This window comes from Rhinolophus sinicus, chromosome 2 (assembly GCF_057876585.1).
Source record: "Rhinolophus sinicus isolate RSI-liver-muscle chromosome 2, RSI-T2T, whole genome shotgun sequence".
In the NCBI taxonomy this organism is placed as follows: Eukaryota; Metazoa; Chordata; class Mammalia; order Chiroptera; family Rhinolophidae; genus Rhinolophus; species Rhinolophus sinicus.
This window is the reverse complement of record NC_142502.1, coordinates 148,421,247-148,697,500: the sequence shown is the minus strand read 5'-3', so window position 1 is coordinate 148,697,500 and position 276,254 is coordinate 148,421,247. Positions and strand designations below refer to the sequence as shown.

The 276,254-nt window shown below is 39.8% G+C and overlaps 2 pseudogenes; both read left to right on the top strand.

The window, feature by feature from the left end:
• The first annotated feature begins 35,368 nt into the window (after nucleotides 1–35,368).
• On the top strand, nucleotides 35,369–178,931 carry LOC148758933 (ubiquitin thioesterase OTUB1-like; annotated as a pseudogene).
• A 51,717-nt stretch (nucleotides 178,932–230,648) lies between these two features.
• On the top strand, nucleotides 230,649–245,909 carry LOC109437575 (protein Shroom3 pseudogene; annotated as a pseudogene).
• Nucleotides 245,910–276,254: the final 30,345 nt, after the last annotated feature.

Here is a 276,254-nt window from a genome sequence, read left to right as displayed (position 1 = left end):
TCAGGTCCTCTATCATCTTCATAGACATCTTCTCAAGAGTAGAAGACTAAGTTAATAAAAAGGCCATTCTATTTGTTAATATAGGAAGACCTTAGATAAATGAGGTTATCTGTAACTTGCCTGCAGCTCACCTCCTCCCATCCGCTCCATTGGATATGCAGTGGTTTGCACTGGTGCTCTGGACAAGACTCTGCCTCTCTCCATCACTGCGGTCACACCCTAGCCCTAGTTACCTTCCTGTCTCATCTCTCTCCCCTACACGACTGCAATAGCCTGCTCACCAGTCTCCCTGCTGCCACTCTTGCCACCTTCCATCCCATGATCCAATCAGAAGCGAGTGTTCTTATGATTTAAAAACATAAATCATATCACTTTCCTATATGAAATGCTAAAGAGCTGCTGCACTGGACTTCAGTCAGCTCTGGCTACCTCATCCCTATAGTTGAGTAACTTTCCACATTCGGAGACCTACCATTTCAAGGTGGATAGAAAAAAAAAAAAAAAATTGCATTCCCAGACTGTCTTGCGCTGGGGGACAGGCGCATAACTAGGAGTCCACCTATCAAAACACGTGTCAAAGACACGGTTTGGGGGCTGAACAATATAAGAAAGAGCTCCACACGGTGACTGATCACTGACAAGCACAGCAGTGGGAAGGCCTGGTTCTCTGAGAGCAAACGCAGGCGGACTTCTGGCATTTAGACCCAAGCATTGTTGGTGTCAAGAGGAAAAGGAGTTTTCACTACAGCAGTCTCCTGTGTGACTGCATGTGGATTCTAATGGCACGGCTGCAGAGCAAGGCTCCTTAGCCTCCCAAAGTTCTACAAACAGTATCACCTTTAGATTTGGGCAAATGAGACTGCTGTGTCAAGCCCTGAATCTCAGGGACTCCCCTGATTTGGAAGATACCTTTCATCATGACTACCAAAAAAAACAATTCAGGTAAAAATAAAATATGAAATAAAAGACATACAAAATAATATTACCTTATTTGTACAGGATATGGAAATGTCTGAATATACTTAATTAAGCAGCCAGTTGTCTGGATTACATGGGATAGTCCCTTATTCAAATAGCTCCAGATTCATATATAGTTAAAAATCACAGGGAAAAAAAAAATCTGCATTCATCCTATATGTCCAATTTGTGTTATCTAATTGGGAAAGTGTTCATAGATTAGATGTATCACTTATTGTTAACTGTCATGCATCACTTGAGATAAAGTATTTGCCTAGGACCCTTATACCCTAGGAGCAGCCCTGATGAAGAGCTACCTAGCATCTTTTAAAAACATCCTTTTTCTGTGTAAAGTAGCAGTTGACAACACAGGATCTAGATTGATAACACTACACTAGAATGAAATCCAAACTCCCTAATATAGCCCTCAAAGACCACAGAAGCTAGTACATTCTTAAGTTTTAGATTCTTTTAATCTCATCCATCCATTCATTCACTCATTCATTCATTCATTTACCAAGAATATATTAAATACCATGTGCCAAATAACCTAAAAGCTGGGAGTACCACAGTTAACAAAACAGACACCATTTATAGTCTCACAAACTTTACGTTGTAGGGAGAAAGAAAGTGAATGAAGCAATGAGAAAATGATAGATAGAGATAACAGGAAAAAGATAAAAATGGGACTCAGGGAGTACTTTAGATTGGGTGGTAAGATATGAAAAATGACAAGGAGGCAGAAAACTGAATGATGGGCAGGAACCAGTCATATGAAGAGCTTGAGGAAAAGCGTTCTAGGCAAAGGAAACAGAACACACAAAGGCCCAGAGGAAAGAGCAAGACTTCTTTGTCCAAAGAACATAAAAATAATTGTGTTGCTGGAGTAGAGAGAAAAAAGGAGAGAGTAGGAAATCAGGTCAAAGAGAGAGGTAAGAACTATCCTTTTACATATTTGTTCCCAAAACTAAGTGGATCAATTCCTGGTTGTATTATAATTAGAGCCATCATTTAGAATCAATTTCATTCTTTGTGCTCCGGGGGTCAGTGCCCTCCAAACATCTGAAAAATTCCCAGATTCAAGTAATAATGATACATTCTTGATTTTATGTTGTCTGCTCTTCGTCGTGTCAAAAGCTGTTATGATCAGCTTTCTGAAGGTCTTTTTCTTCTCTCAGCTTGTTCTCATGAAGCAAGTTTGGACCCTGGAGTTTTTCATTTCTACCAACTTCCCTTAGAGGACCGTGGGCCTCAGAACCTACTCAAGCCAGGACCATTGTTCGTAAGAGTGTGGAGAGCCAACTCTAAAACCAGCCATGGGATGTTGCCCTGTAAACACATGGTGGGGATAACCAGTTTCAAGTACTGGAAACAGGGGCATGAATAAGAGCCCCCTTATCCATGACCCCGCCCCCGCCATGCTTCCTCTTTCCTCTCCATATCTACATAAAGGATTCAAGAGGAAAAAGTATTCAAGGTAACTCTGGTTCATACCAAGTTCAAAAGCTCTGTTCTGTCCTTTGTTTTAGATCATTCATTCCCTTAACTTCCATTTTTTTGTTTTGTTTTGTTTTTTAAATGTGAATTAAACACTTGCTATGTACCAGGGATTATATTAAATACAGGTACAGAGTGGTGAACAAAACAGACCTGGTTCCTTCCTTTGTGGAGCTTATGTTCAGAAGAAAATATTGAATAATTACACAAATAAATATTCAATAATAAAGGGGAATACGATTATGAAGAAAAAACAGACTGTTTGGAGAGTCTGTTGGTGGCAGTCATTGCAGAGGGACAGTACTTTACTCAGCCTTCCTAAGCATGACCAGGCTTCGGTTTCCAGTTACCAGCTCTGACTGTGTAACCCCAGCTACTTTTGTAGCCTTGAGGTGGTTTTAGCAATACCATTCTGTACATCATTCAGGTTCACTCCAGTGGGTGGCTTAGTGAGGATTCATGTGGAATTCTATAAAGACAGTATAGAATTCCATAGAGTTCCCTGACTCCTCAGAAGGTGTTCTCTCTGGAGGACAATATCTATTCCATATGATACTGCTTTCTAAATTTTTTTTCAAAATCATTTACTAGGCTTAAGTAAACACATTCTCACTGGCCAAATTTACACCTATAAGTCTACAGACCATATTTGCAACATACGTGGGCAAGAAAACAAATAGAACATTTTTTGGTTACTATGAAAACGACAAAGTAAGAAAATCGGTGACTGTCAAGGTACAACAAAATCTTGGCAATCTGCAAGGGGAAAATCTTGAAACAGTCACCATTGTTAGAAATGACAGAGCCCTGCTCAACATATTTTAAGAGGTAACACAAGGTCATTTGATTTGTATTAAGTGGTTCAGTTTATTTAGACTTATTGCTCAGAGCCAGTTGTTTTGATTCCTCTACTTTGGAAATGAGATTGTTTTGCCTTCTTCTCCCACAATTCCTGCTTACTTTTTCCTGTTTTCTTCCTCTTCCAATACCCTTTCCATTTACCCTTCTCCTCCCACTACCTTTCACTTTGTTTCTCTCTTCTTTTGTTACCATCCACCAGTCTCCTCATGGCCCAAGTTATTTTGCTTTCCTTTCCATCTCAACATTTCAAAATATATGTTCATACTCATATCTTTTTCATGGATGAACTAGGAAGTAAATATAAAAGGCCATTACTTAATAATGAATATCATGAGAAAAAATAATCAGCATAAAATAAAACATTGCCAAAAATGCACATCTAAATCCTTTTTTAAAACAACACAAATTTTGATCAAAAAGATAGTTCTTTATGAAATATGAAAAGCAGACTTTGGAAAAATGAGCTTCATAGAAATAATGCTCACAAAAGAAGATCCATTAAAATCTTTAAAAATTGTTATAGACACAAAACTGATTGATAAATCAAATCTTCACTGTAAAATTTAAATGGAAAAAGAATTGATTTTGATGAAAACAATTTCAATAAAATGAACATTAGAATGAAAAGAATCGAAAATGATTAGGCTGGTTCTTATAGAAAATTGATCAATGAATTAAATTTGCTGGATGGAATGCATTCCCTAAAACTTTTTCTCCACAAAAGTTAATCAATACCGACAAAATTCCGATTTGAATGTGCTTACTCCAAATGGTATATCTCAATGTCCTTAGGATCAAAGTGGTAGAGTCAACATGGCAGTGTCAAACGTTCTGTATCCATCCCAAGGATTGACCTGGAGGGAAGGTAACTATTTTAGCCCATAGTAGCAAAAATTTTAACCTTAAAATCCTAAAGAGATCCAAATAGTCTAAAAGAGAATTTGTTGTTATACAGGAGAAAGCCAAATCCTGGGCACTTGGTAGACCTTCAGTTTTCTCAAGATAGAGACACATTGGCTGTGGAAGCAACTGAATAATTCTACCCACCATCCTTCTCACCTGGAATTATTCCTTTTTTCTCTCTACATACAGGATCATCTGCCTTGCTCACTATTGTCTCTCTAACACCACCACTATGCCTGGCACATAGTAGGTGCTAGATAAACACTGAATGAATTAATTAATTACAGGCCTTCTGCTCAACAGTATTTTAAAGATACAAGCCAACCCACCTCTGAAAAATACATGAGAATAAATTATCAAAATTCAGTTCCCGGTGCTACTGCTTGCTAGGTCTATGACCTAGACATTTACCCCATCTATGTCCCAGTTTCCTTAACTATAAAATGAGAGTAAGAGGTGTAACAGCTCCATAGGTTTAATTGAGAGGATTAAGTGGGAAAATCTGCATAAAGTACTAAGAAAAGAGCCTGACACTTAGTAAGAGCTCACCAAGTGTTATCTATTGATATTATTATCACTACTATTATCTTCACCTTTAAATACAACTGACAATAAAAGTCAAATTGCCACCCTTTAAAAAAAAAAAAAAAAAGATTTTATTGGGGAAGGGGAACAGGACTTTATTGGGGAACAGTGTGTACTTCCAGGCTTTTTTCCAAGTCAAATTGTTGTCCTTTCAATCTTAGTTGTGGAGAGTGCCATTCAGCTTCAAGTTGTTGTCCTTTCAGTCTTAGTTGTGGAGGGCGCAGCTCAGCTCCAGGTCCAGTCGCCATTGTTACTTGCAGGGGGGCGGAGCCCACCATCCCTTGTGGGACTTGAGGAATTGAACTGGCAACCTTGTGGTTGAGAGCCCACTGGCCCATGTGGGAATCGAACCAGCAGCCTTCAGAGTTAGGAGCATGGAGCTCTAACCGCCTGAGCCACCGGGCCGGCCCCCTAAATTGCCACCCTTTTTAAACACTATATTTATGAGAAAAGATAACAACATCGAAAGGAATAAACCTCACTTGGCATAACAAATAATTATTTACCTAGTGGCAAGTGGCAATTTCCTGAGATTATTAAGGGGTCAATCAGTACAGATTCTGCCCAATCTCTTTCAACTTTGCATAGCAGCTACTATATGACTGAATGGTGATCACTGATTTTAATAGTAATAAGTGCTATTATAAGGATAATCATGTAAAACTATAAAATTCTGAAGTGCTTGTGAAGCCAGTCTAAAAGTACACTTAAGAGGCTTTAATGTGTCCTAATTACTTGAGACAGTGTCATCATTTTCACATGATTAAAGAAACTGGGTACAGAGTACTCTTCTTGAGCCTGAAAGGTCTTAGTTCAAATCCTAGCCTTGCTACTGACTTGCACTGACCTTGGACAAACCCTGTAACTTCCTGGACTATTTGGGCTACTCTAAAATGACAGAAGCAATCCCTATCTTAAGAAATTCACTAGGATTTTATGAAGCTCAAGTAGTAAATTGTGCATGTGGGTGGAAACTGAGAGGACCTCAGGCATTGTTTTGTAAATGAAGAAAATGAGGTCCAACAAAGATACTTGATTTAGTAAATGCCACACTGCTAGTTTTCAAGAGGCTGGATCTTGTTAAAAAAAAAGAAAAAAGAAAAAAGAAAAAAAACTTCCTAAAGAAAACATCTATAAATCAAGCCATTTTGAGGAACTCTTAACTAAATTAAGTGTTGAATGAATCAAAACACAATTTCTCTTGTCTATTTGGAAAAAAAATTAGTTTTAATTCTAAAGAAGTGCATTATTGTTCTTTCTTTGCAACTATGTTGATCAGTGACACATAGGGTGTTCTCAGTGATGTTTAATTATAATGTGTTAAGAACATGTACCTAGAGAACAACATGAGTAACCATAATGATGTGGATGTAATGTAATAAAGAGAACTGCAACAGTGCCAAGGACTAAGTTAGGCATTTCAGTTAGGCATTCATTACACTCTCTTGCTTATTCTCACAACAGTATACTCTCTGGCATCTGTATGCATTATGTATTTTATAGATGAAGACACAGACGTTCAGAAAAGTTCAGCAATTTGTTCAAGGTGATGCAGAGATAGTGACAGAGCTATTGGTTTAAACTCCTGGTTTGGTCTGATGTCAGAGCAGCTCAGTTTCTTTTGCACTAGACTTCTTCTGGAACACCTGTGCAGTGTTGATTATCCGAAGCCTGCCTTTTCTTAGGTGCATTTTCCTATCAAATACAGGCCAGGCAAGACCATGAGCTCAGGTGCTACCTCTTTCCCTCACTCTTCTCATTCTCTTCAAATCCTGGAGTTCCACAAACCGGTATAATTCACTGAACACACGTTCGGTGCAGAGTGATGTGCTGGGGTCACCTGGCCAGAGCTGTGTGCTTGCTCTGCACAAGAGCCAGCTGTCCTCCCTCTTTGACGTGCCCTCCCTCCATGTGCACAAGGACAGCCAAAATGGAGGCAACTTGCTCATAAATGCAAAATAGGAAGCACATCCTCCAACTCATTTCCTGTCCTACAACTTGGTACCCACATATCTGTGAAAGGACATCAAGTGCCACTTCCAGGGCTCACCAGATGTAAGTGTTTTAGATGCCAACAGATTCCACTGGGCAAGGGCTGCATATGTGTTGGGGTCTGTCACCTAATGCCGTGGAGACTGAGTTTCCCCAAACAACACAGGCTGGTATAGTGCCCCCAGACCCTCTGTTCACTGGAGGACTACTGTGCAAGGGGACTTGTTGGACTCCCTGAGCATCTGCTCCACAGCCCAGTCAATGGAGCAGTGGCAAGTATCTGCACTCCCTAGCTCTCTTTCGCTCCCTTTTATTGTACAGGTGTTCTGTTCTGGCAGAGAAATGTTAACCAGCCCTAACACAAACAAATTCTGAGGTTAAAAAAAAAGCAGGAAGAAAATCTACAAGAGTTCTTATGTCAATGGCCAAATGGGCTGGATTGGAGGAGGTGGAAAATGCCATCATGGGAGCTGTGCCCACTGTAATATTTTGGTGTTTCACTGGCAGGGGTAAAAGTAAAGTCCAAACGATGTAGCTTTGTTGCCTGCTTTTTCACACAGAGACTGCTTTTCCAAGTAAAGAAAATGTTGACCAAAGAAAATAAAGGAAAAGACTGTCTCATTCTTTACCAACACAAAATGTGTAGCATTGTTCTAATTGAAGCAATATGCTTCCGAGGGTGGAGCAGTGTGGTAATAAAGCAACCTATTTTTGTGACTTGGCTTTACCTTTGGGCCTTCTCACATAACCTAGGTGGACAGTTGCAACACAGCAAAGAATACTATAGCCTCATTGTTATGCACCCCCCTTTTAGACTCTCTCTTTAACCCACACAATGACACTGTGTCTTTCCGGCCACAGTATCATTATTGTTCAATGGACATAAAGGCTGGTAAAGAGAAGAAAACTATGGCTTGGAAAAGTAAACTTTAATAGTGACCGAATATAGAGAGACAGTTTAAGATTATTCCAGAAAATAAAGACATGGGGAAAAGAAAAATCGGTCAGTCCTTAGACGTTATTAAATTAAACAGAACTCAATGTGGGGAGAGAGGCCTGCAGGACCCAAGAGTATGCCCTGTGTGGTAGGGACAGGATATAAGTACACAGCCCTTGCTATTCCTGTTCGCCTCCCAAGTTTTGAGGACTACAATGATGACTGTACAAGATACACAGACGTTTCCTCTAAGGCAACTAAACCCACAGCAGCCTTCTCAGTTCTTACTAATTACTATTTACCTAACTATCAGTGGTACCCATCACTCTCCTCAAGAAAGGATGCTCTTTCCATGGCAACTTTTATGTGGATGTTTGATGGAAGTGGTGCCAGATATCACATCAGTCCCTGGAAGAAAGGTTCTCTTCTACAGAACTTTCTATTCAAGAAGATTAAGAAATCACATTGTTTTCTTTTTCTTTCTTTCTTCTTTTCTTTTCTTTTTTTTTTTTTTTTTTTTTTTTTTTTTTTGCATACACTTAAGTATGTACTCTTTGCCTAGCACTGGTAATAACTAAGAATACAAATATGAAAGTAACCTGTTTTCTTCTGAATTCCTCACTTCTTTACAGCCTTTCCTAAAAGCTGTCTTAGTCTAAAGTACTGCTTAGCTGAAACTATTTTGCTCCTCCTGGGTCCCCTAAATGAAAAATCTGGGAGAAATTCCTGTATGGTACAAGAATTAAAACAAGTCTATTTCTGAGCAATTGGTTTGTATTTGTATTATAGACACTGTGAACCATGTAACTGACCAGTTAGTTTCCCCCTTTCCTGTGATGCTTAGGGAAAAATGTTAGCCCACCAGAAGCCAGAAGAAAAGTCATTATGATTTGAATTTTCTGAAGCTTATACCATGATCATTTTATCACACTTTACATTCCTTTTTTGACTTCCTTCCTTTCTTTTTTCTCTGTATTTTAAAATGTATCATGTTGTTATATGTTATGTATCTATGTGAGCTGACTTGATTTCTAGCACACAGTGGGGTCTAAAAATATAAATAAACAAACAAATAGGTGTTTTCCCCAAACCCTATTTCCAGAGGCTCTCGTTACAAAACAATTATTTGTCTTTGGATGGCAAAGGCAGAAATAACCAAGTGACAAGGAGAATAAACAGATCAGATTTTCAGCAGCTGTCCATGAAGACATGGAGCAACAGATGTCAGCAAACCATGAAGCAGCCCCATCATCTCATACACAGTGGAGCCAGGCCCATTTGGGGGAAACACTCTGATGTTTCCCAGATTTTAAAACAAAACTGATTAAGTAATTTTTAAATTTAAACCCTAAACTTTTCAATGTGCACTCTATCTACTCAATCCAGCGTTTTTTGTTCATTGACTATTTCCAACTTCTATGGCCAGGAAAATCATCAGTACAGAAGGTATAACTAAGTTTTAAAAACATAAAAATAATCCAATCTTGCATCTACAGATTAAACTGAATACTTGTAGCTTTTTCCATCTATCATTTTAATTGATTGTCTTAGTAAATTAAAGTCTAGATAAAAAAACACCATAAAATAATTTTTAAAAGAACCCATATTAAAGCAATAATTAGTCTGATAATTAACAGTATAAACTTTTCAAGATATGTATTCATTCAACAAATATTTATTGAACACCTACTTATATGAGCAAAACCCTGAGAATATATATATATATATATAAATAGTTTTCACTTTCACAGACCCTACACTTTGGGGCAAGATAAATATTAAACAAATATTCACACTAATAAATATATAATTTCCCAATTTGATCTAAGTATTATAAAGGGAAAACTCTATTATTCCAGATATCTATTAAGTTGTAACAGTCCACCTCAAACTTAGTCATGTAAAACAACAACCATTTTGTTGTGTTCATGATTTTATGAGTCAGGAATTTGAGCAGAGCACAGTATGGACAGCTAGTCCCTGTTCCATAATGACTTAAGCCTCTAGGGTGTCTTGAATAGTTTGAGAAGACTGGGACAATGGGAATAGGCCCACATGTCTGTGACTTTGGATCTTCTCTATATCACATTGGCAGGGGAATAAATGTCCAAAAATGGCTTTTTCACCCCCATGTTTGTCACCTGGTCTGAGATGATTAGTTCTGTGTAGCCTTTCCAAGTGATTCACAGGGGCTGCCTCACAGCATGGCAATACCAGGGTAATTGAACGTCTTAAATAGAAGCTGGCTTCCCTGAGAATGAGAATTCTAAGAAGAAAGACATGGAAACTACCAATCTTTTAATGCCTGTGCCACAAATTGGCATGGTGTCACTTCCACCTTATTCTATTGAGCAAACAGTCACAATGACTAGTAAGATCAAGGAGAAGACCTCATATCTTACTAGGTAGAGTATCAAAGATGTCTCCAGATCAAACAAGCTAGAAATAATGGAATAGTAATTTCAACATGCTAAGAGAGAAAAAATTGGCAAGTTATAATTCTATACCCAATGAAATTATCATTCTAGAAAAAGACCAAAATAAATCTATTTCAGGCAAATATGAAGAGCATGCAGATGGCACTACTAAAGAACATTCATCAGGAAGAAGGAATTGAATACAGCATTAGGGTATAAGGTGCAAAAACAAATGAAGAGAAAGAAAAGAAAATGTGAGTAACTAAATAAGCATTGACTATATAAACCAATATTAATAAAAATGATTCATTATAATGCTATAAAAATAAGGCAGAATTAAAGTATAAAACACAATGTATAAGATAAAAGGACACGATCGGGTTTTTAAAAGATTAGGTCCTTGTATTTTTGAGGAGTGTACAAATATTGATTAATTTTAAAATTTGTTAAATAAAAGATGCCTGTTAAAATTTAAAAGTAGCCACAAAAATGTATAACTCAAACTAACAGAAAGGGAAAATGGAAGAGAGGGTAGAACTTATTGAAGTCATATAAGGCAGGAAAGCTTTTATTAAAAAAAAAAAAAAAAGCATGATAATTAAGATGATAAAAAAATCAAAATAAATCAATAAACACAGTAAATGTAAGAGATAAAATTCACCATTTAAATATAAACATTCTTAAACTAGATTGTAAAAATCTAGCTATATGCTGTTTACTAAAGATGCTTCTAAAAACATAAGATAAAGAAAGATTGAAAATAAAGGAATAAAGAAGACACCACAAAAATACTATGCCAAAGATAAATGGTATGGTATTTTAATATCAGAAAAAAATAAGTTTTACAATAAACATAATTCAGAGAAAGAAAATAAAAGAGAAAGAAAGGAATAAAAAAAGAGTCTTTACATAATAATAAAAGAAAAATTCATTAAGAATAAGTAGCCATTTTGAATTTATATAGATCAAGTGCCATGGCTTTAAAGTAGAAAAAGCAAAAATGAGCAGATTTACTAATAGACATTAATAAGCATAATTACAATGTCATATCTTGACATACCTTTCTTAATAATTGGTAAGTTAATGATAATTGATAAGCATCATTATTTTCTTGCTGTGTCACAGATTGCCACAAATTTAGGCTCTTAAAAACTGCAGTTACTTATTATCTCACCATTTCTGTAGATGAGATGTCTGTGTTCTCTACTCAGGGCCTCACAAGACTGAAATTGGGGTGTCAACTAGGTTGCCTCTTCATCTGGAGTTCATGGGCCTCTTCAAGCTCATTTGGTTAGTTGGCAGAATTCAGTCCTTTATGGCGATGGGACTGAGGTCCCTGTTTCCTTGAGGTCTGTTAGGAGGGGGTTGCTCCCAGCTTCGAGAGATCACCCTGAAGTACTAGTATCAGGGTAACTGATTTTGATTACTTTTGATTACTCAGAGTCAATTCATTAGTAAACTAATCAAGGGAGTGAAATCTGGTAGTCACAAGTTTTACCCACAGGTGAGGAGAAGTTGTATAAAACAGAGGCTGGGAAATTTAGGGCCATCTTAGGATTCTACCTACCACATTAAGTAATTATATATAATACTTGAGTAAACAGCAATAGAACACTGTGTCCCATAGCTAGAAATCTACCCAAATATACCGTGTATAAAAACTAAAGAATCTAATCACTACAAAAGAATGGTATATGGCCATATTTTAGTAAACAAGAAATCAATATCAAAAAGATTTTTCAAAATTTTAAATAATTAAAAAAAACACCTTTTGACATAATTCATGGTTAAAAGAGAAAACAAGGCTTGAAGCTAAAAAACATGAAACAATTAAAATTGAACTATTACATAATAAATATGGTGTGAAGCAACTAAAACTGCATTAAAGGGAAATTTAGAGCATTGCATGTTTATAGTAGAAAAGAATAAACCAAGACTTCAACTTATTAATAAAAAGAAGAAAAAGAACAACAGAATAATTCCAGTGAATGTAGAAGAAATAAAATAATAACAACAGAAGTAATGAAAGAGAAGAGAAACTATAGAGAAAAATCAACAAAATTAAATACAAACTAAAAGGTAAACACAATCATAGATTAGATTCATAATCATAATTATAAAAATATAAATATGAAAATAATTTGAACAAATTTGTCAATACGTTTAAAATTTTAGATAATTTTTAGAAGAGTATAATGAATCAAAATCTCTCAAGCAATGAAAACATTAATATACACATAATTTTAAACAAAATTAATCAGTAATACAAAATCTACAAAAAAAAAAAAATACTAGGCCAATATATTTTACAGATCCATTATATTTACTCTTTGAAAAATATATACGGCCAAATGTACATGTTCTTCCAGAAAACATAAAGATGCATTGCTCTGCAATTTATAATACTTTATGAGGTTATCATTTTATGATAACCTTGATTAAAAAAACAGCTAAGGCAATATGAGTAAAGAAAATAGAGGACAATGTCAAATATGAACATAAAATCTATAAATTACACAAACATAATAAATATTAGAAAACTGAAATCAGCAAAGTGAAAAAAATATTATACCACTATAAACTTAGATAAGCAAGTATGTTTAACATGAGAAACTCTACATACCAGAAATAATTAGGAAATACAAATTTCAAAAAATGCCACTAGATCTAACAAAAGACAGGCAAGACCCTCAAAGGGAACATTAATTGTACTGAAAAACAGCAGATTTAGTTAAAAGAAAACATGCACTAAGTTCATAGATGGGTAGACTCAGTAACATAAAATGCCAATTTTTCACAAGTTAATCCAAAAAGTCAACATGCAACTAAAATCCTAATAGGTTATTTTTTTGAACATGGCATGTTGACCCAAAAATTTATATACAACAGGAAAAAGACAATAATTCGCTAAGACAGTTTTCGAGGAAAAAGAACAAGTATCAGATTATCAAGACTTATTTTGATGTAGTAGTAATAACACAATTAACACAATGGTAATAACACAATTACACAATATTCTGAAGTGCTTTTATGTGTCTGATACTGTCCTAAGTGTTTCATAAGCATTTGTTAACTTAACTGCCATAACAACCATTAGGTAGTTACCATTACTTACTTCATTTTACAGACAAGGGAACTGAGGCACAGAGAGACTAACGTGCTCAAGGTCAAACACTAGAATGTGGTTGAGATAAGATTCAAACATAGGTATTTGACCTGAGACATATCATGCTATACTCCCCAAATCAATATAATAATTGATTTGATGCAAAGACACAAAAACCACAAAACCCAACAGAGAAGTCAGCAATGGAAAAAGTAGTTATGGAAAATCAATGTATGACAGAGGTCATTACAAATCAGTAAAGAAAGAATGAGTTATTCAATAGATGGTAGGAAAAATATTATGTTCTGCATGGAAGCAAATAAAATTAGATCCCAGCTTAGTATCTTACATGAATATATAACTGTGCATATTGAAAGTTTGAATGTGTATATCAAAATATTAAAACTTTTAGAACATGTAAGGTAAAATCTTTATGGTCTCAGAGTAAAGGAGAATTTCTTAAACAAGATATAATGAATATAATTATTAAAAAGAACTGATATATTTGAATAGTAAATTAAAATTAAATATTTCTGTTCAGTACAATATATCATAAATAAATGAAATGATAAACCACAGTCTGGATTATGGTATTTGTATTAATAATTCAAGTAACTAAAATTTTTTGGTAGTCAGTGTTCAAAAAATTTTTATGAATCAATTACAAAAAGATAAATAACCTAAAGAAAAATGGACAAAGGCTATGAACAGGCAATTGATAAAAGGGCACATCTAAAAGTCCAGTGGACCCAAGAAATAATGTTCTAGTGTGCTATTAATTAGAAATATGTATGGCAAGACAACAACAAAAACATTTTACCCATCAAAAGAGCAAATATGATAATAAAATCCAGTAATAGCAAGCATTAGTGAGAATGTAAAATAAACAAATTTCATATCCTAGAGATGAGACTATAAACTGGTACAACTACCAGGCAGAATGGTACCATGAGGTAAACTGGGAACTGTGTGTAGCAACCTATAAGCCTTAGCTATAGATATCAAATGGATAAATATCAAATGAACATGGTGAGTAGAAAACACAAGTTGCAAAATGATACCTGTAGTATGATATTTATATAATAATACGTACAGCTCTGTTTATGAAATCATACATACATATATATATACATATATACACTATATATGTGTTTATATATATATATATATATATATATATATATATATATATATATATAAACAATCATGGAGAGATTAAAAACCAAATCAAGATAATTATGACCTCTGGAGAGGGGAGGATGGAATGGGAAAAGAAATAATTATACAGAGGGTTTCAACTCATTTGAAATGTTTTTGTTTTTTGTTTTTTTTTTGTTTTTTTTTTATCAAATGGACATAAAGCAAATTAGAAAAATGTAAAGATTTGACAAAGTTGGTTGGTGAGTACACAGATGCTTATTTTATTCTGTATACTTTTACATTTGCTTGCATTATAACACAATACAGAAAAACAATTGTTTCAAATAATATACATAAAATTAAGTTATTTGAAAAAAAAACACCATATGCTAGGTAAATGCATTTTGTGCATTTTTTAAGTGAAAAAAGATGCAAACTCATTCCTTTTATAGGAAAAAATGGGAAATTTTGCCTTGATTGCAGCTTTTTCTACAATAGGTTTATAAAAGTATATTTATCTGTGTGGAAACCAACTGGATAATTCAAAACTTTCACTAATAAGAACTGCTATATTTTGCATTGTTCCAAAGTAGTGAATTATTATAATTAAAACAAGAAGTTGTTTATTCTTTAGAAAAAGTGGACTAGAATCTTAAATTAGGTTGAGATGGTTTTTTAAGGGTAAAGCGATCTTTTCTTGGGTAGACTTTTCTCTCTTCCTTGGGTGTAGTTGGCTATAGCTAACTTTTGGCAGTCTTCTTTCATTCAACAAATGTGTTTTGAGAACTTACTATATGCCAGGGCCAAAACAAACAAGTTCCCTTCTTTTTTGGGGCTTTCTTTGTAGTAGGGGAAGATAGCAATTATCAGGTAGATAAATAAATAAATATCAATTAGTGATAAGTGCTATGAAAAAAGAAAAGTGAAATGAGGTAATGTGGTGCTGCTGGCGGTGATTTACATGGGTGGTCAGGAGAAACCTCCCTTAGGAACTAAGATCAGAAAGATAAGGAACAAAATATGCAAAAACTCTGGCCAGAAAAGGCTCCAGAAACTTCCCCCAGAGCTGGGCTACATACTTAAATGTTCATAAATTTCCAAATGTCTTCATGCCATTGAATTGTACTTTCTTTTTTGAGACTATGTTTTGTAAATTAATAAGAATGTTATCACTTGATTAGAATTTCTGTCTACTTGAATAGGATTCCAGAATAACACAGGAGCCTTAAGATTCTGGGCCTGGGGCCCTGGAGGTTAGAATCTAAGCAAGGGCGCAAAGTTAATGAGATTCAAATTTTTGAGCCTTTGGGTAGCTTGCAAGTAGACTAACCACCATCCCTTCCCCAAACCCCTAAACACACACTCTCTAACATCCTCTTCTGTTTTATTAGTGTTTTCCTTTGCATTTATGACTCAAATATTGTTTATTGTCTGTCTTCTCCACTAGAATAAGTTCCCTAATAGCAAGAGTTTTGTCTCTTTTGTTCACTCCTAGTAGAGTAGCTATGCATGGTAAGCAATCAATAAATACTTATTGATTGAGTGAATGAATGTTAAAACATTGAACACCAAAGGTTTAAATCTACTGCCCTGAATTGTATCCCAGTTGTAAGTTCACTAATTATATATTTCTCTAATCATATTAGAAGAATTTCTAGGAAAGAAACTATGCTTTATAGCACTTCTGCATGCCCCTATTATACCTAAACAAATACTGGGTATACTCAAGTTCTCAAAAAATAGTAAACGTTCAAATGATTGCATTCTAGGACTGTGCTGGCAATGGAGAAAATAGCACACTAACCTGTGGGCTTGTAGTCCTTACAAATCTATAACAGCTGTTAAAGACATGCTAGAGAGTTAGAAAAGAAACAGGAAACTTATTTAGGGTTTTGATAAAAAGTTACTCCACTAGTAACCAAAGTAACACTATTATAACTATAAATCAATGTTCACACTGACACAGAGTCTACATTGTGTCCAAAGAGGTTTAGGCGGGTGTCAGTCTTGAAAAATAGAAGCTGATGGAAGAAATGAACGAAAATATGAATCATAGAAACTAAGATGCATATCAGCTACATCTGACCAATGAAGATTTGCCGTATGTGTCAACTCATTGCTTGGTTTTGTTTGCTTAGTAATTAGGATATCAACAGCCCTGGTCCAGTGCAGACTTTCATGGCCATACTTTAGGGGCATCTAAAGGCCCACTTATCTAAACTTCTCCTACACTGACATGGTATTGATTTGAAATTTTCAGAAGAACCACTTCTCAAGTTAAAGCTTTTTCTCCAGGAAGTCCTAACGGGATGAAAGCATACTCCACAGTGAGTACATGTTAACCTTCTAACTCCCTATAGATTTTTCAATTCTTAACTGAGATCAAAGCCCTACGTGGTTGGAAGGGAAAGCAGTCAAGTTTGGTTGGACAGGTAGAGACAAGAGGAAGAGCCTAAGGCAATATTTACAAAACACGTAAACATCCTACATCAGAATCACCAAAGGATGTTTATTTGAAATGCAGATTCCTAGGTCTCATCCCAGACCCACGGATTCAGAATCAGTTGGGGTGCATATTACCTCACTCTGAAGTTTGATAATTGGTGGCGCAGGAAAAAGAAAAGGCAGGTTCATGTGTCATCCCTAGAGTACCACTGTTGGGAGCACAGCCAGTCACGGAGCTGCCAAACCTCAGTAAAGTGGGGGTAAAAATGGGTGAAAAATGAGGCATCACCCTAAAGTGAGTGTGTCATGTGGATGAGCTGGGTCAAACCAGACCACATGTAAGACACAGTATCTAAGTGCTCACCACCAAATAAATCAGTAATGCAGTCATTGAAGTGACATAGCTAACCACATCAGCAACGAGGCACCTGGCTGTCAGTGCAATATGTGTGGCAAAATGTTGCTGTGGTAATTGAGGGCCATCAGGCCATTTTTTGTAAGAGGCCAACAATACATATTTTAGGCTTTGCAGGCCATATTGCTTCTATACTGCCCCGTTCCACCCACTATTGTAGCATAAAAGCAGTCATAGACACTACATAAACAAAGGGGGCATGACTGTGTTACAATAAAACTTTATTTATAACAACAGTCAGGATATGGCCTGAAAGCTGTAGTTTGCCAACTCCTGCTATAGTTTATATTAGGAAGAGAAACATGTAACCATTCTTTTGCTTATATTCCAGTCTGAATCTGTGTGCCTCTGTGAATGGGTGTGTGTGTGTGTTTGTGTTTTATGCATGAATATTGATTTTCTCTGTGTTTTCTGAATTTCCTATTACTTTCTATATGTAATTATTTTTTAATTTTCCTTTTGTAATTCTCTTATAATCAGAAAAATATTATTTTAAAAATAAGGAAGCAAACCAGCTAGTTCATATGTTCCCTGAGGCCCAGCTAAAAAGCTCTACTAGGAGTATATAACACCTTTTGTGTTGAAAACAATCCAGCCCCCACCATGCTTGCAGATAATGTAAAAACTCAAGTTCTGCTTACTGGTGCAAGCGAAAGCGAGAAAGAACAGGGGCAATTCAGCAGCTAACTGCACAAGCTTTACCCAATGATCCTGATTTCCATGATTTTAATAATAATGAGTGAAACCCAAAGTGTTAAGTTGCACTTTCTACCTCAGCAAAATGGAGTGATAATTGTGCAGAGAATAATTTAATGGGTGAAGTGTGCCCTGTATTGTAAAAGATTAGAATAAAGTACTCTAATACACAATGTCTTAGCAGGTGCAGGCACTTACCTGAGCAATTAAAATCTTCTTAATATACAGAACACAGCCAACGAGGCTGCTGGCATGACAGAATAGATCTTTCAGGACACAATGTGTTGGTCTCCAACAGCCCCCCCTCCCCCCACCGCCACCCTGACTTTATTTATTTATTTTTACTAGTAATCATTTCTAGATTTTTATTTGAAACAGAAAATTGCCCAAACAGAGATAATTTGTTCCAAATATACCCAAGCACATTCATTCTCTTACAAATCCCTTCAGACGACAAAAAACGATTAAACACTTATTACGTATGAGGCACTGTGTTGGACACCCAATAGGCTATTTTGGGGCCAATTACACTCATCTTCCCCACAAACAGAGGGAAGCACTTCTAAATAATGGCTATGAGTTGTGAGGCTAGTGAAAGCTGGTCATTTGAGGCCTCTACAGGTTGCTGACATTCTATCCAATTGGTTACATGTGTGGCCTTATGACCATGTGACCAAAATGCTGAACTAGCATAACAGAAGGACAACCCTCGGGAGTTTACGGTGCAGGTGAGATGTTAAATAGGAACCAAGTTCATGCAGGCACCAGTCCCTGATCTCCCTCCTCCCTTCAGCACATTGCAAGCTAGCCTTTGCTTCTGTCATCCATAGACACTACTTTTATATAGATCACCAATGACTTCCATGTTACTAAATCTAGTGGTCAATTATCAGCAGAATTTGACAGGAAGTCATTCCTTCTGCCTTGATATACATTATTCCCTTGATATGCAAGACATCACTCATCTCACTGTTTGTTTCTTCCCAACTTGGTTGATTCTTCCTCCTCTTCCTGACCTCTAGTAAGTGCCCCAGGATTTAGTCTGATCCCTCTTCTCAATCTACAACTCAGTCTCTCAGTCAGTTGTCGTCTGATAGCCTTAAATTTGAATAGTATGCTGATGATTCCCGAATTTTTATCTTCAGTCCAAACTTGTCTCCCAGAGTCCAGACTCATATATCTAAGAGTTCACTTGGATGTCAAAGAGTGGTCTCAAACATAAAATGTCCCAAACTGATCTTATGCACAAAACCTGTACCATCCACAGTCTGCTCTATCTCAGTTTATTGCAACTTCATCATTCCAGTGGCTCAGGGAGAAAACTCAGGAGTCATCCTTAACTGCTCTCTTTCTCTTATGCCTCACACTCAATCAATCAGGAAATTCTGTTGGCTCTACTTCTAAAATATATACAAAATCAAATTCCTTCTGACCACCCCCACTGCCACATCAATGTCTGAACCCCTATCATCTCTCAATTGGACAACTGCCATGACCTCGGGAAATAATCCTAGAAATCATGGCAGCCCTATGAGTATCTCATCTCAGGTTCATTTTCGTGATGCAAAAATCAGTTCACTCTGCCCCAAAAGGTTTTAAAGAACATGTTAACCACAGTACAGTTTTGATAGGCAGAGAAAATAAAATGGAATAGTTTGGCCTCTTAAGACACTAGAAGATTTACAGGAAATGTTTAAAACTCGTTTAAGTGACACTTCATCAATGCCACAATAAGTCATTATTTATATTGCAGACATGCCGTTGGGACTCATTTGTTAATTTTTTAAAGAGAAAGAGAGAGAAAAAAAAGTAGAAGGTTATCCAGATTGCATGAATCAGCCTGTATGTCTGGGGGTAAATCTGTTTTGCTTAAAGATATTATTGGCAAGGGAAGGAGGACCACAAATATGTTCTTTCTCATGGAGCAATTCTGGCTTCTTCACACTGACATGATGATGACCACTATGGGTGGGCACAAAACATTCTGCTATGAAAAACAGAGCTGTCTGATAGTGTGAAGACATTGTCATGGATAGTGGATCGTGGGTGGCTTGCGTGTTCCCCAGACCATCTCTAGGGGTGGTGAAAATGGTATCACCATCGTGACATCCAAGTGTCAACACAGGCTCATCAAAATATCTTGCTCTCTTGCATATGGGAATATGGGCAGTTACCAGATGCCTATCCCCAGAGGTAAGGCCCACAATGTGGCCATTTAAAAAGTAAACTCAGCAGTATTGATGCAGGTTGTCTGTGAACCACATATTTTAAAACTGTGATGTGGTTGAATAAGCATAAGATTGGATTTCAGCAGTCCAGAGCTCAAGTTCTACCATAGTCACCAATTCACTGGGTAAACTTGGCAAAGCCTTTTTACCATTCTGAGCCTCTGTTTTTACATCTATAAAAGGGAATAGATTCCAGAACACATTACTTTCTTATTAAGCAGTTCTGGTGAAATAACATGAAAATGCTTTGAAAACCCAAAATACTGTACAAATCTAAGTAAAAGTTACTATTTCTTTTACACATATTATCTTATTTTCATTGTTCCCAGTCTGATTCTGGTAAAATCTTTATTTGTGGGCTAGTTTTATATCCATGACCTATTTGAAGCTTTTTTCAAGTGGAAACGGGATCTTTATAAATACAGAAACCACTTCAGAGTTAAAGATGAGTTTTATTTTATATATTTCACAAGCAAGCAATGAGGAAATTGACATTTTCCCTACTTTATCAAAAGTATGTGATGAGCCCTGTTATCACATACAAAGTAATTAAAACCAAGAAAGAATAAATGTGACAGAAAAATGTCCATCACATACAACTTGGACAATTTTGGTGAAATGCAATACTGTGCAACAACTCCTGTAGGAAAAGTCTCGTTAATTAAAATTGACTCCACAGTGCAGAGATTAAAATGTAGTTGCCTCTCCTTTGGTCATGAGAGGGGGAAGCTGGTACAGAGATTTTTCCTGGTTTAGCAGATAGCAGTGTGTCTGGAGGCAGGGTGGGCATTGATGCCTCTCTCCATATATTAGACCCACCTCTAAACTGCCCTGAGGTTGTGATAGATATTCTCAAGGACCCACATCTCTCTGCTTCTCTGACTGAGGGGGTTCTCTAGCCTGGGGAAGCTTGGTCAGTCCTCATGCAAAGCAGCCCAAAACTCAACCAGTGAGGAATGGGAGTTGAAGGATGAATTCCCCATAACTAAGTGAGATAATTCTAAGGTGCAACTCTCAAAGAAGCCCCAGAAAGATGGAGCCCCAATTCCCTACAGTGGCAATCTGGTCATTAACACAGCCTGTATGGAAACTAGATTTGGAGCTTTCTGTCAAGATCACGGAGTAGGTAAATGCTGTGCTCACCTCCTCCCATGCCCACACCAAAATTACAACTAAACTACAGAACAACCATCATTGAGAATCACCGGAAGTCTAGATAAACAGAAGTTCTACAACTAAGAGCATACAGAAGAAGCCACATGGAGACTTGGTAGGAGCGGCAGAGATCCAGAATGTGCAGGTCCCATACCTGAATGTAGCAGTTAAAAACTGGGAGGGATATCTTGGCTGTAGAAGTCCTCCCAGAGGAGCAAGGGGTCCTAGCCCTACACCAGGATCCAGTGCCAGAGAGAGAAGTCCCCATAAATTCTGGCTGTGAAAACCAGTGGAGATTGTGGCTGAGTGAGATGGAGGGCAGCTGGAGTCCCAGGTATTTATCTTAAAGGGCCTGACCTGTACCTGGACTTGCTGACAGATTTGTTCTCTCTGAGCTCCAGCACTGGGGCAGTAGCTCAGGAGGTGCCAAGGACATACAGGGAAGAAGAGAATTGTCTGGCTGTGGGATAAGGGCAGGATGGGCAGCTTTCTTCCAGACAGAAGTGCTGACAGAAGCCATAGTTTCTTCATTGAGCCCTTTCCCACTCAGTGTGCAGATGCAGGTGGCCACCAAATCTGAGTCTCTATCAACCTGGCTAACACTGTTCATCCCACACTTGTGATTCCTTGAGAGTCCACCCCATGCAACTTGGGGGCCTACCCAAGCAGCTTCCAATGGCTTTTCCATATAAATGGCCTCTCTTAGCTTATGCTGCTGACTTCCCTAAAAGCTCATAAAGGTTCACAAAACCCAAAAAAGCAGCATCTGGCCTCAGCATGCCCCTTACCTCTGGCTAAGCAGCCCCGAGCCTGGCACTAGCAGCAGCTGTCCTCAGTTCACAGTCTAGCCTTTCCAATGCACCTCCAAGCCCAGTGCAGGTGGCAGCCATCTATGGATTACTTTGTGGCTCATGCCAGACGGCCCTGGGGGCCGGCACACCCAGTGGCTGACTTCTTCAGACTGAGCTGAAGCACCACCTGGATGCCTCTGCAGATGACACACCCAAAGGCAGAGTGGGCAGGCACCAGAGACCTGCTAAATAAAATCCTGCTTTATAGGGTCAGTCCCTGCACAACACCTCCTCTACTCTAGTCACAGCAAGTCCTCACAACCAAGCAGCTAACCACTGACATGAAAACAGCAACCAAGTTACAACTACAACAGGAGGTCACACTCAACCCACACAATGGACACACCGGGAACAACTGGCTCAGATGACTAGGGAGACTACATCACTGGACCCCACAGGACACCTACTACATAAAGCCACTCTACCAAGGCCAGGAGGCATAGGAGCCTTACCTAATACATAGAAACAAACACATGGAGGCAGCCAAAATGGGGAGACAAAGAATCATATCCCAAATAAAAGAACAGCACAAAGCTTCAGGAAAAGAACTAACAAAATGGAGAAAAATATTTTACCAGATGCAGAGTTCAAAACACTGGTTATAAGGACGTTCAATGATCTCAGTAAGAACTTAAACAAAGAGATAGGAAACATAAAAATGGAGATAGAAAACATGAAAAAGAACTAGTCAGAAATAAATGCTACAATAATGGAAATGAAGACTACATTAGAGGAAATCAACAATAGATTTGATGCAGCAGAGGATCAAATCAGCAATTTAGAACATAAGGTAGCAGAAAACACCCAATCAGAACAGCAGGAAAAAAATGAAACAAACAAACAAACAAAAAATCAGGATAGTTTAAGGGAACTCTGGGACAACATCAAGCATACCAACATCATAGGGGGACCAGAAGGAGAAGAGAGAGAATAAGGAATTGAAAACTTATTTGAAGAAATGATGATGAAAAACTTTCCTAACCTGACCAAGGAAATAGCCATACAAGTCCAGGAAGCAGAGAGAGTCCCAAACAGGATGAACCCAAAGAGGCCCACAACAAAACACATCATAATTAAAATGCCAAAGATTAAAGACAAAGAAAGTATCTTAAAAACAGCAAGAGAAAAGCAGTTAGTTACCTATGAGGGAGCTCCCATAAGACTATCAGCTGAGTTCACAACAGAAACTTTGTAGGCCAGAAAGGATTGACATGAAATATTCAAAGTGATGAAAGGCTAGGACTTACAACCAAGATTACTCTACCCAGCAAAACACTTATTTAAAATTGAAGGACAAATAAAGAGATTCCCAGACAGAAAAACTTAAAGGAGTTCATCACCACCAAACCAGTATTGCAAGAAATATTAAAGGGACTTCTTTAAGAATGGGGGGGGGGGGGATCAAATAATAAAATGGCAGTACGTATACATCTATCAACAATTACTTTCAATCTAAATGGATGAAATGCTCTAATGAAAAGACATAGGGTGGGTGAATGGATAAAAAAACAAGATCCTTACATATGTTGCTGCAAGAGACTCACTTCAAGTTGAAAGACACTCACAGACTGAAAGTAAAGAATGGAAAAAGATATTTCATGAAAATGGAAATGAAAAACAGCCAGAGTAGCACTAATTAGACAAAATAGACTTTAAAACAAACGCTACAAGAGACAAAGAACCCAGTAATCACACCTCTGGGTATTTATCCAAAGAAACCCAAAACACTAATCTGAAAAGACATATGGATTCATATGTTCATTGGAACATTATTTACTATAGCCAAGATATGGAAGCAACCTTAATAGATGAATGGATAAAGAAGAGTGGTGCATATATTAGATAGTGGAATATTACTCTGCCATGAAAAAGATGAAACCATGCCTTCGGCAACAACATGGATGGACATAGAGGGTATTATGCTAAGTGAAATAATCAGACAGAGAAAGATAAATACCATATTATTTCACTTATATGTGGAATCTAAAAAACAGAATAAATGAACAAACAAAACAGGAACGAACTCATAGATACAGAGAACATTTTGAGGGTTGCCAGATGGGAAGGGGGGTTGGGAAATGGGTGAAAAAGGTGAAGGCATTAAGAAGTACAAATTGATAGTTAAAAAATAGTCTTGGGGGTGTAATGTACAGCATAGGGGATATAGTCAACAATATTGCAATAACTATGTATGGTGTCAGATGTAGCTTTATCAGGGTGATCACTTTGTAAGTTATATAAATGTCTAATCACGATGTTGTACAACTGAAACTAATATAACATTGTACGTCAAGTGTAATTGAAAAAAAATTTTAAATATATATTAAAAAAAACAAAAAACATACACACCCTGTATTGACTCCTCTAGCCTTGTCAGAGTCTCCCCATAGTCTCATGTGTGCTTCCTGGAATCAACTCTTAAATAAACTACCTTCCCTCAGCTTCCTTGTCTTAGGATCTGCTTTTCAGGAAACCCAAACTAATGCAATGGCCTTTGCAATTAGATACAGTTTAATCCTTGTTTAATCATTTGGTAGTTCTCTGGCCTTAAGCAAGTTACTTAATCTTTCTAAACTTCAGTTTCCTTATCTGCTAAATACAGGTGATAGTAACTATGCCAACTTCATACAATAATTGTAAAGATTAAATAAGATGTAAAACAAATAGAGTAGTCCCCCCTTATCTGCAGGGGATCCTTTCCAAGACCCCCAGCAGATGCCTGAAACTATGAACAGTACCAAGCCCTACATATACTATCTTTTTTTTCCTATACATACACATATACCTATGGTAAAGTTTAACTTATACGTAAGGCATAGGAAGAGATTAACAACAATAACTAAGAATAAAATAGAACAACTATAGCAATATACGGGACTAAAATTTATGTGATGTGCTCCCTCTTACTCTCTCTCTCAAAATATCTTACTGTACTGTACTCACCTTTTCACTTAAAGGAAGCTCTTTATGGCATCTCTTTAGCATATCTGAATTGCCAGCATTATTACTCTTGCAATTTAGGGTCATTATTAAATAAGAGTTACTCCAGCACAAGTACTGTTATAACACGACCCAGTCGATCTAATAACCAAGATGGCTGCTAAGTGACTAACTGGCCGGTAGCATTACAGTGTGGACCTGCTGGACCAAGGCATGATTCACATACTGGGCAGGACAGAGTGGGATGGCACAAGATTTCATTATGCTGCTCAGAACAGTGTACAATTTCAAACTTATGAAATGTTTAATTCTGGAATATTCCATGTAATAGTTTTGGACTGTGGGTAACTGAAACCATGGAAAGCAAAACCACAGATAAGGGGGGACTGCTGTAATACAGAAACTGGCATCTAATCAGTGCTCAATGAACGCTGGCCATTTCACTTGTGGTTCTTAACAAGGCACTTTCACAATGAGACACCATTCACTCCCATTAGGCTAGGAGAAAATCACAAATCCAACAGTATAAAAATTATGAAAAAATGAGAATGTCCATACTCTGCTGTTGGGAAGAAAAGTTGATTAACTACTTTGGCAAGCAATTTGACAATATAGAGTTAAGTTGAATATATATGCTACAATCCAGTCATTTCCTATTCTGGGAATATGGCCTAGAAAATTCTCATGTGGTGCTCCAGAAAACATGAGAATGTTCATGGCAGCACTATTCATTATTGTAAAAAAACAAACAAACAAACAAACAAACAAACAAGAAAACAAATAATCCAGATCCCTTCAGTAGGGGAAAGGATAAATGAATGGTGGTATATTTATACAATTGAGTACTATACAGCAGTCAAAAGGAACAGCTAATTTCTATATTTATCAAAGCTTTTAAACTAGAATGCAGAGTGAAATGGAGCAGGTTATAGAACATCACAGCACTATGGAACTTTTTATGTATGTAAGCTTTTAAAAATATACAATTTAATTTTACATGTTGTTTATGGACCTCTAACGTAACAGTAATCTTTTTTAAAAAAATGGGTGCAGAGAATGCATTAAAGTGCTGATTGCTGAGGACAGATGATAGGAGATTGGTGACTGAAACAACATAAATTTATTTTCTTACAATTCTGGAGGCTAGAAGTCTGAGGCAGGGTGTCAGCAGTGTTGGTTCCTTGAAAGGCCATTCTCCTTGACTTGTAGATGGCCATTATCTCCCTATATCTTCACATGGACTTCAGTCTTTACCTGTGTGTGTGTCTTGATTTCCTCTTATCAGGACAACTGTCATATTGGATTGGGGTCCACCCAAATGATCTCATTTTATCTTAACTACATCTTTAAAGACTCAGTCTTCAAATACATTCACAGTCTGAGGAACTAGGGCTTAGCATTTCAACATATAATTTTGGGTGGGGCACATTTCAGCCCATAACATTTACCAAAAGAGAGAATAATACCTACCATGTAAGTAATTGGTAAAGACCAATGAGTAAAAGGCACAAGAAAAGCAGAATTTTATAATTAACAAAGTAGCTAAGGCTTCCAGGCACAGAGCACTATGTAGTTCAGGCCACCTCAGTCTTCAATTAGACAAAAATTCCTGCGCTGGCCCTCTGCAGTAAACAAAGATGGAAGAGCATTCCTATGTTCTGTGATGGAACCACAGAACAATCAAGGTCAGTCCTTCCTGCTAAGGTGTTTCTGGCCAGGCAGTCACCTGTACATGCAGACTTCAATTATGCATTTAATTGTGAGTTGGTTGGTCTTTGTTTGGTTATATTCGGGTACAGACTCTTTCACAAAGGATTTGAGTCAGTTCTTAAAACACATGGTGGCAATTTGAGGCTATGTCCCGCCACCCAAGTTGTGTGGGGAGAAGCCATAGAGAATTGGGTCCATCACATTTTTCATTCCTGCCTGCCTGTCTCTGACCATGTTGATGTTGTTCTGATGTCCTGCCAGCTAAAGCCAAGCACCCCACAAAGCAGATCAATTCCCTGGAGAAGACTGATGAAATTCAAATATATGATTTATCACATTTCCTCTACCAAAATGGCTCACGGTTCTCATGCCACCAAAGGTGCAAGAGCTGCTATAAATCTGGTCTGTTATGCTACACAAAACCACATTGGAATGGGCACAAGGAGCTCTCAATTCTGGCTTCCTTGCTTCTCCCTGACTATGAGCCTCCTCAAGGGAAGCACTCCTCAGCATCAGGAAAATGCTTGTACCTCCCACTCTGGCTGCACTAAGACTCCGTCTTGTGATGCCAGAGACCTCCCTGCCTGTATGCCTTCTTACCCATTCAAAAAGAATACCACGGTCCCCTCAAGGATCAGAATATAGACTGCGCCCATCACGGAGTCTGGAAACTGGAAAGAACTTCAGCTGACACTCATGCCATCATACCCTTGCCCAATCTGTACGTGGTTCTGAATGTGGCTAACTGAAGAACCCTGGTCGTGCAACTTGTCTTCTTGATTCACCTGCAGTGAGCTTTTCTCTCCCAGTTGTATCCCTGTCTGAACTCCACAGAGATGTCTTTACTTGCCTTGGATATTTCCACCTGGCTTTCAAAGAAAGGCAAGAGAGTGGTGGGGCCAGGGGGACTTGCACCATTTTAGCTGTAGGGTCCAGCTCCCTCCACCCTCCCTGCTCTATGACCCAGCCACCACTTATGATGCATTGTCCCATCACCTTCACCGTTTACAGCACAAAAGCTATTTAGCCAGTGCCTGCAACCCTTCAGCTTGCAGTGCCTTGACAGCAGAGGTTATAGGAAAAAAGAGAGAGAGAGGGAGAGGGAGAGAGAGAAAGAGAGAACAATGTGCAATCGGCTCTGCATTAGAGATGGAAAAAGTACTTAAAGCCTGCAACATTCATCAAGACTGAATACATAAATGCCACATTTTGAATAAGCGAAGCAAAAGACAATGACAAAGGAAAGGCGCATTGCTTCAGGAATCTCTATCATTTTCATTTGCTGCTGTCAGGAACCTGTTTTTTGCCTCTCACTCTATCAGCCATTATAGCATTAATGAAGTAACCTCACATAGTTATTGACTGGCTTGTCAGAGGCCCTGCCTGATCCCTTAATAGAAACCATTGGTCTTCAGTTAAAAATGGGGTGAGCTGGGAGGTGCTGTGGGCATGTACTGAATTTCAAGTGCACTCCTGAGGTTATCAAAAGCCATGAAATGCAAATTATTATATTTTTTAAACACACAGATTTCATGCAACTGAGCATATAAAATTGACTAATATTGTACTTTATGCATGCCTTATAATGTTTTCAAATATGCTCTGCATATGTTCTTCTCCCAGAAAGTTGTGGGTGGTATTTGAATAAGCAGAGGTAGGCCTAGTTTTATTTTGTTCTCGAGTTCTTTCCTGCTTGCTGTAAACTGGCACTTCTATCTAATACAGAACCATGTTGATGCACTGTCTACTCAAACCCTACCACCAAGCTTTTTGTCTAAATTTCAGTTGTAGATTAAAAACATTTTGTTTTCATGATTTTCTTTCCCCATGTAAAAGTATCCAGATCTTCAAATCAGTCTATCATTTACTAGCAACTACAGATTGGCAGGTCTAAGGAATAAATTTCTTGTCCCAGGAGGCAGTCATTTGGAAAACTAATCTTAGATGTAGAGTGTTTAATTTCAATACCACAATACCACAGAGCAGATATGTTAAAACAAGCACAAACAGACAGAAAAGGATAAAAAGTCAAGGACAAAGAACTTTGGAAGTTGGTATAATATTTCTGAATCAGGAGGTACAGAGAACATTGACTTATAGGGTCCAGCATGAGGGGGGGTCTTCAAAGAGACACTGATAAGAATGCATAGCTAGCTTTGTTTTGGGGGCACATAGCATGCTGGCTTCATATTGGTATTTAATTGGATCATTCTCCTAGTATAAAGCTCTGACCTTTTCTGCAGCTTCTCTGGGGAGGAAATGTGGTGTCTATGTGTGTTGATTTGCATTATGGCTCCCCCAAACTGACTGTCTTTGACAGTAGATTATGTGCATTTCTTACCTTTGGGATCATCCAAAAACTAAGAACAAGAAGCTCAAAAATTTCTTCTGTGCATATTTTACTCTCAAATACCTTGCTGCTTCTCTTTGCCATCAGCACTATCTCAGCTCAACTACTTCCTCACATGGAGAATCTGTAGACACAAGGAAACACACTACATTTCCTCATTTAGGTATAGGAATGAAATTAAAGACCTAAGACTAAGCCACCATATAATTATTGATGATTCAACTTCCAAAGGTCTGACTTAGTTGACAGAAATATTGACTAGCTCCCATTTTTAGTCCATTACATTCAAGCAACTATTTTAATTAACCTGGAGAAAGAATGAAAATGCACTTCCTCTTAGCCATTTGCTCTCTTTTAGATTGGACGCAAATTCTTAAAATACATATATATACATATATATATATATATATTTGTGAAAGAAACTGCAATATATATATATATATATATATATTGCAGTTTCTTTCACAAATCCACAAAACCCAAAAAATTATAAGTGTGGGGTACAAACTCTTCTTGATCTCTGACATTAATGATGACCAATCATTGGCTGTATTAAGAAGATATTTATCACAAGGTAGATAATACTAATCTAGGTGTGAACAAGGATTACAAACTTTTTTTTAATGGTATAAGCTCAAATCAAAACAAGAAATGTATCACTCGCTCATAGCTACTTTAAGATTTCTGTTACATTCCTTATATGTTAATAAACATAATTATAAATTCATAATTATGAATAATTTATGAATTACTATATCTTTAAAATTGGAAGCCACCTTCATGACATTTTAGTTCAATGTTCTCAGGCTAGTCATGAAAAAAATAGTGTCCCAAATAAGATAAATGACTTGTTCAAGGTCACATAATAAGTCAGTGATACTTATGCACTCATTTATTCAACATACATTCATTTAAGCACATCCTATATAGAGGACACTGGAGTAAAACCTGAAGATATAAAAATTATATATACTTGGTCCATAATCTCATGGAGTGTATTATATAATGGGAAACCACGTAGACTGTTTAATGCTTTGTGATAAGTACTCTAATAGGAGAAGTACAGAGATACTGGCAACCTGAGAGGTAAGCAATTAGAGAAGGCTTGCAGACAAAGGATTGTTTATGCTGCCACTTGAAAGATAAACTGGATTTGAGCGTATGAAGATAACAGAGTTGGAAAGGAGAGTTTAATATTATGTATTAGACCAAGGGCATCGCATGTGTGAAAGCTTGGAGGTGAGAGGTAAGATGGTGCACTGAAGAAACAAAATAAGATCACAAAGGCTGGAGTGTGGGCTGTGAAGTGAGAGGAGATTGAAAGCTGGCAGAGGTCATGTCTTGAGAGGCCTGTGGACTAAGGTAACAACTTCTCACTTCCTCATTCGGGCATTCTAAAGTCATTAAGGGTATTAAACAGGACAGTGAATCAATCAAATTTGTAAGATCAACCTGGCTAACACTTGAAGGAGAAATTGGTGAAGCTGGAGAAAGGGAGACCAGGTGGAACTAAAACTGGTCTAGAGATAAAATGTGGACAAGAGCTGTGGGAATTGTTGAAGACATATTTAAGAATAAATCTGACAGACCCTGGTGATGGCATGAGAGGAGGTAAAGAAGAAATAGGAGAGACGTAAGACTCCCACATTTCTGGCTGGGGTAACTAGACACTTGGTGGTTCCAATCACTATAACAGGCAATAGGAGGGAATCACTTTTGGGTGAAAAAAAATGATGAATTCCACTTAGACTGGTTAAATAATTAATGGTCATTTATGTCACCAAATGAATAAATATGGCAAAATCTCAACCAGGAGTGGAATCTGGACCTGCAGACCCCTAGTCTAATGTGCTTTCTCTATAACTTGCATGAATGATTCCCTTTTGCCTAAAAGGGCTGAATGTTCAAAGCAGCTTTCTAGAAACTAAATACTACAGAATTTTGAAACACAACAATGGGCTTCTTGGGGATATGCACTTAGACTTTTATGGTTTTAAAAATTATGGTACAACTTTCACCTAGAATATTATTAGTTATAAAAGAAAAAACAAAGAGAATCATCTTACTTTTCATGCACTTACCATGTTATGCTCACAAATCACTTGACAAATGTAAGTTTCTATATTTAATCTCCTAAAGGAAATGTCCTTTGCAATTGTTTCCAGTCACTGCCATGGCACAGATTGCCACAACTTCTATCGTAGTGTCCATTTCAACCCTGTGACATTGCTTGGGTACTCAGATCCATAGCTAGCTGCCCTGGAACCTGCTTTAAATATGCTCATCTGTAAATAGGGAACTGAATTAGAACCTCCTCAAGGTCCCGTTCAGCTTTAAGTTTCTATGATTCCAAGCAGAGGTCTGGGGTGCTGAGATACTGAATTTTCAGTACATTCTTTGTAAACTAGAGATGCACATAAAGAGGAAAAAGAAATATGGATGATGTTAGAAAGCTCTAAGAGGAAAATGGTAGCAGGAGGAAAAAGCTTTAATGGAGAAAGAATCACTGGGGTGGTGAAACCTTGAAGCTGGCAGAAGAATGAGGAAGTCTGGGAAATAAAAGGAGTTGGGCACATTATTTAAATATCATGTTGACTCATAGCTATTCAACAAATACTCCCATCTTCCCAACTTGAGTGTGCACAAGTAAGCCCCTAAGCCAAAGTATGTCTGCCTCATGATGCTTTCATCAAAAATCAAGAAGGAAACAATTGTATTTTTATCTTATCACCATTAATAAGCAGTCAGCTCTTCTTTTCCTTGTTTCTCATGGTGACAAACTGCAATAACTAAGAGCAGGGAGCGGGGGGGTAAAAGACTGTGGGAAAGGCAAAGGGAGGAAAAAGGTGTTTATTTTATTAAATCATGGGTAGTGACATGATTGTTTTAAACAGACACACACATACTACCTGTACACCCATCACAAATGCATACTTATCTACAAGCACACATGCTACCCACACAAATACATGTGCACACACTCAAACACATGTACACACATGCACACTCCCATGACCACACATGTGCATACAATTGTCCACACACATCCTGGCACATTTCCTCTTTGCTTGGGCTTCACAGCCCCATACACCCCCGTCCCCCGCACATGTACACACCACACCACCATCACCACCTTGATTCCTGCCAATGGACTGGCCACTAGAAAGACCTGAGGTTTGATCTGGGAAACAGAATTTGGAGCTCCTCGAGGTGCGGTCTCCCAAGCTATACTTCTCTTGTTTATTTTTCTTAATGTGATGTCAGAACAATATTGCCAAATGTTCTCTCCCTATAATGACAATGTTGCCACAGCTCTTTTCTTCAAAGGAACAGAGACATAAGTGGGCCATATAGTGTTCTGCTAGAGCCCATAGTTTCTGCTTTTTAAAACGTGTTTCACGAGAGGACTTGTCATTTGTAGAAAGGAACAAAAAAATCAAGGGCACATTTAGATTTTCCATAGTCATTAGATGCTTATTCCCAGGAAAGCACTTGAGTTTTCAATCAAATCTCCAAAGTTTGTTGTTCTCCTGGATTAAATAATCCCCCTTCTCTCTGACCTGGCCCTGCTTTGTCTCATTATGTAGATCTGATCTTTACCTCACTAAGGTGTTGGCACTGAGAAGACACAATGCAAACTTTCTCCCTTACTGAAGTGTTGAATTCAACATGGCTCGCATGGACAAGAACTGCCCTTATAAGTCCCCGCGTTGAGCCTTGCACATACTTTTCTGGCTGCCCTGTCCTGCTGATGCTCCCAAACAGTCCTAGGTGAGCCTCAGAGATTTTTCTAGTCAAAATTCCCTAGGCCAAACTCGAGCATCTCCAGGCAAAATGGAAAAGCAAATCAAATCCCCAATGGCATCCTGAGACCTGAGCATGTCATAATGTCTCAAGCTTCCGTTTCATACAATTTTCGGCATATTTTAAGAATGCAAATAGGCCCTCTTTTCTTCTCTGTCTTTCTTTTATTTTATTTTTAAGGATTCAGGATCAGCAAAAATAATTAGCATTCACTCAGCTCAGTAGGGCATCCATTTATACTTTTACAAGGAGGTCAAAGTGCATGATGTTGCCCTGCCAGGAACTTTTTTTTTAGAGAGGGGATACAGTCTGGAATATCCAAATGTATCAAGACTTTGAGTCCCTAAACTGGGTTATTTGAAACTCCAATAGACACACCACTATGGGGAAATTACTTAATCTGCTTCAAGATTTATCTCTATTGTGCTCTATGCACCAGGTTAAAATAGAATACCTCAGAGAGGCCTCAGCGGGTCAGGAGTCTAATTTGCATTGCAAGTATTTCACAGCGCATTACAAAGTTTTGGACAGAGCCTTTAATCCTCAAAATCATTAAATCCTACCTTTGCACTGATATGCATATAAAAACATTCTGCCAAATGAATCTGCTTTACATTGCCCTCAAAATATCGCTGCAACACAAAAAAGGGTAGGAATCTGAAACATTCTACGGCTCACAGGGGTACAGTTTATCAAAAGGTGAAAGAGAGTTTGTGTAAAGCAAAAAAAGGAACTATTGTGTTAGATTGATTTAAGACTAAACGCATGCTGTCAAAAAAAATAGAGTTTTCACCTGTCAGGCAGTCATTTTTACAAATGTATGATATGGGTTCTGATTAGTGAAAATGCTCTTTTCTAGGTGAATTATAATATAACCCTTTGCTTCCTTGCCGTTCATCTTAGAGCTCCCCCTTTTGTGGGACTCACTTGTATACTGTTTCAGTTTCTAGGGAAAAGGTTAAGAGACACATTCACTGCGAAGGAGAATTGATCTTTTGAAACCATCAAGTGGGCTTACAGTGAAAGAGGAAGACAATGGCCAGAAAAAACAAAGACACTTCGTGCTGTGTGGAGGTTGTCAGTACATAAGGCACCAAATTCCATTTTCATATAAGAAACACATGAGAACTGGCTCTCCTGACACTAGTGCTGACATTTCACTGAAATCCTTATGACTTTGTGATCAACCCACATATTTTCAAAACAAATTGTCTCGTGTTTGTTTGCTTTAAAAACAAGATGCCATTGTACTAGATGAAAATGTGACTTTACAGTAAAAATGTCAGCATGAAAACACAAGTAGGGGAAAAAAAACTGAAAGGAAAATGAAAAATAGAGTCTATGTAGCCTTTTCTAAAGGCCTAATATTAGTGATTAAAAGTGATTTCAAAAACTGTGGCAAATATGTTCTCATATTGGGGAAATAACAAAAGAATGTTTCATAATAACTTGTTTTAATGACACTTTTTTGTGAACTTGTAGAAATGAGTGACAACAACAACAAAATCAAGGGCTATTGACACCTCATAGCTGAAAAGCATAAGCTGGCATCATTTTGCAACTTTCTGTTCCTTGGTTACATGCAGAGTAAAAATAAAATATATCTGGCAGATGAGAAATGGCAGAGTAATCTCTGGAAATTGTATTATAGATTATTTACCAACTGAATTGTTTCTCTTTATTAAGATGTGAAACAGAATGCAAGAAAAGCAATGCAGATGTAATCGAAAACCATAAGGCAAACCCACCACTTTTTCAACTAGCCTATGCTGACTGCAATTTTGGTGATACTCCTATGTCTGTTTGGACAGAATCAATGACTCATGTCAAAAAGCTGCCCTTCTGCTCTTTTCAGAAAGTCAGCCTTGAGAAGTGATCAAATTAAGATAAGACCACACAATCTGTTTTACCCTTCTTAAGAAAATACATACGAAAATTTAAAAAATGAAAAATCAGGTTATTGCATCTCACTCATTTGCTTACTGATGAATGGAAAACTGTAAGCAGGAAGTTTGTGATGACTTCTGTTGAATATTTTCTGCCCCAAGCAACGCATCATAGAATTCAGCTCCTAAAGAGAAACTTTCTGAGATAGACTCTGAGAGGAAATGGAAACAGGGCTGACTGAGGGCAAGGAAACTCAAGTTCTAGAGACAGATCTCTTTCAAGGCATCAATGAGCCGAGTGCTGGTTATTTCACCCAAGTTTCCTCAGCTCTTCCTGAAAGATTAGCTATGTCTCTGGCCCCAACCAGCTGGAACAGTCTAATTTGTATAAGTCATAACAATTGTAACAGACTTCATTAAACCTGCCTGTCAAATTTTATTTCTGTTGTCTTCATAACTAATTTCTGAACAGTCAATGATCGAATTATCTACAATGTTGGTTGGAGATATTCGGGTGGCCAAGAACACAAGTGTGACTATTTACAATCATGATCTAGACTGTCACTGTCCCGATTCAGTTCTGTATGAGTGTGCCTTGCTGCTAAAGCCTGTGTGCATGCTGAGGAATGCAGCGCAGGCACCGGCACGCCATCTTTCTGCAGTGGTAAGAGCCCTGCTCTGCTTGTTCGGCCAGTAATACTTGGAAGGTAAGAAGGTCCGAAGTTAGGAAAAGCAGCCACCAAAATAGTCAGTGCTAAAAGATAAAAGAAGCCCAGAAGTTTAAGGAAACAGAAGAGGAAACCAAACGCTATGAGAGAACTCCGAAGAATTAGGGAGAGGGCTACGTAGGTAAAAGGAATGGATGTAAAACAAAAACGAAATGAGTTGATAATAATACATACACGTGGGGGTAAGAATAAAAAGACAGTAATTTTCAAACATTATAAATAGACATGGCTAAGGGCAACATATCACAAGTTTTGACTACAAAATACTAAAACGTAAATTCACCCAATAATGCCTGTCCTCTCAGGTACCCATTTTCCACAGATAGTCCTCCCCACCCCTGCCACTTACAGAAAAAGGAAAAAGCAGGCTCCATTCCAGTATAAAATTATGAAGCGGTCATTTGAATCCAGGGGACTATAAAGCTATTCTAAGTCATATTTTTGCTTTTTTTAATTAAAAAAGCTTTAACTCTCCCCTCATCACTTGCAGGCTGAATTGGTTTGATCCAGAGAGGCAGTTACGCATACAAGCTACCACTCTCTATTGAATTAGGGGATCTCTCATGCAACACATCTCACCAATTACAAGGTAGGGATGCAATTCTATGATTTATCATACATTATACTGTTAAGTAATATAACATTATAGACACAATTTGTACCTATCTCTCCGCAGATTAGAGAGGTGGCACACGAAGAGAGGATCATTAAACACAGAGCAAGGGCAGGGGCCAAGCTCTTCTCTTTAACAAGCTGTTCCAAGTACCACCTCTCTAATCCATGGAGAGGAAAGAATAAATTGTTCCAGTAGCTTATTCCAAATTGTGCTCTTTGAGGTTGGGGGCTTTATTAAAACAAAGAGATGCAGGCAAACATCAATTCGATGTGCGAAAACAATAGCGTTGGATTTATTGGGATGATTTCTCTCATTCCAAAGTTGATGGGATTCTTCACACACGCATGAATATGGATGTGTGTGTAGATGCACACCACGTTTGTGGATGCAAATCCAATCCCACACGAGAAGAATGCATATTGACGTTCTGATTTAAAGAAGGCCCAATTATTGAACTTTGACTCTCAGCTGATATCATTTAGGCATTGCACTAGACCACTGCTGTCCACTAAAAATATAATGCAAGCCACATATGTAATTTTACATAGTACCTTCATTTACAAGAATATTTTAAAAATCAGGTGAAATTAATATAGTATTTTATTTAACCCAATACATCTAAAATATTATTATTTTGACATGGAAACAACATCAAAATCATTAACACACAATGGGATTTATAGATGATGTAATACAGAATTGTACACCTGAAATCTATGTAATTTTACTAACAATTGTCACCCCAATAAATTTAATAAAAAAAAAAAAAAATCATTAATGATGTATTTTGCACTATTTTCTTTACACTAAGTCTTGGAAAGTTGGTATGCATTTTACAATTCAGGCAAATCTCATTTCACATTACACGTTTCAAGAGATCAACAGTCACATGTAGCTGGCAGGTATGATATCGGATGATACAGCATTAGAACTATGTTTATCTTCTGCAACTCCACTATCTCTATTATGGTTTTGCTGCTTTGTTTGGAGAAGGGTGTATTTTCAGCCACTTTACCCAAATAAGCAGAAGTTCTCATAAGTACAACCTGGATGAAATGATATCTCACTACATTGAGTATAACTCTCTTCAATTCCCCAGAGATCTAGGCTCCTATTGGTAAAAAGGTGAGTTCCTTGACCTCTATCTACTCTGTCTATATTGTATTCCCTTTCTAAGGTCAATAAATGTGGACATAAATATCAACCTTAACAGACAACCAAGCCTCCTGTTATTGGAATATCCCATTGGTAATATTCTTTTCTCTACAAGGCTTCTGTACTATCACTTCCAGCTTTATTAAACTCAATTAGACTCCTTTTTGCCCTGGCTACACCCCCTTTATAACAGGAAAATTGTATAATCTGCTTGAATGGCAGTACAATGAGGTAGGCAAAGATATAAGGACACCGTCAGGCTGCCTCATAAACCCTAGCTTGCCATGGGACAAGTCATTGATTTCTATTGGCAATCTCATTGTAATGTCAGACTGTAACTTGAATTCATTCTTTGCTTCTCTCTGAGGTAAACAATGGGCCAAAGAGTAGAAATGGACTAGAGTGAAAACACAGTAATTACTCTCAGAAATAATTGGGTAACCTGGCTTTTCTGATATCTGAGAAAGCACAGGTTAGCTAGGCCCCACACAACACCTGAATTAATTGCCCCCCAAATTAGTATCTGTCTCTGGACCTTGGAAAAAGCAATTCAACTGTGACTAGAGAGCTAGTCCAGGGGAAGATGAAAGGCAAGTCATTTTGGGGTAGAGAGAAAAAGCAGAAGTTCATTTCTTCCATATTATCCTTACTTGTTATACTAATTAAGATGTATACTCGTAACTCATATGCATAAATGATTGTATGTTTGTTGGAAAGACCATGGGTTTGGGAGTCAGATAGATTTGTTCTGAACTTTGGCCCCGCCAGTTATTTGCCAAGCATTATAAGGCCAGTTTGTTAGCTTCTAAGAACCTTAGTTTTCTCATCTGCAGTAAGGGCTCGACATGATATTTGCCCAGGACCAGTGGCCTCAAACAGGTGTGGTGTGTGCTCCCAGGATTATCGCACACTCAGCCATCTGTGCCCGTGGCCAGAACATACTCAATGTTTGCTTAGGAATCAGATCTATGGTAACAATGAATGAGAGGGAGATTTTTTATTTTTAATCATTTTACACCGCTCCACATTACTCGGTTTCTAGTATCACTGTCTTGCCAGCAAAATCCTGTTTTGGGGAGCTACCCCACAGAATTTAGGCAATCAGTCAATCAAAAGTTCTTTATGAGTCTATGTCCAAGCATTCGGACTAAGTATTTTGGGGGTGTATTCAATGTAGATGGTGGGATAGTCGCAGTATTCGTGTTAACTCTGTCAGAAAAGAGGCCGTGATCATTTCTTCTTCTGTGCTCGCAAAGTCCTTTGTGCTCACTTGATTATGACTAAAAGCCATGGTTGTTGTCACTCCCAGTACTAGGGTATGATTGTCTTACAGAGCTCTTTTATACTGGTATACATAAAATTATATATAATTTATATTATGTATGTGTATATGTAAATAAAATTACATGTGCTCTAAGTGTTTACTGATATGTTCATCATAACCCCATTATATTTGCATAGAAATATAGAATGTCTGAAGCATATTTCCATGTCATTTTATTTGAACCTCACAGCAGCCCTGTGAAATCAGTTCAACACTACTGTCCCCATTTTAGGCTCTTGATGGGTTAAGGACGTCCAATTTACATTGCAACTCATCACCTGTCCCTTAGACTAATGGTTCCTGTTTACTCATTTATGGGCCTCTGCTGGCCTGTGACAAAATCTTAAGTGGCCCAAGGACAATGCCCATTGCCTTCTGTTGATATTTCTTTCTTGAAGAGAGCTCCCCTTAAGTCTAATATTATATTATTTCTATTTTTATGGTATTCAAAATATTTTTTATTCAGGAAGTGATGTTAGTAGATAAAAGGACGCTTTTTAAAGCTTTTGGCAAACTGAAATGTTGACAAATGTATACCCATCCCTTATTAGAAAGAGAAAATAAAAAGGATGAAAGAAAAGTTTTTACTGACCAATAAAAGCAAAAATCTGGGAATCACAAAGTTAAACATATATGTAGATTGCATAGCCCCTTTGATTTAGTATTCCACCCTTTGTGGGGAAAATGAGGGCGACACAAAAGGATCAGTGGACAAGAATGTAATAAAGTATTCTAGCTAAAGGGAATCAAAGGGCTAGACCAATAAGGACAGTGACATCAGAGAAGCAAATGACATGCAAGGTTCAAAACCAGAAAGAATTTATTAGAAAAACTCAATGAGAAAAAAAATACATAAACGCTTTCGAAAAATTCTTACTTAGCATGCATCTTCAAGAACATGAAAGGCTTGACCTGAGAAATGGTAAGGAGAAAGTAAGTCCATGCTATGGACTGAATGCCTGTGCTCCCCAAAATGTATATGTTGAAATCTAATACCCAGTGTCATGTTATTTGGAGGTGGGGCCTTGGGATGTCATTAGGTCACGACAGTGAAACTAAGTGATGGGATTAGTGCTCTTATAAAAGAGGCCCCTGAGAGCTCTCTTGACCCTCTGCCATGTGAGGATATAATGAGAAGTCAGATGTTTATGCATCATGAAGACAGCCCTCACCAAACATCGAATCTGCCAGAACCTTGATTGTAGACTTCTAGCCTCCATAATTGTGAGAAATAAATGTTTTTTCAGCCACCCGGTCTATAGTATTTTTTATTATAGCAGCCTGAACTGACTAAGAGAGCCCATCAGTCTAAGCATCAAGAGAATGTGAACTGTGCCAAGCTCTGAGTCCATTTCACACGTTGCTTAGCAAGTTGCTTATCGTCTCTTAAACTTAATTTCTTTTCCTGTAAGATGGGGGAAGTTTGAACTGACAGATCTTAAAGGCCTCTTCCAGCTCTAAGACCTCTTACTGAAGTGATAATAGTAATTCTTGCATTGAGTAAATATTACGTGAGTGCTACTCCCAATCCTCATAATAATGGTAAAGATTATTACCCCACTTTATTTATGAGTTAACTAAGACTGAGAGAATCTGACCTGCCCAAGGCCTTGAAATAAGCTAGGTGGCAGACCTGGGATTTGAACACTTAGTTTGTCCCTTTCTTTATTACATCAAGTTGCCTCTCACCAGCCCATCACGTCATGAAACCTTTATCCAAAGCCCAATTTTAAAAGAAAGGAATGGTTAAACTATAAAAAAAGTCATATTTCATGGACTACCATAAAATAACAGAAGTACTCTGGAACGACCAGCAAAGTCCCTTGTGACCCAGAAAACCTCCCCCGCTATCTTATGTCCAATATTCAATGAGGTTATCTTATCAACAGTGACATCATGGAAATTTTCTTTTGAGATGGATTTGCATTTAAAGCCTGGTCATCATAACATGATATTCAGACTTGGTCCAACTTGAAATCCCTAAACTAATACAATCATTACTATTTGCTATAATATTATATGTCTATTTGCAACTCAGCAAAGTGGAAATCTTGCCTCACCTATCACCTCATTCTCTTCCACAGGGCTTAAGAAGAAAGAAAAAAATCATTATGGCTAAAAATCTTATGGCTAACGTCACTGGATTTGATCATCGTCTTCTCTTTCCTTCATCATTTAAAATGCCCATCCCAACAGCTACCATAACGGCAGAGGAACCATCCCAAATGGTAGGACAACTGTAGGGATAAGCTACTGCCAAGACAGGGGTGACAGATAAATGCAGGGCATTCGAGGGCACAGGTGACATCGCCAGAGGTAGGGAGGGTGAGTGAAGCAGCCTGGGAGGGCTTGAGAATTTCCCAAGCCTGATCCCTTCCGCCCACCTCCAGCACTAAACTGTCATGTACTTAACTAATGTCACCATTTCTGGTGCCTGGCTTTTGCCAACAGTTAAGATGACCAGCATGACCTCACCTGCTTGACACCCCCCTCATCCTACCTCAGTTCCATCCATGGGCTAGACTGGAGGTGGCAGGTAGTGTGGGCATGGAGCACAAAGCAGCCCCCCAGGGCTCCCTGGGACTTTCCTCTTACATAACCAGAGCAAAAGCAAAAACGGCTCCTGGCAGTGCCAAAAAGCCTCAGGCAGAACGGGAAACAAAGGAGGGTAGTTTCTGAGGCCAAGAAGATTTTGATTAAAGCACTTCTCAGGTTTCCCTCAGCCTCTGGTCTCAGGTCAGCACCCAGAGCACCACCTTCCAGTCCCAGCAGAACATAGATGGTCGGGTGGCGTTCTTGCCCTGAGAAGACCCTGAGCTCCTTCCTTCCTTTAGAGTGGCCCTTACAGCATTCTCCCAGGTCCTTTCCAATTGTCAGAGATCACATTAGTGCAGTTGTCAAGGTTTGACATAAGGATGAACAGAAGGGTTGCTACTGGCTAGTGAGAAGAGAGAAGTTTCCTGTCCAAAGGAGGAAAAAAAATATCCTCTCCCAATGAATAATGCTGGGGATGGGGGAGGATGAACTTAGCTATTAAGCAATGCTCTCTTTCTCCTTCATTCTCTCTCTCTCTCTCTCTCTCTCTCTCTCTCTCTCTCTCTCTCTCTCTCTCTCTCTCGTTAAAACCACAGGCACAAGGCAGAAAAAAAAAAATAGCAACATGTCTCTGTGTTGATATTTTTTCCAAATGTGAACCTATAAAGAGCTCATAGTTATGGATGGGGACAGATTGTCCCTACTTCCCAAACTATGGACACACAGAAGGTCAGCATTCAGACACTTTTCAGCACTTTGTGACTCAAAGTGATTCCACTGTTAAACCTTTACTCAGCTTTTCCTATCCTCACACCGCCACCTCAAGCCACCGTTAAAACCTCTGTATTGTATCACCTCCTAATGGAAGTGAAACCCATGGTTGATTAAGGAGTAGAGTGAGGGGTAAAGCTGTGAGAATCAAGCTTGGTTAAAAAAAAAGAGAGCGTGCTAGGAGCTCACAGATCCCGAGAGAGGCGGGGCCCAATTTGTGCCAGTGTGGGCAGGCCACCAAAAGGCCAAATAAAAGGTCCTCACTTGGAAATGAAATGCTAAGCTTTCCCACATTTTAAATTAAACAAACACAGTGACCCTTTAGGTTTTATATCATTGCATTAATAGTAATAACAATAATAAAGCTGACATAGACTCACAACCTGTAATTTGTAATATTTAGCTCCATGCTTCGTAAATGCATAAAAGTTAAAGCATATTTTTCACTTATATCAATACAAATTGGATTTCTTTTTCCGCCTCAAATTGACCCCACCCTCCATTCATGATTAACTCTTCCCCTTCCTCATTTGTGCAGGTGCTTCCTTATTCAGTGTTAAATCAAAAACCCAGGCTGTCCTTCCTGGAGGGCCCTTGAATCCCACTTAACCTGGCCGGTGTGATGTGCACTGCAGGAGGGAAGCAATGAAGTGGAACACGGATGATCACAAATTGAAAACTGTTCTTCCAAATAACAGAAAGGGGGAAATTAGACAAAGTGCCTTTTCTATCATCTCCCCCATCCCTGTCCCAATTTTGCATGAGGACTCCATGGGAATTGTGAAAGGTATATTCTCTTTGCATTTGTAGAATGACCTCAAAGAGGTCACTGCTACTCCCAAAGCCTGTGTGACCCTGGCTGGGGCTGGCCATTCCAGACCAGCCACAAGCAGATGGCTGACTGTGCCGTGGAGGGTAAGGAAGGTCACAGGGTTGGCCGGGAGATGCTCTCATCCAGTAGCTGTGTGTTTTGGAACCAACCTGGAAACATTAACACAAAGGCCTGCCAATAAACTACATGGTGTGTGCATGTCTTATATACACTGAAGGGATAGACAAATGCCTAGTGGGAAAAAAAGAAAGAAAAATGAACTCAGCTATTAAGGAGCTATAAAATGTTTTGCTCTCTTCCCTATTTCAAAATCTTCCATAGCATAAATAGTGGTCAAAAGTTCAGTGAACTGTCTTGTAGTGTGGGGCTCCATTCAAACGGGGCTATTTTCTGAGAGTCTCTTGACACCATATCTAATTTCCAAAATGAATATGCTTTAATTTTCCTTCTTCATGCATTGTGCTTTTTCCTCATTTAAAACAGCAACAGCCTCTGGCAGTAAAGGACATCACATTTCTGTGTGAGATGAAGCTTTTTTTTCCCCTGTATGCAGGGGAATGGCATGGGTCAGGGGAGAAAAAATATATGCAAAAAACAGCACACCCCACTGACCCTGGTATATTTTACATTACAATTTTGCCATTTCCAATATAGGTTCATTTTGCAATGGACCATATCAACCATATTTCAGGTTTAAAAAAAAAAAAAAAGAAGTGGGGAGTGATAGGTGAGGCATTGTCTGCATTCAGTATGTCCTAGTATAATACACCAATTGTCTGATTAGGATATAGTGTCACCTACAGAGAACATACGCAGACACATACACAGCTCCAGCCGCTCAGTGCAGAGCACATTTGCAAAATAGATACCACGTGTGGATCCTGCCAATTAAAGGAAGCATTAGGGGACTTCTTTGTGAATGTAGCCAAGAACAGCTAACTATTTTTAATGACATGAATGTCATATTCAACATCTCTAAGCTCACTTGAAAGCACCAATGTCCCACTGTCTTATTGAGAAAGAACTACAAATAGGAACTGTGTATCTTAGTAATATGATTACATCTGTCTGCACACATATATTTAGAAATATATATATATATCTCAAAAAGATCAGAAATTCAATTAAGTCATCCTTTTAGTCACTCAAGTACATCTTAGAACTAAACAGTTAAATAAGATAGAGATTTTTACATGACGATAATCTTAAATTTTGACATGTGTACTAATTATTTACCATAGAGATATGTAAAGATGATATATGGTATTTCTTGCCAGGTCACTCCCTATAATTAATACTCTTGCATTAAAGGATTTTCTATTAGTCAAGCCCCAGTCAATCAATAAGTATTTTTTCAGCAATATGTATAGGAGGCATGGCCATTACCTTCAAACACTTATAGTTCCTTGGACGGAACCAAATGAATACACTTAAAATCACTTGAAAGTCAGTCTTGGAATTTGAAACACCAAGTAAATATTTGTTACTTAATTTAAATTGTCTATATTGGAAATAAAATGTATAAAGTTGATAAATTGGTGCTACATGGAGTAATCAAAGAAGGCTGGATGAAAGAGGCTGCACTTCATTTGGACATGAAAGGTGGACAAGGCAATGGGGAAAGGAAACAGTAGGGGAAGAAGGTAATTTCATCAGGAAGAACAAATGCAAAGATACAGAGGCCAAGAGCTTATGTGTGATTCTCTTCACAAGTGTCATGAGCATTTCTGTGTTTCAAATGGGTACACAGTGCTCAGAACAGCCTTCCCTTGGGGAGTGGGCAATCAGTGATCAACATTACTGACTCACTGTCCTAGAAACTTGGGCCCCCGTGCATTCATAAAACCAAAGGAAGTGAGTGGGAACTAATCTCACTGGGTCCATGTGCTCATTACAGCGACCATGTCATAGAACACTATTTACCCCCATGTAAGCTAGGAGTTTACTGAGCCCAGGCAGTCTACCTTGAGTCAGAGCAGGTTCAAGGAAACGACACTTCCCTTCTAAGAAGTGGTGATTGTGAAGGAAGAGTAAACAATAAAATGTATCTCTTGCAAAGCCAGACAGACTCTTCATGCAGAGACAAAAAATGGCCATGCTGAAAAGTAATGATAAAATTAGTGAACTTTGCTGTAGGAAAACCCTGTTTAAAAAACCCTAGTAAACAGATATAAGAGGGAGAGATTGCTCATAAGGTAGCAGTTCTCACTGTGGGGTTACTTTAGCCAGCAACATCTCCTGGCACACTTAAAATAGGACTTGATTTACAATAAACTTCAGGTATGCTATTAAGAATAAAGCGAGTTGTCAGACATCAGTTTTTTAAGCTAATTAGTTACAATATTACATGACATCAATCTTGCTCAGCACTGTCCAATAGAAATATAATGTGAGCCACATATACAATTTTAAATTTTCTAGTAGCGAACTTTCAAAGAAACGTGAAGTTGATTTTAATAATATATCTTATTTAATCCAACATACCTAAACTATTATTACTTTGATAATTAATATTAAAAAATTGAGATTTTTTTGAATTAAGTCTTCAATGTGTGGTATGTATTTTATATTTACAGTTCTTCTCAACTAAGACTAGCTACGTTTTAAGGGCTCAGTAGCTGTATGTGGCCAGAGGCTACTGTAGTGGATGCCACAGATCTAACTTTTTACATGTCTATTTTAAGGTCACATTTGGCTCTTATTAGAACACACTATTGGGAACCCATACTGGTACCTTAGTTCCAGGAATAATCTGTATACTTGTATTTAATTATATAATATATTTAATTTATTCCTAAGAGCTGTCCTAATTGTACTGACTCCACCTGGAGGTAAGCACTGACAGATATATTTTTGTGGATACAAGTCTACAAAAGGAATATAGCCTTTTCTTTCTCTTCTAGCCTGGTTGGCTAACATGAAGTATGGTTGAACTTACTACCTGAAATCTTGAATATGAAGGCATTTGTTTGTTTTACTATTTTTAATGCAGCAACTGTTTAAAAGTTTTGGAAACAATTATGCTAAGCAGAGAGAGGAAGGCGAATTAATTGCACCAGAAGCATTAAAAACTTGATACAAGAAAATGAAATATGGCCATACAGGTTTTCTCTGTGAAGAAAAGCTAATATTGCAGATATTTAATGGGAAGAGAAATTTCCAGCATACAGATCAGACAAAGAAAAGAAGTTTCCAATAAAACAAGCTACCCCTTGCTGAGGAAAGATGTTTCGATTCTGTAGCTGCAAGCAACATTTTGGTTAAAAGAGATGTCTTTGGAGATCAGCACCCAGCAATACGGTCACTGACCCTTTGTGGTTGCCCCTCCTCCCTCAGTTCTCAGGCCTCTAGCCTTGAAAAGAAAGAGTTGCTGGGTAAGTTGGGCTGTTCATCCATATCCAGTGATGCTGGGTGCAAAGCATCTAATTCCCCAACATGAATTGGGTACTGTGAGAGGCCCAAGGCACAACTTCATCCCTTAGAGTTTTTCCAAGGGCTTCTGATATGGATGGAATCATACTGAATTCTAAAAGGCCAGCTCACCCAGAAACAATCAGCTCTGTAGACATTCAACTCAGTAGCCCCAAAGTTCTTCAGAACAAATGAATTAAGTTAAATATTCTCAGACAGGGATCACTCCTGGAGACAAGTTAACCATATTCACCAGCTTCACCACACATTGTCCCCCTGGGGAGAAAAAAAGTGCAAGGTGATCTGAGGAAGTAGGCAGCACTCCAGCATGTGCAAGCATCTTGCTCCCCAGTTCATCTGTCTATTTTGTTAACTGAGAAGCAATAATGTTCTAATGTTCTAAGTTAGTTATTTAGCTGACTTAAATAACTTGAAGAGTCTGGGGAACTGCTTAGTGGCAACAGTTCAACAATAAACAAAAGGAACAATAAATGAAGGTTTTGATTAGATCATTTAAATTGGGAATGTAAAGAAACTATATTAGAGAACAGATATTGGAGTTTATCAAACATAAGAGTCCCAACCAGATAGAGACATTGCAAAACGAAATCAGGCAGAAGACCTAAAAATATTGCATAGCTGGATCTTTTCCCTCAGTACTTCAAGTCTGCATTCCTTTTTCCCATGATGCCCCGTTGATTTGCAATTTAAATTGTGGTATCTGTACCACATTTATCGCACCTATTGCTTATCCGAATATAAATCTATTTTAGAGCTGAGCACTAAGTTAGAAAGATTTGTTATAAATGTCTTATTTTAATATTTTATGCATGTACTATAATTTGATTCAAAGTGCTGTTTGTCTAAAATACATAACGATATGTGCTGTGATCGGGCTTCTGTTCTCCAGGAAATATATTTAAGGCAAAACAATTAACTCATCTGTGCATAACATACGCAGAGTCTGCTCGTGTTTTGAATCATTTCATTGTACATTCATTTTCCATCCCCTTTTCTGTGGAATTTTGTCATAAGCTTGGTTATAAGCATCTCATCCTTCCTAAGTCAAGTTCCCCTTTGAATTTTTCCCTCCATCCCCCTTTCTATGGCAAAGAAAACAGTCTTTGAAATCAGCAGGGTGTCTCCATGTAGACCTATGATAAAAGGGCCCAAGAATCTGAATATAGGGAAGGGAACAAATATTTATTAAGCCCCTACCAGTGCAGGACACTGTCCTAGAGCTTTGAAATATTCCTTCTGTCTTAATCCTCAAAAAAAAATAATAAAATAAAATAAAACCCTCAGAGGGAGCTACTATTATAGTCCCCATCTTGCAGATGGAGTTATTGAGGCTCAGGAAAGATACATAAATTACCTAAGGCTCCCATGGACCCATGGTGGAGCCTCTTAGACTTCAAATCCTTGCTCTTGCCATACACCCGGCAGCCTCCAGTGCATTCTATTTTAACTTAATTCAAAATAGAATCATTCAACATAAAAGCTATGTTTTGTGATACATCACTCAGTTCTGTTTTCCAGCTCATTGGAAACATCCTCCCATATCTGGTGAGTGACTGAAGAAATTGCATTTTCAATGTCATTCCCACAGTCTCCTGGAGATGATGAGTAAATATGGCTACATTAAAAATAGTTCTAATGATGTGCAAATAAATAAATAAATAAATAAACAAATAAATAAAAATGAAAAGAGGTAAGAAGATAGACCCCATCCATTTAAATTATGTGCATACACTCACATACTGATGCAAAGATTGACCTCAGGAAACACAAAATGAGGGGCAAACCCTCTCTTCCCAGAGAGGTTCAGGCCCCTAAAACCATTATCTGAACAAGTAGGTAAGTTAAGGAAAGGCTTCCTGGCAGGTTAAATGCCTCTAATATAATCTCTCACAACAGCAAGTAGTTCAGCCCTTGTCTCTGTTGCAATTTTATATTTGTGGACCTACTTGATTAATGTCTGTTTCCCTGTAGATTATATCTTTGTTTTTACTCTGTCTGGGTACCTGGCACATAATAGATAGTCAACCATCATTTCTTGAATGAAGAACAAATGAATAATTGAATAAATTGTGTATTCCTGATGTTCATTTCACAGAAATTTATCTGAGGAGAGATTCAGGTCTATAGAACCCAGGTCAGCTAGTAAAACCACATCCCTCTTCCACATCAGTCCTTCCCCTGTAACCTGCTTCCTGCCATAGCCTGGAACTACCCCCAAGTCCAACTACCAATATATGGGGTCTGAAGCAATTACTCTGATTTATCCTACTGTGGGAAAGCACTACTCGGTATGGGTCTGTGTTTGTGCACCACATCTATGTGTGCACACACATACACCTGTGTACATGCAAAGGTGAACTCTCAGGGCTGGGAGGGTATCGCAGCTGGCTTTTCATTACTGATTACATGTTAAATCCTACCTGTCAAATGGGAAAACTGGTTACCTGAGGGCAAGGATCTTGACTGCCCATCTTTGTATTCCCAAATGTATGTGTGGGGCTTACACATGCAAGGTCTCAAGAGATCATTTGAACAAGGTCCCTGAAGGGACTGCTCATGGAGGAAGCCTAAAATCATTCAGTACGGGCAGGCAGTGCAGCCTTCTCACAAACTTCAAGCCAAACGGAAATGGCCTCCACACCCTCACAGGGGGATTTTATCCTAGGAACTCTCAGATAATTTCTCTCTCTCATACATAGCCCCAGCCACTCAGACCAGGAGCTGATGACTCTGGCAGGAGAGATTCAAGTGCCTACCATTTGCCAAAGTCTGCAATCAACCCACACTTTTTCCTGCATCCCTTCCATGACTTGCTGGCAAGGGATTGTAAGATACCAGATTCATTGGTCTGAAAAGCCTTATGTTCACCAGTAAGGAAATGTATCTGCTCAGCCAAAATCCATGTGAATACTGACGTTTTTATCTTAATTGTTAGTTAATTTTCTTCAAACATGTATTTGCTAATATCTTTGGCAAGAGCCTGTGCTTTTGCTAATTCAACTGAATTCAGTGAGCAATATACTAAGTTCCTACTATGTGCATAGCATAATGCTAAGTATTATGGGAGACAAAAAAAAAAAAAAAAGAAACAATAAACAACAACCCGGATTAGTGTCTACCTTCAAGAAGTTCATGGCATAGTAGGGAAGATAGACATGTATGCAAATAACTACCACAGTTACTTGTCCTTTTTGGGTTCCAGAACGATAAAGTAGAATTTATGTCTTGTGTCTTTTCTGCTAAGAAATTGCTTAATACTAGGCTCATTGGCAGTTCTAAAATGTCTATATAGGAGACACTTAGGGAAAAAACTTTGTTTGGAAAAGACAAAAGGGCCTGAAGTTGCAATTACATAGCTATGTATATAAAACTGAAAAGTCAGGTACACTTCAAACACTAAGGAGGCATGTTAGAGATTTGGTGTGAGGAGGGGATGGCCTGTGGCACTGGATAAACTTTCAAAAAAACCCTAGCTCTACTCTTTCTTTTTTCTTTCCCTGGTAATCATCACACTCTATAATTATGTTATTTATTCATAATTACTTGTTGTCCTCACTGGAATATAATCTTGTATGAACTGAGACCTCGTCTGTCTTGTTTATTGCTTTATCTCCAATAGTTTCTGGCACAAAGTAGGCTCTGGATCAGTACTTGTCGAAAAAAGTATGATGAACATCAGGGAGTACTGAGCTCATTCTATGGAAAATGCATACTGGTCTCATACTCTGTCCAAACCTAACTCTATGAAGAGAAGAAGATACGGGTCTTCTCATTGGGATAAAATGGTACTGTGAGTAAAGAGTTATCACCATTTTGCCTGAAAATAATTATTTTATAACATGTCATTTGTGATGTACAATGTGAGTGATGGTCATTGAATTTATCATCATGGTTAAATGCCTTTGGATGAAAAGTGCACAGTAAAGAAGAACTAAAACCATCATCACCAAAGGACCTATTTGGATGTCAAGGTCAGCACCTCTGGAAAAACACCCTAATCAGTCAACATTCACCTCTGCGGAAGTAGCCCTTGGCGTTCCTGGCCTCACTTCTCCATCCAAAGCCTTATGAATCAGTATGCTTGTATCTATTTAACATTTTTTTTAAATAAAAAACCTGAAGGAAAAGTTTTTGTCTCTCATCCTGGGAAAGACTCAAGAGGGCTGTTCATCTATTTGGTGACAAAATTTTCCATGCTCAATAAATTCTGCTGCTTTGTAACCACAACCTTGTGTATGGTGATTCTCTCTCCAACACGCTAGATCCCTCTTTGCTGTTACAATTATGGGTCTGGTACCCTGTAGGAGGTTTATTCTGGGTATTCAACGATCTTGAAGGCGTACAACAACAATTTCTCTACTTCCTTTCATGAGTACTCAAGGAGATGTCTACCACCGGAAATTAACTATGCAGTTATAGCAGGAAGTATAATAAGAACAACAAAACACACTTCTTCTCTCCAACTTTGATCTCCATCGAAATAGTTGGAAAGCTTAAAATTGAATAGCAAATCATTTCTAAAATAAAAAAAAAGCAATTGGGTAATGAGAGTGAATTCCTCTTTTATACTAATTATTTACATATGGATTACTCATTGAAAGTCTGTATTCACACTAGAACTTCCTGCTAGAAAAAACAGGCAGCAGATTAAAGGACACTGGTCCAGAGAGAAACACTACCCCAGATCCAAACAAAAGCCTAAATCCCAGGTAGTACCTACATACATAAATGCCAATGATTACAAGGTGAGAGTGTGTAACTTTGTCCATTAAATCAGAGAATTATTGAAAAGATCTTACCCATTGCCTAGTAGAAGGTAGACTCATTAATCTGTTGTTCCATTATCCACTATCCAAATCCCTTTCAAACAGAGAAAAAAAACCTTCAACAATATATTTATGGTTTTTGGTGTCACCTTTGAAGAAAATAGGTAGAAAAAACTTTGTATTGTTAGGAGTGGCCCATACCTAACTGAAGTATATGTTGATCCAGTCTATATCTATACCTATACCTATGCCTTTGGGCCATGCTTTTCCATCAGAGATCCATCCCTGGTCCATCATCATTGGCCAAGACAGAGGAAGGGAACAGACCAAAGCCTTATGGGGATTTTTAACTCAGAGATCACTGGCTATTACCCAGTAAAATCATTCCGTACTAAGGAACACACGTCACCAAATCTCCAACACATCTCCTAATTTTACTCCTGTTTATTTCCTTCATAGACGTCCTCTATAATTACTGTGTTACTATGTTTGTTTGTATTTACTTGGTGATCATCTGTCTACTTCATTAAAAAGGAATCACCATGTGTGCAGAGACCTTGTCAGTCCACTAGAACCTGGAAATTCTCTTATTTCTACCACCCCTTTATTCTCAAGACTTTAAATATGGATCATAAAAATTTTCCTCAGTGACCCCTTTTTCAGTTTTATTTTAATTCTATTACATGCAATATTTTTCACTCATCAGCAGAAAACTTTACTTCCTACTCACACATGAAAACTTAGACCCCCTGCACCCTGAATGGTTGCAAAAATCAGAAATGCTTTCGTACTAGTGGGAGGTCAATAGGAAGGGAAGTTTGATGTATAAAGAGGACATAAAGAGGTCTGTTGGGATCCAGAAAAACTGCAGAGCCAGTCATGAGAGCTCAGGAAACACAGAAAAACAGGCAGCCTCAGAGATTGTCTCTCATGGTGTTGTTACTTTTCTTTTTGCTCCATTGTTTCATCATAGCTTTAATTTGTGCGTAACTGCCAAGGTCACATCTAACCCTTCCCTCCTCTCCATTTTCTAGTCTTTAAATTTGGGCACCCACTGACAATCGACAATGATACCTCAGTACTCGATCACAGAATGGAGGAGAAAGGAATTGCACTGGTTCAACCTAGGCTTTCTTAGGGTATGCCAAGACATGTCTCTGACCTCCAGTAGAGGTTCATCCTTGTCCTAGCATCATTGGACAAGGCGAGAGGGAGGGAATAGATCAGGGTCATTAGGGAAGCAAGGGATGCAGAAGAGCAGAGGCCCAGAAAAAGGAAGTGCGCAGGCCGTGCACAAAATGGTGTGTGTGTGTAGGGGGTGGGAGTGCGTGACACTGTCAACTTCCCATTAGCCATGATGTAATTTATCGGTATCTTAGAACCTAATATTAGCTGAGATACAGAGAACACGCTTGTCTCCCATTCACACATAAAAACATAATTAAGTTAAATGAATACACCCTTCACAACAGATTACGTAGTATATGTGCTGGTATGTTCTTCTTTCCATCCTTTTGGCCATAGGTACAGGATATTAGTGAATATGTTGCTTACGTTGATGATAAAAATAATATGATGCTTATTTTATGTCAAGCAGTGTCCTAAGCTCTTTACATCTATTTAATTCTCCCAAAAACCCTATGAAGTAGGCATGATTATTAATCCAATTTTGAGATGAAGAAATTTAATCAGAGAGAGCTGAGTTACCATACAGTTAGTAAATGGTGGAGCCGTATTTGAATATGGTTCACTTTAAATACCAAAAGAAAAAAAAAAGTAACTGATAACATAAAGTGCCATTTGATTCTAAATCCCCTTTTGATATGAGAAGCTTTAATAATGCCATGTTTTGATGACAGCTAATAATAAGTGCCAACTTTGTGCCTCACTAAAGAGTAGGTTATCTGCAGCTTTATTTTTCGGCTTGCATTTGCCAGTTGTTATTTAGAATACAAACGGGGTGGAAGGGTCCTACTACTAAAATATAGCAACTCCAAAAAAATGCTCTTCTCTTAGCTCTTAGACCGTTGTGACTTAGAAAAGATGCCAGCCTTCATCCACTGGCTGTCAATGTCAAGGGGAGAACACTGACCAGACTCACTCCAGGAGATTACCCTACTCTGCCCTCCTCACGTCTATTTTCAGTGATTCTTAATTTCATCCTCTTGGTAAACAAAAACAGATTTCTGGGGGAAAAAATAGCATAACAACTTTTTTTTTTTTTTTTCCCCCAGAAAGCCACTTTCACGGCAGATGGAACTCAGTATGCCACCACCCAAATCTTTAGCAAACCTGAAATACGAAGAATCCCTTCTATCTAGGGCCATGCATTGTCCCATTTTGTGTCTCTTTAAGTGATACTTTGAACCAGTATACACTTCCAGTATACACTTAATCTGGCCCCATTATCAGCCTAATAATACCTCCTGATATTCATAAATGCCTAGCAAGACTTCCAGCTATTTTGTATGAAGAAGAAATATCCAGCTAAATTGAGAAGATTACCACATCACCACATACATCAGTGACAGGTTCTGTGCTATTACAGTTGATTTTTGTTGACAGTTGGCTGTAGGCAGTTGTGTTTCAAATGCCTTTTTTCACTGGGAAATTAAACAAAATCCCATGCAAAATGCAGCCCTCCAGTTCAAAAACTGTAAATCCCAAATTAGCATTTCATACTTTAAAAGGTAGCACAGCACAATTTTCCATTGAAAGGTCTGTACAGTTGACACAAATGGGTACTTCAGACATGACATTAATGCTACTGGTGCCTTTTAAGAAAGCCACCTTTTCAGATATCATTTTTCCTCTCTCAATAATCTGCATAGAACTACAGTTCTCGCCTATTGTAGAATAAAAGGGAGGAGAGAGAAAAAATACCTGAGTTACTGCTTTAAGGAAATTAAGTTCCCAGAAATTTCTAAACAATAAGTTTAATGAAAAGGGATGGGTTAATTTAATCTCCTTAAAAAGAATAAAGGAAGCCCAGGCATCAGAAGGTTAAAAGTCACTTCTTCCTCTAAACGTTATGAAGAAAAAGTAGTTCTATAAGCTAGAAAATCACCTGTGTCAGGACACTCCTGATACAGAAACTTTTCAGCTTAATTTGAAACAAGTTAGAACCCAATTTAATAAAAGTTTAATGTGTGGGGTAAGTCATAAGAGTGACATTGAACAGGGTCATCTGATTCTTAAGACTGGAAAACTATTTTCCTTCTTGCCCAGGAGACTCTTCAGTGTGAAAGAGTTTTAAACAGTGCCATTCCTTCATCTATAACAATTGCTATTTAACCGGAAAACCGAAAAAAAAAAAAGAAGTAAAAAAAAGTCCAAAACAATAGTTGTCAGTTGGCTATTCAGGACACAAACAGATTTAGAGAAAGAAATGTAATGTTTATTTCTGGACTGTAGCACAAGCATAAAATATTAGTCAGGCAACTTCATGCCAATTCTTTTGCAGACATCTCACCACAGTGCTTGACTCCTGGCCATATAAAGTCAAATGTCCAGTAGTCACAACTATTGTGCTAAAGCCAAATAGGGATGAGTAGTCTTGGCCCTGTCCCTTGACCACTTTCTAAACTTGAATAGAACGAAGTTCTGCACTCCTAAGAGTTTATATTCCTTAACTTTACATGGTCAAAGGAAAACCACCCACTCACTTCTGAATGGTGAATATGTAAAAAATAAATACTAGAGCCCCACTGTGCTTAGTAATACCAAAAGCACAAGGCGAAGTTCATGTGAGAAATAGAAAACTTACTTCATCAAAGCTCCTGCAAACCCTGAATTACCTCCTAGCATGTTTCTGCATTAAATGACTCAGAAGTAAATTTCATTACAATTCTGTAGTTCTTGGTTAACCGTTTTCTAAAGGTAATTATTAATAACTACTAGCCTGTGACTTCAGATAAACGTTGCTTCCACAAAAATTTAGTGCTTATCATATCTGAAAAGATGTACTTGAATAAGTGCCTCAGCTGTCTTCTCCTTCATCCCAATCATACAGTTTATCTCCCACAAAGGAACTCAATACCAAGAAAGTAGACTCAGGAATAGAGGGTCATGCAAACTAACCTATTGTGACAGAAAGCAGATCTGTGGTTGCCTAGGGCTGAGATGAAATGCTAGGTGACTACAAAGAGGCATGAGATCTTTGGAGGTGATCGGGAATGCCCTGCACCTTTATTGTGGTGGCGACGACATGGATTCTATACAAATGCAGTTTATTGTACATTGGTATACTCTCATCAAGTTGATTCAAAAAGAAAAAAAAGCAATCAAGACAGAGGTGTCCTACACTTGTGAGGCAGAATTTCATATGGAAGCATCGTAAGATATTTAAGGAGTCAAGCTCCACATCAATTACATAACAAGGAAATTCTAAACGCTATGTAGTTTGTATTCATTATTATTATTATATTATTATTATTATTTTCAGGTGTACAAAACAATATAATAGTTAGACATTTACACCTCTCACAAAGTGATAACCCCCCCTCCCATGTAGTTTGTATTCTTAATTGGAGAGTAAGCAAAGCCTAAATTACATCCTTGCCCAGGTGAGGACAATAAGTGTCCTGATAAAGTGGGGGTGAGTAACATCACAATTATTCGAGAAACTCACTCTGGATTTGGTACTCTATCTGGAATCAATTTCCTAAAAACAAACAAACAAACAAACAAACCCTTTTGTTCTAAAAAGAAAATCCCTACTCTTCTAGGGAACTATTAAGAGATGTACCTTTTATCTTAGTTTGGGGACAGTTCCCAAAGTTCTTAAAAGCATCAACTTAACACTTCTTTACTTGTTTTTCACAGACACACATGTCTTTCCACAATTCTGAAAATTATCATTTGCAGGACAGAGGTTGTGTTCATGAACATAAGTTCCGCTTCCCAAAGACAAAAAAGGTGGGTCAGTGGGGTATTTTTCCATTGCCAGTCAACAACAGCTGGATGACCAGAAAAAGAGACATAGTCAGAGGAATACAGGAAGGGGCTGTATTAAGAGGTTGGTCTTACAAGAAAATTCTTAATTATAAAATAAATTAGAAAGAATTGTTCCCTCTTCAAAAAGAGTCTATACTCTACAAAACTGGGATAGACCAAAAATATGCTTTAAATATAAATCTCTTTCACTTCATTTAAAAAGTTATTTAATTTTAAGTTGTTTAGAGAAAATTTTTCAGGAATATTTTGAGTATAAAGTAAGATATGCATTTGATTATGAAGAGGTATTAATGTATCCCCCAATAATGCATATTATTTTTTTTAATCAGCAGACATCACATAATTGCTCTAATTTTTGCCTCTTAATGAGGCAAATGCAAATTGCCCCATTTTTGGAGAGGAAGTTGAGTGCAGAAAGCTTAAGTGATTTTCCTGGAGTTATTCACCAAATTATAGAAATGACCCAATAACTGACTTCTTGCTTCCAAATATAGTAGTGTTTCACTAGAAAAATGCTGCTTCCTTCTATAGTTACATTTGAAAAAAAAACATATTGTACTTTGCCCTTTATTCTTTTCAAAGGGCCTCTCAATTATCCATCCATTCATTTATTCACTCAGTAAAGAAACATTTATTAAGAATCTACTAAATGCAGTGCCCCAGATAAATGGCACATGCCCCCTATCTTCTAGAGGCTTAGATTGTAGTTGGGGTATAAGACACATAAACCCTTTTAACCAAAGAACAGAGTCCAATGATGTAGGTAGGGATAAGGTATTAGGATAACACAGAGGAGACCTAACTAAGCAGACTGGTGTTGGGAGATGAAATCAGAGAAGAATTCTAGGAAGACATGACATCTGAGCTGCGTCATGAAGACCTGTTAAAGTTGGCCAGGAGAAGGAAAAAGTGGTGGGGGTGGGGGAGGCAAAAGGATACATGAGTATAAAACTTATCAAATTCTATCATTGTAAAGGAACTCTGGAAATAAAGTATTTACATTTGAATAATAAAAAAAGTAAAGACTCAGGGGTGTGAAGCAATATACATGAGCTCTGTTAGTTGATAGAAGTTAGTTGATTCTGGCTGCTACTTCCACTATTCCTCATTGTCAATTTAGGTGAAAATGGTAATTACATGTTACTTATTTCATGGGAGAATGGCAGGTTATTGGTCATGTTTTATCTTTAAAAATATATAAAATACGATGTAAGAATAATGATTTTTGAAAAGACTCATTTCTAGTTGGAGCATTACCATGCACATCATTTGCATAATGTTTGTGTTTTTTTTTCAAATGGTTTCCTATATATTATTTCAAAGTAACCCAGGGATTAGAAGCCGAAGTTGTGTCTCCATAGTGCAAATTAGGGAGTGGGGGAAGCGAAGAGAAGAAAATGTGATTGACAAAATCACATGGTAAGTGGCAGATTGCAGGCTTGTATCCAAGCTCTCTGAACTCCCAGTCCAAGATCTTTCCACTTCACCCCCAGGTACCTCTCAAAAGTATGCAAAGGAGGATTTTTAATATTTCTGCCTTAATATGTTACTGTTCATTGTTTATTAGTAATGTAATAGGTGCATATTATTTCTTACCTTAAGAATTAGAAGTATTAATACTGTGGGTGTGTGAAGGAGTTATGTGGTGGTAAAGAGACTTAGATACTTAGAACTTTCAAACAGAAGCCACCAGGGCTCATGTCAATGCAAAGCCACATCCCTATAACGTCACAGTTAAAACAAACAAAAAGGTAAAATATATTTCTGATTTTAGGAAATAATAGCTTGTATCCAAACTCATTCCAAATCTGTATATTTAATGGCTCCCTTTTTAAGACACAGAGGGGAGAAAAAAATCCTTGGCTTATTTCAGTGCCATAAATTTAGACAAAGAAACAATTTGCCACGTTACTTTTCAATCACTCAGTAAAATTCAAGTTCTCTTTGACATTGATGCTATTCCCAATTCAACATTGCTAAATTTTAACTATCCTCCCTTTCAATTAGCTGAGTTTCTGTTTGCCTACTTTGTCCGTGGTTATAGCCTTCCCTCATGGACCTAAGATCACTGTTTTCCTTTCTCTTTATGCTCTGTGAGCATCAAGTATCATGGGGCATGCGTGTAATTGTCATTCAGTGTGAAAAAGCCAGCTGGAGGTATCACAATCATGTCAATATACCAGTCAGCAAGAAAACCTCCAAGCTGATTCTTTCCTATTTAGATATAATATTACATGAATTGAAAATTGCTGTTCCTACAAACTTCTGAGTTATAGCACCTTTTTTTTCAAACTTTCATGCAATTAACTAATAAAAATATGTGTGTATATATGTACAAATATTATATATTTATATGTAAGTGTATGTGTGTGTGTGTGTGTGTGTATATATATATATATATATATATATATATATATATATATATATGAAATAGAATCCCATATATCCATAGGACATATGCAGAATCAGAAATAATTTAATTACTACAAAAGACTATCTTAGGGCTCTGAGAGACTGTGAGAGCTTAACTATATCAGAACAGCTCACTCTCTTCAAGAACTGCAGGGCAATCCATCCAATGAAGACTGCAGTTTTCTCTCAGCAAAAAATTTTTCAGGAGAGGCCAAGAGCCTCTCTTTAGGTCTACCTTGATATCATGTATGGTGTCTCATGTCCTTCCTGGGTACCAATGTCTTGTTCCATAATCACTTAGGCTTCTTTCTGTTGCTCCGAAACAGTGAAAACGGGAAAAGAGGTTTACTACCACCATATAATATTCTTATGTATTCAGAGCTAGTGACTGTGTGTAAGTGGAATTGAAATTGTAACAAGATGGAAAAAAATTTATTTTCTAGATCCCCTGGGGAGAGAATTATATGTGGTAAGAAAAAAATAGGTTTGCTAATCCCTGGGATGATGGTGGAAGGAGAACTGAGTATCAATAGATAGCTGACAAGTTGTCCTGCAATAAGGTTCAGTCTGCTGAACCACAGGGCCTACTTGTGCTGAAGGAGAATGCAAATTTGGAGCCAGAACTGGATTGTTCAGGATGATAGAAAAGAATTAAAAATTGCCACAATTTCCTTCTCTTACCTTCCCCTACATAGCACACAGCTTTCACTCTAATTAAATGTTGAACAAAGGTACCAAGTCATTATTCTGCCAAGCATACCCACATGACTTAGCCCAGCTACCTAGCTGAGCAGTGGGAAACTGAATGACTTTAAATGAGAAGCCTGAACCTTCTCTGCTTAGCTCTGAACTAAGGACTTGATATGAATCAATGGTTTCTAAAACAATTCTAAGCCAAAATATATTGATTCAAATGAAAGCTTACCATTTAAAAAAATAAAAATACGGGTGACAAACTCTAAGCAATTCTAGTGAAGATGGGTAAGAGGGATAGTGTAGAGGCTCAAGCAGTCTGAGGTGACCCTAGGGGAACTCCACGGAACCCCTGGTGCTCTGGGGAGAAGGATTATAAACCACAAGACTATATGATCTCAGAAGCTTCTTCCAATTCTCAATTTGCAGGATTCTCATAAACCTTTCCAAAAGTAAGTGGTCAGCAAAATGGGAGAATAGATAGCTCTAAGCTCTCATTTCCCCACAGAAACACTGAAACAAGTAGAAACTGTCAGAATCAACTCTATCAGAACTCTGGAAAACAGTCAAACATTTATAGCAACCAAGTGAATGTTGAATCAAGAAAAGGGCAACTTAAAGATAACAGAAAAGCTCTGTGCATTTTTACTTTTCTATGTCCCATCCTATCCACAGAAGAGTAATGGTATTAGAGCATCAGCAGCCCAAATTCCCACTGTGAGACTCTGATCCCAGGCTCATGAGGTAGCAGAATTGAGCTTATTCACAAATGATTGTGTATGTCTGTTCTAACCAAAAGTGACCTGAAGAACTGATAAAAGTTGCTCATCTCTTTTACCAACTAGGAACTCAGGTCATAAAAGCAGTTGGAATTGCTCAAAAACACTGTAAACCAAAGTAATAATCTTCAGATGCCTGCACAAAAGGTTACAGTGAAAATATACAACAGACCCACCTAAGGCCTGGGAGCAAAATCTTCAGTAAATTAGAACATGTAAAAGCAACTATATATACAGGGAAATTTAGGAAACCATGTGCATGCCCAGGACATGATGAATGCTCAAAACAGACTTGAGAATACACTAAGCTCTCACCTCAGGCTGATTGCTAGGCTCAGGGCAAGCTTGACTAGTGTTCAAGGAGTGCCCTGGCATAGAGCCAATCTGCAAAGACTGGGAGAGGTATTTGCTTATTTGTTTAGTTCTGGAATTAAAGGAAACTTCTGTCAAAATATTAGCTGAAAACAAACTAAGAGACACAGAATTCAGTGGCTACACACAAGGAATATAGTCTTTGCAAAAAGAATTTGAAAAAGTCATTAAGAAATTGACCTACTACAGTGTTCAGCAATCAGAAAGCATCAAACCCTAGGGAATGAAATCAATCTTATTTCCAGAATTTCTACATTATGACATTCAATTTTTCAGTTTCAACAAAGAACCGCAAGGCATACAAAGAAACAGGAAAGTATGCTTCATTCAAAGGAACAAAGTTAATTGGTAGAAACCTTCTCTGAGGAAGTCCAAGAGTTAAAATTTGGGATAGAGACTTGAAAACAACTATCTTACATATATACAACTAGCTTAAAGAAGACATGAACAACAAACTAAAGGAAATCAGAAAAAAACCCAAAATAAGAATATCAATAAAAAGATAGAAATCATAAAAGGATATCAAAATTATTCTTGTGCTGAAAATTACAATAACTGAAATTAAAAAAATCACTAAAGAGGTTCAACAGATGATTTCAGTCAGAAGAAGAAAGAATCAGTGAATTTTAATATAGTACAAGTGAAATCATCCTGTCTGAGGAGTAGGAAAGAAATGTGTGTGGGGTGGGAAACACAGAACAGAGCCTAAAAAACTTGTGGGATACCATCAAGTAAACCAACATATGTATTTTCTAGGAGGCATGAGAGAAAGAAAAAGGTAAAAATAATTTTGAAGAGATACTTGGCTTGAAATCTTTCAATTTTGATTAAAGACATGAATCTATGAATCCATGATGCTCAATAAATCCCACACAGGATAAACTCAAAGAGATGCACACTGAGACATTATAATCAAACTATCAAAAGACAAAGACAAAGAGAGAATCTTAAAAGCAGCAAGAGAGAAGCAACTCATTACATGTAAGGAATCTTCAATAAGATTAACAGTTGATTTCTCATTAGAAACCATGGAAGACAGAAGATAGCAAAATAACATTCAAAGTGCTAAAAAAAACAACTGTCAGCCAAGAAAGCTACATCTGGCAAAACTGTCCTTCAAAAACAAGGAGGAAATTAAGACATTCCCAGATAAACAAAATCTCAGCGAGTTCATTACCAATAGACATGGCCCATAAGAAATTCTAAAGGGAACTCTTTAGAAAGGACACTAGATAGTAATTCAAAGACATATGAAGAAATAAAGATATCTCTAGTAAAGGTAAATACATGAGCAAATATAAAGTCCAGTATTATTGTGTTTTTGTTTTGTATCTCCACTTGTTATTTCCTGTAGGATTTAAAAGACAAAAGTTAAAAAAAAAAAAAAAAAAAAAAAAAATTAATCTATATTATTGGGCCCATAATGTATAAAGATGTAATCTGTGACAATAACATTAAGGGGGCTTAGAAGAAAATGTTATATAGGAGCAGAATTTTTTCTAGGCTATTAAAGATAAATTAGTATAAAGTTTAGCTAGACTGTTATAAATTTGGGATGTTAAATATAATCTCCATGGTTACCATAAAGGAAATATTTTTAAAATGTCAGAAACATATATCTAAGGAAGTGAAATGGATCATTTCCAAGAAAAAAAAGAGAAAATCAACCAAACACCAAGGAAGACTGTAATGGGGAAAATGAGGGGCAAAAGGGGTACAAAAAGCATAAGATGTACAAAAAGCAAACAGCAGAATGGCTTAAGCAAGTCCTTCCTTATCAATAATTACTTTAAATGTAACTAGATTAAACTCTCCAATAAAAAGGCAGAGATTGGCAAAATGAATTCAAAAATTATCCAACTATATGTTGTCAACAAGAAATTCACTTTAGATGCAAATAGATTGAAAGTAAAAGGACATAAAAAAGACAATCCATGCAAATAGTAACCAAAAGAGAGATGGAGTAGCTGTACTGATATCGAACAAAATAAACTTCAAGTTAAAAACTGTCACAAGAAACAAAAAAAGACATTATATGTTGATCAAAATTTTGTTTCATGAAGAAGCTATAACAATTATAAACATATGCACCAAACAACAGAGCCTCAAAGTAGATGAAGTAAACATTAATAGGATTGAAGGAAGAAATAGGCAGTATATAATATTAGTTGCAGACTTCAATAAACCACTTATAATAATGGATATGACATTTAGAAAAAAGATCCATAAGGAAATAGAGATTTTAAACAATATTGTAAATTAACTAGACTTAACAGACATATACACAATATTCCCCTCCACAAATCAGGACACACATTTTTGTCAAGTGCACACGAAATATTCTTCAGGATATACCATATATTAGAGTTCAAAACAAGCATCAATAAATTTAAAAAGATTTAAATCATAAAAATCATCTTGTCTGATCACAATGAAGTTACAATTTCATAGAGAAACTTGAAAATTCACCGTTGGTGGAAATTAAACAACATATTCTTAAATAACCAATGGGTCAAAGAAGAAATGACAAAGGCAATTAGAAAATAATTAGAGATAAATGAATAAAGCATAATATACCAAACTTATGAAGTAGAAATAGGAGCTGCTGGGCAGCAACTCCAAAGATGTTAACTGTTTTACCTATGATAAATCCATCATGGCTCAGTAGGAACAATTTTGGCAAACAGACTACTGTGTGGAAACCTCTGGTGTCTGAGTGGCTGAAGCTCACACCAGGAGTATGATGAGGATGAAAATACCTATCAACAGAAGATCAAGGACCTCCACAAAAAGTACTTGTACATCCACAAGACCAGGCCTGAGGAGAACTGCTTCTCTTGAGCTTTCAAATTCTCCCACTTGGAGGCGATGATGCATGACAGCAAAGAATTGCAGTGCTTCAAGCCTGTGTCTGCCAAGAGCAAAGAGACATGGTGTCCCAAGTCTTTGCCAAGTTCACATCTGAGGATTTCCACAACATGTTCATGGACCTTATCAAGTAGGGTGAGAAGCAGACCTTAGTAGCTGACATGGTGGCCTCCTTCAACAACCAGAGCACCTCAGACTACCTGGTGGTCTACCTGAAGCTGCTCACCTCAGGTTACCTGCGGTACAAAAGCAAATTCTTTGAGCACTTTCATTGAGGGTTGTCAGACTCTCAAGCTGTTCTGCCAGCAGGAGGTAAAGTTCATGCGCAAACAGTGACCACACCCACTTCATAGTGCTGGCCCAGGCTCTCAGCATCTCCACCCTGGTGCATTACATGGACCACAGCAAGGGCAGCGACACTAACCCACACATCTTCCCCAAGGGCTCAGAACACAAGGTTCTACCTTCTCTACAATTCTGGATACAATAATCTTTCTACAAATAGGCCTGGTGTTTTTCTGCCATTGTCTTACCAGCCCTCCTCTCTGCCAGGCACTAGAAATGTACAGATGTTGTTTTGTAATTGTAAATGGTCATATTTCATTCCCCCCTTTCCCTGTCACACAACTTTCCATGTTTTATTAAAGGTGATTCTAGAGGGAAAAAATAAAAAAACCTCATGGGATGCAGTGAAAGCAGTACTCAGAGGGAAATTTATAGACATAAACACACTTAAAAAAAAAAAAAAAAGACAGGTCTCAAATCAATGACCTAACTTTACAAGACAAGGAACTAAAAAAAGAGGAGCTAAGCAAACCCAAAGCTAGCAGAAGTAAGGGAATAATAAAAATCACAGTGGTATAAATAAAAGAGAGAAAAGAAAAGCAATAGAATCAATGAACAAAAGTTTGGTTCTTTGAAAATGTCAACAAAATTTACAAACTTTCAGCTGGACTGACAAAGGAAAAAAGAAAGAAGAAACAAATAACTAAAATCAGAAATAAAAGAGGGGACATTATAAATGACTTTATAGAAATCAAAAGGATTGTAAAAAAATATTAGGAATAATCATACTCCAACACATTATATAAGTGAAATGAAATAGACAGATTCTTAGAAACACAAATTATCTAAGCTGACTTAGGAAGAAATAGAAAATCTCAAAAAAGAGACTTAAACAGTAACCAAAACCCTCTTTAAAAAAAAAAAATTATATATATATATATATATATGTAAGCAGATGGCTTCATGCTGAGTTCTACTTAAAGGATTAACACCAATTCTCAAATTAAGGGGGAAAAAAAAAACAAAAAACAGAGACGGGAACACTTCCTAACTCATTCTATAAGGCCAGCATAACTTGAATACTAAAGCCAGACAAAGACATCAAAAGCAAAGAAAATTACAAATTAATATTTCTTATGCATACCGATACAAAAATCCTCAACAACATTAGCAAATTATATCTAACAGAATATTAATATGGCATTATATATCATGACCAAGTGGTATTTATTCCTGAAATGCAAGGGTGGTTAAATATCAGAAAATCAATCAATATATTATACAACATTGACAGAAGAGGGGAGAAAAAAAGAAACACACAATCATCTTAATCAACCAGAAAAGGCATCTGACAAAATCTAATACTTTTCCATGATAAAAACACTAAGAAAACTAGAAATAGAAGAGAACTCACTATGATAAAGGGCATTTATGAAAATCCACAGTTAAACTTTCTTAAACTTTCCCCTAAGATCAGGAACAAGACAAGAATGACCACTTTGACTATTGCTATTAAACACTGTACTGGGAGTTCTAACCAGGGCAATTAGACAAGAAAAAGAAATAAAAGTCATCCAAATTATAAAGGAAGAAATAAACTTACCTCTATTCACAAATGACATGACCCTATTTAAGAAAACTCCAATAATCCACAAGAAAACTACTAGATAGAATAAATGAATTCAACAAAGTTGCAGAGTACCTGATCAATACACAAAAATTAGTTGTGCTTCTATATTCCTGCAGTGAGCAATCTCAAAAGGAAAATAGGAAGATATTCTTATTAAAATACTTAAGAATACATTTAACAAAAAAAGTAAAGTCCTGAGGTGGATCCAAGATGGCGGACTAGATAAACACTGTGCTTGCTTCATCCCATAAACACATCAAAATTACAATTAAATTATAAAAAATTAGGCCTGAAGATCCATCTGAAGTCTAGCTGAACAGAAATTTTATAACTAAGAATATAAAGAAGCCATGTCGAGACTGGTAGGAGTGAAGATGTGAAACGGGCTGGTCCCACACCCATGTTGAAAACTGGGAGCTATCTCGGCCACAGAGTTTCCCCATGAAGGAGCAAGGGACCCCAGCCCCCAAAACCAGGCTCCCCAGCCCAGAGCACTGGTGCTAGGAAGAAAAGCCCGCACAACTTCTGGCTGTGAAAAACAGTGGGGATTTCGACCATTCAGGTGGGACGGAAGACTGCAGGAAACCCAAACATTCTCTTAAAAGGGCCCGCGCAGGCACTCACCTTGGGCTCCGGCGGAAGAATGGTGACTCTGGGGGCAGCGGAGACATGTGGGGAGAGACTGAGTTGTGCAAATTCAGGGCAACGACTAGAGGGGCAGTCCGCATTTTCCATCTATGTGGCCCTCATCTCCTGCAGCCAGCCAGTAGGTGTCATCTTTCCTGTGCTGAGCCCGCCCCCACAGGCCAAACCTGAAGCTAATGGGTCTAATGAGCTCCACTGCTCCACCCTGCTGACTCATTGAGACCCTGCCTCACACAACTTGCATACCACAGGAGGCTTTATCAGTGGCTGAATTTTACAGGAGCTGGCAGGTAGCAGCAGGCCTCAGAGTGTTCCGGGTTTTTGTGGAGCCATCCCAGACCCAGTACTGGCAGCAGCCATCCTGGGTTTGCAGCGTGGCTCCCATACACCTCGAGGTACAGCACCAGCAGCAACCAACCATGGATCACTTTGTAGCTCCTACCAGGTACTCCCTGGCCAGTCACAGGTATTGGCTGGCCTGGGCCTGCACCACAGCCCCTCCCAAGAAGCCTTAGAACCAACATAGTTGGAGGTTGACTGCAGAACACCACTCAATTAGCCCCACAAGAAGCACACACAAAGGGCAGTCTCAACAGGCACCAGAGCCCAATAGAGCAAATCCTGATCTGTGGGATAAGCCTCCCGCACAGCAGCTGAAAAGCTGGGGTTGGGGTAATGGGTGAAAAAGAGGATGGGATTAAGAAGTACAAATTGGTTGTTACAAAGTAGTCATGGGGATATAGGGTATAGCATAAGGATTAGAGTCAATAATATTGCAATAATTATGTATGGTGTCAGACGGGTATTAGATTTATTGGGGTAATAGATGAGAGGGGTTTGGGGGGCAGCATGAAAAAGTGAAGGAATTAAGAAGTACAAATTGGTAGTTACAAAATAGTCATGGGGATGTAAAGTAAAGCATAGGGAATAGTCAATAATATGGTAATAACTATGTATAGTGCCAGATGGGTATTAGACTAGTCAGGGCAATCACTTTTTAAGTTATATAAGTGTCTATATATGCTGTACACCTGAAATTAATATAAAATAATATTGAACGTCAACTGTAACTGAAAAATTAAAAAGGGGGGAAAAGGTGAAAGGTAACAAGTGGTCCAAATTTCCAGGTATGAAACAAACAAGTCATGGGAATGTAATGTACAGCATAGGGAATATAGTCAATAATATTGTGATAGTGTGGTACAGTGTCAGATGGTTGCTGGGCTTATCATGGTGATCACTTCTTTAGGTGTATAAATGTTGAATAACTATTATGTATACCTGAAACTAATATAATATTGTATGCTAACTACATTTTTAATAAAATTCTTATTAAAATAAAAAGACTTATACACTGAAAACTACAAATAATTGCTGAAAGAAATTAAAGGAGACCAAAAAAGGAAAGACATCCTATGTTCAGGAGTAGGAAGACTTAATAATATAAGATGGCAATAATGCTCAAAGCAATCTACAAATTGAGCACAATCCCTACCAAAATACCAACAGCCTATTTTGCAGGAATGGAAAAGTTGATCCCTCAAATTCATATGGAAGTGTAAAGGACCCCAAATAGCCAAAATAATCTTAAAAAGAACAAAGTCAGAAGACTCAAATTTCCTGATTTCGAAACTTGCTACACAAAACTACAGTAACCAAAGCAGTTTGATACTGACATAAGGTAGACATATACACCAGGGGAATAGAATTGAGAGTCCAGAAACAAACCCATATGTCTATAGCCAATTAACTTTTGACAAGGGTGCCAAAACTATTCAAGAGAAAGAACAGTCTTTAATAATAGTGTTGGTACAACTGAATTTCCACATGCAAAAGAATGAAGTTGGCCCCCTACTTCACATCATATACAAAAAATAATTCAAAATGGATCAATAATCTAAATATGAAAACTAAAATCATAAAACTCACAGTAGAAAACATACATGTAAACTGTTCCCTTTCCTTTTCAAAACCCAAAAAACAATTTGATTAGTAATGAATTCTTAGCTATGACAACAAAAGCATGAGAAACAAAAAAAGAACTAAATCAGACTTTATCAAAATTAAAAACTTCTGTGCATCAAAGGACATTATCAAGAAAATGAAAAGCCAACTCACAAAATGGGAGAAAATATTTGAAAATTTTAAATCTTAAGGGGATAATATTCCAAATATATCACTACAACTCAACAACAGAAAGACAAACAACCCAATTCAAAGCTTGGCAATGGACTTAAATAGACATTTCTCCAAAGATGATATACTCATACAAATGGCCAATCATGTGAAAAGATGCTCAACATCATCTATCACTAGAACAAAGCAAATGAAACCACAATGAGATACCACTGCACACCTACTAGGATGGTAATAATTTAAAAACCAGGAAAATCACAAGTTTTGGCAAGGATGTAGAGAAATTAGAACCCTCATACATTGCTGATGGAAATATAAAATGGTGCAGCTGTTGTGCAAAACAATTTGGTGGAAAACAACAAAAGCTAAATATGAAGTTACCATCTGACCTAGCAATTCCACTCCTAGGAATGAATATACCCAAAAGAAATCAAAACAGGGACTGAAACAAATATTTGTGTGCCAATGTTTATTGAAGCATTATTTATAATAATCCACAGGTAGGAACAACCAAAGTGTCCACTGATGGATAAATGGATTAAAAAAAAGTGATATATATTCACAATGAAATATTATTCAATCATAAAAAGGGATGAGGTTTGGATACATGCTACAACATGGATGAACTTTGAAAACATGCTAGGTGAAATAAGGCAGAGACATATATATATATATATATATATATATATATATATATATATATATATATATAATGATTTCACTTATATTAAATATTTATTATCAGCAAATTCATAGAGTAGAACATAGATCAGACGTTAGCAAAAATTGGGGATGGGGGAAATGGGGAGTTGTTGCTTAATGATTTCAGAGGTTCTTTTTGAATTGAGAAAAAAATTGGAAATAGATAATGGTAAATGGTTGCACCGCATTGTGAATGTAATGTCAATGAATTGTACACCTCAAAATTATTTAAATGGCAAACTTTGACATAAACGTTCACCACAATTTTAAAAAAAAATTAAATTGGGTGAGGTCTAAAGAAGCTGTTTAATATTTCTTCGTACTTCACCTTGCTTTTTGTTTTGTACTACTGGAAGGTTAGTGTTGCATCTAAAAATCTAGCAAGGTTCTCTTGAAGCTAGCACAAGGAAAGAAATTTTAAAAAACTGAAAAACTATAATTATATATACTATATAATATGTACTACATAATATATACGATGGACTCTTTTGCATTCATAAATATAATTACTAATCCACAAAGCAACATAGAAATAAAGTTAACTTACAAATATAAACACTACACATAAGCATATAAAGCAAAAGGCATAAAATGTTTTGCTGTAATAAAGCCTCTATTATTATAATTTTGCATGGATTTTCCTGCTCTTCACCACCTGTTGTCTCTAATCTTTTCATTATTTTTTTTTCTTCTCCTGTTTATTCTTTGCTAGAGAGTTAAAATGTTAAATGTGACATCAACACTACTTTGTTGCTTAGAAGCAATGTTTCAGTGAACTCCATTAAGTCTCTCTTTCTTGTATTATTTGAAGCCTACCACTGCTAACATGTCTCCTGCTTTCTCCTGTCTTCTGTGGGTACTTCTTCTTCTTGGTTTTCCATCTGTTCAACCTCTGATCTTTGTCTACCCCAAGCTATTCCTGATTAACTCTGTACTTTCTCAGTAAATAGCTCAGCACAGAACAACCTGACTTAAAAACAATTTTTGGCTGTAAAATCTAATATAAGCTAAATAAAGTTATATTCAACACAATAAAACTATCATTCAGAATACATAACTGATTGTTTCCATAGTCTACATACATATGCATAGTGAGGTAAGATGACTTGAGAAGCAAATCACCTATATGTCTTCAGTTCAGGGTCCACATGAATTTGGCCTTCCAAATATCCATGACACTTAATGAACAGCTTTGCGGTGGGAGGGCAGAGATATCTGAAACAGGGGGGTTGATAGCAGAATAGAAAGAAAGAGAAGGGATATAAAAGACACTGGTGAGGGAAAACTGACAATATCTATCAACTGAGTAGATGTGCAAAATATGGAAAAGGAACTCAAATAAGATAACCAAAATATCAGAGAGCAGGAGAAGGGTGTGCTGATGAAAGATGCCAGTTGGCTTCAGTATGAGAATAGGATACAGAAAAGGGGAGTTTTTCTAATGGGATAGAAGCTTAAATGGGAGGAGTTGACAAGTAGACCATTAGGATTCAAGAACTGAAACTCAGGAGAGAAGACAGAGCAAAGGACTCAAAGATGCAACACATGACATGGAAAAGGAACAATTTTAGGGGTGGTAGGACCTAAAGGATGGAACGGAAGGCACGCACAGAGTGAAGAACAAGAAAATATTCCATAGAACGTAAAGTGGGAGGAGTCACTTAGATTTGGCAAATAAGGGGCCACAGAAAATAGTAAAGCAAGTAGATTCTCAGTGGCGGTGGTACTGCGAGTCAGTCACACAGTAATGGTGACGGTGGTGAAGTAGGCAGGGATGTCAACCTATAGACGATTCCTTCCAAAAGGCTAATATTGGGAAGAAAAGCAGCAAGAAAAAAAAAAAATGGCCTATGGAGGTAACAAGGCAGAAGGAGGGTTTCTATCTTATTAATATTTTTTAAACTAAACTTACAGAGAGAACAATACATGAAGCCATGAGAAGAGAAGGGCTAAATTGCTGGGGGCAATTAACCGGAGTAGGAACAAGTGGCTGAAATCCATGACAAAACTGAAGAGCTAGCCTTGGGAAGGAGGACGGCCACCTCCAAAACAGAGACAGGAGAAATACAAGAAGATGTAGAAGAATCGCTGAGAACTATTTCAACAGCCTATGAGGTGGGCCCAATGTTCTCTTCTAAAAATGGAAAGAGGCGAGGTGGATTTCAGGGTGCAAAAGTAGAAAAACGATTTGAATGAGAAAGTAAGAGAAGGAGGAAGCAAGCGATGAATAAAGGAACTACCAAAACAATAAAGAGAAGCCCTCTGTGGAAGCCATGGGCGTTCAAGGAAGCAAGCATTGAGAGTGCATGTGTAGAATAAATGGAGGATGGTGGAGCATTTGCTCATGAGAAAAACAAAGCTCCTAAGGGACAGGCAGAGGGCAGAACCGGAGAGTAAGTCAAGGGGCTGTGCAGAATCGTGGGGATAGAATGAAGTAGAGATGGCCTGTATCTGGGAGGAGAAACCGTGGGTATCTTATTTACCAGCATGACTCTTCCAAACTGGGTGATATGTCATTAAAGATGTGGAATTCAGTAAAGGAAAGGCTATCTGGTTCCTGATTGGCAAATGATACTTACCACCTCTTCCCCTAGGCTCAGGAGAGGAATGTGTGGTGATGAAAGGGACAGATTTTGTTTTCACTCCTGTTGGCTGCCGGCATGGGGCCCAGCAAAAGCAGAGTCACACAAGTGCAAACTTGCTGCTTTTTAAGCAACGAGCTGGCAGGGAAGAAATCCTCTCTTTATCATGTATTTATTTATTTATAATTTGTATAGCATCCATATCCAAATGGAGTTGAGGCAGTTTGCAATAAAAACACATATACACATGTCATAAGATACTTAAAATAAAGGTCAGAGAGCCTAGCAAAAGGAGCATAGATTGAGTTGTAGCATGCTCCTCTGCAGGAAAAGTAGCCAAGAAGAGGAGACAGCCTGAGGACGAACAGGGCAGTGGTCATTTTTCTAGGGGGCGCTCCCCCACTGCAGTTTTTGTCCATGGCAACCACATGGGAAAACTTTTTCATGTGGGCATATACCCAAAGCAAAGGTCCCAAGCCTTCAGGGAGAGCAGAGCAGGGTCTGGTGGTCAGTGGGAAGGTGCTGCCAAGTCCATGTGCATTGCTCCCGCTGTCCCCGGCCCAGGAGGGGGCAGGGGGTATGAACTGCTATTCTGAAATCAGCAGAGGGGACCGATCCACCTCTGTCTCCAAGAAACGTATCAAATGAGACTCTTGAATGCCAAAGTCAGTGTAAGCCAAAGGCAAAAGGTCTAGACCCAAGGGCCTTGGAATCAGCTCCATCTCACTGCTTCCTTTACGAACAGCCTGTTCTTCACATGCATAAAATCCTCACCAAGGCTGGTTTCCAGGTCTGCACAAAAGACCATTGAGTGCCATCCAAGAAGTCCTCGCTCTCTAAGAATCCTAATGGAGCAGCCCCACAGTGACCACACACAGGGCAGGCACAATGACCAAATGGAAAGCACACAGGCCTGCCATCCAGTCCCAACGGGTGTCTGTAACCTCACTTTGTGCTCCCACACAATGAAGCATTCTTTTGATATAGGACAGGATGCTGCTCTAAGAAATTTCAGAGAGAGCCCTTCTCTTCTCACACTCCACACCCCTGCCAGAGTCCAGCCGCCACAACCAAAGCTGACCACAGCTAGAGCATTTGCTCATAGGCCATGCAGAGCTGAGAGATGCAGGTAAGTTCTAACAATTTGATACCTTCTGTGGCACAGACACACCCACCACAGTTGACCATGGCTGCAGTTTGGATTTTTTATAATGGGTGATGCAAATGGATTGATGGTCTCACTTAAAGGGCCCGGAATCTTCTGCTGGTACTATCCAGAGGCAGATATGTTTATTAGTGAGGAAGAAAAGAAGCAAACTAATAATAATAGCTAACTAGGAAAATAGTTACATAGAGTACTGACACCAGAGATGAAAGTATAAAGACATACATTAGAAGCTGTGGCCTCGGGCAAGTTCTTAGTAATTTAGTTGTATTCCTGTTTGGTTGAAGGAATTGCTCCTCTCCTTTGAGCGTGGCACAGCTGAGGCCACCTGAGGGCCTCAAAGATCTAAGTGTCACAGGCAGAGAGAAGAGTCACCTTTTGGCCCACTCGTGCTTTTCCTAACTGTGGCTCTCCTGTGATAGAAGAAATGAGTCACATGAGAATTGGCAGAGAGGAGTTAGGTTGGACCACCCTCACCAGCAGTGTGGATTACAGCTTGGTCCCTTCATGCCACTCTGCCTGTCAACTCTCAAGGTCAAAGAGTTGGTAAGATAAGATATCATATTGTCTCCATCAAGAGGGCTAGTTTTCAAGCTTTATGTGTCTGAGATATACCATATTTCTCCGGCAGGCTGAGCATTACAATCCTGCCTAGTTTTCATAAGGAGATGAAAATGGAGGAAAGAAGTTATAATCTCAGGTGTCTGAGGAAATCACTCACTGAGCTCTTTTTTTTTTCTCTAGGGACATGTCCCTGCCCCCCACTCCCATTATTCTAGGTAATTAGGTATTGACTCTTACTATATTTGGTATACCAATGGTTTCTCCTAATATCCCCTCCCACCCTAACCACTAGTTGAGTTCAAATACCTTGCCGTGTCTCTATAACTTCAGTCTTTCTCCCACCCAGCTTGAGAGAGAGGGTTGCCTTCCCTCCATTCTCTGTCATGATCTACAGTAATAGGTTCAAGAGGGCGGAAACTTGGTTCCAGCCTCCTTCATGCTTTGACTCACCCTCGTAAAAAGTTATTGGTGTCAGCGCTGGTCTAGCAATTGCCTCTTCCCCCACGGCCCGGCCTCTATAATTTCACTTCCCCCTGCTGCACCATACAATAAACTCTAATGAGCTCTCACATTCCTTCACCAAGTATCCACCACCACCAAGTCAAACAAGGAGAGAAAAATAACTTCCTGCAAGAAAATCTGCATGGCCATGAAGTTCTAACTTAACCAATATCAGAAGTATGACATATTTGACAGAAATGGGAATCCAGTAAGTATAGGGAAAAAAGAGAAGACAGTCTATGTTCGGTCCACCAAAAAAAGGGAGGAGGGGAGAAAAGGAGAGGAAAAAAACAAAAAGAACCTGAGAACCTGGGCTGAAAATAATTTTTCAATATTTTGTCCTAGGATTTGTCATATATTTCAATATGTAATAAGAATCATAATATTTGTGACCTGTTCACACTTTCATAATTTCACCAAAAAATGAACCAAGATTCCTCAGCCCCCTACCAGGAGCTACGCCCAGTTGATTATCTTACATTATCTAAGAGTGATACAGGTTTAGAATGATTTCTCTCCCCCATCCCATACACATTTTCTAAGTACTTCCATCAAATATGTATATACCATGAAGACACATGGACACAAATGCACCTTCATTTTCCTTTTTTATCTCCTTGTCCATTTTCTTAGTTCACATCCAGTTGATTTCAGTTTAGAATACTCCAAAAGGCCGTGGGAGTGATATGGGATCTGTCCTGAAACTACTGTGTAACCACTGTAGTAATTGTCCTGCATTGGACCCATGTTTCCTGCGTGAAGCTGGAAGACATGCTGGAGATACTGCCTGACCTGGAGCTCCCTGTGGAGGTCATGCTTTTCCTCCTTAGGTCTTGTGGGCCACAATGACCCTTTGAGCACTCACTATAATTCTCCCCCTCCAGTGGCCACCGCCAGAACAGAGAGTCCACAAAAAAGGGGGGGTGGGGGAGAATACCAGTGTCAGAGAAGAGAGTTGGACAAGGCTGATTTCCAGAAGAAAAACTACCAGATGAGTCCTCGGGGAACCTCAAAGTGTGCCAGGAAAGTTAAATTTTAAGGTGATAAAGAATAATTACTGAGAAGCCTTTTACAAAATATTGCTTTATAAACTCTAACATACTTGTTATTTTCTTCCTTGTGTGTCTCCCAGTGGTAACAGCTGAAAAACTCTTAGAACATTCTTCAAGGGTTTTCATACCTTCAAAAGGATAACTGGAGACAGAGCAAATCCAGGGAAAAGTATCCTATATACCCCAGACAAGGAAGAAGAGCATTCTGGGTAGAAGAACTAGTGATGGTGATGTAGAAGGGTGGATGAGGTAAACCAAGACTCTCATCTCATGGACCACATAGTATGTGAGGACGCAGGCCCAGAAAGCAAAGAAACTTACCCATGGGCACACAGCAACTAACTGGGAGAGCCAGAGCCTGACCATATGTTTTTTTATTTCAACTGCAATGCAGGCTGACTCCACTCTCCACTCTCGTAAACTCCACTCTCGTAAACTGGCCTCCCGGCCTGCAATATATGCTCTGATTAATCTTTTATTCACCTGGCCACTAGGTTCATCACAGAAAATCACATTCCTCTAGACATCACACATTTGAAATTTCAATGGTTCCAAGACCAGTTACTCAGAGTTGAAATTCTCAGGTGTTTCACTATGCTACTGCACATCTGATGAGTGATGTTCATGCGTTTGGCATGGGATCTCTTTTGTCTATACAATAAGCCTTGTAGCTCTAAGGCCTTTTCATACCACTCAGTGATTGCATTTGAATGCAAGAGAATGAGAGGGACACTGCTTAACCAAGGAACCAGTTACCTGCTTTGATAGGAAGTCAAGTCATATATACAGAGGGTGTCAAAACAATGTATACACATTTTAAGAAAGGAAAAAACTGTATTAAAATTGTAATAATGTATACTGATAACTAAAGATGAATACAAGTCACGTTTGACTTCTGCAATTACAAGACGTGCTCAAAGTGGTTACCATCAGCGTAATTTTAATACCATATTTTTCCTTTCTTAAAATGTGTGTACATTTTTTGGCACCCTCTGTATATATCCTCTTCATCTGCTGAAGCCCTTGCCTCAAGTACTTCTGAAAACCTCCCAAGTATCTCACCTCCCAAGCATCTGAGCTTTGCCTCATGCCTCGGTCTTTTCAGCTATCCTAACAGGCACAGTACTTCTCTTCTGGCTGCCCTAGACTAGTGAGGAGATATATAGCAAAGCATTTCCTCTACTGCATGTGGCATTGTCTTAGAGGAGCCCAAAGGCAATGTTCTTTGAGCCCCAATGTGTCACATGTACTTATAGCCTTCTGTCATCTCAGGGCTCAGATATGCATCAGGGTTTGGATCAGGAGCAGATTCCATGAACAGCCTCCATCAGAGCATATGCTCCTTTATGAAGATGAAGCCGTGAGCACTGGCTCATACTCTGTATAATTTATTTATTCTCCCTTAGACGGATGCACTTTGACCCCATGTAGATTCATGGTCTGCATATGGCTGTGTGTGTTACTGTCCCACCCATTGACCGAGCTGGCCTATCCATGCCTAATTCCCAGCAATGGACAGTAGAAGACGTCACGGAGCACTAAGATCCCTACCACATGTGATTGTAAAGGTAGCCACTTTCATTTACACAAAACACATGTAAGTCAAACAAAACCTCTGGTAGTTATTTTTCCCCAGAATCAAATTACTCAGACATACCTCACAATGGATTATGACAGATCAGCTGTTGCAGTGCTACAGATAAAAGTGGCTGGCTCATAGGAGAGAAGGAAAACTGTCACTTACCGACCCTGGCACTGCAAAATGGACACGCCCTGTATCGTTTTTCATTACTTTTTGCTTAGTGGCTACACTTCAGTCCCATGGCTGGGGCATTGCCCTGGCAAGTTACAGCTCTCACCGCTTCTACACCATTTATAATAGTATTCCTAAAGCCTAAAAACACCCTCATCTCCATTCTCACCCAATGACTGTCCAGATATTAACCACCATTCAATACCCAAATCATGCTTCCACCAGGAAGCCTTCCCTGATGACACCAGTTCATAGTCTTCACCTCAACAATATAAATCTGAAAGCCTACAGTACAATTTGGGCACACAGAGACTGCAATGAATGTCATGTAATATGTATCATTTGGTTGATTAAAATGGTATGAATGGAGCTATTAGATGGTTATATTAGGCTGGGTCATGTTATCACTTAGAGTCCAGAGTTAAGTTTCATAATTTTGCACCTTGTTTGTTAAATTTCCCTTCCACAGTGAGCAGTATAAAATTTCTGAATCACATTTGTGAAAAAATACTATATTGGAAGCATATGAACATTTTATGCATTCTTGTATCTATCTGTAGATGCTTCCATAGCCTCAATACATGTATTTTTTTCAATACAGGAAACATTTATAGTTACAAAGTAAATGTTGATATGATAATCCCAGAGTATATAAAGCTGTGTATCTCTATCTATTGATCTATCTATCTATCTATCTATTTATCTATCTATCTATCTATCTATCTATCTATCTATCTATCTATCGAGAAATCTAGTAGATTCATAGCTGGAAATACTACCCAACCATGCTCTGCAGTAAAGAGAAAAAACAGAATGTTCTATAAAGCAACCAGGTTGCCTGAAAGCAGAGCAGATTCTCTGCAATTCCCATTTTCATAGAAATTTATAATGCCATATGAATACTAGTGGTGTAATAGCCACCAGCTCCTCCTTACACTTCACACTGGAGTTGCTTTTGTGTCTTTCTTTGGGGAGAGGTAAATTTGAGGGTAGTAGCCACTGTTTACAGTAAAAGGCTGTTAGGGTGTTTTTCAAGGAACCAAGATAAGAAAACGTTATAAGCGGGGTAGTGGTGAAGGCAAGAAACAGTGTACCTCGAGGAGCTTCTCAAGGGCTTTCAGAATTGAAAGGCATCCTTGAGGGATAAAAAATTAGATGTGGGATGAAAGGTAATGAGATTTCCTTATACCTTTTGGACTAAATGAGTAAAGGTAATCAGAAGGATTGTGATTTGTTCCAGGGGAATACATCATCACCTACACATACCTATTGAAATATGATGTCATTCCGGGTCCCACTCATGCTGCTCTGAACCCCACACGGCCTTGGTCTGAGCTCCAGGTTGATATGAAAACCATTTCGCAGAGTCCCATCCCATCCCTGGGATTCCGCTGCCTCTGAGGGAACTGTGTTCTTAACCATACACATTCTCAGGGATGGATTCTGTCAGAGTTGTCTAGTCCATTGCTTTGCACTCTTCAAGTATCCATTGCACTTATTGAGGGTTTACTTTGAGCAAAGCAGAGTGCAGACCTAAAGATGACTGTAACATATTGAGAGTTTATAAACAAGCTGGTGTGATTCTATGCTTATGAAAGTGCTATTTTGGCTAAAAGGAAGAAGAGAGAGAAGAGAAGAGGGGAGGGGAAGGCAGAAAACAGGAGGCGAGGGAAAAGGAGATTTGACTACTAATCATGAAAAATCACTTAACCTGAGGCGCACCCTAACAGCATCAGGGGATTCCTGGAAGAGGCAGAAAAGGTTAGGCTTGTAAGAAGATCACTAAAATGGCCTGGGACCTCACCTGACAGTCTGACAGTTCAGCTCAAGCAGCATTCCCCAAATTGTGGTCTGCAGTGCACGCTGTGGAAATTATGAAGGTGTTGTCAAAAAGAGGGAAAGGGGAGATGAATTATAAATAAAAAAATTTGGAAAAAAACAGAATTCATCAGATATTTTTTAAGGCAGGACCATCTGGTCTTTTAATAGGCTACGTTCATTGTAAATTTGCAGACAAGGGTGCAAGAAATAGTATTCCCCAAATTTACTTAGTGGAAAAAAAAAAAAGGTTTTTTTCATTGAAGTACCTTACAGGACTAGTGTTCAATAAGCTACATTGTGGGGAATGTGGCTAATATGTATCACATGATGTATGCCAGGATGGACAAGGTAGACAACTCATTCCCCTTGGGCCTTCTCTGACAATGCAAAGGAATCAACTCTTGGCTCAATTCTGAGTCCAAGACTTTTCTAATGTAATCCCTTCTTTGCCTCTTGATGTGAACTTTCGCTTCTAATGTAAAACAACAAAAACACTGTTTCTGCTAACCAATGACAGCTTTGGTTACAGTAAAAGGGATGATAGTCTGACACAGGTAACTGTTTGAAGCCCTCACAGAGCACCGCCTACTAGTTAACCTCTTGGGGGGCAGGCAGGAGTTGCTGCTCCTAGGCACTAGGGAATAACATGGGAAATATCTTTTCCCAACACCATCAGGGTAATAAGGAAATCCGCTGCAGATTAGTTCTTTCAATTCAAGGTACCATCAGACTGAAATGCTGCACAATTCCTGGGCTGCCACCAAATTAAGTGACTCGAGGCAATTTTCATTCCATTTTAAATTTTGTCTTTTCTACCAACAGCACAGGACAGTCCTCCCTGCTCCATTATCATGGATGGTGCCGCTCTGTGACTTTGATTTCCAAGTCAGCTTTTTAAGGCATCGTGTTCACGCAAGTGGACTCAAGGCCCTCAGAACTAGGTCAGGCATTTGCTTGAGGTCATTGCAAGGCTACAAAATAGAGCATGCTTAATTCTGTTATTTCTGAAGATTTTTTTCCTTTCTCTCATGTGCATAGAAGACAATCAGTACTTAATTAAATTTTGGAACTGTTCCTGAAAATTTCAGACTGTCAAAGTTGCATGTGACCTCCTTTCACCCAAGTCACCCAAGAGAGGTTTAAGGAAAGGCACGTAAAAGGAACGAAGTGGGTTTGTCGACTAAAGACACGAGAAACTACATCAATTGTTGCACTTCTATTTTAAACACCAATGCTTAAAGTGTTCCAGCAAGAAAATCCTTAGTACACAGAATTCATAGAGGGAATGACCTAGTCATGATTTCAATCTTTTCATTTTAGATAGAGATTGAGTGGCTTAATTGAGATAACTGATAATGCAGTGATAGCTCAATAAATATTCAGGTTAGTACTCAATTTAGCAGGAGCATTAACTAGTATTAGATAGTGAGTAGATGCCGTGGTGGCCAGGTCCTGCTCTCTAAGATGAGGCACTCAGTTCCCCCGATGTTGGGTGTGTGGTAGGTGCTCATTGGGAATCCCGTTGGAGAGGCCTTGGCTGAAGACAGCCATCTCACCAAGGTCAGCTCCTATTCCCAAAGCAGCCCACATCCAATCAGGCCTATAAAGAACCTGCTCCTCAATCCAACTGAGAGACAACTCTGCAGGGCCGTCCCAGCTGCAGAGCACGCCCATGGATCAGACAAGGCCTTTGTTGTCACTGCATTGCAGTCCTGCTGTGCCTTTGTACCAACCCTGCTCCACACTCCTCATAGGTCCTAGAACATTCCCCAGTCAACTTCTTTCATGCTACTCTCCATCTTAGCCTGCTTCCAGGAGGACATCATCTGTCACAATTAGAATTCAGAGTCCCAGAGTGTCTGTACTGTCCTTAGGCCAGAGTTACTGACATCCCACCGTACATCATAACAGGATGGGATTTTTTTTTTTTTTTTTAAATTTTGTTAAAGTTTCCTTGTGGTAGAATTTATGAAGGAAGACTGAATATAGTGTAGATGATTTAAAAGATGTAAAGAAACAATTCCCTGGCCAGAGCTGTCAGTTCAGTGGAATTCTCTCGTACCATCCTCCCTGGATGGCAACACAGGAAATTGAAGAAATAGAAGACAATGTCTCATATGGAAAGATTCTTTTCAGTGAATAAAAAGGCATTTATCAAACTGAGTCATGTCAACAATCAACCATGGACGGCAGCTACCTTAATATGAAAGGGAAGAGGACAATTTTTAACCTGTCCAGGATCTCTTACGAATTGATTTCATATGACTTACTATGGGTTTTATTCAACGAGAATTACAAGATGTCTCTGTGCCTGCAGGGACCCAGTATTTTTATTTTGTGGCTTTGTTGCCAATTTTTCCCTACTCCATCTCCCATTAAAACATGTTCATAGACACTGGCCAATATTGTTTTATTTTATTTTCACATTGTTACCCTATTTCCATAAACTCATACTGGCTGTGTCACTAGGTCATGAAAACATGTGAATTCATCATATTTAGGTAACAGAGGAATTAGCATTCCATGTAAAACATTATGAAAAAGCTTTTGTGTGTGTTCTACAAAACTTTAAAGAGGTAGAAGGCAAAAATTCAAATGCTGAGAATTCCAGGGACTGTGGTTTGGGTTGGCACAGGATCATTATTTAAACCAACCAGTGGTTTGTTTAATCATTTTGGAATAGAGATGATATACGTGATATAAGAACCAAGCAACTAAATAGAGCATCCTTTTCTGGTGGAAGGAGTCAGTCAAGAAACTCAAATCTGTTCTGTGAGGAGGATGCTGGGCACAGAATCCCAATGATGGCAGCCACATGCTCGGAAGGCATGCTTTCCCTGTGTCCAAGAACTGATGGATAGTCTTTTTCTTTTTTTTTTTTAGTTTCAGGTGTACAAAACAATGTAATAGTTAGACATTTCCACCCCTCACAAATTGATAACCGCCCTCCCCGAATCTACTACCCCCCGACATCATATATGGCTGTTATAATTCCATTGACTCTATTCCCTATGCTGTACTCCACATCATTTATATATGTATATATACATATATATCATTATAGCTGACATTCAATATTATAGTGATATATATATATATATATATCATATGTACATATGTATATATGTACATATGTACGTATGTATATATAGTGTATATATATATCTCACTATAGCTGACATTCAATATTATAATGATATATATATCATATACATATATATCTATAGTGATATATATATATACATATGTACATATGTATATATATGTGTGTGTGTATATATATCTCACTATAGCTGACATTCAATATTATTCAGCTTCAGCTTCAGGTGTACAGCGCAGTTGTCAGGCATCTACACAGTCCATGAAGTGGTCTCCCGAATAAGACAAGTGGAATCTCACTTATATATGGATAGTCTTCTTCCACAGAGGAAGTATCCAATTCTGCCTGAGGTAGCAGTATCAATGAGGGGCTTTCCAAGTGAAGCCCTCTTCCTTTGGTGATTTCTTAAAATTATTTTTATGCAATTAACATCTGAATGAATTTTGGTAATTTAAAAGGGCATATATAGTTATAGTTATGGTTATTAAGTATATAGCATCCCTGCCTTCACACTCCAATCCCATTCCCTCAACAAAGGTAACCACGGTTATCAGTTTGGCATGTATCCTTCAAGGCTTTCTCTATGTATTTATATTACATGGGATTTATTTTTGTCTTTCTTTAACATAAATAAGAATCATACTATATTAACTGTTCTGCTTTTTTTTCAAACAAAATAAAATGCTTTGGTTATCTTCCATGTCTTTTGGTATCTCCCACTGGTAGCCATATTAATGGTTTTACTTCTTTCTTATTACCAGCAATATGGAAATGAACATTCTTGTTCATCTTTCTTTGCATACACTAGTAAGCATTTTTCCCACAAGGTATAAACTTAAAATAGGAATTACTGAGATAGAAGGTATACAAATATTACATTTTAATAAATATTACCAAATGGTCGTGCAAATAGTTCACATAAATTTAATGGGGTCTGATTTTATTGCATCCTTCTGCCATCTGCAAAGACTACTTAGATTATTATATTATTTTACCCCTTTAATCTGTTAATACAGTACATGTCATTAATATATTTCCATACATTGCATATTCTTGTGTTATCAGAATAAACTCTAGCAGGTGAGGATATATGATTCTTTTCAAGTGCTACTGATTTTAATTCTTTTTTTTCTTTGCTTTGCCTTTTTATTTAGAGTTTTTACATCTATAGTAAAAAGCAATATTGGCTTATAGTTTTATTCATGTGTGCCATGCTTGTAAGATTGCTAAAATCAGTTGGGTAGCTTTCTGACATTTTTATTGCTCTGAAAAAATTTATAAAATATAGAAAATTATCTGTTCCTTAAATTTTTGGTAAAATACACTCTAAAACTTTCTGAATCCACTTTTTTTATAGAACCAACACATTGACACATTTTTCAGTTATTTTTATTATTATTGGTCTATTAAAATTTTATAATTTTGATTTGGTCAATTTTATTAGGTAAATTCTAGAAAAGCATTTATTTCATCTAAATTTCCAAATTTATAGAAATAATATTATATAGATATCCTTTCAATTTCTGAAATCCCCTTTACATCTGTCAATTGCTCCTGAAGCAAAGGAAAAAATTTACTTGTTTCCGTTTTTAATTTATAAGTGAATAGAAAGTTTATCTATCCTTCTTTTGGTTAATTTTTAATTTTATTTTTCTGTGGGCAGAGAATTTAGACTAGTTATTTCTATGACTTAAAATTTATTTTGAAATCTAGCCATTCTATTGTATGTACATTTAAAGGAATCCTGCATTCTTGTTTTCTTGTTTTTGTTTTTGTTTTTCCATTTTGCCCTTTGCTGAAATAATATTTTTTTGCTCCATTTTTATTTATACTAATGGTTTCAAAGTTATAAATCCTATTCCTGAAGGTTACCATCAAATATTTAAGCCACATTTTTAAAGCACTGATTTTTCTATCAAAATCTAGAATTTATCACCATTAATATATTTCCATGCAGCAAGACAAAATATCTTGGCAGGATTTTATTTTCCTCATTTTATTTTCAGAGACCAGCACCTCCTCTCCCCTTCCCATTACTTCATAGCCCAATATACTGAGATCTTATTTGTTAGTAGATAACAGCTACTTCAATGTACGCTGGTTTGTTTTCTACATGTTATTTCTCATAATCCTCATTGTCCTTTTTCCTCTTTATATTTCTTTGTTTTGTTGATTGTACACGTGAGTCAGTCTTCCAAAGTAGGTCTGTAGGTTATCTGAAGACTCTATATTTTGTTGTCCTGCTTGAATGCTGGTTTGCTCAGATACACTTAAACCTTGAAAACAATGTTCCATTGTCTTCTATTATCAGTTTGGCAAGTGAGAAGTCTGATGCCAATCTGCTTTACTACAGGTTTCTTCTTTTCTCCTCCCTGGCACCCCAGAAGCTTTTAGAATTTTTATACCTATACACTTAGAATCTTTCCAATATGTTTCACCAGGCTCTGTCTAGGTGTGGGTTTTAACTCATTAAGTATGCTTGGCACTTAATGAATCTTTTCAAAAAGAAAACATTCTTCTGCTCACAAAAATTTGTTCTTTTTTATTTATCCCAGATTCTCCTTCTATAACTGCTATTAATTATATATTGAACTTCTTGGATTTATTCTCTATTATTCTTACTTTTCTTTCATAATTTACATCTCTTTATTTTTTTTTTCTTTTTTTCTTTTTTTTTCTTTTGGCTTCTTGTCCAAGGAAATATAGGCAGATTTCTCTTTTAGATTGTTAATTCACATGTTTCTAGTCAATTATTCAACCTTTTCTAAATAATTTCAGAAATTATATATTTAATTTCTAAGAACACTTTCTTATTCTCTGATTTCTAATTTTTCCTAACAGTCTGTCTTTATATTATGGACGCAATGTCCTCTTAAATCATTCTGAAGGTATTAATTAGTATATTTAACACTCTCTTGTATTCCATGCACTATTGATGTTCCCTCTGAGATCAGCTGTTCTGTTTTTTTCCTTGTAGTTATTTACTTAGTTTTGTAAAAACACATCTGCAGATCCTTGATATGCAATTATGAATGAGGGACCACACTGATTCCTGTAAGTAATTGGCGTTGGTTTCCTTTGTGTTGTATAGGTTTGTAACCTCAATACTTCTCTCCCGTATATGGAAGAGCTGGTTGTGGGTCTAAGTACACGAGTGTAGTCACATAGGAAGCTCAACTCTCATTTTGGTACAAGGACTTAACAGCCTAATTAGCCTCCAGAAATGTGTACCACAGTGTTTTTCAAAGGGAGGACTATGGAGCTTCCACATGCAAGTCCAGCTTAGTAATGATAAGAATGCATATTCCTCAGCTCAACTCCAGACTTTCTCCACCAGTATCTCTGGGCATAAGGCCTTGGAATCTGCATTATTTACCAATGCAGCAGTTTTACCTGATTCACATTTAAGCCTGAGAAGTATAGTGTTAACAGCTCACCAATCGGTGATCATGGTGCTTATGTGATTCTAAATAAATGCAAATCTAGATACTGAATCCAGGAGTGTGTACTCATAGGTATATGCATAAGTATACAAATTCTTTTAGATCATCAAAACAAAATCTTAAAATTTTAGAAATAATTTTAGAGAACATATGCACGGATAATGCATTTAATCCATGCAACTCCCATGAGGCATTTTTAACTTTCATTTTATGAATGAGAAAACTGAGCCTCAGAGAGTTATACTTAATTAGGGTTATAGAGCCAGTAAGTGATGGATGTGGGAATCATATATCGGACTTTTGACTCTGTTGCACTCTGGTGGGCTGAATCATGGCCTCCAAAATTATCCAGGAACTAATCCTAGGAACCTCTGAATGTGACCTTATATGACAAACTAAACTTTCAGAAGTGATCAAGTGAAGAATCTTGAAATGACTAGAGTATCCTAAATTATACAGCTGGGCCCCAAATATAATCACAACTGTCCCTATCATAGGGAGGCAGAGAGAGAACTGACTACAGAGAAGAAGGTGGCAAAGTAAGGACTGAAACTAGAGGTTTTGAAACAAAACTGTTGGCCCCTCCTCTTGGAGGAGCAGACTGCAAGCCAAGGAATGAAAGAAACACAGCTTTAGACACTGAAAAAGACAAGGAATCAGATAGAACCATAGAGCCTACAGAGGGAACATGTCTTGATTTTGGCCAAGAGAAACTGATTTTAGACTTCTGACCTCCAGAAATGCAAGAGAATAAATTTGTGTCATTGTAAGTCACCAAGTTTGTGGTAATTTGTTACAGCAGCCCTAGGAAACTAAAGTAGACACTGATTAGGACTGTTCATAAATATTCCAGTTCTTTTCCCAAGTCCATGGTAAGAATATACTTCTCTGTCTCACAATGAAGTTAGGAGTGACCACGTGACTGTCTCTGGCGAATAAAATGTAAGCATTAGAGACATGTATTAGATCTGAGTGACAGCTTTAAGAGTCAGTGCACAATTCATTACATTCCCTTTTTACTGCTGTGGATCTTCACAGACGCATGTGTCAAGAGGGAGCTCCCATCATCCTTGATCCCTGAATGACAATGATGAGCAGAGCCCCCGGCAACCTATAGTGAACATATAGCAGAATGGAGTCCGCCTTTGTTTTATAAAGCCTATGAGATCTAGGCATTTTTGTTACTGAAACATAATCAACCTATCCTGACAAATACAGATTACAAAATTTGTGCTCATTGCACAGAACCAAGATGCTTCTTACAAGTGCATCTCACTACTCTCCTAGTCTCCTATCATATTTCTAATGTGTCAAGATCATTTCAACTGAATCACCCATATTCTTAACAGAATGGTATACACTATGGAATTGTTGACTGAATAGTTGAGGCAGGCATACTAAGAAAAATTGAAACTGAACCCAACTTCCTTCTTACACTTCCTGGTCCCACCATTCTGTTTTTACTAGAGGATGGCCTCTGTTTGCCACCATCATTGAAATCCATCTCTTTCCATCTATAATGAGTGTGAGTGATGCCACTATTCCGATGTTGTCATCAGATGAGAGGCAGGTCCAAAGCACCCATACTTCAGTATCAGTCACATTCACTATCCAATTATGCATATAGACTGATACATATGGGCTATACCCCTTGACCTGCATCCACACAGCATCTGCTATTATAATTACGTGCTTGTTTCCCTTACCCTGAGTAGATTTGCTTTTTCTCTTGGAACATCTCCAAAAAGCTACCCACAAAGGCTATCCTGGCACCACCATCTTTCCCCTAACCTTCTCCTCTAGTCCTGAGCATGGTAGATTAGCTTTTACAGTGATCTGGTTTTCTTTAGTGGGATTAAGGGGGTAATATTCTAAAGATGAGACTGCTCAGCTAACCTGCAAAGATAGTGTGACCCAGACCTCCAGTGACAGGTACCATCAACAAAATGTACCTGCTTCGACACAGGTCTGTATCACTCTTACAGGGTTGTACTGTACCACATGATGTGAAGATCTGTCTCTCCTGAAGCTACAGTATGATCTGAGATGGCCTTAGGAGGCCACGGAAAATGTCAAAAACAAGAAGCAACACGTTAGTAAAACCCTGCTTCAAATTAAAGCCCTGCCTTTACTGGTGCCGATATCTGCTAAAAGCTATTATTTGAAATATCTGTAGATAGTTTTAATCTGTGAATAATTGCTATCTGCACATCTCAAATTCTTTACAGTTTTCTGTTAGACATATCTGCATGAAGCTATAAATAGTGAAGCAATGTCGCTCACTGTATAATACAGTCTCTGCTTTTAAAACTCATCATGAACTTCTATGTAATTTATTTTTTATTGAAGAATTCCAATTAATGGCTTCCTGGTGATTTTAAAGCCTCAAATTATCAGTCTCTGAAAACAAAGCAGAGAACATAATTATCATAAACCGAGAATTTTTCATTTTGAAGCTTATCTGTTTGTGCTAAGTATCTTGTCTGTAAGTAATTAGTGCCTTTATTTTTTTTTCAGTAAAAATAATGACCATTCTATGCTACACATCCAAATTTTGTTAACTGCTAGATGTACTGTATGTATTATATGTGAAAATGGACCACCTTGGACTAGTTTGAAAGTATTTCATCAAATGATAATAGCAACAACAAAATACATCTGTTTGTCAGAATAAATTATGTGGCATGTATTTAAAAAACCTATTATATCCTTTTGCTTTCTTTCTAAGAATAAAAGCTCACAAAAATATGTACTTGCCATTTATTACCAGGGCTGCTTAACAAGAAAAGACCTGTTTTATCTTCCATTTATAATTCCTAACTGCTAATCAAATTGATCAGCCAATAGCTTGGATAGAGAGGGTCTTTCATACAACCATTTCAAAATGTTTTACTAGAGATAAAACAAAATTCAATGAAATTAAACCAATTTGAATGACAATGTGAGCCAAACATTCCTTTAAGTATTCTGAGAACTCAAGTTTTCCCGATTAAAAAAAAAAAAGTGGGGGTTCTACTAATGAAACAGAAATTGCCACATTCTAAGAGAAAGTTGTTTACTCAGGTCAAATACTGTCCAAGGTGGTTTCGCCCCTCAGTCTAGGAAAATAACTTGACTCAATGGTAGGATTAATTTACTTCCCCTTCAAAAAATAACGTTTTTTTTTTCATTTTATAAAATTAACACGTTCCTTAAATAAACTTGAAAAATAAAGACGTACCTGATGTAAAGTGTCCATTTATCCACTTTACATGTGTAAAGTGTTCATTTTCTCACATTTATTATTTTATCATGCGTATTCAGTGAAAAAAGAAACACACACATGCATTCACACAGAGAGATTTTTAAAAAGGATGAATATGTACACTTGTATTTTGTTTATTTTACTTATTATTATGAGTACTTTCATAATATTCTTTCAAAATATGCTTTTAAATAGCTACATATTTCATAATAATGCTGTATATATCATAATTTAACCATTTCCTTATGTTGGACATTATGTGATTTCTAAACTTTTTTCTTTGATAAATAATGGTGCAACAAACACGTTTGTATGTAATTTTTAAAATAAATCTTTTATTATTTCCTTACCATAAATTTAAAGACTACTATCAAGTCATAGGGCTGAAACTTTTAAAGCTCTTTATTTGTGTTAAAAACCTGCTGTGTAGAAAGACACAGTTCCTATCTGCATATCACTAAGTCAACAAGCCCACATGATGACTGTGGTAATATAACACCATTGCTTAAGTTTATGCTGTCTTAATAATAAGATGTAGAATTTTGTTATTTTTATTTGCATATCTTTGATAGGTCATAAGGTTAAATACACTTAGTATAGTTATTTTCTCTATATATCTATATCGATATCCACACTTTTATTTATGTTTACTTTTCTCATATTTTGAAAGGGGATTAATATTTTTTTCTCATCCATTTGTCAGAGCTTATTATATAGTAAGTATGCCTTTCGTCTTGCATAATTATTGCAAAAATTTTACCTTAATATGCCATTTGCCTTTCACTTTTGTTTGTTTTGACATATAAATATTATTTTGACTTTTATGATTGTTTTTATACTTACAAAGTCCTTTCCCATTAAAGATATGATAAATATCTACTTATGTGTTAATTACTTTGTATTTTTTAATTTATCTCTTTAAACTCTTAATAATTTATTTTAGTAAAGTGATTTTCCTAATACCATTTATTGATCAGCCATTTCCTTCTCTGGAGATTTGTGATAGCATATTTATCACATCCTACATTCTTCTAATTTTGAGTCTGGCTCATGGCTATCGACTTTACTCCACATATTTATTTGCTACACTATTTTGACTATTTTGGTTTAATAGTACGTTTCACTGTCAAATAGAGAATTGTCATCTCTTTACTCTTCCTTTACAAAATATACTGTATATTTTTGACTGTGTGTTTTATTTCCCAAATGCATTTTACGATCATTTTGTTACACTAAATAAAATAATCCCTTTCTTGAAAATGCACTAAATTAATAAAAATAATTTGGGAAAATTGACATCTTCACAATAATCAGCCTTCCCATCTATGAGCAAGTTATATCTTTACTTTAATTGCTTAATGACTCTCTGTAAAGTTTTGTGGTTTAATTCATATAGTTTCCCCCTTTATCCTGTTCTCTATGGAATTTCCAGTGTCTAGCAAATTTCAAGCCACAAAACTCACACAATCATTATTTGTCAACTGAAGTAACTAATTTGTAGGTTCAAGCCCTTATTCTTACTAGCTAGCTCTGTGATCTGGAATGAGTGCCTTAACATCTCACATTCTAAGTTTCCTCAACTGTAAAATGATGAAGTGACTGAATCAACCTAATAAAATGATCATGAAAATTAACTGGGATCAACTCATCAAATGAAAACAGCAACTTACATATCTTAAGCTCCAATCACTATTAATGAATAATATAGTTGTCTGGAACATGTGTGTTAAAGGAAGAATCAATAAAACTGCAGACAGAGATGGAAACATAGGGGAAATGAGGAACTGATCATAACCCCGAAGTTTTGAGGCCAATCCAAATAGAAAATTTAAGAATAGCAACTACTGATTGTGTCTTTGGACCCTGTAAGACTCATAGCTTGGCTTAGCAGCAAGCCCTACACACCTGGAGGATGGACGCAATGGTGGGAAAGAGTGTGATGTGACCAGAGGCCAGGATGAGCCCCAGTCTACAGGGAGCTTTTCCTATAAACACTAGAAGTAACACCAGATTGAATAGAAGGAACACAACTGAGAAGTATTTCTGGGAGAAAAGAATACATTAAGCTCATCCTCAGTTCAAATATAGACCATATTTACCCCATAAATAAAGTGGGAAATTAAGGAGATTATCCAAATAACTCCTATTCTCTTCCAAAAACAGCCTACTACTTGGCCTGCAATGATTTGAATATACTTAGATATTTGAGCCCCAGTGCCGTCACTGGATAATAGTTTCCATTCTCCACTTCAGTGTTCATGTAGACCCAGCTATCGTGCCTTAAAAAAGCCCAGGACTAACTTTAGCCACTGGTCCTGCTTTCAATAAAGCCTTATTTTAATAGAAACACTGTGTCTCTCTTCCAAGTCCCCACCTTTTTTCGGCAGCTTGCCAGCTGAAGGCGAAAAGAGAATTCTAGCACATTGTCCCCAAATTCCAGGCAGATCACAAAAATAAACTGTCCCAGAATGTATTCCTTTTAAGAAAAATTGCTTATTCAAGGCTTGCTTTTCTTGTTTGCCTTCCTTCTTCCCTTTCCAAACACTTTTTCTTCTAACATCATGCTGTAAAGTTGCCATCTGTCTCAAACATACACATACACAAAAGGGAAATCCACTTACAATGAATACTGGAAAGAAGAAAAAGAAGTTGCTTACAAGTGGGTGTTCTGCACCATATGACATTTCCAACCCAGGGGCCAAAATATGAATGACCTCCCAGTCAGTGGTCTCCCAGTTTGGCTATCAAGACGAGAGTAAAAATAAATGACTATTTTTTAAAAATTTACGTTTGTACAATATTCCCAAGGGAACACTTGATTTTTATAACCCTGTGATAAAGGGATGGTCAGAATTCTATAAATAAGAAAACTGACACCCAAAAAGGCAAATCCCTGAAGATCACAGGTTAGTTGAGAATTTCAGAGTGTGCATCTGCAGATCCCCTGCACCCGAATCAGGGGGACATGTGTTCAAATAGCATAAACTGGATTATATCGCTCCCCTGCTAAACACCACTCCATAGTTGCCCATTCAATTAGAAAGAAATCCACACCAGGTTTCACACTCCTCACTATAGGCAGCAGGACTTGTCCCTGTCCATGCACAGACCTCACAGGCTGCCGTTCTTTTCTCATCTACTCTCTCTGCCTACCCCACCCTTCTGTGTGGCCCTCATTCACGTGACGGGTGTACCTGTTTTGAGGGGTCTTTGCATGAGCTGTTCCCTCTGCTTTGAAGTTTCTTCCCTCAAATCTCCAAATATCAGGTCCTTCCTTCATATTTGAGTCTTCAAAAAGCCATCTCTGTCCATGCTGACAAGTGTAGTCCCACACAACAACTTATCCGTTGATTTGATCTTATTTATTAATCTTTTAACTTATTTACTTACGATGTGTTTATTAACTAGTTCCCGTGTTCTCTCTCTCTCTCTCTCTCTCTCTCTCTCTCTCTCTCTCTCTCTCTCTCACAAATGCACGAGTGCACTCTCGACTCAAAGCTTCACTTCAGGAGGGCAGTCATTTGTCTGTCTTATTAAGACAATAGAGAACATTGGAAAGCATGGAGTAACACTTAGAACCTGTTGTCAATAAAATGCAGCTTACTGGGCACCATCTCAGACCTACTGAGTGCCTATCTAGGAGCAAGGGCCTGGAGATGCGCATTTTAAATAGTTTCCTAGAAAATTTCAAAGCACTTTAATGTTTCAAAAGTCCAGATAATGAATACTTGAGCCATGGCTAGACAGACACACTTGACTCCTAGTGGCATGCTCTCCACTGCACCAGGTAAGCTCCAGTTTTAAAATGACTGGTTTCTTTCAAATGGCTGCTCTAGCAGGAAAGTTGTTTAGAGATTCACAGGGGCTTTCACCGTGGATGCGGATTAAGTGGTACCTGAAACTGCTTTTCCAAAATTCAATGTTTCATTTTTGTCTCCAGTGTTGGCTTGTGCTTTGATGGGAAGCCTCAGAACTACTTGTGCAGATTGAGGGAGAGAACATTCTACGAGGAGCTGGGTTTCATTCTCTGTTGACTCACTGACTGCTTATGGGACCTTGGACAATTTTATTAATTCCTCTGGGTCGCATTTTCCCCATCTGCAAAATGAGGGTGTTGAGATAGATTAACTTTGCAGTCCCTTTGCGCTCAAATATTTTGTGGTTCCAAGTCATTCCAATTAACTCAAAAAGAGCCCTTGCTATTGTAGTCAGTGTTGTGAAAGGGCTCTGAACAGCCCAGCATTCATGCCATGTGGCCCTGGCCAACCACAATCACCCAATCCCTGTCTAATGCTTAGCATCTTGTCTTGTGTCAGGAAGACAAGAAAGTATCCTACTCACATTGAAAAAAAAGAAAATGCGTTTGTGCTGACTCCATCTGATTCCACTTAGATGCCGCTAAGGGATGTTTTGGTTGGGCACCTGGTAGGATACACAATTGTTCTGTTTGTTAGAAAATTCTAACATCTGTCAATGACACAAATAGAATGTTCCCCTGCCCTTCATCTTACACACACACACACACACACACACACACACACACACACACACACGAAAAACCTACTAAAAGGAATTGCCAATTGTTCTTCTGAGGAATTCTAAAGCCAGAGTCAAGCTTCATGTTTTAACTTGAAAGTAAGGGTGGAATAAAATCATCCTGATGTTTATAAAGGAAAAGCGAGGCTGTCTCTATCTGCCAGAACTGGCACTAGGCAATCATGATATTCACTGCCTGGAAGTTCTTTAAAATAGAAGCCAATTGGTATACATTGGGTGGAGAAGTATTTGGGGGCAGGAAGAGGGGATGACAAGGTGCTAATGGAAGTTGGGAGGGGAATCTGATGAATGAGTAAAGGTATGGCTGGGCTATCACATTCAGAAAGCAGGCGGGATAGATAATATTGTTTATACATGCCAATGAGAAGAGATTGGAAAAGATAGAGGAGTAAAATCAACAACGATACAGTTTTTCTTAACTGAACTTCTAGAAATTTCATCCTCAATCTAGGTTGAGATTCCTCTTTTCAGTAATTGCAACATATTCTACCCATCGTCCATAAGACTCCTCTAATTTAGAAGGATATGTTTATAATCTGATGAATTAAAAATCCATTCGCTTTTCAGTGTCACTTTATATTTACATTTTAGATGAGTTATATGTATGAATGCAAACATACGATTCATGAGATGTGAGTATAAACATACTACCTGATTTCTTGAGTCTCCTACACAAATCAGTCTCTTTAAGTCTCACTTCTCATGTAAATGATAATCAATGGAACCATATTTCTATGCTAAAAATATATGAATTATCAAGTGCTTTATGTAGGTGCTTCTGTTTGTCTTTTGATGCCTGAGGATCCTGGCTAGGAGAAAGAGAGGAGAACTTGCCATAAATTTGATGAGGCCACACCACCTAATGAGGACCAGCAGGCCTTATTTGTTCAATAAACAGGCAGTAGGGCTGGAAAACAGACCTGGATCTCACCTTCCCCAACCTACAAATGTGTTATTTCTCATAAAACATTACCCAGTTGTTGACAGTTAGCTACAACATAGATACAGGGTTCCATTAAGACTTTGTGTACTTTTCAATTTCAACAACTCACATTGTAGATGTGATCAAAAGAGTCTGTAAATGCTATTTAAAAGTCTGACAGCATTACAGCACAGTGCAAAATGTTATCCAAGGAGAAATGACTACTAAAGATTAGAAAGGGAATTATTATGCCCAATGGCTAGCAGTATTTTTGTAACCTGTATCAGCTAAGACAAGGAAATCCATTGCTCATTACCAGAAAGTAGGAGATCCAACCCCCACCCCACCTCCCCATCAGTCCTACAGGGTAAACTACTAATGCTTATAATGCAAAAGTTAAAAACTACACAAAGATCTGAGTTTCTTTGCAGAGTATTCTTAGACAAGGCCTTTTAAGGAATTGTCCCACAAAATTGCCTTCTGTAGAAGTTACATGTTATTAATGCTGTGATAATGGACCTCTTTAATTCATTGGGCCTTCTTAAAAATCACATCTTTAGGTTGAAAGGGGACCATCCAAGGAGCCAGCGGGCTCTAATTTCTGACAGTTGTTCTTTGTGATTTAGCAATGTCAAGGGGGGATGGAAGGTAAGAGAAGATGGGAAGTAAACAGATCTAGAATTTTCTAGGAAGACAGTCTAAACAAGGCTCTAAGAAAAATCACTGAAAATGTCAGCCCAGCCAACAGAGACAGATTCACAGAGCAGCAAAGTCATGGCATATGCTTTTTCATCTATTCAATCTGACCCTGGACCCACTGCCATAATCTTTTTTAAGGTTAGTGGTGGGAAGGCTGCCGCCTGAATGTTTGCAGAGGTCTCTTAACATCCTCTGCTAAGGAACCTTAAACCTCAGGTACTATTTCGGAGGAAATGGACAGCACAAAACACAGACAGAAAATTAGCCGCAGCAGACCCTAGATATAAACAAGTTCCACCAGCCTTTCTGAAATCATTTAAGGCTGGGGTTGTTGGGGTCAGTGGAGCGGGTGAATAGGGTATATGTGTATGTACGTGTGTTTGTATGTGTTTCCTCAACTTGGACCTTTGCCCAAATATTTTAATAGGTACAGCACAGAAAGAAGGAAGAAGGGGGAAAATTTAAACTATTTAAAGCTAAGCAATTTACATTTTCTTGCAAAAAAAATAATAATAACAATAATAATAATGAAAAGAAAGACCTGAACAAAATTGCAGCTACAGCAGGTCTGTGAGGGTAACTTAGTAAAATACTCAGCGGATGGCTGCAAACCTCTAATGGAAAGTTGTATAAGTGGCTGAGGCCAAAGTAGGCATTAATTACAATGAAAAATCAGTTTAGAGTAGGCCACAACTAAATTGGAAGCTGGTCCTCTAGGTAAAACAAAGAAAGTGAACAGCAGCCTCAGATTTGATTACATGGCAATACAAGAAAAATGTGCTGTATGTTGTCTATTATTAAAGCTGCTTTGGGGCCCTGTGTTTGGTGCCTCAGGGATTTTAATAAAAAATTAGTAATAGGTCTGCTGCCCTGGCTCACTGTGGCTTTTTGGAGTATTTGTGGGTTCAGGGCTGGTCCTGCAGTGCAAATTAAGTCATTTCAGACAAGCAGCCTCTGAAAGTGTTATGTGATAGCAAAGTTCAAATACTGCACTTTGGCTCTAAAAGGACACAGCCCCCGCTGGAGGCTGATTCAGAGTTTCAAAGAAATAATAAAATTTCATCATAAGGAGGAGGAGGGGAAAATGAAAAGCAAGAAAAAGGTGAAAAAAAAAAAAAAAAAGCAACTGGTTCTTTCTGTATGTCTTTGATTACTCTTGCCAAATTCTAGTCCTGGTATATAAACTATATGAGTGCATAAAATATTGCCAATGAGCGAGTTAATGGCAAAAAAGGCAACTGTTAACCGGGGATTTTTCTTTTCTTTTCTTTTTTTTTTTTGTCTTACAAATGTTAACTCTATAACTCTTTTTATATTGATGTAGTGATATTAATAATATTGCCTTTATTACTAATATCACCACTGGGTCCATGGCATGACCGTATATATCCTAGCCATGAAACATTAACAAAAGTTCACCCTGATTAAGAAATCAAGCCTATAAATCTACATTCCTCCAAAGATGAAAATGTCTGGGGCAAATTATTTTCTACAAGACAGCTACGTGAAGAGGATATTTCCCAGCCTTTTCTAGGTATACCAGAGATCTGATGGCTGGCATTTGCTATCAGACAAACAGTCCCTGGTCTTAGAAACTTGATAAATGCTTTGCAAATTCAATAAACTGAGAGTGCTTGGGTAGGGGGTGCATTTCCAACCTGGACCCTTGCCCAAAGAGCTGAATGGGTTCAACAGGGAGACAGAATGAAGTGTTGATGTGTGATGGATTTAAGAAGTGTGTGCCTGTATGAGCATTAAGTGTGTACGGGTGTAGATGTGATAGTAGAAATAGGAGTCTTTGAGTCAGGGAAAAAATAAACTTTTGTTAAAGTAATTAAAAAATTCTTTGTCATAATCTCTTTTCTTAACTTTAATAAATAAGGAAACCCCAATCCATGCCCATGGAGGATCTCCCTTGTCCAGCATCAAACAATATCCAGTTTCGGTACCTCTCTAATCAGTTGGCAGAGGATGTGCCAGTATAAGTCCCCTGATTTCCAGTGGATCTAGAAAATTCCAATTAACCCCAAACACCTTCTTCCCCTACCTGATGACCAATATCTAACATTATATGAGTTACAGAGCCACTCCTTTAGCTTAAAGCAGGGGTGTCCAAACTTTTTTCAACCGTTTTCACCATGGGCTATATGCGGTAAAATACACAAACAGCCGGGTCACTCACTTGAGGTGAAGTACGTATTGCCTCACCTGGTTTATTTAAGTAAACTAAATATATTTTTGGAACTTGCTGTGGGCCAATTAACAATGGATCGTGGGCCGCAGTTGGCCCGTGGGCCACAGTTTGGACACCCCTGGCTTAAAACATTGCTTGCTATTAAAATGCAGATTTTCCAGCAAAATCTTCTTAACCTTGGAGTGAGAAAACAGAAAGCATAAGAAAAGAATGGGGAGACAGCTAGATACGAAATTGGTCCAAGGAGACTGAAAATAAACTTTATCAAAGCCCTAACTTCTCTAAGGGTCGTCTCTCATCCTCAGACAGTCTCTATGGAATCTTGGAAGAGCCATCTTCTGTCTTCAACAGAAGCAGGAGAATGGAGGTGCCCTTTAAATGGGAAAGCATCATGACTACAGACCATGGGGTCACACAGACTTACAAAACAAGCACACTCTTCCATTCAGTCCTACAACACATATCTATTGAGCACTTACAAGGTGTCAGACATTGTTCAAACTGCTATGAAATCAGAAGTGAAAAGACAGTTCCCTTGGCCATCATCCCCAGGTTCCCAATGGCCAAAGTCTCATAAAACTTTGCTCTTCCCAAGCTGTTGAAAACGTAGAGCCAAAAAACAAAAGATAGAATGACAGAGAATATAAGTATGTGAAACAGAGAAAAGATGGTAAGAGAGTCACAGTTTAGTTCAAGCACACGAAGACCTGATAATACTGGCATTCATTCAAAGTGGTCAACTGGAAAATACTAACAGGTGGCTTCATTTCTTCCGGTACTTTGGTTGAGGTGATCATATCATATTTACTTTCTGATTATATTTTTTTAAAAATCCTGGTGGCAATGATTGACGTTTTATACTCCAGCAACAAACAACACCAGTTTCTAAAAACTGTGCAGTATCATCTTGTGCTGATAACACATTACATCATCTCAAATATTTTCAAAGTAGGATATGCAGTTTTTCAGAAGTTACATAAAATCTTGATAAGGATATTTCAAATGTATCTCTTTTTCAATACGTAGCAGACTACTGAGTTATGAAATACATACATATATATATATATATATATATATATATATATATATATATATATATATATATATCTCGGAATAAAAACCTCAGAATAGAAAAATCACATATTGAGATCTGAAGCAATGATAGACTACTTCTGTTTATCCATATATATTTTAAAGACTATTTTTAAAGCTGGTCCTTTCAAAATGGAGATCTTTTTCCATAATTCATTATAAAGAGCGGACCCTAAAAGAAGTAAATTTTCCAATGTGGATATGTTTTCCCACTGTGTATGACTCCTTTCTAGACCTATGCCATATGCATGAAACCTTCATGCAAGGGCTGACTAAGTTCACAGGTGCTCAGCACTTAAATAGCAAGTATACATGTTCCCATATAATGGAATTGTTTTGTATGTGGAAGTCAAAAATACTAACTAAAATCTAAATTGAATTCACTGAATCAATCCCTAACTCTAGATGAGTTTGGAAAGATATATGTTTTCTACCCAAGTGAAAAATTATAGAAATGTCTAGTGTAACTCTCTTCCCCAAAGAATTCTACATGTGAAATTGTATAATTTAAGTGTTTAATATCTTATATGGGGAGGGATAGCTGTACAGAATTCAAGTCCTTGAATCTTTAACCAGCCCCAAAAGGCAAAAACTGTCTCTATCTTAGGTGTTATTCAGAACTGAATTCCCATTACTCACGATAGCATCTAGCATTGTCAATAAATAAGTATTTGCTGACTAGCGGATGGCAATGTCAGAAATGTCCTGGTAACACTCACTAAACATGAAAAGATGCCCATCCTTAGCATTTACAAACCTCAAAGTATATATAAAGGCAATCTTTTTATGTCAAGTTTCCTCTTTGAGACAATAGTGTTTAGAGTCAACAAGATTGCGTGTGTGTGTGTGTGTGTGTGTGTGTGTGTGTGTGTGTCCTTCAATTTGTCCTTTACAAATAAAGCCCAGTCCCTCTCTTCAGGATATCCATCATCTAACAGGTGAGATAGACAGAGCCTCAATAACAATACAATGTGCTAGTGTCATTGTATGAGTAGAAACAAAGTCTAATGGAAGCAGAGGAAGGGCAGTATTCTCTTTGTCTTCCTAAGGCTGTAGTACTGGAACTGGGCAAAAAACTGAAGCCTAGCTCTGATTGAAGTTGCTAATCAGAAGTCATTGGGAAACTCTATAAGCAGTTTCAGAAAAGGGATTAAGGAGATGTCATCGAGCAAAGGACAGAAGAACTAAAAAAGTACATTTATGAGTTACAAATGTACTCTTTCATTCATAAATACTTATTTTTTTAAAGTATCATTGAGAAGGAAGAAATTGACAGAGAATAGGTATTCACATGAGGAAAATGTGTGGCCACCCAAATTGAAGATGCAAGAAAAAGAGAGAATGCTTGATGGAGCAGTGGTCCAGTATACAGGATGCAGGACGCAGTCTCCGGGAATTAGTCTTGAAAGGAGTTGGTAAATCTTCTTCCAAACCAATATAGAAGGAGTAAGAAAGGACAACGATATGAATAAACTGGGAACAAAATGGAAAAGAAAGTTGAGAGCACTGTTACCTAATAAAAATAATAATAGCTTAATTGAGAATCCACTGTGTTGCAAGCTCTTTAAACACATCATGTCATTGAATTTTCCTGACCAATCCTATGAAGTAAGGTTTTCAACATAAGGAAATAAAAGTTTGAGGGACAAAATCAACTGGCCACGGTCACACAGACGATAACTGGTGGAACCAGAATTCTAACATAGCAAAGTTCAGAGTCCATCATTTTTCCACCATACCAGACCATCATCTATGACCTTGCTTTTCTTTATGAAAGCAGCAAGTAGTATGCCCACTAAAAGAATGGGGTAAAGCATAGATTAGTAGTTTAAATAAATGATAAAATATCAGAAATGGAATGGAAAGGAGTTAACTTGCCATTAAAAAGTACCTTTAAAAATTTAGCTGACATTGGAGATCATAAATTTTTACCAGTCAATGAAATTATAAGATTTCCTACAACACTGGCAAGAAAAGAAAGAAAAGTATTTAAGTTGACTAGATCTTAGAGGGGGACAAACTGAAGGTGTGAGACAGAAGTAGTTGAAATGATTGACTGTTGTGCCCAAATCAGATGGGAGAAAATAATTGTAAAAGGGAGTTTAAGGATGGGTACAAACATGGAAACATTTTGACAGAGGTGAACTGACATGAAGGCATGGGAGGATAGCCTATACCTGGTACCCAGAATGGAAAAGCTCAGAGTAACAGGCTAAGAGGTTGAACAGTAACATCATAATACAAGCCATTCAGACGAGTTGCTAAAGGACTGGAGCTGAGAGATAGTGGGGAAAAAAGAAAAGCAAGGAAACATGCATCACTATCGTATGTAATACATGATCAAAATGGAGTTTAGGTAGACCTAGGCTAATGCAGCAGGCTGGTTGACCTATATGGAACAAAATTCTAAAGGAAACTGAAGAAATTACTTGAAGACCTGTAAGTGCATATGGGATGGGTAGATGGATGGGTGGATAGGTGGGTGGGTGGGTGAATGGATGGGTGGATGGATGGGTGGATGGATGGATGAGTGGGTGGGTGGATAGAAGGACGGATGAATGAATGGATACTGGATGGTGGATGGAGAATGTGCATCATGGACTTTGGAGGAGATTTGGTGAACAGCAAAAAACATACATTGTCTTAAAATACCAAATTAATGGAAGAATTATGCCACAATTTATGTTTCACATAAAGATATACCACCTTCCTTTTAAAGGATAATACATTGGGGACAACGAAAATTAAAAAGCAGCCTACATAAAAACAGCAACAAAGTAATAGCAGTTTTCTTTACATAGTGGTAATATGTGATTTTTGCGTGATTTCATTTTCTTCTTTGTACTTTTCTATACCTCCCAAATGTTCTACAGTGAACACATTTACTAGCAATACAAAAGTTAATGTTTTAAGGAAAAATATATGATATCACGCTATAGGCATAAACGACACTACACATTATGAGTACACTGTGCGCCTCGTTGGAAGCCCTAGAATTTTTCCATATTTTAAATACATATATATGTATTATATATATGTGTGTGTATAAGCAGACATAAAACATATGTATGTATACACATATTGTTCTTTATATATACACATAGTATACATATATTTTTTCTGTAAATGTATATGCATGTGCGCATGCGAGCGCGCGCGCGCGCGCGCGCGCGCGTGTGTGTATGTGTGTGTGTGTGTGTTTAGGTTTAAACATAGCTGTAGAAGGCAAAAATACACATGTCACCCTCAAAAAAAGAGTAAATATTAAGTAACTGTATCCAATACTGTAACAATAACAACAAAATTTGCCTTGAAAAATTGAGCTTAGGTCAGGATTTCTCTCTCAAATTCTGTGGGTGGTAAGCTTTCATTACAGAATAAATACATCCATATCGCTTGATGGTATGAATGAGTAGCAAGCTCTACCGGGGCCTTCTGTTCTACTTGCCTCTCCTTTGATCCACACACTACACATTGGGTCTCTTGTTTTCTTCTTCCTTTCAGGGGGTTTTGGACTGTGGGACCCATCCCATTGACTTTCTGCAAACTGCTCTCTGCAAAGGCATGCTCAGGGACATGAGGGCTTAAAGGATTCAAACACAGAATGTGGCCCTTTCTTGTGGAAACGATTATGTGATAGATTCCATTGGGTTTTAAGAACCAGGTATAGAAGGGGAAAGAAAGCCCCGTTTTGTTTGCAGGAGGGCCCCTGAAAATGTAGCCAGAGAAGATTGTCCCACCCAGTTCAAGATGCTCAGACACACAATGGGAACCCTGATCAGTTCTGCTTTCAGATCATTTAAGAAGAAATAGTACTATTCCTTCAACAAAGATTATTCTGCTAGTATCATTATATACTTTCATAGAGGTACGTTTTCTAAGTCAATAATTGACGTCACATATAGGATTTTAAATCAAAGTAAATGATTCTGAACAGTAATACATTCAAGAGCTGAAAACATGGACAGGACACAAAACAACCTCAAACTTTAGGAAATTTAGGATCAGCATTAAACATATACATGCTACCAATGCCATTCCTTAATAGGTTCACCCATAGAAAGTAAAGTTTTCTTAGATCTTCTCAAAACTGTTCTCATAAGGTATTCTAGAACTGTTTTTTCCAAAGTCACACAAAAGTGGGGAAACTGAGAGAACAACTTCACAGGAGAGTCACGTTTAGATGCATTTTCTAGTCTTGTGTAGTCACCCTTCCACACACCGCATTTGTTCAGCGATAGCTCAGGAAAAATCTTTACAAAATTATTCATTTGAAACCGTAATTATTTTTTCCTGTGTCATCGTGCAGTTGCATCAAAGTGTCTGCTCATATTACTGCCCCAACTACTGGTGATGAATAAAAAGGGGGCTTGAATTTCCTGAGTCTGTGAGATTTTCACCTTTCTCAAATGTCTACTAAAGGCCTCCTCAGTCAATATTTTCACAAACAGACAGTTGTAATTAATACAGGTTTTACTTAAACTAACAAATGGTTCTCCTTCCCAATAGCATTACTGATTCACAAATGTCCTCCAGGTTGCCGGTAGAGCCCACAGTTACACAGTAAAGGGGTGTAGTATTGCAAAAAATATGTCTGGTCTTTCTCCCAGGTTCTTGGCACAAATCTCCTAAGCCCCTTTCCTGAATGATAGGAGTGTCTCTGTTACTCTTAAGAAGCCCCTTTTGAGCACACCTGAGTTTATGCTAATCAGGTGACTTAGGGGCAGGCCCCCACCGAAACCTGACCAGGACAGGGCTGGTCACTAGTGACCAAGTGATTAGAGGTTGAAACATTCAGCCCCACCCACCGGAAGGGCTAGAAAGTAAAGCTCGATAAAAACTCTCAAACAAGAGATTTGTTTAGCTTCCTGGTTGGTGAAAGCACCCACATGCCTGGAGGGTGGCACACTCCAGTTCAAGGGCACAGAAGTTCCTAAACTGGGGACCCTTTCCGACCTCACCCTATGTACCTGTTCATCTGGTTAATCTTCTGTATCCTTTATAATATCCTTTATAATAAACTGGCAAAGGTAAATAGATGTTTCTCTGAGTTCTGAGTCACTCTAGCAAATTATTTGAACTCAAAGAAAGGGTCCTGGAAACCTCTGGTTTAGAGCCAGTTGATCAGAAGCACAGGTATCTGAAGTGGGGGCAGTCTTGTGGGATGGTGTCAGAACTGAATTAAATGTGTAGGACATCCAGTCAGTGTACACTAAGAACTGGAACACTGGTTGATATGGATTTTTTCACATATTGGAAGGAGGAAATCATGAGAGACAATCAGATTCCCCTCTCCATTTTTTAAAGGAAAAGTAAGAATTTCAACATTTCTAAGGGCCTTTTCTGCGCCACAGAGGTTTACATCTGGTGGCAACTCCAGCCAGGTCTGAAGCTGATAGTCACACCCTAAGGGTCGTACTGCCTCTGTGTCCTGGGGCAGACTTGACCCTAGGCCTTCCGAGATAATACACAATTCTCAACCTGATCCACCTGTATAGTGCTGAAGGCTGAAAGGACTTTCCTATGCTTGAAAGATTTGGGAACCAGGAAAATTCAAGCCACATTTTCAAGATGACTGGTCTCATGGGGATTCAACCCAAGCCTAGAATGTAGAGTAGATACCAAAGATGGCATCCTGATCTGATTTTGTTTCCCCTTTCTCTGCCTTCTTCTCTGTCCTAGAAGCACTCAGTGATTAATAACAAACTGATTTAATCTGATCGAACACAGTTATCTTATTCTTTGACTGCGCCCCTCAATTCCTTCTCCAATCTTTGATTAAGATATAGATATAGTATATAGAGATAGAGACAGAGACAGGGATAAAGGAGAGGGATAGAGACAGAGAAAGATTATTGACTTGAGCTCAGACCTGGGAATTAAGACTTGGCAGCTCAACTGCCACTGGTTTACTCTGTAGCACTGAAAGATCTGACCATCTAAAAAGCTGTGGGGTAGAATAGACATCACTAAGACAGTGGCTTAAGGTGGGCAAGGCAGACATAGTTGAAGCTGATCTATTCTTTTCTATCTTTCTAGCTCTAATGCTCAATGTTTCAAGTATTGGGGGAAAGTAGAGATTCTAAAGCAGCCTCTTTGACAGTGATTCTACAATAACTGACGTGGTCAGCACTGGCAGTGGGGGAAGAGGCATTGGAGAAAAAAAATATCAGCTCTCAAATATGTGTGGTTATGTAGGGGGAAAAAAATAAACACAAAACATACAAAGAGAAATACCTCTTGTTATTTTGCTTTCCTTTTTTTATTCCTTGCAGCAGGCAAGTGGGGGTGGGGGAGAGGCAGAAAGGGCACTATGTAAATACATCTAATATGTCTATAATAAAGCGAAGTATGATAGTTTTACTGTATAGCAATCTAGTGACCTGAATTCTCATCCTGGATCTGTTTTATCACGGCAAACATTATCTTTCCTTCTGAACACTTCTGATGTTTTTTGTTTTGTTTTGTTTTAAATCCTTAATCTGGATCTCCATTTTTCTAAACTTTAAAATTCATTTATTCAACAATTGCACCACAAATATTTATCGAGCATTTACTATATTCCAGCCACTAGTCTAGTGCAAAAACAAAAACAAAAAACAAATGTCCCTACCCTCTTAAAGTTCATGAGACAAAAATTAACATAAAAAATAACTGAATAAATAAAATATAAATTACATAGCATTCTGAAATGAAATGAAAAATACATCTGGGACAAGGGGGTTCCAAAGTGCTGGGGATAATGGGCGGTTGCAATCTTAAATAGTGCACATAGTGTCGGCTTTATTGAGAAAGTAAGTTCTGAAAAACAACTTGGCGGTGAGGGAGTTGAGTATAATAAGAAGGGAGCTTATGGAAAAATTGGGGGACACTGTGGTTGGAGCAGAATGATTAAGGGGAGGAAACGTAGGAGATAAAGTTAGAACCTCTTTGGCCTTTGTAACAAATTTTCAAGATTACTGACTTACAGTTTAGAAGGACTGATCTGGCTGGCAAGTTAGGAGTAGATCAAAGCGAGCAGAAATCCTGTTAAGATGCTACTTGAATATGGCAGCAAGAGGTTATCAGTGGCTCAGACCAAGTTATCAATGAAGGTACTGAACTGCGGTTAGATTCTGAATGTATTTTGAAGGCGAGGCCAACAGTATTTTTGGAGAGATTGGATGTGGTAAGAGAACGAGAGGAGGAGACAAAAATGATTAGAAGGTTTCTGACCTAAGAGTTACAAAGTTGCAGTTGCCATCCACTGAAATTGGAAAAACTGTGACTAGAGCTATTCAGGAAGTTGGGGGGTGTGGGGAGGCAAGGAGTTCCATTCTCGATAGGTCAAGTTCAAGATGTCTATTAAAGTGTAAAGGTCTTGTGGGAAATTGGATATGAGTTTAAAGATCCAGAGAAAGAGGTCCAGGCTAGAGAAATAATAAAAGGAATAGTGTGGTTTCAACATTTTTGTTTGTTTACCACTTTTAACAGTTTGGAAAATTTATGGTCTATTATTAGATCGATGCCCCAATTCCTTTATTGTAAGATTATTTGGAGGCGGGGAGAGAAAAGAAGAAGGAGGAGGAGGAAGAGGAAGGAAGGAAGGAAGGAAGGAAAGAAGGAAGGAAGGAAAGAAGGAAGGAAGGAAAGAGAGAGAGGGAGGGATGGAGGAAATGAGAGAGAAAGATTGATTATTGGGAAATTTACAACCTAAGAGTGTGTTAGTTCCTTAGGGTCAACCTCCTTCAGATAGAGGGCACATTCCTGAACAGTTTAAGTCAAATCTTAAAAACCTTTAATCCTATTTTCCCACAGATCCACATATTTGAATGTTTTTAAGTTATTCTTAGCAGATCTTCCGTTGGAAATGGCTCATAACATTTTAACTTGAAGTTTATCAACTTCCAACCTTTCAAATAATTAAATATTTACACGCTCAGAGAACCTGCACTTGTGAAGTAAGAACCCTTGTGCAATGCAAATTGTCACACTTACTTTCTCTGCTGGTAAAATAAGAGTTACAGGGATTGGTTTGCTTCTGGTGCATGTAAAATAGAATCCCTTTCCCCATGTTCTGGGTTCTGGGACACACCCTCTGTGTCAGAAGATACCTCTCACAGAAAAATCACAAAAAGGAAAGGTAAGAGAAAGGAAAGGAAAAAGAGGATCCAATCTTAATGGTCTCATGTATGTTTTTCAAGCCAATTACTGTCGCTTTTCTTTAATATTGACTGCTCTGTGTGAAACCAGAAAGAGCCTAGAGCTATCAGTGATGATTTGCAGCTCCAACAATGGCCAATGACAACAGGCCCAGCTCAAAGGTGAGCTTATATTGCTGGTGAGCCTCTCACCACCTGCTCAGCAAGAAGCAAGAAAGACAGTTTCCCTGGCACCCCCGGTAACCCCTACCTGTAGGAAGTCAGTGTGTTTACATCTGCCAGAAGAAGGGTTAATCCAAGGGGCTGTATTTACATCTACCTGTCTGTGCCCGAGACTCTCTTCATTTACCAACAGAAGAAGAGAGAAAACTTTTTCCCCCTGAATTTAGTTTTGAGGACTCAAATACACGCATGTGAGCAAGTGTTCAAAGAAGGAGAAAAGAGAGAGTGGGAAACTTCAGTCCCAGGATTCAACAGGGCCTTGAGTCTGCTGTCTTCGTCTGCATTAAATTGGTCATGACCTTCCAGGTGTCTTTAAGGTTAAAGTGTTTGCTGGACCATTTCGAGCTGAGCCGGACGGTTCCACGTGACCTTCCTGACATCAAGAGGCAGGCTTTTAAAAGAACAGAGGCACCTTGTCGGGGCTCAGGGGTCACTAATAGCCTGCCTTGGGCCCTCCAGTAGGTCATGTTCAGCTTCCTCGTCCAACACAAAGGGAAAGGCGAGGGAGGCTGAGGAGGGAGGGCGATAATTATCATTCTGGTGTTTTTTTCCTCAGGCCCCGAGTTATGCTCCATGTCACTGTGTTAATGTGCCTGCAACCAGGGAGACACATAATGCTCCTCTCAGCCCTGTTTATTAGCAAGATCCATTTGCAAAAGGCCCTTCTTTTGTGCCACAATATGAATGTGCTTTGATGGCAAATAATTACGGCAGTCCTTTTGACATGAAGATCCACAGGCTGCCCTAGTTAAGCCAGTAATTAGCCTGTCCTCCTTTTTTTTTTAAATATATTATTGAGAAACTACAAATTATCCTCATATGTACACCGGCCATTGCTTTTTCTCCTTTCTATTCTCCCACTCTCTCCTGCTCACTCTCTCCTGCCTGCTCCCTCACTCGCTCTTTTTTCTCTCCCTCTCCCTCGTCTCCCTCAGCACTTTGGGTAAGCGGAATGCAGCTGCACAAAAGCAAGATAAAGCTCGACCATCAAGATGATGAACAATCTGGATGAAGAGCCTTCGAGATGAACACAAAAGCTGGAGAAGCGCAGTTGATGTAGGCCTGGACAGCTGAAGAATGCTGCGGTCTAAGGATGAATAGCCCTCATTTGTGAATATACAGATTTTCCACGATGAATAAAAACTGAGTGGAGGTCACAATAAATAAAGTTTTTCCCCTTCCTCTTCAATAATAATTCAGGTTCCCGGCACCAAACAGCTGTAAATTGAAGGTTGTGCTTAGTTTTCTCAACTCTCAAAGGGGATAATTAAGCTAAGATCACATTGTTTGATATATTAGTGTAATGATGAGCTACTATATTCTGCTTGTTTCGAGTTATTTTAGTTTTTCTTTCCCATTATCTTTTTTTTAATTACATTTCAAATACATTTTAAATGTAGGAACAGCAATTCTGAAACAGATTTTGCCCTGTGTTTGGATCTATTTGAAATGTATTCATATAACATTTAATTAAAGCGGCAACATCCCCCTTTAGAAAATGCAGGGAGGTAGAAATATCTATATTATCTGACTAGTTCTGACATAATCTTGCCAAAAGCTGACTCTTTTTCCTTATTGGTGCAAGATAATTAGACCATCATTAACATCCTAAAGCATCACTGTCAGTATTTCTTGGCATTATAAAATCAGTATTTGGGAAGATTTTCATAATTTTGCTGAAGATCACTGAGAAGGCAAAAATCAGTCCTGAAACATGCTCAGCTTAGAAGATTTCTGAAAACCAGAATCTTCAAGGCTACACTTTATAAAGGAACTCGGCCCAAAGGAAAGGCTACAAATGGTGACCCTTCACTCTTTATAACACCTTCTCCTCTTTGTGAAGTCTTGACAATAAACACAACTACTGTTTTGTGTTTCATTAATGTACATTAGATTGTCACTTTTCTCCAATAATTTTTGAGCTGAAAATGTATTAGGAAATCTGAATATATGTGTCAAATTAAAAAGAGAAACTGTACATTTCTAGAAATCTTTAATTTTTCATTTTTGGGGGGTAATCATAAAATATTCTTCGTTTCAAAAGAAACCATTTATTGATGAATGTTTGGTGGATATTTTTGTTCATTTGACTGGTTGGTTAGTTCATTTTTTTTCCTAAGAATTTTTCGGTTGTCCCCAGTTGGTCCCAATCCAAAGTGGGCTCCACCATATCCAGAGTCAGGAAGGTCTCCAGATTTGAATGAGGTATGGAAATCTATTTATGAGCAGAACACTGAGAAGTATAAAAAAGCATGGAGAACCCACCCCTGACTCCATTATGATCTCAGTTCCATGAAAGAAGAACTTCCTAAGCTTAAAGACCTTTAACTCAAGGAGAGCCCACGCATTGCATGATGGGGAACCATGCTTTTCCATGACTGCTCCAGTCTACTCAGAGAAACCTTAGAGAAAGGCAAGCAATTAAAATGTCCTGTTTATATGTGCCACATGAGAAAGGGCAAGCACAAAGCTTAGAACAATCCAAGACAGAAGAGCCACTCAGAGTATAACTGAGAGAGAATCCTCAGACTCATGAAACTTGTTTTTTGCTTTGTTGCATCAATAAACCAGCCAGAAACAAACAAAAATCAGGCAAAAGCCATCCCTTCCACCTCTTTTTGCTGCCATCTTGGGGCTCCTTTCAAAGGATCATTATATCTAGTTGGAAATGTTACACTGGTTTAAGCCAAGGAAGCTTGGTTTAGGAGTTCACCTGGGTCAAATGTGAAATAGCTTAATAAACATTTAAGTGCTGGGAGCAGGCCAGGTCTGATATAATGTGCAGGCCTGTCTAAAATCTCAGCTAATTAGCATTTGTCTCACTTTTCTCCTTAAGACTTAGTAATTCCACCCACAATTTATTGAATGACTGCTATATCCTCAGCACTTTTGCAGGCTGTGGAATCTAGCAGAGCAACAAAATGGGTCATGTTCCCATTTTCAGGGAATTTACATTTCAATGGAAGGAGATAGACAGTAAACAAATAAGTGAAAAAAATATAGCATACCAGACAGTAATAAATGCTACAAAGAAGTACAAAGGGGGAGGATGTGAAGGAAGTGGATATACTTTACAAAGGCTAGTCAGAGAAGGCCTGTCCAAAATGACATTTGACTAGAGACTGTTACGAAGTGAAGGAGGGAGTCATGCAAAAGCCTTGCAACTTTTGGGGGAAAGAATTTTCCAGGTGAAATGGGCTCTGGAAAGGGCTCAAAGGCCCTAAGACAAGAGTGTGTTTGGCATGGGCCCCATCAGCAACCAAGAGGACAAGGCTCAGGAGAAGTGAGCATGGAGTTCGAAGGGTCCTCGGTCATGCAGGGCATCTCACCATGAAGCTGAAAGAAAGCCTTCTTGGTCATGTACTCACTCTGGAATTTTAGGTAATTTGCTTCTAATAAAGTTTATATATGAGGTACTGGAATATTTGAAGGTGATGAGGGACCAATTGATTCACTGTAGTTTTGTGTTATGAAATGATGGGTGTTGACTAGCCAAAATATGGTACAGTTGAAAATGCCTATCGCAGATACAAACAACATTCTCCCCTCCCACCTCAGAAACAAAGAAAGAAAACAAAACAAAACAAAAAAATAGATGAATGATTTAAACAGACACTTCACCAAAGAAGATATATGGATGAAAAGAAACACATGAAAAGTTGCTCAACATCATTAGCCATTAAGGAAATGCAAATTAAAACTATGAAATACCACTACAGACCTATTGGAAGTGCTGATTTTTAAAAAAATAACAATACAAAATGTTGACAAAGATGTGGACCCACTGGAAATCTCATATAATTCTAGTATTAATGCTAAATGGTAAAACCACTTTGTAATATAATCTGACAGTTTCTGATAAACATACACTTACCACATGACCCAGCAATCCCTCACCAAGGAGAATTCCACACCCATGTCTTCATACATGAATACATATAGATCTGTGCACAAATATTTAGAGCACTTTGTTTATAATCACTAAAAGCTGGAAACCACCCAAATGTTCATTAAGTGGTGAATGGATAAACAAATGACAATACATTCATATAGTGGAATACTCCTCAGCAACAAAAAGGAATGACCTGCTACAAGAAACAATATGGATGAAATTCAAAACGAATTTGCTAGGTGAAAAGAGACACACTCAAAAGAGCACATACTTTGTGATTCTATTTACATGGCATTCTCAAAGGGGAAAAATTATAGACTCAGATTTCAGGGGCTGGGGTGGGAGGAAGAAAATTGGCTACAAAGGGGCATGATAAAACTTTTTGGGATAATGCAAATATTCTCCATCTTAATGTGGTGAACTTTACATACTACAGAAATTTGTCAAAATTCATAGAACTGTATACCAAGAAATGGTGAGTATTACTGTATATAAATTATATCTCAAAAATGCCTACTGCAATATTGATACATTCTCAAGTGAGAAAGGGAATCTAAAGATGATAGATTTTTTAAAATTAACTTTAGCATTATCATCCCAACTGAAGGAATAATTCATTTGTTAAGCAAATTCTCTCCACTGATAGTCTAATCTCAATGTTTTATGGGAAAGCAGTGTTTTCATGGGACTGTGGGCAGAGAAAAGATTATAGATTCAGATCCTGGTAAGTAGGACCATATCTTTCAAAATTGTCTCCACTCCATACATCTCTTGGATTTTGCAAATGTAGACATATGGATATTACATTACACATGGGCAAGACAGGGCTCTCCACTCCCTCACCAGCTCAGTCTCTGGGACCATCCAGTGAGCTTGCATAACACACACAGTCTCTTTGCTCTGGTTTCCGTCTGCATTCATCCAACAAATCAAAGACCCAGAATCAATTCAGATACTTATTAAGCACCAATCCTGGCAACACACGTGAATAGATACACAAATGTGGTACCTACTCTTAAAAGTTCAAAATTTAATTAGGTAGGGGAAAGATGTACATGAAAAGATAATCTAAAAATTTAGGACATACACGGGTTGACAATTAAATTCACGAACGTGTTGCAATAATGTTGCTAACCTTTTTTGATATCAGATAAATTATTCATTATGAATTTGTACCAACTTGACAAACAGTTAACTAAGTTTACTATTTGGAAGTGCTGAAAAGGCTGCGTGAAAAAGTTAGACAATTTGAACTTTTCCCCAACAATTCATGGCTCTTGCATCACAACAATGTACCAGCTCACATGGCACTGCCTGTGAGGGAGTTTTTAGCCAGTAGACAAGTAACTACATTAGAATGCCCTCCCTACTCACCTGATCTGGCCCCCAATGACTTATTTCTTTATCTGAAGATAAAGGAAATATTGAAAGGAAGACATTTTGATGACATTCAGGACATCAAGGGTAATACAATGACAGCTGTTATGGCCATTCCAGAAAAAGAGTTCCAAAATTGCTTTGAGGGGTGGACTAGGCACTGGTGTCAGTACATAGCTTCCCAAAGGGAGTACTTCGAAGGTGACCGTAGTGATATTCAGCAATGAAGTATGTAGCATTTTTTCTAGAATGAGTTCATGAACTTCTCAGACCTCGTATACAGCAAATGTCACTTAATTGGTGCAGGCAATTGCTGTCATTCAAAACAGAAGTCTTCCATCTGAGAATATACTTATTTTCATCATTCATTGAAAGCCTAGTGTCTGCCATGCCTGTTACATGCATCATCCCACTTCATCTTTATAACAACTCATTTGTTACCTGTTTACAAATGAGGAACCAGAACCTCAGAGATGAGTAACTTGTCCATGGCCCCTTAGCTAGACTTTACAGGACATAGAATTCTACAGAGGCAACAATGAGATTAAATGTGATTACAAAGTCCAAGAATTGTTAAGAAGAAAATGAAAGCAACAGAAAAACAACGTCTACTTTGCAAATATTGTTAGGTTGCATCCAGTATGTGTGAGCTCCCAAATATTTTATCATAAGTTTACTCAGTAAACAGCTCCCTCCTTTTTATTTATATCTAGCCTCTAAATCAGGTCAAAACATTTCAAAAACATAGAGATCACTCCTGCTACAATGATTTTTCCCATGTTAGGAAAATTCTCTTTGGGGAGGTGGTGGTGGAGAACTCATTCAAGTTGGCTTAGGTGAGTTATTCCCTACTATGAACCTGTCGGCTAGCTCTAAGAAGACAGAGAAATGCAGTAAGTCCCACTACAGATCACAAATAAAAATGCTCACATTCTTTTATCCCTGAGTTATAGCTTGATGATTAGACATTTAAAATAAGAATTATCTAATGCAACCTAAGGCTTTTTCTCAAAGGCCACATCTTGTTTTGCACAAACAGAAATGCCTTCTTTTACATACCTATTTCCCACCCCCATCTCAATCTTCTGATGCTCATTGGGGTATGCAGTGAAAAGTTTTGAAGCAGGCATGTATTGAATCCCTGTGAAAAATAATTAGAAAAATTGGCACTTTATCACAACCATGGAAAACTTCCTCAACTTATTTAGCCAATTAGTTAACATTTACTAAGGCTTTAAAGCAGGGATCGTCATTATTTTTTTTTTTTATAAATGGTCAGAGTAAATATTTTCAGTTTTGTGAGCTGTCAGGTCTCTGTAGGAATGAGTCAACTCTGAGTTGTAGTACAAAAGCGTCTATAGACAATACTTAAAGGAATGGGTATGATTGTGTCCCAGGAAACTTAATTTACACAGGTCTCCTGCTCTAGAGTGGGTAGGCATTCTTGGAGCTGACCTGCTTTGTGGATCAACAGACAGGACCTCTGGAGTTCTAACAGTTGCAAGCCCTCAAAAGATGTTGCCCACTGCTTCAGCTCACGGACTAGATATGCTACCTACCTATTCTTATCCGCCGTGTCCTCCATTCCCAGTGTGGTCTTTTTACTTGTCCAATACTTAAACTACTCATGGATTTCCTGCTCATGGATTTCCATTAGCAGTTGTGGCAAAGGCAGTGGATTTATTAACTCTTTTTCTTCACTCAATATCCTCATTTATAACAAGGTATTTTCTGGAGAACACAGAGCAAGGTCAATAACCAGAATGGGGAGATACGCAAGTTAGTTATTCAAGTCTCTTTATTGCCCCCACTTCATTTATGATCCTTTATTTCTTCTCTCTCTCTCTCTCTCTCTCTCTCTCTCTCTCTCTCTCTCTCTCGCTTTCTGTCCCCTCCTCCTCATTCCTTCCCTCCCCCTCCCCGCCCCTTCTCCTTGACTCCTGGGCCCTCCCTTCTCTACACTTGGATTTTCAATTTGCTGTTCTAAAAATATATTTTGTTCCCATATTAAATACATGGTTCCATTGATTATAGTCAGGTTAAAGCAGAATGACTTTCCAAACATTATGACCAGGCAGGAAAGTAAGACTTACATCTACATCTTCTCCATTCAAACCCCCCAAGACAAGGCAAAGACATCATCAATCAGCAACTGATTTTAAAATTCTCTTAAAAATGTTTTACTAGTTCATTTTACTTGGCATTTTAATCACTATTTATATCTGTAAAGTAGTGGTATAATTAGCAAAGCTATTAATGTTTCTGATGCTTAGTATTACAAATACATAAATCTGGCTTATAGCAAAATAAATAATGACGATAACACTGTCAAGCATTGATGCAATTGCTAGATGGCTTTGTGTAAATGTAACAAGTATTAGCCCTGTTGAACAGCTTAATCTGGGCCACTTAGCCACCCTCCCTTTGAACCATTCATGGAGCCCAGAAGGAACCATGGAGTAAGAACTCCATAATTCCCCTTATTTTTCATAGTAAGGAGGCCCAACCATCCTCGATATATTGCTTCAATAGAAAAAGAGGTTCCTTTTATTAGAATAATAAACATAATACAATCCTGCATCTGTTCTATTACTAAACTAAGATAGTTGAAGTCCCTGAACTCTCAGTTATATGTATCCAGACTTTTATTGAGCTGTTAAAATTTTCCACTCCCCAAGAGGAAGGATTCATCCTGACCAACACTGAACCTTACTTTTTAGCAGGGTTTCCCTAAACAAAAGCCTACAAATCCAAGGTCAGAGCCCTTTTCTCAGGGTGATGAAAACTCTATTTGTTTCACTATCTGGCTTATACCCCACTACCTACCCTACACACAGAAGCCTGGAATGTAATCTTATCTGTAAGCTCATCTTAGCATTCCAGTTTTCAGTAACCAGAAAGGATTAAAATGAACAGCCCTGCACACTGGTCCTGAGTAATGGGCCTTCAAAAACCAAAGTATTAGACAAATATATCAGCTGTGAGATATAATACCAAGGGCTAGTTCCACAGTATCAGCATTTTTAACTTTCATTCTAAAGTGACTGGATGATAAGAGGGTACAATTCATATTTTGAATTCAGGGTGAGATCTTTTTAATAAAACTGTTTTTACTATGTAGCTGTATATCATTTCTTACCAAAATGCAAAACCAAGCCCAGGTCTTTTCTCTCTCTCTCTCTCTCTCTCTCTCTCTCTCTCTCTCTCTCTCTCTCTCTCTCTCCCTCCCTCCCTCCCTCCCTCCCTCCCTCCCTCCCTCCCTCTCTCCTTCTCCAAAACATCCATAATGATACATTTCTATTGTATTTTTTTCATTTCTTGAATGAATTTTTTAAGCCAAACTTTTGTTGCCTCTGTTGTTGACCCCGCCAAAAGTTTTCAGGGTATCTTTCTCTGCTCAGAAATCAGCCTGCAGACCCAGACAGAAAGGGAGAGGAAGTTGTTTGGCTGAATAATGAGTGCTGAGCCAGAGCCCCCGTGGTGGCAAGCATGAGGCCAGATGAATAGGATAGCACTTTGTGTGTTCAAAAGGCAGTCTCTTTTTCTGTCATCCTTGGCCTGTTGCTCCAGCCCCGCTAAGGAGTGGACACGCATTACCATTCATTAGCATTTTTATGGCACTTTATATTTGCAGTGCACATTACAAATTGTATTTGTTAACCTCACAACATTCCTTGTGAAATCATCACCATTGATTCACTCTGGTAGAATAGCCCATGTTCGAGAGGCTACAAGTGAATGAGCAAAATTAAGAACAAGAGTTTGCAGTCATAACCAGGACATCAAAGGATGCTTAGGAGAAGGAGCTGCCTGAGCTCCTTACAGGCAACCCCACTCTCCACAGTGTCCCTTACTTGTCTTTTATATCTATCACCTTGGCGTTAAATCAACCCTCTCTTGAACGTCATCATTGTTAGACTTATTACTTGATAACAAGACTCATATGTGTTTCGCTTATATGGGAAACCATTTTTTCCCATTATTTTCTGAGACCTGGTCCTTTTACATTTCAACATGCAGCCCATCTTTCTGTCATGAATGGTGAAGAATACATGCTTACTTCTATAATCTTATGCATTTCATAGCTCACATCCTTTCTCTGGTTTGGTTTTTCAGAGACCAAGTTTCTTTCTAAAACTCTGCATATCCTCATATTATACTCCTTTGTTAGTTTCAGCCACCTTTTCTAACCTCCCTTCTTCTGCACATACTGATAATGTGGATATCAGATTTGGACACAACACTTTTTTGTTAACTCCATCATTATTCCTCTTGTTCACAATGATCAAAAGGCAAAGCCATGCAAGTGAAAGAACAGTGATAGATTCCAAAGCAAAATGAATGGCTGAGCCACAGAGAGCGCGCTGGGTGAATCACTGTCAACGGGACAATCTCACTGACCTAAAAGGAGGAACCCAATTTCTAAAAACTGTCAGAGAATAACTTCCTGATTGTCTCAAACTTCTTTCTCAAAGGAGCTATGGAGATGGAGGATACACATACCATAGGGAGAGGACCAGACAGAGCACCACCCAGGAATGTGCCTGCAAATGTGTGACACACTCCCAGAGCTACCAGAACTTTCAGCAGAAGAACACACAAATTCAACTTTCAAAGTTGCCAACCTCATCTAAATGGTTGGTCCAGATTCAGGAAGATTCCCTCCATCATAACATGGTTTATTGAATGTCTAATACATACACTTTAAACATTTTTTTAAAGTAACTTCGGACTTTAAAATGTTATAAAATTGGCACAAAGGATTTATGCATACCTTTCACCCACTGGCATCTTACATAACCATCATACAATTATCTAAATCAGGAAATCAGCATTGAAACAACGTTATAATCTAATTTAAAGGCTGTATTCAAATTTTGCCTGTTGTCCTATTAAAGTCCCCCCTTTTTTTTTCTGGTCTAGTATCCAATCTTGGACCATATATTGCATTTAGACAGTTCCTCAATCTGTCTTTTACCTTTCATGATCTTGATATTTTTGAAGAGTACAGGTCAGTTATATTTCAAAATGTCCCCAATTTGGGGGTGTCTGATGATTCCTCAAGATTAAATTCAAGTTATGCACTTTGGGCAAGAATATCACAAACACAGTGCTGTGGTCTTCTCAGTGCATTATATCAAAAGGCACGTGATTTAGATTTGCCCCATTTAGATAATAACATCATTATTAGTGATGTTAAGTTTGATCACATGATAAATTTGGTATTTGTAAGGTTTCTCCAGTATAAAATTACCACTTTTCCCTTTGTAATTTAAATGTATCTTAGAAAGATCCTTTGAGACTGTAAACATTTTGTTTTCAATCATATATTCACGTACTAATGTTTAGCATCCTTTACAGATATTTTGATATGCCTGCATTTTGCTAAGCATCTTTCATATGTTATTTCATTTAATCCTCATAGCAAGACTATCAGGAAGATATTATTTTTAGCCTTATTATATCAGTGAGGACTCTGAAGTTCAGAGTCACTAAGGAACTCAAACCAGGACAGACAGCTACTATCCAAACCCTGATAGAACCAGGGTTTGGACCTAAGTCTGACTCTACCATTCTTGCAAATGAGAGAGTCTCCAGCATCTAAAGTCTCCATCACTTACGGCTCCTGCCTATCCTATTCTTCCATGAGTTAATCATTACTTAGAAGCATAAAAGTACACATCAATGGCACAAGTATTGATATTTTCGGCCAAGACAGAAAGTGAGGAGGATGTTGTAGAGGGAACAATTATAATCAATTCAGCTGGAATTAGCACACTGTTATTTTTCTTTCTTCCTTTCTTTTTTCTTTTTCTTTTTTTTCTTTTAATTTCAGCATAATCCTTTAGTCAGCAGTGTGCAAAGCAAGCTAATAGAAATGGCCCAACCCTTAGAAGTTTAACACGTAAATTAATCAAGGCCAATGATTTATGACAGAGCACAGCTAAAATAGCAGACAAACCCTAAGAAGGAGTTAGGGCTCTCTAATATTTGGGGCAGGTATGTCCTGAGGCCCAGTGGATAAATGAAGTCTTTAGAGAGATCTTGGACATTGAGTGCTTAATAAATGTAAGGCTATGCAAAACTCCTCTCATGAAATAATGCCAGTTTATACAATTTTGTCAAGTTCATAAGTTCTGCAAGGGCAGAGACTATGTGTCTTTTGTCCATCATTGTATCCCCCAAATCTAGCATAGTATCTGATTCATAGAGTTCAATATTTATTGAATTGAAAGTCTGGTCAAAGTACCATGTTTCAAAGTATCTTCTAGGCAGAATATATGATAATAATGAGGGTTCTGAGGAAGCTAGGAAATGTCTGAGTAATACATGTTTTTAAATGGATTCATTGTTAGCAGTACCAATAAACATTTCATCTTGCCTTGATTCTGTAGAATCCTGTGTAGCTTGTCTTAAGAGAAAAAAGCGGGCCAGAATGACTGATTCTGTTGTTGCTGTTTTGTTTTATTTTGGGTAAACTTACTTATACTGTTTATGAGCCACCAACATTAACAAAAAATCCAGTACTCTACTCTCCCCATTCCATATTAGTCAGACTCTTCCAGTTGTAAGTTACAGAACCTGACTCAAACCAGCAGTGATAAAAGAAATTATCAGCCCACATAGCTAGCTTCAAACACTGCTAGATACATAAATTCAAATGATGTCACCAAATGGTGTCTGTTTCTCTTGCATCTCCTAGCTCTTCTTATCTCTGCTCAAACTGCCCTCTTTACACTGTGTCAGAAGAGTTTCTAGCAGCCCCTCACTCACATATTTCCCGCCAGGCAAGCTCAGAAGAAACAACAAGCCTTCCCTACAGCTCTTTCAGAAAGTCTCAGGAGGATCAGGATTGGCCGGATTGAGTTAGATCTGCATCCCTGAACCAATCAATATAGCCAAAGTGGTGAGATACTGTGATTGGCTAGGCCTCAGTCACATGCCCAGCCCTGTTGAATCAATCATGTGGAATGGATTCTGTCATAGGAAAAAAAAATTTTGTTGCCAGAAATGAATGGGGACAAGTAACCATCAACAGTCAAAAAAAAACCAGGCGTCCATTGTAGTCTGTATTTAAAAGCAGCACAGAACCTAGTGTCCCTGCTCTCAACAGCCTTTTTTAACCTGTCCTGGCACCACAAATACTTCCACCTCTGACCTCCAGTAGTGTTAACTCTCTAGTCATGTCCTGTCCCACACAGCTCCATAACTGGATGTGGCATCTCTAATAAGATGACAAGCTGCTAGAGGACAGAAATCTTGTCTTACTTGTCCTATATAATGTTCCTTCGATCCTGGTACAGCACACATAACAGACACTCCACAATGTCTGCTAAAGTTTTAAGCCAGGAACTCTGCTATCATAGCATCTCATGCCAGGCCTCCTTATTGACTATCTGAAATTCAGTCCAATTTGGGCTTCTTGACATAGTGGGCACCTGAAGTCAAAGAAGCATGGCAGGTAAGAGTCTCTGTTCTGAATCATGACAAAGAAGAGATATGTGCAGGTACCTCAGACCAAGATGATGCCAAGCCTCAAAACGTCTTTCTTTCAAAAGTTAGCAAAGACTTTCCAAACTAGAACACTTAGAAGAAATTCTAAATGAGATTTTAGCCCCTGCCACTGATAGAAGAGGAGCTGCCATGTGAGAAGTGAAAAAAAGAGACAAAAATCCCTCAGTCCTGTAATGCCAGCCCCACTTCTGCCTCCCACTCCAGCACTTGGCTTCCACGAGCCCGTTGACCTTGTGCTGGGAAACTGGTCACGTGGCACTCAAGTTATCAGACATCACCTGCCTGGGTGCATGCTTCTGACTTTTGTCTGTGTTTCTATTACACAAATGCCACAAATTCTGTCTTTGCAAGATTGAATTGAAGATTGAGCTGCCTGAAATCCAAAGAGGGGAGCCTCTCCATCCCCTCTGCTCCAGCTGGAGACCCAGGGCCGGTCTCTAGCCTGTCCCTAACTGTGTATGGTTTCCCGGAGCAGATCTGAGGAGATTTATGTTTATCCAAGTTCTCATGCCTGCTGGCCTTCTCAATCAAAGGTGGAGTTATAAACCAAAGAAATTTACTGCAAGACTCTAGTATGCTCTTGTGAAGCTGAACCAGTTCACTCCTTTTTAATAAGGTTAAAAATAGTTACAAGTGGAGCATTGGAATAAGGGCTTGAAAGAGCTCTGTGGTACATCTGTGACTTAGGCCTGGCCGACATTTTACAGCCCTGCCTATTAAAAAGCCCAGGCCATAGTGCCTCCTGCTCCTCACTCTCTCCAGGCACACTAACAATGTAGCCTGTGGGCCCCCTGACATTTTCAGCCCTGGCGTCTGTATCCCAGAACAATTGATAGGGGCAGGCCAACCTCTGCTTACAATTATGGGAGGTCATTATAACTACCTGTTGACTTGTTTCACATTAAGGACAGCCAGCTGATGCAGAAAAGCTTGGGCAAAAGAGGAGAGCAAAACCTTATGTAGGGTTCAACTTTCAGATGGCCGAAAATAAACCCGCCAAAGGGGCAAGTCCATATGGCTGCTACCACCGCCATTTTCGGCTGAATGGAGGGGGGAAAGCAAATTAAATCCATAAAGCCTGAGACCAAAAAGGAGAAACTGAGTTAGGGAAAAGACCCCATTTCTCAATCCCTTGCCCAGGTCAAAGTCACACTCCATCCACCTACCGAGCAAACCTGTGCACTTCTAAGTAGAAAGCAAAAGCCCCATGCCTCCTGCTGTACTCGAAATGGTAATGTGATTATAAAACCTCAGATCAAAGGATCGAAAGGATCCTGGCCAAATGCCAGACAGAGTCATGGCTCCTGATAGAACTAAATCAGGTCCAATCTGGATCTGAGAATAATAAAGCAATTAACCACGAAGTGACAGAAGCTGAATTTCACAGTAAAAGCAGTGCTAACCAGCCATTTAGCATCATGAGAACAAGACCCCTTTCTTCAGCCACCTGCGGTCACCACCCCACCCCCTGCTCTATAATTCCCACCCCCCTTGCAACCCATTGAAAGCAAAAGATTAAGCCCAGGCCTGTACTAACAGGCAGACAGGGGTGGGGGCAGTGGACAGACCCCTCATTCAGAGGCCTCCAGAGGGCATGTTGACTTGGCTCAGAAAAAAAAAAAAAGAGCTTACTAACTACTCAGAACTTTTCAAAACAAGGTTCTGGCTACTTAGCTAATTGGCAGAGATGAAAGGCAAGGATATGATGAGAAACAGTGGTGTTATCAGAAATGGGGGTGGGAATCAGAACAGTAATATCAGCCTCCATCACTAAATAATCCCAGGAGACATAAAACTCTTCCTGGGTTTTTGAAAATCACACTTAAACAAATAGGTCCACATTGACATATGCTTGAAGGTCTGATCATCCTTGCTTGCTTTACCGTCAAATACACATACATGCATACATACACACTCACACACACACACACACACACACACACACACACACAGAGTATTGCTAAAATTCATATTTTAGAAGTGGGCTCTGTCTTTCCCACCTGCTGTGACCAAGCAGTAGACCATATGGTCTGTCAGGCCACCCATTGATAAGAGCCACCTTCGCTACCAGCCACAATGAGCAGTTTGGGGATGGTATTTTAGAATCACACAACTTGTTTTGAGTCCTTTGGTCAATTAGTTTACACACGGAGTTTTATTTTTATCTTTCCTTTTCTAGGAGAATCCTAGAAGAGGAAACAAGAAAACATAAAAGAAAGAGAGCATTTCCTTAGAATTCTAGACAGATATACCAGGGGGTAACAAAAAAAAATGTACGCACATGACTTGTATTCATCTTTTGTTATCAGTATATACTGAGTATTATAATTTTAACAGTTCTTTCCTTTCTTAAAATGTATATACATTTTTTTGGCACCCTCTAAATATATCACACTTGCATGTGTGTACATATATTAAAATGAGAGTATTTAGCTCTAGCTAGTTGCTATAATATTATTAAAACCTTTGAACATTCAACATGTTCCTGTTATCAGGAACATTCATTGTTATCTTAAAGAAAAATTAAGAAAAAAAATCAGTCAACTTTCCTCTTTAGAGAGAACTACATATACAAATCAATTTGAAAACAATAAAGAAACAAAATATTGGATGAAGCGTCTGACAAGAGAAGCATGCAAAAGATGAGGTAAGTTTTAATTCAGTAGGTTCCCTCACTGAGGTAAATTCCCAGCATTGTAATCCAATCTTTGGTCAACCTACATATAATACAATTCTCTCTACAGCATGGCAGAGTTATGATTTCAGTCAAGTTGGTATGATGACTCTCCTTGGGAAAGACGTTTATTTTATCAAAGAAAATAATTTAAGCCAACGGTGGGCAGACTATTATCCAAAATGGGTCCATCAGTCAGGTTAAATTTAAAAACACCCAAAATGAAGAAATGATCTTTCCCTTCTAATAAATATCTTTGAACATGGATAGAGTCAAGCTGCTGCACTTCAAATGTTCCCCTCTGGGGAAAGAAAAGAGCATGTCCATACATGTACTCATGAATGCATACACAGTTAACCTGTTATTTTTGTGGTTGTATTTTAAATCACTGAGGGTAGGGGTTTATAATGGAAACACTGACAGGCCCATAACTAGAGCAGCATTAGCAGGCACCACCACAATAACCATTTAAGCTCCTTTTTTCTTAGAAATGACTGGCCCAACCAATGAGAGCACAGTAAACATGGCTGGCATCTTAATGACCTTTGAGCATTAGCAGATGGCCTTTTTATGATCACAGATTAGCAGTACATGGTCGTTTGTTAATGACCGCTAACAGGTGCCAGTGGTCCCTTACACTCCTTTTTATGCTGGGTCTTTACCTTCCCTGAGTGAGAAGGGTTAGTCTCTCAGAGAACTCGTTTTCTCTGTGCCATCCTTTGTTTCTCCTCTGGCTGTAACACAGCCCATTCCCCCCAACCCAAACGGGGTTCAAGGATACAACCATTTCAATGTCTCAATCTCCCTGTCTGTCTCCCTTTGTCTCTCTGAAAACATCCTCCTCTGGATATTAGTACGTACGTCATGCAGTTTGGGGACTATAGGAGCCCAGCAGCAAAGGAAAGACGACTGTAAACCAAACCAGGCTTATTTACAGGAAAATGCCTGGTGCTATGGATATAAATGACAACAAACCACCACCAAGGCTTCATCCATTCTTAATTAAATGAACCAGCCAGAGTGGGTGAAGCCATCACAAGCCATCCTTTCTGCCAACTATAGCATCCAATTACTTGATATCATCACCCAGAAGAACCCAACTTTCCCCTGTCCTGCACCCCACCTGTGCCCCTCACCATCAGGACCACTTCCCTCTCTCACCTACCTCTCACCTCCCATCCTTTCATCTCCAAGAAGAAATACCATTGTGTGGAGCCAGGGAGCAGTTCATGTAAATGACTTTTCCACCCATATTTGAATAAATCTCCCTTTGGCCTAGCTTAGTCCTGCACTAGAGCAATTCAGGAGGGCACCAGGAGGCAGAAGAATTACCAGATTGGTTTGTCTTTGCTCATCTCTGTGGGTGGCGAAAGAAAACTCCAACAATTAACCTGAGATGCTGACTGACTCCAAGACCCTGGGGCTATAATCCCCAATGAGTTAAAGAAGCCCACTCTAAAGTTGGAACAGAAGCAGAACTCAAGGCACTCACAGAACATGGGAACCGGGATGCCCTGACCTGGAGACTGAAGCCCTCTTTTCTCAAACCCAGATGCTGGAAGAAGGGCCAGTGGAGGCAAAATTCTGCATGTGTTTTCTGGCACTGCCTGCATACAGAGGGCTGCTTTGGGGAATTAAAAGTATCGCTTTTCAAAATATATTACAAGTTGAATGGACATCATTAGAAAACTACTTATTTTCAAAAGGAGACACTTGTTTTTTATTTTGTTTTGTGTTTTTTTTTTTTTTTTTTCCTAAAATGTTGCAAGATATGTGTCTGTTACAGATGCCTTACAAAATACAGCTCAGGAAATTGCAGTCATCCTATTTTTTAAATCAATTAGAGGTCCTCAAAATGAACAGATTTGTTACAGCATGAATGGAAATATGGACATTTTAGGATTTTGGTTGTTGTTGTTCCTGGGCTAGGGGAGTTACTCTGTTTTGACAGGATTGTTCATTTAAAAAATCCTATTTTCAGTTTTAGAAAGCTATATGTTCTCAGGTAAATATTACATCTGTGGGAATATTTGCTGCTGTTTGGGGGCTGATCACTTGGAGTGGGAGAAGAGGATGAAATGATTTTAGAGAGATTAAATCACAAAGTCAAATGTAAAAGTAGCCCCTTCTCTGGCTTATACAGGGAAAGTATGAATCAAACACCGTCCCACAGCCTCTTGTCCATCCTTCACCTTCCAAAATGAGGGCGCGTGTACAGCCTTACTGACCTCCCCGGGGTGATGGCTCTTTCAATTCTTGGTCAGATTTCAAGATGGAGTCTTTACTCAAGGCTTCGTCTTTGCCTGAGTCACGCTGTGGCTCAGAGGTGTAAAACCAATTAAGAAAATGAATCCCAAGGTACTCAATTTTGAGATCTGTTGGGCAAGTTTTTATTCCCCCCATTTCAAATATGAGAGAGGAAAAAGGAAAGGGAAGAAGGAAGCTTGCAACCAGCCCACGGGGACACTGGTACAAAGAAGAACAACTGTTAGTGGAGGCACGTCAATCCTGCCCCTCCATGGCCGGGTGCTGCCCATATAACGGTGGCTTTATCCTTTTGGTTGACCACATATAAACTAAGAAAGGAAATGCATAATGGTTGAAGTGGAACTTAAAAGGCTCCCCAATTCCTGGACCTCTGATCTAGAGAAAATACACAGTAATATTTCCCCACACCCAACAATTCTTTAGCAATCGCCAGAAACACATCATTTTCCATCTAGACTCTGCTGTCAGAAAGCCCTAATTTAAAGTGTGAATATATAAATATCCTTTCCTGGTCCTAGTCATATCCAGAGCTCATCTTTGTATTGCATAGACAAAAAGATAAAATGAAAAATCCATTACTAATTAGACTGTTAAATTAAACTGCTTTAACTTTATTTTATGAGAGGCATAAAGTACATAAAGAAAACATGCAAAGTGGTACCAATGACCTTTAGCGGCGACTTATGGCCCACCCCAATGCTTTTTGAACCACTTGCCTGAAAATTCCTGGATTTGCTAACACCTTCTATTCCCTCTCTACCACTTCCAAACCTGAAGGATTTATTTTTAACAGTCCCTCACCCACATAATGACTTTAAAATTCCTTAGGTTCATACCTTAAAATATAGCTGGGAATTAAGAAATAATGTCAATTAATAGTTGAAGCTCAGAGGCACTAATGGAGTTCGCTAACCACTTCCTTCTGGAAAGCTGTCCTAAGTACATAGAAAAATCTAACCACCCAAAGATTTCTGTGCTGTAGCACACAGGTCATCCAACTATGGGCCACAGGCCAAATCCAACCCACTGCCTGTTTTTATACAGCCACAAGCTAAGAATAGTTTTTACATTTTTCAATGGGTTTTAAAATCAAAACAATTCCATTTATTGACATAGGAAAATTTTATCACTTTCGAATTTCAGTGCCCGTAAACAAAGTTTTATTGGAACACAGACACAAACTCATTCATTGTGTTTCTGCTGTGGCTGCTTTCACACGGCAATGGCAGGGCTGAGTAGCTGCAATAGAGACTATATGGCCTGAGAAGTCTAAGTTATTTACTCTCTCTCGAGCACTTCACACAAAACAATCTGCCAAGCCTGGTTTCATAAGCGGCATTGCTATTCGCACAGACAAGAGGAAATTGGATACCACTTGCTCCACTGAGGAACTGAACGTCAGGTAAAGAAAGTGTGAAACATTCAGTTCTGTTAAAAGTGAACATCCACGTTAATATAACAGAGTAGCAGAGATCTTAGCGGCCCCCCAAAGCTAGGACATTGGAGTAAATCAGTTCCCACATCTGACATTATCTAATTTTGTATTATTATATAAGTTGTTAACTTTGATGCCTTTATATATTTGTACAGTAGAGCCAAGTGACTGCTAGGTTTCCCAGCTCATTTGCTATTATCAGATGTTCCACTGTGTGTACCACGTCAATGAAGCCTCAATTGTCGTGCACCTACCCATTGGTTCCATGGATTTTATCTTCCATGACATTTGTCTTCCCAAGATTTTGTTTTAAGGTCTGTAATATGCTCTAGGAAGAAGTCACATACATGAGGAACATTTCTTCTATCGAGTCAGTGAAAGAAACTGTGATTCTCTATTACCACGTCTGGTTTGTGTCTGCCAGACAGCCTTCTTGAGACATGTCCAGTCCAGATCTCTGCCCCCAGAATCGATTGCCTGTATTAAATGTTTATTTATTTTACATGTACAGCCCTGACTTCTTGTCTTCCCCTTCCCTCCCTTCTTTCCTTTCTTTCTATGTCTCTTCCTCTAAGCACAGATTTTGGAATCTGATGGACCCAAATGCCAATTCCAACATTGTCATTAGTAGTTGTGCTTCCTTGAGCAAGTCACACAGCCTCTCTGAGCCTATTACCTCACCTCTAAATTAGAGATAAGAGTAGCCATCTTGAATATATTAGAACTTCTCGGCAGTATGTTAGGCATCCAGTATGTTTTCAATAACTGGTAGCTGAATAAATGGACAAATATAGATGCAGGTATAGGTATAGGTAAAGATATAGATATATTTATTCCTGTGTCACTTGTACTTTACACTCTTTAGGATAGTAATAAACACACAGATAATGCTCAATAATCACTTGGGTGAACTTACCATTTACATGTTCACCCTACAGTGAGCACTTTTCAAGTACAAATACACAGTCAGTTCTATGCTACAAAAGATAGAGCCTTAAAAGGAGAAATACACACACATGAAGATTTCTACTTCATCGAGGAGCAGCATACATCTATATGACCAAGATCTAGGTCACAATGTGACATATTAGAAAATATTTAGTGTATATCTAGCACATAGTTGGCATTCAGTATATTCTGGCTGAATTGTTTCAAAACCTAAACCGGAAAACAAATGCAGACAATATTTTTAAAATGCTGGGGGAGATGCAAAATGAAGGATAAAGTCAGTCAGGGAGAATGCCTTAGAGAAGCAGATGTGGCTTCCTGGAGGAAGTCTGTAGTGCCAATTAATGGAAATAAAGCAGGGGAGCATTACAGACAGGACGAGCATGATGGACCACAGTGGTCATGTTGAAGTGTCAGGCAAAGGAGCCTGACTTTGATTTCAGACAGACCTGGGTCAAATTTTGATTCCTCCTTGTATGAGCTAAATAAACTTAGGAAAGTAACTTAGCCTCTCTAATCATCACTAATGAAAGCATAATAAAATGCACTGTGTACCATCATTGACCATACAATACGAGAATTTTAGCAATTAATATAGTATGAGTTAACGCTAGAGAGTTGCAGTTGTGTATATTGCTGAAGAGCTTTGAAGGAAAGATGAAAGCTTTTAGTTTGGGGCCCTTGTAAATTCAGCATCCTCACGAGGAAGACCTGCCATGTAAATGTTCATGATCTTTCAGGTTTTGTCCTTGACCTCCCTCTCATCTCCTGGTTGACCAAGCCTCTTTGGGTGATATCAGCCGGTCTAATCTATACTGAAGCTGCCCAAAAGTTTAGCTACCCAAACACCTGGGTTCATCCCTCATCAACCAACCCCCTTGCCCTTTCAAATAGTCAATCAATTCTACTGTCAATTCTACCTCCTTAATAGCTTTTATATTTCCTCCCTTTTCTGCATTCTCCCTGTTACCTAGCTCAATCCTTCATCACCTCTTCCATCATGTACATAAGTTCTCTCTCTGCCTCTGTTCTTCCCAGCTGCCATTCATTCTCCACTCCACAGAAAAGGCAGTCTCCCTCAAAAACAAACCTGACCATGCTACTCTCCATTTAAAATCTTCCAATGGCTTTCCACTACCTTCATAGGAAAGTTGCAACTTTAGTGTGATGAACAAGAAATTCCATTGTCTTGTCCCTTTTGGTGTTCAACTGACTTTTCATACACGTGCATAGGACACACACACACACACACACACACACACACACACACACACACACTATAGCTTACTGATCTACTTGCAGTTCCTGAATATGCCTTTTTCTTTCTCTCTCTTCCTTTTCTTTCCTCTTGCTACTTCTCTAAAATACTCCTTAACCTGCCTAACCCTCACTTCAGAACTCAGGGCAGATGACACCTGCTCTGGGGAAACTGTCCCTAACATCTTCCCACTTTCCTCATTGAGTTGGGTGTCCCAACTAAGAACATCCACCACTTTGTATAAATTGTACTTAATCAGGTATTTATCTATATTCCTCCGCATCTCCACTAAACCAGCTTTGCCCTCAGGACAGAAGCCATGTCTTCATTTTTGTATCTCTGGGAAAAGTGCATAAATGGAGTATGCAGAGGGGCCCAATAACTGATGGGTGGACAGATGGTGGATGGTTGGTTGGATGACTGAATGATGGGAGTTCAGAGATAGTTATCTATTTGAGAGCCCTCAATTGAGGTCTTAAGAGTCCATTTTGAGGAAAATTACAGTAAAAAGAGAAAAAGACTAAGGTCAGAGTTGTAAGGGATGGCAAAGAAGAGTGGAAGCAAGAATCATTGATAAATGATATAAATAGAAGTCAGGAAGGTACTGGAATGATTTTTAATTGTGAATCTCCACATTGTAAACAGGTACAGGCCTCTGTACCTCTGACAACATTTTGAAAAGTGTACATACTCTCTGCCCTGTTCAACTACTAAAGGAATAATTATAAGAGTGAAAACAGAATCAATCTAAATATCTACCCTCAGGTTATGTAAATTATGAGGTATCTACCTCTTAGAACATCATTTAGCCATTTACACATTACAAATAATGTGACAATATTTTTAAAAATTGCTTATAATACTATCATGTTTCCCTGAAAATAAGACCTAACTGGAAAATAAGCCCTAGCATGATTTTTCAGGATGACATCCCCTGAACATAAATCCTAATATGTCTTTTGGAGCAAAAATTAATAGAAGATCCGGTTTTATTTTCAGGGAAACATGGTAAGTTCAAAAGAGAGCCAGGAAAACCAAGACAATGCAATGTTATGAAAATCAAGAGGTGAGACACTGCAAGGGAGAAGGGGCATCAGTATAAGACAGAAAGGCTGAGGACGATGGAGACAGGCAATTAGACCACAGAGCATTTTGGGTATCCCCTACTCCAGACTGACTCCAGTCTGTTCTGTAGTAGTTACCTGTGTGTCCACGTTTGCTTTTCTCTGAAATCACCTATCATATTCATATCATATAGTACCTGAGACAAATGTTCGGTACTCTTGCCACCATGCCATAACATCCTTCATATTATCGAGTAGTTCACCGTCATCTTCACTAGTGCTCTTTCACTCCCGATTTTTGAGATAAGGTTATCAATGCCCTCATTTCACAAGATCACAGAAGGGTTAACTGATTTATTTCCCTTAATCACAGAGCAATCCCCTACGCAGAGTCCTGGTCTGTGTCTTGTCAACTGAGCTATTCTTTTGACCTATTTAGTAAGGATGGTTAATTATTTGATGTTTATACAATTACTGTTATCTCTGTATTTTCCCTTTATGTTAAGGATGCTATCATCAGGTGCCTGTGCCTATGGCTTTATAAAAACTTTTCAGTAGTGCCAAGCTGAATGCCACACACTTATTGATTATTTGAGGATGATGATGCCTCTAGTAATGACAGTACAGATGACTGCCTTTATTCATTGCTCTTTTTCACATTTCCTGCTGGGATGGACTAGCCCTTTGAAAGACAGTTCTAAGAGACATTCTGAAGACTGATGGCTGTGAGTCATGGAATAAAGAAGGGTACCCCACTGTCCTCCTTCCAATAGACAAAGGGGACAGGAGGCAAGCAGTGCTGACACACAGGATGACACTCAGTAACAGGATCCAGATGTTTAGCTGAATTAAAAGGCATTCTAAAAATACAGGGCATGGAAGAAAGAGTGGAAAATTTAGGACTCCTGGGAGAAAATTTTTTTTCAATGGATAGTGTGGCAGAATGAAAAATAAATGTCTGCTTTGTGTGTCAGGTGGTTTCTTACACACAACTCCAAAACCCTTGGACTCTCTGGAGTGATGAGTTTGTTATTGATATGCTAATGAGATGCTCTTGATGCTCCTAAATAGCTTCAGGATGGGGACTGATCATCAGAAAGATCAATCCTTTCAGCCCCACGTTCTAACTTTGGGGAGGGGAGAAAGGCTGGAGTTAATCACCAATGGCCAGTGATTTCATCAATCATGCCTCGGTAAGGGAATCTACATAGAAACCCCTAAATGGTGGGATTTAGAGAGCTTCCATGTTGGTGAACACATTGAGGTGTTGGGAATTTCACACCTAGCGACAGAATGGAAGCTCCCCACCCTCCATACCTTGCCCTACGTACCTCTTCCACTTGGCTGGTTCTGTATCTTTTATAATAAACCAGTATAGCAAGTAAAACACTTCCCTGAGTTCTGTTAGTCATTCTAGGGAATTATCAAACCTTAGTGGGGGTCATGAAAACTTCTAAATTTATAGCCAATTAGTCAAAAGTAGTAGGACTTGGGTAGCTTTAGAAGGTCAGACATGAGGACAGTCCATTGGACTGAGCCCTTAAACTATGGGGTCTGCTAATCACAGTGTCAGAATTAAATTGAATTGTTGGGTATCCAGTTGGCACAAAAGAATTGGAAACTTGGTTAGTGCAGAAATCCCCACACGTTTGGTATCAGAAATATCGTGGATCAAAACACCTCAGGGAGTAGGGTGGGGGGTCAGAAAAGTATAATGGCCAGGATCTTAGAGAACCAGCAGTTATCATCTTCCCATTTTACTTACAGAGAAGCTGAGGCACAAGGAGGGTAAGCGAGCATCTCACAATCACACTATGGCCGAGTCCCACTGGCATCTGGACATCACTATTTCTCATGCACAACTTTTGCCCCTACCCAGTGCTGCAGAGCAGGGTTTAGGAACCCAGAGAGCAAATGAGCACTTGCCCCATGGCCCAGGGAATAGCCTGCCCTTTCCCAAAGACTGAAGAAGGCTCAGTTTCCCCACTGACGCCACTCAGGGATGTTTTTATGATACTCATGAAGTCAGTTTAATCCTGGGCACTCCTCTCAACCAAACATCACCATCTAACATCATACAAAAGATTCCAGTCTGATAAATAAAATAATTAAAATATACCAAGAATGAAAAAAGACTTGGAAATGTAGAAGTTACTATGGAGGGAGATTGGTGTTTCCAAATAGTTAGAAGGGTAGAACAGGTCTTACATGAAATTTGCCACAGGGCACAGCCACCTTGATATTTGTGCTCCTTTCCAAAATTGTTTCGCCAGGATCTTACTTAGCCTTATTTTGTCTCTGTGGAGCTGGGTCACTGGTGTCTCTTTGCATGGTCCCTCAATGGGCATCTCTCATAAACAACCTACTGTAATACAATGGACTTCATTGTATTAAAGAGGGTCCTGGCATCCAACATGCGGATATTATGTGTCATATGAAGCAGTGCTATTTCTAAACACTTTACTACTTCCAGGGTATTCCAACTTGCCCCTTTGGACAAAATTTAAACTCCTCAGAATCACTAGGGCAAAGAGGTACCAAGGAACCAATTCCTATACTGTTCTGGATGCTGACAATATAATGTCCACATACCGAACCCAGTCTTCAAATAAATTAAGGGGTCACTTGGGTTCTGACTTTTGTGGGTTATGATGTTCCACATGGGCAGTGCATGACTATTTGAAAATCCAATGAGAACTAACTTAGTTTTCCTAAAGTGCAGGACATGAAATCTAAAAACAGTTAGCCATATAGATGGTTGGCACTGGACAGATGCAACTTGTTTTTCTATATTGTATGCTTTTCTATTCATACACATTTGAGTATACATGTAGGTGTTTGTATGTCTGAGGGGGAGAAAGAGAGACAGACAGACAGACAGACAGACAGACATTGTCGGGATGATGTGGCCTGCCTAATATTTTTCTCTTCTAGAATCTGAGAGTTTCCCCTTGATCTTCTGGCATACCATTCTCTTGCTGCTGTGGTTCTTGGGTCTCCAAATGATTTTCAATGTGTGTCTCTAAATGATTTTTGACGTTTGTGAACAGTAATGACAGCCCTGTGGCTTGCCTGTACTGTATTGCTAAGCAACACTTGGCAGCCTCTTGCCAGTGGTGTTACTTCCTTTGGATGCTTTCAGTTGCATGGTTGTGTGTCTCTCTCTGATGTCTTGCAATGTTGTTTGCTGCATTTGGGGTGTTGGCATAGCTGAAAGCCATCCCAGAGAATATGTCCACTAAACTGGCAGAGACTGAATGGTTGACACTGGCACAAGTGATTGTGCATAAGTGCTTTGGCAGGTCATTATTGGACCATTTCCCAATAAATGTCATCAAAATCTACCTGGTGCACCAATCCATCCTAGATAGAGCTCCAGAAGTTGTTCAGTGCTTCTCGTTGGTAGCTGTTGGCTTGTCTAGCTATTCTTTTGTGAGACTCCAGAACATTGAATAAAAACAGTGGCTTTTGTACTTGTCATAATCAGGAGAGCATGACTTTTTTTTTCCATACAAAAAGAACTCACGTTAGGTTGCCTGTTCATTGGTCATTTCGAATATTGGTGTGAATTCCATTCACACGAGCTGATTCCTTTTAAAACAAGGAAATAACTCCCCAAAGTATTTTTAATAGATATGATGTGTTAATACATACACATTAAACTAAAATGTTATAAGCCAAACCTATAGCTCTTGGCATACTTTATAAAATACCTCAATGGTGGTTTCAATTGTGTGATGTGACTTGTGATCATTTAAATGACAGCATGGAAAGGAATGTTCTTTCCACTTCTTTTGAGGACTCAGTGCTTGTACACATTGATTCACTAACTAACCTCAGTTAAGTTGCTGGGCTTCTATGAACCTCAGTTTCCCTTTTGATATACTGATATCTCTCTAAAGCCTAAGAATTAAAGTTGACAGGGGATCTGAAATTGAAAAAACTAGAGTTTAGTTCTCCAAAGTACATGTTGAGCTTAGAGTTGTTTGGAACAGAGTAATGTAAACAAACAAACAAACAAACAAACAAAAATCAAATGGCATCTAGTACTAGTTTCCCAGGGTCTACATTTTTCTCACCTTCCCCATTAAAGGTAGGTATTGAGTCTACCCTAGTACTTTCTAGTCAGAATGACTGAACTGTCAGAATATTTGTTGCTATAATACATGACATTTCTGCATACACATAAGCCAGTTTGTGAATTCAGTAGAGGTAGGGTGGTGAATTCATTTAAGCCACTAGAGTTCTTTCTCTTTCCTTTACTATTTTTTCTTTTATTTTCTATCCTTTCTCCCCCGACCCCTTTATTTTCCTTTACTATTTTCTTTTGATGTCCTTAATACCATATATTTAATTTTAATGAATTACATGAATTTTAAACCATTACTTAGCTTTTTTTTTTAAAATAAGCTATGAACCATAAGAGTTGTACCATTTGAGTCTTAGGAGTGGCATATGCTTTACAATTTTTGAGAACACTAAATCTAGGCATTCACTTTTCCTATATAATTGAAGAAATCTATTTCTGGTAGACACAATCTGGTGATAATTGTCTATCTTCAAAACTGTTAAGACCAAGAAAATAATTTTATTAGGGTACCTATTTCAACAATAGGTAATATGCTTTAAATTTTACTCAAATATTTGGGCATTTTGACACTTGTCAAGTATGTATCAAGTTCTTGTCACGTGCCAAGCATAGTGCTAGTACCAGGGCCAAGAGTAAGGTGAAGCAAATGAGGCACCTAGGGTGCAAAATTAAAGAGGCACTGTCTATCTTGAGTGCTCGTCTCCTTAATCTGAATTTGATAAGCAAAGAGATATCAGGATAAAAGGACAAAATGGGATCCTCATTGAATCATCCAGAAAGGGGGACAGACACAGAATGAATAAAATCCATACAAAGTAACAAAAGATAACAAAAATCCACACAAAGAACCTAATAGGGATAGGCACAAAGTATTGTGCTTGGTAAAATGGTAGTATAGACTAATTTAGAAGTAACCTAGATAGAGAGTACGGAAGGCAATCATGAGACTATGAGATTTATTTTACAAATCTAAAATAAAATGGAGAACATTAGAAGAATGAAGGTACATGTTATTTCCAAACATCAGAGCTGTGTTGAGTAGGTGGGTGTATGTTGGAGATGACTGGATTTGATGCTAGTCCTTGGTGCTGGTACCCTAAAGCCACACAGGGTAATTACAAAGGAGAGATAGTTGGTAACTCTTCCAAATCAGTCCTCCCCACACCATGGAGGCCTGCTGCCCAGTGGTAACTGCTGAATTCCAAACCTGACGTTACATTCAAAGGCACTTTTCAACAAAGGTAAAGTCTACACCGTGATACCTTCCATTCTTCCATCCCGTGGAACAGTATCCCGCACCTCTGAAAATTCTGTCTCTGCTTTTTGTAATGAGAAAGTAGGAACATAAAACAACAATACTAGATTTTCTTTATTAAAAATATGAGACGGAAAAAAGGAACATTGTGTTTATTATTGTGGATATTTCCAAAGAGGTAAGTAAAATTTTATGGCAGCCTTGTTAGTAACTCTATAAATCAGTTGACAGCATCTCTATTTTAAAATCTCTTCTGCATATAAGCAGTAAAATGAAGCACACATTGGAAATTCTGATGATTTCAAACTTCAGACTTTCTTTTAAAGTAATAACTTTAATTCAGTTCTTTCTGGCATAAACTTTTTCATCCCATTATGTCAAAAATTGTATTATCCATCCATTTGTCTGTCAGAACGTCTCCCTGTGGGGCAATAGACGCCTGGCTTCTCTACTCTAAACCTCCCCATTACATCCTGCTATCAAGAGTCACAATTTTCCACGAAAGTCTCTGGTGACTTTTGACAATGTTTTACAGAGAACTAGACCAGGAAGCTCAGAGTTAAAGGAAATCTTCCATTCTAGCAATGAATATGTAATAGGCATTACACTGTGCAGTATTCCAAAAAATGTAAGGTTCATTAAGTCTTTCTAAAGCAGGGACTTCCGTGTAGCTTTGAAGGAACCTGTCTTCACAATGGCATTAGCAAATGGCATTTTGGGGCAGAGAATATTAATATTGCACATTAAGGAACAAATTTGTTTAAATGCTGTATAGCTATATGTAGATGCTGATGGTCCAGAAATAAATAAAAAGTGAATAGTTGTCCAACTTTGTATGTAAATTGCCTTTTGCTTATATACATAAGAATGCTTTTTCCTCCTAAATTCCTTCATATTAACAAGGAGGAGTGTAACTAATATATAAACTAAAGTCATTCTCTTTAATGAGAATGCTAAATATTTTAAAGAAAAGCATGGCTGTGAAATATTGTCAAGGGCATTTTTATACTTAAGTTTAAGAACGCTTATGACTTAACCGCTGAATTATTTAACATATTCAGCCTGGAAGCGCTATTTATGTATGTTTTTTAATGTTCTTACTTATGTTGGCGTTTCTTTACTAAGGATTTAGGACCTTTGATTTCAGTTTATAAAATTTACATTTTTAATCTCCTATTTCTATGTATGTCCCATTTGACGGTGGCAACAATATCCAGAAGGAAAGGGAAAAAAATGGAAGAATCTCAAGGAGCCTGAAACAAGGGCTGTACATGAAAGAAACTCAAGTCAGTTTGCTAAGGGAGTGAAGTCAACTTTGGGAGCCAAAAATAAAAATCCTGTTCAATAAACACCTGTATAACTACAATAATAGATAGAGAAATATGCACCTGGTTTCCAAGCTTTTCCCAAGGAAGCGCACCATAGACAGGGAGCTGAGTTATCCAGTGTAATAATGCAATTCCATACAATCAGCATTTGCTCCTGTGAGTTGTCAGCTTCTATTTTTCACCTATGCATTGTTTTGTAATTATTGCCTAGCCACAGATCTATCAGAGCAACATAAAAACACATTTTCCCTCATTATTCTTCAATTAACCTTGATTTACATTTCTTAAATGTAGACGGATTCCTCAAAGATTTTGAAAGGATTCTGAGTAGAACCCCCATCAGTGCCATTCAGGAAATGGAAACTGACAATCAAACTTAGTGTGAGGGCAAGTTTTATTTGAGCTATTCCTATTAAATTCTACTCATGTGGTTAATAACATAAAAATTGTCCGGGTGACTAGGGATGGAAAGGTACCTAGAATTTCCTTAAAGTGTGAGTCCATGAGAACTACTCTTAGGGGAAAGAATAGACAATTTTTATAACTTGTATGTTTTTGTCTAGTAGTACTTTACCTTATAAACTGCATAGATAGATATGTTTGTGTGTGTATATATATAATATATACACTATATATGTGTATATATATACATACATGATATACATATACATATATACTACACATATACCAATATTACTTATTGAGTCAAAATTTTTCTTCTGCACTAGTCAAAACGACACAATAATGAGGCCTTTGAGGGATGGGGCCTCAGTCATGCAGTTGGGGGAGGAACTGAAGGTGTCCATAGCTTGTTTAAACCATTAGAGGTCTTTCAGACATTGATTTTCACTTTCATTTAGGCCAGTATTCCCTAACATGTGTTTCATGGAGGTTATTAAGTTTACTTTAAAAAAGGGTACCCCAATTAAATGAGCTTTGGAAATGCTGGATTAAACAAAATTCAGTAAGATTTCTCAGAGCCTTAAATATATGAGTGTGCTTTGTGAATACGTAAGAGAGAAAGATGATAGCTATTGTTTTCCAAACATTTTTACCAAGTACCTCTTTTTAATTGTTTATTTTCCCAGAGCACCTCCAGGTTGGTGTTCCACAGAGCACACTTTAGGAAACATTGACTTTTGTCGGTAAACACTTACTGAACCTAGCGCATGGGATATGTTCTGTGCTGAAAGTTCATTGTTTCTGAGAAATGAGATTCATCATCAACCACATTGTAGAAAGAGACTTTGCCAGATTCATGTTTACGTCCTTAATTGTCATAGTGTCTAGTGCTCAATAAACAGCTGTTGAATGAGTGAATGAATAAATGAATGAATGAAAAAATCTAATGGTTTATACCTAAGTGCACTTATGTAGATTATTATATAATTTTTATATTTATTTCATATTCTAAGGAGATTATTAATATCATGTTCCTCTATGTTTCACTATCACCCAGTCTCCTTAGACTTCTGCTCAAGGGAGAAACCTAAAGGAAGAGAAGTGAATTTCATGAAAGATTAAAGAGATCAAAATTCATTTGCTTGTATATAATGACCATGCTACTGACTCACCATTACCAGCTGCAGGATTTGTACTATTAATATTTTTTTTTCTTTTCTACTCTCCACTCACCTCCCCAAAACATATGCACACAACACACACACACACACACACACAGCTGTCAATTACATCATAGAAAGGCATAAAAGAGGTCTACTAGAGCTAGGAATTTTATAATTTCCTGGATTACAAAGACATACTCTGTACAAAGCTAACTGGTCTTGTAAGGACTGCATGCATTAGATGCCTCACGTAGATATGTAACAGATATCATACTCTACAACTGACATTCTCAATAAGTTTTTGAAGTGTCAAGACATACTCTTTTTCTTACATAGCTACATGGCACGTGCTTGTGAAATATAGCAATTTAAATTAATTGTGTTTTGGGAGTACATTAAGAATTCTAAGACAGCTCAAGGTACCCAAGTGAGGCATTGGCCAGAATTATAAATGAGTGTACTAGTAAATAAATGAGTGACTAAAGTCACTCAATAGCTACCAACCATGGGCATGAGGATATTTAAGTCAATAGGGACATATGTATTGCACTTTTCCCTCAAAGGTAGGAGGAGACCCTCTAAACAGAGGTGCCTAAGTTGCCTTATTGGCTTGATCCTACCTCCAAAATTCCATTTCTCAAAAAAATGTATATATCAAAGACCAAAAAACCATTGACTCTTACAGAAGTGTGCAGGAAAAAACAGGGTTCTGACTTTAAGTACAAACAGCAATTTGAAAATGTAAGCCCAGTCGGCGATACATGTAGATGGGCCACAGGTATTTCCAGTTCTCCACAGCAAAGCATTTTCCACCATCCGCCCAGAACCTAAAGAGCTGACTAAGTAGTTTACCAGGAGCAGACATGCAGTCACCAGTAAGGCAAGCATCAAAAAGTTCCAGAAGTATGGCCAGGGCTAGAATGATCAAACAGGTGTTTTCTAGAGTTAGGCATAAGGTTGAATCTGGGACATTAGCTGAGGTATGAAAAGCCCCCTAAGCACATGGGGTTCATACACAACTGTTATAACAAGGAGAGTTGCCAAAGGAGCTCTGATATTAGAAGTGGACTTTTCCTTCCCATTCATTAAGTTGTAAGCAAATTGAGAGCAGAAATGTTTTGAGTCAGTTTTATCTCACCACCAAGCAATTCAGTCTCTGTCTGGCCGTGGTCATAACTCAATAAATGGTAGAGAGCCGGATTAAATTTCTTTTTGTTTAATTTCTCAACTTAATGCCGATTTAGGCAGCAGTAAAGAAGCTATAATTACCTTTTGCTCTTTGGGTTTTTTCTCTGAAGAAAAATTTCAGTATTCAAAGTCTAGAAAGGGAGAAGGCCATGGTGACCATGGGGACAGAGCAAGGAGTGCAGTCTCCAGGCTCTCGGCCTCATGTGGAAAGGTGCTGGCTCAGGTGGTAAATGGCCATCAACTGTGATTGGATGGCCATCAACTGTGATTGGATGGCCATCAGCTGTGGCTAGTTGGCCGTCAGCTATAACCAGTGAGCCATTGGCCACTAACACAACTGCTGTGGCTACGCTAGCAGCAAATGGGGGCTAGCAAGAAAAATGGGGGCTAGGAAGAAGACGGTGGCTGAGCTAGCAAGAGCGGATTGCAGAGAGGCGGATGCCGCCAGCGAGAATATAGTTGTATGGCTCCCCCATCTATGGCTCCATGGGTGTTTCTTTTTGGCCTCACCATATCCTGCGTTCTTATGTGGGGAGCGGGACCAGAGACCCTGCAGGCCACCCCGTGTGACACATGGCACAGCCAGCAGGGTATGGTGCCGGCCAAAGCTCTCCGAAGGATGGTGGAGCAGTTTGTGCGTATGAACACTCAGTCTCAGAAAGACCAGGAGGAGCAGCTGCCGGACAGCTGGATCCCCGTAGAGGGGTGGAAAGACGTGGATGGTTCCCCAACCAGCATAGGCCGGAGAAAGCGAAGGTCGTTGTGGCCCTGTGGGCTGGGAAGTTCTTGCTGAGTCCTCCTTGGGAGATGAGGGTGAGGTCAAGGTCATCCCTCACCCCCAGGACAGCTCTGGCAAATGACTATGGACTATGGGAAATTGCCTTCTATCCCTAATTTAATGGACCGCTTGACTGTTTGCTTGGGAACATACCACCATGTAGTGGAACTGGTGGATGTTTGCTTTTGTGCCTCAACCGGCCGCCATCGAGAATAGGTGAGGGCCCTGGCTGTGCCCAGGAAGTCTGGCTGTGCCCAGAGAGAGTGCAGTGCCCTGAGAGGCCCTGGCTGTGCCCAGGAAGTCTGGCTGTGCCCAGAGAGAGTGCAGTGCCCTGAGAGGCCCTGGCTGAGTCCAGGAAGTCTGGCTGTGCCCAGAGAGAGTGGCAGTTCCCTGAGAGCCCTGGCTGAGCCCAGGAAGTCTAGCTGTGCCCAGAGAGAGTGGCAGTGCCCTGAGAACCCTGGCTGTGCCCAGAGAGGCTGGCTGTGTCCAGGATATTGCATTCACCTCCAGGCTCCTCACACAGGGCCCCTCGCGGAAGACGCTTTTCACGTAGATTGGAGGCAAGAACCTGTAGGGGTGGAGTGTGGGGACAGAGCCAGTAGTGCAGTTTCCAGGCTCTAGGCCTCACATGGAAAGGTGCTGGCTCAGGTAGTAAATGGCCATCAACTGTGATTGTATGGCCATCAGCTGTGGCTAGTTGGCTGTCAGCTGTAACTACTGAGCCATTGGCCACTGATATAACTGCTGTGGCTACGCTAGCAGCAAATGGGGCCTAGCAAGAAAAATGGGGGCTAGGAAGAAGATGGTGGCTGAGCTAGCAAGAGCGGATTGCAGAGAGGCGGATGCTGCCAGCGACAATATAGTAGTATGAACCTCCTATCTATGGCTCCGTGGGTGTTTCTTTTTGGCCTCACCATATCCTGCGTTCTTATGTGGGGAGCGGGACCAGAGACCCTGCAGGCCGCCCCGCGTGACAGTGACACTCCTGAAAACAGGCCCATTATTGCTCTTTCTTGACTTTCTTCCCTTGACTCTTCTCACCAGCTGCGATCTAGTCACTATTACAACCTATCCTTTCTATAATCTAGAATTCTTTACTAACCAGTAATTCAATTCAACCTTCCTACAGGCCAATGGCATTCATAATGGTGTCACTGAGATACCCTGTGATTCCAAGGCACTTTTTGAATCAAGAAATAATCAAAATAACATTGTTTTTGTTTTAGTGTTAAATACTTTCTTGGCATTACTGGGGTCAACTGATGACGGGATATATTCATTCCAGAATGACCAAAAGCTAAAAAACTGGTTAGGCCAATGGTTTCACACAACTGTTCAGGGGCATTTCCAAGAGCATGCAAGGAGGAAAATGCAACTCAGTAGACACCACACATTACCAAGAACCTACAGTGGGGCAGTGGCAAGACACTTATTTGCAATGCACAGTCCAGTAGCCAGTAAAGATGGAGACTAGCAGTGGTGAGTTGGTGTCACGGGTATAGCAGGGGCACAGGTGGACAGCAGGTAGGTGAAATATAATAGTTCTAGCAGCAAACTATATACATGGTCCAAACAAGGAAGTCTTTATTAATAGGGAATTCTTTCAGCAAGAAGTGAAATGTAGACACCAGTCTCCGATAGAGCTAGAAAAGTCAATTTGGGCAACTGGATGGAGGGAAATAATAAGAGGTACTTAGTAAGTGTACAAAAATGTAAGGCAAGAGCTGGGTTTAAAATACAAGACTAGGGACAAAAGCCTAGCAGTGGCTGCCCATGAACAGAGTAGGTGGGGATTACCAAGGGACACAGGAGACTTTTGAGGTTGACAGATATATTCATTTTCTTGACGGTAGTGATGGTTTCATGAGTAGATAAATATATCAAAAGCTATCAAATCACATGCTTTAAAATGTACTGTTATTGTATGCCAATTCAGATGTAATACAACTCTTTAAAAATTTTTAGGAAAAAAGGCTAAACCCAAGTCTAGACCCAATGTTCAAAGCCTAAGTAAGTACAACAAATAACAAAGCTAAAGATGCTCAACTGTGGCCTCCAGGACTCGACAGTTCTTTTGTCTGCTGTGGTACAATAGAAGAAAGGCGAGTCACAAAGATCTGACGTAGTTGCTGGTGTTCACATTCACTTTCCCTATCAAAGGTGGAGATTTCTGATTAGAGAAAATGATGCCATGGTGCAGAGATACAGAAAGGTGTGGCCACCTGGGAGGACCCAGCAAGCTGTCTCCCAGAGGGCAACGTTCGTTTTCTTGGTGCATTTCCCCTGATGGACACAGGCAACTGTGTCCACAGGCAACTGTGTCCATGGTGAATTAAGTTCTGGCCTGCTTTCTGACGCCCCCTGGAAACTGATTTGTCCACACACCAAGCACAGCCCATCTCTCACTGGTAGACTCATGCAAGTCAAGCTCAGGAGACTGATGTGTAAAACCTTAGTGTTCATTCATTTACTTATAATGAGAAATATACTCTCATTCAGACCAAAATGCTTGGGTGTGGTTGCCCAAATAGCTTTCTCCCCAAGGCTCCAGCCTCATGGTAAGGTGTACTCAGAAGTCTGAGTCAGAACAAGGAGGCTCTGTTGTATGTTTGGAGTATCAGATGGCATCGCCTGCCATACCCATCATGGCATTACAGCCTGAGGCTCTCTCTCCTCTGGATGGTAGTTGGATGAACCAGGTTTACTGCTAAGATTCTCCTCCTTTTCAACACTTATATCTGAATAGTCCCTCCTCTGGAAAACATATTGTTTGTGTAGATTTGCTATTATAGTGACTCAGTTTGCAGTCAAGTATTTCTGAACATGAAAGTCATTCTATCACTGTAGGGAGATTTCGCTCATCTGTGCTCTGACCCAGTAGATGTTGACTTTACAGCTTAACCCTTAGCAAGAATTCTTTTGCCTTTATTTAGATGTTCCAGGATAGGTATCTGTAACACTCAAGAACTGACAACAGTATGTATCTAATAGAATTATGTTTTATAAATTAATCGTTCTAAAAATTAAGATTTGAATTCTAATGCACTAGAAATAAGAAACTATGTGTGGTACCTATCATAACTCCCCAACAACCAAAATAGTGTTTACCTGAATCATTCAGTTATCTGGACCTGCTGGCAAAAAGTTTTACCCTACTGTGAGAAAATGAGAATTTAGTAATAGGTGCAGATGAATGTGCCTGGCCAGCAAACAGATCAAAACTTCCTTCTTCACCACAAATGCAAATCAGAATAGAGAGACTCCTATATTCCTTGTGAAAATGCAGAGAACACAAATGAGGACTTTGGGCTTGTTGGGATTAGTACTCAAAAAACACGACTTCTGAAGCCTATGAAAATTAGGAATGCTTCTCCTCTCTGGTCTAGGCTGTTGTTTGATTCTTTTGATCAGAATGGGCTCAAAATTATAGAATTCAAGAGCAAGAGTCCAGTCAAGGGGTTTCAGGCTCCCCTAATTTCCTGTGCTAAGCAATATCAGCTGTTAGCCACTCTGGGTGAGGGAACCTTCAAGGGACAGAGCAATCTTAGTATATGTGCTGCCAAAGCGAGCACAGGACAGAGCAATCTTGAACTTAAAGCTGCAGTGAATGGCTCACCTGGCAGTGGGTAGCAACAGAGAGCTTTGACCACAGCGTGTCGTGAAGTTCTTGGAGAGACAACCTTTGGACTTTCCAGCAAAGGGAGGTGAGGAGGGAGCTAATCTGATTCGTTTTAGTACCTTCTCTGGGGCAGAGGCTGGGCCCTATGGAACATCCAGTCATAGCTTCTCTCCTCCTTATCTGGAATGAGTTTCTCCCCAATTGATTTATCAAGATACATATTTGCAGCAAAAGAGCAATCAATCAGGATTTTATACGGAGACTTAAACAAGGGATTTGTAGGAGTCACACGCTCTTCTCTTCTCCCTTAATCCCTGTATTTGGGGGAGGGGCATGCACACCTTTAAAACATCTCAGTTAAAAATGATGGGTAATCACCAATCTGCTAATGTCCTTTACTTCTCTTGACAAGTGTGTCTCGGTCCCATTTAAAGGCTAGACCTCAGGTTTGGCATAGAAAATATTATCATATGGACCTTAAGCCTGCCATTGTCCATAAAGGGAAAGCCAGACCACATGCTGAAAGCTGGCACTTAGGCATATGTGAGGCAATTAATTGTCTGGACAATTTGTTCTCTTTGGCTCTGATGATCCAGTCAGGAATTAAGCAATCACAGTGGTCTGAGAGTCAGGGAAAGGGGGTCGTAATAATTCCAGAAGGACAAAATTGAAGGCTTTTGTAGCTGAAAGGGACATTAGGGAACCACTAATCCAGTGATTTGTAAGTCCTTGGTAATATTGGAACTTTTAAAAAAAAAATTTAACAAAATTTTACATAGAAACACTACATAAAATCATGTAATAATAGAAGGAATCAGATGGAAGCCAATACCTAGGGCTCCGAAGAAAAGCAGCTTGAAAACTTCTGGTTAGTAACATCCTTCTGATTCACACATTGAAGAAGTGTGAGGCCTTCTCCAGAGTCCCACAGAGGATGAGTGGCAAGAAGATTAGAACTTGATGTCTTCCAAACTGCAGTCTAGCCCTCTCCTTTTCTCCAAAACAAAGCTGTCCTTCTGGAAAAGACCACGTGGAACTGAGGAGAACCAGTGCCTACTCTCCCTACTCATATTAGCTCCCAAGAAGTAACAGTTGGGTGTTGAGTGTGAATTGTAATGGATAGTAGTATCGTGGTAGTAGTAATAGCAACAGCAGGTGTAAATCATGCTCATAGATGATGTTAAAGGTTGTGCATTATATCATTTGCTAGTCAGAGCAATGATGTAAGGTAGATAGGGAATATCATTATCCTCATTTTATGGGTGAAGAAACAGGTCCAGAAAGGTTAAGTGACGTACCTCCTCCAGGTTATCTGTACTAAGTAGCAGAACTAGGTCATCAAATTCCAAATCCTATGCTCCAGTATCTACTCTATAAGGTTGTTCCTTTATTTCGCAAACCAAACTTTTCCAATTTCCTTCCTTTCCTAAAAAATAGGAGTGAAAACCCAGCTCATCTAAGAAAGTAACCATTCTGCTTGGCAGTCCGTCAACAGTTTGAATTTGAATAGATTCTCCTCTATAATGAGAACCTATAGAGGTCTGATTAATGGAAAAAGTCCATTAGAGCACCGAACAGCAAAAATCTTTACTCGTAAACATTTTAGGTAGCTTAAAGCTGATAAAAGTAGATTATTTGCCAAATCTTCTAACCTAGAACTGAGCTCTGTCTTTGAATCAGCTGCTTGGAATTCAAGTAGTGTTTCTTTAATAAACCACACCCAATTTCAGTTTCTTTAAAGTGGGGTGAGAACCAAGACACTTGCAAAGCAATCTGTAAAATGCTCTTAATTTTTATGATGCTCCCCCAATCCTTTGCAGATGTTTTGCACATGCCTAGTTTAACAGCACATTTTTTTCGGTGTCTTGCTTTCATCCAGTAGTCTCAAAGTGTGCATTTCAGTAACAGAAGAACAACCCCTTTCTTTCTGCAGTCATATTTCATCAAGTATTAAATATTTAACTAAATCACACAATAACAAGAACAGGAACAATATGTATAAACCCACTGGACAACAAACACACCAGACTTTGTGTTAACAAAGAGCTCCACTGATGGTGGCAGAGAGGCATTGGTGTACTAATGAGTAGATTGCTCAGCCACACACATCCAACAGGCCGTGTGCATTGTCCAATGGTCTACAGTTAATAGAGGGCACCCCCTAATCCCACCAGCTGTTAGGCAGAGGTCTGTCCAAAGAGCTTGCCCTGAATTCTAAAGTAACTGATCTGGGTTATGTCACTTTGCAGATGTGCTTGAAAGTTTTTTCATTGGTACATCTTCTATTTCTCTAGGTTTCCCACAAACTAAGACATTCCTTTATTTAAAAAATACTCCTCTCTACTCATGGAACCCATAATTAATACAGGACTCTTCACCTAACAGGTTCTTGAACAAATGTCATTGTTCAGAACATTGGCAAGAGGAAAACTGTCACTGCTTTAGAAATGTCCCATGTGGTGCCTTTCTTAAGCATCCTGAGTCTGGTCAATTACGTGGTTCTCAACTTCTGGAATGCCTTATGGGGTACGTGAGTCGTAAATGTGAACATACTTAGAAAATAAATATGCTTTAAACTGCGGACTATGATTATCACTTCATTGTTTCCAACAATGCCTTTCTGCTCTCTGCACCACACACACACACACACACACACACACACACACACACATGCACACACACACCCCTCTCCTGGGAATCACTTCCAGCCCTGGGTCATCGCTGTTCACATGCTTAGATTATCTAGGACTTTAGGGGTAGCAAGAGCCACTCTGATGCTGTGGCTAAGCTCACAAGCCTCAATGACCTTAGGATGTCCTGAAAGGGGCTCCAAAATTGGAAGCTTTGGTGGGAATCTAGCATCAGAAACTGTAGAGGAAAGCGAAAATATGCTCCAGTAGCTGCAGTGCACACAAATCCTCTATTACCCTCGAAATGGTCCACTTGAAAAATGGCAATATTTTTGTATGCTGGCCTCAAAGTCCCTGCTCAAAGAATGCTTGTAGCAAAGCTGTATTTCCGCTTTGAGGGTTTGCTGAAGAACACATTTAGGTGGGAGCTAGCCCTTTCTTCCAGAAACAGCAAGGGCTATCCGTCAATCTACCAGCAAGCTGCTCACCAAGTTCACTCGACAAAGGGTTAGGGCAGCAAGCCCCCACAATAATGTGGAAACAGAAATATTACAAAGTAAAGGCTTATAAAATAATAAAAATTCTACTTACTCCAGATACCTCCCTGTGCCTTTGGCAAAATACCTTAAGCATTCCACATACGGCGGGCATTGTCTTTATAAGATGGCACCTCATAAAATGGTATTAAATATCACCAACGGGGCTTCATATTTCATCCAGCAGGGTTTAGGCCAGGCATGTTCTATATCACACATTATTAGAATGACATCTGCTTTGCAAGTTGTGTACCCAGGAGCCTACCCGGATCACTCATTTCAGCACTCATTCTCGAGGCTTCTGTGCCTTCATAATGCCTAATATGTTTAACTCATTTTGAACAGAAGTCTAAAGCCTGCCACGGCCCTCTGGCCAAAACTGTAGCTGTCAGACAACGGAGCCAGCTATCAAACATTTTTCATTTATCATTAGTGGTGATGCAGTTGTACAGAAAAATGTGCCCACTGTACTGAGAGGCTGTCAATTGTTCCCCCTATAAAACTCTTCTTCTCAAATAGGGACATTTCTCTGTGGAGGCCTTGCCATTACATTTCTCTCCTTTTCCCACAACACTGAATTTATAATGCAAAGAAAATGGGGAACATATATTCATCCAAATGGCCTCTCTGCTATGAGATGAATAAGGAGATCATCAATGGCAGCATCAGTGCAGGGCTGCACGTGCCATTGGGGGAAATTAATAGAATCAGCCCAGAAAGACTGAAAAGAAAAAAGAGAGAGGGGAAAAAAAAAATCACCCACAGGTTCTGTGCTGAGGTCGAAACTTGAATAATAAAGCCATGCATCTGAAAGTGGGAATTATCTTTGGAATTACCATTTTGCCACCAAAGTAGGATGCAGGGCCTACTAACCTGCCTTAGGAGGCAAATTCCTCCAACTCTCTGCTCCTCACTTGATTCCTGACACTGGTTCTTCGGGTCGCCTTTTCCCCACCCACCTGCAAACCATGCCACTAAAATCAGCGTCCAGCCCCAGAGGCTACCCACATCTTCTACTGATGTTTACAACATGCTTGTGGACGGTCTTTGTGTTTTTAAATACAGTCAGATGGTTCTGCTGCCGATTAGCATCGTTACTATTGGGTTTATGGTTAGGATTAGGATTGTGAAGATCTGCCCCAACCGTTTTGTTTCTCCTCCCCCTGTATGGCTGCCCCTTCCCACTCAAACATTTGAGCCATCCCTTATAATTCTGCTGGAAGAAAAATGGACTCAATTAAAGGTATTTGAGCTGCCTCCGGGTTTATGCCTGTATCTTCAAAGAGAGAGTATTAGAGTGGTTGTAGTAATGATAACGCATCCTTGATGACTTCAAAGAGAGGCCTGGCAAATGGATTTATTCTCTTAATATCTCTGTCAGAGCAGTCATTATCCCATTTCAGAGATGGGAAAACAGAGTGCCTTGCCTAAGGACATGGGTAGAAATCAGACTCAATACGAGAATGAAAGCATTGTCATGGGCTTCTGAACAGTTTCCAAGTTCAGACCATTTTCCTCCTGCCACAACAACAAATCTCATCCTCAGAAATGAGCCAACTTCAGAGTAGGTAAATACAGCCAAAAGAAACAATCCATTTGCTACACACTGTAAGGACACCAAACTCTCAAAGCTTATGTAATGCTTTGGGAAATGCAGAAGTAAAGAATTGCTCTCCACTTGTCCTTTTTTCTCCAGAGCCCAATCCTACCTTTATCCAAGGTATAATTTGCCCCCAAGAATAGATGGGCTGTGGTAATAACCTCAGAAGGTTAGGGCAGCTAATCACCAGCCCTTGGCTGACAGATTCTCAACAGTCCCATTTCCCTGAAATCCTACTCCTGAGGCTCCCCACCTTGTGGGAAGCCCCCTCCTTCCTGGATGGGGAAAGAAGTCAAGACCCTCAATGGTCTAGGAGAGCTCTGTGACTAACTGCTCGAAACTCTCCTGGGTGTTTTTCAAAACTTTGGCTGGCTCTGTACAACCTTTTACCCAAAGTGTATCCTCTCTGTTCTAGCCTCTAGGCCAGGGGTCTCCAACCCACTTTTTCTCATTTCCACAACTGTGTTTCTCTAGTTCCAGAACTATCCCTCTTCTTCTTTCCCAATTGTTTCCAGGGGCTCAAACATCATCAGCTAAACAACCTTTTCTCTGCCCCAGCGTTTTTTTGTTGTTGTTGTTTTGTTTTTGTTGTTGTTGTTGTTTTCTCTAAAACTACCCTTTACTACAAAATACTTGCCCTGGAAATGTATGTCAATTAATTATCCTCTTGATTATAGTCTCAAAATAGAGTCTCCAGGTGCCCTAACCTTTAATTTTTCTCTTCCTTCTAAATCCCCCTTTTTCACTTGCTTGCTCGCAGCGATCCAGGGTTATGTATTCAAAGCATGTTCTTCATCTGAACCTCACAAGGAATTTATGGTTTCTAGTGGTTTCTACTGAAGACTTGATCAACTTTAATACTTTTTTCTTATATCCTTTGGCACTGTTCATTCCAACTCAAGGCTGGCAGCTTAGCATTGCAGCTGAATTGGAGATAAATGGGTCAATTTAATTCAATTCAAAAAGGGCTACAGTGCCATATAATTCATTAAGCACTGACGATATATACGACATCGTTCCTCTCCTTAAGGGGCTTATAGTTTAGTTAGAGAGATACAAAGAATGCCTGTGAACTTTATATATAACACCTCAGAGCAAAATAAAGTGGTAACAATCTAAGAAAATGATAAGAACAATAAACGATCAGAAGGGTTGAGATGTAAAGAATGGAAAGAAAGCACTTTATGGAGAACATGAGTCTTGTTCTAAACCTGGAAGGCAATGGTGGATTTGAATGATTACAAAGGGTGATGGAGAACATTCCAACTATGAGGTGACAGTAGGATGACGGCTCATGACTTAGGTCATTACCTTTAAGTCATTTGAAGAAATAGTAGAGAAGAACCCTGCGGTCAGTCAAGCTGTTTCGCTCATTACCTTAGTCAAGGCTTGAAAGAATTCTCCATCTTCTTTTTCCTGCAACCATCATCTTCCTCATGGGTTCAAGAACAGAAAATAGAAGAACCAAGTAGCAAATGGATTTCCACTGGGCTGGGGGCTCTGGGGAAACATGAACACATTTTTACCAGGGTAATCAGCTGGCTACAGTATTCATGATCATAGTTAATTCTACAAATTTTCAGGGAGCAATGGAGGATGAAAGGGAGTGGTCTTGGACCCTCCTGAAAGCAGAAACACACTGGCATCGTCTTCATATATCAGTTACTCTCTTTGTGGCCTGTGGAATTTTCTAAGTCAAGCCGTGCCCCTACGTTGCCATAACAAGGTTTAGAGAACATGCTCAATACCAACTGAATAATCCTGCATGAATATCGAACCTCAACAGACCTGTGAACCATTTCATTTTCCGTACTGTTACCTCCCTAAGTTGTCCTTCCTACTGCGTTATCCCCACCACCCATAGCTTTGGTCTCAGATGTCTGCCCTGGGAAGAAAAAGAAACACATACATGTTGAAAGAGTATGTGAGTTTTACTAGGGGACTATTCCTAAATTCAGAACAGCAACACGTCCTAGTGATGGTATTTCAGACACTGTTAACAAGTTGACAAAATAGTTGTTTCCTCTTTGTTGGCAGCTGGTTGGGAAGACTTTGAGTTACACTTGAATCATCCTATGTCAATAGCACTTACTCTGCCTACTTGGAGGGTCAACCGTTACCTCAGCATTGATCTTTACATAGAGAAGTAAAGACCTAGAAAAGTGGAAGTTTCTTGAGGACAAGGACCTTATCTGATCGTTACATCCTAAAATCCTGAAACTATCAGACAATCTATGTTTAGCAACTCACTAACCAGCCTAAGCACTCCACGCTGGGCTTTTTGGAGAGTATTTTAAACTAGCCCTAAGAAATATAAATTACAGACTTCCCTGGCCTCAGAAATCCCTCCATCTGTCGCGCAAGCTTTCTCCATGCCTTCCTGGCAGTCGTTTCAATTTCCATGACAGGAAAAAAGAGAGAGAGAGAGAGAGAGAGAGAGGGAGGGAGGGAGGGAGAGAGAGAAAAAAAAAAAGTCGTGGTCTGTGCCACAACTTGAAGGTTCATTTAATGTAGATTTTGATGCATGAACTGTGCAATAACCCTAAGTTGGAAGTGCATATTTTTATATTGAAGGTGAGAGACCAATTAGTAGCTCTAACTCCTTAAGCAGATGGTTATCATATGATAACGGAGGTGCCTGTCCTGTCCTTTGCCATTAGAAAGTCATCTTTTTCCTAATATCTTTCTCTACAATATTATGCAGACAGATTGTATGGCCTAGGAACCTCTATGAAGTTGATTTTTTAGCAGGACATGTGGAGCCTGGAAATCTTGTTCCTGAATTACTGGTCAGATTCAGCTCCTAAAAACTGCCTCCAAGATAACATACAAGGGAAGAATTTCAGCGCAGGCAGAGAAATAAAGCTGATAAGATTCTTAGGTTCTGGGCTCCATTCCCAAGCTGGAAATGGTAGACATGCTGCACTTGGCCCTCAGTTACCTGAAAGCGATCCTTTCCTGCCATAGCTTGGAAACTCATGCTATAAAGGAAGTGACATGTATTTGGACTCAGAGGAATCAGGTCTAAATTCCAGCTCTGTCCTTTACAAGCTGGGTGACCTCAATCCATGTGCTTAAACTCCCCAGCCTCAGTTTCCTATCCTGCAAAACTGGATTAATAACAACAGCTTTACAGAGAGATGAAGATTAAGTAAAACTTCAAGTGAAAAATTATGACACCTGGCACTTTCACCGTCCCTCAAAATATCAGGCAGGGAGAACCAACCACACCAGGCACTGACCCAGAGGGAAGTTAGGGGTCAGAGTGTAGGGTGATTTGGATCCTCTTCTCTTTGTAGCCAATACAGTTGTTAAAGCACAAACTCAGGAGTCTAATAAATGTGGGTTTCATTCTTGGTCCTATTACTTGTTGGGTGTGTGAGCTTGAGCAAGGTATAAACTGTTCTGAGCCTCAGTGCTTTCATGTGTAAAAGGAGGCAATATCTATTTTGTTCTTAGGATTTATGAATAAAGGAGGCAATTGCTATAATGAGCTTAACAAAGTATCTGACCCATGATAAGCATGTTTTTTCCTCCTTTCTTTCCTCTTTCACTTCCCCCATTTCCTCTTCTTTTCCTTTTCTTTTCCTTCTTCATCTACTCTTTGATATACGCCAAACTGCTTTCATTATCAATATCCAGAATGGATAACAGCAGGGCATCTGTCCTCGACACCCCTGAGCTTTCCTCTCTGCTCTGAGTACAGTGCTCCATTCTTGAGATAAAGAAATAAAGGCAGAAGAAATTCTTCGGACCTGGATAGAGGTTGCCATGCGCCAGGTCCATGGTCCTGAATCCAAGTCCTTTCTACATTTTGTTGGCCCCAGTTTTTCTTCATCTATAAACTGAGAGGATAAATCACGATCTCCTGTAGCTCCAAAAGATGAAGGCTCTTAGTTGAGATTTCACCTGCCTACCTATGCAGTCCCATCTTCTGAAATTTCCCTTCCTCTCCAACCATCAAAACCCTAACTGGGGGTCCAACCATAGCCCAAATACTTTGTATTACTTCCCAGATATTTATTAAATAAATGCACAAGTGCACACTGAGACTGAACCACTCAAACCTGGTTTATTGGGTGTCTGCTATATCGAGGACTTCGCAAAGTCTGCCGTGATCCCTCAGTGTCGATGGACTTACAGTGACTGCAAGACAATTTAATATTTATTTTCTCCATCAGCTTCTTCAAGGCAAAATCTGTTTTATTTACTGAGACCTACTGCTTAGCACAGTACCTAGCAATTTATACGTGTTTCATAAATGGCTCCTGAAAACTTGCAAGATTAAATGACTACAGTATTTATCTTGTAGGAAAATCTGAGCTAATGACTAGGTAGTAAATCAGTTGAGGCCAAGGATTTTGAACACTTTTGTATTCTATACAGCACCTAGCACTGGGTACAAAATGTAGTAGGTGATCAAAAACACATAGTGGTCCTTATATTACAAACTTTGTCTCCATATTTATGATGAAATTCTTCTGAACGACTAAAACACTGAGGGATGGTCTTCAACAAAAGCCCAGAGCTAGAACTATTCCTAAGGCTGACATGACAAGGACTATCATTGTGAATGGTTCTTGGAGAGACTGTAGAAAGAAAGTGGCTTTCCAAAAGGTTATAACAAATGACCTGAGGCCCATATAAACAAGCAATCCAGAAATCCCTTTTTTCACCACCACCAAGTCTCCGCCATCCTTAACACACATACATATCCCACCCTTTGATGCCCTGCCTCTCATAAGGACTTCCCTGACACTCAGCATTCTTTCCCTACTCTAAAATATTAGAGGTGTGGGGACGGGGGGAAGGAGGATGGCAATGCACTTTTTGCCTTGAGCCCTGTACCTGCTCAAGGGATAGTTCCAAATCTCTAGGGTGGTTCTGATTAAAATGGTCATCATCACAGCTGTCTTCTTCTTCTTTCTCTCCCTCTCCCTCCCCCTCCCTGACCCCTCCTCCCCCTCTTCATTTTCATCCTCCTCTCCTTCTTTATCTCATCCATTGGTACTCTTCCTCCACAAATGACTTACACCAAAACATATGCTACAAACAGGTTTCCTGCTCCTGGGTGAGAGCAATTAGCCCATTCAAAATATCCTGGCCTTTGTTGAAACAGGTATGGGGGTGGGTGGACATAATATCCACCCTGCTTATTCTTGACCTGCAAACATAGCCTACTTTCTTGTTTTTGAAGGAGGCCACGAAGACTTAACTCTCTAGTGAAGAGTGAGATCCTATGACATTGAAGCTCCCGCTGCCTGATTAAATATTGAGGAAGAGAGCCCACGGATTGACTTGCCTTCAGTAAAATAAGGTTTGAAATAAAACCCCTGGAGAACCACACCCCCTAGTCTGCCGGGGGCCATGCTCTTTAAGGCAGGACAATTATAATTAATTGAGTGATCCCACTTAAAGTACACATGCAATGAAAATCCCTGCAAGTATCTCTTTGCACATCTACTAAAAATCGACTGGGCATTCAAGTGGTTAAGCCAAGATCCTCAGACCTAGGAGGCCAATTCTGCCTGTGGCTACCACCAGTCAGTCTGTTGCTGAGGGCTGTAGACACAGTTTGTACTTTCAACTCAGCACAGTCATTTTTAAAGAAATAATCACTTCCAATTTACAGTGGCATCAAACTGATAATTCGGAAGCATGATTGCATCCCGAGTTAACTAATCAATCCCTTATCTTTAAGGGTAGAGACAGAGAAAGAATATATGAGCAGATCAATAATCAAGTGCATTCCATTTCTTTTTTTCTTTCTTATAGATTATAGCTGTTTTCTTGAATAAATCTTCAAATCATATAAAATAACAAATGATTCCCATGAGCTTCTTCCGTTCCTACCTAGGATTACTGTAAGAACTGATGGGGGCTATATTCCTTTGATATACATATACACAGATACCTTTTCTGAATACCCACCAAGTGCCAGGTACTGGATGGAAAGCTTTCAACATATTCTCTCTTTTTATTCAGGATTATTTCCTAGGAAGCTGAAGTAGAAGAGTTGACCTTTTAAGGCTGTTCGTAAGTTTCATTTTTGCTTCTAGGAGTCAGCGTTTCTCATCATCTCCACCCATGGCTGATAAATTTTCAAACAATTTATTTGCCACATTTCTTCCTATTATTAAGCCCAAAGTTGTGCCAAGAAAATCACATTAAACAGCAGGTGTCACCGATGGCCCCACTTCATCCTGGCATCAAGCTAGACACAACAGCCAGTGATTTAGAGACATGCCCGCAGTTCTACCTGTTATAATACTAAGGTCATAATACCGCAAGGAAGCTGAAGCTTGAGGTGGAAGCCCCTCTGTAGCATTCATGCCTCCTTTACTCTAGCCATCCATCCATCCATCCACCCATCCAAAAACCCATCCATTTGACAAACACCAGTTGAATGCCTACTGTGTGCTATCCCTGCCTTCAAGGAGCTTCCTGTCTAGGGCAGGAGAAAGACATACTCATAACTAATCCAATACAACACATGATTAGGAAAAGTTCCGAAGGGAGTACAGACCACGAAGCACTGTTGATTCTAACAGAGAAGATGAGGAAAGGCTTCACAAAGACTGAGCAGAGTCTTAAAACTTCAAAACATCTCTCATACTCGTAATTACAAAAGCATCATGCATTCATTATTCAATAGGTAATGTTTGAATATATAGAAAGTAGGCAATATTTGAAAATACAGAAAAGCACAAAATATAAAATTCACCCTTAATTTGACCTTCATTCCTTCTTCTACTGAAAAGCATAAAACGAAAACTGTAAGTCCCTTCCTCCCTGCTTCCAATCCCAGCTTCCAAAGGCTTAATTTAAAAGCGCTGTGCATATGCTTGAAGACACATAATTTGCTCTTATGTAAGTATGTCTCTCCACCCACTCGCTCTACATGTGCACAACTAGTTCTGAAATCTAGTTGGCTGGCTTCAAGTCTCAGCTCAACCACCAACTAGCTGTGTGACCTTAGGCTAGTTAATTAACTTCTCTGTGTGTTTGTTATTTTTCCAATATGAAAAGTACAGTTAATAAAAGAACAAATTCTATGTGTATTTTAAGAATTAAATGAGAAAATGAGTATAAACAGTCCTGACACATAGTAAGTACTCAATAAATGTAATACTACTACATATACACACACATACTTTATTTTTAAAAAGATACATGTGTGTGTGCTATGTATATTTTTTCAATTAATAATGCTTATGCATCTTTTCACAAATTAGTCCATGTTGGCCAATTTGATTCTTTTTCAGTGACTGTATTATAGGATCATTCCAAAATTCATTTAATCAATCCAGATTATCACTAAGAAACCTTGTACCTACAATTTCATACATTCCTCCTAATATCTTACATGTCAGATTCCTAGAAATATGATTTCTAGGTATTATAACAGGGTAAGGGCATTTAAATTTTTTATTAGATAGGACCAAAGTAGCTTGCAAAAAGTTTGCACAATTTACAATTCTATGAGAGTGCCTATTTCTCCTGCCAATAGTGTTATTATTTGTTATCCTTTTAATTTGCATTAGTGTGAATGGATATTGAGATTAAACTATTAACCTATGCAAAGGATTTAAGTGGTATCTAGCACATCCACATTTAAATAAAATGTTCTTAAGATGGGGCATCTTTTCATATTTATTGGTCATAGCTTGTTATTCCTTGAAATTCTCATTCTTATCTTCTGCCTATATTTTTGGTTTTTTATTACTGATTTACAGAAGTCATTGCATATTTGCTATATTAATCCTACATAACAAAGAAGCAAATATGGTCTCCCCATCCTGTCTTGTAACCAAGGTTGAGTAGAATTTAGGTGGATGAAGTTTTGGTGAGGAAAGGATTTCAAGAAGGAGGAACCTCATCTGCAAAGACACACGAGTTTTAAATGGACGTCAGACGCTGAGAACATTAAGCAGACTTTTGTGGTTGGAACATTCACGGGCATGAAATTAGAAAAGTATTCACATGTAATCAGCCTTAAATGCCATCCTAGGAAACGTGAGCTTTTCTCTGAAGGCAACAGTGAGCCACCAAGAACGAAACAACAACAGAATGGCAGGGCCACGTTGAGAGTCCACGCTATGGGTCAGAGTTCTTAAAGAGTTTGGGATCAAGGCAGCACCACCATGTTGCCCGGCTTCAGTGGGGCACACCAGCCACCATTCCACTCTATTGGGGTAACAGTCCTCTGGAGGTGCACAATGCAAGTGTTGCTCAAGGATCCTTTGGAGAGTCTGAAGAAAGCCAAGAAGCTTCTCCTCAGTAAAATTCACACACACACACACACACACACACACACACACACACACACACAAAACCTTTGCATTTAATTTTAGTTTTCACAGACACAATGCCATCCACCCACTGATCATTTAAAGGCTCAGTTACCCAAGAGTCTGAACCCTGTTCTCAGGCTTTTCCTGCTCATAGAACTTGAAACTACAGTATAGCTTGGGTCAAACCAAATTATGGCAAGTTTAAAACTTTCATGTTTAGGCCATGGAAATGTGCTCTGGAAGGCAAGGCCATTCCCAGAAAGCATTCTCTCCCGTAGAAATATATAATGCCAATCACAATTGTGAGTCACATACGTAAGTTTAAGTTTTCTGGTAGCTACATAATAAAAATTTAAAAATAGGTAAAATTAATTTTAATAATATATTTTCTCTAACTCAACATATCTAAAATTAATTACTTCATTATGTGATCCATAAAAATGTTGTGAATTAGGTTTGCCTTTTTTTCATACGATATCTTGAAATCTATTGTACAATTTGATATTTACATTGTATCTCAATTAAGACTAGTCACATTTCAAGGGCTCAATAGCCATATGTGGCTAGGGACTGTCATACTGGACAGCAAAGTTCTAAACCATATCTTCACATTTCCTTTTCTCTAAATCCATTTCCCTTCTATAATATCAATTTAAACCTAATTAGGCATCACTAAACATGCTGATTTTCATGTTCCATCAAACTCTCTTCTTAGACCTTCTCACTATAGTATGAATGTAAAACACTGAGTTTTCTCTCCATGGATCATTATACTTTAAGCTTGGCATCTTATTTCAGAAGTGGAAATGTTAACCCAGTAGGAAAAAAAATTCAAGTATCAGGGAGGAAGAGAGGAATATCTCTTTCAAAGCAGGTAGTTTTTCATAAATCATTGCATTTGGGGGAACACCTGGGCCTAGAGCTGGCTCTTCATGTGGCGGCTCTCTGTCCCACTACCAGGAATTCCAAATCAGGCATCATTTCCATAGGCATCTCTTCCCTTTAGCATAGAAGGTTAAAAAACAGTGAAGGTTCTCAACATTCCAGGGAACCCTAAAACAACAGAATATCAGTCTAGCTCTGCGTATCCATGTCAACTTACAGTTGAGGAAAAAAATAAACACCCTCAGAAAAGTTGTCTATGTATAAATATTATATTCCCACAATAAAATTCATATTTGGGAGATAGTGAGCAACATGATAACATTATCCACATGCCTAACAGATTAATAGACTCGTCCCTGGGGGGAGGGGGGAGATTTAAATATGACTCTACAAGTTTTACTGAATTGAAAGGTAAATATTATCAATTAAAGAAAAAAAAAAGAAAAAGAAAACAACCCCTCAAAGTGTTTCTTATTTCTAACTGTAGGAATAATAGCATTATACGTGTTTCCTGCCTTTCTAAAGTTCACGTTAAGACATTCACTTTTAGAAAAGACCTACATTAGTACCTCTTTCACTAACTGAAAGAAACACAAAGAGGATTTTCGCCTTTACGAAAAAGCAAAAATATCGTTCACCTAATTGCTTCTTCACTTTACGCTATTTCAGCTTGGAAAGTTTTCAGAGGAATGTTCCACTTTCAGATAGCAGGGGAAACCTGTGTATGCTACAGCTAAAGACATTATTAAGTAGTTCACAGAATAAGCCTTGGGCCACATGCCACTGAATGGCATCAGATATGCAGGGACTCAGAGACCAAGAGACTGAGGGAACCTGGGTCAAGTTCAAAACCCTAGGAACTCTCTGCTCTTTCTTTCCAAATGATAGAAAGACATGCTTGGTAGTGTCACGATTTCAGCTATAAGCAGCAGCCTTCTAATTAAAAATAAACTGAGTCCATTATTTCTATTTACAGCGCTTCCACAACTTAGCAGCAATGTGAAGACAGAGAGAGATGCTGGAAGCATATGTTTAAACATCCCAAGTGCTTTGGAGAGCATCGTTGGAGAAAACATCCTGTGAATGTGTTTGTTTACCTCCAGGGCCCATCTCCAAAGGGCTTGCCAAGCCATGAGAGGGCAGTATTTGCAGCATAAACACATTTATCTTCAGAAGGGATGGTCCAAAAAAAGACATTGCTACAATTAAATTAGTAACTAGAAAGAGCCAAGGTTTTGACTTCAGACATCCCCTCCTGAAGTACAGCTTCATTTTTTCTACGGATATTAAAAAGTGGTGAGGGGACGGGAAAGGGAGGCAAAAGGGAGATAGGATAGGGAAAAAGAACATTTCAGAGGCATTTCGGAGTGGATACCGTCATTGAATTTCAACATGAAAAATGTTCAACATTTGCTAAATGAATCTTCCAGAGACCAATGGCCATCTTCCAGACATTTGAATGCATATGGTATTGTGGGATGCATACGGCAGAGTTTCTCCACCTCAAAACTCCTGACATTTTGGGCCAGGTGACTCTTTGCGGTATATATGGGCTGTCCTGTGCACTGTAGGATGTTAACAGCATCCCTGGCCTCTACCCACCAGATAACAGTAACACTCATACACACACACACACACACATGCTCACACTCACACTCTCACACATCTGCTTCCCTCACAGTCCAAACAACCAAAACTGTCTCCAGACATTGCCAAGTATCCCCTGGGGGTAAATCATCCCGGGCTGAGAACCACTGGTGAAGGTGTACCATAAGCTTTTATTCATTCATAAATTCTGACTCACGTTTTTAGCCCTGCTTCTCTTTAGATCAATATATACATCCCCTACCTTCACGTAGTTCCCAATTTAATGTCAGAGAGAAAGTTTAAAGTGATAAGACATGAAAGATTGTCAGTTGACTTCTAAAACATGGGTGTGCATTCCTTTTTAAGGACATTTAGGAAATGCACCTTTAATTGCAACAAAGGTTATACACTTAGAAAATTTCTCAGAGAAAAGCCCATTAAACATAGAGAGGGTTTCTGCTCTGCTGGTAGGTTACATATTAAAGATGAATTTGAAGGCTCTCAGAGAAGCAGTGAGCCTGGCCCTTACACATCTTTGCTGACTTCATAAAAAACAAGGGTGCCGCTTTGTGACCCGTGTGGATCTCCAAGAGATTGTGTAACATGCAGTATGTCTTCGATCCAAATAAACTCCCAGATTATTAAAAGGATGTTTTTTCCCTCTAGAGGTCAAGGTGAGTCACCGGAGCTTTTTCCCTGTTATTAACCAAGCACTAGATGTACAAGACTTAGATATTAAAAGGCATTAGCCAAGGCATCGTGGCCATCTAGTTTAGAGCAAATGCAAAATTTGAGGGGGTAGCTGCATTACTTACAAAGCAAGTAGATGGTCAGAAACATTAGAAGCCATGTATACAAACACATTCAAATTTCTGTGGCCAAGCGACAAAGAGGTATAGCCAGTTTCCTGAGTACCTGAGGCCAGCCTGTCCCCAGTGTAATTTTAAATATAAAAAATATATAACTACTGACTTACCTTGACCCAGAACTGCCAACCAATCTTTACATTCTTTCAATAATCTGGGTGTTTATTTCCACCACGAAGCGTGGCATTTGTACCACAATCAACCAGTCACCCTCCTGAGCTCTATGGCTACCCCCACCCTTTAGAAGCATGGTAGCCTTCTCTCCCCACTCATAAAACGGTTGCTGGCCTTAGTGGAAACCAATAAAAATATTTACAGCAAATCCAAGTTCAAGAAGTAGGTAAACCTAATGAACCCTTAAAATGCCCCAAAGCTGGAATCAGACTATCTCTATAGCTTTTAACGCAGATTAAACTGGCAAAAAAAGAGTATGAGGAAGGGTGGAGAAGATCATTTTAGGCCAAAATGAGCCCCAGTCTTCATAATACCCTTGTTGATGACATGTATTACAAGGCCGTTGTTTCTGCCAATCAGAAGTTTCTCAGGCCAGAGCTGACTGACTGCACTTCTCACATCAGATTTTTTTCCATTTCCTACGAGAAGCCCTAAATATCCAGAAGGGGAGGAAGACGGTACTGTTGATGCATGCAAATTGGGAAACAACACTGCCTGCTGACCAAACAGACCTTGTGAAGTGCTTGTGAAGCTTCTCTAGCTGGTGCGACACCAACACAGAGCAGTACTGGCTGGCATGGGCTTCTCTTGGAACATTCTCAACTGCTTTATCAGTGGCACCTACCTAAGCCTGGGGCTGGATATCTTCTTGTGAATCATTCCATCAACTTCCTGCGGACAGTCTACCCTTTCTGACATGCATTCCACATGGGTTCTGCACATTGACAATGACCCTGGACAGATTCTAAAGGCGGCCTCCTTACTATTTCATTTTTTGCATGTTACAGCCATGGGATATATCTGGATTCTCTGACTACCTGAATGTGTTATATTGCTTCTTCACATGTTTGAAATTTGAGTGGGTACCTATGAGAAGAATAAGCTGAAAGCATGACTAATGGGGGGAGCAGTGGGAATTTTATCTGTGACAGTGGGCAGGGAAGATCTGAGTAGTTAAACCACATTATACTTGAAGCTGCCACTGCTTAACCTATGTGTACAAGATGGTGAACTGTCCATCAAAAATCCCTACTCTGCTTCCACAGTGCACAGTTTTCACTAGGAAATTGGTGCTCAGCCAGGGACCATATTTCCCAGCCCCTCTTGCATCCAGATGGGGTCTGAAGAGGTTCTTATCAATGAAATGTGAGCAGTTCAGTTTTGTTTTGAAACTCTTTCTTCCCTTGTCTGCTGGCTGATTATAGAGGACTCCAAAGCCCTAACGAATGGCAAAACTATAAGGTAAAAGAAATCTAATCTTATATGGAGGAAAACTTCCTGACAACCAGGAATACCCACATAGGACTGTAATATTAGTGAAAAATAAATGCATCGTGTGCTCCACCACTGAATTTTGGGGAGTTATTTTTACAGCAGTCTAACATGGTATTTAGCCTAATTGATACACCAGGTCAAAAGAAGATGAAGGGGGAAAATAAACCTATACTTATGAGTATCTACCAATATTTATTGAGTATCTGGGTCTGTAATAGTTACTCTGTCCTTGTGGTTTCATGCAAGTACTCTAGTATCATATCAAACTCAATTCCATTATCAAATTTCCACAGAATGCCTAGTGGACTAGACCAGAAAATCAGCCCTTCAAGGTACTTCCATTTCCTTTGACCCTCTGAACAATTTTATTTAACGATCATTTATTGAGCATCAATTATATGCCAGGCATAGTGCTAAAGCTGGTGATACAAACAGTCCTCTCTCCCAAGTTGCCCATTAACCTTCCATTTCCAGCCTCATTCTAGCATTCTTTCTACAAGAAAGAGAAGCTCTGGCATGTTTTGACTCACACAGAAAGTAGAAGAGCATATGCAAAATCTTCTCATGGTCGGGTGAATTTAGCAACATGGATACTTGTAGATATACAGTTTGTGTCATATTTGTATTTATGTATGCATCTCAGCTCTGTTCCTTAGTGGCTGCTACTCTCCTACTCATTCCTGTCCTTTTGTAGCAAGTGATTTATTGCAAATCTCATTTTTAAATGTAAAATAAAGCTTCGGTGCAGTACTAAGCCAGGTGCTAGTCAGGAGCCCGAGTGTTATTTTGTATTTCCTTCCGTAGGCTCCTCCCACTGTGCTGCTGTCCTGAAGAGAAAGGTGGCTTCATCTAATTCTATCTTCTGCCCAGATGGCCCTGCTCTTTGGGAGGCTGGTTTCCGGCTGTGTATCAGAAGCTCAGTCACTAGGTCCTGCTTCATGCTCAAACCTTAGGGAGTTTCGCAGATGTAGCTACATGGCCCAGAAGAGTTCCAGGCAAATAAGAAGCACTCACTGTATTTATGTGGAATGAAGGAACAAATGAATGAGAGATGTTATTATGTTTCTAGCTTGACCACGCAGAGATTTGGTGTCCCCTTTAGGAGATGCATTGGCCAATTACACTCATCCTAGGGAGAATATTTTGCTCGGGATATGGAGATTGAATGAACTGGTGAAGCCCAAGGATGAAGAATATGTCTACTCTGGCACACCAGCTTTGATCAGTCAATAGGGGTTCCCTGAAACACAGTGGGGGAAAAATGTGGAGATTTAGTGGAAGATAACTGCATAGTCTATTGGTAATGGATGTCACGGATATGGTACAGAGCAATGTGCCTGCCAGTTAATGCAATGATTTTTTTTTTTTTTTTTTTTGATGCCAGAGGTACTTAGCTGACAACCTGGTCCATCAGCAGGAACTGTTGGACCTAGATGTTCTCAACTATGAGATCATCAGGTAAGCAAATGAGTTAATAAATGTAAGCAACGACTAAAAAGATGAAATAAAAGTTCAGTGATGTTGGTATGCAGGCATTTTGTTGCCTGAAGGAAGGATGGTGGATTAAACAGCCATGGTTTTCCCTCAATGTCCTGAACCTCTAGCAGGCGTGGCCCATCATCAGGCACTTAGGACCAACCAGCCCCCAGAGCTCACAGTACTCATCCCATGCTGAGTCTCAATTTCAATTAATAAGTTGGGTTTTTTGGATCCTACAATGCATTTTAATGTGGCTAGCACACAAAAGTTGATTCACAAAAAATATTTCAATTAACCTAAATTCTGGGTCCTAGGAAAGGGCAAAGGAACATCTAATGTAGGAGAAAGAAGAGGAAGTATGCCTTCTCCCCATTATTTTGGTCAAAGGGCTAGTCTCAAACAACCGTTTGGAATGGTCTAAGTTATTTTAGCCCCATTTCCACTTTCCCTCCTAGATATATCTTTTGCTATCTGTTGCTCTTCACCCCCAAAATCAATTCTTCCGGAGTATTCTAAGTCCCAGTTCAGATTTACCTAGACTTAGTCTCCACCCTCTCCTTTCTTCAGTGTTCCATGCTATAAAATACTCCTCATCTTAGAGCTAATCAAAAATTTAGCTAGATTTTAGAAGGAAAGTAAATCTGATGTAGCTATTTCATGCTAATATGTAAATGATTTATAGTCTATCCTTCCCAGAGGAATTTGCATTTCTAATGGGCTATTGTGGAAAAAACTGAATAGCCAATAAGTAGACTTTCCAGCAGCATCAGAGAGCAAAATGAACTTTTCAGCAGGAGCTGGGAGAGGGTATCTGGACCACCTCAAATACTTATGCCACAGTATCTGTCCTTATTCCATTTCTCCTCTCCCCAAGGCAGGTCTCTGAAGCTACTATTTTCTTTTCTTCATTTCTTCCCTGCTTCTATTTCTGACTTTAATACACTCTGCACAAAGTTCCAAAACTTTCAATAGCCTCTATCATTGACATAAGCAGAAGATAATTCTATCTTTCTAGGTGAGACATATGGGAGTCAAGAAACGCATCTCTCCACACACACCCCCAAAGAAATTATAATAAAAACAAATAAACCAAGACGCTAAAGATCAACAGTCTAAGCACATGCAACAGAAGGCCCATGTCAGAAAGCTGTCAAACCAGTAAGGACAAGGGCCTTCATCATTTTAACATATTAAAGTCTAAAGTTAATCTCTCTCTCTCTCTCTCTCTCTCTCTCTCTCTCTTTCTCTCATCATTTTGAGTTTTTTAGTACCATCTTTAAGAAATGGAAATAGGCCAGTTTCTTACACACTAATATATGTTTTTGATGATTCACTTATCAATGTCTGAATTGGAGTTCTAACTAATAATAAAAGATAAAAGATTATAGGTGTTCTCCCTAAAGCCAGACTGTAAAGTACCCTGCTAACAGGGAATAGTTCTAAAAAAGAGTAGGTATGGTGTTCTTAGTTCCACTTTTTGGATGAAAGAGGCCACATAGTAAACTCATGACCTTCTGACCATTGGCTTTAAGAACTTCCCTTTTATACCTTCTTTTTCCAGGTGTAAAAGGAGGGGCATTTTTATCACATTCCCTCCAAGCCTTCCATTCTTTCCGTCTTGTCTTCTTTTCCCTTCTTTGAGAAGTCAGTTGGGGCTTTCATCCACTCTCCATTTCCCATCATGCTGTGCAAAACAGCACCTGGGGCGGCCTGCAGAGCTTGAGAGTGGTCAAAAAAAAAGAGGAGGGAAGGTGGCGATTGGCTGGAGAGGAGGTAATGATTTGTAATTGCAATACTTTCATTACTGTCTTTTAGCTCTTTGCAGAGTAATGTCAAGAGCTTCGTCTTTGTAGTGTTATTGGCATTTTTCATCATATTCATGAAGTGTGGGTCAATTTTCTTCAAAAGGCGCACTTCGCCAACTTGCTACAGAGACAGACAGTAATAAATTCTACTAGTGCACTGTGAAGGCTTCGTAGCTGCAAGCAACAATAAAAAGCAATGAGCTGGGTGTCACTAAGTAACTCCAGTTTACACTGCATTTTCCTCTTTTATTGAAAACTCAGAATATGAATTTATTAATGAATACACAGGCATACTTTGAAGGGGGGTGGCAGTGCAGGAGGAGGAGGGGTGTTTGTGTGTGTGGGGGGGAGTGGGATACCATGTCAATTTATTTGGTATTCGCACTGTGTGTGCCTATATTGTATTGTTCCATCATTTCATGGCCAGGCTTACCTTGTTAGGCTGTGGCCCTCCAGAAAAAACCCGAGCTCATATAGCAACACCTTGACGTGGATCTACAGCTGCTCTCGCTGTGTCTGTCTCACCTTTAGCCCCGGCTGTCTACTGCCGCCTTTCATTTTCCGCATTCATACATCAATAAGCTTTGCATGCTGACACCTAATTTTGCAGGCTACTTTGGTTATGGAGGCCGTGTTTTGCATATCACTACCCACCCCCTTCTGACACCTACTGCCTTTAAAGGGAAATGAGGAAAAGAGAGGAAGAGGCAGAGGAAAGAGAGAGGAAGAGAAAGCAAGAAAGAGAAAGCTGCTTTTCTTCTCTGCCTAATCAGAGATTTCTTTATATTTGTCAAAAGCAGATATGCCAAATCAACTTTAATTGATTCCTCGGCGGCACTCACGGATGATTTTTGAAGGACTGGGCTTGTGTTCCCAGACACACTGTTGTGTTTCCAACAAAAAGGAGGTTTCTCCCACAAATCAAATTTTGATGCCAATTAGTTAGTATTTTCCATTCCAATTAAATTGGAGACTTGGAGACCTTTCTGATTTGGGAAGACTTTATATATATTTTATATTAAAAATGCCCTTCAGGGGCTAATAAGCAAGAAGGGAATGTCCATGGGTGGCGATGGACTCTCAAGGGTGGGGGACAGATATGTGTTGTGGGCATTTTCAGCTCCTTTCTCTTGCTTATTTCACAAAGGTTTGTCAAGCCCATGGCAACCTATTATATGACATCACAAAGGTTTTTACCTTGCCGTTAGGTGGCTAATGTCATTAGAGCCTTGACAATCCATAAAATGTTATAATCTAATAGTTTTTTTTCTGCCATACTCCACCCTCCATACCCACCAAGACCTCACTGTGCAAAAAAAAGAATTGGGGATGGGGTGTAATGGAAAGAACGTTGATGTTTAAAAGATCAGGCTGTGGCTGGATTAGAGAGATTACATAAACAAAACAAACAAACAGAAGCACAAAATAAAACCAGGGGAAAAACACAAATTCAATAGAGATGTGGGAGTGTGTGTGTGTGTGTGTGTGTATGTTGCCAAAAAAAAAATGTATACACATTTTAAGAAAGAAAAACTGTATCAAAATTGTAATACTCAATATATACCGATAACAAAAGATGAATACAAGTCACGTTTGACTTCTGCAATTACAAGAGGTGCTCAAAGTGGTCACCATCAGCACCCAGACACTTCTGATTACGACAAACTACTGCTTGAGCAACATTGACCAAAGTGTCCACTTGTATACATTTTTCCACTTGTATACATTTTTTGGCACCCCCGGTGTGTGTGTGTGTACATGTAAACATACACACACACACACACGCATACACACACATACACACACATACCTGTGAGCACATGGCTGTGAGAACATGCCTGCTAATGACACGTCATCAAGAATTTCTAAATCTACTAAATTAAGTATTTCTCATGTGTACCAGAACATTTTAAGGGGAAGAGATTGTCAATTCATATCCAACTGTAATTTTAATAGTAAACTAAAATCAATTTAAAATACCGGTAGCAATTACAATGTTCCTTTTCCCCTTTTTCTCTTTCCCGTACCCTACCCTCCTCTATTTTTTCTTTTCTGTATGGCAACAGTCTTTAAATAAACCAGTGCTATTTGCTTCATAAGGTCATTGTCTTGGGAGCAATCCTGGGGCAAGTATAGAGAACCTGCCTAGAGAGTTTGGGCTCCAAGGCCAAGCCGTATTTTTGCTGCTTCTCTTCCTGTCACCACAGGCATGAGCTCAAGTTCAAAGCCCTGTGCATATCTGCGTTCATACACATAATCTCAGTGCCCACAGGAAATGAAATACAATACCCAATGCATAGATTAAAACATGAATATAACACTTAAAACTTTTAAAGACGTTTTTCTGTTTTCACTCATTTATCCTCAGAACAATGATATGATGCTGGCAGAATGGATGCTCTTGAATATAAGGGCCTCAGCTGTAACCATTCCGGCAGTGAGGGCGGGGTGGGGGGAACTTCTGTGTCCTGAACTTGGAATCCAACTTCATAGGGTTGATGTGAACGAGGGTCAAATGAAAAAGCATGCCAGCTATTTATTTTAAACTGGGATTTCAGGACCATCTGGCCGACCCTAGTCTTCCTTTCACTTTCCAGAGTCCTGCCAAGACAACTTAATGTTTCTTATAATGAGTACTCAGCCTGTGCCAGATACCTTATAAAGTGCTCTGCATAGCAGATTATTTCATTGAATCCTCAAAACAACTCTAATCACATGCCCATTATACAGATGAAAAAAGTGATATTCAAAGTGATTGAGAACCTTTTTCACAGCCACACATGTAGCCATTAGGGCAAAGCCAGGATTGAAATCCAGGCAGTCAGCCTGCAGTGACCAGCCGTTTAGCCTTATCTCTTTAAGGATTCCTCAGAGGAACAGCATAGCTCTTTAGGAATATTAGCATCCTGCTGAGTACAAACAGGAATAACTTAGGTTTCAAAATCATCTGTCTTTATGGATACCCCTTCAGGTCCTGCTCAGTGATTTTTGTACTGAAATGTAGCCCACTACCACCATTGCTAGGGAGCCAAATAAGGACACTCAAGCCTTCTCTCGAGCATAATATCCCTTAACTACTGCAGGTGGGAATAACTAAATGGGGAAAGTAAAATAAAATAATAACCAACCCCTACACCAAGAAATAAAGTAACATGCATTTGGAGACTAACACACAAGACATAGGCACGATGAGCCAGACATCCGTCCAAACAGGATGAGTATATGTGTGGGGAATATTGGACAACATTCAGTTAGGAGACAGCTTCCCGTGTAAGAGGGCTGGGTACAACATGCTCTGGACAGGCTCACCACCGGCCATAAAAAGAGGAATTATGAGGACGAGTGAGCACGGTTCACATTCACACAGTGCCGCGCTGCGTTGTCAATTAGCATGCATGTTTCCATAATTGTTATACAAGGGGGAAATTTACAGTGCTAAATGGCCCTCAAATTCATACTTCTGTGTGAGGTTTTGTTTGGTGGTATGTCTAGTATTAGCATGGATGACTGCTTCTGACATCTCTTTGCCTCTGAAGACAAAAACCACTAAAAAAACAATAGGATAGACATACCCAAAGAGAATGCTACCTATTAGGTCTTTAGGCTTAGATAGATGCATAGATAGACAATCGGTGGATGGATGGATGGATGGATGGATGGATGGATGGATGGATGGATGGATGGATGGATGGTAGATAATAATGATAATAGACTTTTTTTGCAAGGAGAAATTTTTGTTGTTCTCATATTTACCAAGTGTCTATCATTCCTTCGTGTTGGCCTCCTCTTAAAGTGGTAGGTTTTGGATGCAAATTCACATTTTTAAGTTTCATGTTTCACACTGTGTGTGTCTACCCATCTCCAAGGAAAACAAGGGAGACCATGAGTGGAGGACTGCATGAGAGATTTAGTTTAATCTTGAGAAAGAATTTCTTTAAAAAATAAAAACAAAAAACTCCAAGACTTATTGTGAATTTCAAAGTAGATTGGTCCTTCCACAGTTTAAATAATTTTTGGATATGGTTTAGTCTGAAGACGGGAACTGAACCAGATGGCATCTCAAAGTCACAGTCTTTGATTGTGCAATCCTATAATCCCGAGGCCCCAGCACACATATACATCCATACACAGCACACAGACCTCATACACATGTACATCCAACAAAGAAAGAAATACCCAAATAACAGCACGGGGTCAGTATTAATCTCTGAGCTGTCAGATAACTGAATGGACCTCCAGACCATAGAATATAAGAGTTAAAAAGACCATTGATGATTGCAAAACATGACCCCTTTGTTTTACACATCAGTAAAAAATGGCTCAGGGAGGTTAACTTGTCCAAGGTCACAAAGCAAGTTTAACAATAACGTGTCACCATTTAGTTATTTCCAAATATTATATTCACCCTCAAAGCAACAGTATTATTCAAAAAGCTATGTCACAAATATAAACAATTATTTAGATATTATGATTAGTTTCATTCCCACATTGTTCCATAAATAAGTTAAAATACTCAGAAACAAATCTGCAAAAGAACTGCAAAATGTTGATGATACAATTTTGCGCAATGTTACAGGATTTAGACTAAATCCTTGTGTATGAGTTTAAAAGTCAGATACATGATTTGATGATCACACCATAATTTTTAAAAGAAAAGAAGAGAAATGAAAAGAAGAAATAGAAAAGATAAATAAATCAAGATAAGTAATGTTCCTCGAAAGAATTCAAGTAAACATAATGGTTCCAGTCCTGGCTTCTAGACAAGAGGAAGCTGGTTTCTTATTGCCTCAGCACTTTGTGTTTCAAGGAAAAACTACAAAATAGCTCCCAAGTATCTTAGAGTCCTAGACACATCAATCCCTACCATAGTCTCATAGCAAGGAGGCCTGAGAGTGAAAATGCCTTCAAGGACCTGAAATAGGGTTAGGTGATAGAACAATGGACATGGAGTAAGTAATGCAGTACCATTCTACTTTCATCAGAAGGGAGAAAAACACAATCTGACAATATAAGTTTTGGCAAAGATGTGAAACAAAGGGGACTCTTACACCTGCTAGTAAGAATAAGTTGAGTATGTGACACTACACAAAAGAGGTTGGGGATTAGGATGTAAATTCAAAAGCTTCGGTATCAAGATGGCATTTAAAGCCATTGGGATCATCTGAAAACTGAGGATGGACAGAAACAAGAAATTCCGAGGTCTAAACCCTGGGGACCCCCAACATGTAGAAGTTGGGAATTTCAGGAGGATCTATTAAAGGAGACTGAACAAAGGAAGGAATCAAGTAGATCTCTACTTCAGGCAGAGGAAGTGTTTCATGACACTTTCCAGACAATGTAATCGACTGCATTAAGGCTGCTGGTAACTCAAGAATGCAATGAGGTGTGACATTTACCTGGCTTGTTAGCTGATGCTGGTTTACAAGATTACCCTTCTCTGCAGTTATTACCTGTTAATAAAGGGTCCTGAGAATCAGATATTAATTATAGGAATAATAACTATCTGCTATTATCTACACTGTGAGCCCTTATATGCCAAGTATTTTATATACACTGATCTAATTTGGTCCACACAACAAACACTGAGGTTGGTATAATTACTTAAAATCATAGGTGAGAAAACTTAGGTATGAAAGCTTATCTGATATATCTGAAGTCACCTAGCTAGCAAGTCAGAAACTGGGATTCTAGATTCAAAATATAATGCAGGGTTGCCAAAAGACCAAAATGTGTGACATCTGGGGTGTCGTGAAGGAGATTGGGATAGCCGCACAAAACAAAGAATTACTGGGCCCCAAATTTTTCTTGCCTCAGAGTAAAAACAGCTACTACCCAGGTCCATTCATCCAGTTGGGGTGACCAACCCTCCCTGCTTAGCCAGGGGCAGAGGAAGTTTCCTGGGATGCAGCACTTTCACTGCTAAAACCGGGAAAGTCTCGGTCAAACTATGACTTGGTCACTCTCCATCTCCATCTAGTAAAACCTTCTTCTGCATGCTTTTCAGGGAGAAAGCAGCCATAGCTCCCTGTTGGAGGCTTTGCAATCTGTGTGAGCTTCACTGGCGGGGGGGGTTAAAGGGTGGGGGGTGTCGGGAAGGGGGGAGGTGGTCCTGGAGCCTCTGCAGACGTCTGAGATAGTTCTTCAGGCTCTCCTCACTACTCCTGCTAAGTGGGACACGAGTTGGGAACCAGGAGCAAGGTCACTCGCCCAGGCCTCTCATTGATGAACCTGTTCCCTAGGCTCCTTTCGGCTTCCTGCTGCAGCCCTCTGGGAAACCCAAAGGTGCGCCCCCAGTGGTACCAACCCTCCAGCTCCTCTGGAAACTATGAGAGGCTTCCTGAGCATACAAAGCTCTGTTTGTCGAATTCCCTCTGATCTACCCAGCTAATGAGGTCAAAATAACTATGTCCATAAGGGATACATTTTCTCAATGGGAGCATATGCCTCAGAAAACACATTGAAAATATTTATCTTTTCTCACAGTACAGGCAGAGCAATATAGACTACTAGCTTATAAAAATGCTCTTTGAAAGGCAGCAGAAAAAAAAAAATCATAAAACATAGGAAATGAAAAGGGAATCCTCCCAAACCATGCTGCCAGTTGCTGTCCAGGAGATTTGCTCATGCCATTTGGAAAGCTTTGTTACAGGCTCAGTCGATAATATGTCGAAGCAAACATACATGCCTCAGAGGTCTCGGGCCTCTCTTGGACTTGAGATGTTGTCCTTGCCTTGGGATGTTGGAAAGGAAGCCATTTTTGATCCTCACCATGGCTCTCTTGAGTCCTTCTGCCCAATCCCTAAGGTTTCCCTCACCTTCATCCTCTCCAATGCTCAGGAAACAGAGTACAGGAGGGTTCATGAAAATGTGGCCTGAAATCCTGGAGACACCCTCCAATGGGGGCTTCATTAAGCTGTTAAGTTATGGCAATTGGTAGAAATATGACCTTGCAGAACTAAAAGTGTCCTGATTACATATGGTTCTTCACAGAACCCATGTCATTCAGACTTACCCACATCTCCAATTCCCTCTAGGCCAGTAGTTCTCAACCAGAACAGATTTTTACCCTATCTCCCTGGACATTTGTCATAATGTCTGCAGACATTATGACTTGATGACATTATGGGTTGGCATACCTGCAAGGGACGGAGGGGAGCATCTAGTGGATACAGGTCAGGGCTGTTGCTAAACATCCTACAATACACAGGACAGCCACGCAAAACGAATTACTGGGCCCAAAATATTAATAGTGGCAAAGCTGAGAAAGTCTTGTTTAGATACTTCTTTTTGTACCATCACCTCAAATTCACCACAAATAGAAAAAATTTCATCATTACTTTTCCCAGACTATCTCATCTTCTAGCATCTTAATTTATGTCAAATGGCACTACCATTTTGTTAGTCACAAGACTTGAAAATCACAGACATTGTTTTACTCATTACTCTCCTTCACTCCTCCCGAGAGAGAGGGGGAGAGCTTAATTTCTTACTAAGTCATGTGAATCTGCCTAAGGGAATACCTTTCACTTATTCTCAACTCAACCTCTACCAAATTAGTCAGAGCTTTTCATTTCATATCTGAATTGCTGCACTAGCCTCCCGATTCTTCCTCTGGTCTGTATCTATTTTAACCTGCATTAGTCATACTAAACTAACTGCCATAACAAATAATCCCAATCTCTCAGTAACTTAACACAGTAGATTACTTTGTGCCCACATAAAGTCCACTAGGTAGAGAAGGAAGATGGGGCTCTGATCCATGTAGTCATTCAGAGACCCAGATCCTTGCAACCTGTGGCCCCACCATCTCCCAGAATTTTTGAAGTTCTCTGTGAGATCTTCAGCTTCTGGCTAGCCGATGGGTAAGGGAATGTATAGGATCACAACTAATGGACCAGGCATAGGTGTGGTACATACGTGTATCTCTTCCTTCATTGGCCAGAACTCAGTGACATGACCTCTCATTGCCACAAGAGAGACTGGGAAATGTAATTTAATTGTATTCTCAGGAGGAAAACCAAACTGGCTTTGGTGAATCCATGACCATCTCTAGCATATATCTGTTCCACACATCCTGATTAATCTTTCTCAGAAACCATTTAATAACATGTACCATTGTGTTCTGAAACTTGTCAAATGATTCCCAGTTATCTACCTAATGAAGACCCAAACTGCATCACCAATAAAAAAATCTCCATCTGTTCTTCCCACCACACCTGGGTTGCTGCCCTAATGAACCCAGTCACCACAGGAACCTCCACCCCCTTCACACTGTCTCCCAGACCCCTCTGTGCCTTTGCCTCCAGTTTTTCCCTTTTCTAGAATCCTTTCCTCCACCTCTATGAATATCAAAACCTGCAAGTCCCCACCCTTAATTCTCCAGCCCACAGTGACTCTCTGCAACTCAGTAATATACAGCAATCTTGGACTAAGTGATGAAAACATCTCATGAACTGAGCTAACCATGACATGCCAGTCATTTTTCATCTCCATGATCTCATTTAATCTTCCCAACAACCTACAGAGTAACTATCATTGTTCTTATGCTTCCTTTTAAAGACATGGAAATCGAGGCTCAGAGAGGTAAAGCAACTTGCCCATATCACACATCTGGCAATTAGTGGAACTCCAGCCTCCCCACCCATACTTTCCTTCAGGCACATGGCCTCAGTGTCTTCTCCTGAACTTACACTTATTGACATCTCCTATGGGTTCCAAAAGTGGAAAAAAATAATCTAATACAAGTGGAGACAGTATCAGAAAGATGTCCCCTAATGCTATGGTCCAATGAAGAGGAAAAAATAACTGCCCTCCCTCTGGCTAAGCCTGAGCAGAAGCAGGGGCAGGCAAAGCCAGGTTCCAGCTTTTGTATGGCACTCCAAACCAGGAGTCAGCAGGTCCAGGCAGGGATGCTGGCAGGCAGCACAGAGTGTGTTCTTGAGAGATTACTTGGGCCAGGGACCTGGCGGGCCAAACCACCGGGGATGCAGCCACGGGTGGGAAGGTCAGAGAAAGAGGAGCTGTGTGCTCTTGAAAGGCACATTCATGTGTGAGAATGGGCTGCTGTGCGTGTGGGAATGTTTGCCCAGCCTGGCACCACAGAGACAGAAGCTGCTCAGGACCTGTGCAAAAAGTCCTTTCTATGCCAATAGCCCTTCCAACTGTGAGAAAGGGAACTTTTTTCCCTAATGGAGTGAACTTGAGCAAGTTCCCTCACTCCCTGGGTCTCCGTTCCTTCAGCTGTAAAAGTGGAATTGACCCGTGACTTCATAAGGTGGTTTGAGGATTACATGAGTTAATACACGGAAGGTGCATAGAGCTAAATCTGTCATTATCATTTCTGTGTCTTGCAAAGTGGTAAAGATATTCCATATCCGGCTGGAACACACATTTAGTTTTAGCTTTGCCATCACAGACCAAGGACCTGGAGAGCCAGACCAGCCCTTTTGTTACTAAGCATCTCCCCACCCCACCCCCCACTATTGTTGGGTGTTCTATCACCTATTCCCATCTTACTTGTACACCAGATGGTGAGACTGTCCATGCAGGGCAGCGAGGAGCACCAATCTCACGGCTCCTGGGGAAGGAGCACCTTCTACACCCACCTGAAGTCTAGACAGTAGGGCAAGATATCTTTGGCTTCAGAAAATATTTCTTAACCTTGCAGACATCACAAATCTGGAGAATTTGATCAAAGCTATGGAGCTACCTGCACCCATTCACACAAATTCATACATGCACATTGAAAAATTCCCTTACAATTTGGTATACATTTTCTGGACACTGGGAGACTCTACAGCTTGCCCCAATCCTTCCCTCTGAAAAGGGACACAACGTACATAGTCCACAGAAGTAGAAAGCCTGTACTAGAATCTGAAAATCAATCTCCTCTGCAGCTCTGAGCCCACAGAAGAAAGGTTCTCCAAGCCAGGACCTCAGCCAGCGCACAGAGGGTGAAGTGGACAAGCTGCTGCTTCTTGGTCATTATTCAAGGCAGCCTGTAGACAAGAGAAAGAGAGCGATGGAAAGGAACAGGGTGGGAAAAGGAAGGAGCTTTTCTTTTTTATACAGATTGTTCCTATGCTAGTGTTACCATTCAGGTTTCTTGGCAGCAAGAAATAGGTGACAAAGGGAACCAGGTGAAGAGTTTGGGGACCTGAGGACTTTCTAAGTATAACTGTGATTTTAAAGAGTTGCGTAAAATATCCAATGTGAAAATCAAGTCAGATGGATTCCTGAGAGCTTTAATGTGCATATGCTCATGTGCGCCCAGATGTGTTTGAGAACACACATCTGGTGTTGCACAAGCCTGTATATATCTCTGTGTGTGTTGTGTTTGCACTCACGGGGTTTATAAAGGATTGATGTCAGTGTCTACTCATATAAGCACATGTACAATTAATATAGTGAGAGAAGAAAGTAATTTTGTACAAAGCAATAGTGCTATTCTTTGGCACTGGAACAGTCCCACCTTATCATTCTCACCCCTTTCAATTCACCTCGAAGAACACCAGAATCCTCACTCAGTAGTGGAGGGGATACTGCTTTGGAAAGGAAATCGAAGCATTATCTTAGCCTTATAGTATAATTCAGGGATCAGAAAACTATGGCCAATGGGCCAAACCCAGCCCACTGTTTTCTCCCTACAACAGAGTTGAGTCATTGCAACAGAGACCACATAGGCCACTCTATCTGGCCCTTTACTGAAAAGCTTGTCCACCCATACTATCAGCCTTGCCCTTTTGGGATACTCCACCCCTATGCTAGTCATTTCACTAAGGTTGAAATTGACACCATGGAGTAGAGTCCTGCGTGCTCAACTTTAACTTAGAATTCAAGTTCAACAGAAATTGTTCTCAGGGAAGCTACTGGCATGTTCTTTCTTCTGTGGCCCATGTTTTGGGTGGAGGAGCTGTGAATTCCTCCCTCGACCAGTGGGAATGCTGAAGGCAGGAAATTGGCTTCCAAAATAGGCACAGAACCTCGGCAACCAGTTACTTAATGTATCTGGGCCTGTGGGTATAAATAATAATTGCCAAGATTACAGTCATTGCTATTCAACTCTTGGAGAAAGTACATTTAGTTCCATTTCTAAGGGTGTGCTTCCTCTGGATCAGCATAAACGATCCTCCCTTCTTTATCTGTCCTGAGGACATGACTGAGCCCCACTTAGAATCCTGGAGATTATTTTTTTTAGATTTGGTAAGTAATCCTGAAAGAAATGTCAAGTTCTATGAAGAAATGTAGTTTAAATATACAGATCATTATGACTACGATATGTTAGACCATTTTTGTCTGTAATGTTGACAGACCTTTGCAATCACCAAATTCTTCTGAGTTAAGCAAACCCAAAGGGATGAATACAGGTGTATTTGGCCCTAAGTGCTACTGACTCATGAATAAATGGACTCAGAAGATAGAATCTTTGGGGATGAAGCAGGTATACTCGTATGTTGAAATAAAGTACATTGTCTAATCATGGGAAACCCAGCTTTTCCTTCAGAGTGTACCAAGATTCAGAAGCCAGGTTTTGCTGGTCACTCAGCTGACAACATAACATATGTCATGGAACCTCCTGTGTTTGGCTTCCTCAAAGCTAAAATATGGCATGTGACTAGGCTTCCTATAGCCCATAATCTCTGTAAGCCTTGAGCTTCTCACCCTAGAGATAGGAAACATCAGATCTAGGCTCGGAATATCTTCCCCACCCAGCTCTGCTCCAAAGTTGCAACTAATATGCAACGAAGTCTTCCTTAACTCTGACATTAAGAAATAATGGACCCAGGGTCATGCATGTGCCATGTTACCTAGAGGACAGAGGAGGAGATTTGAGGGCTCTGGCTGGAGGTGTGAGCTCACCTTCTGGCTATATTTTGCTTTTACAATGGTGATTTCTCCGACTCCATTGAAGAGCTGCAGCCTGGGCAATTCCATCTGACTCCACACATGCTGTCTTTCCTAAAGAGACGTTTATTATGACACATAATGTGAATGCAGGTTGGAACCATCCACTGTACTCTTATTTGCTATAACTGTCACTTGCAATGCTTGCTTCCCATTTATACTCCAAATGAAACTCTCCCACATGGCACCAATACCACCAAGCACCCTTCCAGAAGAGAGGATTTGCTTTCAGCTGCCTCTCTGCTCAGCTCTGATAGGAGGCTGCCTGGAAGCAGAGGCTCCAGACCCTGTCCCGGAGCTGTGCTGTAAAGCAGACAATGAGCTCAGCGGTCATTTTCAAGGGGTGTACTTTTAGTGAAGGGCGGGGCTCTTCCTTGGAGCACAGGGATGACTGAGGAGGAGTATGCTCCCTCCATCACTGATGTCCTCAAAACAACTGACAGGCTGAGATAAATCAGTTTGTGTACTTCCTCCCCTTTCCACCACCCCTGTGGGAAGGAGAGAGCCCTCATCGCCTTTGAGAAGATGAGCCAAAGAAAGAGGTGAAGGGAGATGGATGTATCCTGGGCACGCTGATCCTTAAGTGTAAAATTTTTAAAAATTAAGAAAACAGAGGCCAGGGGGAAATGGGATGAGGCAAGCACTTTTTTAGATAAAAGATTTCCTGCAGCATGAACTGTATTTACCATAATATACCTTAAAAAGAGGCACACTCTCTAATCCAATCGCATTAGCTTCTCCACAGGCCGATTTCCCAGAAGGTATCACACATGCTAAGGCTCAGTTTACTGAGCTATAATTTGATTTCTGCATCCATCTGGGTACCCTGGCCCCGGGAAAAGGGGCATTCCTAGGAATGGGATGGTGGGGTCTATGAGCCATCCAAAGCGGGACTATGTCAGGCTCTCCGGACAGAGCAGGGTTGGTTGCCTGGGTTTGGCAAAGTGCAATGGCAGCTCCTTTCAGGCAAGCAGTTGGTCATTTGTGACACAGTGACACAAGCATGCTAAGCTGTGATCGGTGAGGCCTGGTTTTGAGACAAGAGTCCTGGGTCCTCGTCCTTATCCTGCCACTCTGTGAATCTGAGAAGTCACTGGATAGTCCTGTGCTTCCATTTCTCGTGACATGAAGCACAGAAATTGTGCCCTCCAAATTCCTTCTCTGGGGATAATTGTGTTCCCCAGATATTTTTCAGACTGCCCTGTAAAGATGGTGTCATTCTTACATGGAGTATTTCTTTCTGAGTTACAACAAAACTTACCCATTCATATATTTTCTCAAGCTTAAGAACAGACCGTGTGCTCTCACAAATGTGGCCCCAAAGAAAGCACTACCTGAGGCCATTTGTGAGCAATGGATTTCTTACACATTTGGAGGATAATCGGCTTTGGGTTCTAACCCAAAACATATATGTCCCTATGTGCGTGGAGGAATGGAAGAAGAGGATACAGTGGAGGGGAGGAGGAAAGTACTAAAAAGAAGATGAGGCTGTGGCAAATGGAAATAGAAAAAAAGGCAGCTGGAGTTAAAGTAACAAAACACAAATGGGATTAAACTCAAGAAACTAGAGTGGAAGGACTCACTTGGAAATACACTGAGATTTCTCCTAGAGAAGCCACCAATGACTCTGGTGTGATATTTTTTAAGAAGTTGGAGACGTGTGATATTTTTTAAGAACTTGGAGACAAATGCTGCCATGAAAGGTGATGGCTGTTAAAACACAACCATATTTATAGCCTTGTGGTTCATCTGCTAACTGTTCTCCTGGTTGTATTTTAAGTCCTGGTCTCTTGGAGATGCCCTGTCTCCTATATACCCAGTTTAGCCTTCCATGATGATGTCACCTCATTTGGAAGTGCACTGTTTGGCCTCTCTTCCTCTCTCACAATGCTGTCCACGGAACAGCCATTGGAGGAGCTGTCAGGAATGCAGGCTGATGCTAGCCAGGCTCTCAGCCCGCTGATGACCTCCACATGATGTCTGTAACACATGCCTGTCACGTGCTGGCTTGAGGGCCCCACCAGTTTCAACTCATGTTTGATGAAGAGTCAAATGATTCTGGAGATGAAAGAAATTCAGGAGATGAAAAATACAATCTTAGCACTTTTAAAAAATAATTCTACCCCAGAGCGGGAGATGTCAAAAGGGCGGGCTTAGGGCACTAGATAGACAGGATTCTCTGTAGGAAGCTTCAGGTCAGGAGTGAGAGTGGCAGCAGAGCCCTCAAGCAAAACCACGGACCAGATTCAAGGGTCAGGTGATGCAACTGGGTTGTGTGTGACACAGATGTGGGGGGTGTAAGGAAATGTATTCAGTGGAAGTAAAATGTGTACTCGCCAGGCTTCCCGGGAAGAAAGCTTCTGGGCTGGAAGTTCAGGTCCACAGGCTGGAACAGAGAAGAGTTAAGTGGAGGGGAGAGAACTTCAGGGCCTGCATACCCAACTCTCTCCCACTGAGTCCTAAATCACTGATTAACCCCAGCGTGCTCAGTAGGCTGCCTTGAAGGTGTCTTTAAGCAAAAGCACACATAACGAGATCACATATTCATTATTAGCTGATGAAAATGTTAGGGCCAGAGGCTAACAGGAACCTAACCTTGTATTTCCCCTAGGAGCAATGGTTCAGTCTTTGCTACATCAGTCTTCCCGATGACATTATAGAATATAACTATTGTGAAATATGAGAATCATGTGATGCTGATAGTGGACATTGGGACTAGCATAGGGGATTTTCGTGTTTGAGCAAGGAAAGAAGACAGAGATGCATAGGTAAGTCAGGGACCCAACACCAGAGGCCTAGGAAGCCAACAGAAAACGTGGGACTACATAAGCTGGTTTATTCAGGTAGTTGCCTAACTCTGCATGCCAGAAGGCAACAGCTTCTCCCAGAATCCCGTGCAGGTTGCTGCTACCTCAGTTCAGGGCTGTGATCATTAATTAATAAGCACATTGGAAACCTAGGCAGACAGACCCACAGTTAAGGGGCCGCAAAAATCCAGAGAGGGTGTCTCAAGGGGCTGCCTCTTTGCAGTCCAGTTTATGACTCTGTAGGGAAGGCTAAGCTACAGCCTTGTTATTTTCCTTCTGGGACTAAAAAGAGAACCGTAGTTTCCTGCCCTATTAAGCCAGTGCCTTTCATGGTCATTAAAATACCTTTAAATACTTCATTTCTCCCCCTTAAAGTGTTCCAGGCATAAGGGAAGCGCTCCTTCCACATAACCTTGCCCCAAAATAACAAACACATGATGCCATTGGAATTTGGCTTCTCTCTTCTTCCCCTCTGAGTGTTAGAATTAGCCAGTTACAAACACATGAAGGCATTTGCCTCGGTGGTAAATATGTCTTACATGTCGATTTCAGCAGGCGACTCTGCAGACGTGCACATGTGTGCTCATTTCCTGCCCTCCAAAATTATTATTATAATTATTTTTTTTTTGGTTGTGGACATATGGTGAGCAATAGTTGGAATAGTTATTCAGGGGGCAGACTCTCCTCTGGGACCCACGGGACATATCTTGCACCTTCTGTCAAGTCAGAATCACCAAGAATGTACTGAGCACGGCAGTGGGCAAGGGGTTTTAATCACGTGTGCATGCTTACTGCCATTCATAATAAAATCATTAACAGTCCTCTATGGCATGTTAATGGTCAAATGGATAATAACTAATGAAGCAGCTCACAGTTTTTAAGAGCTTAACTATGATCCAGGTACTGTTCTATGTATCTTGCAGGTATTAAATAATTTAATTCTTGTAACAACCCTAGGAAGTGATTATTAATATTATTGCCATTTTATAGAAAATGAAACTAGGGCAGGGAAAGGTAGTCTATGCAGGTAACTAGTCTAAATCTAGAATACAAAGACAATGTACTGACATACTAATTTGAGTTTGAGTTTCATTCCCTGAGTTTCATTCCCTGTGCCCTCTCCTCCCTCTTGCAGAAATCCTCCCTCTCCTAAGAAGGGAGACAAACCCTTGGTACCCCCTGGGCTCTGGAAGGTTTGTGTCGCAAGATGGACGCTGAAGATTCTGAAGCGGCCCCTCTTCCTGTCTTCCATGAAAGCCTACATTCACTAAGGAGGTTATGCCAGATCCCTGGGATCACAGAGAGAAGTGAGTAGTTTGCGGGGAGCTAGAGGGAGGAAAGATACCTCCAAGACTGGCACAAAGGCAGTGCTAGCAGGTCCTGGGAAGGAAGAGACCCCATTCCCAATAGTGCAAGACCAGACCTGAGGGGAACAGCTGTGTGGTCTCCCCAGGAATGGGTGGACCCTGGGCAATGGGGCCCCATCCTAGGTCCTGCGCTCTCTGCAAGGCCTGAGAATGACAGAGCCACCCACCTTCAAGGAGGACATGGGCTTGGAGAGAGAGGAGATCTGAAATAAGCATGATGGATTGAAAACCAGAGGCCCTTCCTCCATTTTCCAGCTACAGGGAGGCTTACAATCTGCAAGAAGGAAGAGGAAGCCTTAAAAATCACTGAGATTGAATTTCCCATCATTCTGGGCAGACCAGGGCTTAGAGTCAGATTTTATTTGATTTAAAGAAAATTATGAAATGGGCAATTTTGTCAGACCTGTGCTGGTGGTGTGAGTCTTCTACCCGTATAAACGGTTTACAGAAGATTTCACAGAAGAGGGAGGAGCTTGGGTGCTTAAATAAAGAGTCAAGGCTAGAGAGGCCAGAAGGAAGGAAGGAGGATCTGAGCAGACACAAGAGAGGCAACTGGTGAGGACAGAGGAAAGCATGAGGTCTGTGCAGAGGCCAAGAGCAGCCTCGGCTGGAATAGGGGATCAGGCCTGTGGGGATATATGGTGTGAGGGGGTTGTGTTTCCAGGACCAGGGAGTATGGGCTTGCCTCTAGGCCGGCTGCACAGTAAGGCTGTTTTGCCAGCACATTGTGTCAATACATTGGCAAGAGTCACTTTGAGCCAAGAACACTGGCTATCACTCTGTCCCCCACCAAGCAGTCATGTGTCTCCCTGCCTCCTGGCTCTGCAGCGAGTTTGTCCCTGCAATACCTCTTCCCTTTGTACCAACCCCAGCACCTCCTCAGCATCCCTCACCCCAATAGATATGCCAACAAGATCCTCACTGTCATTCAAGGATTAATCCAAACACCCGCACCCATTAAAAGTTCACCCTGACCCCCTTCCTCAGTGGTCACACAACTCTCAGCTGCACTGTGATGTGGTATCTTCTCCTGTTGCCCTGTTCTGTGCGCTTTTAAAGGCAGGAGGCATGTCTTTTTGACATTGCGATCCTCTTGGTGTCTGCACCTCTGGAGAGGCTAGTACTCCGTGGGTGAACATTGCAGCCCTGTGGTAGGGCAGGGCTGGCCTGCACACAGGGAAATGTCAAGATGTTTTATGAACATCGCAACACTCTCCATCCTCACCCCTACCCACCTCTGCCCCTTGTGCACCCAACCCCTGCACCGTGGTCATTGCTCTGGCTTATTGCTGGAGATGCCACTCAAGGGCAAATACATTAGCCTGGTGGAGACAACACGTCATCCATTGTCTCTAGTGTCACAACAGACAGCACAACACAAGGGAATGAGACAGAGGAAGGAGAGGTCTTAACACAGAAGGAGCAAACACCAACCTACCTGTAGGACATAGAGCTCCGAGCAAGGAGGGCAGGTGTGGGCCATCACCACACTGACAACCTCAGAGAATGGGAGGGAGCACCACAGCTCAGAGTTTCAGAACAGAAAGGGCAACACTGCCCAAAGATGGGCAGCTGTGGAAAATCTCCACCCCAGACACAGGATTTGAGAAGCATTAGGGCATGGCCTAGGGTAGTGCAAGGAAAACAGGGCTTTCAGGTGACTGTCAACAAGAAATCAGCCCTTCTCACTACAACAGGGGCATACGCGAGAAGCAGTCCACTTTGACACAAAAACAGCATGGAACTTTGATTCAGGGGAATTGGGTTTTCATTTTGATTCAGCTACTAATTAGCTGTGTGACCCTGGGTAAGTCACTCTACCTCTCTGGGCCTCCATTTCCTCATTTATAAAATGAGTGGGTTGAGCTCAAAGGAGATGATTACTATGGCCCTTTTGAGCTCTAACATTCTAGGACATTATTTATTCCCCATCACAGCTGTCATGTGACAGCCTTCTGAGTATTTCCTTCCTCCATCCAGTTCAACATCTAGATAGAGAAGGAAAGCACATGCATTATAATCCAGAAGCATTTTGGAGAATGGTGTAAGCAAAGCATCCAAGACATTTGTCAAGAAAATCTGAATATCAACCATCAAGCCTCAGGCCGAGGGGAGCTGGGAATATTTCAGGGCACATTAACCACTGTTGTGGTAAGTAATTATGCACATTGACTTTGAATCTGTTTCAACAGTCACATCTCAGAGTGTCATTCCTGCACTGTTTCCATGGAGGGAAGGATCCGCTCAAGTGTTAACGAGTTTTCCTAGAATCTGAACTATGGACTGGTAATAGCTGGCATTTCAAAAATGTAGCCTTTTGTTTCTTGAAAAACTGCTTAAAAGCATTCAACTCCCCCCATCTCGGATCCTTCTCTGAGAAAGAAAACAATAAATATGATTTCAGTCCATTGTGTTAATATCAGGATGCACACACAGGAGTCCCTGGGATCCAGCGCTAAACAAAAACCCATCTGTGATGCCTACAACTTGCAAAAGACAGAAAGAAGAGCAGTAACACTTTCAGGTCTCTCAAGATGTGAGAATGCAGTGGTCAGTGGCACTAAATACATAAGGTGACAGGGATCTTCTATACAGATGAGGTATTTGAACACAAAAACTGATCAAATGTATTGGAATACTTTGACAAATTTGAATGTGTGTTTTCCCCTAAAATAACTTATCTCTGCCACGATGCCCACCATTGAAACTGTAGGCCTAACTGATCTAAATTCTCACTGTTTGCTGTTTGCCCAAAATCTTAACCACGTCCCAGTTAAAATCTCTTCTGGCAATGCTATGAGAGACGTCAGAGCAATTTTCAGAAAAGAGTGAAATCACATGGAATTTTTACCAATGTATTAGTTGGCATGATGGTAAAGAGTGATATGAGTGCGTCCCGTTGGGGAGTGGGCACTTGAAGGGTTATTTTTCTTATCATCAAAACTTGGCCTTCTTAATTTGGAGAGTATACCCAGGCAATCCATCAATCATTACTATTTACCTAAAACCCAGTAGGCGAAATAGTTAATATTACAGTCTTTAGAGATAAAGTTTAGGCCTACGATATAAGGCATTGCCACTCAGTGTGGCCTTGTACCAGAGCATCTCAGCATCACGTGGGAGTGTGTTGGAAATGCAGCATCTCAGGTCCCCCCCCCAGCCTGATTGAATCAGAACCTGCATTTTAACAAAAGCCCCAGGTCAAAATGATTCATATCTTTACTGAGGTGTGAGAAGCATAAATAGTACCTACAGATCCAAGAAACTAAACATAGGTGTGTGGGGGGAGTATGATGAGAAAATAGTGTGAGGTGCAGCCTGCAGATGTGGAGTTGGGATCCGGAACCCATCTGGTTTACTCGGGAGCCCATGCCCTTAGCCACCAAGCTGTTCTGCCTAAGAAATCATGTGTCTGTGAATTCTATATCCATAGTCTCTACGTGAATATATCCAGTAAACGGCATCTCACTCCTTCTCACTGGACAACCCACGTCATTCTCCATAGACAGGTAGCACATTTGGAATGATTTTGATATTGTGATAAATCGACGCCTCGCAGTGAGTGTTACTGGACCTCTATGCAACGCGTGCAGACATCTCATCCCTTGTCTCCATTCAATCCTTCAAGTATCTGAAGATGATTTTCATGACCCTTGGAATGGGCTGTCCTTTGAAAGAATATGGTTGTCAGCTCCAGGCCATGACTGCCAAAAAGAAATCCTGTGGCAGGCTAGCCATGTGATACTGAGGAGATTACAAAACCTTAGTGTACGTGTTGGTTTTCCTGTCGCTAAAATATAGTGAGGAATAGAACCTGTCTCACATGGGTTTTGTGAGGATCAGAGAGAATAATCCATGTGATGCCCTTAGTCAGGGCTCGACAACACATCCTAAGTGCTCAATGAATGTCAGCTATTAGCAGTCTCAACTCAAATAGTCTTCGTTTAAGAAAGGCATTAGAGACAAGTTAAAAGTTTAAGTGTCTCTTTAAAAGGATGGACAGAATTCAAGTCAGCCAAAATGGCATTCTGGGAGAGAGGGTAACTGAAAACACAAAGTATCATAATTGGAAATTCTAAAATAGAACACAAGTGGTTCAGTCAAACTAGAGGGAAAATACTAGAAAGGTAAGTGAAGAAGAGATGATATTTTCCAAAAGTGTGACTCTAAGAAGGGAGAGTTGGGAGCTGGGCAATATGAGATCAACAGAGGTCCCTTATTAACTGAATCTGGAGCCAAAGCAATGGCTCAGAGGAAGGCACAGTGGTCTCATGCCAGAAAGCACAAACCATGCGTTTTGTATTAGGTTGAACCATACAGTGTTGCCAGTATGACATTGCTTTTGACCTAGAAAAACAGCAATTCCATTTGGCTCAACCTAATACAAGTCCCTTCCTCATCTTTACTGTGTAAGTTGGGTTGTGGGGAGTAGGAGACAAATCTGCCCTCTGCACACTTTCCCCACCAGGAGATGCTCAGAGGTTGAACAAGCCTGTTATAGGGATTTGGAAGCCAAGTCTTATATGTTGAGTAAACAGAGGCATTGTTACTTTCTAGGTGTCCAGGGCCCTGGCACCACTGTGTTCAAAAGTAGCTTCATCTCATAGATCCACTTTCCAGAAGCATCCGCAGTTTATTGCTGATGTAGGCAACCCAAGAACCTTCTTGCCCTCTACTCAATTGCAAGACTTCTGCCCAGGTTTCAAATGTGAGTTTTGCATTTGAGTAAAAACTAAATTCAAAACAAAACAAAACCCCGGGCTACTTCTAACGCCTGAAAGGACAGTTTAGGAAAAGGCGAGAGGCAAGCAATTTATTAAAAAGGAAAAAAAAAAAAAAGCTAACAAGATATTTCAAAATAATGGCAGCAGCACAGACTTCCAGTATGTGAGGGCCTCGTCTGGGCCCATTTTGGTAACTACGGGAAACTGCTGCTTTCTCTTTCCCAGGCATATGTTTAAAGTGCCCTGCAAATGATTTCATGTTGGATCGAGCTTCATTACTCACAGTTCATATTTGGTCTAAATTACAGTAAATGTTATTTCAAGGTTTACAAGTTAATTATTATAGTATAGTATTTACTCCATTATATAGTAATTACTGCAGTATCTAACGCCTAAAGGGTTCCTCCCCTCCCCCCCACCCTGTATATGAAGAATGGAGAATGTTTTAGAGTGTTTTCAAGCAGAACAGGGCTCACTGGGGTGTGTGTATGACTGTGCATGTGGGGCGGGGCTGGAATGATGGCACCCAGAGGACATTTGCCTGCGAACGCCCATATTCTTTAGGATGCAGGGTTACAGGGACCACTACTAGCCAAGCTTGTTTTAGCCCTCCCAAGAAGTGGCACATCCTATTAGCAGGAGGCAGGGAGATTGTGCTGCCTCCCATAGTGATGCACGATGCCCGTCTCACCTCCCAAGTAGCATAACTGTACAGTCCAGCGTAAAAACCCTTTTGACCTACAGAAGAACACACAAAGAATGGGTTTGCTCATGCTGGGGAGGCAGCTGCCTGAGAGACCATTTGCAATTTGGCTCCATGTCTTTTGGCTTGTTGTGGAAGTTTAAAAGGTCTCCTTATAGACACCCTCCCACTAAGCACCCCACCCTTGCCACAGAAGGGTCAGCCATGAGACACCAGATAGCCCCCTGCTCTGGGCTACGTTTATACCTTTTTGCTCTGTTCCAGCCTAGTTCTTTGTTCTGGCTGCCAAAAATAAAATGGATTCCATAAGCATCCTGCTTCCCAAATGTTGGTCCAAATGGCAGCCTGCAGGTCTGGGAACCTTAGGGGCCTGACAGGCAGTGGAGCTGAATGACAGACTTGGAATCAAACATCACACTTTTGTCCTCTGACTGCAACCGAGCATCTTGGGCCAGTCAGCCCTGGCTTCCTCTTGCAGTGTCCTCTCTTCCACAGAAGCTGGACCACTACTACTTGATAAATGCTGAGAAGATGGAAAAGGAGCATTTACCAGTCACAGAAACATCAATGTCCCCAGACGCTGGCCCTCTTCAGGAGGAGAGAAAATGGTGGACCGGGTATGTCCACGGCTGCATCGAGTAAGCACCTACTCTGTGCGTAGCCTTGAGGTTGGCACAGTTGGAAGGAGAAATAGTTGGCATTTCTAGCACATGCTTTCTCCTACAGAGGATCCCACAGGTCAGCCTTTTTACTGCTAGTGAGACAGAGAAGGTGAAGGAAAAGCAGTCACTGGTGTGTTTTCTCCTAAAATGCTCCTGACATATTTTCCCTTCAGCGGGTGGGGACAGGAACCTAGAACAGGAGGGTTTAAGTAAAAATGTTCATGGAGCTGGCTCCTGGAGCTCATAGATGGGTTTCCAGTTTTAGGAAGGTTCCTCTTACACTGGAGCACATGACCTGCCCTCATTGGATTCACTTAAAATGGGCCCTAGCAATTGTCAAGAGATAACTGTTCGGCCAACAGACACTGGAGGATAATTTACCCTTGCAGCTTACTTAGCCTCTGCCTTAATCACTGTCGTAGCTGCTGGCTCCTCACCATCCAGGTACACACCTCTCCATCCACATCCCACCCGTCTGGTCTAGTATTTTTTCAAAAAGTACATCTCATCACACCTCACCATCCCACTTTAAATCCATCAGTGATCTCCTATTACTCATGGCATAAATCCCACTTCCTTGAGTGGCTATCCACACCTCATACTAAGCTGGGCTCTACCTGCCCCTCCCTCCTCACTTTCTCTCCACCAGTTTCTTTCCTGTAGTGTTTCACTCTGGCCTTCTTTTAGTCCTCAACCCTACATCTGCCCCTACCCACCTCTGGGAGTTTCCTTACGCTGCTCTTGCCACCTGCCCGATCACACTCCTCCCTGACCTTCTTCTTGTGGCTCTCTCCAAGCTGCCCTTCCTATCCCAGCTCAGGGATCTCCCCTGGCACCTGGATTCAGGCAGTTCCTGCTCTGCCCCACTCTCGTGACTCACATAAATCCTCACTTTTAATACTCGCCATACTTGAATGTATTCATCTATTAAATATCTTTCTGCTCGGCTAGACCACAAGCTCTGTGAGGGCAGGCGTGACACTTGTCCTGCTCATTCCCAGCAACTAGTAAAGTGGTTGGCAATGGTAATACATTATTTACTGAAAGAGAATATTCTTCAGTGAATTCCAAGCGTGCTTAGTGGGAAAGGTAGGCAGTTTAGTGTATCAACTGGGTAGAGAAACGTGGTGGTAGTAATAATGAGAGCTAATACATACTGAGCGCTTAGTATGTGCCAAGCACTGTACATTTATGTATATTGCACAATAATCCTCTATACATAAGATAGGTGGTCTACTGTACCTCTTTTATAGAAGGAAAAACTGAGGTACAGGGAGGGTAAGTAATAATCCCAAGTGCATCCAGCTGTATGGGGTAGGACTCGTGAAGGATATAATTCTAGGCAGGTGGACCCAGAGCCCACACGCTTAACCTTCCTGCAAGGCTGACTCTTCCCGAGATACATGTACATGAGATAAACAGGCATCCAGCACACTTCAGTCCTTTCCCCGCTTCTGCTTCCTTCCCCTACTGTCTCTCTGCAAACAAGCCCTTGTTTAATGAACATATATTTAATGTGAGAAGAGAATAAAGCATATCCGCTCTATGATTGCTTCATACACACTCTTTCACTACCTGTCACATCATTACAATGTAGTCAAAGCATTCTCAGCAGCAGAGATTTTAAAAAAAAAGTAACAAGTTTAGTCAGAATAAACGGTTATCAGAGAGAAGGACTCATCACCCTGGTCCCCAGGAAGTGCCAAACTCAAGCCTGGTACCTCTGGAAAGAAGTCGTCTCCTCCTTGTCTCCTTGCGAATGCCTCCTCACCATTCCCTACTTCTCCCTCTTCCCTCTGCCAAAATGTATGTTGGCATGAGACACACACATATAGATTTGGAAAAGAAAGCAAGGTGAGGGGTATGGCAGCTCATAACACTCACTAGAAATTGAATCAGAAGGTAAAGTTTCCAGCAGAGTGTTAACACCCAGCGGAGCCCAGCCACCAGGTTTCAGAGAGGGGATGGAGCCATGAGAGGAAAAGAATCCATGCGCCATTCCTGCCTCTAGAGAACTCCACTCCTCACTTGTCTCTAATGTTACCACCTTGGATTCCCCCCCAGCACAGGCCCCAACTGGTCCCCATCTATGTGTCCCATTTTTCTTTCCGTGTATATGACACCATTCTAGCAAGCTCTGGAAGATTTTTGTCCAAGAAGCCTTTATTCCATAAAGAGGTTCAACTCATGAAGGTTTAATACAAATAAATAATATTATTTTGTTCTGAAGCATTTTATTCACCTGCCAATTAATCAAGTTTCTTTCTTTTATCTGTGTGGCAACAATCATTTGTTCTGTTGAATGTAACTTCTTACTTGGACATCATGGCATTGGCCCAGCCATTAGCTGTCTTAAAAGGAAGTGCAGGGTGTCCCTCTTCTCATAGTGCTTGTTGCTGTTTTTATTGACTCTAGGCTAAGCTACTTCTACTCTACTATATCCTTGAGTGTTCCTGACCTTGAAAGACCAAGAGAAAGAGAGTCACACTTGAGTCCCAGTTCCCCCAGGTGTGAATACTGGCTCAACATCCCCAGCCTAGTGACCTTGGGCATGTCCTATAATCTTTCTGGGGTTCAATTCACTGGATTAGGGATTTCTGGAATAAGCATCTAAATCCATACTTTATAGAACTGACATAAGAGAGAATATGAAACATGCTTTTCATAATATTTGGTATAGAATAAGCACGCAAGTAACAGTCGCTGTTATTATTTATGATGGTTATTACTTATGATACCATAAAGCAAACTCATAGACCATATGCAATTCTGCTGTTCAAGGCCTACCAGTTACCCGGTTTTAATGTCCTTTAGCACAGGGAGGGTGAGCTGATACAGAAATGTTTTTCCTTACATCACTGGAGTCAAAGACCATCACAGTTTGGCTTTAAAGGATGGTTCAAAAGGAAAAAAAAAATCAGAATATGTGCTGCCCCCAACCCCACCAACAAAACCCATGAAGTTTGACTCTCTTCTCCAGGCTTAATTAGGCTACATCAAAGGAGGCCTCCCCAGCAACTCCACTATGGGAATAAATTCCATTAGTGACCCTGCTAAAGCACATGTCCTTGGGAATACTTCCTCCTGACATAACCCCTTGTCCTATATCCGACATGTGTCCCTGTGAGACACTGTGTCTTCCTGGAGCCTCAGCATCCCACTAGCTGACGGGAGAGATCGGACCTATGGCCACCAGCACACACTTGGACTAGGCTTTTATTTTGTAAGTTATTCCATAATCTATTCAGCCTTTTCCAATTTAAACGGAAGAAAGAAGATAAATAATACAGATGCCTGTGCTAAATATTTTTATTTTTTAAAACTATGAATCCTGTGAAACAAAAGAAAGAGGAAATATTGACACGAGTTATTTTTATCTTTCAGTTCAACTTCTTTTGTTCAAGTGCAGGGACAGGACATGGAACACTTCTGTTTTGTGGGTGGTAGATTTTTTTTTCCTTCTTTGCCAGTGCCCAAATTGTCTCCAAGTCCTTAGCTCCATTAGCCTAATTAATATTAAGAACATATGCATATGCAAATAAGGCCCTCTTTGCCATATATTTCATTTTATAAGACAGGTTGAAGGGTAGTTGGGTGAGTCAATCAAATGTCATAAATTGGCTATGCGTAAGATCTCATTAATATTAATTGGGGCGTGGGCATTGTGCAGTAGTCCATGCCTCCATTAGAGATGGGCCCCTTGCTTTAATTGTTCCAAAGATTTTGCAAACCAAAGCCTCTGACCTGATTTAAATATGTAATCTCCCCACCCCCACCCCCAGGTAGTCTACTGAGCAGCATCAGAAAGGTATTAAAAAAAATACAGAGCAGACCTTTTCTAAGACAGATGGCACACAATGAGGTTAGAAAAAGTATCTTGAGATCCAACCTGCAGGAACAAAAAAAAATTGCTTGCATTGTTGTTTTCATTATCTTGCTTCTGTCATTTCATGAGCTTTGTATCTTGCAAGGAAAGAAAGAAGGGAGAAAAACTGTGAAATTAATCTTTTGTGCATGGCCTGATAAAGAAGAGACATGCTCAGACAAAAGATAGACTGAGAGAAGGTACCGTGATTGATGACTAAAGTAAAGGTGTCAGAAGAGTATTATGTAAATTACTGGAGGCACACACCATTTCAGAGAGAATGAGAGGGAGAGCAGGCAGGGGGAGCGAGGGAGAGGGAGAAGGCGAGACGGGGAGTGAGGTACTGAGAGTGAAAAAAGGATTGCAGAGTCCATGTCACCAAAGAACTGGTCCCCAAACACCCATTTCTTGCCATCTTTCATCTCCTCCGACAAGCTCACCTCACATTCTCTCTTGGTTGCACGTTGTAACAAAGGGGGTGGGGGTGGGGGAAGAACTGTCAACATTAGCATGATTCTAGTCAAGGAAAGGTTTAAGGAAAGCAGTGTCTGAAGTGAAATCATCAAGGAGGGAAGTTTCAGTTAAAGGAAAAAGGAGGCGCTGGCAACGGGCTGTGCCTCTGTGTGAAGCATGTCACAAGGGGTGGGGACAGGACTCAGGCCACTCTCATTCTTCATGCTAGATATGGGTTCTGGAAGGGCCTATGCCCTGTCCCAAAGTGTCTAGCTAGATCTACACATCTGTGTCGGGTACATGATGTGATCACCGTACACAGCCAGGTGGAGAGAGATGCAAAAGGCCGGGGGCCAGGAGCCATGTTACAAAAATCTCTGCTCCATTTTTTTTTTTTTTTTTTTTCATTTTGCTACGTGTGTGTACTTTCTAAGTAAAGAAACGAAGGCAAGTGTTGAAAATTGCCTCCATTTCCCTGACCGGAAGAGATGCAAAGTATCAGTAGGGATTATATTCAATTACGGGAATGGGCTTTGCCGCAGTGACTCCTGCACTCGAGCTGAGCTGTACCTCCTGGTATGTGAGGTGCACTTACAGTGTCCAAATGAGATCATGCTTAGAAGTCATGCACTGCAATGGACGGATTTCTGAAAGAAAGGCAACTCCTTCCAAATTCTTGGAAACCCAGCAAGGTTAGAATTCAGCGAGAACTCACAGGACAGGTTGTTTATAGCCAGCCTCCTTCTGACTGGAGTAACCTCTGTGCAGTACCGGTGGCTAAATGTTTTAAATATCACCTTTGAAAAGTCTAGGGAGATGACACTAATGGAGATTTTCTCCACACATGTCCTCCCTCCTCAGTAGGGTGCAAAGGCAAGGAGAAATGAATCTCCATTCATCAAAAGCTTAGAAGGCCCCATGCACTCTAAAGACTATAGTAAAACCCGACCTGCTATGAAATCCAAAGTGTAATTAATTAATTTTAAAATAAATGATAATGTAAAATCTAAAGCAAATGTATTTATGTGCAAGTCTTGATTTTCCTATTTGATTATTTTGGAAATTTTTGAAATAGCAAATGACCAGGAGAATGAAGGAGATTTTGGAATGGGGATAAAAATGAACCAAATTGACACTCCAAAAGTCATTCCACAAGACACTCCCATCAGGGACGGTAATACCCAAAAATGTATTCCCCAGCCCCAGGGCTGTCTCTTCCTTCTCTGACTTCCTATGTGCCAATTGTCCAGCCATTCAGCCACAGCCACACACTGCTTCCTTTATGGATTCTACAGTCAATATTCCTGGAGCCCTTCTGAGTGCCAGATAGTCTGCTAGGTAATGGGGATACAAAATTGACCAAGACACACTTTTTCTGGTGGAGCTACTATTGCTTTCCAGGAGCTAACCTGTGCCTTGTGGCCATGTGCTTACAGCTCCCAGCACTCACCACTAGGGCCAGGGAAGCACTTGCTGCCCTGAGATCAGGCATGGCAGATTTCAATTGAATTACCCAAAGTGGGGCTTAGAGAGCCACGTGAGCATGGAAAATAAGCTAAGCCAGGACACTGCCTTCAGGACAAGAGATGCAGGAAAGATGGCTGTCTGCTTTCATCCCTGCATGATTTAACTTTGTTATTCTTTGGAAATCCTTTGGTCACATGAAACAAACCCTCATTCAAAATAACTCATGGGAGAGGTTTCATTACAGAAGGAGCTCAGAAGATCCAAGAGGGAGAAGTATATTTGGGCCTCAAGAGATAATAGAACTGTGGCATGGAGAGGTGTCCAACTCCAAACCTTTATTCTCTCCATATTTATATGTTTATCTTACTCAGGTAACACATGAGATTTTGACCATGCTTCTCGCATTATATCGATGTATTCCTCATCTCTCTCTACAACCCCATCTCCTTTGCTGATTTTCCTCACAGATCATCTTGAAGGTACCATAATATAGTGGTACTAATACTATCAATAATAATAATAATAACAATAATAATAGCAGGCTTTTGAATAGCTACTAGCACTCTTCTAAGCACATAATACATAACACAACAAACTTATTTTATCACTTATTTTATTATTTATTATTCATTAATTCATTGATATCATTCATTTATTTGTTATCACTATTCATTATCATCTTCGTTTTTCCACTGTGAACGCTGAGGCAGAGAGACGACATGCAGAAGGTTGCACTGGGAGCAGTGGAGCCAGTGTGAGCCCCAACAGACGAGCCCCAGCTTCTGTGCTCTCGGCAAGTAAGTCAGACTACCCAGAACCCACTACAGTCGTCCCCATGATTTTCTAGATCTAGCTAAGGAGAACCACTTGTCTATTTCCAAGAGAGCAATGGGCCAGTTTGAGGTCTGCCTGCCTCCCTGACGTGCTTAGCCATGGTGCAGGGTGGCAGATGATGTCAAACGTAACGCTGCAGGGGTGGTACTCAGAAGACGTGAGTGTGAGTGTGAGTGTGAGTGTGAGTGTGAGGAGCCCTGAGTGGCAAACATTGTTAATGCACACATTTTCATAGAAACACATCTTTTAAAACAGGACTCTGACAATGTAACAAAAGGGGCTCAGTGAGGAAAGTTGGGTAGCCACAGGACTACAGGCAACCCATGACTGGGCCATGACTGTACATATGTTTCTGAGAGGAAAATTCCATTTCAATCTCTTGTGCCCCAACTCAAAAACGCCGTCTGAAAATCACACTTCCGGTCAATGAAACAGAGTAAAAGCTAGCGGTGAGTGGAGCACAAAACTGAAAGAACAGAAAAGATTTTTAAATGGATGGGATTCCTCTTACTCCACATCCCGCAGTCCGTCATCCAGGTGCAGAGTCCTGGTGCAACCTGCCTTTGGGGTGGCGGTGAGGTGGACCAGCTCTGGCCTAGAAGCCAGGAGGCCTTGGTTCTGCCACTGACCCCGCTGCTACTTAGCTGCTGATTCTGACCAAGTCACCACACATTCTGGCCTGAGCGTCCACCACTGTGAAGTTGGGGTATTAGACAATATCTCATCTCCCTCTCAGCTCTAAATATCTAAGACCCCACTCTCGCCTCTTCCAGTTACTCCCCTCAGGGACCACTTGTTTCCAGCAGACACATTGACAGTGTGACTTTCTCGGGCCCTGTGTTCCTTCTCTCTGACCCATGGGTTCTTTGGAGGAAATAAAGCAATGACTATAGACATAAGGGGAACAACCATAAACAGTTGGAAGAGACATATCTCTTTCTCCTCGCTGAGTGTTTGCAGACACATTGGGAATGGTGAGCGGTTTCCCAAGCAGGTCTCACGTGGAGGCTCAACCACAATCATTGCCTCTTTGTTTTCTAACAGCCTCTTGCAGCCTTAGCCCCAAAGTCTTCTTGAGAAAGCTTTTTGCTTTCATATGTCTGACCTTATGATTCATCTGGCTCCTGTTTTAAAACCAATTATTACGTATTGTCTTTTGAATTTCACCCCTGACACCACTTTGCCCTGACTTAATTCTATGACTGGCTTTTATTCAAAACTTTCATTTTTGAGGAAGGTGTAAGAGCTGCAAATGGCCTTCTAGAAGCCCTGAGTAAAACAGCAGCTCTAGTGATCAAAAATAGAGCACTGGCATTTGATGCATGCTGTTAAACAAAATGTGTACTTGTTTCAAGTGACATGGATAAAAGGGAAAGCTAAACAAAGCCTAAATGATGAGAAAGAAGGGATTCTGGGTCATGACTTGCACACATTTGGCTGACTCTTGCCCCTGAGCTCTGAGCCAGGACCAAATGTCCATCAGACCTTTCTATATGGTAGCCCTGCCTACACTTGCACCTTTTGTATTCCTTCTGGATGTTCACTGACTGCACCCTGGTATTCAAGCTCAGTACACCATTATCCAATAAACCTATTCAAGGTTGCCTCGTAAATGTCTCCCAAATCCACTCTCCTCTCCGCACTCCCATCCATACTGGTCGAGTGCCGATCTGCCTCCTCCCTCACCCAGTCTACTAAAGATCATAGCTTCCAAATCGGTTTCCTTTGCTCCAGTTTCCCTATCTCCAGTTCATGCTCCACAATTCACCTATGGTTTCCGAAAACTAAGGTCTGATCATGCCACTTGTCAGCTTCTAAACCTCCAGTGGTTCCCCAGCATGTGTACAATAAATGCAAACTCTCTGGAGAAGCATGCTAGTTCCTCTACAATCAATCTGACCCTAACCCATGGTTTCAACCGCTTCTTTTTTGCAGCTTCATCTCTTCACACAGCAGATGGAGGGATGATGACCCCAGACTTCGATTCAGGAAGTACATACAATGCACTTTCCTGCTTCTGCCCTTGCCTATGGTGTCCCCTTTTCCAAGAATGCTGCTTTCTCTACTCCCAGCCTCCATCAAACCCTGTCTAAATCAGACCCATCCATCAGGCTCCAACATTCCCTCCTCTGGAAAACAGCCTCTGCTTGCTCCTCAAATGCCATTCATTGCTCCCCCACTGCTCCCCAACTCTGAAGTGCCCTAGGAAAGTGCTTCTCAAAGTTGGGGAGCTTTTTAAAATGCTGACTTCCTGTTCTAATGAAATAAAAATACCTAGGCATGAGGCCCCGGGAAGTCAACATTTTTTCAGAGCTTCCCTCCCCCTGTTATTTCCATATTGCCCAACTGTGAGAAGCCCTGCTCAAGTATTTGGTTTGCATCCCTTCTACTTTTCACATTTAATTCATATTTATTGATTAAGCAAATATACCAGGTACAAGAAGTGTGCTCTAAATGGGAGTACTACAGTAAGTCAGGCCTAATATAAAAAGTCATAATAATATAGAATATGTATTATACCTTGTATCATATTTTATAATCGATTATAAAAATATGCTATAATAAAATATACTATATATTCCAGTCATTTGTGCACATGTCTTTCTACTGCTATTCCTTGTCTTTTTTATCTTTGTATCTTCGAGCAGCACCTAACACAATGACATATTCAAAACACAGATGGTGATTTAATTAATTAATATATTTATTACGTGCTAACTTTTGGATTAATGTGATAGAATGACATCTGGCCTGAAAGACACAGGAAGTTGTCCTTGCATCCCTGGCTCTGAAACAGTGCCTCATGCCATCATGTGAAGGACAAAAATTGACGAGCCCCAAGACTGGCTTGTGCCCACAGCCTGGACAGGGGACATTCTGCTGACCACTGAATCAACCTCACAGACCCCAGATGAATTTGCTGACTGCTGACAAAGGAATGGACAGAAGCGACCCTCTTATTACTCTTAATTTGGTACAGAGGGTTTACCATATTAAGTGGTTTCCGTTTTCCGAACATTAGCTCAGCCCCCCAGCTCCAAGGGAAAGGAAGGAAGGGGGTGGTGTTCGCATGCAGCAAGGAGAAGAAAGCCCAGAGCCCTGGGTTCTGTGAGAGCTCAGGCTAGCTCCTGGCCCCTTGCCTTGACTGTGTGAGCCAGGGAGAGAAAATGATAAATTTGTGGAGCCCTCAGGAAGTTTCATCTAATGCCTTAGTAGAGACTTGGGATAAACTGAATGCTTCACACTCCACACAACAACGAGGGTTTCAACTTTCAAAGAGAATCAGCAACCCTCTGAAGAAATTCTGAAGAGTAAATAGTTGTTTTGTTTTGTTTTTCATGTTCAAATTTCCTGATTTAAAGCCATTTTCCCTTTAAGAAATTTGAGGACCCACAAACATTTTCCAAATGTCACAATCACATATGGCAAAATGACTGTCATATTTCTTACAAAGGTAAACATTAGGCTGGTGCAAAAGTAATTGCGGTTTAAAAAGTTAAAAAAAAATTGCAAAAACTGCAATTACTTTTGCACCAACCTAATATTTGAAATGGTCGCCTAAATCTCGCTGAGTTGAGAAATTAATACAAATCACAGTTGTAAAGTGCCTAAATTTTACATCGTGTATCTTTCCTTTTCCTTTGTTGTAAATAAACCTTTGAAAGGGAAGCATTAGTTTCATTTTGCTAGATTTGTCCCCTTCTTTTTCTTTCACATCATTGAAATTCCCAACCAAACGATAAGAAAAATCAACCTTAAAGCTGAACCTATCGATTCTACCTTCCTTTCAATTTTCCCCTTAAAATGTTTCAGATGAATACTATTTCACTTCTCAGAAAAGAGAAAATTGATATCCTGGGCAAACCATAATGCAAATGAACATTAAAAGTATCAGAGAATCCTTTTTTTAATGATTAGTTTAAGTGGGGGAGGCGGGGTCAATGCTCAGTAAAATCTTAACGCACAAAATGAGTTGGATGTACTTGCACACTTCCTACTCTGAGGCCACCTGGAATATTCTCAGCCACAGTCTTAGGAACCAAGAGACCCCACAGTATGCCCAGGCCCTTACGTATCATCCCCAGGAGACAGGCTTGCATCAGTGACATCTCTCTCCCCTCCTCTCCACCAACATGTTTGTGAGCTTGTCCCCAAGGCCATGCTCTTCACTGATACCTTAATTAGAGCAGTGAATTTAATACCAGAAATTAGCATTTTTAACAGGGGCCTTCTGGAAATGATTTTACCCCCAAAATAACTGTTAGTGCCAAGATGCCAAGCCCTGGAGATATTTAGGGGTAACACGCTCTCCTGGTGTCCTCCAGATCGTCTCAGAAATCTGGTTGTCTTCTTCATATCCCCTATTTGAAAAAATTGAAAATCTCTTTACGCAGACTCTCTCAAAGAAAGTTGTCACTTTAGGCTGCACAAACCAAAACTCTTCCAAAATCAGGTGCTTGGGGGAAAAAAATTGAAGTACTTTTAATAATTTAAATGGCTCCTCTCTGCACATGCCCAGGACCCAAATCCCTTTTCTAACTGAAGTGCTTATATAAAAATTTGACAGCTCTTATAATTTTAAATTGCTCTACACTGAGTATGCCTAGAACCTTGATCACTTCCAAATTCAAGGGCTTATAAAAATTTGAAGCACTTCAATAATTTTAAATTGCAATGCACAGTGTAGAGTGATTTAAAATTATTGGACTGCTTCAATTTTTTTAAAAGGTCTTCAATTTGGAAGTGAGTCAAGCAGCATTCTAATACAGTGGTTTAAGACATAGTGTGCTAATCTAAAACTTAACACCTCAAAATAATAAAAATGAAACCACATGAGCCTTTTACTTTCTCCTTTTTCCTTTTCCTTTCTTTCGTTTTTTTGTTGTTTGTTTGCTTGCTTGCTTTAAACGGGAGGGGATACTCAGAACACACCTGAAAAGTTGGGAAGTGTCTAGAGAAGAAAGCTGAAGCTCTGGGCCATAGGGGAGAGAAGGTGGGGAGTAAAGGAAATGCAGCTGGGCAGAAATGGCAGTTACATCAAAGAGGTCTAGTCCAGCCCTGGGGGTTTTAGGTGGGGAACATGGAAAGTAACGTGAAGCGAGAAGAGCCATAACTGAGCAAAGGAAAACTTGAATATGACTTGAAGTCTCCTATTCCGTAAACTTTTCAATATCTAGGGATGCAAGTCGGATAGCAGCTCCCCCGAAAAAATATTTATTTTGTTGTTGTTTATTTTTCTGATGAAGCTCTCAAATGAAATTCCTATCTATGCTGATTTGGTGTTTCCTCCAATGATCTGGTTGATATGACATTCAAGGGGCTGGTTAGTAATCCAAATACCCCCAGTCATAACCACTTACAAGCAAAGAGCACATTTTTGTATGTCTTCCCCATGGAGAGCTATACCTCTTTTTTGCTCAGAATAGTGTGTTTTCTTTTTTTTCCCCAAAGTATCAATGTCCTTTTCTTCGAATCTTGCCTATTTCCTAATTTTCTTTCTGCCTTTCTTTCCCTTCCATCACTACCTCTTTCTTCAATTCCTGAAAACACAAATTTAAAGATCATAGTGAGTTTTACTCAATGGTCCTTTCTATCTAACCCACAGGGCAAAGCTGCAGGTCATGGAAAACAATCAAAGCCATAGGATAAAGACTCTGAACAGAGGCCCCTTGATAAACAGCATCTGTCTCAGAGGCTCCTGCACTGTTTACCACAAGGCGACCTGTGCTTTCAAACACCATCTAAATGTGCTATGTTCCATTTACTTGTTGTGAGCCGTTTTGCTCTATTGGCTAGATAATGTGTGTCTTAAAATATTGTGTAAATACACATATTTAAATGATAGCTTGTAATATGTCCCAGGGACCCACTGCAATCAGGGTTCAATGTAAGAAGAATTTACAGAAGCTGAATTTTGGCACCCTTCTCACCATTAGGGACTAAGCGCGTGATATTGTCTCCTGGACAGAACGAAAAAGAAAAAAAAAGAGCCCAACATAGTTACCATGTTTCCCCTGAAATAAGACCTAACCAGAAAATAAGCCCTAGCATGATTTTGACATCCCCTGAACATAAGCCCTAATGCATCTTTTGGAACAAAAATTAATATAAGACCCGGTCTTATTTTTGGGGAAACACAGTAAGAAGAGGTAAGAGAAAAACACTACAACAAAAATATTCCTCCAAAGAAGTGAGGTTCCTAGGAAGAGGACAGGAGGGAATGCAGACCTGGGCAAAATTGCATGGTAGGAAACATTTTAATGAACTGAAATTTGGAAGCAAGTTAGAGAAGGGGAGTAGGGAATTGGGAGCATATTGGGACACAAACAGCTCTGTCCACTTCTAAGCTAAGTCATGCTCTCCTGTGCCCTAGTCACAGGGTCGCTTCATACGTGAACAATACCCCAACCTGGGCCAGTGCCTGGTGGGACAGCTTGAAACATCATGCCCACTGGCTCTACAGGTTTCATCCCGAGTCTACACGTGACTTACGGTACGTAAACCTGGGCCCTGAAATTAAATTGAGATTTCTTATAATTTCCAATTATCCCAATTTGGATGATAATGTTCATTGTCATTTCTTTGCAATAATGGATGAATAAATTAATAAAAGCCTATTGGCAGCAAAGAATATTAAGCAGCAAAATTTCAAAACAGCCCCGATTAAAACTAACTGTTCAAGTCGTGGGTAATCAGAAGCCTGTAAAATAAATCGTCTAGAGACTAGTACTGAGTGAGAAGAAGGGACTAAATATAGAGGGAGAAGATGCTTCAAATCACAGCATTTTCTTAAGAAATATGTGAATACAATAAATAGCCTGATCTAGAATCTAGACCTTGACTAGTATTCTAACTAGATTATTTAAGGAAGGGCAGGTTTGGGGTAAGCGGCCAATGTAGGGTAACCCAAACAGACAGTGTCAAGTTCTTAAGACTAGGAGTTCACCAAATGGGATGTGGAAATAAATCTAGTCCCCCGTTGTGAAACATAACAGAGCATGATTAAGAATACTTTGCTAAGGAGCAAACAGACTTTTTAGGTCACGTGTCTGTAGAGATGTCACCATTTAATAACATGACAAAATCTATCTATCACATAGGCATGAACACAGAACAATATAAAAAGGTTAACAGGAATTGATGGCATCCAAGGTTTAATTTTACACTGAATCGGAGTCTTTGGTGATTGAAATAGACAAAGATGTATAGGGTTATCTTGTTGAAGAGGCTGTGCTAATTACTGGCACTTGTCATTTCTCCATAGCTTTATCTAAGTCAAGAAGGCTAACTAGCTTCTTTTCCCCCACTGTGCATTGTTTGTTCAGGAGCTTTTGCTGAGGAAGCCTTTTTTTTTTTTTTTCATAGCCACCTCATTATTAACAGGTTCATAAATAAATGAGTCCTAATATTTTTCTCCGTTAACATTTATGATAGGGACATTTGGGCTACAAAAGATTACACTTGTCTTTAATAAAAATAGGCACTTATACATGAAGCCCATTAGGCCCTTGTTATTCTGGAGGAGGAGGAAAGGGGAGGAGCTGGCGTTTAAATATAAAACAATACTAACAACCTGGTGTGCTGGCAGCACTGTAAATAGAGAATATTTAATGGAGTTTCATGGCTTTCCCCTGCTACTAACTCTTCAGCCTTCTCTTCTAAGCTCCAGCCCTCCGAGATGTGAAGACAAATAAAGTCAAGAAGTATTACGTGATATTTTTCACATAACTAGCGCTGTGCTAAGTATTACAAAAGACATGAAATTATAAAGCAGAGTGACCATCCTTAAGGAAATTCTAGTCTAGTGCAAGACTTGAAAAAATAATTCAAGGGGATGCTTGATCCATGTATTAATATATCCACTGGTATAAGGCTCTCAGTGCTGTAGGATTCAGAATTGGCCAAACTTGTGTTGGACTGGGATAATTTACAGTAGCTTCTTTAAAGAGCTAGAGTTTGTGAGGACCTCAAGGGCTGTTTGGGGATTTACATAAATATGAAAAGGGGGAAAACATTTCAGATTGGGAAATCCACAAGAAAAAAGGCTGAGGTAGGTAACAGAGAGGTATATGTGGGCAAAAGAAGAGAAAAGTCTGGAGAGAAAAATCTGTCAAAGAACTTCCCACTATTACTGAGAGAAATAATGCTGAATATGTGCCTTGAAGGCCAGGATGGGGAGTTGGAACTCGATCTGATAATATGGAATCTCTTTAGCTCATAATCAGATGAAAGCGATAGTAAGCAGAGCATTTAATGAAACAGTAGTCAAGCAAAGAGACAGCATCTCAGATAGCAAATACTACCATCCATTCATAAGAGGACCAGGTGGTGGAAGCTAGAGTAAAGAAAAAGGCTTAGCACCTGAGAGACATGCCAAAAAATGTTTCAACAAGACTTGATAGCCCTTGAGATAAGTGTGGGAGAAAAAAAAAAAAAAAGGCACCAATGAAGATGAAAAGGCCAGGAGAGGAAGAGAAGATTGGGATAGCAAGTCAAATGCTAGAAGGAGGAAACTAAGGAGAGAAAACCAAATCTGGTTTTGGGCATGTTAAATTGGACAGCACACTGAAACTGGGCAAACACAGGTTGGTGGTGTAGAATAGACCATAAGTAATAACGGAAAGTCATGAGTGTGCCTGGGCCCAGAAAAACTAAGAATGTTCAGAGGAAGCAGTGGAGAGCCAAGGACAAAGCCTTGATTTGATACCCAGAGCTGATGGGCAGAAGTTCATGTCTAAACTGTCTCTTGGCCACAGGTCAGTCTCTCCTAGACGCGGATTCCACAGAGCATCATAGGAGCAGCCAAAACAAAGGAAGGACGTGGAGCCACAACAGAGCGGGAAAGCCAGCATTGAAAAGAGCCAAGCTGCTCTTGCCATCAGCGACAGGATCAGGAGAAGATATAGACTCTGATGTGGAACCAGGGGCCAGAGCCTGGGACAACAGGCAGACACACGTCAGTGACCAGCAAAGAAGGGCGTGGTCCTGAGCCATAGGATCCCTTAGGGGGGTGCTCCTTTCCCGAACCCCTCCAGACGTGACGAGTGAGCAGTGCTGAGGCTTAAAGCACCAAGGGCAGACGGAAGGGACAAGGAAACACAGGCAGCACCTCAACACTCTGCATCCATTTCCTGCATGGAGCCGTCATTATTTTTTTCTGCATCATGCTGTTTAGTTACAAAAAATTATGGTTCCAAATGTTTTGGTGTATTTGCCTATGTAATGTCAACACTAAATAGAACAATGGACCTCAAAACCAGTGTATGGCACTCATTCTAAAATGCTAAACACTCTAAGAATGTGAAAACTCCTCACATTTCATTACAGCTAACCTATTAGCTGACACCATGATACCTTAGGTAAGTCCTTTATTAGGGTGAGAAAACCCTGAATGTTCCTCTGCCTAATCAGAAAAAAAGTAGCCCTGCTTCAAAAAGTACCAAACGAACTATGTTCTATCAGGATTTTCCCTGAATTGGGGTGGGGGGGAGTAAAATATATTCATACACCTACCTACTGTCTTGGCACTCCTCAAAATTCTAGCAGGTTTCTGAAAAGATATACGCTTTTAAAGGCACCCCTCTTTCTTGAGGACATCTATTTTGTACTTGCATCCCCTACATTTGCACATGAAAAAAATCCATCACTGTGTATACAAATGCCAAATTGCAATGCAAATAGGCATTTGTGTGCCCAATTACCCATTTTGTGTGTTTGCAAAACGGATGTGCCGGCAAATTCTGCAGGTGTGAGTTGGTAGCCTGCTGGAAACTCGGCTCCCACTGAGTCAGCGCCAAATAAGGTGTTGTCTCCTGACAGGGCGGCTGAGGGAAGAGAGTCCATCTCAAGGACAGCCCTTCAATGTGGTACCAGGTGTGGACAGCAAGCAAAAGGTCCGTGCAGAGAGGAAGATAAAAACAAATGAGTCTAAAAAGAAAGAGGAAAAAAAAAACTTTGGACCTACAATTGCTAACTGGGCATGTCCTGGAAACACTAAGTTTTCCCTTATGTGACCTTAAATTCCATTAGTGCACAGCTTTTTATTGAAAACCCCTACTCTTTATTTTATTTTATTGTGGTAAAAACACTTAACATGAGATCTACCTTCTTAACAAGTTTTTTTAAAACTTGGTACAATGTTGTAGAGCAGATCTCTAAAATTTATCTTTCCTAACTGAAAGTTTATGCTCCTTGATCAACAATCCCTTTTATCCTCCCTGCCCCGCCCTAGCAACCACCATTCTACTCTTTGAGTCTAGGAATCTGACAATTTTAGTTATCTCATATAAATGGAATCTTGCAGTATTTGTCCTTCTATGACTGGCTTATTTCACTTAGTATTATGTCCTCAAAATGCATCCATGTTGTTGAATATTACAGGATTTCCTTCTTTTGTGAAGCTGAATAATAGTTCACTGTATGCATATACCACATTTTCTTAATCCATTAATTCATCAATGAACATTTACATTGTTTCCACATCTTGGCTATTGTGATTAGTGCTTCAACAAACATGGGAATGCTAATATCTCCTCGAAATCCTGATTTCGGTTCTTTTGAATATATGCCCAGAGTGGGATTGTTGGGATGATAGTTCTATTTTTAATTTTTTGAGGAACCTCCATACTGTTTTCCATAGCAACTGTACCATTTTCCATTCCCACTAACAACATAGTGGGAAACCTTATTTTTCAAAGAATATTTTATGATTTTTTAAAATTTTTTTGCAGTGTGACTCTAAAGCAGACATCCCAACCAGCACTCAGAATATCCTAATAAATCCCAAAGCTTCACATGGTTGATATGAAAGCTGTTGCCAATGCCATCTACTCACTCACCAGGTAGGACCTTCCCACTTTCTCCGTCAGAATTCTCAGGCAGTTGAGGAAAGCCAAAAACACTCTATCTTGACTTACTCATGAATTCTATAGCCAACTGCCACCCAGGTGAGCCATCACCACTTCCTCCCAACATCCACGACGACCATAACAAAAATTCTGCCCCAAATAGTAATGCGTAAGTTCTAAGGAGAATATACATAGCAAAACGGATGATCCTTGATGTATATGTATGTTTACTGCTTCTGAGATAAATCAAGCTAAAAATGGTATGTCCAGGAATTCAAGGTTTTCTTGGCAAATCTATAGTCTGGTCCACAAATTCTTCACTTCATTTGATTTTTTTTTTAACAAGGTGGCTGGTCAAAAATAAAATTAGATAAGGTTTTACTTTCTAAAAACCATTGTTGTCATCATATAAATTTCATTTTTAATCCTCTTTTTTTTGTATCTAACAGAACTTTAATATTAAAAAAAAATTCAGCAAAATACAGGCAATCTGCTTAATCATAAAAGTACCATTTCCTCTAGGATGTCAATACTTCTCAAAATTGCCTTAGGTATTTGCTAGATATCAGGAATTGGTAATGTAGTATTTTAAGTGGCAGAAATGCATTAGTACTATGTAAGTACATGATTCTTAATGTACTAATCTCAGCAATATGTGTAATAAGGACTTTCAGTAACACTTATTTTAAGTGTCCTCTGAGAAATGCTAATTTACAATGAAACACCTATGGAAGTACATGTGACATCTACATGAATACCAAATGAATTCATTTTGATCAATGCTATTACAATGAATATAAAATGAATTCACAATGATAGGACATTTATAGTATTACCAAATTTTCTTTTAATAGTACATGTTCTATGAAGATTAACATATATTAAGAATCACATTGAATATATATATATATATATATATATATATATACACACACACACACATATATATACACATATTTACACACACACATATATACCAAAATTATTTATCCCTGCTAATTACTTCATTAGCAAGTACCCTTTTAAAAAGCAACATTCTAGTCACACACACACACACACACACACACAAAAAAAAAAAAATCTTATATGTACAAAATGCTTATGTCACATTTACAAAATTGCATACTGGATATTAACAAGCACAAGACTTGCATTATGAGAGCAAGCAAATAAACAGGCCTTGTAGATTTTAAATTGACAAAAACTGTTTCCAATTCTACATCTTGAATCTCCCTGACTCCTTCATGACGGCAATGGTTGGTAAATTGATTCATAGAATCCTGTTAGAATACACAGGTGGTTTTTGTGGCTACTCAAAGACAATCAATGATGGATGGACAGATGTATGGATGGGTAGATGAATAGGATGGACAGTGAATAGTATGATATTTAAATATGATCTCTGAGAGACTGAAGTTTTTATTTAGTTTCCAAGAAGCTAGAATTTGTAGGGAAAGTACGAATTGTCGGCTATTTCTTTTTTATTATAAACTAAGATCCACAGACTATGGGCACTCAACCTTGACTTAGGCTGTCTCACTGTAAGATATGCAACCAGATGTCAATCAACAAAAATGAATCTTAGAGGACTGAATCTCTGGTCCTATTAGAGTTTTAAGGAGTTAATATAAGCAGGCTAACATTGGCCTTCCAGGCAAAACCACCAAGAGTCCGCAATGTGGACTAGGTCCCACCTCAAATCAGAGGACATTTCTGATAGAATACATCAGATTTCTGTCAATGCTATAAGTGATCTGCACACCTACATCAGACTTCACTCAAATAATAATCAATGCCTGTCCATCTGCATCAGTTTCTACTTCTTCAGCATCACTCACAAACTTTCTCCCCTCTTCCTCTCCACCGCCACACCCCTGGGTCAAAACTTCATCACCTCTTGCCCAGGTACTTGCAATAACCTCATCACTTATCTATCTCCCTGACTCCCTGCCTCCAGTTAGTCCTACACATTGCCAACCAGTTTATCTTTCAAACAAGCATGTTGGATCATGTGACTCATCTGCTCAATTTCTCAATGGCTCCCTCTCACCTACAGGATTAAAAACAGAACACTTGTGGGGCATGTAGGATCTCAGCCAACCAGTCCAGCTGCATCTCCCCCCACTATCTCCTCCACGTTCTTCATGCTCCAGAAGTGCTGAACTACTACTGTGGCTTTCTGCATGGTTCCTTCTGCCTGGCATGTTCTCCCCTCACCTGCCTGCCTGAAAAACACCTGCTTGTTCTTTGAATTTCAGCTCAAAAGTTTCTTCCATGAGGCCTTTCCTGTCCCCTTGCTGCCATCTAAACCCCATAGACTCCACGAAGGCACTTTCACACAGAGTTATAATCTTCTGGTAACATATCCATAGAGTATCTAGACTATAAAATCTTGAGCCAAGAACAATATTTTATTTATCTTTGTCTCCCGAGCCATAGCCCAATGTCTAACACATAATGCTTATTCATTGGCTGTTGAGCAAATAGATTTGTCTCCTAAAGATTCTATTGTCCATTCTGTTGTCCATTCTTCAAGCAGATATTCAGAAATTTGTGCTCACAAATTGCTCAGTAAGTACCATTCTGATTTTAATTGACTCGTCGAGCACATTTCAAACGTGTGTGGGCAAACGTGTGAACTTGAAAGCCCAAATTATTCTCTAATATCCCAAACCTCCCAGGAAATCAAATTACTATACCATTAAACTAAAAATAAAAATAGCTAAGAGGTATTCATCACCTGCTATGTGTTGGGCATGGTAATAACTGCTTTATGTGTATTACTTCATCAAAATCCCACAGTTGCCACATCACATCACTATTACTATCCTCGCGTTACAAATGAAGAAACCAGATTTCAGAGAAATTAGGGGACTTGATCAAGGCCATAGGCTAAGGAATGAAGCACAGCGATTACAGGACAAGTTTGGTTGGCTCCAGTCCTAGGCTCATAACCTGATACCATTACCTTTCCTAGGAGTGCCAGAAGCTTCTACAGTTTCTGGATTAGAAAACCTAACAACTCCAAGGAAGAGATTCCAGACTTTTATGTAAAAGTCTGAAAATCAAAATAAGCTAGGTCACTCAACTGTCATTCCCCCACATGCAATAAAGGAGAGTTCCTTTTGCCTTAGAAATTTTGGATTAAAATCCTTTCACACAAGTACTGACATCTTGATGACTGGGAGGTCAAGTGTAATGGTTTCACATACTCTGGTGGATTTTTTCTTTTCTTTTTTGGGAAAAGCTAGCTACCCAATATAATTTTTAAACTCAGTTTCAAATGATTTCCAGCGTTCTTCTGCTATTTCCCTTTTCCTAGAGAGCAAACTGGTACCAGTTCTCCTTTGTGCTCTGATGCAGAGAGCTCATAAATCTGACACAGTTGGCTTCTGGTATTCACTTGATTTTCATAACCGGGTTTTTTTGTTTTTGCTTGGCCTGGAAAGTATCTTAAGTGGACTGAAACTGAGTTCTTGAAATGAACTGCCCACTTTGAGTTTGAACATTTTTTTTTTTTTAGGACAGAGAAGAAAACTCATAATGTTTGCTTGTTTCTGGAATAAACTTAGCTTCAAAGGGGGACAGTGGAAAGGGGTGCACTGCCAGAACTTCAGGGACACCTCTCTCTTGCAGCAATATGGCTAGAAACCCTAAGGCCACTTCTGTCTGTGGGCATGTGGGGCTGTCCTCCTCACCTGGTGCCAACCAATTCCTGTTTGCAATTATCAGAGCAATGGAGACAGGCTCTTACATTATTTAAGACAAAGGCAGTAGCTTTTGCGAGCATCCCTGGAGGTTTCAGAGTTTGGCCAATCAAGATCTCCTACTATTTATTCCTCACCATCAAAAGCTCCGTTGTTCACCAATTTAGTAGGTTCTAATATCCAAGAGAAAAATTAGATTCCACAAAGCTGACCACATCTAGAGATGTTTCAAAGCAGAAGATTCAGTAATTTGGTACAGGTTAGGAAAGAAAAAAAAAAACAACATATATATATATATATATATATATATATATATATATATGTATATATGTGTGTATATATACATATATACATATATATGTGTGTGTGTGTGTGTATATATATATATATATATATATATATATATATATATATATCCTCCAAAAAGTAATTGTAGCTTTGGGTTGGGTATTTTGTGAAGGCTGGAATAAGATATTTGAGGTGTAGGATTCAAGTCCTAATTCTTTTTCTCCACTTCCAAACTGCCAAGAAACTTCCAACTCAAATATTACTTTCACTGAGTTGTCATCTTCTAATCCAACTTCTCAAATACATGTTTGTCCCCTAGTTCCCACGGTACTTAATTCAGATGTCCATTGTCCTACTCTCCACCATATACAATAATTACATACTCACATAACTCTGAAGCCACTGAGAACAGGGACTGTGTGTGTCCTATTTGTGACTATGTCCCCAGTGCCTGACACTCAGGACAGGTAGGGGTCAGCATAAAGAGCCAGAGAGTAAATATTCGAGGCATTGTGGACAATGTCATCTCTGTGGTAACTGGACAGTGGTCATTGTAATGCAAAAGCATCTATAGATAATATGAAAACAAATGAGCCTGGTTGTATTCCAAAGCTTTACTTACAAAAATAGGTGGCAGGCCAAATTTGAGCCAGATGTCATCGTTTGCCAACTCCTGACATAGACTATCCAAGAAAAAATGCGGAAAAAAAAAAAAGGAGGAGGGGAGGAAAAGAGGAAGAGAACAAGAAAGGAAGGGAGACAGGGAGAGAAGGAGTGATTAAGGAAAGGTGGAGAATAAACCCAGAAATAAAGTAAGAATGAGACAGAATTTGATATGCTTTCCAGATGGTAAAGAGCTATTCCTAGTGAGTTTCTCTTCAGCAAAGCATTTAGTCCATGAGAAACAATTCTAATTAGAACCCTCCTATTATATTTCACATCATATTCTCTACATGTAAATCTTCCAAACAGTTCTCTCTTTTGGCAAATCATTATTTCCCATTTATTAAGACAAAGCAGAGTTGAAGGGCTCCATTGCTGGCTTATAACTACAGCCTGCCTACAGGTGTCATATTTTATGCACTGCAAAGAGCATTGTTCTGCCACTCTCTATGCAGGAACTACGAGTGCCTGGAAACAAATGGCTTCTGACTGCTGATCAGAACCACACTTTAATCAGTTACTGGTCTATGATCAATAATTAATCATGCTATTCTGTCTAGGTAATAAATAATGGGGAAAATAGCAATGAATATATAGTTGGCCAGATTTTCCCTGGGGCAAAACAGAAAAGGACTAGCATGAAAGTCTGTCTGGATAATCCTGTGGATTCTTAATATACAGCTTTAGCTGAAATTCCAGGAGGGTTAGGGCTGTGCGCAGAGGAAGGAGAAGACTTGTCACCATCAACACTTCCCCCCAGGCCCCTCAGGACTAATAATCCCTATTTGGATGGAATGTATCTGTGCTAAGACAATGGCAAAAGGGGCCTGCAACAGCAGGGGCACCATGGAACAGGTCAGATGTTTCACAGGTACAGTGGTGGTACTCCTCCCTTGGAAGTAGAGGCAGTTGGTTAGTCGACAAGTACAGATGCACCTTGCTTTATATTGTAATGCTTATAGGCCAGAAGAAGTTGTGTGTCAAGAACAATCTTACACACTGAGTACCCAGTGACTTTGCTATTTAAAAGTTGTATGATGGAATAGTTTATAAAGAGAATAACTATACTGGTTTTCTATTGCTGCGTAACAAATCCCTACAAATTTAGTGAGTTAAAAGAGCACACATGAATTATCTCCTAGTTTCTGTAGGTCAGGGATCTGGGCACAGCTTAGCTGGGTTCTCTACCCAGAGGCTCACAAGGCTGTAATCAGAGTCAGTCAGGACTGTGCTCCTCTCTGGAGTTTTGGGTCTTCTTCTAAACTCGCCATGGTCGTTGGCAGAATTCAGTTCCTTGCGGTTGTCTGACTGACAGTCCTGGCTCCTTGCTGGCTGTCACCATGAGACTCACTCCCTGGTTTGTCTTTTGAGCCAACTTCCAAGTATAGGCATAGGGAATGGGAACATAAACATGGGAGGAGATACAGAGTGAATTGCTATGTGTTCATGTAGCTGGTGTTCTTCAGTGCTATTAGAAATTAAGGAGATGTTGCTTTTGTTGTTTGTTTTTTTTGTTTTTTTTTTAATAGCTTGGGAGTTAGCTCTTCCTGAGCAAAAAGTCTAGGCAAAAATCTCTACTGTGGAGTGCCATCCTACTATCACACTAGGTTTATAGGCCCATGGCCTTTCTTATGCTAAAGTAGATGGAACCACCCTGTATTTAGATTACAACAATAACTTTGATACAAAAGCTATGATACTTTTTATGAGACACCCTCAGTTATCTTTTATTCTATCTGAGTTGGCACAAGAAAAGCATCATTTGTACTGTGATATTAGCAAATTTCTTAATCTGTTTAAGTAACCTGCTTTGAGTCAGGCGTTTTCTTTTTATTAACTTATTTCCCCCAGGACTTCAGCCTTCCTACACTCTAAGAACGCACAGCTAAACTCATAACCAGCCTTCCTAATAAAGCATGACACCTGCCAATTCCTGGTCTGCCTCTTTTGGCCTTGCCAGAATGGCTCATACTGGCCCTGCAAGAGCATCCAGGCCAGCAAAGCACCGATGTCACTGCCACTGTTCACAGATTCGTTAAGCAAAGGTGATGAAGAAAAACTTTTAAGACTATCTGAGTAACTCCCTAGCCACCCTGGGAGCAAGTCCATAAAGGAAACCAATGCTTTACATATCTATCTAATAGTCATCTATCTCTCTGCCTATTCACCCTTCCATCTACGTGTTCCCCATCTACTTTGTTGTCAATCAATCACTGAAGGGCTCACTCCCAGGTTTTACGCATAGACATCTGAACCCTCTTTAAAACTGCAGTGTTGGGCCCCAGTCACCTTAGAACTCACACCTAAAAACTGTACCTTTCACAAGCACAGCTTTTATCAGCTTTTCTCTTTCATGGCTGTTCTTGAATCAAGCAAGTTGGTCTCTGAGTAGGTTCCCACCAAACAACTCATGATGTTGCTACCCTACTCTGCCATATTAAACACAGGAAGTTTCAAAAGCCAGGGAAGAAAGAAAACATCTCAAATCAGTATGAACTACATTGCAGCAGATGAGTAGATTCAGCTGCAAAAATGCTAAGCACCCTACCCTCTCCTCTGGCCAAGGAAGTTTCTGCATAGTTGGGATACCTTTATAAAACCTCCTGGAAAAAGAGGCAGCATCCACCTCTGTGAAAGGAAAATGACTGGATAAGATGGTATCATGTCACATTTACCTCTAAGAAAGATGAATGATTAGCAGGAAGCCATTATGCCATCCAGAAATTCCAATGACTAAGTATCCATCAGATACCACCTTTGGCTGATAAGGAACCAGAGCGGAAGAAGGGAGGCGTACACATGTGCACACGAGCTCCATGCTCCACAGAAGCACCAACATGGGAGAAGCCTACTTGGCTTACTGGCCATCCTGACTGGCTGTCTTAGCTGAATTGGAGGGGACTTGCAGCCACTTCAGAGGAGGGTACACAGCCAAAGCAAACCAAACACAATCTGCTTCTTTGTGAATTGCAAGCAATTCCCAACTGCCTGAGCTAATGGTACGGAGCAGTAGAGCAGATAACCCAATACGGTGGATAATCTCAAAATCATTTTCCATTTGGCTTGTGGAATGAATTAAATGATTTGTTTCAGCTTCAGCAGATTTACCTTCCTAATTATGTTTTTTGTTAGGCTAGAAACATTCAACATCGCAGGATGTTGCCAGGGATTTAAAGTGTGCAACAGATAACAGCCATGTGACAGATCAGCACAGAGGTCACCCAGGGTCAATGACATCTATGGAGTGCCTACTGTGTTCAAGTTACACAATGGGACAGAAAGTGATGAAAGACATATCTCCTGCAGTCAGGACCATAATGTAGTAAACAAGACCAGATCCAGACTTATAAAAATATACCTTAGAGATAGCTGGTTATATAAATGCATGTAAAGCACGGACATTTCTATACTTGGGATCTCCCTAGATGCTCTATAAATATGTGTTGAATAAATGAATGAGTAGATGCACAAGGCGTATTTGGAAACAAGTCCAATAAATACTTACAACAGTAAGCATTCCTAGACTGCCAAGAAAAAGCACCTCATTATTCACTATGGTGGTCTGAAGGAATTCCCTTAAATTGGAAGCTCCTAGAAGGCAGGCTGCATGAGCCTTAAGGCTTTGCACAGGTGGAGAACATAGTAGATTCCCCACCTGACCCTTGCCTGACCCTCTTCCCTTGGATTAATCCTCCTCTTTTACATCTCAGTCTAATGCCTCATCAAGGAAAACGTTCCAACCGACTACATCAGTTCCCGGTAATGTGCATTCTTAATATCCTATGCCTCACCTTGGAAGCACTTCATCCAACACAAAGTAAACACTTATCTTTGCAATATTTTTGAAAGGCTACTTCCTTTGATAGAACATAAGCTCCATGGTGGCAGGAACAATTTTTTGACCTGTGTTTGCAGCACTGAACACAGTGACTTGCATACAGTGACGCTAAATAAATATTTATGGAGCAGTGTATTGAACTGAAGTGCTGCAGTCATGAAAAAGACCTCTAGTTGAGCCCTCAGGAATGGGTAGGAAATACTTAAATGAAAAAAAGGGAAGTTTCCTCGAATCTCATGAAAGGAGTCTGCCTGTGCAGCCACATACCGTGTTTCCCCAAAAATAAGACCTAACTGGAAAATGAGCCCTAGGATGATTTTTCAGGATGATATCCTCTGAACATAAGCCCTAATACATCTTTTGGAGCAAAACCTAATATAAGACCTGGTCTTATTGTAGGGGAAACACATTAGAGATGAAAATAAACAGGAGGATTTCACGGGATCACTAGTCGGCTGCTTCACAGAGCTGTTATAAGGATTAGAAATTATTTTTAAAAATTGTAACTACCATTTATTGAGTGTTTCCTACACGATAGTTTAATGGATTATCTCATCGACTCTCACAGCAACCCTGTGAAATAGTTATCATCATTTTACAAGGAGGGAATTGAAGCTTACAGAATTTAAAGTCACTTAGTGAAAATGTGGCCACTATGTGAACCCAGGTCTATTCATCTGCATGACTCCAAAACCCATGATCTTCACCATTAAGAAAATGAGCTGCTATATTCAAAAACGTTTTGTACATTGTAAATCACTTGCCAGCTGTAATGTGTGTCGGTACAGGTAAACATAGTCAAATACCCAAGTAGCACACTGACTAACTAGCTAGCTAACTAACTAAGGAGTCCCCATGTTCATTGTACGACTGGTAAGAATCCAAAATATTCCATTATCTAAGGGACAGAAAATCTGGGCCTCCTTAATGCCCAATTAAGAAGGTAACAATGGAAATGTCCATGAACTTTGTCTCTAACTAACTGGTTTAGTGCTTTTGTATTTTTTCTTTTCTGTTAAGGCTTAAGGTGACAGAATAAATATTAAGACCAAGCTGGCCTTTCTCAGTAAGTTCAAGGCTAACTGGTCCAACTAAAAATGATTGTTAGAATAGATGTGATGAAAGTATACAAACCATGATATGGCCATAATTGTCAAGTTGTTTTGGTGTAAAGACGTCTAGACCTCTAGATGATAAGCTCTAAGAAAAGAGGGTCTAGTCTGTTGTTTATCTTTACATCTATGGTCCCGGTACAATACAAGCATATACTACATTTACAATTATGGAGTGAAAGAGTGAATGTTTAAGATTCAGGTAGTTTTAATCATAAAAGGTGAAAGGGACATTAAAAGCCCTGGATATATTAATATCTCTTGTCACTATAACTGTCTGGGTAGAACTAAGAAATATAGGACACTTTAGGATGCAGTGCATCAAATAGGTTTGGCTAAAGTTGGATTACTAAAAAATATATATTTTAGTCATTGAAAAGGCATTTATTTTCCCACAGAATGGCAAACAAATATAGCAAATAACTAAACTAAAATGTTCTTCTCCGTTATAACTGGTTATCTTCACATCCCATGGACTCATCCCGATTGGGAGCTCCTCGACCATCATAGACTCTCAGTCAGCATTTATTAGTCTTTTATTAATAAAAATCAGCATGTTTAAATTTCCTCTCAGGAGATGTCAATGGATTTTCATTTTTTAAGAACGAGGATTTGAGAAATGATTTATTTTAATACATCTGAAAAATATGCTGCTGAAAATCAGAAAACTTCTCCTTCTCCTCACGACAGCCATTACCTCTCACACAGGTATGCCAGGGTAGAACAGAGGGTTTTTTGTCTTGTTTTGTTTTGTTTTTGTATTTGGCAGATCCAGGAGGTTTTCTGGGAGCTGGGTGCAAACCACAGGGAAAAAAAATAAAATAAAAATAAGTCACCCTCTCAGGAAGCATGCCTCAGATATTCTGGTTTTTGAGACAAATGGAATTATTCCCCACTAATTTATACACCAATGAAACTGGCCGGTTGGCAAGTCCACAATTAATGCGAATGCCAAGTGGGAAGGCAGCTTTGTTTCATCTCAGGAACACTTCACTGAGCGGCAGCCTCCCCAGCTGAAAATGCATGCAATGTCTCTCTCTTTTAACTTGCAGCAGACGCTGGCATTTCTTCATCTCTATTCACTCTATCATTATGATGCATTATACAATGTAATGATGTAATACACCGGAAAGCCGAAATGTGCGCGCCTTGCCAAAAATAATAATAAGAAAAGTATACAATTATTTTCTGCTATGAAAGCCACTATCACTATCATTTCATCCTTCCCCAGCCAAAATGAAAGCTTCCCTAATGGCTCAGAGTCTCTTTATGTTTGTGAATTGAACATGAATGTGAAAAGTAGGACGTCACCTCGTCTGTACTGAGTTAGAACTTTTAAAGGATGTAAACAAATTTATCACTTGAGCATGGCGGCTGGCTCCCGAATCTGCTCCAGCCATATTTTCGATGGTGTGATTTCTGGTGTGATTCTAAATGTTACCAAGCATTTATTTATTAATAACAAATTTTCCTAAAATGGGTCTGCCTTTCCATGTTTCATTAACATTAACCTACAATCACAAGCCACTGTTCTGGGCAGGAAGCACATTTCAGGGAAAAGTTACTGTCTGCTAGTAGCTGCATACCTCGCTGATTAAATAAAAAAGAATCAAAGTAATAAAATCTCAGAAATAAAGCCAACTAATTGCTACATTTCCCCTCCCCCTTGCTGAATGCTATTTTGAGTTATGGAAGCAGAAAACTATTTTAAGAATCAGATATTTTTAATGCATCACAAGAAAATATTCCCAAAAGATTGCGATATTCAGCAGACTTTTTCACCCAATTCCTTCTGATTATGCCCCTCCTCTTTTCTACCCTCCAACACAGCCCCCTTCCCTGGCTCCCATGGATTTTCTGGGTAGATTTTTTTCTTTTTTACAGCATATCTAATGTTATTCTTCATTATTACCGGCATTCAACGTACTACAAATAGGACCAAACCAAAAGAAGAAAGCTACATCCCTGACCATCCAGCATGCTGGCGGAAGCTCTGTCAATTTGGATTGTTAAGAACATTTCAAAATGATATTTTCAGCGCTCTTATTATAATTGTAATTGAGAAGTGGTTGATGAGATGGAGGCCAGAGACAAATTTTAAGGGAACACAGGGACCAGAGCAGGGCCATGCTGCCTTCCACTGCATTCTGTCTGCAGCTTCGAGAAAACTGCCTGACTGCGCTCACTTGCAAAAGCCAGCCACAGATCATAAAGCTGCTAAGTGGGTTGGCCACCCGCTTTATGCTGAAAATTTGTGGGATGCCATTTTTTGCCTGGCAAAATTAGTAGGAATGCTTAACGTAATTAATTTTTATACTAAACACGTGTTGTTATTTTTTTTTAATGTACAATTACCAAACCATCGAAACCACAGTAGAGCACAATCAGATGTGCCTGAAAACACATAATTGACATAAAGGACGTGCAGGAAAATAATGTGAAAACATAAAATAAATGGTTATTGCTATTTATAATCTGCATTTAAAGAGTGAAATTAATCATAATTATGCATTATTAGCTAATAATTGGGTGGAAGCATATAGGGCATATCTTGTTTGTTGTTGCTGGTGCTGCTATTGTTACTGTTATTATTTTTGGTGGAAAATGTTACCAACCTGAGATTGTTTTGAAGAATTCCCAGTGATTACTCAGTGCATACAGTCTGTATAGACTGTTTTGCATTATTCACTCACCACTGAAACACAGTCACCTCTGGGGAGGCCCAAGAAAATCCTAAACATCTCATAAAAACACACTTGCAGGGGTAGGGCATGTTTCCTCATCCAGAAGAAAGCCAAAGAGGGGCAGAAAGTAAAGAGGTATGTATGGATTCTTCATGCAGGACAAAAACAGAATAAAGCAAAAAGCAGAACTATACCCAGTGATACTGATTCAAGCATTCTCTCTCTCTCTCTCTCTCTCTCTCTCTCTCTCTCTCTCTCTCTCTCTCTCTCTCCCCTCCCCTACCCCCCTGCCAGAATTAAAATGGTGAGACATGGTGGTCAGGTTTTTTAATGACTGTTGATGGTCAATAGTTACATATAACATAAATTGTATTTGTATCACTGAGAGTCAAACGATGAAAAGCTAAAATTCAGCACTTTCAAACTTCAGGCTTCAACACACTAGTATGGCAGCCTCAAGCTACCCAACTCCAGTTCTTTTACTCTGGGGAATGTGTCAAATGTCCTGTGATCAAATTCTTATGCTATGAAACCGTGAAGATTAAATGACAGTGCATAAAACAGAAGTAGTGTCCTCAAAGTGTCAAAACAACCAGTTAGAAGGTGAAAATTTTGCTGACATAGCCAGTTTTCTTGGTCTACGTGAGGTAAAGTAACTTTCGTGGTGAATTTTTTGTTTCTTTTACCCACATTTTAGTGTCACATAAACTGTCAAAGGAACAAGACATAGAAAATAAAATGACCAAAATGGTAAAGACGAGAAGAGACAGCAAAAAAGAGAAGTAAAATTGACTAATCAATCAAATTTACATTTGTAGTGCATATTTAAAAAAAATAGTTGACTGGATCCATTTATTCCATTTATTAATTCAACAAATATTTATTGAGTGCCTACTATATATTAGACACTATTCTAGGCCCTGGGGATTCAATGAACAAAAGCAACAAAAGCCTTCGCTCTCATTGAGTTTATATTATGTGTGAAGGGGTGGCTGGGGTTGGGTAGGGGAAGGAGACAGACAACAAACAATAATTAAAATACACAATAGGTCAGTACATACCTCATAGACCAATAAAGCACAGAAAAGAGGGCAGAAAGTGTATGGGGAGTGTGGAGTTGTCATGCAATTTTAAATAGGATGGTCATTAAGACCTCCCTGAAAGGTAATATTTGAGTAAAGACTATTTAGGTTTATTTAGATAAAAACTTAGTCAAATCATCTATTTGAATGAGATTTTCCTCTTCAGGGGCAGAGGTGATCCAGCCACCTCTTGAAAGCATAACCTTAGGAAATCACTCAAAGGATTCCAAGGAAGATTTGCATGGACTACAGCTCATGGGCAATAGTCCGAGTTGAAATTAACAGAAGCAAAAATAAATGAATGGGACTATATATCAAACTAAAAAGCTTCTGCACAGCCAAAGAAATAATCAACAAAACAAAGAAGCAACCAACTGAATGGAAGAAAATATTTGCAAACAACACCTCCCATAAGAGGCTAATATCCAAAATATATAAAGAACTTGTATACAACTCAACAACAACGAAAAGTAAACAATCCAACTTAAAAATGGGCAGATGACGTAAACACTTATCCCAAGAAGACATACAAATGACCAACAGGTATATGAAAAATGCTCAACTTCATGAGTTATTAGGGACATGCAAATCAAAACCACAATAGACACCACCTCACACCTGTTGGAATGGCTATCATCAACAAGACAAGTATAACAAGTGTTGGAGAGGCTGTGGAGAAAAAGGAACCCTCATACACTGCTGGTAAGAATGTGGATTAGACGGTCACTATGGAAAACAGGATGTTGGTTCCACAAAAATTAAGAATAGAATTAATATATGACCCAGGAATCACTCTTTTGGGCATCTACCCCAAAAATATGAAAACATTTATCTGTAAAGATATATTTACCCCTATGCTCATTGCAGCATTATTCACGTTGGCCAAGAGATGAAAACAACCAAAGTATCCTTCAATAGATGCTTGGATAGAGAATATGTGTTACATATATACAGTGGAATATTACTCAGCCATAAAAAAGATGAAATACTGCCATTTACAACAACATGGATGGATCTTGAAATTACCATGCTAAGCAAAATAAGTCAGACAGAAAAAGTCAAGAACCATATGATTGTATTCATGTGGGACATAAAACCGAAAGCAACAAACAAACAAGACAGTCAAACAAAAACTCAAACACAGAAATTAGTGGTTACTAGAGAATAAGGGGGAACGGGGCTGATAGTAAAGGGTAAAGGAGGTCAAATGTACAGTGATAGAGGAGAACTGACTCTGGGTGGTGAGCACACAATGTAATATATAGATGATGTATTATAGAACTGTACACTTGAAACCTATATAATTTTGCTAACCATTGTCACCCCAATAAATTTATTACATTTATTTGTATTAAAATAACAGAAGCCTTACAAAGAGGAAATAAACAATTTTTTCTCAGAGTAAACCAAACTATGCTTCTCTCATTTGTTTTAAGCACAGATCAGTTTGTCTAAATTTAGCAAAGTAAAATAATATAAAGCAAAAATGAAAGAAAGGAGTAGAACTGTGGTGGGCAATCTGCATGGGGTACAAGGGAAACAGGACGAGGATCTCGTCTTTCCGAACAGTCAAATAACCTGTGTGGCTGGATTTACTATTTTAAACCATTTGTTTTCCAGGCATTTAGACCCAAGAAAGAAGTAGGACAGTATGTATAGCTCTAGTGACCATAGTTTCTGAGTCATAATTTAGGACCTAATAATTATGTTTCTGATTTGTGAATTCATTTATATAAAAGGCTTTTCCAACTTACAAAATTTAAACCACTTTTAGTTCTTGTTATTTTTAAAATTGACTGTCTGGCAAAGAATATAGTTACATAACTAAATATATATATATACTTCAACACACACACACACACACACACACACACACACACACACACACGTAAACCATACAATACTTGAAACTTTAAAATTGAAATAGATTCCAAAAACCCAGAACCTATGGTCTCTGCAAATATACCTCAAAACCAATGTAATTTATATTACCCTAATAGAAATGTACTTATTTTCTGGATTACACACTGTTCCTGGATTCTTAATATTGTATTTATTTATTTAAATAAGGGAGCTTAGCATAACCTAGCACCAGGTACATCCATCCTTCCCCCACCCTATACCCAGCCAATAGAGCAGGAAGTGGTGGGGATCACTTCCTGTCAGACTCTCCACGTCAACCCCATGCAGGTGGGATGATGCCAGCACTGACTGATGGGATATTGGGAGGAGACAAACCCACATACTGTGCTGATGGAAAGAGTCAGAAAGAATGCAGGAGGAGCCATGCATCCTAATCCCAGACTCTAGACATCCCATGCTGACAGGACACGATCCCTCCCTCCCTGGGTACCCAGGACAATACACAAACTGAGGGCAAATTTCTTTCTCCAGTTACACTGACTGTGACGTGCCTGGAGTGGGGCGAGGGAGCAGTTTCCATTACCACCTCTGTTTTTGTTGTCATTGATGCTTACTGAAACCCTCTCAGAGCCGGAGCCAAACCCAGGTCAAAGCTGTGATGTTTAAGAAGAGGATTACATGTCATACAACCTCCTCTAGTCTGCCTTTCTCTCCTTTGTTTTATTGGTCTGGTTGGGCATCCAGGGCTCCCTCTTTCTCTCCACCCTTTTTTTCATTCCCTTCATCAAGGCTTTGCTATCAGCTACTTACCCTGGTGTGAATACAAGTTTACCCGTAACTTCTAGGGAAAATGCAACGAAAGTCTCTTCTGTCACTGAAAGAGGGAAAAGCACTGTCTCCCATGGCAGGAATCCAGGATTCTATATCGATGTTGTACTGGGGACCGGAAACCTTTGAAATATATTACAACTATTCTACTTTGGCACCCACCTCCAGATGCGCTTGAGTTTTAATTAGCCTTTGGCAATTGGATGGGAATTTTCTTAAAATACATAAAAAATGAAGATGGAAATGATTTGTGAAAAACCACCTGACCTTTAACTGGGAATGTTGTCCTCTTTACGTGGTTTGAAAGACAAACAGAACCAGTTTCACGCACAGAAAGGACGTGCTTTAGCCTGTCTAAAAAAAATTAAGTTGCTCATTCTTCACAGACATGCTTCTCCCTCTGCACCCCCTGCCCTCTGCCACCTGATGAGCTCAGATCCACAAAATTAAATGTGGTATGTTATGGAGGATTTCCTCACCCCAAATCCCTGTGCCCCACATGGGTATACCAGGAGTAGGGGTGGGTGAGCAGAAGTGTAGAGCCATCCTAAGCCTTCTTTGGAGAACCTATTCACTGCTAACAGTGAAATGTGGCTTTATACACTCAGGCACCCCATGCCTCTGAAGCTTGATTTGATCCAAAATGTCAATTATGCTTCCCTTTAACATGATTGATAGGATATTACTGACAGTGGGGGAGTGTTTACTCCAAGCAGGTAAGATTCCAGTCTAGGGACTGCCTCTGATTTCCATATAATTAGGAAAATTGGGCCTACCCAGGGGCCTAATGAGATCACTATTCTCTTTCCCTCCCCAAAATGCAAAGTGAGTCACTAACCAGTAGCCAGTAACTATTTTTAAAAAACTATAAAATTTAACATAACCGAAATAAATAAATAAATAAATAAATAAATAAATAAATAAAGCATTTCTATGATATGTCATCTGTGAGTGACTTTCCACCAACAAATGGGGTTGGTTGCCAGCCACTTTAGGTTTCTTCTAAATGAATGAAAATCAAGTTAGTATTTCCTTTCTTGAGGGAGAAGTGTGTGCTTTGGTATAAGTTTGTTTGTTTGTTTGTTTGTTTTGGATAAGCTCGCCCACATATTCAAAGCCTTGTTTTGTATAGGGGTATGTATTTATGTGATTATGTGTGTGTGTGTCCATGTATGCTTTATAAATATACTTGGAGAGGAAGAGCCTTGCTGTAATGCTTGCAAACTGGGTCTGTGGGAGGTTCCCTTTTTCATTGCTGAAATGATTGAAAATCTGCAATGGAAAGAAGACTTAAGTGCCTAAAGATGCATAATGAACACAGGAATAGTAAGAGTTCATATTTTTTCATGCCTCTCCTGTGACAATCACAGGTATGGTCATGAATGATTACACACTTCCCCTATCTCTCATATATAAGCCCATAGGTAACCATGTTTAGATACATCTCTTCTTCCATCTGTGCAAGTGTCTTTCAGAAACATCGTCCCTCAACTCAGAGCTCCCACCAACCTATACTTTTGGTGCCTGCAACATATGCCATGATGTGGCCTCTAGGAAACTTATAATGTTGCATTTTTATGCTGTTACAGCGTGAAGCATCTACACAGTATAAACAAGAGTGTAACAAGACCCCTTTAAAGGGGAAAGTCTGCAGCAAAATTCTGAACCCATTTTAAGGATGTATATAGCAAAAGGGTTATACAACTATTCTGGAGACAAGGGACAGGTATTACAAAAGAGAAATGGAAGTCTGTCTTCTTTTTTTAAATCACAGCGGCTTTGTGTGAGGGTACACTGAGCTTTGACATGAGCAATGTTTGGGTTTGTGTTGCCAGCAAGAGAAAATTCAGTTTGCGCCACAATATATATGTGTACGGGGAGAGTATTTTTTAAAATACAATAAAATGTTATCTCTGATTAGAAAAGAAAGATGAATTCTCCTGTTAAACCAGGTAACCCTAAAAGCATGTTAACATGAAATACTAAATAAAATGCTACTCATCTATAATAAATCTTATTACACATTTTGGCAATTTTACTACTAACATAGTGAAGGTTTCAAGCAATGTTTGAAAATAGAAATCTTAAATTGAATCATTGTTGCATGAATATATGCAAAATATTCATTTCTAGCACTGTGAGGGTTGAGTGCTTTTAAATTGGAGAAATCACTCATGACTTCACCTTTTCATGCAAGATAAAGTTGTATGTGGTAACATCATTACAATGTCATGAAAGGAGTGGAAATCATACAACAGTTCTGCCTAAAGCTAATATACAAAAAAAGGGCTTCAATATTTTTCAATATTGTTCAATATTTAAAGGTGCAGTGTAAGGCTTTAAATATATTTTTAAAAAATCATTAGGCTTTAGATGGCAGGGAGGCCTTTACTGAGCTCAGAGACTAATAAAATCATTGATGAGATCTCTTTAATATTTAACGGAATTCATGTCTTAGGTAGTCGCTTATTTTCCACTCCTGTCTCTGCAGATGGGACTAAATATAGATTTAAAAAAATATATTTATGAGGAGGTGATTATAGATTTTCTTAACTATAGTACTAAAATAAAACTATTTACTCAACAATACTGTCATAACAAGAAAAAAAGCATTATGATATTTAAATAGGATTTTCTATCAATTCTTTAACAGAAGAGAGCTTCAAAAGTAGCTAACACATTTATACACACTAACAATCAGGGAATTCAATCAGTGAAAACAAATGAGCAGATTTTCAAATGAGTTGCCGAACCATGAATCATCAATAGAGCGTTAGGAGAATTGTGAGAAACTGAATTTTTTTTTTTTTTTTAATAAAGAGGACAACAATAATTGTTGTTGCTCATGGATCTTTTTGCTGTTTTTTCTATCCAGTGATAAAGAAAATTAGGAGCCAAAGTTCAGACTCAAAATCCTATGTCGTGTGTGTGTGCGTGTGTGGGCGCACTGATATAAGAACAGCTCTCACTTAATTATATTATTTCTTTATAGTTACTCTCTGGGGGAATATCATTTATTCTAAGGTAAAGTAAGGCATTTGCAGGCTCAACTTTAAACCCTGTTTATGTGTGAAATTGATAGCTCCATTTCTGTTATCAAGTCACTAGTCCAGCACTTTAAAGTCATGGTCTGTAAAATAAAATTGTCTCCCTTTTGAATGTCAACCCCTAAAACCAAATATTCCCATTTATTAAAATAAAAATGTAAATTTATAAATTATCATCCTATTTTTATGTAAAAGCATTCTGGAAAGTACCACATACCATTGTCACATGGCAAACAGCCCTCCCCATCATTGGCTGTTGCTAGGCTACCAGGAAATGGAATGGACCATTGCCAATGATGAATTAACTGATGAGCCAGGATGACAGTAATCTTTGTCACTGGATGCAGTAGCTGTCTGAGCCCTGTCATTTTCTGCATTTCATGTTAAACAGATATACCTAGATTGTAAAACAATACAAAGAAGAATCTGAAAAGAAAGAAGTAAACTTTGACAATCAGAGGGTGGTGGCTTTTTATATATACATATGAGGCTTATTGCCTTCACTGAAGAATATGATCCAACGTTCATTAGCTTTTCTTTTTCAAATTAAAACCTATGAGGAAATGAAACTTTGTTTTACATCTATAAAGCAGACTCAAAGGGGTATCTACAGGGAAGCAGTCTGTAATCTGTCTGTACAGAGCCAAAACATCCAGCTGAACTGTGAAAAATTCACAAAATAATCATACACTTGGGCCATGATGCTAACCATCAGGATGTGCGTACATGTAAGAATACCCTTATTTGGCGAATGGTACAGACAATGATGGCTGACCAAGTCTGGGTTTGGGGGCTTTGTAAACTGTATAGGTAGAAAGAACTAGCGACTGAAACACCCAGTAAATAACATCATGTCTACACAGGACATGATTTTCCCATTTGAAGACACTAACTAATTCTATCTAATGTTTTTTTGTTTTTTTCTCATGAATTTATCTAACAATATATTGAAGGGGTCAGTGGTTTTGTTCTAGTTGTCGATTCACCTTAGACCAATCATGAACTCTCACCAGGCTGAGGACAGGCACTGAGAAGTTCTGAGCAGTGGACTTCAAGGAAAGGCAGAAGTAAAGCGAATGCATACTCAAAGGTGTGAGCACACTTCATAGCAGAAATCCACTGGGATAAAGGGGGGAAACTAAATTTGTGGACCCAATGCAGACATGGGGATGTCCAGGAAGTGAGCACGGTAAGACACCACCAACCAGGAAATTATACAGCAACAAACACGGCTTGAATCTAAAGCAGTAAGATCAACTTCCACTAAGTCAAACAAGAAAGGCTGACTAATCATATTTTTAAGCAATCCGAGGAAAAAATACAGGGGGAAGATCCAGCAGTGGTGCCTTTAGATGCTGGGAGTATTTAAAGATAAAGATCACAAAGAAGAAAAAGAATGAAGAGAGACAACATCAGATGGAGGCAATTAAAAGTTAAAAATGATTTCTTGCCCAACCATTTCTGTATCTAGTTTTTCCCCAAATCATCCTGGAGACAAAGCTCAACAATCTGGATTGACACTTGAGCTGGCAATACATCCCCTCTAAAAATTTCAGGAATGGCACACTAGTTCGACATCCTTCTCTACTTGACTATGTAGCGGCTCACTCATTATGAAATGGATTAATTCTCTTAGATATAAAAAGTGGATATGAACAAGTGAGTGTGGGTATGTGTGTGTGTGTGTGTGTGTGCGTGTGTGTGCGCATGTGTGTGTGTGTAAGGTTTCAGTGGTTTTAGGACAAAGGATCTGCCAACGAGACAGAAACTCTGGGGTCTTGTTAGTCCCTGCATTAGTGAGAAGATGAATAGCAGGGGGTTCTTTGGACCTAATACTTCATAGCACTCAAGGACTGTTCTTCTCTTTTTTAACATGTGGATTTTTGAAATGATAGATCATAACTATAGACCCAACGCGTGTGGATGCGGATTGTATGCGCTTAATATTTCAGGAGAAGTGTATGCAACCTAATCCAATCACTCTGAAAAATGTGGAAAATGGAAATACATAAAGAAAGCTGCTGGCATAAAAGAGAATAAAGAAGAAATATTGATGAAACTCTGTATGGATTAGGCAAAATATATTCATGTAGCATTTGAATATATATGTATATACATGTATATATTCTGATCTATGTATGTTTATATATACTTAATATATATGTATACATATATACTAGATAATTAATGTATTAAAACAAAACATATCAGAAAATATATTTTCTTTGAAGTTAAAATAGCTGCCTATCTTCCATTATGAGTTTTTGTCATCTCCTTTGTAAAGATTTACAGAATTATTGAAGATTTTTTAAGGAGACCATGATCAACACTTCAGAATTATTAGTAAATATTGGAGAGGTAGCTTCTCCAATGATGAAAGTTTTGAGTCTGGAGCCAGACCTGGGTACATAGGTATGAATTTCAGCTCTGCCACTATTACCTCCTAGTCTCAAGCAAGTTACTTAACTTTGTCTTGTTTCTGTTTCTTCATCTATAAAATGGGGGAAGGGGAAGGGATAACAATAGTACTTACTATTGGATGCCCTCATATTTATTTTTGCATCACTTAGAACAATGACTGGCACATAATAAGCACTTCAGAAGTGTTTGTTAAATAAATAAATACACACATACATAATATTTACCCAGGAAATGCTATCAAGGGAACTTTTGAAATTTTCTTTCCTATAAAAAGTGAAACATTACATCTTGGTGACTTGATAATGGGAAACCATTGACTCACAACCCATTGCGAATGTAGGCTGATGTTTCATTCTGTCTTGGTAACTTAGCCCTAGAGCCGGATGGCTGTACCCTCTTGGGTCATCTTTCTGACACCAGGATGCTCTCCAATCACCTGTCTCCCGGGATAAATTGCTAGTCACCTTGTCTACCCTAGATTGTCATCCTCATGTTTCTCATACCACTTCATGGCTTAGCATAAAGATTTTGTGGCCTTGGAGGGAGGAGGGAGGGGGAGAGAAAAAGAGGGAGGAACAGAGGGAAGGAGAGCGAGATACACAGGGAGAGAGAGAGTGAGGAGGGAGCAGAAGAAACAGAGAATGAGAGAGAAACAGAAACAGAGAAACTTGCTCCAAATGACAATAAGAAAACAGTGGATGGAAGATGGTATGGAGGATAGAAAAAAAGAGAGAGGGAGAAGAAAAAGCCCAGGCCCAAACAGAGAAAACTATTCAGCCAGCCACCTGGCCATAAAATAGCTGAGACTTGAGACAATGAAAGAGGGAGACAGAATGTGCACAAGAAAGCACATGCATGGTTTCCTGGCCAGACTGTCCTAATGGTTGTCGAACAACATGCATTCCTTCAACAATATTTACTGAGCACGTAAGAAGACCCCTAATTGTGGTCAAAATATTGAAAACTTGCTGCCCCTATGGAGTTTATACTCCATAGAGGAAGAAGCGAAATAACTAACCTAAATAAGTAAAATACCCAGCATGTTCAGTGATAACAAGACTAAGGGGAGAAGGCAGGCCAGAGGGTTAGGAAGCAGGTGGGCACAGGCAGGAGGCTCATACTGGGCACTCACCTGCCACAATCAGTACTGCACAGCCCATAGGGAAGGGGCTTATGCTCAGAGCACTTTTCTGATAACTTTCTGATTAGGTTATCAGGCTTTACCCAAATGCTCCCATTAAAACTTCTCCCCATGACAAAGTCCTGCCCTGACTTCTACCCTGCCACAGATCCACTGGTCTTATTCGGAGAGAGAAGGATGGACCCAGGGTCTTCTGATTCTTGATTCCTCCCTGAGGCTCCAGACTCTGCTTCTCACTCTCTCTGGTGGGGATCACACTGAACACAGCATCACGGGAAACTCGGAGGCAAAGTTTATCCTCCCACATCTGGAAGAGCCTTTCCCCTCCATCTTTCACAGTGCCTATTCTCTGATAACCTGCTTTTTGTCATCTGTGGGGCCCCTTTAGCAGAGAAAGAAGCCATTAAAAACAGATGAGCATTTCCAAACAGGAAAGCAGTGTGCCCTTCTCTTCCACGCTCTGTCTTCAAAGGATCATAAGCCAGCTCCCTAGCACTCTTCTGTCATTTTCCTCCTACCGTGTTTCCCTGAAAATAAGACCTAACCAGAAAATAAGCCCTAGCATGATTTTTCAGGATGACATCCCCTGAACATAAGCCCTAATGCGTCATTTGGAGCAAAAATTAATATAAGACCCGTCTTATTTTCGGGGAAACATATTAGCTTTTTTTTTTTTTTTTTTGAGATTTTTTTTTTTTAAGCAGTTTTAGGTTCACAGCAAAATTAAGTGGAAGGTACAGCGATTTCCCACATTCCCCTGTCTCACACATGCACAGCCTCCTTCAGTACCAGAGTGGGGCATTTGTTCTAACTGATGAAACTACATTGGCAACAGCATTATCTCCACAGTTTATACTAGGGTTCTTTCCTGGTGTTGTACATTCAAGGGGTCTGAAGAAATGTATAATGACATGGATCCATCACTGTAATATCATACAGAAGAGTCTCACTCCCCTAAAAATCCTCTGTGCTCCACCTTTTCATCCCTCCCGGCCCCAGTTCCTCCTAGTTTAGGTCTCTTCTTGATCTTGGTTTACCCTCTTTTTCGCCTTCTCTTTGCCACAAAGGTAGATGGTTTGGGAAGCATCACTAAGTTTGAGGTCTGAGGAAGAGAATTTAGGTGTAACTGGAAGGGAATGACCACAAGTGGAGGGCACCTCAGTCATGCCCTTTAAAAGCTCATTTTAGGGCGGCCAAATGGCTCAGTTGGTTAGAGCATGAGCTTTAACCACAGGGTTGCCAGTTCGATTCCCATTTGGGCCAGTGAGCTGCGGCCGCCACAACTAGATTGAAGACAAAAAGCTGCTGCTGAACTGCTGTTGGGGCAGCCAGATGCCTCAGTTGGTTAGAGTGTAAGCTCTCAGCAACAAGTTTGCCAGTTCAATACCTGCAAGGGATGGTGGACTGCACCCCCTGCATCTAAGATTGAAAACAGTGACTGGACATGGAGCTGAACAGAGCCCCAAGTAGATTGAAGGATAACAACTTATGGGTCCTGGGAAAACACACTGTTGCCCAATATTCCTCAATAAAAAAATTTTTAAAAAGCTCATTTTACATCTGACTGGATGGATGTGTATTCCAAAGGGGATATAATGTAGTGGTTATGAACACAAAGTCAGGACTCACACGCTGGGTTCAAATCCTAACCCACTCCTGTCATGCTCTATGACTCTAGGCAAGTTACTTAACCTTTCTGAGCCTCAGTTGATTTATCTACAAAATTGTGTAATGAAAATACCTACCCCGAAAGAAGGTGTTTAGAATTAAATGAGATGATCCAGGTGAAGCATTTAGAACAGCGTTTAGCAAATCGCTAACTTAAAATGTTGTTATTGTTATTGTTGTTAAATGGGGCAGGAACTAAGGCTATTGGTCTCTTTTGCCCATGCATGACATGCCTCCAAGAAACAACAACAAAATGGTAGCCAGTGGCTCTTTCAAGTGATTTCGTTGTTGTAGGATTACATTCAAGTTTGGCTTCATTACATTTTTATATTTTACCTAGCGGAACCATTTGATAGTCTGCATGGATGGCAATTTTTCAGTATCACCCAAGACTAGGTCCTTTAGAGGGGCTAAGAACTGAAGCAGTAGGAACAAAATGTAATGCTCTTAAACAGTTTTCAGAAGACAGGGGAAAACACAAAAGTGTTTTGTGCTAGAACTCTCCTTTCAGTAGAACTAGAACACAGAATTTAAGCTCCTGTGAGCGTGAATGTCTGTCTCCAATTGGAGAGTGAAGCACTTTTGGACAGAAATCAGCCCCTCATAAACCCTCAGCCACATACTTCTGGGCCCGAGACCTATGCAAAAAGCACTTACTAGAAAACAAAAATATGCAAATAGGATATTAAAGCAGGATCATATTTCTTACCTAATAGGCCGTATTGGTCATCCTGTGATGGCATAACAATTCTGCTTAGAACCTTAGAATGAAAGGAAACTTGATGTCTTAGCCTGTTCAAATAGAGACGCTTCTATCTTATGAGAGTGAATTGGCCGCCTGGGTACAACTCAAGTCTGGCGAACCAGCAATTGAACTGAGAAAGTTATATATGACCAGACCATAATGGTGCTGCCGGGAGGAAAAGCAGGGAGCTCCCAGGTACCAGGGGAAGTCATCCTCCAATCAAACCTTCTCCAAGAGTTGATTTTAATTTAAATTTTCCTCAGCAAATCACATAAATGTACTTAGGATTATTGGAAACCCAATTATGATCTACAAACAGCCTGACAAAAATATCCGAATAGCTAACTGAACTTTTCAGGGGTCTTCCGGACTTTGGCGGCCATGTGCACAAAGCCACCAACACGTGATGGTGGCTGTGTCTGCATATGAAAATCACACAATTAGAGTAGAGGAAGGTGGCTCTCCAGTGTATTCTCGGACTGTTAGAGTTGAGGAGGGGAGAGACTATTTGGCTAAATTCATCTTTTTCTCTTCCCTGGATTCTAAAAACTGGGTTTGTGGGTGGAAACAGAAAGGAAACATTCCACAAAAACACTTTCTGATTTCAGTCCAGAAAGAATGGAATTCTTCACCTAAGATCAGGTATTTTTGTTTCTTTGGTTCTCTGTAGAAGATCCTCTACCTGAAAATGTCCAGAGCATGGATTTTTGCATGAGAATTTTGTTTCTCTGTTAAGTATAGTGACTTAAAAATCAATTGTTGTACAGTTAAGTCCACTTTGTGTTCTGCACAGATAATCCTTACAATACTTGATTCTAGAGTGAGAAATCTCTCTAGCTCTAACCCATTTCTTAGGAGACCTTCACAGCTTCCTGAAAGAAGTGGCCCGGCATGGCTAACTTCTCCTCTCCAGCCAGGAGTGCACATGTGACCCTGGCAGCAGCAGATTCTTTCTCTCAAGAATTTGAAATAGGTACACTAGAATCAGCATTATTTTGATGTGGGGAGTATCAGCTGGTTGGTCATGTAGATTTGCAGGCTAAGGCCAGCAACTGAAGGCAACTATGATAGGCCCTCTGAAAGCAGATATGTAAACAGAGAAATTGGTCATCAGAGATGAGATTAAAGCATAGAAGCAAAGAGAAGCAGAAAGGAGGGCTGATGGGATGACAGAGAGGAGTGAGTAAGATGCCTGTTTCTACTCCCATTTCTGTGAGGCAAAGCTCTATTAGTACATATGGGTTTTGTGAGATTCCCATGAAGCCTTTTAAAAGCACATACTTTTCTTTTTAGTTTATTCAAATAGATTTTCTTTTTTGTGCCAAATAATTTCCAAAACAAGTGGTAAGTAGTAGTATGTAGACACAACACGGCATAAACTTTCCCATAGATCTTGTTGTTCAAAAGGCTGCTCACCATCACGTAAGAATTTCATTGCATTAATACTGGGCAAGTGTAAAGAACACAGGTGTTCAGATGATGAAGAACTTGCAATATTGAGAAAATCAAATGGCTGTCTGTGAGCGAGGTATTGAATAGCTCAAAGGAAGGGGCTATTCTCCCCTCAGTGTTGTTCCATGAGCAGTTAGCAAGCATGTCAATGCACTTAGTACCACAGTGATAAGCACTATGTCAATCTGGAGAGGGAGATAAAAATCACCAAGGATGATGAACGCTAACTGCTTTCTTCATTTGTAGCACAACTGACTTTAGAGAACAAAGTTAAGCACCCCTGGTCCCTAGAGACAACCTCTCTGGACTGGGGCTTAAAGAACATTACAAAGGCTTTTACATACCAGAAAGGTGGGAGAAGCATGCTCTTAGGAGATCATACAGGATCTCCTAATTTACCAATCATCCCATCAAAAAAAAACAGATAAGCATTCCGTAGTATTTGGGTATAATTAATGGATAAGCGTGGATGAATATCCGTAAGTGACTATGGTATGGATTTAATTGTCAACATTCATTGAACAAACATTTAGGGCATGGGAGATTTGATTTTGAGCTCTGCCACTTTATTACTATATTACTACTGTGAGTCTTAGATTTCCATCAGTAAAAAAGAGATAATAATACCAAGCTTGTTTGGTAAGTAGGAGATTTAAATGACAATATTTGTAAAGCAGAGTACACAACAGGTATTCGAAAATGTGCCCGGAAATCTGACTTGATACCAAGTACTTTCACAGATTAATCATTAATAAAATCCTAAATGTAATCACTTTAACATAATACTCTTAGATGGAACTATCTTAAAGGAATGCCTTCCTGCACTATGGTAAGTTTCATTCTGATATATGTATTGATATCTGCATCACAGCGTCTATATAAACCTAGAATATCTTAAATTGCTAGTAGTAGAACACAAAGAAGGAGCCGAGGACTAGGGGCTTCCAGTTCTCGCCATTATGTGGTCAGCTGTAAACAATAAACAGGCCCATTGCGAAGTTCATGATTTCGAATATTGCAAGAGTGCTTACTACATTAACTTTCTTGTGCTAATAGGTGGTAACCAAACTGGGACTTAATAAACTTTCCTAATCACCTGTCTATTTTAGATCACACCAAAACAGTGTTCTCCAACCTCCTGGGGCCCTTTTGTTTTCATCGAAAATCACGTTTGCTCTCCCTACCAGAGACTACAGACATAATTTCAACATTGCTTTACGTATTTCACATCATCCTCATCCTCAGCCACTAGCTGTTTTCCACTTTTCCTCTCAGAAGAACTACACCAACTCATGAATAACATGGTTGGCCCTTCTTGAAAAACCCACCTCGCTATTAAAAAAAAAAAAAAAAACTAGGAAGTGATACTTATCCTATTCTGAATTGAGCAGTGGCTTAGTCAACATTTTCCCATTAGCTCTCTTGCTGCTCTGACAAAATAAGCAGCATCCCTTCTCCCCCACCCTACGTCCCCAAAGACTGCATATGAGTCATTCCCCAAGGATCTACCTTCATAAAAAAAGCAACATGGAGCTCCCAGTAAGAGGCTTCTCTGTGACAGCAGACCAGAATGCTAGCAAGAGAACCCACCAAGGTGTACATGCACATCTAGCAGTGGTTTAAAGGATAACAGCTTTGCATTGGGCACAGGTCAGGGGAACTTTGGTTTGGAGAACAGGTGGGCTACCTGACAACCAGCAGGCAGCCTTGCTTTTGACTACCACCATTTTAAATCAGGATGTTTGGCAAATCATTAGTGTCTGCTAGTTATTAAACAGAGGAAAGTTCAAAAGCACACGCATGTTTTTCTCCCAGCTGCCCAGGTGGTAGCTGTTTCAAGCAGCAACCTTTTCACTTCATGCAGCAAGACTTGTAAACTTCCCGTGGCTAAAACGGTGTTTTCTAACCGAGTGCCCACAACTGAGCCGCAGCCTCGTAAGAATGGCAAAACCCATATGTGAACGAACGTCTGTCTGAGGAGTTGCCATCCCCTCTCCTTGCAAGTTTATTATTGAAATTACTGAAATGTACACAAATGACTGCGTTTGAAGGTGAAATTTGGTGGAAAAATAAAGATATAATAGAATTCTTTCTTAAATAATTTCCTGGTGTGATGTCTGTCTGGAAAAATGAAGTGAAATTACATGATGTCAAAAAATCATGTTTCAAAATGATTGACAACATGTGAATGTTTTGCATTGTGAAATGAGGTGGAAAATTTTAATTGCATGATGGGAGGACATAATATTTATTAGAACCTTGTAACTACAGAGGATTGCAATGAAGAGGACACAATTTTAAATTTGGCGTTAATACGTCAAGTCTAAATCTTAAACGAACATACAGGAGTAAAATTCTTTATCAAAGCCTTTTCTTAGAGTGTATGATTAAGATTTCAGATCCTAATAACTAAACCAGACCGACGTGTGGGGCACGTCCACATCCTAACAAAGAAGCTCGCTAGTCAGCATCCGTGTTTAATTTTGAACCGTGTTACCACACAACACAAGCCTGGGTCAGAGAGATCAAGTTGATCCTAGAGCAGGACTCACACGAGATGTGGCTGTTTTGCTGCAGACCCAGGATTTGTAAAGAATTCAGAGAGTAGGGGAAAAGACTGGAAATTAAGCATATGAGTGAGAAAAAGATACAGGAAGGAATATATACAAAACTGGCAGAACAAAGATCTAAAGCCAAATTACCTTTAAATCAATCTTGACTGCAAATGACTCTAATAAGGATGGCAAGTGGCACCTACATGTGCTGGTCTAGTTGTCAACTTAGAAGAAGACGGAGCAGGCATATACCAAACAAATGATCAGAGTGGCTCAGCTCCTTCCAACAGACAGCTCCATAACCTTCTGTATTTTGATGATGAAGGAAAAAGGGCTTTGCTTCCCATAGGAGAGAGACGGTACCAAGGCGAAGGCGGAAGCAGGTTTCCCCAGACCCTATCTTTCCTCCGACTCTCCCAGAAGTCACTAGTTTTATTAATCAGATGAGAAACTGTAGGGTCACTTCTCATTCTATCCTGCCCCAAACCCTACCACTCCTGCCTCTCAGTCTATAACAGCTGCAGCAATCAAAACTCAAAAGAGGGTTTCTTTTTTCTTTTCTTTTTTCTGGGGGGTTATTGCTCAAGACAGCTAAAATTTCCAGCATCAAGATCATGATTAAGATCATAAGAAAAGAGAAGTGTAAAGAAAAGTTGTTCTGACACCAAGAAGGAGAATGGTAGGGAAGCATCTCTCTCTCTCGCTCGCCCTCTATCTCCCTCCCTCCCCCCACTCTCTCTCTCTCAGGTTGATGCTAGTGCTTCACATGAATATGGCAAGGACATAAATCACCGAGTTGGAAATCCTACAGGGTCAGTGAATGGGTCTATAACTAGTGGAGCAGAAGAGGTCAGAAATTAAAATGGTTAGCAATGAGCAATAAGAAATCTGAGAAAGGCTTAAAGAGGACTTGGAAATAGATACTTTATAGCCTCTTTCTAGCAGAATTGAAGAAATGAGCTGGGATTAAAAGAGAGATGTGGTCAAGAAAATAGAAAGTCACCATCTTGTGATCAATTTTTTCTCTCAGAGACCTAAGGTTTATGTTTTCTATGTATCCCAATGTCTCAGGTACTTAAAGGTAGACATCTAATAATATGCACACAAATATACTCCTTCTTTTAAAGTATGTTTTCTTTCCTGGATAGGATTTGTGGATGAAAAATTTCCACCAGGTAAATACAATATTTTTTTTTTCATATAGCCTCTACATTCATTAGCTGAAATAATTGTATTTCCTGGTAGTAAGAGTAATTGTTCCAGTAAATTAACACCTCATTCATGTATACAACAGAAGACTCAAGATTTTTGAAAATGCATTTTCCCCTCCTAGACAATAGACAGACTTTAAACAGCATGAATTAAAAACTTCAGAGGCTTCCAAATTGCAAGGCACCAAAGACTTATCTTCCACCTGCTTGTATTGTTTGCTGCATTCTGATCAGAGAGGGAATTTGCGTCTCTGAACCAACAGATATAAAGTGCACAAGCACATCACAAAGTAATTACGAGTTTATGACATCATCTTCACATTGCATGGGAGAGAATGAAAGACCCGAGAGAAATGTGCGATTTCCCTTTTGGGAGAACATTAATGGAGGCTTACAATCTGTTTTCTTTTGTTTGGATGTTACAACCAATAATACTCTTTTATGTCTATAAATAAAGACTAAAGTTGAATAAATCCAACAAACCCCTGAGCCTGCAGCTTGGAATCTTGATTCACATTCAAGGCCAAGATTTATGAGTCACTCGCAGAGAATAAGTCGAAGCTGCAAGATTTGGGGGGAAATTATTCCACATGGCGATTATTTGGGGGAGTGATTATGCATGCACACCTGATCACGGTGTCACCTGTTCCAGCTCATCCGACATGATAAAACATGGCAATTTTCTCCATTCCCCTTTGCTTGCCCAACAGAAACTGATGCACACAACCTCACACCATTCATTTTTAAATGTGGTTCCTTGTCAGAGGCATCCCTCCCTTCCCACTTTAGCGCTGACTTCCGGAGGTGTTGTACAATGATTTATGTAAATGCCTTGATGACTGCAAAGGGAAATGAGGAACACCAACACAAATGACCAACGGTAGAAAATAACAGATTTCTGGAAAGTTAGTTCCCATCCACATGAGATGGGCTTTCCTCTTGTTAGGTATTTACCCCTCCACACATTCACTTTACAAGCTTTAAGTTACAATTGAGGCGATTGGGAAAGACCGCCTGTTTTTTTCTTTTTCTGGCCCAGTTCTCTAACACAGGAATGTCTCCAGAAAAGGGTGGGCTTTGTGTCCTTGTGGAGGAGCTCCCTGAGTGTTTTAGCGCCCCTTAAATCCTGGCAACACTTGCAGGGATGAGGCCTCAGCCACCTCCCCAGGCAGTTCACTTCAGTGCCTAATAGCCCTTACTGGGAAGAAATTTTTCCTAATGTCTCCTAACCGACATTTTCCCCTTTCCTTAGTTTCAAGCCGTTACTTCTTATTAGACCATTCTCTACCACTGCAAGCAATCCCCTTCTTTCCTTAAAATTATTATTGCTCAAATATTTGTAGACAGTTAGCATAGGCTTCCATCTCTCCAGCTCCTTTTTCTGAAAGCTTTAAATGTTATGTTCCTTTAACCTTTCTTTATAGGTCATCTCTTCTAATCCTTTTATCTTTTTTGTCACCCTTCTCTGAGTTCTCTCTAATTTACAGTATTGATGTTCTCTTCATAATGAGCTGCCCCAAACAGTACGCCGTGCTCCATAAGTGGCTGCCAGGAGAGGCAAGATTACAGGAACTCCATTTTCCTATAAGCAGCACCCCCCTTCTATGCTGTGTGCCTCAGTAGAGCATTTGTCTTTTTCACAGCTGCACTACATTATCTAAATACACCATCAGTCCCAATTCCTTCTCCCATTTGTCTCTTGAAGACATATTCACCTATTCCTGTGTTTTGCTTTTCTTCCAACCCTCCCCCGACCCCAAGCCAGGATTGTTCACAACTTGAATCCAGGACTCCTTGGTCAATTTAAAAGAAAGGTTTAACTCCTTCAGTTATCAAGGCTCTAGTCTATAATAAACTATACGCAGGTAACCGTTAGCTGTGACCCTTTTATTTACAACGCCACAGATTGGGTTTATTTTTACAGCATTGTTAGAGATTAAGGGCAAAGCTTCTGTCTTCATCACATCGGTTTTACTGTGGGTTAGGACCTACGGTGCCCCACTTCATTTCCTGAGACCCAAGCAATGAGCACAGAATCATTTCTAGTAAGTTCTGACTCTGATTAAAAAACAATCTTTATGAAATAGAAGCTAATAAAATTGCTTTCCTAATTACCCTGAGCTAGTTCATTTCCCAGCAAATATAATAAAATAGAGTTACTTGGCTCCGATTCACAAAATCTGAACCCAAGCTCATTATTAAGGCATTTAGCAGGGAAAAAAGCATGTGTGCATAAGATGCTGTCCCATCAAGCAGAATGCAAGAAACCTTTTGAAGTTTAGACCTTTGAAGTTTGAAGTTATTGCTGCATTTTTTTCTAAAAAAAATGCAGGTATTTCTGCTGGGAAAAAATATACATTGGGGTCATTTATATTAATGGAGCAGAGTACCTACACTAGTGTAATCTTTGGAGGTGGTTTCTTGTTGGTGAGAACAGCAAATCTTTATTTTAGAAATATATTTAGATCCCTTGCATTGTACTTGCTAATCTGCAGGGCTATTATACAAGACAGCAAGACTTTTACGTAATAGAATAGAGTAACTCATGTCCCAAGGCTATTTCTGCCATGACTTATGCCACTCACAAATCTCTTTCATCTATTTAAAGCGTGAGATTCTGATGACTATAAATGTATGAAAATGTTTGGGGATTGTTTTATTTTCCTCTAAATGTCCTATCATTCATTAACATGGACATGATTTGCTAATATTTCTAATGCATGCATGAATACTCCACTAACGGAGGTTTAAAATGCTCCATTCCCAGAGGAAAAAAAACACAATTACTAAAATTAAGAGAGACTTTAAGAAGAGCATATCTGTAATCTAAAGGGGAGATATTTACATGACAGAGTCAGACAGGTCAAAGAATAAAATGTTTCCTCTGTTCGGCAATATGACACACCCATTTCGTGTGGTATCGTCAATAGAGTTACAGCTCAGGGTAGCTGTAACAGTAAAGTAAATACAGCCTGGACTGACTCACAAATGAAAGAGCCGAGCCCCTATAGCCAATAATGGAGAAGCTAAAACCTTCTTTTCTCCTCTTTGGATATTTGCCTGAAACCAATCTCTTAGAGCTCAGTCTCCTCAATCTGAAATGGGGAAAGAAATTGCCTCTGTCTTCTGCTAGGGAGTGCAGCTCTTCTTGAGAAATTTTGTGAAAAATTCCACCCCCTGGGCAAAAACCATGGCTTTTTGTCAATATGCCCCGGGTGGAAATCTGACATTTCCATAATGATATGACAGATTTCCATCTGGGAAAACTGCCTTCTGTTTTCACAATGAATTTGAAGCAAGAATGAAAAATCTTTCACTTTGTCTATAAAACTATTTAAAAGAAAAAAAAAAATCTGCACTTTTCCTGCCTTGAAATAATGGAGTGGGTATTAAATGAGAAAAATCTGTAACTATTTTGAGTTCAATCAAATCATCAGCAATACTTAGAAAGAGAAGAAGAGAACTCTGTAAAAAATAAATCCTTCTGGAGAAATTTGTTACTGTTTTTTGATAGTTCATAACAGATGAAAGGAATAACGTATATCTAGCAATAAGTGAATGTGTATCGATGGTATACAGCTGGAATTCAAGAACAGATTGACAGAGGGCATCAGTAAGTCTATTTTGTGAAACTGGTTCTAATTGATTTTGATGGGAGTATTGTCAGATGGACTGAAAATTTGCAGAAGGATGATAAAGAATGGCAATGAATGAAAAGCAAGGGGGATGACATGGGGGTTAATGTGAGTTTTGATCTCATTTCTCATTTTTAGAAATGCAACAGGAGAGGAGCAACCTGGACAAAAATGGAATATGCAAATGTACTAAATGATGGTGTTACAATTGCCAATGCGAACTGGAAAATGGAATTTCCTTAGAGAAGTGGGAGGTGGAAGAGAAACCTAAGATGGACCTAGAAAAGCTGGAACCAGGACATTTTTCAGGGGCAACTATCAAATACACAAAATGAATTGACAGCTCACTGGTTTTTGAAGATCGATCTAGTCTTCGTCATTTGAATTGCTTGTTGTTTTGTTTTGTTTTATTTTGTTTTGTTTTGTTTTGTTTTGCTTGTCAGGGTTGTGGGTGGGGTTGCACTCTTCATTGCTCTCCTCTTCGTGGTGTTGTGAAGTCCCTGAGTGAAAATAAGGGCATCGAGGGTGGGTGGGGTTTTCTTTTTTCCGTGCAAAGTTAATTATCCCAGATCTGAGAAAAATAGACTGTTTTCCTTCATGCCTTAATGCAAACAAAACTTGCATTCTCTCTGCACCCCCTAACACACCCTTGCACTGCTCTTGTCGCTTTTTGCTGGCTGTGTGGTGAGTTGATGTTTTTAATGGGATCAGTGGAATAAGACCAGCCTTCAAGTTTGAAGACCACCGGCCAATTGCAAGCAAACACGAAAGACGAGGGAAATTTCAGAAGAAATCCAAGGTAAAAGAAGTGGAGGTAGTGATCTGCTGAGGAAAGGCAAGCGTGCCCTGATGATTAACACCAGGTCGACACGCTGAGAGGAAAGCGACACAGACACAGTGAACGCACAGCATCCGGTTTGCAGGCACATCCTAATGAGCACGATGGTCAAATGCCCCGGGTTTGCCATATGTTGTGGCCATATGCATATCTGGTGAACCAGATGCCCTGCTTTTTTTCCCCCATATTGCACCATTTTTCTCACAGCATAAAGACATGGCTTAAGCAAGAAGCAGGAGGGGCCAGGGGATACGCAATGATAGCTTGTTATGCCGGAAGGTCGTTGGACAGAAAACATCAGTATACCCACCCATGCTCTAATTCTGTTTTCAAATATTTAATGAGCACCTACTAGGTTCAAGAAGAGCTTAAATAAAATCAGGGGTGATAAAATTGTTCTTGAGTTTATTAAGGAGAGGTTAGAGACACTCTGTGTACCTGCCACAATCTCTTTCAATAACCCCTCTAGTCATGTGGTAAAAGGATCTGATACAGTTTCCATTTCTAATGTTCCCAAAGTCCCTAAGGGTTAATAAGAGGCTACTTATGCATGGCACTTGTTCAAATTGTTCCCTTGGCCTGGAAGCCTCCTGCTCTACCCAATATTCCACCTACTCTTTAGTGCCCACTCATTCATTGATTTGTTGAATATTTATGACTGCCTTCTAAACTAGGAATACCACAGTGAGCAAAAAGGACACAGTCTCTACCCTCACAGAGCTTACAATCAAGTGGCATATACATTATTCAAATCATAAAATAATGTGTGATTACAACCAGGAGACATTCCATCAAGACAAAGTGCCAGGAGCAATGGAAGTGTAAAACAGAGACCAGGCCCATCCTGGAAGAACAGGGATGAGTCATCTTGATGGCATCTCCTGCAAGGAGACCTTTCTGATTCTCCAAGCCAAGTGTGCATGTTCTCTTTCTATTTCTCTGTCTCTAGCACATCAGGAGTCCTTAACAAAGTCCATTTGTATTCTTTACAAATCTGACTTTGCTGTACAAATTCTGAACAGCACATATCACCCACCTTTGCTTTCTTAACAGTGCTTTACCCACTCAATAAATATTAGCTGAAGTACTAGGTTGGTGCAAAAGTAACTGCAATTTAAAAGATTAAAAATTGCAAAAACCACACTTACTTTTGCACCAACCTAATGCATCTTAATTACTCATCAACAGAGAAAAGAAATATGAATAATACAAAAGATCAGATAAACCAAAAATCCTATGGCTAAATTTTGCCATATCTCAAGCTCACGTAGCTACCATGGTACTTACCACAAGTTCCTGTTTGTTCTCCACAAACTTGTGAGCTCCTTGAGGGTGGGACTGTGTCTTCATGAAGGAAGTCAGGTTTGAGCTGAGTTTAGAAGAAAAAATATGGATTATCCTAGCACAATTTCTGGCACTTAGTAGATTCTTAGCACGTGTCTGTGAAAGAAGTACATGAACACATGTACACAGCAGAGCCTCAAAACAAACAGAATGAGTTTTCAAACATACATGAAATCATTTTCACCCTCCATTAGGTATCCCCCCTACCCCACGAATACTTACACTGTGTCTTTTGCTTTCCACATGCCTCTCTACTGTTGGGTACACAATGGGTACTCAATAAGTATCTACTGATTTAGAAATCAAGCCTGGGTCTCAGCAATGCAACATTCCAAAAGACACCGCTCTTCCTGTGGGCAATGGAAGCAGAGCCTGCTTGAAGAACCATACAGACTGCAATGTGAATAGCGCCCCCTGCAGTTGTGAAACACAGAGGTCCTATATTGAACCATTTCACCTTATACAGTGGTACGTGATGCTCAGAAAAGTTAAGGGAACTGCCCCAAGTTGCACGAGCTCGTGGCAGAAATGGAGCTGTTCTTCCGATTCCCAGTCCACTACAATTAGTTGGTTTGTATGTTAAAATGAAACCAAATTTAAAATAACTATTTCAAGCAACTTTTGACTCTCTTCGAAGTGCGTCCAGCCACCCTGGAGCACCAACACAGAAAGGCTTGGAGATACTACTTAAGTGAATTTGTGCTATGAACCAGTCTCCATGTTTATAAATCAGCCCTGGAAACAGCCCCTTTTATATGGCGAAGACTCCAAGACCAGCTGTAAAAAGCTTGACTTGCTTTTAGCCACATACCTCCTGAGAAAGAAAGGAGGGGGAAATTGGCTAAGGAAAATGTCCAGAGGTTTAATTCAGGTACAGTCCAGATATTTCTGTGTTTATCTTTGTTCATCCCCATTATAGACTCAGCAGACAGGAGGGACTGCATGTAGGGAGTGCAGTCAGGGGCCACTTCAGCTCCCTTTGAAGCCTTGGGATTATGGACAATGGTCTCTAAGTGGGATTTCCTTCTCAGGAATGCAAGAGAAACCACAGCAGAGCCTCAAAACAAACAGAATGAGTCTATTTACAGAAAAGCACAAGTTGTGTCATACAAGATTATTCTGTAAAATAATCTGTAGGAAACTAAAATTAGAATAAACAAGCAGGTCTCCATTCCACCTTAAATCCCCAACATGATATTTCCATTTCCCAGGTCCTTGAGTTCTGGGTGACATTAAGCCCAGTCCCATAAAGCCCAAGTGATGACGGGATCCAGGCCCCAGGATCTTCTATTCCAACATTCCATTTTACGAGCAAAGGGTTCCTTGGTGAACAGGATTCTACAGATCAAGCATCAGCCCTTGCCATGGCAGAGTCTAAAATGAGCCCTCTGTATATTTTTTTGGGTACTTGTAGAACGTGAGAGAGACGGAATTTGATTTTCTGTAAGTGGGTCATTTCTCAATTCCTAATTTAGAAAATTCACTCTTAGTATTTTCTTGTGCTGGGTATCTCGTAGGGAGTTGGGTAAGGGGAGCATCAGAAGAAACGTTATGTCGTAAGTTTAAAAACATATTTAAATTACTCTCTTCTATTTTTTTAAGGCCTTATCAATTTAACTGAGTTGGTTCCTGAACACTTTCATTTGGTTTCTAATTGGACATTTTATAGATTGGGGGGTATATATTCAATATGTCTAAGGAGGAAAATCTAACTAGCTAATAATTTCAAAATAGAACTGGAACCAGGAGAGAATCTCTTACACCTGTAATACTCCTGTTCTACTTTCCTGTATTTTTTTTGGTGGGGGGGGCGGGGGATGGGGGAGCGGGCAGTCACGGGGAGAAGGAGGCAGACCCAGGGTCTGCACCAGCAAAATAAATGAAGAGAACTGAGGCAGCTCATGTAATAATCCAGTTCAAACATTTTTGGTGACCTGAATTTTGCAGACTGGATGTCTAATAAGCACTCTTACTTGCTAATGGTTCTCTTCTCCCTGCCCTTATCAGCTTGGGGTTTTCTAAGTCACATTTCTTCAGTCAGAGATTTTAGGTTGGGAGCAGGTTGTTAACAGTATAGCCTTGCATCCAGAGTAGAAGAAATGGAAAGAGATGCCTTTCCCTCCTTTGACAGAGCTAAGACTCTAACAGCTAATGTGCTGCCCAAAGAGAAAGAGGTTATTTCTAATGTGTATCTACACAATTGGCCAGTTGTAATCAAATTGCCTGTCGGCAGGCAGTCTGTCCCTAGCACTGTATCCAATGCAACAAGTGAGTAAGGGCCATCACTTAGCAGAAAGTAAGTGCAGAAGTCAGGGCCCCAATAGGAAACGGAGTTGTCTCCACATGGTTCAAATGAGGAGACTTGAAAGAAAGGGCTACTGGCAGAACAGTAAGCAGAGGAAACAAGCAAGGACCAAAGACTGAGCAGTGAGGCACGTAGAGACTTGGGTTCACGTGAGGCTGATGGAACAAGGGTGGGAAACGGTTTCCTAAGACCAGTAAGAGCTGGGCTAAGGGTGAAGGACCATGAAGTAGGAGCTACAGTCACTCAGCGGTGCAGCTGCCACCAGAGATGCACCCTCAAGGAAGCGAGGGAGTGGGCAGACCCACGTCCTCTCTCCTCCCTCTGTCCCTCCCTCGCACCAGTCCACGCCATGCCAAATCCAACCAAGAGCCAGAGTCAGCCTCCTGGGACACAGAGCAACATGCAAAGAATATAGAATGGATTCAGGGGTGGGAGGCAAATGGAGAATAACCACTATAATCAGGAACATTCTTTAGATCATAGTCCATTGAACTGTGACTGATGCCTCCACCTACCCAAGGCAAAGTGTAGTTACCCTCACATGTTCTGTCATATGACCCCATGCGCACCCCAGCAGCACAATGCACACTCCCCTGTTCAGCCTCTCTCCCAACAGCCTTCCCATTCTCCTCCTCATCCCATCCTTCTTCTTAAAAACTAGTACTTGTCAAGGCCCTCCTGAGCTTGTTGTCCTCCCCTACATTTCAATTCTTCCTCCTACCCCCATATCCCTTCGCAGAGTGTACCAATACATGAGTAGTTATTGAGCCTTATTAGATCCCAGGCATATACTGCATACTGTGGATCCAATGGTGTATAAAAGGGACAGTCCCTGCACCGTGGAACTTTCAATCTAGTAAGGTGAAGAAGGTGAATGGAACAGTGACAAACATACACATACGCAATCGCAAACTTTTTTAAGTGCTGTGAATAAAAAGTACAGACAGACCTAGCCTGTAGGTTATGGATAACTTTCCTGAGAAGTGATGACTGAGTTGAGATCTGAATGCTGAGTTGGAATTAATGAGGCAAAAGGAAGGTTGAGGAGGGGATGGAGAGTGGGGCTTCCCATGGAAATAACATACGCAAAGACCCCAAGGACGGCAAAGTTGTGTTTTCTTTGATGAACTGATGGAAGACCCATGAAATAGGCCTTAGAGAGCCAGGCTCAGTGAAGCTGGAGCCTCATTCTAACACATATTGGACCAAGTATCTAGAAACTTAAAGTGACTCTGCTGAGAACAGACATGAGGCTTCAGTCTTTCTTAATGCATATTTCACCACTGAAGCATTATGAAGACTCCAAGAGTTCCCCTCAAATCACCTTTCCAACAGTCATTGGTTTGCTGAATTTTCTTAAAAAGCCCATTCCCCCAACCAAGGCAAAGAAAATACTAAAGTGACAGGTCTCTGCGATACATACTATTCCGTGAGTTCCTCATATTACCTGATTATTCAAAGAATTGGGAGCCTGAAGAATTAAAGTGGTTTAAAGAACATTTAAGAACTGAATATTATTGTTTTTCCCTTGTCTAGATTCACTCTGTCCGTGGGCTCTTTCGGTTAGTTTGGTATAAGGTTTGTTTCTGCATTTATCATTTATCCTGTTTTGAAGTTTTGAAGTGAGCAGGGGAGCAAGACGTGGTAGACTTTTAAAAACCTACAAGTATGTCTAGTACTCCTAGACTTATCAGGGGATCACTTCCTAAGTTATATAAATGTCTAATCACTATGCTGTATACCTGAAACTAATGTAATATTGAATATCCACTATAATTGAAAAATAATATATATATGTTTTTTAAAAAAAAAGAAAAGAAAACACACTGCAGGGCAGAGAGACAGAAGTGAGTGATCCCTGTAGCGCATAGCCTTGTTTTCCTTGAGCTCCAAAGAACAAAGTTCTCAAGCCAGAGCTGTTTATTACCTTGTGCTCCCCCTGCTGGTCCAAGGCTCACAGAACCAAGGTGTTTATAGAGGTGAGTCTCTCCAAATTCTACCCACACCGCTCTGCCACTTCTGATCCCAGGACTTCCAGGAAGCCTCCCTACGCCAACCCACAATTCCAATACCAGCTTCTCCAGTGCAGGATTCCCCGTTCGCTGAACCCTCAAAACATGGGTTGTCTTTGCCACTTGCTGCAGCACTTAATTGCAAATCCTCTTACTCTGTGCTCTGTCTCTCTTTTTTATCAATATATATTCTCTTTGACCAGTCCATTAGTTTTTCTAGGTCAGTGACCATGACTCTGATTTATTTTGAACCCCTGAGCACCCAGATGGAAACAAGGCAAATTGTGCTGGATTTACCATCAGAAAGAATGATTTGGTGAGCCTAAAAACAATTAGCAATTGAGAATAAAAAATATGGCCATGTCTTTTAAAAGAGAATATCACAAATAACATATTGCACAATAATCTATGTCACCAGGTGTTCAATTAATATCTGTTAGCTAGTTTGTTTGTTTTTTCATTCTCCTCCCTCTCTGCTACTTCTTTCCCATTGCTAATGAACAGGCCCAAAACTTTTTGATCAAGGGCCTGTATATAAACACAGCATACACACACACACACACACGCGCGCACACACACACACACACACACACACACACACACATACACACTCCCATCTAAACTCTTTCCTCTCTGAAAGGCCAAGCTCCTTTTAAATACAATGACCATTCGTGTCCAGGAGAAGACCAACACGCTGTGCAGTGCACAAGGCTGGCCGGGTGGACTGCTCTCCCATTTCTCTGGGGTTGAGCCCTTCAGACTTTCTGTTCTAACCCCAACACCTCACGTTATGATTTCTTTTGTGCTGATACAAGCGCTGGAGGTGTCCCTATGGAGACATAAAAAGGCTTCTGGTTTCTACTTAATAAGGAAACCCGAAAATATACAAGACCCTAAGTGCGTGGCCTCTGAGAGAATTTTCCCATGGGCCACATCCAGGTGTAAGAAATAATTAGGAGGGGCACAACCACACCTGAATTAAATTTGATCTTACATTTACATGCCTGCAAAACACTATGACAGATCCTCAATTTAATTTTTTAAATTATATCGTTTTCTTCTTTTCACCTATATAATGATAATAAAATTGTTTTCTGCTCTAAACTTTCCTAGGTATGACATTTACTATTATTATTATTATTATTATTATTATTATTTTATTATTACTTGATCTTCAAAATAACCTGGGACAGTACGCATGGAAGAGAGGCTAAGTGGCTTGCCCAAGGTCACATAGCTAGTTAGTGGCACCACCAAGGCTAGAATATAAATAGACCTCTTTACCCAACTGCCTATCTTAATGCAGATCTCTAATGCCAGAATTATGAATTACAAAGTATAGGAGAGCTGAGTCAGGGAGAGAATGTATCTCAGCCTTTTGAGGGCCAACAATATCTTGCTAGCACCCAAATCATCACTAAGCTCCCATGTTGAGAATTCATTTCCAACTGGAGTGCTCTATCCATGTGGCTTGGATAATGGTACTTTTTGTTTATCTGACTTCCCACAAGAACTGAATAAGTAAAGGGATGCTTATAAAGTACTTGAAGATCCCCAAGTCCTAAGTGCTGTGCTGATGATGTCAGCATCCATTGCAAGGTAGACTGTTCTATATCAAGCAATTATAAATACCAGTGGCATCTGTAATGTCTAACTACAGCAACTTACGGGTTCTATTCTTATCTTTGATTTTTACTTGTTTCTGGGCCAGTAATTTAGATTCCTACCCTTACCTTAATGCACTTTTTATAGTTTAATTTCCTTTTTGTGGTGCTGTTGCGGTTGGAATTTTTTAAAAAACAATATGATTCAATTGAAATCAGATTGCTGCTAAAGAAGTCAAACAGATCACAGAGGGGCCCAATCTGAAAACTCTGCCCTAGAGCCTGTGGTCATTCCACGGAGAATCACATAAACCCTTTGTTTCTACCTGAACGATTTGTCCCCAAGCCTCCTGAAAGTACACAGAATTTATTAGTATCACCCACAAAAGTTTTGTGGGTGGGATGCATCTTTCAGCTCCTATTTAGTCCTTCCTGATAATATTAACTCTACTTCTTTCCATGGTTAGGCCTGCCAAGATAGAAACACAGAGATACACATCTCTAAAGAAATCTGTTCACTGCAGACAAGGCCAGCCCACAATACTTATGAGGCAGGCTTAGTGCCTCCTTCCCAACAACTTCTCTGCTGAGTCCATAATAGCGTGTGACATTCCCAGGAAGAGTATCATTTTAAGGACCTCCAGGAAACAAGAGCCCTACACTGAGATGAAGGCATGTACTCTTATGGGAGTGAGGAAGGGTATGTAGCTAATCCCTTGGCCACTCACTTTCCTCAGCAGAGAATAAGACCTGAAAGAAATAGTGGGGATGCAAGCCCAATGAGTTTGACAAGTACAAGATGTTCACTGGGAACTTGGACAAGGTGGTAAACCTGTTGTTCGCCCTCTCAGGGCCCCTGGCCCAACTGGAGAACGTCCTTAATGGCTTTGGTGAAGATGCTAGTAATGAAGAAAGGAGCTCTCTTAACGAGAAGAAGAAGGTCCTGATGGGGCAGCATGAAGATGCCTGGGAGCTCAAGGAGAATCTGGACCAAAGGGAACCCATGATTGGTAGACATCCTGGCCAATTACCTTTCAGAGAATCAACTCCAGGATTACCAGCATTTTGTGAAAATGAAGTCAACACACCTCACTGAGCAGCAAAAGCCAGACGACAAGATCAAACTCGGCCAGGAGCAAGTTAAGTATCTGCTGGAGAATTTTCCCTCAGACTCGATTCCCAAGGCAGGGGCCCTGGAGCTACTCCCAAATCTCAAGTGAAATGACTCCTGTTGGGGGGTGTACTTTCAGTGGTATTTTCCCAACAGGAACCTCTCCACTTTAACCTCTTCTAAAATACCCAACCAAGAGATCACTCTTTTCAAACTATTTAATCTAAAAAATGTTTCAGCAAAAACAGTGCTTAAACTATATGGGTTTTTTAGGGGTTTTCTGGATAAAAGGAACATATTCTATCCAGGAAAAAGCCTGATTTTCCCTTCTTACCCTTCATGATTGATCTTCTGAGAGCTTGAATGCTTCTGGGAACTTACCACTTTCTATTATTACCATGTTTCCCCAAAAATAAGACCCAGCCAGATAATCAGCTCTAATGCGTCTTTTGGAGCAAAAATTAATACAAGACCCGGTATCATATCATATCATATCATATCATATCATATCATATCATATCATATCATATCATGTTAAAGACCCAGTCTTATATTATAGTAAAATATGACCAGGTCTTATATTAATTTTTGCTCCAAAAGACACATTAGAGCTGATTGTCCAGCTAGGTCTTATTTTCGGGGAAACATGGTACATTAGCATAGAAAGAAAATTAATGAAACTGTGAGAACTGAGTAGAGGGTGTTTGATGGTGTAGTTTTTATCAGGCTGAGGCCACAGAGATCAGAATGTGTCACCCTAGTGGCCTCCTTTGACTGTGGGTCGTGTATCGTGACGATAGGTACAAGTACTCCTCAATGAACTGTCAGCAACATAAAACCTTAAAAAGAAACACACACAGAAGAAAACTGTAAAACCTTGAACATTGTTGTTAGTTATAGTTTTTAAAATGAAAAGGAGCATTATATTTGTGTGCTAACCACTTATTTGATTCTATTTCGTGGTGGACATAGACAATTATGTTTGAGCTTTATATCTTGTGAAAACCTTAATGAAATGAAGAATTCCAAAGATAGTAAAAAAAAAAAAAAAAAAAAAAGTGTAAGAAAGGGTAGGGTAACAGGACTGGGGATAATGAAAACCCCAGGACAAGGGGAACAGAAGGAAGAAAAAGAAAGGTCTAGAAGAAGGGGGCCACAATAAGTCCTGCCTCTTCCTACTACTCGCTTGACCTTAGGAAAATTGCTTTATCTCCATGAGTCTCATATTTGTTTCATCTGTAAAGTGGGAAATACACTAGAATCCACTTCATAGCATTTGTGTGTGTGTCAAGTGAACAACATAGAGGAAGCACATAGTAGAGAATTTGGGGGTTGGTGGGGTGTCCATGCCAGCTTTGGCAGTGATAACAGCACTATTGCTCAGACAGCCCCAGAACCCCACTCATCCAGTGGAAAGCAGTGGAGAAGATCAAAATAGAGAGGCAAGAGCATGGCAGGGACAAGCTCTGCTTCCATGACATTGCCCAGAGTGGTCTGTGGGGATATGCATATCTCAGTGATGAATAAATGAGTTAATGAGATCAGACGTGCTGTACACACACTGTGCTCATTTTTTTCTCTAAAGTTTTCACAAATGGACCAAGGCTTGTGAAGAAAGTTTCCTAATATCATTAGCAGTGTATGTCTTCCATGCCACACAATTAGTTGTTTAGAGGGAAAAAAAAGAGCTGTGAGACAATAAGGTAAAGCATGGATTAACAAGAGCGAAGTTTACATTATTTTCTTCGAGTAAAATACCTGCATTTATTGAACCACTTTACAAGATCCTTTCTCCAGGATCAAAATCTCTTGGGTCTTGAGTTGGAGATAGGGAGAGGGCGTGAGGAGAGGTGAGAATTCCTTTGAATTAAGATTATTGACAGAACAAGGCTATGTTTAATTGCTCTAGTTATTTTTGAATGAAGATCCTCACATATCTTTCAGGGATTCAGTAATGGTTACTAAGAACTTTCTGCATATATGCAGGTTTCGGGAGAATGCAAAAAAATTCAAAAGGCACAATGTCGTTTCTCCTCTCCTCCATCTTCTTTTTAAAAATCTCCCAGGGAGGAGACACAATAATATGTATCTATTCTACCGAAAAGGGACATTCTATCTTAACTTTTTCTGTCTTTATTCGAATCAAATTGTACTACTGTACTTTAAAATCGAGCAACAGGTTTCCGATACTCAATCTAACAATCTCAGTCTATTAATTAGTTTTCAAGACCCCCAAGCAATAAAAATCTAGTCGTTCAAGGTCACAGTTTGACTTATTTACAATTGACAAATAACTTGGCAAAGTCTACACTGAGCCACTGCATACAATAGAAAATATATTGTCATTCAAGTTAACAAAAGAATCTTTCTTTGCCATGTCACTACAATGGCCCTGCAAATGAACATCGCCTGAATAAAATCCTAACCACATTTTCACTCTCATTAACCACAGTAGGGTATCACACAATTTGCCTGGCTCCTGCTTAGACCACTGTGCACCATTTTAGTAGCAGCAGTTTGATGGGTTTTATGGCAGGTGATATATGGAGTGGGAGTTTCGGGAGTCGTAAACAGAAGGCACTGTGTATCACAATGTGGTTTAGGGATATAATGACTGTGTTGTAAAGCAAGGATGACAATACTGCACTAGGCTTGGGGTACTGAACCAATAGACCAAACAGCTCAACATAATTCAAGTAAGAGTGAAAAAATCCAAAGGAGGTGTGTGTGTGTGTGTGTGTGTGTGTGTGTGTGTGTGTGTGTAAGCCTTCTAGCTTTCATTAATGACTTCAGATGAATTTGAATAAGAACTACTAAAACTGAAATAAATCTGGATCCCCCCCAAAAACAAAACATTTCTCTTTCTTTCTAGCACCGTCTTTTTCTGTGTCCTCTGTCCAACTCTTCACCATTTTCACTGTCAGAATAATCCAGTAAACAGCTAGTCCTGGTACAAGAAAAGGAGTAGTAGAAGTTTAGGGAGATGGATACACAGAAGAAAAATAATGCCAAAATTAATTTTCTTTCCTTTCCAGGAGAACCCATCCCCTATGGCGGGAGGTCAAATTCAGTCTGACCTAATAGGTAACCCTCCTGTCCAGAGAGCAGGGAGATTTTGCGGGGTTTAGCAAGTCTCAGGATCCCTTCTGTTAACATCTCTGGGTGTCCAAGACACCCCCCCAACCCCCACCAACTGTCTCTAAGTCACTTCCAGTCACTCTGCCCCAGAAAGCTGAGTCTAGTATTCTCCAAACAAAAAATGGCAACATGTGGCCTCCTTCAGAGAAAACTATGTTGAACCAACAAATGAGGACTAGTGGTTACTAACATGCTGTGTGGCCTTGGCCAACTCGCAAAACCTCTCTGAGTCTTCATTTCCTTTTGCACACCACCCTATCTTACTGATCTCCTGTAGCGATCACCCAGGTATGGTTTGAAATTCTACACCAATATGCTAATATCTTTATCACCTTCATTGTCACCATCATCATTATCACAGTAGTATAATGTACTGGGATATTAATGTGTGTTTTTTCTCATTACATTTCCCCTTCCTTGGTTCCCAAAGAGAGCCAGGCTATTTGTGTTCCCTTACTTTAGCAAAGGATCATAAAGTCTAAAAGAAATTTCCCACAGAGAAGTCCCTTCTTTTATCCCTAAAAGTTTGAGCTCCTTGAGACATAGGAAAAGCAGCAAATGCTCTGAGTTGGGGGGTTCCCCAAGACTGAGAAGGGACTGGAGGGCAGTGAGACTCCAGAGCTCTGTTACAATACCCTGGGGAGGTAACAGGGCACCAAATGAGGCTGACCCCAGACAAGAGGACTCCCAGCCTTGGGAAAAACGTGTAGCTAAGGAAGCATCGCATTCACCAGACTTCAAGGAACCAATGCAGGTTAGGGTCTGCTCTGTACCCAGGGGGGACTAATGCCAGAGGGGCTTCAAGAAATGTCTTCATCACCGCACTCCGCCCCAAAATGAATGAGACTGAATTTCTCATCTGAGCTAAATCAGATACAATGCGATTTATACAAAATAATGTTGCACGCCTGTCCTTGTGGCCTAAAGTTCAGATCTACTTTATTATCACCCTTAGATAACTATCAGGGTGGGAAGTATCCATTGTTTAAATCCTACAGTACCGCAGTGATACTCCTATCCCTGTTTATTTCACATTTGCAAATTACTCCTTCAAAGATTGGACACAATTAAGGACACTGAAAAAGAATATACCACCTCCCACAAAAAAAAAAAAAAAAACACAAAAAAAACATAAGAACAAAGGCTTGCTCCCACCTTCCCAAGGGGACTTGCCGGGGGAAGACACCTTCCTTTGGCATGCTGACATTCCAATGTACATTTTAAAATCTCCGTGGCATTGCCTCATGCACAATCACCTTTTATGTTTGCAGGACGAGAATGGAGACACGTCCCACTGCACCTCAGCCCATCCCCAGGCCGCACGTCCTGATACCAAATCCCAGCTGGGCACGTAGCCACGGCCTATGTAGAACTGCTGAGGCTGTCACTTCATTTCCTCCTTCCTTCTTAACAAGGAAATGACTGACCCACGTGTACCACGTACCTATTTATCAACAGATCATAAGCCCAGTCTTCTGAGATCTTGTGACAGGTCCCATTAGCTGTGAGCTACCCAATAATGTGTATAATCAGTTGTTAATGGCACTATGCTATTCCGTGATAACTGGGCCATTAGTGAGTGTCAGTGCAGTCCCCCACCTGACTTATATCTGGCTTCGGAGAAGCTGTACATTTCCATTACTAATGGCTTCCCTGCAGGTGAGAGGTGGGGTGGGTGTTCCTAAATCACCCCTTCTGGACATCTTATGTCCCTTTATGGTCTCTGTTTTGGACTCCTATAGTAAACAGGATTATAGGCACTCAGCTTATAAGGGAAAAAAAATATGTCATCTGAAAGGATAAACTAAGTCCAAAAGTAAAAGACAGGTCCCTCTAACCCTCAAGGAAATTTGAGGTAACTGACACTTTGGGGACAATCCTAAAATTCCAATTCCTACCAAAAGCCAGTCTTTTCAACACCATTCCACATACAAATTCCTTATAAGGACCCATGCATAGCTGTTCCTTGTGGCTGTGGAAAAACTTTAACACATTCATAGAGTTTAGTTTTACACACACACACACACACACACACACACACACACACACACTCTTCTTTTCAAATAAAAACGTCTCCAGCACTGAAGCTTGGGTTCAATTCTACATGCTTAGTCTAAGACCTCTTCAGTTTCCTTTATATGTGTTTCACATCCATTTTATTTAAGGGAACAGGAGGAAAAAGTACCAAAAGCCTCAAGCAAAAGGGAAAGTGCAAAACCATGCGGTGAGTTTTCCCTCCGTGCTCACTACAAAAATCCATGCCCGTCACCCAAACAGGACAATCTCAGCCCAAATTCAGACACTTCAGAAGTGTTCCCGGCTCGGACCGTCATAGGCCAGACTTTGATTTATTTGGGAAAGGAAAGTTTCACTGAACCTAGAAATCTGTCAACCGAATCCAGCCAATGCTCAAGTGATTTACATCCGCTCTACATCCCAGCACTGCCTATCAAAGGCCCTAGAGTTTTTACTGCTGCCTCCATAAAAAAGAAATTTAGCACTAAGGACTTGCCAAAGGGTCATCGCATGTTGTTGGAGGGAAATAAAGAATGAGATATTTGTAAAGTGCAGGCAGCAAGGATGAGGCTCAGCTTACATTCTCCCTCCAGTTCTGGCTGCCAAGAAATGGGGCCTGGGTCTATTCTTTCCGGAAAAGTCATTTCCTCAGAAGGACTGAGGAAACAGAGGGACTCCCAGGCCGTGGAAGGGAGGAGGATTCCCAAACCAGCTGAGTGTCCTAGGGGAAAGACAACAGCCTGGGTCCAAATTCACCCCCGAGTGAGAGGGCTTTGGTTTGGAATACCACAATATGGCAGAGGTGGGATGGAGGGGCCAAAGCTCTGACGGCGAATGGCCTAACACATCAAAGTACAGTGTTCAGAATCCTTTCCCAAGGAGAGGCACGTGAAGAGGCATCAGCTGTACCAACCCCAGTAGAAACCAGACATCCCAGCCCAATTGCCCAACAGTTAAACAGTAGATAAAATGAGAGTGTGGGGAATTATTCCTCTCTAGGCAGTGATCCATTCATTAGGCCAAAAAATGCATTAAGTGCCCACTCCATGCCACACACTGAGCTGAGGATGCAGAGATGAACCAAGCAGAATGCAGTCTCTGAATTCCTGAACTTGTTGGAGAGTAAAGACCCCATATTGTTTGAAAAGTCAGCTCCAGGAATGGAACCAATTAGGGGAAGATCTGAGCCATCTCCTGATAAGCTGACTCAGCTGTCAATGCCTCCCGATGAACCTGTACTGTTTATAATCCCACACCCTGATTCTGCCTACATCTCTGTCTGCTTATTAATGCACCTATTCATTCATTCACGCATGCACTTATTCAGTCAGCCAGTATTTATTGAGTACCTAGTATGTACTAAACATTCTGTGCTCTAGAGCAGGGGTGTCCAAACGGCAGCCCGTGGGCCAACTGCAGCCCGCAATCCATTGTTAATTGGCCCGCAGCAAATTCCAAAAATATATTTAGTTTACTTAAATAAACCAGGTGAGGCAATACGTACTTCACCTCGAGTGAGTAGCCCTGCTGTTTGTGTATTTTACCGCATATGGCCCTTGGTAAAAAACGTTGAAAAAAGTTTGGAACCCCTGCTCTAGAGATATAATGCTCAGCAAAACCGTACATGTGTTCGTGGAACTCACTAATAATCAATTGCAAATAAATGTGGAATTTCAATTGCAAAGGAAAGGAGACATTCATGATGTTCAATGATGGCTTAAAATGTGGAGGGAGGGTTGACCTGATCAGGGAATCAGGAACAGTTCCCTGACTTCTGATTGGGAGGAAGAGAAGGTGTTGGGCAGAGAAGAGAAGGGAAGAGTGCTCCAGGCAGAGGCAACTGCAGTCACCAGAGCTGGTGCAATGTGGTGAGGCCACAGTTGCTGGAGCACAGCATGAAGGAGCGCCTGGAAGACAGGACTGCAGGAGACTGTGGGAGTGTGGACTCTGGGAAATGCAACTCTGTCCTAACAACCACTGATAGCTTTTACAGGTTACCACACGGTCATATTAATTTTTAGAAAAAGTCCCTCTGGCTACAAGATGGAGAAGAGAGAAAAAGGAAGACAGCATAGAAGCAGAGAGCTCAGGTGGGAGTCTTTTACAGTCCAAGGGAAAGAGGACATGGGTTGGTGAAGGGTGGTGCTAGAGGTGGAAATGGGTGGGGGTGGGAGGAGGGAATGCATTAAGAGCAAAAGTATCTGGATTCACTATATGGGGTTAGGGGTTGTCAAAATGACCTCTAGGTTTTGGGTTTGCACAACTGGAAAGACAGCTGGCCAAACCACAGCTGGCACTGTGGTCTTCGTCTGTGCTCATCACCACTTCTCAGCTTGCCAGCCCCGTTTTCAAGCTGAGTATGGTCAGTTCCTCACCTTTAGCCTTATCAGTTATCTAGCTGATCTCAATCTCGACCTTCTGGACCAGGCTACCTGATGATTTCCTTCAGTGGTTCATCCGGCTTCATGTACCACGACACCTCCACACCTCTTGCTTAGTTCCTGTAAGCACAGCTCACCCCCACCTCAACTTCAACTAACCAGATCTCTCCAGTTCAAGCTGCTGCACACCCTGCCATGCTGCTTAAAACAAGGGGCAAGATCCTCCCTCGTGGCTGTTTGCAGAGACTTATCCCTGATAGATAATATTGTGCATTCATGGCTGGACACACAAAAAAGAGTCCACTGTCATGTATATAGTAATGAATTACTAATGAGGTGATTCAATGAACTACTATTTACTGAACACAATACTATATACTTTAGGTAGTTCTAACAATTTAAACTTCACAATGCCGCATGAGGAAGATATGATTATTATCCCCATTTTACAGATGAGAAAACCGAGGTACAGAGAGCTTAAGTATTTATAATGAGTCCAAAGTCACAAGGATAATACATGATTGCTGTGATATTAACCCAGGCAATCTGACTCTGAAGCTAGTTCTCTTGGCCACTACTCTCTAGCCCTGGGACAAATATTCAAATTGGGCTTAAAAGTACAGTTGGCTCTACATGTGCACGGGCCCTCCCAAACTCACAACCCTGGTTATAGGTCTTAAATCCCCCTTGGCCTGGCATTATTACCATCATTACAAAACAGAAGGAGTCATCAAATAACCCCAAGAAAGTCTTCAGTGTGTAGAATCAAAAGTAGAGTGTCATTTGTTTCCAATGAATTTATACTGTCCTCAGGTATCAGCCTTCGCTATGTTATCTCTAATTCTCCTTGGGAAACTGGATTCAAGCAGTGACTATGAAATGATATAAGGCTGTTTGTCCCTCACACTAAATAACATCACATTGCTGCACATTCAATTTGGCTTATCTATTTATCGACCTCTCCCTCCCCCTCACCTGTTACTTTTCAGATTTGAAGGTTGCTACTCGTTCTATATCTCACAGCGTCGTTCCCTTCATAGAACTCACTGCTCTTAAACTGTTGTCCCCTCTGGAAAAATATGTGTGTTTTTTATTCTAGGAAGCAATATACTACTCTGAATAAGACGCAGTTGCCCTCTTTGTCTGCTGCCCTTTGTATATTGTATAACAAATCACGTCTAATCAGGGGTGAGTCTCCTCCACTTCGACAGAGTAAACTGCATGAGCTTGGGGATATCTATTCATTTTGCATATTAGATTACTGTTAATACTGATAACACTGTAAATATTTATTGTGCAATTTATAATACACTAGACTTCACGATGAGCACTTCACGGCCACTATCTGACTTAATCCTTGCATCAACTCTATCTGCTAGATAGCATTAATAGTATTTTACATACGAGGAAACTGCAGTTTAGAAAGGCTTTCCCAAGGACACAAAGATCAAAAGTGGCAAAGCCAAGACCTGAACCCGGGTCTTTTTGGCTCCAATACCATTATTCACTTATCCACTACGTTAGACAGCGAGAAGGCCATTTGAGAAGTCAGGGCCAACAGAAGCTTGTTAGAAATTCAGAATCTCAGGCTCTGCTCGTGACCTACTGCATTTTCATAAGATCCTCAGACGACCTGTATAAGCACTGATGTTAGAGAAACACTGATCTATACCATTCCCCAGACTTCAAGCTTCCAGGACCCTTTATTGTCTAAAATACATTGAAGAAATGGAGAAATAACCCCTAGAACACCACTGTCTTAAACTGGTGCCTAACCAGGGGGATCCATATAGCAGGAATTAGAAGAGTACATGCTGGATGAACTGAGAGTCTTTTCAGACCATCTTCATACATCACTGTGACCAGTCCCACACCTTTGCAGTTGCCTTTCCAGTATCTCCAGCATCTCCATCCACACTTTCCTAAACTTTTAAGTACTTGTCTTTAGGCAGTCCTATCAAATCTATGCAGTTTGTCTTTAGCATTTGTTACTTTACCCTCTTCCCTCTCTTTCTACAACACCCCACCCCCACTACACTCCAGCTTGAGTTACGAGGGCCCTCAGATACGAGGCTTGTCAGATAAGATAGATAAAGGATGCCCTGTTAATTTGAATTTTAGATAAACAACAACAAAAACTTTCAGCATACATATGCTCCCACCTGCCATTTGGGACATACTTATATATATATATATATATATAAAATGTATTCATTTTTTATTTGAAGTTCAAATTTAAATGGTCAACTGTATTTTTATTTGCTAAAACTGTGATGTGAAAAGTTAATGAGGAACAAGATACCATAGTTACAACATTTCCAAATATCATCCTAAAGGGAAAAACATAAACCCACCATGGAGAATGACTGCACTCACCACCTTACCCAAATGATCAAACTTTAGATCACAGGTAATGGGATATTCTGACCCATGTGCCTCCTGGTGAGAAACAATGCCAAGCACATAGCACCATTCTAGACATCAAGGTTTGATGGGAACCCTGCCAAGTCTTTAGAGCTAACTTCCAGTTATAGGAGATACTGGGGACAGAGGCACAAATCAAATGACACCAAGAGAAAATGATGACTCAAATCCAGATGATGGGATATTCTATAAGATAACTGTCCTGTTCTCTTAAAAAAAAATCTATACTATTAAAAACATAAGCTAGGGGTATTGTTGGACTCTTCTAAATTAAAGGAATCTAAAGAAACACTACAAACCAATGTAATGTGTAAACCTTGATTGCCTTCTGGTACTGAAATTTAACTAGCTATAAATGACATCTTGGAGACTTAAGGAATTATTCTTAGGTATAGAAATGATAATATTGTTATTTAGAAAAATGTTTCCATTTTTAAGAAGTACATTCAGAAGTATTTAGGGTGAAGTATCATGATATCTGCAATTTATTTTCAAATGATTCAATGTATACATATGTATGTATATAAATGCATATGTGTTTAGATATTTACAGAGAGAGCAAGTAACAGTTGTTGAAACTTGATGGTCACTGTACAATTCTAACTTTTCTGTATATTTGAAAATATTCATAATAAAAAGATGGGGGGAAACTCTTCCTCAATTCTCATCCCAAAGCAACCTGACAAGTCAGCCTGCTTCACAGGGCAGTCATATCTCTAATATAATACTAGCAACTCTGCAAGATCCTTATAATACCATAGAGGATTGGGCCTAGAAGAACAACTGTTCTATATGATAGCACTAAACTATTTGTACCACGAATTTAAAAAGCTTAATCTGAATGTTGCCTGAGCTTCAAGTTTTTGTACTCAAAATTAAGATGCCCTAGGTGTGTCCCTTGTTCTACAGGCACAGTCTCCTCCCCCTGCCAGATGGCCTCAACTATAGTATGAATATATGTACTGGGGACAAAAGGAGATAAGAGAACTCCTATATATTAAATCAGTTGTGTATCACTTAAAATCAAAAGTATAGGGTAATCAGTGACTATGAATGAATGGCTATATGATGTAATGATTCCTCTCTCATCTATGAAACAAGGCTGATAGGATAACTTGAGTGAGTCACAAACACCCTTTCATTCCATTGTCCTGTGACTTGTTCTGCCGCCCAGCAGGCAGAAACAACTTCACTACCCCACTGTCAAGCGTGGCTATGATTTGCTTCGGCCAGGGGCATGTGCATGGGCCTGATACACACAACGTCTAAGCAGAAGCTTTAAAAGTAATTACAAATGTCAGCCAGCTCTTGCATTTTTCTTGCATTGTTACACCATGAGAACAACATGTCCAAAATGAGGACTACTGCTTCAGCTATGGTCTCAGAACGAGAAAATACATGAATAGACCCACAGCTGACCTTCAGCTGGGAGTAGAGCTTCAGCACACCTGCAGCCCTCATGTAATGTGAATGAGAAAGAAATACTTTATGTTGGAGGCCACTGATATTTGGGGAGGGTTATTACTGCAGCAATAGCAGACAGACAGAAGATAATAACAGTACCTACCTACCGTGTAGGGCTGTTATGCAGATCAAATGATATAACACCTGAAAGGCAGATAGCATAGCATCTGACATATGGTAACTGCTCAGAAACCATGAGTTATTATGACCCAGGCATTAGTTTCACCATCCCTCTCAGCCAAGGACTGTTTCTCTACATTCATCCACTCCTATGCCTAGCACACAGACCCACCATATTGCTGATGCTGTGCTGGAGCCCCTAACACACAGATCCCAACTCACCATAGACCCCCATCCCCAACTCTTTCTACATCCTCTTCTCTATGCGAAGCCCCTGTTGACTATCATAGTCTGGGCCTTCTGTGTTTTATGCCTCTGCTCCTTTATGCACAGTAGTTAGCTCTTCTCTGCAGGGCACCTGGGTGGTGGCAATGACCCACTCCTAACCTCTGTGACCCCTTGATATCCACTTTCTCAGCTGACCCCCCCGCCCCCCGCTGCTCTATTACTGCCTCACTCCAGATTTCCACCATCAGGAAAAGAAATGCATGTTCTTTTTGCCTGTACTGTTTTCTAGTAATATCATTTTTTTTTTTCAGTTTTATTGTGGCCAGTGTTCATGGGTACCCCGAGGTAACCAAGTCACCTGGGTTATAGTAGAGCTTTTTATCACCCCAGATCTATAATCCTTTACCAAATAGTCTCCCTGTGGTTAAGTTGGGACACTTCTACCAGCCTTCATCACTGTGCATGTGTACGCACACACACTCAGGTGTGTGCATGTGTATGTCATGTTTCTCTTAAAGCCCCACTGTCCTTTTCTGTGATCTGACATCTGTTGAACAAACCCCCCTCAATTCTTCCAGGCATATTTGCCTAAGTCTGAGCTCCAGTGATGGAAAGGATATAAACTCTTTCCCACGGGCCCATGTAAATCAATGGATGTGGTCAGACCCTACCTGGGTGATGTAGGTGAGAAGCGTTTGGTTTCAAGGTTACCAACATCCACATACAATCTCAGCTCACCCCAGCCATGACCTCTACTCACCAAGCATGGATTCCACATTCTATCTTACAAATTAATTTTTACAACAAATGGCTTTGAAATATTAATGAGTTCACGTGGTGTAAGACCATGCTATTGAAGGAAGTCTCCAGATCAGGGACCCCAGAATTAAGCATCTGATTCCCCCTCCACGAATCTCCAGTCCTAGCTCTATGGCCAGCTGGCCAGGTTGGGCCTGGATCAGCCTCCTCACATCTCTGGGCTTCAGTATCCATCATCAGATCAATAGGTTAGATCAGGGTCAGCAAACTACAACCTCTGGGCCAAATCTGGCTGGTCACTTACTTTTGTTAAGCAAAGTTTTATGGAACACAGCCACACTCACTTGTCTATGCATTGCCCATGAGTGCTTTCTTGCTATAACAGCAGAGTTGAGCATTTGTGACAAAACCTGACTAGCCTACAAAGCCTAAAATATTTGTCATCTGGACTTTAAAGAAAAAGTCTGCTTACCCTTGGGTTAGGTGATCAATAAGGTCTCAAACTTAATACTCTGTGATTGTCTAATTCTTCTGTCCTTTCCAGCTCCATTAAAGCTTACAATATTTACCAGAAGGTATCTGAATAGACCAACACCTGCCCAATATTTTAAAGGGTTGATGCTACAGCCATTCCACCAAAAATACGGCTCATCAGGCTAAGCCAGGGAGCTGAGCCAGAGGAAGACTTTCTTTCAGAAGTGAGAGAAGCCTGAGATGGTTGCAGCTGTTTTAGCTTTTCAAGGAGACCTTGTGTTTGCTTTTGTGTTTGTGTCTGTGTGTGTGAAAGCTCTAGGTATCCAGTCCCTTTCACATTAATAGAAGGCCCGTGGTTCCTTCAAGAGGGAAAATATCTTTCAGAAACAGCATAATTTGCTCTAGTGGATAACAAATAGTTGGAAGTTTTCTCAGCGAGCAACCATTGTATCTCGTTTCAAATTCCTTTTTCAAGCCAAAGAAAATGATGATGATCTCTAAGCCATCGCTGTTTTTTGACACGGACCTGAACTCAGCATTCTAAACAGGACTATGCAGAATTAGATGACATTTCATCTCCCTCACCCATCCATCTTCCCCTTTCCTGCTCATTTGCTAGGGCTGCAAAAATATTGAGTGTTCCAGGAGATACTTGGTTTTCCAAACCATGCAAGTCATTATGAATGGCCTTGTGTCCAGGTAAAGGTTAAGGAGGTCTTTTGTTGTTCTAGTTTAACTTGTCCCTGCCACTACAGCCTAATCATTCCACATAATAACAGGCCTGATACACAGGCCTGAGTCAAAGTCACAAGTCAATAAATCCATTCCTTCCTCCCTTTCAGGCAAAGTGTTGAATAGTACTGAGTGTGCAGTGTCACCAGATCCGTAGTCCATCACATCAAGGTCATCTGGTATACAGCACATTAAAAACAAAACCAAAAAAAAAAAACCACTTTCTTTTCAGTGCCTTGTGCACCTGAGAGAAGCATCACTGTCCCACACACAAGGGTGGAAGAGGGAGGGGTTGAAAGGCAGATGGATCGACCTGGTTCATAGAATCCTGGAGCCATTGAAACTGAGAGCCAAGAGCCCTAGACATCAGCTACCTATGTTGTCCTCCTCGTTTTATGAATAGGAAACTGAGGCTAGACAAGGGAGAGGGATTTGTCCAAGATCCTGTGGCCAGCACCTTCTAGGGCTAGGACTGGAATGCAGTCCTCCTAACTTCCAGTCCAGTGTTCACTGTCGGGGAAAGACAGGGGGATGCAAAGAGAGAAGAAGAAGAAATCTCCCCCTTTCTAAAAACAAAACACTAGTTAATTCTAGTCCACACACAGAGTTCATTCTCTGAACTCAGATCATGCCCATCTGTAGACAAACTATGTGAAGTCATACTCTGACTTTGTATCTAGAGGAAAAATATCCAAACATCTAAAAGCCTCAGTTACCTCATCTGTAAAATGGAGATAATAATGGTGTCTATTTCAAAGGGTTGTGTTCAGGCTGAAATGCATAGGATGGCACCTGACACATGGCGATGATGGTTCAGTAAACGCCAGCTCTTACTGTCATCATCATTGTCATCAGGTCAATGGCAGCTGCTGTGTGTTAAGCCACAGACGGCCGCCTAATCAGCCTCTCTCTTTTTGCAGCGTGCAGGCAGGCTCTTAGCTGTTCCCAATGAAACAAAGTATGGCTCACCAAATTATCTTTTCACCTCTGGTGTGAGAATAAAACCTGCTGATAGAGGCTCCTTGGAAGTACGCAACCCTGAGTTACAGTTTGTTTACTTTGCTAAGGGACTTACAGCTCTTCCAGGTTCATAAATTCCTGTGGTGGACGGGGGAAAGACTATAAATTAACTTGAATAATAGGACTACATTTGTGTACCTTCCAAAGGTTTAAATCGCTCTGAAAGGAAGGGAAAAAAAGTCACACTTCTCATCTGCTGTCTCTATTTTTCCATTAATTAGCAGTTGGATTAGATACCCTTGGAGGTGAGGAATTAAAAGTCACCAAGGAGAGACCTGAACCAAATGTCAAAGAATTTCTGCCCAGGAGCCTTGAGACCATCTTTCCAACGTATCTGTGAGATGGATCTAGTAGTGTGAACCTGATGCCCCATATCATGCCAAACACCTGTTTCTGTTTGACAAGGCCTGGGATTCTCCAGCATAATCACCACTTATTATTGTGAAGACTACACCAAAGGGGCATGTACATCCGGTGGAGAGAACTGGGCTTCCTCTGAGGAATTAAGAATGTGTTTAGAGGAGGTCCAAGATGGCAGAGTAGATAAATATTCTGTCTGCTTCCTTCCATGAACAAATTAAAATTACAACTAAATTTAGAACAATCAACCTGGAGAGCCATCTGAAGGCTGGTTGAACAATAGTTTTATCAGTAAGAATATAAAGAAGCCATGTCAAGACTGGTAAGCAGGGCGGAGATGGGAAACAAGCTAGCCCCAAACCTCCGTGTGGCTGTTGAGAACTAGGAGGGATATCTCAGCCTCCAAGGTTCCCCTGGGAGGAACAAAGGACTCCAGCCCCACACCAGCCTTCCTAGCCCAGGTACTGGTGTTGGGAAGAGGAGCCCCCACAACATCTGGCTGTGAAAAATAGTGGGGATTCTGATCATCTGGGTGGGACAGAAGGTGGTGGGAAACCCAGACATCCTCTTAAAAGGCCTTCACACTGACTCACTCATTTGCAGGCACTCACCTTGGGCTCCAGCAGAGGTACAGCAACTCGGGGAGGCGGGGAGGGTGTCAGAGACATATGGGGGTGGAGGGACTGAGTTGTGTTGCTTCAGTATGAGGGCTGGAGGACAATCACCATTTCCCTTTGAGAAGGTCCTCCTCCCATGCAGTCGGCAGGTGGGCATCATCTTTCCTGTGTTGAGCCCGCCTCCATATGGCCAAATCTGAATCTGATTGGTCTGGTGAGCTCTGCAGCTCCACGGTGCTGACTCACTGGTACCCCACCCCATCCAACTCCCCCAATGCAGAAGACATTTTCTCCAAGAGCACCCAGACCCCCCTGCATTGCACTCTTTCTTGGAAAACTATCAGAATCTGACAAACCCAGGCAGCTGCCTACTGACCTCAGTGTGCTCTGACACTTTTGCTGAGTAGCTTCAGGCTCAGCACTGGCATCAAACCAAAATTTACATTAACCTGGTGATCATAACTCTTCCCACTCTAGTGACTCCCTGAGACCCTGCCTCACCCAACTGTGTACCACATGAGGCTTTATCAGTGGCTGGCAGTTGGCAACAGGCCTCTGGGTGTCCTGGAATTTTGTGGAGCTACCCCAGGCCCGGTACTGGTGACAGACATCCTTGGTTCGCAGTGTGGCCTCTCCTACACTCCTCCAGGGTTAGCACAGGCAGCAAACAACCAGATTGCTTTGTAACTCTTACTAGGTACTCCCTGGCCAATCACAAGCAGTGCGTGACCTGGGCCTGCACCAGATCCCCTTCTAAGAGGTCCCACAACCAACATACTTGGAGGTTGGCTTCAGACAACAGCAGAGCACCACCCAATTAGCCCCATAAGCAGCACATCCAAAGGGTGGTCTCAACAGAAACCATAGCCTGAGGGGCCAAATCCCCTCAGTGGGTTAAGTTCTCCACACAGCAGCCTGTAAGCTGTAGATGTGGCCAAACCCTACAGCCAATCAGCCTGAGTGTCAATCCCACCCACTGACGTGGCAACAGCAACTGAGGCACAACTATAACAGGAGGACACACAAAACCAAAAAAAAGGACACTCCTGGAGCACCCAGTGCAGGTGACCAGGGAGACTGTGCCACTGGGACCCACAGGGCACCTCCTACGTAAGGCCACCTGGCCAAGGCTAGGGGACATAGAAGATCTACCTAATACATAAAAACAGACAGAGAGGCAGCAGTGAAAAAGAGGAAACAAACAAACAAACAAAAAAATACATCCCTAATAAAATAACAGGAGAAAACTCCAGAAAAAGAACTAAACAAAAGGGAGGCAAGCAACCTACCAGAGTTCAAAACAATAGTTATAAGGATGCTCAAGGAACTTAAAGAGAACTTCAACAAAGAGATAACTCGCATAAAAAAATAAATGACTTAGAAACCATAAAAAAGAACCAGTCAGAAGTGAATAATATAGTAACTGAAATGCAAAAATGCACTAGACAGAATCAGCAGCACACTAGATAAAGCAGAGGATTGAATCAGTGATTTGGAAGATAGCAGAAAACACCCAAATGGCACAGCAAAAAGAAAAAAGAATCCCCAAAAAATTAGAATAGTTTAAGAGACCTCTGGCACAGCATCAAGCATAACAACATTCACATCATAGGGGTACCAGAAGGAAAAGACAAAAAGTAAGGGATTGAGAACCAATTTGCAGAAATAATGACTGAAAACTTTCCTAAACTGGAGAAGGAAATAGAAACAAGTTCAGTAAACACAGACAGTCCCAAACAAAGTGAACCCAAAGAGGCCCACACCAAGACACATTATAATTAGAATGGCAAATGTTAAAGACAAAGAGATAATCCTAAAAGCAGCAAGAAAAAGGCAACTAGTAACTTATAGGGAGGCTCCCATAAGATTGTCAGATGATTTTTCAACAGAAACTTTGCAGGCCAAAAGGGATTGGCAGGAAATACTCAAAGTGATGAAAAGCAAGGACCTACAACTAAGATTACTCCACCCAGCGAAGTTGTCATTTAGAATCAAAGGACAGATAAAAACTTTCCAGACAAGAAAAAGTTAAAGGAGTTCACCATCATCAAACCAGTATTACAAGGAATGTTAGAGGGACTTCTTTCAGAGGAAAAAAAAGATCAAAATTACGAATAAAACAACAATAGCTACATATCTATCAACAGTTACTTTCAATGTAAATGGATTAAATGCTTCACTCAAAAGACACAGGAGTCTGAATGGATATGAAAACAAAACCCTTACATATGCTTTCTACAAGACACTCTGTTCAGATTGAAAGACACACACAGACAGAAAGTGAAGTGATAGAAAAAGATATTTCATGAAAATGGAAATGAAAAAACAACAACAAAAAAGTATAGCAATACTTATACCAGACAATATAGACTTTAAAACAAAGGCTACAACAAGAGACAAAGAAGGACTCAATAATCTCACTTCTGGGTATTTATCCAAAGAAATCCAAAATGCTACTTCGAGGGGACATATGCATCCAAATATTCATTGCAGCATTATTTACAAAGGCCAAGATGTGGAGGCATCCTGGGTTTCTATTAATGGAAGAATGGATAAGGAGGAGGTAGTACATATATACAATGGAATATTGCTTGGCCAGGGAAGGGAATGGGTTTTTGCCATCTGCAGTGGTATGGATGGACCTGGGGAAATATTGTGCTGAGTAGAGTGTCAGTCAGAGAGAGACAGATGCAATGTGATTTTGCTTATATGTGGAATCTAAAGAAGAAAATAAACAAACAAAATAGAAACAAACTCACAAATACAGAGAACATTTTGATGGTTGTCAGATTTGGGGGAGTGTTGGGGGTGAGTGAAAAAAGGGAAGGAATTAAGAAGTGCAAATTGCTTGTTACACAGTAATCATGGGGATGTGGGGTATAGCATAAGGAATACAGTCAATAATATTGTAATAACTATGTATGGTGTAAGATGGGTACTAGATTTGTTGGGGTGATAGATGAGAAGGAGTTGGGGGGCAGGGTGAAAAAGCTAAAGGGATTAAGAAGTACAAACTGATAGTTACAAAACAGTCATGGGGATGTAAAGTAAAGCACCGAGAATATAGCCAATAATATTGTGATAACATAAGTACAGGGTCAGATGGTTGCTGGACTTATGGTAAACACTTCTTTAGGTACATAATTGTTGAATAACTATGGTGTACACCTGAAAATAATGTAATATTGTATGTTAGCTATATTTTAATAAAAAAATTTTTAATTAAATTTATTGGGGTGAAATGGTTAGTAAAATTACTATCTTAAAGAAATAAATTGGAAGGAAAAAAAAAAAGAATGTGTTTAAAATCTGCCTAGCACAGTCCCAGGCACGTAGAAGGCATTCTTTAGAAACTTCTCATTTCTTCATAAACCTCTTCCTTGTCAATTCTTCACAATTCTGAATGCCCCTCCCTAGAGAAGGATGCTTTCAATCAAGGTACACAACAAATTCTCAGAGTCAGACGTGTAGTTAAAAGGAGTCCAAAGGTTTGGCTTCCATGCATCGACCTTGAGCCATTCTGAATTGAAGAAGACATTTATCCTCATGACATTCTGAGATACATAAGGATGGATGGAACAATGTCCATAAATACTGTCTAATGTCCAGTAGCAAAACTCTTCATCTGGGCTAGAAATTACTACATAAGAGTTATATTGGTACCATTTTTTAAAGCAATAATATACTGGCTCCATAACTTATTAAGAGGTCTTGAGTCCCGCCCCATCTTTATGTCCATTCTCTTACTCTCCTTCCCTTTTAATGTTTAAAGTTGATCTTAAACTCAAAAACATATAGTAAAACAACAGTGATTAGTATTTATGGATGACTTTAATTACCTTAAGTTTTAAAGAATTTAAAATAACCTATGATTATAAGAATTTCAAAGAAAATTCAAATTCTCATCAAACAATCCTACTAAATAATCCCAGATTTTTACACAAACCTGAGTATCTCAGACATGTGTGATACATAGAATGTCTCACGTAGGTCAACGAAAGACATGGGAAGGGAAAAAAAGATAAACAAACATCTTCAAGTGCTGGTCAGATCACTACTTGGATAATATACTGTATTTTTCAACTAATGAGTTTAGCCCCCGCACTGGTATCTGATATTTCCTCCAAATAAATTGATCAGGATGAAAAACTTAACTTATATTAGCAAGTATGACACTTGAACCACCTCAAAAAATATGAGTTACCCTGGAATCAGAGTTCAAAAGGACCCACCCCCCAAAATGCTCATTCCCAAACCGTCTTAGAAAGAATAGTCAAGAAAAGAGTTGTCCACCCACTTGGCAATACCCAGACAAGAAACCCTCAGCATTGTGATGACTAATAAATCTTATAAATAAGAAGCTTCACTTTTTCCTAATCTGATTGACAACCTTTATCTCCACAAGCACTTATCCTAGTGTTTTGTTCTGTTTCATGTTCTCTATTTGCACAGCATTGAAATACATCCTAATGTAGAGGGGAGAAGGGATCGCCGTGTAGCCAGCACAGTCCTATGCCCAAGAAAGTAGTGTTCTGAAGAGGAAAAGAACTTACCCTTTCAAAGAGGAGGGTGTTTTTATGTTGTTGTTTTTTTGTTTGTTTGTTTTTTAAAATACAATATAGATGGTGTATTATAGAATTGTACACTTGATACCTATGTAATTTTACTAACCATTGTCACCCCAATAAATTTAATTTTTTAAAAAAAGAAATCAAGGCAATAACTACTAATGGGTTAATTGTTTTTTTCATGCACTATACTATGCATGTCATATGCAGAAGTTCATTCAAGAAACAGCACAGATTAATGGCTAAGAGGTTAGTCTCAGGAGCTACACCACCAGGTGTGGATTCCAGCCCTACCTCTTACTAGCTTGGTTACTTTGGACGAGTTCATTAAACTCTTTGTGACTCAGTTTCCTCATCTGTAAAATGAGTGTAACAGTAATGCCTAACTGACAAAATCATTATGACAATTCAATGAGTTAATACAAGTAAAGCTCTTAGCACAATGCAAGGCTCAGAGTAAGCACCCAGTAAGGGTGTTATTATTGATCCTTACATCATCCCTATGATGAAGGTGTAGATGAAGGATTGAGCCTCAAGGGTTTCAAAAACTTTCCAGGTCCAGTGTTACCTATACCCAAGTAGCTGCTGACTCCTGTGGTAAAACATTCCCTCAGGCTTCCATCCCTCTCAGACCCGTCCAACCATTGCTTAACCACCTCTTCAAAACACAATGCCCACTACAAAGAAACTTCTCTGAGTCCTCTACTCACCACCGCCACCATTGATAAGTGCCTGCGTCTTGGGCAATCCCATTGTACTTCTTATACGCCACTGAAGCTGTCCCTTCAATGTGAGTTCCCTCTACTAGTACATAGGCTCTTTGGTATAAATACCGTGTTTCCCTGAAAGTAAGACCTAGTCAGACAATCAGCTCTAATGTGTCTTTTGGAGCAAAAATTAATATAAGACCCAGTATTTTATTTCATATTATATTATATTATTATCATATCATATCATATCATATCATATCATATTATATTATACCCGGTCTTATATTATAGTAAAATAAGACTGGCTCTTATATTAATTTTTGCTCCAAAAGACTCATTAGAGCTAATTGTCCATCTGGGTCTTATTTTCGGGGAAACACAGTAGCTCCCAACATAATGCCTGGCACATAGTAGGCAATTAGTAAATCCTTGTTGAATGCAGAAAGAATTAGTTAGGGAACAACAAAACTGGATTTCAGCTCAGATCTATTTGTCCCCTCACCCGAAGTTCTTTCCTGCATGGTTTCTGCTCTTAAGGAAGTTTTTTGCATATGTGCAAAATGTTAGCAAAGGACCTTAGCACAGAAGTGCTGAAAGAGAGAAGAGTGCCCAAGGTGGACAGAGTAGTCAAGGAACATGTCATAGACAACTCAAGTTAGTCCCTGAAAGGTGTGGCATTAGCATAGGCAGAAGTGTAAGGAAAGACTTCCACACAAAGAGAGGTGAAAAAACACAGAGATTTGGTAAAGCTTTGGATCCTAGACCGAGGAAAAGAGAAACCACTGGATCCTGTTCCCCTCTGGTACTATCCTCCAATGTCCTCAGGAGCATCCCCTAGGGACTATGTAGTGGCTATCACCAGGGATATTTTCAACCATTTATTTCACGAGGATGGAAGACTGGTCCATGAGACAGAATCAAACAACCCTGAATTTGAACTCTAGTTTCAACTGCTGAATAGCTCAATGGCATTAGACAATCCTATCAGCCTCGGATATGGACATCTATTACACAGGCATATACTGTCTCTTACAAGGTTATTGAGAGGATTCAAAATAACAGCATTACTGACCCAGAGTAAGTGTTCAATACATGTTAGCTGCCATTCTTAGCCGTACGCTGCAACCATTCCCAGACTCTCTGAGAATAGCTAGGAATCCCCATCACAGACACATTCTCTCTATGAATCTATACCCCTTTCCACATCTCTACGAACTCTGTTCTAGCAAGACTGCTTTTAGCTAAGTATTGTACTTTCCTCCAATAAGTTTTGGTAATCACCAGGCCAGAGGTTTCTCTGATGGAAGGGCAGGTTCTCATTAAACCATGACTCATCCCTGGAGAAAAGGGAAAAGATAAGCTCCCCTACCCACCCACACTGATCCCCACACCACAAACACCTCCCAAACCAACAGTCAGGAACAGGGAGCAAAATCGATACTGAGTCTTTCTCTGTCACTGTTTCACGAAGTGGTTCTGTGTGTGTGTATTTTGCACCACTCGCCGGCAAACAAAATGGAGTGGTGTAGTTAATTGAAAAACAGCTCTGCCCTGCCTGCCATAATTGACATTAAGTACTGTTTGGGGTAGGAAATCAGCCATTTCCAATTGATATTAAACGGGAAATCATTTAACATCAATGGATATAAACCAGGCGCAATTGTGCTGAATTAGGGAGAAACGCTTTGGCTCATGTTAAAAAATGTTTCTGTGAAGTGGGATTTTTCAGAGTAAGTGAATATTAAGTCAGCTTAATACCTGTATTAGGAAAAAGAAGAAACCACTTCTCAATCTCCCCTCAGGCTTGGAAGAAAGCTGCCAAACGCTCTTTTGGAAGAAGCCATGTTCTAAGGTGGTCTTGCCTTTGAAAAACAAAGTAATAAGAAGGTATAATCTGGGAAAGCAGATGAAAGGAGGAAGAGAATCTCCTGCAAGTTTACCCAACATTGTCCACTGTTGGGGGAGAAGTTGGAGCCCCATGAAGAGAAATAGATGAGGAATCTCTTGGCCTCCCTCTGAGAAAGGTCTGTGGGGACTGTGCCCCTGAGATAAGGAAAATAAATAAGGGCACAGATATGAAAGGAAAAGAGATGCCATTATTTTATCCCTCTCCTCCGAATTCCTTTTAACATCATGAGCCAGCACATTTTGGCAAGCCATGGCTTCCACCCAGCCTGTGATACCAAGGTGCTGACCGTCCTAATCCAAGTAGTGAAAACCCTTGTTCATGTAATTATGCCTGATATCACATTGGGGCTTAGAAATCTCTCCATTGTTGTCTAAAGAGGATAAACACCAAATTGGACTTGTGATCCTCTGCTCCCCAAAAGAACAAGGAAGAAAGAGGAAAGAAGAAAAGGTCAGTTAAAAGTACGATTGGAAAGAGAAGATGGGGGTCTTGTGAGCAGAGGACAGAAAAATGGAATGTCTGAGGCAGGGAGGGTGGGGACAGATAGGATACGAAGGCTATGCAGAGCACAGTGGACACTTCACAGGGTACTCAGAATCCAGTGTTCCATTTTATATATTAGAAAACCGAGGCCTAAAGAGTTTCTGTGACGTGCCCCAGGCCATACAGCTACCTTGTGCCCAATCCTCGTCTGGAACACTCCTGATTCACTGTCCATTTTCAGTACCACATATCATCTCAAAAATAAAGAAAGTACAAGAGAAGACAGAGAAGAGAGAAGGAAGAAAAAGGAAAAACAATATGAAAGGAAAGGAAGAAAGATAGTATTAAAAGTACAAGGCTAGTATGTTGGCCTAGAATTTCCATTTTTGGTGTAAATTTTAAAAATTATATTCATCTCCGAGTTGAAACCACCATGTGTTGTTGGCGTTGTCCAGGACACAATTTGTCAGCCCTGAAAGCTTTCTGTCTGGAATGGTGGCAGTTACAAATGCAGGCCTCCGAGGGCCTTCATCTCCTCCCCTGTGAGGTTTCCATGGCTAGATCTTCACATCCGTGACATTTGTGTGTCAAAAACAACCAGCCGGGTTCCATCCCAAGGAGAACTCTCAATATCTCAATACATGAGTTTGAAGGCAATCTCTGAGACCTTGTCCTTTTGAGTGGGTTTTGTATAGAAATGAAATTTGTTCCCTCTCAGATAAATGAGGGTTTATAAAAATTATGCATCTCACAAACATCTCCCAGAGGAGGCAGCCCAGTCAAAGTGTGGTGAACAAGAGAGGGGAAACTTGCAGAGTGGAAGGTGGGAAAACCTTCCTCATGGCCAGTCCTTTTTTTCTTAAGACTCAACGCTAGCTCTTTTCTGGCATTTTGCCCTAAAAATGGAGCAACAGATAAAGGTCTGATGGCAGAAAAGCCCCCCATTCTCTTTCCCCTCCCCAGGAGATGCGGGAATCAGTAGGGCGCTGCTGCTTTAGCTTCACGATTCAATCAACATTGTCTGTGCCACGGCTAAAGCATGTAGAGGGGTGAGGAAGCTCTTTGGGATTTCATTATCTCAGCTTTCTCTCCTCAGGCCAGTGGCCTTCCCAGATCCTTTCACAACTGTGTACAAAAACACTTTGACTCCTGATTCCCTCGCCAGCCCCTTGCTTACAAGGGACAATCAAGTGGTTGTAACAAATGGCCAGAATACACTTGGCTACACTATGACACTCTGGTTTGGAAGGGGAATGCCCAACAAGCAGGACTATGGTTAGTTCATATGTTTATGTAAGGTAAAGGCTGATTCATTCATTCATCCGTTCATTAAGTCAGCCAGCAAGCATAGCATTGAGCATATACTGGGCACTAGATACTACGTGGGGCCAGAGCATTCAGAAAGGAGAAAACATTCCCTGCCCTCAAAGAGCTTGCCAACATACAATTCATTGACTGTTACTCCATGCTGAGTCACGACACCTAGAAACGAGTGCTTATATTGGCAAAGCTGCCTCACTCTGTGCCCCAGCCTGATTTCAATTCCTAAACAGCTGATGAACTCTCCTGCCACAGGACCTTTACATATGTCATTCCATCTTTCTGGAATGTTTTCCTCTGCTGCCTACTCAGCTTTCAAGTCTTGACTCAAACATCACTTCCTCTGGGAAAACTCCTTGGGGCAACTTTCCTTGTTCTACTGCCCTTTCCTTCTTAGTTTGTGATCACACATTCATCCGTGTGTTGCTAAATATCTATCTCTGACGCCCCTACTAGACAGTGAGCTTGGAAAGAGAGGAGTGATGGCTGTTTTTGCTCAGTGTTGAGTCTCCATGCCAGCACAAAGCCTGGAAGAGCCTGGGTACTCTGTAAATAATAGCTGATCTTTGTTGAATAAACCAGGAGGAGAACAGTAATAAAACACTTCTGTCAATAAAACGTACATCCTAGTTCTTCGTGCTACATTTCTTCATGCTAGAAAACTTCATCGTCATCCAAATGCCCACATGGATTCCAGAGAGTCAGTGTGAAGATATAAGAGAGTGGACTCTAAATCAGACCTGGTTATGTTCAAATCCCCTCTCTGCCAGCTGCATAACCCTGGACAAAGGCTTAATTTCTGTGGTAGGCTGGAAAATGGCTGCACAGAAGACATCCATGCCAAATCCTGGGAAACTGTGAATGTTACCTTATTAGTAAAAAAGGTCTTTGCAGATGGGATTAAGCTAATGATCTTGAGATGAGGAGAAAACCCTGCGTTATTCACAAAGGCCCTCAATGCAATCACATGTATCTGTATAGGATAGACACACATAAAGGAGAAGACACATGAACAGAAGAGGGGGAGGCAATGTAACCACAGAGACAGAGATGGGAATGATGCAGCCACAAGTCAAGGAATGCCAATAGTCACCAGAAGCTGGAGAGAACAGATTCTCTTCTAGAACCTCCAGAGGGAGTATGGCTCGTCCAATGCCTTGATTTCAGACTTTTGACCCCTACAACTGTAGGGAATAAGTTTCTGTTGTTTTAAGCCACCCAGTTTGTGGTAATTTGTTACAGCTTCAACAGGAATCTCATACAACCTCTCCAAAATTCGGGTTCCTCATAGGGAAAATGGAGGCAATGACACATACCCCATAGGGCAGTAGACCTAGCAAATCAAAAAGGTACCCAAGGAATGATCCAACCCCCAAAGGTCATGTTTATTGGAGACAGAAATGTTTAGATCAAAAGGGAAGATTCTGTCAATCATTTGGTAGTTGGGTCTATACATCACTTTTCAACAGCCTGAAAATAAGACATGTTCCAGGTACACAATGCCTCTTTTTCCACTTGTAATTCAGATGCCCCAGTGTAAATTACACAATGCCATAATATTGCCAGGAAAGCCAAACACATGCCTGAGCAGTTTGAAGGGAAATATCAGGCTCTCCCTCTTAGTATCCCCAGAACCCGGCCTAGCATATGCAAGATAGTAGATGGTTGGTGAGTAAATAAACATGGGTTTATTTACAGATAAGACAAGTTCGTTTATTAAGTAGAACAAAGAAGGACAAGGGTTTCAGAATGAAGGAATAATAAACCCTTACTATTTATCCATGAGTAGCAAGTCTCATCCTTAAAGCATCAAACTAAGATGATGTTGACACTGTCTAGACTGTTCATGTCCAGCATGACAAGGACCCCTGCCAGCATCAAGGTGACCCTAATATGATCAAGTGAGGGTTATTCTCCTTACACATACCTACCTTTCTAATTGCTCTTAAATTTAGCAAGAGACATTCCTTGATGATTCCTGGATGACTCTGTATCACACACACTCAAAACTTTAACAGGTTTTGTTTATATTTTTGCTTTGAACTTGGAAATGAAGATATAATGGAAGTTGATCTGCTAAAATCAAGGAGGTTAATTTTATTCTGAGAGTGATGCTTATTGAAGAGATTAATATAAGTTAAGCTAAAAGTTAGTTCTATGACTCATGTCCATATCATAATTTCTCCTACCACAATCTCCATCTCTAGGCAATAAGTGAGCTATTTTGAGAGTTGCCTATATGTTGCCTGTAGGTTAATTTCCTTTGATAGTATTTTCAGTGGGATTAAATTTGTTGAAGTGATAACCTTAGTAATTATAACCACTAGTGTAATATTCATTATAAATCTATTTTAAACATATGAGAGATATTTTATAACCATATAAATATGGATCACTAATATAGGCAACATAACAAGTCCGAAACTTTCCATGAATCTCTGTTTGCAAGAAGAGAGGTTGTTTTTTTGCTTTTTAATCTTAGGGTGAATAATAGCTGTCAGCTGACTTGAAGCTGGATCAGCACACATAAGCCCAGACACGGAGATGGGGAGGCTTTAATTTAAGATTCTGGAAAATTTCAAGCTATATTTTAAGGGTTGCTGTCTTAAAGACCCAGAATCACATGATTCTTAAAGGTTTTTTTTTATTTCATTAAATGATATATGGGAAAGGTAGAGGAACCCACAAAACACACTAACATACATTAGTTGAATATAACGCTCATTATATATATTTACTCCAGGGAGCCCTAACTCTCCAAGGAAGAGTTCAAGTCTTTTCAAGGTCATATATTTACTTACTCATTCCACACACATTTACTAACAGTCAGCTACATGCCAGGCACTATTCTAAGCATAGAAGACACTTTGATGAACAAAGCCCTTTTTGAGCTTACAGTCTAACAGAGAAGAAGATAAAATTATTAATGAATTAATAGGAAACTATCAGAAAGGTGTAAATGCTATGATGAAAATAAAATAGGGTGATGGGATGATAATTTCTTGGGTGGTCTGGGAAGGCCTCTCACAGGCTGGCATTTAACCTGATCACTTACCGTTCCCACTTTTCTCGAAATACCTGTAAGTCAAAATGAGAAAAAAGAAGAAATGTGTGTTAACATCAGAAAAGAGGAAACTGAGATCCAGCATCTGAGTGAGGCATTCCAAAAGCTTCGTTTGAAAAATCACCATAATAGGCAAAAGGGCCATGCTCACAATTCTCCCACTTAAAAAGCCACAGAAAGGATACCTCTGCCCCTCACATGCATTGAGGGCTGTTTGTAGCCAGAGATGCATCTCCTCCTTGTGCCTTCAGGAAAGGCATGCATGCTAAACCAGACGTCATCAATCGTGAGGTGCAAACCAATGCTAGATGTGCTGAAATGTCAGAACATGAATCTCTTAAAATCTACAAAACAGAATAATTCTGACCCTGGTCTTTGTCTTAAATATTCATGGAAAGTTTTGGTCTTGTTATGTTGACTATGATATTAGTGAGCCATATTTATATGGTTATAAAATCTCTCTCATGTGTTTAAAATAGACTTATAATGAATAGCACACTAGTAGTTATAATTACTAAGGTTATCACTTCAACAAATTTAATCTTCAGATTAAGTTTATATATTTATGTCCTACTGACAATCTCAGTACACTCCACAGCTTCACATGACTAAGTTGGTTTCATCCTCCCACTTCCTGCCACACCTTGTGAAAGTTCTGTAAGCCACCATGACCATTCTCACAATGGCCACTGGGCACTATTTCAGGGGAATGGGGGAATTCTCTCTTCCACACTCACCAAACTGTCTTAGTTCTGAATTCTTCTCTTGAACTATGTCTCCTACCCAATTCCATCGTGCCTTGACTCTCTCCCGGTGCCTTCTGTTATCATCCTCACATTGAACTTTGGACTTGACAGCACCACTTCCTCAAATCTCCTCAACCCCCAGCTATGCCTGATGTGCTGCCTCAGATACTCAGTCTGCCCAGCTGATTGGGTCCACGGCCCTCCTGACTTGGTTGCCACCCTTCACGGGTAGCTCTTTCATCAGGATTCCTCAGGACACAAGAACATGAGCAGGGTTCTTCTTAATGGAATCACCAACCTCTATACCGCTCCTTCTCCTAGAAATTGAAACACTTCTCTATTGATAATATACTAAATTTCTTGTCCTGGATCCAAGAAGAACCCTTAAGCAGAAATCATTAAAATCACCTCTTAATTTTGGGCAACAAAGGGTAAGAAATGCAAAATGTTAATCTTAAGAGGAGGGGACTTATTCTGACTAAGGATAAGGGAAATATGAATAGTGGCAGCATGAGATGTGACTCTAATGCAGAAACACCTCAGAGTCTTGCACAGTCCAAGGCAGAAAAAAAGGTACTGAAAAATCAAATAGTTATCAATAATATGTCATTGAATATATGTATATACTTTGCACTCACCCTCTGACAGAAAAACCAAGGGATAGTGAGAGATTTTTGTGAACATTTCTACACAAAGGTGAGTGAATTGACTGAGTTATCAAATAGGTGAAGATCAAAAAGCAGAGAATGTGCCAAAGTCTTAACCAAGTAGAGCCTGGCAGGGAGAGCAGCAGACTTGGGACGTTTGGCTGTGGCACGGCCTCAAGGTCTGAGAATGCTGAGCTCTGATTACACCAAGTACGTCTGAATGAGTGCTTAAGAAACCGGACTCACTGAGAATATTCTCTGTGCGACTTAGGAGCAGTCACCCCAGGGATACTGATGCAGAGTAGATGGACATTCCCCACAACTGCTCCTCTGATGAAACCAAAAAAACTAAAGACAGTCCAGTAAATTAGCAGTTCTATCCTGAGGGACAACTTTGAATGACTGTTGGATATTTAATGAGACTCCATCAACATGAATAAATAAATAGGGAATCTTGACATCTAGAAGTTGTAATCCATACATTTTCTTTATTTCAATAAAAGGCACAGGGTATATTTAAAATAAAAATTGTGATGATTTCCCTCTTTTATTTGAAGGTAAAGAAAGAAATAGAGGAGAGTCATTAAATAGGAATAATGGTGATGGGAACTGTGGCTGTGATTAGCTCTGCTCGGGTTGGAGTTAATATTGCTTCTCCCCTGCAGTATTTTTTAATTACACTCCTGATTTTCTATTTGGAGACATCATAGACCTGGTAAATTGTCACACAACCACAAGTCAAATATGTGTTAAATATGAGAAAATGCTGCCATTTTTATCTGATTTGTGGTTCATTCATACACCGTTATCTATTTTTAATTAAATAATATAAAATACGCATGGTCAGCAGTTTGACTTTTCATTTCCTTACAATGTCAGTAATTCAACCTGATTGTCCCCACCTACCCTAGAATTACACATTAAGGATGTAACCCTTCCATGGCACTGATCCAATATCGGGACAATTTAAGCCCCTGCTAAATATAGCCACTGTCCAACCATATCTTGAAAACTAACACACACGCAACACAGGCACGCACACACACCAAAGAATATGGTCCATCAAAAACACAGTGTGCTTTTTAGGAAGGGAGCAGCAGCAGCCTTCATTGTCTGATTTTTTTCTGCTTCATCCCTTTCCCCAGTGTCATATCCCTTGTTGATTTATAGTCTACTAAGTTCATTAAAGATCCAGCGTGACTCCCATGGAATTGCCTAAGGCACTGGCAGAAAGAACTTTACTTACAGGTTGCTATGGACTTAGACAGTTTACTACTTCATTAAGGCTTCTCTTCCACCAGGCAGTTTGCATATTGCTGTGCCTTAGAAGCCACTCGC